Source organism: Anomaloglossus baeobatrachus, chromosome 8 (assembly GCF_048569485.1).
Source record: "Anomaloglossus baeobatrachus isolate aAnoBae1 chromosome 8, aAnoBae1.hap1, whole genome shotgun sequence".
In the NCBI taxonomy this organism is placed as follows: domain Eukaryota; kingdom Metazoa; phylum Chordata; class Amphibia; order Anura; family Aromobatidae; genus Anomaloglossus; species Anomaloglossus baeobatrachus.
The window spans coordinates 89,508,235-89,796,592 of record NC_134360.1 but is presented as its reverse complement, the minus strand read 5'-3'; the positions used below and the strand labels follow the sequence as shown (position 1 = coordinate 89,796,592).

The following is a 288,358-nucleotide window of genomic DNA, read 5'->3' as shown; positions in this document are numbered from 1 at the left end:
CAAAGATAAATTTATGGCTACAGGCTGCAGCACCCAGCCGTGTGCTTATCTTGGCTGTGTGTCAAAATAAGAGGAAACGCATGCGGTTTCTGTGTTGTTTTTTTTTAAATTATTTAAATAAATAATTTTAAAAAACAGGCATGCGGTCCCTGCCCAATTTTGTTACCCAGCCATGATAGAACTCAACAGCTGTGGGCTAGTATTCTCAGGCTGGTGAAACCAATGCTTATTGGGGGGCCCCCCAGCCTAAAAATAGCAGCCTGCAGCCACCCAATATTGTCTCATCCATTAGATGTGACAATCTCAGCACTTTACCCGACTCTTCCCAATTGCTCTGGTGTGATGGTAATTGGGGTAATAAGAGGTTAATGTCAGCTCACAACTGCCACTAAGCCCTAGATTAGTAATAGGAGGCATCTATGACTATCATTGAACTGATTTTCTCTCTCAGCGACTTCTTCTTAGGCCCCCTTCACACGCACGTGAAAAACACGTGTGTGTCTTGCGTTCCGTTTTTCGGGTCCATGTTCCGTATTTTATGTCCGTTTCTCCGGTACGTGTGACATCCGTGTAATGGCGTATGCTAGCCGTGTGTGCATGTGGAATGTCCGTATGTGCGTGAGATACGTACTTGTAATATCTGTGTGTTGTCCGTGTGAAATGATCCGTGTGTGATGCACAATGACGTTGCTACATGCCCGCTGACAGCAGACAGACAGAGTCGCGCGATGAGAATGAACTTGGGTGAACTTCACCCGACTTCATTGTCATACCGCGGCTCTGTCTGTGTCACGTCCTGATTAGCAGTCACCCGTGAAGGACTCACCGGTGACCGCTAATCCCCTGAGTGACTGAAGTGAGCAGCGCGATTAGCGCTGCTTTTACTCAGGCTACCCGCGGCCAGCTGGAGCCCTCCACCCGAGACCGCAACTCACCTGTGACTTCATCGCTGATCGCGCAGCTTACTTCAGTCACTTGGTAGACTTGCTGTCACAGTTGTAGGAACCAGCGGTGGCCGCGAGTAACCTGACTGATCGCACGACTCACTTCAGTTGCTGTGTGGAGCTGACAGGAGCGGCGGTGTTCTACTGCAGCTCTTGTCAGCTTCATGTAGCAGAGCTGGATCTCTGTGGATTACACCGGACATTTGGGGCTTAATAAAGTGGTGAACAAGGGTGTTTGTTATTGTTTATTATTTCAAATAAAGGATTTTTTTAATGTGTGTGTTTATTTACTTTAACTTACAGGTTAATCATGGAAGGTATCTTGGGTAGAGTTGAGCGCGGTTCGTGGTTCGTGGTTCTCCAGTTCGCGGCTCGAGTGATTTTGGGGCATGTTCTAGATCGAACTAGAACTCGAGCTTTTTGCAAAAGCTCGGTAGTTCTAGAAACGTTCGAGAACGGTTCTAGCAGCCAAAAAACAGCTAAATCATAGCTTGGTTTCTGCTGTAATAGTGTAAGTCACTCTGTGAATCAAACTATTATCACATTTCAGTGTATAGTGTGCGTGAACAGCGCCTTCAGATCACTGCTGTTTCTATAATGGCGATCGCCATTTTTTTTTTTTTTTTTTCTTGTCTTCCTTCCCTAAGCGCGCGCGTCTTGTGGGGCGGGCCAGCATGTCAGCCAATCCCAGACACACACACAGCTAAGTGGACTTTGAGCCAGAGAAGCAACGGCATGTGTGATAGGATCTGCATGTCACATGTCCCTGCATTATAAAACCGTACATTTTCTTCACGGACGCCATTATCTGCCTTCTGCGTCTTTGGTGTCAGACATCACTGTCGCAGCTCCGTCTTCCTGAGTCCTATAGCCGATACAGCTGTATGCGCTGCATACACAGCGTTAGACAGCTTAGGGAGAGCACTTTATAGCAGTCCTTTTAAGGGCTCCAACCGGCAGGGTCAGAGAGCCATAGGTGACAGGTCCTGCAAACAGCAACAGCGTCTGTGTAGCCCAGGTCAGGGATTTCCTACCTGCATTTCACCATTAGGAGGGAATAGAAAGGCAGGCTTCCATTCCTCTACCCAGAGCACCACAATCCTGCCACTGTACCCTCTTGTCCTCTGCACACTCCAACTGATAACTAAGCCATTATACTAGCAAACACTCAGTGTACCTAGTGGCATCCTATACGTGGCTATTGGACTTTGCTATAGTCCCACTAGTGCAAAGACATTTGCAGAGCGCGTCTGCCTGCATTGCACACTACAACTCATTCTAACCAAGCCATTATACTAGCAAACACTCAGTGTACCTAGTGGCATCCTATACGTGGCTATTGGACTTTGCTATAGTCCCACTAGTGCAAAGACATTTGCAGAGCGCGTCTGCCTGCATTGCACACTACAACTCATTCTAACCAAGCCATTATACTAGCAAACACTCAGTGTACCTAGTGGCATCCTATACGTGGCTATTGGACTTTGCTATAGTCCCACTAGTGCAAAGACATTTGCAGAGCGCGTCTGCCTGCATTGCACACTCCAACTCATTAAAACCAAGCCATTATACTAGCAAACACTCAGTGTACCTAGTGGCATCCTATACGTGGCTATTGGACTTTGCTATAGTCCCACTAGTGCAAAGACATTTGCAGAGCGCGTCTGCCTGCATTGCACACTACAACTCATTCTAACCAAGCCATTATACTAGCAAACACTCAGTGTACCTAGTGGCATCCTATACGTGGCTATTGGACTTTGCTATAGTCCCACTAGTGCAAAGACATTTGCAGAGCGCGTCTGCCTGCATTGCACACTCCAACTCATTAAAACCAAGCCATTATACTAGCAAACACTCAGTGTACCTAGTGGCATCCTATACGTGGCTATTGGACTTTGCTATAGTCCCACTAGTGCAAAGACATTTGCATAGCGCGTCTGCCGGCATTGCACACTCAAACTCATTTTAACTAAGCCATTATACTAGCAAACACTCAGTGTACCTAGTGGCATCCTATACGTGGCTATTGGACTTTGCTATAGTCCCACTAGTGCAAAGACATTAGCAGAGCACATCTGCCTGCATTGCACACTACAACTCATTCTAACCAAGCCATTATACTAGCAAACACTCAGTGTACCTAGTGGCATCCTATACGTGGCTATTGGACTTTGCTATAGTCCCACTAGTGCAAAGACATTTGCATAGCGCGTCTGCCTGCATTGCACACTCAAACTCATTTTAACTAAGCCATTATACTAGCAAACACTCAGTGTACCTAGTGGCATCCTATACGTGGCTATTGGACTTTGCTATAGTCCCACTAGTGCAAAGATATTAGCAGAGCACATCTGCCTGCATTGCACACTCCAACTTTTTTAAACTAAGCAATTTTACTAGCAAACACTCAGTGTACCTAGTGGCATCCTAAACGTGGCTATTGGACTTTGCTATAGTCCCACTAGTGCAAAGACATTTGCAGAGCACGTCTGCCTGCATTGCACACTACAACTCATTGTTACTAAGCCATTATACTAGCAAACACTCAGTGTACCTAGTTGTATCCTAAACGTGGCTATTGTACTTTTGTCTATTCACAGTATTGGAACGATATTTGCAGCACGTCTGCCTGCATTGCACACTCTAACTTTTTTAAACTCAGCCATTTATAGTAGCAAACACTCAGTGTACCTAGTTGTATCCTAAACGTGGCTATTGTACTTTTGTCAATTCACAGTATTGGAACGTTATTTGCAGCACGTCTGCCTGCATTGCACACTCAAACTTTTTTAAACTCAGCCATTTATAGTAGCAAACACTCAGTGTACCTAGTTGTATCCTAAACGTGGCTATTGTACTTTTGTCTATTCACAGTATTGGAACGATATTTGCAGCACGTCTGCCTGCATTGCACACTCTAACTTTTTTAAACTCAGCCATTATACTAGCAAACACTCAGTGTACCTAGTGGCATCCTATACGTGGCTATTGGACTTTGCTATAGTCCCACTAGTGCAAAGACATTAGCAGAGCACATCTGCCTGCATTGCACACTACAACTCATTCTAACCAAGCCATTATACTAGCAAACACTCAGTGTACCTAGTGGCATCCTATACGTGGCTATTGGACTTTGCTATAGTCCCACTAGTGCAAAGACATTTGCAGAGCGCGTCTGCCTGCATTGCACACTCCAACTCATTAAAACCAAGCCATTATACTAGCAAACACTCAGTGTACCTAGTGGCATCCTATACGTGGCTATTGGACTTTGCTATAGTCCCACTAGTGCAAAGACATTTGCATAGCGCGTCTGCCTGCATTGCACACTCAAACTCATTTTAACTAAGCCATTATACTAGCAAACACTCAGTGTACCTAGTGGCATCCTATACGTGGCTATTGGACTTTGCTATAGTCCCACTAGTGCAAAGATATTAGCAGAGCACATCTGCCTGCATTGCACACTCCAACTTTTTTAAACTAAGCAATTTTACTAGCAAACACTCAGTGTACCTAGTGGCATCCTAAACGTGGCTATTGGACTTTGCTATAGTCCCACTAGTGCAAAGACATTTGCAGAGCACGTCTGCCTGCATTGCACACTACAACTCATTGTTACTAAGCCATTATACTAGCAAACACTCAGTGTACCTAGTTGTATCCTAAACGTGGCTATTGTACTTTTGTCTATTCACAGTATTGGAACGATATTTGCAGCACGTCTGCCTGCATTGCACACTCTAACTTTTTTAAACTCAGCCATTTATAGTAGCAAACACTCAGTGTACCTAGTTGTATCCTAAACGTGGCTATTGTACTTTTGTCTATTCACAGTATTGGAACGATATTTGCAGCACGTCTGCCTGCATTGCACACTCTAACTTTTTTAAACTCAGCCATTATACTAGCAAACACTCAGTGTACCTAGTTGTATCCTAAACGTGGCTATTGTACTTTTGTCAATTCACAGTATTGGAACGTTATTTGCAGCACGTCTGCCTGCATTGCACACTCAAACTTTTTTAAACTCAGCCATTTATAGTAGCAAACACTCAGTGTACCTAGTTGTATCCTAAACGTGGCTATTGTACTTTTGTCAATTCACAGTATTGGAACGTTATTTGCAGCACGTCTGCCTGCATTGCACACTCAAACTTTTTTAAACTCAGCCATTTATAGTAGCAAACACTCAGTGTACCTAGTTGTATCCTAAACGTGGCTATTGTACTTTTGTCTATTCACAGTATTGGAACGTTATTTGCAGCACGTCTGCCTGCATTGCACACTCTAACTTTTTTAAACTCAGCCATTATACTAGCAAACACTCAGTGTACCTAGTTGTATCCTAAACGTGGCTATTTTACTTTTGTCTATTCACAGTATTGGAACGATATTTGCAGCACGTCTGCCTGCATTGCACACTCTAACTTTTTTAAACTCAGCCATTATACTAGCAAACACTCACTGTACCTAGTTGTATCCTAAACGTGGCTATTGTACTTTTGTCAATTCACAGTATTGGAACGTTATTTGCAGCACGTCTGCCTGCATTGCACACTCAAACTTTTTTAAACTCAGCCATTTATAGTAGCAAACACTCAGTGTACCTAGTTGTATCCTAAACGTGGCTATTGTACTTTTGTCTATTCACAGTATTGGAACGTTATTTGCAGCACGTCTGCCTGCATTGCACACTCTAACTTTTTTAAACTCAGCCATTATACTAGCAAACACTCACTGTACCTAGTTGTATCCTAAACGTGGCTATTGTACTTTTGTCAATTCACAGTATTGGAACGTTATTTGCAGCACGTCTGCCTGCATTGCACACTCAAACTTTTTTAAACTCAGCCATTATACTAGCAAACACTCACTGTACCTAGTTGTATCCTAAACGTGGCTATTGTACTTTTGTCAATTCACAGTATTGGAACGTTATTTGCAGCACGTCTGCCTGCATTGCACACTCAAACTTTTTTAAACTCAGCCATTATACTAGCAAACACTCACTGTACCTAGTTGTATCCTAAACGTGGCTATTGTACTTTTGTCAATTCACAGTATTGGAACGATATTTGCAGGACATCTGCCTGCATTGCACACTCAAACTTTTTTAAACTCAGCCATTATACTAGCAAACACTCACTGTACCTAGTTGTATCCTAAACGTGGCTATTGTACTTTTGTCTATTCACACTACTGCAAATCTATGTGCAGCACCTCTGCATGACAACCTCGTGCTCTGTTTTTAATAAGCTATAATGATAGCACAAAATACTGCCATTTTGTGGCATCATAGAACTGGCTGTTGTATTCCATTAGTGCCCCACTGGTGACAAGCTATTTCTAGCACCTCTACATCACACCCTCATGCACATTTAGCTACGCTAATGTTATAGCAAACTCATGGAATTCATTGCTGCATTTCATAATTCGGAGGGATAGAAAGTCAGGCTTCCTTTAGCTTTTCCTTCTGTTCATAGACAGCATCTCCAAGACAAATTTCCCCTCCACGTCTAAGTGTGGAGAGGCAGCTAGTGCGCATGCGTGTGCCGATGTACCCCAGCTGCAGCATAATTACAGTGTTTCGCCTAGTGAGTATGCTCAGCCTGACTGTGCCATTCCTGACGCTAAGTCTTCATTTCGGGATACAGCGCATGCTCCCACACTAAGTGTGAAAAGCCTCTTTGCACAGGTGCTTGCATTCTGTGCCGGGTCTAAGTCCTGTTTTGTGCCTAGACACCATGCTAAAGCTGATAGTCTTTTTTCAGAGACTGTATTTCATGCTACTGAGCATGCTCAGGCACTTCCTGCATCAGAGACTAGGTCCGGTAATGAACTCTTTGGCCCTGGCCCTGATGTGGGGGTCCCATATAGACCACAGGGCATCAGGTGTCCTCCCAAATGGCTTGCAGAGGCCCACACCTATGACTTGTCACCGCATTATTGATGGTCAGACGATGACTGGTGAGGTGTTTGGGTCATGGCAGCCATGAGGTCATCATTGAAGTTGCGTTTCCAAATAGGACGCTAGTTATGCCACTCATGACGTGTCACTCTGCTTTTGTCTCCAGGAGGTGCATTGTGGTTCACCCTGGTTTGGGGCGGACCCAGGTTATAAAAGGGGCTGGAGCCAACAAGGAGGTGCGCAGTCTTCTATTATGCTCCGAAAGAGCACACCTCCATGTGTTGAACCCATTGCGGCTTTAGGCCAGAGGTAGGCAGGGATAGGGTGGTGGATGCAGGCCACCACCACAGTTGGTAACGCAGAACGGTTAAGACCAGCTCCTGTCCTAACAGTCCTGCTTGTGCAGCCCAGTGGCATTAACAGGCCTGCTGCTGCTGATGCGCCTGCTGTCCACAGGTGTGGCCCCTACGCACACGGTCAGCGTACTCAATGGCCCCTGTGTTGTTAACAGGGAGTTCCTGGGCTGGGTGGGCATGTGGACCCTGTGACGCTAACAGGGCTCACAGTCTCCAGATCCGAATGGCGTCTAACTCGGTTCAGGCTACTATTAGTTTCATAGCCACACAGCTCTGTATCCTCCACCAAACCTTCAAGTTGCCAACCTCTCCTTTTCCAACTGGGAGCACGGTGGACACTGACTGCTGAAGGTGATATATACCTTTCTCTTTCTTTTCTTATTAATTTTTGTTATATAGCGGTCACAGATTATATACCACTTTATCCAAATCTGCCAGTCCCACTGTAACAGATGTTGTTTCTTCAGCAAATGTTACAGTTGTTTAACCACCAAATCCACGGACCAAAATTTTTTTCCCCTTTCCAACACACCTGTTCCCCTTTCCAACAGCATCTGTCCTTTTTCAACTCATTTTGGGATATGACCAAAAGTGCAACTGTGCAGGGACACCGTACTCAACGCCATCTCAGCACAGCAGCCATCCCTCGGTCCCTCCGATGTGGACAAGTAAAAGACCATTTCCTCCTATCCATGACAAAGTGTTGAGATTCACTCTGTGCAGCACTGGTGTTTAGTGGAAAAGTAGATCTAAGATTGCGTACCACATTCTGCAGATACTCCTGTATACGTGCGTCTATTTCTATGGCAGGAATTAGTTCGCCAAATTTTGTCTTGTACCGGGGATCTAACAGTGTGGCAACCCAGTATTCAGGATTACTTCAAATTCATACAATCCGAGGGTCATGTAGGTAGTGCAGCAAGAAGGCGCTCATGTGTCTTGTGCATCCAGGAGGACCAAGTCCTTGGTGTGTTGGTGGCAGAGAGGTGAGAATCGTGCATCCTTCCTCTGCCCTCTACCCACAACCTCGCACAACCGAAATGTGAGCAAGCTCTCACTCATCTGCTGAGTCTTCCATGCCCATCGCCAGTTCGTCCTCCATTTCTTCATGGGCTCCTGCACTTTCATCAACACTTTTTGCTGATACTATGCGCCCTTGTTAATCCCTCTCCCTCACCATGACTGCCGCATAGGTGCCGCTGACCATCTGGACCTCGTAGATCTTGTTATCCCTTCCGCATATGACTCCTCCTGTACTTCCTCCCCTTCCTCTTATCCCAACACCTGACTCCGAATAATAATTACAGTGTGCTCCATCATGTAGATGACCAGAATTGTCACGCTGAGAATGACATTGCCAGTGCTAAACATCTTCGTCGACATTTCAAAACTGTGTAGCAGGGTGCATAGGTCCTTGATCTGACACCACTCCAGCAGCGTGATCTGCACCACCTCTGGATCAACTTATCCCAGGCTATATGTCTTACCGTATTTCAGCAGGGCTCTGCGGTGCTGCCACACACGCTGCAACATGTGCAGATTCCAATTCCTGCGTGTCGGAACATCGCATTTCCGGCGTTTAACTGCCAGACCCTAAGACTTCCGGAGTGATGAAAGTTGTTGAGCTGCTGTGTGCGCACGATGGAAGTGAGCACATAGCGAGCGTGCCCGCTGCACAAGGCCATGTAGGCCGTGATGGTGTTTTAAAAATTGCTGGAGAATTCGGATCAACACGTGAGCCATAAAAGGCACGTGTGTCACATTGCCCTGAGGATGGCCCGCAGCCAGGTTTGCATCATTGCCGCACACGGCTGTTAAGTCACCAACGGAGTCCGCTCCGTCAATTTGTACTCCGGTCGCCAGGTGACAACGTGTTCCTTTCATGAATAGTGCTGATGATGGGAGAGTAGTCGATGCCAGCGGCGCAGGTGGACGCAGGTTATGCTCACCCACTGGGCTGCATTACCTTGACAGATGCAGAATCTCTGGCTGAATGTAGCTGGTGGGTATCTCACAGATGAAATACCATCATTCAGCTACAACCAATGGGAAGACACCACACCCTTTTTTATGCCCATCCTGTCTGCAGACCACTGCCAGACATAGCTATGAACCTCTGGTTAATTTTACCCCCAGTTCAGTTTTATGATTTTGTGTGCTTGTTACCTGACTACTTTTCCTGCTTGCTGTTTATGTACCTTGTTGGCCGATACGCATTTCACCTCTGCTTGTTTTCTGATTAAGTCCTGGCCGTCCCATTCTGTTCCTGTTCCTCAATTAATGTTTTGACCCTGCCTGACTACTATTCTCTGTAATAGCGTTGTGACTCACATTTCCCATACATTTCAAAGTAAAACTTTGACCGCCTGATGGCATTGAGCTCTGCTGCCAGCATAGTAAGGAGGTGTGTGGTAGTCCTTGTGCGCAGTTGCAAGGAAGGGTGGCCTGACCACACAGGGTTTGCGCAAAGGTAGAGGACCCACACGAGGTTGAAGAGGCAGAAGCAGTGTATTAACTTCTACATACAGAACAAGGATTGAAACAACTCGTGGGGACGGCAAGACTTGTACAGCAGACCCTTCTCCATCTCTCACCATAGTTTGCCAGTGCCCAGTCAGTGACATGTAATGACCCTGTCTATGCTTACTGGTCCAAGTATCTGTGTTGAAATGCACCCTGTCGCACACAGATTTTCTCAAGGAAGTGGTGATGTTGTGTGCGACATGCCGGTGTAGCGCGGGCATGCTTTTCTTGGAGAAGCAGTGGTGATTGGGCATCTGGTACTGGGGCACAGCGACAGACATAAGGTCTGTAAAATCCTGTGTGTCCACTACGCGTAAAGGCAGCATTTCGGTAGCCAACAGCTTACAGAGGGATAGAGTCAACCACTTAGCTTTGTCATGGGTCGCAGTAAGTGGCCTTTTATTTGACCACATCTGAGGGACAGAGATCTGGCTGCTGTCTGTAGACGGTGTTGAGTAGGGTGTCCCTGGAAAAATGCAGGTTTGTGAGAAAAGTGCAGGCGGAGACATGATGTTGGCTTCATCTTGCCTTCAGATCTGTTCATCTTGTATCATTTTTAAAAAACACAGCAAGCAAGGGTTACTCCAAGCGGAGTCTCCCTTTTTTTCCAAAAATTGGGCCCCACACAGACACCTTATCAGTGGCAGCACTTGTGCCCTAGTTGCAAACAGGATGTTTTGATTTGCATCAAGCACATTCCAAATCCACAAGCATTTACTCTCCCCAGGATGACACAGGGGTAGTAAATTCCTTCTGGATCCATGACTTGTTCATTTTGATGAACGTCAGTCTGTCCACATTGTCACTGGACAGACGCGTGCGCTTATCTGTCAGCACACACCCAGCAGCACTGAAGACACGTTCAGAGACAACGCTGGCAGCTGGACACGACAAAATCTTCGAGGCGTAACTGGAGAGCTCTTGACATTTTTCTAGATTTGAAGCCCAAAAGGAGCAAGGCTCCATTTGCAAAGTCATTGCATCGATGTTCATTTGGAGATACTCCTGTATCATCCTCTCCATCCGTTGACTATGTGTCAGACTTGTTGTCTCTGGTGGCCTTGCAAAGGAGGGTCTAAAAAAATTATGAAAAGATTCCATAAAATTGCTGTTACCAGCACCAGATACGGTCCTACTGGTACGGGTAGACTGTTGAAGATGACGAGGCCGTCCCATGTTTGTCAAGTTACAACTGGGAGAATCACTCCCTTCACCTGCACGGTTGTTTGGTGGAAAAGCCGAGCTAAGATCGAGTAACAGCTTCTGCTGATACTCCTGCATACGTGCGTCCCTTTCTATGGGTGGAATTATGTCACAAAATTTGGACTTGTCCCGGGGATCTAATAGTGTGGCAAGCCAGTAGTCATCATCACTTCTAATTTTGACAATACGAGGGTCATGTTGGAGGTAGTGCAACAAGAAGGCACTCATGTGTCTTGCGCAGCCATGCGCACCAAGTCCACGCTGTGTTTGTGGCATAGAGGTGCTAACCGTTCTTTCTTCCTCTGTCATCTCCCCCCAACCTCTTTCAACTGAAATTTGACCAAGGTCCCCCTCATCTGCTGAGTCTTCCATGTCCATGGACAGTTCGTCCTCCATATCTTCATGTCCTCCTGCACCTTCCTCAACATCTCACCTGCTACCATGCGCCCTTGTTGATCCCTGTCCCCCATGGTCCCATGCCTGCCGCGTTGGTGATGATGAACGTCTGGACCTTGGTGATGTTGTTGTGTCTTGCGCATATGAATCCTCCTGTAGTTCCTCCCCTTCCTGTTGTCCCACCCCCTGACTACGAATAGTGTTTAGCGTGTGCTCCAGCATGTAAATGACTGTAATCGTCATGCTGATAATGGCATTGTCAGCGCTAAACATATTCGTCGCCATGTCGAAACTGTGCAGAAGGGTGCATAGGTCCTTGATCTGAGATCACTCCATCAGGGTGATCTGCCCCACTTCTGCATCTCGTTGGCCCAGGCTATACATCATGACGTATTGCACCAGGGCTCGCCGGTGCTGCCACAGTCGCTGTAACATGTGGAGAGTTGAATTCCAGCGTGTCGCCACATCGCATTTCAGGCGATGAACCGGCAGGCCGAAAGACTTCTGGAGCGATGCAAGTCGCTCAGGTGCGGCGGTTGAACGGCGGAAGTGAGCACTGCAGACAGTTTCCGTGCCCTGGTCAGAAGGCCATCTAGGCCGGGATAGTGTGTTAAAAATTGCTGGACAACAAGGTTAAACACGTGAGCCATACAAGGCACGTGTGTCACCTTGCCCAGGCGAAGGGCCGCACCCAGGTTTGCAGCATTGTCGCACACGGCCTTACCAGGCTGCAGGTTGAGTGGAGACAACCATTTATCAAAATCAGTCTCCAGAGCTGCCCACAACTCAGTCGCTGTGTGACTCCTATTTCAAAGACATGTCAAGCTAAAGACCGCCTGATGCCGTTGCGCTCTGCTACCAGCATAGTAATGAGGGGTGCGTGATTCCTTCTGCGCAGTGAGAACGCTGGTGGCCTGACCAGGCAGGCTTGGGGCGGAGGTGGAGGACCCAGATGAGGTGGAGGATGCAGAAGCAGTGGCGGAACTTGGACAGACAGAGGATTGACACACAAGTCGTGGGGACGGCAAGACTTGTGCAGCAGACCCTTCACCATCTATCACCATAGTTACCCAGTGGCCAGTCAGCGACATGTAACGTCCCTGTCCATGCTTACTGGTCCAAGTATCGGTGGTGAAATGCACCCGTTCACACACAGAGTTTCTCAAGGAAGCGGTGATGTTGTGTGCGACATGCTGGTGTAGCGCGGGCACACCTTTCTTAGAGAAGTAGTGGCGACTAGGCATCTGGTACTGGGGCACAGCGACAGACATAAGGTCTCTAAAATCCTGTGTGTCCACTAGGCGGAAAGGCAGCATTTCTGTAGTCAACAGCTTACAGAGGGATAGAGTCAACCTCTTCGCTTTGTCATGGGTCGCAGGAAGTGGCCTTTTATTTGACCACATCTGAGGGACAGAGATCTGGCTGCTGTGTGTAGACGGTGTTGAGTCGGGTGTCCCTGGAAAAATGCAGCTTTGTGAGGAAAGTGCAGGCGGAGACATGATGTTGCCTTCATCCAAAGTTGGTGCTATCGATGTCTGAGAGAGCTGTACACACTCACTTGTTTCCCCTTCCAAACCAACTGACGACCTACCAAGCAAACTGCCTGTTGCGGTTACAGTGGTGGAAGTTGTGGGTGGAAAAACAGGTGTGACAGCTGTCCCCACAGTCCTAGAAGATGACGAGCGCGCGGATGCACTGGAAGGGGCAGGCGGTGGATGGTTCGCTCCGCTAGGCCGCATTGCAGCACGGTGAGCTTCCCATCGGGCCATATGATATTTATTCATGTGACGATTCATGGAAGAAGTTGTCAAACTGCTGAGGTTTTGACCTCTACTAAGAGAACCATGACAAATTTTACAGATCACATAATTTGGGCGATCTTTTTCTATGTCAAAAAAGGACCTGGCTAGGCAAGGCTTAGAGGCCATGCGACCTGTTGATCCACCCCGAATAATGCTCAGAGGCAGAGTGGTGGCTGAGGATGCAGTTGTAGACGTGCTACCAGTGCTCCGACTGTGTCCAGGAAGGCGCCAGGTTACTTCGACGTCGGTTGCATCCTCCTCCACCGCCTCTGTTGACCTCCTCGAGTGTCTGACTGTGGGTTGACAGTAGGTGTGATCTAGAACTTAATCATCAATTGTTGTGTTTGCACTCCCCTACCCCTCAGACCGAGTTTCTTCTTGCCCTGACCGAATATTTAAGTTGTCATCCCAATCGGGTATCTGCGTCTCATCTTCATCAGTATGTTCCTCATTGCCTATAACCACAGTTGTTGGAAAGGCAGCATTTTGGTAGCCAACAGTTTGCATATGATGAAAGTCAACCTCCAAGCCATTTCATGCCCTTCTAAAAGCATGTAAAACACAGCGAGGGGACTCCAACCACAGTCTCCCTCGTTGCCACTAACTGGGCCACACACACCCCACTTGACTGGCATCGGTTGAGCCCCCTTTTGAAAAAGAAAAAGATGCTTTGCATGAAGCACTCTCAAAAATACGCGTGCCTTTCCCGTCCCCTGGCTGACCCAGGGGAAGAAAAGTCCTCTGAGAGCCATGACTTGTTCATCTTGGTTCTTTTAGAGACACAGCGAGGGGACTCCAACCACAGTCTCCCTCGTTGCCACTAACTGGGCCACACACACCCCACTTGACTGGCATCGGTTGACCCCCCCTTTTGACAAAGAAAAAGATGCTTTGCATGAAGCACTCTCAAAAATACGCGTGCCTTTCCCGTCCCCTGGCTGACCCAGGGGAAGAAAAGTCCTCTGAGAGCCATGACTTGTTCATCTTGGTTCTTTTAGAGACACAGCGAGGGGACTCCAACCACAGTCTCCCTCGTTGCCACTAACTGGGCCACACACACCCCACTTGACTGGCATCGGTTGAGCCCCCTTTTGAAAAAGAAAAAGATGCTTTGCATGAAGCACTCTCAAAAATACGCGTGCCTTTCCCGTCCCCTGGCTGACCCAGGGGAAGAAAAGTCCTCTGAGAGCCATGACTTGTTCATCTTGGTTCTTTTAGAGACACAGCGAGGGGACTCCAACCACAGTCTCCCTCGTTGCCACTAACTGGGCCACACACACCCCACTTGACTGGCATCGGTTGACCCCCCCTTTTGACAAAGAAAAAGATGCTTTGCATGAAGCACTCTCAAAAATACGCGTGCCTTTCCCGTCCCCTGGCTGACCCAGGGGAAGAAAAGTCCTCTGAGAGCCATGACTTGTTCATCTTGGTTCTTTTAGAGACACAGCGAGGGGACTCCAACCACAGTCTCCCTCGTTGCCACTAACTGGGCCACACACACCCCACTTGACTGGCATCGGTTGAGCCCCCTTTTGAAAAAGAAAAAGATGCTTTGCATGAAGCACTCTCAAAAATACGCGTGCCTTTCCCGTCCCCTGGCTGACCCAGGGGAAGAAAAGTCCTCTGAGAGCCATGACTTGTTCATCTTGGTTCTTTTAGAGACACAGCGAGGGGACTCCAACCACAGTCTCCCTCGTTGCCACTAACTGGGCCACACACACCCCACTTGACTGGCATCGGTTGACCCCCCCTTTTGACAAAGAAAAAGATGCTTTGCATGAAGCACTCTCAAAAATACGCGTGCCTTTCCCGTCCCCTGGCTGACCCAGGGGAAGAAAAGTCCTCTGAGAGCCATGACTTGTTCATCTTGGTTCTTTTAGAGACACAGCGAGGGGACTCCAACCACAGTCTCCCTCGTTGCCACTAACTGGGCCACACACACCCCACTTGACTGGCATCGGTTGAGCCCCCTTTTGAAAAAGAAAAAGATGCTTTGCATGAAGCACTCTCAAAAATACGCGTGCCTTTCCCGTCCCCTGGCTGACCCAGGGGAAGAAAAGTCCTCTGAGAGCCATGACTTGTTCATCTTGGTTCTTTTAGAGACACAGCGAGGGGACTCCAACCACAGTCTCCCTCGTTGCCACTAACTGGGCCACACACACCCCACTTGACTGGCATCGGTTGAGCCCCCCTTTTGACAAAGAAAAAGATGCTTTGCATGAAGCACTCTCAAAAATACGCGTGCCTTTCCCGTCCCCTGGCTGACCCAGGGGAAGAAAAGTCCTCTGAGAGCCATGACTTGTTCATCTTGGTTCTTTTAGAGACACAGCGAGGGGACTCCAACCACAGTCTCCCTCGTTGCCACTAACTGGGCCACACACACCCCACTTGACTGGCATCGGTTGACCCCCCCTTTTGACAAAGAAAAAGATGCTTTGCATGAAGCACTCTCAAAAATACGCGTGCCTTTCCCGTCCCCTGGCTGACCCAGGGGAAGAAAAGTCCTCTGAGAGCCATGACTTGTTCATCTTGGTTCTTTTAGAGACACAGCGAGGGGACTCCAACCACAGTCTCCCTCGTTGCCACTAACTGGGCCACACACACCCCACTTGACTGGCATCGGTTGACCCCCCCTTTTGACAAAGAAAAAGATGCTTTTCATGAAGCACTCTCAAAAATACGCGTGCCTTTCCCGTCCCCTGGCTGACCCAGGGGAAGAAAAGTCCTCTGAGAGCCATGACTTGTTCATCTTGGTTCTTTTAGAGACACAGCGAGGGGACTCCAACCACAGTCTCCCTCGTTGCCACTAACTGGGCCACACACACCCCACTTGACTGGCATCGGTTGAGCCCCCTTTTGAAAAAGAAAAAGATGCTTTGCATGAAGCACTCTCAAAAATACGCGTGCCTTTCCCGTCCCCTGGCTGACCCAGGGGAAGAAAAGTCCTCTGAGAGCCATGACTTGTTCATCTTGGTTCTTTTAGAGACACAGCGAGGGGACTCCAACCACAGTCTCCCTCGTTGCCACTAACTGGGCCACACACACCCCACTTGACTGGCATCGGTTGACCCCCCCTTTTGACAAAGAAAAAGATGCTTTGCATGAAGCACTCTCAAAAATACGCGTGCCTTTCCCGTCCCCTGGCTGACCCAGGGGAAGAAAAGTCCTCTGAGAGCCATGACTTGTTCATCTTGGTTCTTTTAGAGACACAGCGAGGGGACTCCAACCACAGTCTCCCTCGTTGCCACTAACTGGGCCACACACACCCCACTTGACTGGCATCGGTTGAGCCCCCTTTTGAAAAAGAAAAAGATGCTTTGCATGAAGCACTCTCAAAAATACGCGTGCCTTTCCCGTCCCCTGGCTGACCCAGGGGAAGAAAAGTCCTCTGAGAGCCATGACTTGTTCATCTTGGTTCTTTTAGAGACACAGCGAGGGGACTCCAACCACAGTCTCCCTCGTTGCCACTAACTGGGCCACACACACCCCACTTGACTGGCATCGGTTGAGCCCCCCTTTTGACAAAGAAAAAGATGCTTTGCATGAAGCACTCTCAAAAATACGCGTGCCTTTCGCCTTCCCTGGCTGACCCAGGGGAAGAAAAGTCCTCTGAGAGCCAGGTCCACATTGTCAGTGGACAGACACGTGTGCTTATCTGCCAGCAGACCCCCAGCAGCACTGAAGACAGGTTCCGAGAGAACGCTGGCTGCAGGACACGACAAGATCCTCAAGGCGTACGTGGCGAGCTCAGGCAATTTATCCAGATTGGAAGCCTAAAATGAGCAGGGCTCAAGTTGCACAATAATGGAATCGATGTTTCTTTGCATATACTCATATATCTGTGTGTCTCCCTCTTTTTCCTTGTCCAGCTGTTTTGTTTTCACATGAGTATATGTCCTTGTCACTTTCCCATGTGTTTGTGTTATGTTGTGAGTTGTTTGTCACCTTTTGGACACCTTTCAGGGTGTTTTCTAGGTGTTTTACTGTGTTTGTGATTGCCTGCCATTGTTTCCTATGGGCTCGAGTTCGGTTCGTCGAACGTTCGACGAGCCGAACTCGAGCCAGACCCCCCGTTCGGCGAACCGCCTCGAGCCGAACCGGGACCGGTTCGCTCATCTCTAATCTTGGGGAGACGCCTGCCATGATTAATCTAGGACTTAGTGGCAGCTATGGGTTGCTGCCATTAACTCCTTATTACCCCAATTGCCACCGCACCAGGGCAATTCGGGATGAGTCAGGTAGAGTCCCGGAACTGTCACGCACACGGACACACACAACGTATGGAATAACACACGTGAAACTCCATACATTAACATTGGAGTACGTGTGTCCGTGTCTCCGGTACGTGCAGGAACGAACCTAACACGTACCGGAGACACGTGCGCGTGAAGGCGGCCTTAGGGGGTGTATCCTGCTTTGCCCACATCGCTAATGGATTTCAAATAGTCACCTAGTTATCTGACTCGACAGTCACACCAACCAGGCGCCTTTTTGCACAGTCTGGATTTTACTCCCCTATGTAGGTCACCAAATTTAATATCACACGGCTTCTTTTTTTGAGATCCAGAGTGCTGACTAACACTGCGATGGCATTAGAGATAATACCACACTGCATCTTTCTGCAGATCCAAAGTGCAGACTAAAGGCCACTTTACACGTTGCGATCTCGTTAGCGAGATCGCTAGTGTGCGTACTCGCCCCCATCGTTTGTGAGTCACGGGCAAATCGCTGCCCGTGGCGCACAAAATTGCGCGGACACGTCACACAGACTTACCTGCCTAGCGACGTCGCTGTGACCGGCGAACCGCCTCCTTTCTAAGGGGGCGGTTTGTACGGCGTCACAGCAACGTCACTAAGCGGCCACCCAATCAAAGTGGAGGGGCGGAGATTAGCGGGACTAACATCCCACCCACCTCCTTCCATCCTCATTGCTGGCGGCCGCAGGTAAGGAGATGTTCGTCCTTCCTGCGGTGTCACACATACCGATGTGTGCTGCTGCAGGAACGACGAACAACATCGTACCTGCAGCAGCAACGATAATTGGGAATAGGGGGACATGTCACCGATTAGCGATTTTGCACGTTTTTGTGATGATTCAAAACCGCTCATAGGTGTCACATGCAATGAGATCGCTAACGCGGCCGGATGTGCGTCACAAATTCCGTGACCCCAACGACATCATTTTAGCAATGTCGTAGCATGTAAAGCGGCCTTAACACTGTGGTGTTCTTGGCCCTTATGTTGGGATTCTTTTAATATTCACAAATACTCATAAACGCATAAGCTTCTTCTTAATCTCTCTCTAATTTCTTATATTTTACCAAAAATCTCAATACAAAATTTTTATCAGTGGCATATCACTATAACTTTGTTCTATCCCCTGGTTACTATGAATATATCGTGGGATGATTGTGATCGATTTTAGTTTAACACTAAATCCCTTACCATCTTATTGAATAAAACTAATTCTGCATATATATAATTTCATTATAATTTTATTAATTCATCGTTTAAACTATTTAATATTAGTCAATACTATTTCAGTTTACATTAATTTATTTTTCAAATCCTCAGTTGAGTGTTTCTGCGGATGGAGGTTCATCCCTCTCACAATGAGAACCCGTGCATTTATCGCTGAACTCTTGATTTCATTGTTCTACTCCACAGATTTTCTAGGTTAAGAATAAAAAATTAATAGAAACATATTTTTAGTATATTTATTTAAAAAAACTGAGTCTAAAGTGAAGGAAATAGTTATTTGTTCCCTTACTGATTTTATAAGTTTGCCCACTGACAAAGGCATGATCAGTCTATAATTTTAAGGGTAGGTTAATTTTAACAGTGAGAGATAGAATATCTAAAATATAATCCAGAAAAACACATTGTATAAATTATATAAATTTATTTGCATTTTACAGAGAGAAATAAGTATTTGATTCCCTACCAACCATTAAGAGTTCTGGCTCCTACAGACCACTTAGATGCTCCTAATCAACTCGTTACCTGCATTAAAGACAGCTGTCTTAAATTGTCACCTGTATAAAAGACTCCTGTCCACAGACTCAATTAATCAGTCAGATCTAACCTCTACAACATGAGCAAGACCACAGAGCTTTCTAAGGATTTCAGGGACAAGATCTGCACAAGGCTGGAATGGGCTAAAAAACCATAAGTAGGACGCTGAGTGAGAAGGAGACAACTGTTGGTGCAATAGTAAGAAAATGGAAGAAATACAAAATGAGTGTCAATAGACAATGATCTGGGGCTCCATGCAAAATCTCACCTCATGGGGTATCCAGGATCATGAGAAAGGTGAGAGATCAGCTTAAAACTACATGGAGGGAACTTGTTAATGATCTGAAGGCAGCTGTGACGACTGTCACCAAGAAAACTATTGGTAGCACATTACACTGTAACGGCATAAAATCCTGCAGTGCCCTCAAAGTGCCACTGCTCATGATGGCACATGGGCAGGCCCATCTGATGTCTGCCAATGAACACCTGGATGATTATGTGAGTGATTGGGAGACGGTGCAGTGATCAGATGAGACAAAAATTGAGCTCTTTGGCCTTAACTCAACTCGCCGTGTTTGGAGGAAGAGAAATGCTGCCTGTGACCCAAAGAACACCATTCACACCGTCAAACATGGAGGTGGAAACATTATGTTTTGGGGGTGTTTCTCTGCTAAGGGCATAGGACTACTTCACCGCATCAATGGGACAATGGATGGAGCAATGTACCTTAAAATCATAAGTGACAACCTCCTTTCCTCCGCCAGGACATTAAAAATGGCTCGTGGCTGTGTCTTCCAGCATGACACTGAGCCAAAACAGACATCGAAGGCAACAAAGGAGTGGCTCATAAAGAAGCACATTAAGGTCATGGGGTAGCCTAGGCAGTCTCCAGACCTTAATCCCATAGACCAAAATTCCTCCTGTCATGTGCGCAAACCTTATCATCAACTAAAAAAATAATGTCTGACTGCTGTGCTTGCCACCAAGGGTTTTGCCATCAAGTATTAAGTCTTGTTTGCCAGAGGGATCAATACTTATTTCTATCTGCAAAATGCAAATACATTTATATAATTTATACATGTGATTTTCTGGATTTTATATTTGATATTCTATCTCTCAATGTTAAAATTAACCTACCCTTAATATTATAGACTGTTCATGTCTTTGTCAGTGGGCAACCTTACAAAATCAGCGAGGAATCAAATAATTATTTCCTTCACTGTACATGGAAGTTATATTTTTGTCTCTTCCTTTCTATACAGACATTTTCACTCGCACATGGCAAGATGTAGATCACTTGTCTCCCCCAAATTTTTTCTTAACCTAGACATCACCAATACAGATAGCTCAATCAGCTAATACACCTATATGTAAAATCCTTTCTAACCATAATGGTGTTCTGCTCCAAGGGCACATATATATGTATATATAAAAAGTTGGGGTTTCTTCTCTTTTCCCCAGGTTTTCGCAAATGAGTAAAATTGTATGCATATATACTGTATCATTCTTTTTGCTCCTTTTTGGTTTAGATGTGCAGTGTTCTAAATTATATCAACCTTATGCAATTATTCTCTGTATAAATTTGTGGTTTGTATCTGTCACTGTTTGCTCACCTAGCTTGCTTTTTTTTTTAGTTCAATCCGTGCAGCTTTGATTTAGCTGCCTTCTATATATACTCGGCCATGTACAATATCTGTTATATGTGATTTTATTGAAGGAGAGGGATCTCTCCGAAACGCATAGAGAAAAATCACTATTGACCTTCTCCTGGATGTTTTCTTCACCACGGCATCTATACCCATTCTTTCTCCCGTGGTTATTGAGGCTACATCCTGGGTGTTGCATGGACCATACCTCACTGCTGTGAAAAGGCGCTATGGGGAAATGGAGGCAGGAGGGGGCAATTGATGCCACTGTCCTGCTGTCTGCCTGAAATGTTTTTAAATATCAAAACTCCAAGATGCGTCTCCAAGTTGTGTGTTGTCTGTGTCTGTACTGGCAGGGGTATGGAAGCACCAGCCTTACACCTGTCTCTCATTCACCTCAATATTTCTTATGTCAATAATCTAGGAAGCTAATGGCTAGACAGTGGGGCTGCAATGGAAAACGTTTTGGAAGCATAGGGAAGTTTGCCAAAGCTCGGCAAACCGAACTTTGAAAGGTTCGCTCATCTCTAATAATAAGGGCTTGAGGGCTGCAAAAGGAAGCAAAAAAGGAGGTAAGAGCAGGACAATTGTCCTGCAAACAAATGTGGATAGGGAATAAATAAATAATTAAAAAAAAAAGTTGTGAGGTCCCCCATATTTTTGATAACCAGCGAAAGTAAATCAGACAACATTATACAGGATCCAGTTCCTAAGGATTTCTCATATTGGAAGCTGGAAGCCAATATGAGAGCGGGGAGAGTCTTGATTTTCTAAATGCAATCATCTCTTTTTGATTCTATCCTTTTGTCCTTTTACTGTAAATTTGGTTCAGTGGCCCAGATTTGACTTGAACTGGACTCAGCACATTGAACCCCATTTAAGTCAATGAGAGCCCGAATGTTTGCGTTATAATATGGTCATAGTAAGGGCTAGAGGGCTACGAAAATGAAGGAAAAAGGGGGGTAAGAGCAGGACAATTGCCCTTTAAACAAATGTGTATAGGGAATAAATAATTAAAAAAAAAACTTTGGGAGGTCCCCCATATTTTTGATAACCAGCACCCCTTATCTCTCTACTTTACCTTGGCTGGTTATCAAAAATAGAGGAGTTCCCATGCATTTTTTAAAGTATTTATTAATATATATATATATAGATAAATAATTTAAAAAACTGGCTTGGGCCCGCCCCTATTTTTGATAATCAGCCAAGGTAAAGCAGACATCTGGGGGCTGGTATTATCAAGCCGGGAAGGCCCAGCCTAAAATTAACAAACAGAATCTCAATTTGACCATACCAAGGTTAATTATAAAGTGAGGAGAGAGATAAATCACCCCACCCACACAACTTCCACAAGTAAATCAAAAAACAGGAGAACAAAGGAGTTTTGTGTGTGATAAACAATGTCTTTTCTTTTTTTAAAAATATTTTTTTAGGTTTTCTAACAGTTAATTACATAAGCTGACAAAAAACAACAGATGATAGTGGACACATCTGAAAACGTGGAGGATAAAAGAAAATAAGGGGGACACAAAACGTATAGCCAATGATTACAAAATGATTCAGAAAAAGGGGGCCATGTGCCGGGAAATTAAGGTTACTAACCAAAGCAGGTGTTTTCGCCTACACATCAAATGTACACATCAACAAAGTGCTATGTGCCAGCAAAAGAAGATTGCAATATACCCATAAAATTATCAAAAAATAGCAGCACTGTACAGGAAAAGTGCTAAGTGCAAGGAAGAGGGTAACAATAGGGAAGCTGGAAAGGTTATATCAGTAGCAATAGATTTAGTAGAATTAAGATCATACAAATAGCAGCAGTTTCCCTAAGTAAAGTGATGGAGTGCAATCATAGCAACAATGGTGATGAAAGTACAAAAAACGATGCGCAGGCTACATACCATTAAAGGGTCAGGGCAGTTTGGATCTTGTGAGAGTGTCCCCTGTAGGCAAAGTTCCCCCCACACCCACCGACGTACGTTTCACCTAGGGGAAAGAAATATCCCAAAACACGGCTTTTTCAGGGAGGGAGAATGGTGCAGCCTAAAATTAGTAGTCCATAGACACCCAGAAGTGGCACATCCATTAGATGCACCAATTCTGGTGCTTTGCCTGGCTTTTCCCGATTGCCCTGGTGCGCTGGAAATCAGGGTAATATTTTGGGGGTTGATTTCAGCTGTGAATTGACAGCTGGCATCAGGCCCAGGGGATAGTAAAGGAGAGGCGTCTATCAGACACTCCTGTTCCTAATCCAGTAAGTGTAAAGTTAAAAAACACACAAACACACAAGAAAAAAGTTTATTTGAATAAAGATTACCTAATTCACAAATTTATTAATTTTAATAAATCCTCGAAGTTCTGATGTAATCCAAAAATGTAAAGTCTCACGACATCCATCAAACCCTGTGGAGCCTTAATCTCAGAGAAAGATCACATGAGAAATTCTGTCTCTTTTACTGACTGCGAGTGGCCTATGGACCCTCATTTGAAGAATGAGCCTTTCATAGTTACATAGGTTGAAAAAAAAGACCTATGTCCATCTAGGTCAACTTTTCTCTACCAATTATACATTTTTGTCTCTGAATCATCTATAACTGACAAGGTTGTGTGTACTGAGGAAATCATCCAGCCTTTTTTTAAAAGCTGTTATAGTGTCTGCCACTACGTCTTGCGGTAGGGCATTCCACAGTCTGACTACTCAAACTGTAAAGATCCCTCTCCTATTTAGCTTTTGGAATTGCCTTCCTTCCACCAGCAGTGAGTGACCCCTGGTGATTAGTATTGTCTTTAGAAGGAATAACTCATAAGCTAGTCCTTTGTATTGACCACACATTAAGTCTCCTTTGCTATGTGTTTTTCCATTCAGACATTTTCCCCAGACTGTTTTGTAACATTGTAATATCAAGGTCAGTTTTTAATATCCTACATAGTTTGGTGTCATCAGCAAAGACTGACACTTTACTGTCAATACCATCCACAAGTTCATTAATTAAGAGATTAAAAAGAATGGATCCTAGCACAGATCCCTGAGGTACCCCACTGCTATAGCCCATTTAGAGAATGTATCGTTTACGACGGCTCGTTTCCTATCTTTTAGCCAAATCCTTATCCATCTGCATATAGTTTACCCTAAAGGCCATGTCACACTAAGCAACATCGCTAGCAACATCGCTGCTCAGGAACGACTCTTGTGACGTAGCAGCAATGTTGCTAGTGATGTCGCTGCGTGTGACATCCAGCAACAACCTGGCCCCTGCTGTGAGGTCGCTGATTGTTGCTGAATGTCCTGGACCATTTTTTAGTTGTTGCTCTCCCGCTGTGAAGCACACATTGCTGTGTGTGACAGCGAGAGAGCAACAACTGAATGTGCAGTGAGCCGAGAGCCGGCTTCTGCGGACGCTGGTAACCAATGTAAATATCGGGTAACCAAGAAGCCCTTTCCTTGGTTACCCGATATTTACCTTCGTTACCAGCGTCTCACGCTGTCAGTGCCGGCTCCCTGCTCTCTGCACACGTAGTCGGAGTACACATCGGGTAATTAACCCGATGTGTACTGTGGCTAGGAGTGCAGGGAACAGGGAGCCGCCACTGGCAGTGTGAGAGCGGCGGACGCTGGTAACGAAGGTAAATATTGGGTAACCAAGGTAAGGGCTTCTTGGTTACCTGATGTTTACCGTGGTTACCAGCGTCCGCAGAAGCCGTCTCCCTGCTGCCTGCACACGTAGCAGAGTACACATTGGGTAGTTAACCCAATGTGTACTGTGGCTAGGTGTGCAGGGAGCCAGCGCTAAGTGGTGTGCGCTGGTAACCAAGGTAAATATCGGGTTGGTTACTTGATATTTACCTTAGTTAGCAAGAGCAGCATGCTTCCACTCGTCGCTGCTGGCTGGGGGCTGGTGACTGGTTGCTGGTGAGATCTGCCTGTGTGACAGCTCACCAGCAACCCGTGTAGCGACGCTCCAGCGATCCCTGCCAGGTCAGGTTGCTGGTGGGATCGCTGGAGCGTCACTTAGTGTGACATCTCACCAGCGACCTCCTAGCAACTTACCAGCGATCCCTATCAGGTTGTATCGTTGTTGGGATCGCTGGTAAGTTGTTTAGTGTGACTGGGCCTTAATCCCTGCTTCATAATAAGGCTATGTGATATAGTATCCAATACCTTTGCAAAGTCCAGATAAATCACATCAGTTGCATTACCATTCATATTCCAGATTTGCACTTACCTCCTCATAAAAAGACGCAATAGATCGCATGCGGCGCTTCCAATATATCCAGCCTTGATAAGGTCAGTCTTGGTAAATTATTTTAATAAAAAATACATGTGTGTATGGCTGAAGATTTTCTTAGATCCACCAGCCAAAAAGGAAAAAGGATCACAATCCTACACAGCGAGCCACTAGAGCAGTTATGGAGATATATACACATATCTAGATAATTGTAAATAAATACAACCTGCGCCCTCCCAAACGATTAGCAATAGTAAATGTCTGTACAGAGATCCTCTCAAACAATTAGCATATGAGTGAATGTCTATGTGAATAAGGCTATGTGCACACGCTGCGTTTTTTTGACGCTGTATTTTTGTGCGTTTTTGGCCGCTAAAAACGCGCAAAAACGCACTCGCAGCAAAAAAACACGGTAAAAAACGCATGCATTTTTACAGCGATTTGGTGCGTTTTTTGATCTTTGCGTTTTTCTGCGTTTTTCCAATGCATTGCATGGGGGGAAAACGCAGAAAAACGCAAGAAAGGATTGACATGTCCATTTTTTTTTTAAGCTCAAAAACGCAGCTTAAAAAAAAAGTTGTGTGCGGACAGCAAAAATGAAACCTCGAAGCAAAGTCATGCAGTTTTGAGGCCAAAAACGCACCCGAAAAACGCACACTGTGAACTTACCCTAAGAGTCCACAAATATTTCCTCTGATGAAGAAACCTGCCAGGTTTTGAATCCCAGCGCTTTACTTGGTGCTTTCTGATTGCCCTGGTGCAAAGGAAATCGGGGCACTAGGGGTTAATTACAGTGCACAACTGTCACCAAGCCCAGAATTAGTGATGGGTAGGGGTCTATGAGACCCCCCCATCACTAATCTTATAAATAAAAAGAAATAAACACAAATAAAAACCCTTTATTTGAAAAAAAATACATCACCCTATTTCCCCTCTTTATTAATCCCCAAAAGACCCTTGGAGTTTCCACTAATCCACATGATGTCACACAACGGTCCTGACTCTGCTACATCTGAGCCTGGAGAGACTTAAAACATGTCTGATCACTCCAGACTCCGGGAAACACTGACAAGGTGGACCTGGTTGGCAGCAGTGACGTCACTCAGTTCTCCGGTGATCATATCTGGGTTCCCACGGTATGACCTCTGGTGACCTGAGTACCACAAGTGTGGGGCCATGATGCCCTTTAACAGTGACAGTGTGAGAATGTGTGGCAGTCCCTCATCCCACTCCCCCCAGCCGACACTGTCACTGTTAAAGTGCCCCGCAACCTGCCAGGCCTTTAACACTAACAGTGTCAACTGGGAAGAGGGGTGTGCGTGGGACTCCCCACGGCCGACACTGCCAGTATTAAAGGGCTGGTGGTGTGCGGGGCTCGGCCTCGCACTTTAACAGTAACAGTGCCGGTCGGGGAGAGGGGCGCCGGGCATCCCCGCACTCTCCAACCCCCGGCCGACACTGTCAGTGTTAAAAGGCTGGAAGGGTGTGGGGCACTTTAACTGTGACAGTTCCGGCTGGGGGAGGGGGATGCGGTGCTGCCCTGCAATCTCCGACCCCCGGACAGCACTGTCACTGTTAAAGGGCTGTCAGGGTGAAGGGCACAGCCCCGCACTTTAAGCCACAGTGCTTCAGGTCACCAGAGGTCATACAGTGGGAACCCAGGTATGACCTCCGGTGAACTAAGTAACATCACTGCTTCCAGCCGGGTCCCCCTTGTCAGTGTTTCCCGGAGCCTGGAGAGATTGGACATGTTTTCAGTCTCTCTAGGCTCAGATATTGAAGAGCCAAGATCATCGTGGGACATGGGATCTAATCTCTCTTTTTATAAACTCTAAAATCCTGTTTGCTTTTGCAGCTGCTGCTTGACTTTGCGTACTGCTGCTCAGCTTATTTGTAACCAGAATATCCAAGTCCTTCTCTCTGCTCTCTAGTCCCGAGTTTACTTCCATTTCATGTATACGCAGTTATAGGATTTCTCCGTCCAAGGTGCATTACTTTACATTTATCAACATTAAATCTTATTTGCCAAGTATCTTCCCATTCTGACATCTTATACAAATCATTTTGTAATATTGTACTATCAAGGTCAGTTTTTAATATCCTACATAGTTTGGTGTCATCAGCAAAGACTGACACTTTACTATCAATCCCATCCACAAGGTCATTAATAAAGAGATTAAAAAGAATTGGTCCTAGCACAGATCCCTGCGGCACCCCACTGCTGACTATAACCCATTTAGAGATTTAGAGAATTTACCATTTATGACTACTGATTCACGTGAAGAGAAAAATCCACTCGGAATCTGTGGTGGCAATAAAATTTAACTTTTAATAATTACTTTTAAAAATTGTTCATCACACCGGCATTGTCAATATCAACTTCATAGATGGTTACATGTGAAAACAACGCGTTTCGGCAGCGATGCCTTCTTCTGGTCTAATAACTATTGTTACAGAAAGACTTTTAAAAGAAAATATCTCCATTGTGGGCTCTCTCACAATTAACATGGTAATTGGATTCACCATCTGAGGTGGGAGAGACCACAATTAGATTACAGACTAAAACAATGTAATGAAACCACATATATAACATTATTTTTAAATTTAATTTATAATGCATACGTTTTACATGCAGGTGCATTTTAGTACTCCAACCTTCAGTGTGACTATTCTCTGTCGGGCCTATGTGAAGCCGGCTCACTTTTGGGCGGTATGTATTGCCGTTTTATGCCTGGGATTCCTCACTTGAGGCAATTGTGAGCACATATTGATATACCTTTTGTCTATAGCTTACCCATAGGATATCATCAGTCATTACATCAAGCTTTTACTGCCTTATCCGTTATAAGGTCTACAGTACTACCAATATACCCACGTAGATCGGTTCCAATCCACACCTGAGCGGTTTGTAGTTTTTGCATTATCATATTGTGGTCTTTTTAGTGAGCATACACTCGTATATTGATATATATTTACACCTGTAGGTTTCTATACGTGGTCATCACATTTCCTCTATATTGTGAGGAGATTATTTACTTTGCACTATAGGATACCCAGAGGGTATGTATATCCTCTCATACTATGATTCATGGTTTGTACAGCAGGATGTTACCATACAACTTACTATTTACATTTTTTATCACAGCACTTTTTAGTGGATATCATAACTCTTACAAACACCTTTGGAGCACTTTTCTTGACATACCAATAGTGATCAACAGCAAAGGTATTTCTGTTCAGATCTGTCTTGGCTCTCTTTTTCATCGGTCTACTTCTATTTCATCTCTTTCTCTTTTCCTTTGTCCTTCTTCTTTTTCCTTTTCTTTTTTCTTTTTTTCTTTTTTTCTATATATTTTTTTCTATCTTTTTTTCATGCTTTCATAAACATCAATTCTTTGACTCCGCCTCTGTATCCCTGTTACCATACCTCTGACCTTCCCCCGCCTCTACAGAGACACTTCCTCTCTTTAAAAATTCAGTTTTGAAATACATGTCCGCTTCCAATTTTTTTACATTCATATCTATTTTTTAGGCAATTAAATAAAGCTATATCTGGATCTCCTTTATATGGGAATTATGCGTGTTTATCTTCTTTGATCATATAGGTACGTTTCTGTATAGTTTCAACTATCTATTTGTGGTCGATTTCTCCTCTGTATATGAAATGTTCGCTTTACATGATTTTCATGTCTTATATGGAATATGTAACTCTTTATTGCATGACTTGTTCAAGTATCTAATTCATTTTTTGGTGCATGTCTTGTACATTATTTACCGGTTTTTCATGTGACGCAGATGTGCGATATTAAGATTATGTCTTTATCAACATGTTTTTTTCTTTTCTGTATACTTCCATTATAGATTTCTCTGACGAAGGCCTATATACAGAGGCCGAAACGTTAGAAAAAATTGAATTGAACTCTTTTTTCCCTTTGCACCAATAAAAAATAAGTAGATTGATTCACCAGCATCATTTTGTCTCAGACTTCCTTTTTTATGTGTGCCCGAGCTAATCCTTTTGTAGCACTCAGTTGCCGTCACCTCCACCCTCCGCTGCGGCTGACCCGGAGGCGCTGCCCGTACCACCGGCAGCGGAGCCCGTAACTCTTGAAGAAGATGACCAGTTTGAGACATCCGACCAAATTGACCCGGTTACCGTGGATTTGGAACCGGAGGCCATGGCAGAGGGAGATTCGGGTTCCAGTACCCCTGAAGCTGCGTGGGTGTCACGCTATGGAGGAAACGGCCGCAGGATGATCCTGTCGTCACGGGCACAGTTGGCATTAGAGATCATTGAAATGGAAGCAGAGTCAACTTCAGATGAGGAGATCACCGTGGATGCAATGGAAGTGGTGCCTATATGCCGCCGTTGTGGTCTGCCAGGGCACTTTGCAAGAGTGTGCCCTGGAGGTAACCAGCATTAAAAGGGAACCGGAACCTGCAAGTTTTACAAAGTTTAAATTAGGTTGCGCTCTCCTGGTTGAACCTTCTTCCACCCTGTCATTCTAGGAAAAAGGCCATCAGGACCTTGAGGTGCTGTGCTGGTAGTCGGCACCAGGAGGCCCCGGTGGGGGTCGGCGCAAGGGGCAACAGCTACCAGGTTGCTCAGGGTTTTTACAGAGGTACAGAGAAGAGTGTTAAAAATGTTACAGTACCAGTAGTTGCGATGCCATAGAATTGTTAGGTATCAGTGTTTTCGTTTATTATTTTTCATAGTTTATTATTTTTCATATAGAAAATGTTAGTGAATTAGTGCCTAATCAACCAGTTTTAATGAAACAAGTGAAAGTTACCTGATTTACGAGTAAATTGCTAAAGGTGTACAACCAGTACATGGTGTTATGATCCGGAACCATGGAAGACCACCATAATTCATTGGTAAAAGGTGACAAGAGCATTGGCAACTAATCTGGCCGCCATCCCCTTACTAACCATCAACACAAGAAGTAGCCGAGGGGTGAACTAACATCCTGTGCACCGCGAACCCAGCCGGAGAACTAGCTATCCTAAAGAAAGGAAAGATGAATAACTCTCTGCCTCAGAAAATAGATAAAGAATAGCAAGCCCCCCACATTCAAAGACTGCGGTGATATAGGAAAACACAATACACAGATGATAGGATTACCAAAGGTGAGGCCCCCACTGACTAAAATAGGAAAGGACAGGAAAGGGGCTGATGGTGGCCAGAGAAAAACCCTGCAAAATTCCAAATTCCTGATAGTACAAAAAGGCCCTCAGATCGCACGATCTGCACTCCGTCCTATACCAGGCGCTCTTGTCATACCAATGAACAGAAAACAAGAATCATTACAAATTCAAAAAGCCACAAACACATGGACTAATAGGAGCTATACTCCAAACAAAATTGCAGGGAGTTTCCCAGCTAAGCAACTGAGAGGGAAGATCCCTGCATGCGATAAACTGAAAACAACCACAGCAAATGACAAACTCAGATAAGAGTAAAAGAACCAAACAACAAATAAAGAGCAAAGCACTTATCTGGGGTAGATGTGGTGTGGAGCAGAATGAAGCAGGCTGGTGAACAAAGAACAATTGACATCCGGCATAGCCTGCTATCAGACCAGGATTTAAATAAGCAGAGAGTTAGCAATGGAAACGCCCATTGCTCAACACATCTGGTCTATGTCCAAACCATTCCTGGCCATATGTTAGGGCCAGGTGGATGGGCAGACCCGGGAGGTGGATCCACTGGGCCGAACTCCCCGACGAGGGAAAGGGGTCCGGTAGCCGGAGCACTATAGGTAGCAGGACAGTCCGCGCACAAGAGCACAATGGAGAAGTCCCTGGGACCACGGGGTCACTGATGGTAGTCCGGGTGACGGAGCTCAGGTTCGGAAGCCGGGATGATGTCAGGCGGGGTCCGGAACCGTTGGAGCGAGATGACGGGTCACCGCAGGGAACAGAGATGGTACGGACTGTCAGGATGGCAGATAGGCAGCGTTCGGGGTTTGGGATTCGGCAGGACCGGATGGCAATGCAGGATCGGCTCTAGAAGAGAGAGAGGTAAGTATCTCACAGGAACACAAGGAGACCTGATTCCTAGCTTGGGAAACACGAAGAACAGGCCCCGCCCCCTTGGACATTAAACCCCTTTATACCCTGTACCTGTGTGCTTCATTTCCTGTCAGTGGACACTGGCCCTTTAAGAAAGGGTCAGTGACCGCGCGCGCGCGCCCTAATGCGCATGCGCGCGGCCCGGGTGCCAGAAGCCAGGGCAGGAAGCTGAGAGGAGGAAGCAGCAGAGCCGGGCTGGGGCTGGGAAGCCGACGGGCGCCGGGAGCGGGGACCAGGAGGCCTGGGAAGCGCGGGCAATGGAGGCTGGAGAGCGGGGAGCGTGGCAGGTGAGCCGGGGAGCGGAGCAGAGGACCCGGGGAGCGTGACAGTACCCCCCCCCACGCCCCCCTCCCCGCAACCGGGACAGGAAGGCACGGATCAGAGGAGTGCCCACATTCTCCCTGGGCTCCCAGGACCTATCCTCAGGACCATACCCTGCCCAGTCCACCAGAAAGAACTGTCGACCCCGTACGGTCTTCATGGCCACGATATCCCTTACCGCATAGATGTCGTCATCAGCAATAGGAGGAGGAGCCGGACTGGCAGCAGCGGAGAAGGGACCAAGGACAACCGGCTTGAGCAGAGAGACGTGGAAGGAGTTGGGTATCCTCATCGTGGCCGGGAGCTACAGTTTGTAGGAGACCTCATTGATCTTGCTGAGGACTTTAAACGGTCCGATGTAGCGAGGTCCCAGCTTGTAGGATGGTAACTTCAATCGGACATACTTGGAAGCAAGCCAGACGAGATCTCCGGGGGAGAAACACGGAGGATCCAGACGTCTCTTGTCTGCGTGTCTCTTCATCCGCAGGGATGCACGTGCAAGGGACGCCTTAACTGAGTCCCAAATGGTTGTAAAGTCACGGACTACCGCATCAGCAGCAGGGATATCCGAGGAAGAGGATACAGGCAACGGGACAGAAGGCTGAAGTCCGTAGACGACATGGAAGGGAGAACTGGAGGAGGACTCACTGACGTGGTGATTATGGGAGAATTCAGCCCAAGGAAGAAGCGTGGACCAATCGTCATGATGGGCGTTGACGTAGTGACGTAAGAAAGAGGTCAATATCTGATTGACCCGTTCCACTTGGCCGTTCGACTGAGGATGGTAGGCAGAAGAAAAGTTCAGAGTTACTCCCAGATGTTTACAGAGAGCCCTCCAGAAGCGGGAGGTGAACTAAGTTCCTCTGTCGGACACAATGTGTGATGGAAAGCCATGCAAGCGGAAGATGTGATGTATATAGGCGTCCGCGAGTTCCTGGGCAGAGGGCAGTCCAGCCATAGGGACGAAATGGGCCATTTTAGAGAACCGATCCACCACGACCCATGTGACTGTGTGTCCGGAGGACAATGGCAAGTCCGTAATAAAGTCCATCGCAATGTGTTGCCAGGGAACTGAGGGTATAGGCAGAGGCAGAAGACGGCCATATGGCAGGTGTTTGGGCGTCTTGTTCCTGGCACAAGAGGAGCAGGCAGAGACAAAAGAGGCGACGTCCGTGCGAAGGGATGGCCACCAGTAATGACGTACAATCGCACTCCAAGTTCTCTTCTGACCAGCATGACCGGCTGTTTTCGAGGCATGGCCCCAGTGTAACACTTTTTGCCTGTCAGTCTCAGAGACATAGGTCTTCCCGGGCGGTATCTGGGCCAGGGTGACAGGAGCCACCGGAATAATCTTACTTGGACAGATGATGGGTTGGGATGTCTCCTCCTCCTGCTCCATGGGCATGAAAGACCTAGTCAAGGCATCAGCGCATACATTCTTGTTCGCGGGTCGGAAATGGAGCTGGAAATCGAACCGGGCAAAGAACAAGGACCACCTGGCTTGCCGTGGGTTCAGTCGCTGAGCAGACCGCAGGTATTCCAGGTTCTTGTGGTCCGTGTAAATAATAACGGGGTACACTGCTCCTTCCAGAAGATAGCGCCATTCCTCCAGAGCCAGTTTGACTGCCAATAGCTCTCGGTCACCGATGGTGTAATTGCGTTCAGGCGCTGACAAGCTCTTGGAGAAGAAACCGCAAGTCACCATCTTCCCGGAGGAGGACTTCTGCATGAGCACTGCTCCGGCTCCCGAGGAGGAGGCATCCACCTCCAAGGTGAACTGGCGGTTTAACTCCGGACGGTGGAGTACAGGAGAGGAGGCAAAGGCCCGCTTTAGAGAGCCAAACGCGGCGTCGGCCGCAGGTGACCAGTCCTTTGGATTAGCCCCCTTCTTGGTCAAGGCGGAGAGAGGAGCAGTCAGAGCAGAGAAGTGAGGGATGAACTGGCGGTAATAGTTGGCGAATCCCAGAAAGCGTTGGATTGCCTTCAGTCCAGAAGGAGGAGGCCAGTTGAGAATGGAAGAGACCTTCTTTGGATCCATCTGCAGTCCGGTATCGGTGATGAGGTAACCCAGGAAGGGGAGAGAAGACTGTTCGAAGACACACTTCTCGTACTTGGCGTACAGACGATTCTCTCTCAGTCTTTGTAGAACCAGTTGCACGTTCTCTCGGTGGGTCTGGAGGTCCGGAGAGAAGACAAGGATGTCATCCAGATATACCACCACACAGACGTAGAGAAGGTCCCGGAACACGTCGTTCACTAATTCTTGGAAGACTGCTGGTGCGTTACACAGGCCGAAGGGCATCACGCAGTATTCATAGTGCCCATCGCGAGTGTTGAACGCGGTCTTCCATTCGTCCCCCGAGCGGATACGGACCAGGTTGTAGGCACCCCGAAGATCCAACTTGGTGAACACACGAGCTCCTCTGAGCCGATCAAACAATTCGGGGATGAGCGGCAGGGGGTACTTGTTTTTTACGGTGATTTGGTTCAATCCCCGGTAGTCTATGCATGGGCGTAAGTCGCCCTCTTTCTTCTTCACGAAGAAGAAGCCTGCTCCAGCAGGAGAGGAGGATCTCCGAATGAATCCCTTTGCCAGGCTCTCTGTGATGTAAGTAGACATGGCCCTTGTTTCGGCTGGAGACAGTGGATATATCCGTCCTCGAGGTGGTGTAGTTCCAGGGAGCAGGTCAATGGCACAATCGTAAGGACGATGTGCCGGAAGCACCTCTGACTCCTTCTTATCAAAGACGTCCGCGAAGGACCAATAGGCTGAGGGCAGTCCCGGTAGGGACTCTGGAACCGGAGGTCGCCGGATGGGTTGTATGGTCTTCAGACAGTTCTCATGGCAAGAAGATCCCCATCGAGTGATTTCACCAGTGCCCCAGCTGACTGAAGGTTCGTGTGTCCGTAACCAAGGAAGGCCCAGCAGGATTTGATGTGACATGTGTGGGAGGACGTAGAGAGCAATGTTCTCGGTGTGCAGAGCACCGATACGCAGTTCAACCGGCCTGGTGATCCAGGAGATGGTGTCAGAGAGGGGTCTCCCATCCACAGAGGCAATCACTAGGGGTTTGGCGAGTGGAGTAACAGGCACCTGGTACTTGTCCACCGTAGCCTGCTGGATGAAATTGCCTGCTGCCCCAGAATCGAGGTACGCCTCAGCCGTGAACCGCGTCTCTCCCGTTGTCACTTGCACAGTCCATGTAACCGGGTCTGAGAGAGTCCCAGCACCTAGGGTGGCCTCTCCTACCAACTCTAGGCTTTGGAGTTTCCCGGCCTCTCTGGACAGGAGCGTAGCAGGTGTGTGCCCTCTCCGCAGTAGAAGCAGAGACCCTTGGCGAGCCGCTCTGCTCGACGTTGTTCAGACTGTCGCACACGGTCGATCTGCATGGGCTCATGGACGGAGACACCAGATGCCGTTGACTGGAGTACGGCGGGCTTCTGCGGAGGAGAGGAATGCCGTACCGGACGTCTCTCACGGGACACCTCTTTGGACTGCTCCTGAAAACGAATGTCCACTCGAGTCGCTAGGGTAATCAGGGCGTCCAGGGTGGACGGTACGTCACGACCAGCCAGCTCATCTTTGATTCGACCCGAGAGTCCTTCCCAGAAGGCGGCGGTTAGGGGCTCGTTATTCCACCCGAGTTCCGAAGCCAAGGTGCGGAAACGGATGGCGTATTGACCCACCGTCAGAGTTCCCTGACGTAACCGGAGAAGAGATGAAGCAGACGCGGAGGCGCGTCCGGGCTCGTCAAAGGTGCCACGAAAGGCCTGCAGGAACTCCTGGAGGTTCTTGGACATAGGGTCCTCCTTCTCCCACAAGGGGTTCATCCACGCCAGTGCCTCGCCCTCTAGGTGAGACATTATGAAGGCGACCTTGGCTTGGTCGGAGGCAAACAAATGCGGCAGCTGCGTGAAATGGAGGGAGCATTGGTTTATAAACCCCCTGCAGGTCTTGGGATCTCCGGCGTACCGGGGTGGTGAGGCCAAACGAAGTCTGGAAGCATCCGAGGAGGCTGCCACGGGAGCTGGGGCCGTGGATTGACTAGTGGAGGCCCGAGGCGCTGAAGATGTGACCGATGCTTGTAGCGTGTTCAAGCGGGCGTCCACGGAAGTCATAAAGTTCAGCATGCGGGTCTGGACTTCACGCTGGCGTTGGAGTTCCTCATGCAAGGCCGCTAGTGCTTCAGCAGGATCCATGGCCTGTTCTTACTGTTAGGGCCAGGTGGATGGGCAGACCCGGGAGGTGGATCCACTGGGCCGAACTCCCCGATGAGGGAAAGGGGTCCGGTAGCCGGAGCACTATAGGTAGCAGGACAGTCCGCGCACAAGAGCACAATGGAGAAGTCCCTGGGACCACGGGGTCACTGATGGTAGTCCGGGTGACGGAGCTCAGGTTCGGAAGCCGGGATGATGTCAGGCGGGGTCCGGAACCGTTGGAGCGAGATGACGGGTCACCGCAGGGAACAGAGATGGTACGGACTGTCAGGATGGCAGATAGGCAGCGTTCGGGGTTTGGGATTCGGCAGGACCGGATGGCAATGCAGGATCGGCTCTAGAAGAGAGAGAGGTAAGTATCTCACAGGAACACAAGGAGACCTGATTCCTAGCTTGGGAAACACGAAGAACAGGCCCCGCCCCCTTGGACATTAAACCCCTTTATACCCTGTACCTGTGTGCTTCATTTCCTGTCAGTGGACACTGGCCCTTTAAGAAAGGGTCAGTGACCGCGCGCGCGCCCTAATGCGCATGCGCGCGGCCCGGGTGCCAGAAGCCAGGGCAGGAAGCTGAGAGGAGGAAGCAGCAGAGCCGGGCTGGGGCTGGGAAGCCGACGGGCGCCGGGAGCGGGGACCAGGAGGCCTGGGAAGCGCGGGCAATGGAGGCTGGAGAGCGGGGAGCGTGGCAGGTGAGCCGGGGAGCGGAGCAGAGGACCCGGGGAGCGTGACACCATAAGAGGGAGCCTCCCAGCAGCCAAAGCATCACTGACATTCACAACAGTATTCCCCCCTTGAGGAGGGCTCACCGAACCCTCACCAACGCCACCGGGTCGCTCGAGATGAGCATGATGGAAGGCGCGAACCAACCTGTCCGCATGAATGTCAGAAGCCACAACCCAAGAGTTATCCTCCTGCCCATAACCCTTCCATTTCACAAGGTACTGAAGCTGACGTCTACTGCGACGGGAATCCAGATTTTTTTCAACCTCATACTCCAGATCCCCTTGTACCAAAACAGGGTCAGGAGGCGCTGCTGCAGGAACTGTTGGCTTCACATGTTTCTTCAACAAGGACTTATGGAAGACATTGTGAATCTTAAATGACACAGGCAGAGTCAAACGGAAAGATACAGGGTTGATAATCTCTGAAATCTTATAAGGTCCAATAAATCTGGGCTTAAATTTAGGAGATGGAACTCTCATAGGAATATTTTTAGAGGACAACCACACCATGTCCCCCACTTTAAACCGGGGACCAACAGTCCGATGCCGGTTGGCAAACATTTGGGCAGTTTCTTGGGACTGAAACAATTTATCCACTACCTGCCCCCAAATCTGCTACATTCTGTTTACCACCGAATCCACCCCTGGACAGTCAGACGGCTCAAGCTGCCCCGAGAGGAACCTGGGGTGATACCCAAAATTGCAGAAAAAGGGGGACACCAATGTGGTAGAGCTAGCTCTATTGTTAAGGGCAAATTCAGCCAAAGGCAAAAACGAAACCCAGTCATCCTGATCCGCAGAAACAAAACACCGTAAATAAGTCTCCAGGGTCTGGTTAGCCCTTTCAGTCTGACCGTTGGTCTGAGGATGAAACGCCGAGGAGAAAGATAGCTGAACACCCAATTTGGAGCAAAAAATCCTCCAAAACCTGGATACAAACTGTCCCCCTCTGTCAGAAACAATGTTTTCAGGAATACCATGCAAACGAACAACATGTTGAAAAAACAAAGGCACCAACTCTGATGAAGACGGCAACTTAGATAGGGGAACCAAATGGACCATCTTGAAGAATCTATCACAGATCACCCAAATCACAGTCATTTTCTGAGAGACGGGAAGCTCTGAAATAAAATCCATAGAGATGTGCGTCCAAGGTTTCTTAGGTACCGGCAAAGGCAATAAAAGCCCACTAGAATGTGAACAACAGGGCTTGGACCTAGAACAAACTCCAAACGACTGCACAAAACTACGGACATCCCAGGACAGGGAAGGCCACCAAAAAGAGCGTCTCACAAGATCCCGAGTACCAAAAATGCCAGGATGACCCGCCAAAACAGAGCAATGAACCTCAGAGACAACTCGGTCTCTCTATTGGTCCGGGACAAACAGTTTCCCTGTAGGACATCTCTCAGGTTTATCCCCCTGAAATTCCGCCAGTGCCAACTGCAGATCAGGCAAAATGGCCGAGAAAACTACACCATCATTCAGGATAGTAGACGGCTCGACAACCTCCAAAGAGTCAGCACAGAAACTCCTGGAAAGGGCATCGGCCTTAACATTCTTGGTGCCTGGCAAAAAAGAGACCACAAAATTAAACCGGGTAAAAAACAAAGCCCACCTGGCCTGCCGAGGATTCAACCTCTTGGTCGATTCCAGATAGGTAAGATTCTTGTGGTCCATAAGCACCACAACTTGATGTTTAGCCCCCTCCAACCAATGCCTCCACTTTTCAAATGCTCACTTCATAGCCAATAATTCCCAGTTCCCCACATCATAATTCCGTTCAGAAGGAGCAAACTTCCGAGAGAAAAAGGCACAGGGCTTAAGTTTACCCGAAGTAGCGTCTCATTGAGACAGAACAGCTCCAGCTCCGATCTCTGAGGCATCGATCTCAACTTGAAATGGGAGAGACACATCAGGTTGCTGCAGGACTGGGGCAGAAGTGAATCGCCTTTTAAGCTCCTGCAAGGCCACAATCGCCTCTGGGGTCCAATGCTCAGCATCAGCTCCCTTCTTTGTCAAATCTGTCAGAGGTTTGACAATGGCAGAAAAATTGGCTATAAATTTACAGTAAAAATTAGCAAACCCCAAAAACTGCTGCAGGGATTTTAGAGAAGTTGGTTGCACCCAGTGGTAAATAGCCTGAACCTTAACCGGGTCCATTTCGATAGCGGAGGGAGACAAGATGAAGCCCAAAAAGGAAATCCTTTGCTCCACAAAGAGGCACTTTGACCCCTTAACGTACAATGCATTATCCTTGAGTATCTGAAAAACAGCCCATACTTGCCCAACATGAGAGTCCCAATCATCAGAAAAAATCAAGATGTCATCCAAATACACAATCAAAAATTTACCAATAAGGTCCCGAAAAATATCATTCATGAAGGCCTGGAAGACGGAGGGTGCATTAGTGAGCCCAAAAGGCATCACTAGGTACTCAAAATGCCCCTCAGGAGTATTAAAAGCTATCTTCCATTCATCACCCTCCTTAATACGGATGAGATTATACGCACCCTTGAGATCCAGTTTCGTAAACCATTTGGCGCTCTTCACTCTAGAGAAAAGATCAGACATCAGAGGCAAAAGGTACTGATATTTGACCGTAATTTTATTAAGAAGACGGTAATCAATACAAGGCCTCAACGACCCATCTTTCTTAGCAACAAAGAAAAAGCCAGCACCCAAAGGAGAAGATGAGGGCCGAATGTGCCCCTTCTCCAATGATTCCCTGATGTATGACCGCATGGCATCATGTTCGGGCACAGACAAGTTGAAAATCCACCCCTTGGGAAATTTACAACCCGGCACCAGCTCAATGGCACAGACACAGTCCCGGTGTGGGGGCAGAGAATCAGATTCCTGGTCATTAAACACATCACAGAAATCAGACAAGAAGGCCGGAACATCAACTGCCTGAGCAGACGTGGACAACACGGAAAGGTCCTGATGCAAACCTTGACAACCCCAACTAGCTACCGACAAGGATCTCCAGTCAAGAACTGGATTATGGGTCTGCAAGCACGGAAATCCCAGTACCAAGGTATCCTGTAGATTATGCAATACTAAAAATGTACAAGCTTCCTGATGCGCTGGTGCAACTCTCATAGGCACCTGGGTCCAAAATTGAGGTTTATTTTCTGCCAAAGGGGTAGCATCAATGCCCCTTAAAGGAATAGGAGTTTGCAAAGGAACCATGGGGAAACCACAATCCCTAGCAAACCCAAAATCCATCAAAGTGAGCGCTGCCCTTGAGTCCACAAAGGCAAATGCAGAAAAGGAAGACAATGAGCAAATCAATGAGACAGACAAAAGAAACTTTGGTTGCAAAGAACCCCCAGTAACAGAAGTAGCCAATCTCCTTTCACATTTAGGGCAGACAGAGATGTTATGAGAAGCGTCTCCACAATAGAAGCACAGTCTATTCTTCCGTCTGAACCCCTGCCGACTAGCACTAGAAAGGACCCTATCACACGCCATAGGCTCCAAAGGCTGTTCCACAGACACAAAACCAGCAGGTATCTTCCTGCGCTCACGTAACCGCCTATCAATCTGAATGGCCAAGGTCATAGAGGCATCAAGACCAGAAGGGACGGGAAATCCTACCATTACATCCTTCACAGTATCATCAATACCCTTCCGAAAAAGAGCCGCAAGCGCATCATCATTCCATTTGGTAAGGACCACCCACTTTCGAAATTTCTAACAAAACGTTTCTGCAGAATCCAAACCCTGAGTTAAGGACAACAAGACCTTTTCTGCTTGTTCCACAATATTGGGTTCGTCATATAGTAAACCCAAGGCCTGAAAAAAGGAGTCCACATCACTGAGAATCGGATCATCAGACGCTAAAGAGAAGGCCCAGTCCTGAGGGTCACCACGCAGAAGGGAGATGACAATCTTAACCTGCTGTACGGGATTCCCTGAGGACTTAGGGCGCAGGTCAAAAAATAATTTACAATAATTTTTGAAGCTCAAAAATCTCGACCTATCTCCCGAAAAAAATTCAGGAACGGGAATCTTAGGCTCTGCAAGGGGAGTCTGTGCAAGATAAGACTCTATACGACGAACCTTAGCATCAAGATGAGCAACACACTCACCCAATTCATCCATGCTAGAAAAAAGAATCTTTCACGGAACCCAAAGAAGAAGAGGAAAAACACCAAAAAAAAAAAAAAAATTCAGCAGGCTTTTTTTCCTTTTTTTTTTCCTTTCCCTTTTTTTCCTTCTTAAGAGTACCCTTTAAATTTGTTGGCCAGATGTACTGTTATGATCCGGAACCATGGAAGACCACCATAATTCATTGGTAAAAGGTGACAAGAGCATTGGCAACTAATCTGGCCGCCACCCCCTTACTAAACATCAACACTAGAAGTAGCCGAGGGGTGAACTAACATCCTGTGCACCGCGAACCCAGCCAGAGAACTAGCTATCCTAAAGGAAGGAAAGATGAATAACTCTCTGCCTCAGAAAATAGATAAAGAATAGCAAGCCCCCCACATTCAAAGACTGCGGTGATATAGGAAAACACAATACACAGATAGATGATAGGATTAGCAAAAGGTGAGGCCCCCACTGACTAAAATAGGAAAGGACAGGAAAGGGGCTGATGGTGGCCAGAGAAAAACCCTGCAAAATTCCAAATTCCTGATAGTACAAAAAGGCCCTCAGATCGCACGATCTGCACTCCGTCCTATACCAGGCGCTCTTGTCATACCAATGAACAGAAAACAAGAATCATTACAAATTGATAAAGCCACAAACACATGGACTAATAGGAGCTATATTCCAAACAAAACTGCAGGGAGTTTCCCAGCTAAGCAACTGAGAGGGAAGATCCCTGCATGCAATAAACTGAAAACAACCACAGCAAATGACAAACTCAGATAAGAGTAAAAGAAACAAACAACAAATAAGAGCAAAGCACTTATCTGGGTGGAGCAGAATGAAGCAAGCTGGTGAACAAAGAACAATTGACATCCGGCATAGCCTGCTATCAGACCAGGATTTAAATAAGCAGAGAGTTAGCAATGGAAATGCCCATTGCTCAACACACCTGGTCTATGTCCAAACCATTCCTGGCCACAAGAGGGAGCCTCCCAGCAGCCAAAGCATAACTGACATTCACAACAACATGGACTTCGTTTAGGTTTTATATATTGAGTAAAAATGGACCACGGTCACAGGACTGGCGTGACCAACACAAACTTGTGTCTTGTATAATAGTTGCACCTCCTGTGCCAACCAGAGTCGTCTAAAATACAACATCCGGGACCTTAACCCGGTCAAGGACCCACCTTAGGTTTCCAGGGGGAATAGGTTGCTTGGGTGGCAGGTTATTGGGATCCGGGATGTTGTGACTGGACTGTTGCAGGAAGGGGCTGCAACGGAGCAGGTTGAGCCTCCGTTAACATGGAAACCGGTAGCGTCCCACGGTTGGGCGAAGAACTCTTAACCCTTTAGTAACGTTCAAGTGAATTACCTCCCCTCTGTGGGATGGACCCGTTAATAAAAACGTGTTAACTTTTCTATTCTTCCTTTTTACAGTTAAAAGCAAAACAAAAAAAACCTCTGGTGTCATGTAGCTCGTGGACAAGCTATGTTTAACCAAGGGGGAATGTGACGCCCTGGCCTATCAGGTCGTCACAGGGTATTGTGCAATCTGCCCTTCTGCACGGTATCCGTCCTCCTTGATTACGGGTCCTGGTCCTTTGGTATTGCTAACAGCTTAAGCCAATCAAAAGCCTAGGAACACTTTACACTTTACCCACCAGACACACCATTGGGGGGCCTGAAGGGAATAGGGCCGCCCACATGGGGGGTTGGTGAGGGGAAAGTGAAGAAAGTGACAGTTCAGTTGAGTCGAGTTGAGCTAGAGAGTGGAGAGTTAAGGAGATGAGAGGAGGCTAAGGTGACTCTCTGAGACGGAGAGGTCACCGGCCTGGAGCAGGGCTCCTGTAGTACTAGGTAGCAGACGTTGGTCTGGGCCTGGTAGGAGCTGGAATCCCAGTCGAAGGGGGGTAGTGTCAAGGGGCACGGACAGCCGAGGAGGGCAGCCGGCGGCCTTGAGCTATCACCAGGCAAGGGCCAGGGCATGACGGGGTACGTGGACCCCAGGCCGGAAAGTAGACTTACGCTTTCCGGTAATTTACCCGACGGGGGTGAAGACTTCAAAATTGATCCCCAACCCGCTCCAAAATCGGGGGTACTAGCGCACCGATGGGATAGGACTTTCCCAATACAGTCCAAAGAAATCCTACGCGTGAACCCTGAGAGCAAGCTGACTCCGTTAGCCATACGGGTGAGCGGGACCCGAAGAGTTTCATACCCAAGGATCCAAAAAGAGACAAAGGTGCCAAGGACAGGGCCACAGGCTAACAGCAACATCAAGGGCACGGACCCAAGCGTGCTCCCTACAAGCTGCAGTAGTGCTCAGAATTCTGGTTTACAAGCTGTGGGTGTTGTTATTTCTGGACTGAGTGAGTACACTGAAAACCCCCTGTTCCTATCCCCTACGGCACCAAAACACCAACCATCCAACGGGCCCCGGGACACAAAACCCCCTACCCATGGAGGGGTTAAACATCAGACTGCCCCCACTATCGTCACCGGGCTCCCCAGCGGCAGCGGTAGTCCCTCACATGACCACACACCGTGGGTGGCGTCACGAACTTTCTAATCCTTTTGTACATATCCCCCCCTCTTCATTTAATCCGGGTGTCCGCGCGGACCCACCCCGGATTCGGAGACCTCTTGAGCCACCGCGGCTCCGGATCTGAGTGGCTCGGCCGCTGGCATGGGGGCGGTACATGTGCGCGTCAAATCGCTGCAGAAACACTGCATAATAGATGCAGTGAAAAGCCGATTTAATGCGCTCTGGATGCAGCCCCCACCATTGACAGAGTGGGATCTGCATCCAAAGAGCACGGAATAAGTGACATGTTGCTTTTTAGAAAGCAGCGATTTGTTAGCATGCAAATCGCTGCGTTGTAAAATGCAACATGCGCATGGATTATGCACAATCTTCATAGATTGTGCTGGGGACGCAGGACGCATGCAGTTACGCTGCAGTGCAATATGCAGTGTAATTGCACGCAAATACGCAACGTGGGCACAGAGCCTAACACTTGACAGGTATATCTGCGGTTTCCAGACATTTTGCTACTGTGCATAAGGGGATGTCTCTTCATTTAAATGTATGGGAATAGGAAAGGTTATTGTTATTATATTTTAAGGGGCCGATACTATCTTTTGTTTTCCTTTTTGCATTAATGTATTTATAAAAGATTTTGGGATTTATTTTAACGTCATTGGCGATTTTTGTTTCAGTAGCTAATTTTGCTTGCGTGATTTCTTTTTTGCATTTCCTATTGATATCTTTATACTTCTGAAATGCTATTTCTGTATTCTCAGCCTTCAAGATTTTAAATGCCCTTTGTTTTTGTTTTATTATACTTTGTACAGTCTTATTTATTCATATTGGTTTCTTTTTATTCCTGGACATTTTACTACCAGAGGGTATAAGTTTTTTTACAGGACTCTAATAGTATATCCTTAAACTTACCCCATTTATGTTCGGTATCCCCAGTTACCATGACATTGTCCCAATCTACACAATTGAGCTTTTGCCTTAATTTGTTGAAATCAGCTTTCCTAAAATTCCAGGTTTTAGCATGTGCTAGCCTCTTGATGTGTCCACCATCTAGCAGGGTGGCTAAACGCATTGAGACAAGTGAGTCATCACTATCTTGATGAGGGTGTGACACCCCAGTGGGTCGGGGAAGAATACTCGTTAACGGGATGGTGAAGGTCAGGGGATGTCACGGGTGGCCCTGCTTGGTTTCGTGACGCCCAGGTGTACAAGGAGGGAAAGTGGGAATAAGGATGATGGTGGAGGTTGATTTCATGTTTCATGACGCCACCTGCGATATGCGGCCAGGGAATTAGCCGCCGCTGCTGTCGCTGTTCTCCGGGGCAGATGGCAGTAGCAGCCGAGGTGTTTCTGCTCCCCACAGGTGGAGTGGGCCTCGGGGAGGATGATGAGGGGGAGTAGTGATGGCGGGCCAGGTGCCGGGAATGACAGGAGGACGCAGTCTCTGCAGGTTCCAGGTGTTTTACTCATTGTTCTTTAAGCAACCCGGTTGCAGCTCCTGAAGTACTGGCCACCACTGTGATGGGCCCCAGCTGATCCCGAGCAGTTTGAGGTCACCGCCGGTGTTCCCACTGTGAGTCCTTTCTGGTCGGGTCCCTCCCATCCCGGTGTATGTGAATATGGAACGGGTCCCGGGTTTTTCCGGCACTCACCGCAGACTCTGGAATCCCGTGTAGCTGTAGAGAACCCGGGCTGAGCTGGACACTACAAGCCATGGGTCCTATGGAGCTCCCAGAAGTGTGAGGTAGATGACAGTGGACCGAGGTCCCAGTGTGCGTCGCACCCCAAGCTGTGTCTGGGGCTAACTGACTATGTGTGAAGATGCTCCTTCCCTTTTCACCAAGGATGCCCGCCCCCCAGGTGGTCATCCCAGTGACCGGAAAAGTACCATGCTTCGTGATGCCACCCCCCTATCTACCCCAGGCCATCCCCCTAATGGGAAGGCACATAACTGCTTGTGGTGTGTGAATGTGAGAAACACCAGCAATTAACCTCTCCTTACCTGGGATGAGTACTACATCTTAATGGAGATGCAGTACCCTGTGGCGACTGAAGCCTCAGGGCACCACAAGGGCAGTTGTTAATAAAAGCACGCTGTGATCATAGCAGGGAGGCAGCTGTCTCTTCACGATTTGCAAGAGTGCAGGAGTTAGGGTACCTTCACACTTAGCGATGCAGCAGCGATCCGACCAGCGATCTGACCTGGTCAGGATCGCTGCTGCATCGCTACATGGTCGCTGGTGAGCTGTCAAACAGGCAGATCTCACCAGCGACCAGTGAACAGCCCCCAGCCAGCAGCGACGTGCAAGCGACGCTGCGCTTGCACGGAGCCGCCGTCTGGAAGCTGCGGAGACTGGTAACTAAGGTAAACATCGGGTATGGTTACCCGATGTTTACATTAGTTACCAGTGTGAGCAGGGAGCAGGGAGCCGCGCACACTGAGCGCTGGCTCCTTGCTCTCCTAGCTACAGTACACATCGGGTTAATTAACCCGATGTGTAATGCAGCTACATGTGCAGAGAGCAGGGAGCCGCGCACACTGCTTAGCGCTGGCTCCTTGCTCTCCTAGCTGCTGTACACATCGTGTTAATTAACCCGATGTGTACAGCAGCTACATGTGCAGAGAGCCGGAGCCGGCAGCACAGGCAGCGTGAGAGCTGCAGAGCCTGGTAACTAAGGTAAATATCGGGTAACCACCTTGGTTACCCGATGTTTATCTTGGATACAGCTTACCTCAGCTGTCAGACGCCGGCTCCTGCTCCCTGCTCGCTTCATTTGTCGCTCTCTTGCTGTCACACACAGCGATCTGTGTGTCACAGCAGGAGAGCGGCTTTGAAGAAAACGAACCAGGGCTGTGTGTAACGAGCAGCGATCTCGCAGCAGGGGCCAGATCGCTGCTCAGTGTCACACACAGCGAGATCGCTAATGAGGTCACTGCTGCGTCACAAAAAGCGTGACTCAGCAGCGATCTCGGCAGCGAGCTCGCTGTGTGTGAAGCACCCCTTAGCGAAGACACACTGACTATGTGACATAGTGTGCTGAGGTGCCAACTAGCATTATAAAATAGTAGCGGCATCTAACATTAATTAAGCACATGCGTCAGCTTGTCAGAGGAATTGTATGTTCTTAGCCAATTATTGTGACCCAGTCCTTTAGTAATATTAGGTGTCCTTGCAAATCTGATTCCCTGTTTAAACATGGTTAATGATTTATGTGGGAGCCTTTAATGAGCTATGTATGCTGTGGGATATTTGGGAAAGATACACAGAGCTGAATTACATCAAATCAGGATAGTGTGCATTAAATTCAAAATAAGACTTGGTGCAATATACTTACCGCATTTTCCAGATTGTAACATGCTCTTTTTTACCCTCGAAACTGAGGGTAAAATGGGGGGGTGTCTTATAATCCGGATATGGCTTACCAGGGCGCTGGTGGTGGCGCGGGGCCGGCGATACTGAGGGCTCGGAGGAGGGAGGGTGTCACTGCAGTGAAGCAGCTCAGGAGGGTCACAGAACTGAGAGTCTGCGATACTAAGGGCCCATGGGGTATCGCAGTTGAGGGCACCATTGATCTGCCTGTGGGCTGCTTTGAATTGGCGGCAGTTAACACAATGGACTTCAACAAAATGGTCGAGCAGGCCAATCTGTGAACGTGCCGCCTCCGTGGCCATTTTCTTGAGATCCATCACGTCAACCATCAATTCAATAGAGTCTATAACCTGCTGGCAGATCAATGGCGCCCTCCGCCGCAACACCCCACGAGCAGGCAGTATCGCCGACCCTCCATCCATTTACCATGATAAGCTGCGGCACCCCCTCCTCTCAGCCCACAGTCACCAACTCTGCATCCTGAGACTTTCCTGAGTCGCTCCACCACCGTCACTTGCCCCTCGTGAGCACACACTAGTATTATAAGACAGACCCTAATTTTAACAGTAAAAAATATTTTTTACTATTTTCCTCCTACAAGTTTGAGGTGCATCTTATAATCCAGTGCATCTTATAAAATGAAAAATGTGGTATACACTGTGTGCAGAGTTATTAGGCAAATGAGTATTTTGATCACATGATAATTTTTATACATGTTGTCCTACACTAAGCTGTATAGGCTTGAGAGCCAACTACCAATTAAGTAAATCAGGTGATGTGCATCTCTGCAATGAAGAGGAGTGTGGTGTAATGACATCAACACCCTATATAAGGTGTGCTTAATTATTAGGCAACTTCCTTTCCTTTGGCAAAATGGGTCAGAAGAGACATTTGACGGGCTCTGAAAAGTCCAAAATTGTGAGATGTCTTGCAGAGGGATGCAGCAGTCTTGAAATTGACAAACTTTTGAAGCACGATCACCGAACAATCAAGCGTTTCATGGCAAATAGCCAACAGGGTCGCAAGAAGCGTGTTGGGCAAAAAAGGCGCAAAATAACTGCCCATGAATTGAAGAAAAACAAGCGTGAAGATGCCAAAATGCCATTTCCCACCAGTTTGGCCATATTTCAGAGCTGCAACGTTACTGGAGTATCAAAAAACAAGACTCATATATGTGATAACAACTAGGGAATAACAAAAAACATGCACATAGACTGTCCCTATCAAAAACCACAAGGTGTGCCATACTCAGGTTATATGGCCAAGGTAAGGAAGGCTGAAAAACGACCACCTTTGAACAAGAAACATAAGATAAAACGTCAAGACTGAACGAAGAAATATCTTAAGACTGTTTTTTCAAAGGTTTTATGGACTGATGAAATGAGAGCGACTCTTGATGGGCCAGATGGATGGGCCAGAGGCTGGATCAGTAAAGGGCAGAGAGATCCACCCCGACTCAGATGCCAGCAAGGTGGAGGTGGGGTACTGGTATGGGCTGGTTTCAAAAGATGAACTTGTGAGACCTTTTCAGGTTGAGGATGGAGCGAAGCTCAACTACCAGACCTACTGCCAGTTTCTGGAAGACAACTTCTTCAAGCAGTGGTACAGGAAGAAGTCGGTATCATTCAAGAAAAACATGATTTTCATGCAGGACAATGCTCCATCACATGCATCCAACTACTCCACAGTGTGACTGGCCAGTAAAGGTCTAAAAGATGAAAAATAATGACATGGCTCCCTTGTTCACCTGATCTGAACCCCATAGAGAACCTGTGGTCCCTCATAAAATGTAAGATCTACAGGGAGGGAAAACAGTACACCTCTCGGAACAGTGTCTGGGAGGCTGTGGTGGCTGATGCACGCAATGTTGATCGTAAACAGATCAAGCAACTGTCAGAATCTATGGATGGTAGGCTGTTGAGTGTCATCATAAAGAAAGGTTGTTTTTGCATGTCAGAAATGTTTATTTCTAAATTTTGTGCAGTTATATTGGTTTACCTCGTGAAAATAAACAAGTGAGATGGGAATATATTTGCTTTTATTAAGTTGCCTAATAATTCTGCACGGTAATAGTTACCTGCACAAACAGATATCCTCCTAACATAGCCAAATCTAAAAAAACCCACTCCAACCTCCAAAAATATTAAGCTTTGATATTTATGAGTCTTTTGGGTTGATTAAGAACATAGTTGTTGATCAATAATAAAAAAATCCTCTAAAATACAACTTGCCTAATAATTCTGCACACAGTGCATAAACCCTTACTTGAGTGCAATATACGGTATTATATAAGCCCTTACTCAAGGGCCCCTACTTTGTTTTAAAGAAATGGAAAATCTTAAGAAAGAGATGGTAACAAATAAAATTGGATACTGGGACGTTATGTAAAATATTAATAGGAGCACATAGATCTTTTTAGTTCCTTAATTCCATAAGAATTTAAAATCAAATAATTTGTGTGAGATAATATAAATTATCAAATTATTTCCCTTTTATTATATGAAATCAGATGAGGGCTAGAACTGGAAAGGGCCTAAATATCTTGTCCTATATACTGATATTTCTTCAATAAAAATATACTTATCCCACATTATACTCTACTGTTGTATCCAAGTGATAAATAAACATTGACTCGGATAGGCCAAAAATATTATATTTGGTGGAGGTGTAGTTTAAAAATGTGAAATATCCTTAATAAATGTTACGTTTTATTGTAAAAAAAAAAAAAATTGTCCAAATAAACCAGTGAAATTAGTAATATCAGTGGACAAATTGAGTCCTATAGGTCCTTGAGAGTGAATTTCTGCTGTTTTGGCATGTCAGGGGCTATGCAAATGCAGCATGGCATGCACAATCCCTTGCACACAAATGTACACTCAAAAATGAAATGGCGGTCTTTCCTTTCCGAGCCCTGCCATATGTCCAATCAGCACCTGTTGACCACATATGAGGTATCATCGCGTATGGGAGAAATTGCCTAACAAATATTGGGGTTTGTTTTCTCCTATTATTGTGAAAATTACAAATTTGGAGCTAAAACAATATTTTAGCAGAAAAAAAAGAATTTTCATTTTCACATCCACATTTTAAAAAGTTCTGTGAAGCACCTATGGGTTCAAAATGCTCAACACACCCCTAGATAAATTCCCTGATGGGTCTAGTTTTCAAACTGTGGTCAGTTGTGGTGGGACATAATGCCTGCAATCTATTTCAGCAAAACTTGCTCCTTCACTTCCGAGCCCTTTCATTAGTATAAATAGAGATTTCTGACAACCAGAGGTGTATCTAGGTTTTCTGGTACCCGGGGAAAGAATTCAGTTTGGGCCCCCCCCCCCCCCCCCCCCCCATGTGATCTTACATATGTGATTTGCACACTTGGTCACATGATGATGAGTTGCTTTTAATAATAATAATAATAATAATAATAATAATAATAATTTTCAAAGAGAAACATAGGAAGTAAAGCCAGTTGTCACATGCAAGTAAGAAAATCACATCTGAGTGGAGTGGTCATATGATGACTGCTGGAACCAGCAAGCAGAGCTGAATCCCGACAGTGAGTATATTACATGCTGCTAGGATTGGGCTACAGTGCTTAATTTTGGTAGTAAAGGGATGTCCAGGTTTGAGATTAAAATCTGCAGTCACTCTATGTGCCACTCTATGTGACTGCAGACTTCTGGGTTTTCACAGTGCGCACACTGCACGCTGTCAGGATTCTCTGGTGCCGATAGTGAGAGTGGGAGGTCACAAAACCACAAGTATGCAATTTATATTTATGTGGTCATGTGCCGATTAGACATATGTGGCCTCGCTCAATGAAAATGAATTGAGTGAGGCCGGACACGTCTAGTCAGGAAGTGGCCAGAAATATAAATAGCTCATAATTGTGGTTACATGACCATCCACGCTCTCCATTGGCACTAGAGAATCCTAAAAGTGTGCAGTGCGCACTGTGAGAATTCAGAAGCCTCCAGTCACCTAGAGTGACTGCAGATTTTCATCTCAAACCTGGACAAGCCCTTTAATTATAAAATTAAGCAGTGTAGTCAAATTCTAAATAAACTGGTTGTCCAATCTTACAATTTATGAGTTGCTACTTGTGTACAAGATCAGAAGTAATAACAGCACCAGAACCAGCAGAGGTACAGAAATACATGATTAAAATCCCCATCGGTACAGAAATTCATCATCAGAACCACCAGCAGTACAGAAATACATCCATATAAACACATCAGTTCAGAAACAGCATTAAAACTCTCATCAGTACAGAAATACATAATCAAAACCATAAGCAGTACAGGGTACATCATTTCTAATCCCAGGTCAGACCCATAAACATTTGTATTGCATGAACCTACAACTTTAAAATAAATTTCTCTATTGCCGTGGGTAGTAAAAAGGTATATCATAGAGCAGAAATACCCTTAAAATCAATTTTTATTAGAGATTATTATTAAAAATCCCGCCCAGGTGTAATTATTAGTGAACAATTAAATACATTTTAAACTAAAGATGCACAGTACAGGTAGAAAGATAATACTGACGCTTCCTGAGTCATCTCGGACATGCATGGTGGATGGGCGGTCCGGACGCTTGGTGACGCACATCTCCTTGGCTTGTGTTCCAGTGTGAAGTGCAGCCGCTGGATTCTGGATTACGTTTAGATTTACCAGTTCTGGGATCAGGGATGCGCCGCCGGAAATGCGTCATCTAGTATGGTGGCGCCCAGCTCTAATACACACACGGAGGAATTAAATGAGTGAGCATGCATACCTATGCTAGTTTGTGCGATTTTGGGGGTGGGATATTAACGCAGGTGGCGGACGTAATCTTTATTGGTGGGATGGATTCATACCACCATCTTACTGATCTCACCTCCATTTGACATGCGGACATTACGCTGAAAGATGGATACATTGCTGGTCACCATGCTGGTACTGGCTCCTTCAGTCTTGACCATTAAGTAAGTAGTAATTAGCTAATACTGAGGGAATATTTGAAAATTGTTTTACAAATAGCAAGTTCTAAGAAATATGCTTGTAATTTAGGAGTTTTATGCCTATCAGCCCATGAAATTGTATTTGTTCATCAACCTCTTGGCGAACCTAGAGGAAGGGGAAATGCATTGAGGTTCTTTTGTCCATGAGAGGCTCTTGACTTTTATTTACAGTATCCATTTGGAAAGTACCCTCAGAAATGAACCTACCCTGTATCTGTCGAATTAGTTGTCTTTTGACATCAGCACTGTGCACTTTATTGTATCACTACGGCACTTTATTAGGCACTGCACTTTTTCTCGGCAGGGATATACAGGGATAGGCAGGGTAAGTCTATGGTGAGCAGGGAGGGGGGCCATTACATAATACAGGGTGCCGACCTCCGCTGACAGGTAGGGCACAGGAGGGAGTGACTCAGAAAGGGTCAATATTATCTTTCTCCCTGTACTGTGCACCTTTAGTTTAAAATATATTTAATTGTTCACTAAGAATTACACCTGGTTGGAATTTTGTAATAATAATGTAACAAAAAACGATTTTAAGGGTATTTATGCTCTATGATACCCCATGAACCTACAACTTCCAGAACATCCTTGAAGGGAATCTGTCACTAGGTTTTTAACACCTAATCTGAGAGCAACATAATGTCGGGCAGAGACCCTGATTCCAGCAATGTGGGCTGCTTAGTGTAGTTTTGATAAAATCATTGATTAATAAGCAGGAGATTATCATTAGAAGATTATTTAGCGTGCTGTAGATAATTCCACATATTCATGAGCTCTGTATAATTTCTAGATCTGCAGCAGAGGTGACAGCAGACAGCTCAGTAAGTGACACATCACTGGAATCAGGGTCTCTGTCTCTACATTATGCTGTTTTCAGATGGGGGAGTAAAAACCTGGTGACAGATTCCCTTTAATAATGGTAAGGAGATACTTGGGAGTTATCAGTCATCATCAGACTGCAGATCATCAAGGAACCACAATAAAACCTCAGTTCCACTTGTGTTTTGCACGTATGAGTGCAATCCGATAAAACATCTGATTGTAGTAGCATCAGTAAATTTTGGGGGCAGAGTCCATCTGCGATTGATTTCACATGACATATTGGCATGACAAAAGAATTGCAGCATGCTGCGAATGTCAACAGGTCTCAGCTGACACGCACCTATTCAAGTCTATGGGAGAGTGTGAAATATCGCACTGCACTTGGATGTCATCAGAGTGCAGTGCGATGTACACAGAGACAGGCTGGGGAGAAGAGGAAGAAAGTCCTCCCTCCCTATTGTCGGCAGTTGTGATCTGATTGCAGGATCAGATCACAGTCGAATGATACTCGGCACAGGCTGAACCGAGAGTCATTAGCATATTGCATCCGATGTTTTCACATGGGAAGTGATGTACAAGTGGGATTGAGGCCAGACACCATGATAACTTTTCACATCCACAGCTCATCTCTGCAGACTTCCATTCTCTCTGATTTTCTGCAGAACATCCTGGCATGATACACTTAAAAATAGCAGAGTGATTAGAATACTCCTATATAAAAAATATCTGCCCTATGTTGTTCCCCTGTATAAATAATGTCCCCTTGCTTTGTTCTCTGCACAAAACATGATGAACACACTGTCACTGTAATGGTACATGCCCTGCACACTGCCCTCTCCTTTCCATACTGAGCCCACTCTTCACACTGTCCTCTACAATGTGCCCCCCTAAACTTCCCAGTCTTTATACTGTGCCCCCTCATCACACCCCCTCCTTGCTATGGCCTCACACTGTGTCCCCTCATGCTACCCCTTCTCCATACTACCACCACCCTACCCAGTCTCTATTCTGTGCCCTCTCACATTCTTCTCATCCTATACTGTCGCCTCACTACCTCCATACTCAGTAGTAAAAGATTATGTCTGGCTCACTGTGTATGAACTAGGTGCCCAGAAAGCATAAGAGTCAATCAAAGAAGAATAATTCTGGCACACTAGTGTGCCAGAATTATTCTTCTTTGATTACCTCCATACTCAGTCCCCCTCATTCCCCACACAGTGTCTGTATATATTTCCCCACACTTACCATACTGTGTCCACATCCTGCCCACTTGCTCTTCATACTGTACCCTCAAATTTACCCCCTTGCTCTTTATTCTGTGTCTTCAAAATTTCTTTCCCATTTGCTCCTCATACTATGTCCATATACATTCCCCATTCCCCTCATTCCCCATACTATGTCTGTATACATCACCATTTACCCTCGCTCCCCATACTATGTCTGTATACATCACCCCTTACCCTCTGTTCCCATACATCACCTCTCACCCTCTCTCTCCATACTGTCTATATACATTACCCCTCACCCTCTGTCCCCATACATCACCCCTCACCCCATACTGTCTATATACATCACCCCTCACCCTCTCTCCCCATACATGACCCCTCGGTCTCTCTCCCCATACTATCTATATGTATCACCCCTCCCAATACTGTCCATAGATACTTCCCCCTCCCCATCCTCTCACCACATCCCATCATACTGTGTCCATAGAACTTTCCTCCTCCCCATCCTCTCTCGCCCCCATAATGTGTCCATACATGCTTCCAACTTCACCCCATAGTGTTCCTCTTTGGTGTCTTCAGCTCCAAACTTGAGCACTTATCACCAGCGTTGTTTGCCGCCTCTGCGGGCTGCGGCGCTGAAGATTGATGTCAGCAGTGTGATCAGCTGACCTGATCCCACTACAGACGTCCTCTGACCAGGAAGTGCCGGAGTTCACAGCTTCAATTGTCCTTGTGTCTTAAAGATACGAAGACAATTGATTGCAGGGAGCCGCGCGCTGCTCTTTGTCTGAGTCTCAGCTCTCAGCTTTACAGCCAGGGAATAACTGGCTCCCACTATGGGGTGGCAAAACGCAACCGCTGGGGAGAGTCTCAGAGCACCGCATCAGGCTGCCTGATGGCTCCCCCTGACAGCTAAGCCTGGGGCACATGCCCCGCTAGCACCCCCTCCCAGGTACGCCTCTGCTGACAACATCTGGTTTATCAGCACCCTCAATAAAAAACTGGGTAACAGATTGTGGGATTGTGGGGTCCATTTTATCTATGCTATCTTGTAAAAGTGAAACAAATGGGGCTAAAACAACATTTTAGAGGAGAATTTTTTTTTCATTTCATTTTGCTATAATTCCTATATAGCACATGAAGGGTTAAATATTTTCCTGAAAGCAGTTTTGAAGTATTTAACGTTTTTTAAAATGGTATCATTTTTGGGGAGTTTCCAATATAAGGACCCCTAAAATTCTATTTAAATCTAAATAGGTCCCTAAAGAAAGACGTTTTGCACATTTCTTGAAAAAATATGACATATTGTATTGCTGCTAAATTTTTAACCCTTGTAACATCCTAACAAAATAAAATGATGTTTGACAAATGATGCAGATGTAAAGTAAACATGTGGGAAATGTTATTTATTAATTATTTGGTGCAGCATAAGCAACTGGTTTACGAATACAAAAATTGAGTTAGAAAATTGCGAAATTTGCTAAATTGTTTAGCCACAATTCCAAAATCTTTACAAATAGATGTTAAACTAAAGCCCTAAATTTACTGCAAACATCAGGTAATAAATGTAACGAAAAAACAGTCTCCGAATCACCAAAATTCATTGAAGCGTTCCAGCGTTATTACCACATAAAGTGACACTTGTTAGATTTCCAAAATTTGGCCAGGTCATTAAGGTCAAAATTGGCTCTGCCATTAAGGAGTTAAGTATATACTTCTCTATTTCTACAAACACAATGCCATTTACTAATATGCTATAATTTTTATATAATGCTCTTATTGAAATGATACATAAAAAAATATGTAATTTTTAAAAGTTGTTTAGCCGGTTTATTAATTTATTAAAATAATATTTGTTTTGTCCTAATAAGCCTTTACATTATTATAGGATAGATGAGTCATCTTCGTAAAATAATTATTGATAATTAGCTATAATTTTTAGCATTATACTGATGAGATACATTTCATGTCCATAGGGAATTAAAGAGGCGAGTGCAGTCATGTAAAATATTTCAGATCTCCCTGTAATTTGAAAGTTACACCCTTGGTACCACACGAATATTGTAAGGATAAGGACTTAGTGTAGTAGCAAAGAAAGGGTCTTCTGTTGGGCGAGGTTGGTCACTTGGAATCTCAAACGTAAGTTGCTGTAAAAAAGTGGTAAAAAAGAGGAAGAGTTCCATCCGGGCAAGTTGTTCTCCCAAGCAAGCCCTCTTACCTACAAGAGAAAACACATTTTGACGATATAAGTTTATTGGAAACATACCTTAACAATTAGGTATTTACTATTGTTAAGTTATGAGTGAGGACATTATTTTATATATTAATGGTTAAAACTATACACGTATGGCACCCAGTGTGGCTTAAAGGTGTATTCTAGTCTACAAAAATGCAATAATAAATACTAGATTATAATGGGCTCCACTTCTGTGACCTTCATCAATAATCCAAATAGGGGGCTATTGGGGCATAACACTTTTCTCAAACTATAGCAGTGATAAAAATAGCCAAGCATTGCACTCAGCTGTTATCATCACCCCTTCAGACAATGATTGAGGCAGCAGGACACATTGTTTTAGGTCACAGTCACACGTTCAATATTTGGTCACTATTTTACATCAGTATTTGTAAGCCAAAAACGGGAGTGGGTGAAAGATGCAGAAGAGGTGTCCGTGATTCTGTTATACTTCTATCTAACATATAAAGCTGAGTGTATGTATGTATGTATGTGTGTGTGTGTATCATGTATGTGTGTATATGTGTATGTATGTGTGTATGCATGTATAATAATAATAATAATAATAATAATTTTATTCATTTATATAGCGCTATTAATTCCACAGCGCTTTACATACATTGGCAACACTGTCCCCATTGGGGCTCACAATCTAGAGTCCCTATCTGTATGTCTTTGGAGTGTGGGAGGAAACCGGAGAACCCGGAGGAAACCCACGCAAACACGGGGAGAACATACAAACTCCTTGCAGATAGTGTCCTTGGTGGGATTCGAACCCAGGACCCCAGCGCTGCAAGACTGCAGTGCTAACCACTGAGCCACCGTGCCGTCACGTGTCGGAAACATCTGTGGGAAGGATCCTAGAAACCTGGTCTACAGCGCCCCCCTGTGGCCAGACGCACAAGGTAACTGCTGGAACTGTGTAGGCCTGTTTGTAAACCATGCTTTATCTGTAACTGTTCTCTGACATATGTATATTCTGTAGATTCCCTATTGTATATATTGTAGTTTCTAGTGTGCTTTAGGCTGATTAAATTATATAATTAATCTTGGGCTGTTCTGTTATCTCGATCTTGAATCCCACGTCCGTGTGTTCGGCTAATAGTTACCGTGAAGCGGTTGGTGGCAGCGAGTTGTGCCAAGGATTATTGTGGGGAGGCCAGTGAGATTCGGGGAGGTTTTATATATTCCGCCCGCGGAGGTCGGGGGAATATATACCCTACTCTCACCGGGGACCCTTCAATAATCGGCATAAGTAGTATAGTGGCCTCCTTGCTTATTGTCGGGCAATTCCATAATTGGCCTGACTATAAGAGGGGCGCTAGAGAGCGCATCACGTGCTCTGTCTGTCGGTCGGGAGGTATAAAGGAGGGGTGACCCCCACTTGTTACCCCCCGATTGTGACGTACTGGTAGCCAGCGCGGGGGATTTCTGAGTGACCCCCCCGGTGGTTCGTGACATATGTATGTGTGTATGTGGGTGTGTGGTGGGTGTGTGTATGTATGTATGTGTGTGTGTATCTATGTATGTATATGTGTGTATGTATGTCCGCTAAAGGAATCAGCACTTTCGCATTTACAATCACGAAATTTTGCACAGCTGCATCATTTGACTCAGAGAACATCATAGACTATGTTTTGAGGGGAAAATTTAATCCCGCGCTTTACAGTTATTCTCCAAAAAAACCACTTACTTACTGTTTAGATGTGTGAGCTAATATATTTGCTGTTTTGACAGATAGCCTGGATATTTATCAGGTGGCCTAAAGCAACCAATCACAGCTCTGCTACTGTTTTGCTATAGGTCATTAATAGGAACTCTGATTGGTTGCTATAGGCAACAAAGGACATTCTTACTATAAGACAACTTACATGTCAGTTAATATGATTTCGGTGGTGAGAGGGACAGTGAGAGAGAGGGAGAGTGGGAGACAGGAAGGATGGAAGAGAGGGAGACAGGGCGAGTAATAGAGTAGGAAAGAGGGAGAGTGGGAGACAGGAAGGATGGAAGAGAGGGAGACAGGGCGAGTGGTAGAGTAGAAAAGAGGGAGAGTGGGAGAAAAGAAGAGTGGGTAAGAGGAAGAGAAGGAGAAGTAGTGAGGGAGTGTTGGAGAGATGGAGAGAGGTGGTGGGAGAGAGACAGAGAGAGAACGCCTTAGGTACTATCCTGGGCAACGCCAGGTACTACAGCTAGTTATAAATAAATACAAAACCAAATGTTAACCAGATAGGCCAATCTCTTGAGCGACACTGACCCCTGTGTTACATAAATACAATACCACCAATTGTGTGATAAAACAAATATGCAGTAAAATAGCACACTTTTTAATGTTACAGAAAAAGCTGGCACCCTCATTTTGGTGCAAACTTAATGATAAATGTCCCCTTATTATTATTATCCAATAAATCAATGTTTCATAGCACCATCATAATGAAAAATCCCATAGCAACTAGCTGGGGGATTAACATGATCATACAGGCCCTGAGGTATTTTCTACCTAGTAACGCGGGTGTGTGGCCTGTGGCCAATCAGAACACTGCACGGATGTTTATAATATTTTGTGAGGCTCTGAGGTAATTTTTCTGCCTAGTAACGCGGGTGTGTGGCTTTGGCCAATTAACACACCGCGCGGGTGTCTGGTGGATATTTATTGGTTATTTACATTTTGTGCGGGAAGGTTTTTCCCTATAAAAGAGTGGGTTTTTGGTCAGCTGTGCCATTCACAGCTGAAGATCAAAGAAGAATTTGCCATGGAGTCCTTACTTCAGCAGCTGATCCAGAGGGCCGGCGAGGAAGACGGAGTCCAGTGGATGCGTGCCTGTCTGGGGGAAGGCGGCGCTGAAGAATCGGAGCTGTGGGAGAGGTGAGAAGTGTCGGAGTCGGCGGCAGCGGTCCCGGTCGCGGCGATGGAAGAAGGCGTCGGCATGGCTCGGAGGTCGAGAAAAAGGAAGGAGGCGTACTCACCACCGGGGTCGGAGAGGAGGTCCAGGAGCGGCAAGGCTGGAGCGGCACCTGCGGAAGTCCGGAAGAAAGCAGCGGCGGCATCGCAGAGGCAAGAGGCTGAGCGGAGATCCGGAAGAAGCGGAAGCAGCGGCAGCGGTCGCGCGAGATCCGGTCGAGCTGTGTCATCGGTCTCGCGGGACTTTGCGGCAGCAGCACGAGACTTCCGGAGGCCGCGTCATCCAGAGGCGACGGCGGTGACGGAGGTCGTGGGTCGGGCTGCCGCTGTCCATGGTGCCGGAGAGGAGGTTGTCGCGGGCCGTAGCAAGCCGTTGCTGCTGCAAAAGAGCTCCATTGCAGCGGCGGCGCTACAGGCCTGGACCTCTGAGGATTCCGCGAGCGATAGCGGCGAGGCCTGCGGGGTTCCTGGGCCTGCCGCCCCGGTATCATCGGTCGCTGCCTCCCAGCCATCGGATGCCAGCAGCAGGAGGGAGAATCGGGACTGCAGGAATGGTGAGACTTCCTTTTCACATTCCCCTTTTTCTAACACAGCCAGTGTAGATAGCGTTAGGGATTTCATTTATAGTATATGTTCAGAGTTTATGCAGACTGGTGCTAGGTTAGCTACCCCCCAGCCAGTGCTGCCTGTAGATTCACAGGAGCTTGTTCAGGGTATTCCACAAACCTGTTACAAAGAGGCATTAACATGTCAATCTTCTCCTTTGGGGTTCCATTTGACTGGAGCTGTAAAGGAGAAGATTTGGAAAAAAGAATATGTAGATGTATTTTCACTGTTGCCTGCACGGATTGCGGGGTCTGAGGTCAGGGGTGAGTTGGACAATGATAAAAAAAAGGTGTACAAGTCCTTTCACAACTGGCTGCAGGCGTTCGCAATCTATGCTTCAGTTTTGGGTGAGCGGTTCCCTGGAGATTGCAGTGGGCTGTTCCAGCATATTGATGCGATATTGGAAGCCTACCGGAATTTCGGGGGAATTGCATGGTTCGTTTATGACGAGTCATTTAGGCAAAAAATGGTAGTTCATGCTAGTATGAAGTGGGGGGAGAAGGATGTAGGATTATGGTTAAATCTAATGTTACCACAGAGGAACACAGCTGCAAAGCAGGCTCCTAATCTGCAGTTGAAGAAAGGAGTCTGCTTTGCTTTTAATGAATCGGCTTGTAAGTGGCTGAACAACTGCAGGTTTAAGCACGAATGCTCTAATTGTGGAGGTTCACATCCCATGGCGAGGTGTTTTAAGCGTAGTGTAGCAGCAGGTCAGCAGTCAAATAATCCGCGGGAGCTTTTTCTCAAAAGCACAGACTCCGGTGAGGTTGGGAAAAATGCTCCCGTGGCTAAAACGGTTTCCAGACAAGCTGAAAGCCAGCATAATAACTAATGGCTTTGAGCATGGGTTTTTCGTACCGCCTTTTTTGGGTCAGGGTTGTGTAGTGGTTCGGAATTTACCTTCTATTAGGCCGCATATTCAAGCTGTCTCTGAGCACATTTCAAAGGAATTGCTTTTGGACAGATTGGCGGGCCCATTCTCTTCCCCTCCGTTTTCTAATTTCCGAATTTCACCCTTGGGGATAGTGCCAAAGAAGGAGTCTGGCAGTTTTAGGGTTATACACCATTTGTCTTTTCCACAGGGAGGGTCTCTGAATGACGAAGTTGATGCCAGGGATGCATCGGTAAAGTATGCATCGTTTGATATGGCAGTAGAGCTCCTTCGACGGTTTGGTCGCGGAGCTCTGCTGGCAAAGTCTGACATAAAATCGGCGTTCCGATTATTGCCGGTTCATCCATCTGGTTTCAACTCGTTGGGGTTTTATTTTAGTGGGGACTTTTTCTTTGATAAGTGTCTGCCAATGGGGTTTGCATTATCATGTTTTTATTTTGAAAGCTTTTCGCCATTTTTACATTGGGTAGTGCAGGATTCAGTGCCGGCTGGTGGGATCCTGCACTACTTGGATGATTTTTTGTTCGTGGGCCACAGGGATTCTGATTTGTGTATGGAGCTGTTGCAGAAGTTTTTGATGTTTATGAACCATTTTGGGGTTCCTGTGGCCGGCGAAAAGACAGTATCCCCCTGCCAGAAGCTGGATTTTTTGGGTATTACAATTGATTCAGCTTTGCTTGAGTGCAGCCTACTAGCTGATAAATTGATATAAGAAAGGCTGTGGAGAGAAAAGCGCACATAGGGTCTTATCTGATAAACAATGCAGGTGTAGAGGATAGGACAGGTGCTCACCTGTGGAAGTTGTGACAGGCACAACTCCTATGAAGGCATAAATTGAATGTAGAGATTGGTCAAGCAGCAGCCCCGATGATGCAATGGAGAAATATAATGGTGGATAGAAAAGTCGGGTTCAACGCTGCGCTAAAAACCACGAAGCCAGACGATGTGATGGATTCTTTTCTTTATTTAGGACAGGTCAATGCGTTTCAAAGGCATGTCCGCCTTCTTCATCAGGACAAGGAAAAGAACAGCATAATACATGTTGCTGTCAGGGGATACATATATATACTACTAAAGGGAGGCTCCACGTATACACAGATGGCCTCAGCTTTTGCTTACTTAATTATTTTTATTTCCAGAGCCACTGACTGTTTGGATTATTGGCCACTCGTTTATTTACTGGGCCCAGAAACGTGCTGCTGCTCGGACTTATACTGAGAATCTTACTTTTGGACTTGAACAGGTTAACATTTTTTGGCTTAGCAGCCGGGGCATGAAATGGGAGCATCTTTTAGCTATGCTGAGAAGGAATACTGCGTATTACCCATCTCCTGATTTATTAATCTTTCATGTAGGAGGGAATGATGTGGGAAGAATAAGAACTCTTGATTTTCTTGCTCGAGTAAAAAGAGACATCATTTTGGTTAAAAATATCTTTCCTACGGCAGCGTTGGTGTTTTCTGAAATTATCCCCAGATTGGTTTGGTGTGGATCTCCATTTTCGTTTATGGAGAGGATTAGGAAGAGAATTAATAGGGTGTTATCTAAATTTTTAATTTCTATTGGGGAGTCTTCCTTTAGGCATATGGACTTGGAAGGTTTTGAGCACGGCATCTATAGGGCAGACGGGGTACATTTATCTGATATTGGGATCGATATTTTCAACCTGGGCCTACAGAGTATGGTGGAGAATTGGCTTGTTGGCCGGGTGGGGGGGACACTAATGAGGCATTAGTGTCCGTATGGGAAAAAATCGCCCGGAGGCTCTGGGTGGATTATGGTAATTAGCTTTTTGAATATTGGTTTTGGTTTATTATACGGTAATGTTTGGTTATGGTTTTCATACTTGTTTATTTGGTAACCCTTAATAATAAACAAATGGCCAATTCTTTCCAACCTATACTCTGTAGTCTGTCTCAGTGTTATTTGTATGGGTATGTATGGGTCTTGTATGATCATGGATGAGATTTTATGACACCTCATCCATATGCTGAGAAAATCTACAGCGTGAATTGACTGGCACTGTGGATTTGATATAAATAAAATGTGACAATTTATTCTGCGGATAGTCACCACTGATTTCAATCTTTGCAATACAAAGGATAAGGTCAGTAGTAAAGGTGCATCATTTGCATATTAGTATTAAGACGAGCAATATCTGTACATTATTCTGTAGTTATTACCACTGTTAATTTGCTATGGGACATCCATTAGAAATTCTGCAGCAAATACATTATATGATCCCATTTGTCTCACACCACCTTTCTCTGTTTTTTGGATTATATCATACAGGTGTATGCCTTTGGCTTGATCCCATTGACCTCAGCCGTGGTGTCCTCGTATACCCCTCTCTTTACATTATATGACTGTAACCAGTAATAGTGATGGGGGCCATATACCAGTTATGTGTGACATTGGAGTGATATTGAAAGAGAGCTTTCCTTCACATCCCAGATACAGTTTTTACTAAAATTTCTCTCCCACTTAAAAGGCCATAACATTTTATGAGGTGCCTCATTTTGTTAGTGGAGGGAGAAAAGGGAAAAAACTTTAGTTAGTCAGGGATGATACAGTAAGAGGGGGCTCATTCATTGGTGATACAAGGTGAGGGGACTCAGTCAGTGGTAAAATGAGTAGAGGGGCTCAATCAGTCACTGGTGATACGAGGAGAGGAGGCTCAATGAGAGCTCAGTCATTCATGGGTGATACAGAGAGAAGGCTAGTAAGCAGGGATGATACAGGGAGAGAGGCTCAGTCAGTCAGGGGTGATACAGGGGGAGGGGGCTAAGTCAGTCAGAGGTGATACAGGGGGAGGGGGCTAAGTCAGTCAGGGGTGATACAGGGGGAGGGGGCTAAGTCAGTCAGAGGTGATAAGGAGAGAATAAGCTCAGTGAGGGCTCAATATTTCCTGGGTGATACAGAGAGAAACATTAATCAGTCAGGAGTGATACTGAGAGAGGGGCACAGGCAGTCATGAGTAATACGGGAAGAGGAGCACAGTCAGTCAGGAGTTATTGGTATTATGCACACTGCTAATACGATTGTCTGCTGCAGACTGCAATTCACAATTTGTAATTATCAGAATGCTGTTCCATCCTGATATCTTTTTATGTCACCACTCCTCCCAGATTTAGGCAACCTAAGAGAGTGGTGCACGCATCGCTGACCCATAGGAGTCTTATCTTTGCTGTGCCAGCAGGTGCCAGTGCCTGAGCCCACCGGACAATCTACAGTACCAGTTCTACAGTAGGTCAGTCTGACCCCGCAGACAAATAAATAACACAATGACAGAATATTTAAAACTATGGTCGGTAGAGGCACACAGATCAATGAATATTTGGAACTTGTAATAGGCATGGATATAGTTTATGATGGAACAAGCCTGGCTCAGTACAAATTACACAATGATTAAATAAAAAAAATAGAAACCATTCTAAACAACAATAAAGTGCATGGTCAGTGGGTGGAGGAACCAAAATATCACCTATTGTAGGCAATAATGATAATAGAATGTAAATTCCAAAAGTAATCCAAGGTATGGCATGATGTATTTGTGACGCCCTGGACCCCAGGGGTCACAGGTAATAACACCTACCACATACACACACACCCCCACCCCCTGTGAGGTCACACACCAGTCACCCGAAAGGGAGACCTGATGCCTTCCTCAGGGCCAGTAGAGCACACCAGGTGGCAGAGTCAGGCGGAAAGGCACACCCACCGAGGAGACTACTGTCCTGAGGCAGGAAATACACACAGAACAGTTTTTGAGTTGACAGTGAGTGGTAGTGGAGCAGCTGTCAGGGACCCGGGTAGGAGCCTGGGCCCCTTGGAAACGTCAGGCAGGCAGATGGCGGTGGCGGTACAGCAACCGGCGGAACCGTAGGGACCGGGCCTGGGTTGGAGCCCGCCGGTCCTGAACCAATCAGTCAACCGTGTACCGAAGCACCAGAAACCGGGTACTCAGACCCCGTCCTAGCTTAGAAGCCACTGAGTATAGGCAAATTGACTGATTGTTGGCTGGACCTCACGGGTTCATCCACACCCAAAGTCCCGAAAGAAGGCAAAAGCCCAACGAGACCGGGTGAGCGCCACCGCCAAGGGCCAAGCACCCGACGGGCCAGCGCCTGCGGGCAACCGAGGGCTCCTCCGGCAGCTCAACGCCGGGGAGCGGGCTACCAATGCCCAGGCAGGGGAGCCGAAACACAACAACCAGAGGTGCACGGGAAAGGGGCCACAATCAACCCCACAGGGGACATCAGCAGCCGGCCGCAGGAACCGACCACATCCGAACTTTGGTTTACCAGTGACTCTGAGTGTGAATTAATCGTGAGTACACCAGTGCCATCCAGGCACGACACTACACCGCGGCACGGCACCCTGCACCCCGACAACAACATCATCGCTTCCAGTCCCCTCACCGAACCGGGCCCCGGGACACACCGCCCCTACCCACGGAGGGGCTAACATCTCGGCTGCGGCCCAACACCGATCCCGGACGAGTCCACCATCACTTCAGCTGCGGCGGTGGTGCATCCTGTCACCACAACCCATGGGTGGCGTCACGACCCGTGTGGATGACAGCGCGGCCCTCCCCGGCTGCGCGCCTCGTCCCGCATCAACACCGCCACCCCCATTGCTTCTCCCTTAACAGAGCAACGTGGCCCCCGGTCCGGAGGCGCTCGTGCCACCGACCACCCAAGCCCGGACCTCGAGCGGCTCGGCCCGAGCAGCGGAGAAGCAGGCCGGGCCCCTCTCAGGGCGGTACACATCGACTCTTCTGGTGTCACGAACAGGATTCGGACAGTCCATTTACCTGTGGAAAGTGCGCCTTAGAAGTATCCGTCAGCGGCATCCAGCCGAAAAAGTTGAAGCCCCGCCATCTTGGCGCGAAAGTTTCCCACTCGAGTCGTCTTCCCCGAGCAGTGAAGGCGCGAAAGTGAAGCCCCGCCCCCGAAGGAGGAGTGCGAGAGAAAACCAAGGGGGAAGGGGCGAGAACATGTCGCCACCCAGCGGCGGGGATGCGGTTGTCCCTGCTCCGGTCGCACGAGCGGCGGAGGCTGCGGGTCCGGCGGTTGCCAAGGTAATGCCGATCTCCCTGCCCTATGTGCCCGGTGCAGCCTGGCTACCCCAGTACATCGGGAAGCCTGATACATTACAGGCTTTCCGGAAAAAAATGTGCTCGGTACTCGACCTGTATGCCATGACTGGCAAGCAGCGTGCGGTGGTAGTCTTAGGGCAGCTGACTGGGGCGGCTGAGCAGGAGACGGAGACCTGGGCTGACGCGGACCGGGCCTCTGTGACCACCATCTTTGAAAAGCTCCAGGCCGCCTTCGAGACTCGCACCGCAGCCGAACTCCAGATGCAGTTTTACCATTGCCAGCAGCGGTCGGCAGACAGCATCAGGGACTACGCCTTACACCTGCAGACGGCCCTCCGCACTCTGAAGCGGGTAGATACCATCAGCGAGGCCGATAGCAACAAGATGTTGGTGGAGCAGTTCCTACGGGGCCTGGGGTCTGCTGAAGACCGCAAGCAGCTGCGGTTGTGGACCCTCGAGCACCCCGATCCGGACTTTGCAGTAGTAAAAGAGAGGGCAATCAAGGCCCTGCAGCCCCTGGAGATTAACCCCCCCGACGCGGCTCCCTGGCCGGCCACCACCGCTCCTGTAGCTGTACTACCCCCACTGCTGCTCCTATCAGCCCCGGCTGCACCCACGGGGCAAGAGATGAACTCGCTGATAAGGTGCAACACATGAACGAGGATCTTGCCTGTGTGATCGCTGCCCTCAAGCTTCCGCCGAGAGTCAAGCCCCGGGAGACCCTCCAGCTCGCCGACCGCCCCAAGGATGTCCCGTGGATGCAGCGGAGAAGGGCCAACAACCCCCAGTATGGGCCGCCGGTGTGCTACCGGTGTAACCAGCCTGGCCATTATGCTCGTCGCTGTCCGTTAAACGAGCAACACCTGGGGCCAAGGGTTAATCCTCAGGAGTAGACCCCCATGGCCCGGCGGACTGGCGGGATCGGTATGTTGGAGGCCACCCTATCATCTCGGTGGCAGTGGATGGCGTCCCGACCACAGCCTTACTGGACACTGGATCGCAGGTAACGACCATGCCCTATACGTTGAACCAGCGGTATTGGGGAGACAGTGAACTTAGCCCTCACGATAGTGGCATAACTGTTGTTGCAGCTAACGGACTCCCTATGACGCAAGTGTGGCTTAAAGAAGTAACCCTGACTGTGGGGAGGACAGAACTGAAGCGCCAGGGAATGATTGTAGTACTGCATGAATCTAGTGACCGCAACCCAAAGATAGTGTTAGGGACGAATGTGATGGAGCACTGCATGGGTGAGGTGTTGAGCTTGCTGCAGGAGTTGTCTGCCACGGCAGGAGGGGGCCGGCAGAGGGCGCTCCAGCGTGAGATCAAGGCCCTCCTGCAGCGGCAGCAAGTGAACCGGACAGGTGGAGAGATTGGTGGTGCGCGGGTGATGGATGTGGCACCCCTGGTGGTGCCGCCCAGGAGCGAAATGATGATCTGGTGCAGAGCAGCAGTCGGCCCCCAGGGGCGGGATTATCCGGCGATGGTGGAGCCCTCGCCTTCGGAACACTGGCCCACTGTAATGGCCGCCAGAGGGGTGATTGACGTCAAGAAGGGGAGAGTGCCGGTGAGAGTGCTGAACTGTGGAGAAGAAGAGGTTAGACTCCCCCGCTACGCCATGATAGCTAAACTGTTCACCATAGACACCCATGCCATCCATGAAACCACTCCCACTGTCCCTGCACCTGACACTAGCCACAATACATCACCCTTACAGCAAGAGTCCTGGTGCCGGAAGCTACATGTCGGCACCGAATCTACCCCAGCACATCACAAAGAGGGGGTATACCGGGTGGTTCAGGAGTACGGGCAAGTTTTTAGCAAACATGCGCTGGACTTCGGGAGGATCAAGGGGGTCCAACACCATATCCCGACCGGCACACACCCGCCCATTAAGGAAAGGTACAGGCCAATTCCCACAGCACATTATCAGTGCACTAAAGATATGCTGCACAACATGAAGGAGGCGGGGGTCATTCGGGATAGTTGTAGTCCCTGGGCAGTCCCACTGGTGCTAGTGAAAAAGAAGGACGGCACCATGAGGATGTGCATGGACTACCGCAAAATCAACCAGATCACACATAAGGATGCCTATCCTCTCTCCTGCATCGAAGAGTCTGTGGCCGCATTAAAAACCGCTAACTATTTCTCCACTCTTGATCTCACCAGTGGCTACTGGCAGGTGGGCGTTGCGCCGGAAGACCGTGAGAAAACCGCATTCACTACCCCGATGGGACTCTGCGAATTCAACAGCATGCCATTCGGGCTGTGTAATGCCCCGGGGACCTTCCAGAGGTTGATGGAGTGTTGTCTCGGTCATCTTAACTTCAAAACAGTCCTGCTGTATCTGGATGATGTGATCGTATACTCCAGGACGTATGAATCCCATCTGGCGTACCTGGCGGAAGTGTTTGCGGCCTTGACTAAATACGGGATGAAACTGAAGCTGTCCAAATGCCACCTGCTGAAGCCCAAAGTGCAGTATCTCGGACATGTGGTGAGTGCTGAGGGTGTGGCCCCGGACGTGGAGAAGATCACAGCCATCCAGGAGTGGCCCCGCCCGACCACGGTGAGAGAGGTACGACAGTTCTTGGGCCTGGTGGGCTACTACCGCCGCTTCATCAAGGAATACACGAAAATGGCCTCCCCGATGCAAGACCTCCTCGTGGGACAGACCAAGGTTGGTAGACCATCCGGGACCCCGTTTGTGTTGGGTGAGCAGCAGGAAGAGTCCTTTTGGCAGCTGAAGTCGGCATTGACAGGAGAGGAGATCCTAGCCTACCCCGACTACGGCCTTCCCTTCGTGTTGTACATGGACGCCAGCAATGTGGGCCTAGGCGCCGTACTGTCCCAGATCCAGGATGGAAAGGAGAAGGTGATCGCCTATGCTAACCGGAAGCTTCGGCCCACCGAGCGGAACCCCGAGAACTACAGCTCCTTCAAACTGGAGTTCCTGGCCCTGGTGTTGGCGATAACTGAAAGGTTCAAGCACTACCTGGCCGCAGCAAAATTCACCGCCTACACAGACAATAACCCGTTAACGCACCTGGACACGGCCAAGCTAGGCGCCCTTGAACAAAAGTGGATGGCTCGGCTGTCTAACTACGACTTCACCGTCAAGTACCGGGCCGGGCGCAAGAACACTAACGCAGATGCCCTATCCAGCATGCCGCATCTATCGGACGAGGGGGCGGAGGAGGACCGCCTGGAGGATATAAGGCTGCCCGCGTTTCACCGGCCACAGGAGGAGAAGCCCTGTGTGGCCCAGCAGCAGGTGAACCTCGATCTGCTGCCCAGTCAGGAGAGTCGAGAAGCCCAAGACCAGGCGCCTGCGGTCCGACTGGTCAAGACCCTGCTAGCCCAAGGCGTGCGACGAATGGACTCAGCGGCCCCTCCCGAGGCCCATCGGCTGTGGAAAGAGAGGGACCGCCTGTGCCTGTACCAGCAGAAGTTGTACCGGGAGTTGATTGACCCGAAGACCCACGAGAAAGTTCGCCAGTTGGTGGTGCCTCAGGATTGTGTACCCAAGGTACTTCGGGCTTATCATGATGGCGCTGGGCACTTCGGTTGGAAGAAGCTGGAGATGCTGTTACGAGAGCGGTTCTATTGGAGTGGGATGCAGGATTCCGTAGAGGTGTGGTGCCGAGAGTGCGGCCCTTGAACGCTGAGAAGACGGGATGAAGCTAGCCAAAGGGCCCCGCTGCAGCCGATTGTTACCCATTGCTACCAGCTGCTGGAATTGGTTGCCTTTGACCATGTCAAGCTTGCGCCCAGCCGAAACGGGTACAGCTACGCCCTAACCATCATGGATCACTATTCCAGTTTCATGGTGGTTGTCCCGGTAAAAGATCTGACTGGCCACACTGCTGCCAGGGCCTTTCAAGCCTACTTATGCTGGCCCCATGGCTACCCGGAAAAGGTGCTTATGGATCAGGGTCCGGCCTTTGAAGCAGAAGTGTTTCAGGAGTTCTGCCACTTGTACGGGTGGAAGAAAATCCGAACCACCCCCTACCATGCCCAGACCAACGGGATGTGTGAGAAAATGAACCATCTGGTCCTGAACCTCCTCAAAACATTACCCCTGGAAGAGCGGAACTTGTGGCCGGAGAAGCTGCCTGACTTGGTAGAAATGTACAACAACATACCCTGTAGTTCCACCAAGTGCACCCCGGCGCACCTGATGAGGGCCCGACCCGGGCGACTGCGGGTAGACCTAAAGATGGGCTTGGAAGCGTCCCAAGCCCTGCCCTCCACCGCCAACTGGAATGCCAAACGCCAAGTACAGTACCAGCGGATCCAGGAGTATGTGGAGCGGAACCTGCGTCAGAGCCGAGAGAAGCAGGAACAGCGCTTTAAGCAACGAGCTCCGGCTACTCCCTTCGAACCAGGAGATGTGATGCTGAAGCGTGAATGCAGAACCCATAAGCTTGACGATCATTGGGAGAGGACCCCGTATGTTATACAGCCAATGGGATGGGAGAATGAGAAGACCTACATGATCAGTCGTGACCAGGGGAGAACCACGGCTACCGTTTCCTGGGACCATCTGAAGAAATGCCCAGATCCCCTGAAGTTGGTAGAAGAGGCCCCTGTTCCCGTGCCCCGTGACGAGGCAATGAAGAAGGATGTGATCCATACCGTTATGGGGGATTTTCCAGCAGACTGGCCCATACAGAATGGTGCGGTGATTGTTCCCGTGATAATGTTCCCGCAACCCGCGGAAGAAGTGGAGACGGAAAAGCCCGCCAGAGAACCAGCAGAGCCAGTGCCCAGGGATGCACCTACCCCCAGTCCCCTTAGGCCTCTACCTACTCCGCCTGACACCCGGGAAGAGGGACCTGTTGTCCCCGCTCTCCCATTCCCTTCCACTGACACTCCAGTACTGAGACGATCCACCCGCCCCAACTTAGGTAGACCCCCGCTTAGGTACAGGGAAACTGCCATTTAGGGGTGCGAGACTTGATTGTGTATATAAGTTGAATGAACCAGTAACCAATTAACGAGTAGAGTTGAGCGCGGTTTGCGGTTCATGGTTCTCCAGTTCGCAGTTCGAGTGATTTTGGGGGCTGTTCTAGATCGAACTAGAACTCAAGCTTTTTGCTAAAGCTCGATAGTTCTAGTTACGTTCGAGAACGGTTCTAGCAGCAAAAAGCCAAGCTAATTACTAGCTGGCTTTACGCTGTAATAGTGTAAGTCACTCTGTGACTCACACTATTATGAAATTTCACCGTAGTGTGCGGGAACAGCGCATTCAGATCACTGCTGCTGGGATAATGGTGATCGCCATTTTTTTTTTTCCTTGTCTTCCTTCCCTAAGCGCGCGCGTGTAGTGGGGCGGGCCAGCATGTCAACCAATCCCAGACACACACACAGCTAAGTGGACTTTTAGCCAGAGAAGCAACGGGATGTGTGATAGGATGTCCATGTCACATGTCCCTGCATTATAAAAACGAGTATCTGCCCATCCGGACGCCATTATCTCTTCTGCGTCTGGGTGTCAGTCACCGCTGGCGTAGCTCCTGTCTCCGATACTGCTGTGTACGCTCTACACACAGTGCTATACAGAATAGGGATAGAAGTTTCTATTAGCCCTTGTAAGGGCTAATAACAGCAGGCTCAGAGCCATAGGTGACAGTCAGGTCCGGGGAAACAGATTTTAACAGCTACAGATAACAGCGTCTGTGTAGCTAAGGTCAGGGACTTCCTCGCTGCATTTCCCCATTAGGAGGGATAGAAAGTGAATCTTCCTTTCCTGTACACTGACCCACAACCCTGCCACTGTACCCTCCTGCCCTTTGCACACTCAAACTCATTGTTACTAAGCCATTATACTAGCAAACACTGAGTAAACTTAGTGGCATCCTAAAAGTGGCTGTTGGACTTCCATTAGTGTCCCACTAGTGCAAATCTATTTGCAGCACCACTGCATTGCACACTCAAGCTCATTGTTACTAAGCCATTATACTAGCAAACACTGAGTAAACTTAGTGGCATCCTAAAAGTGGCTGTTGCACTTCCATTATTGTCCCACTGGTGCAAAGCTATTTGCAGCACCACTGCATTGCACACTCAAACTCATTGTTACTAAGCCATTATACTAGCAAACACTGAGTAAACTTAGTGGCATCCTAAAAGTGGCTGTTGGACTTCCATTAGTGTCCCACTAGTGCAAATCTATTTGCAGCACCTCTGCATTGCACACTCAAACTCATTGTTACTAAGCCATTATAATAGCAAACACTGAGTAAACTTAGTGGCATCCTAAAAGTGGCTGTTGGACTTCCATTAGTGTCCCACTAGTGCAAATCTATTTGCAGCACCTCTGCATTGCACACTCAAACTCATTGTTACTAAGCCATTATACTAGCAAACTACGCTGCCAGTTTAAGGGCTGTAGTTGCATTGTCAGGGATAGTTATTGTTGTTTATTCTGCTGTTAATAAAGCTAGACCACCGCTGCAATCTACACCACCTCTCAATTTTTACTACCACATTTTAAGTGCACAATCTTGTCGCAATCAAAATGAGTGGCAAAATGACAGATGCTGGTGGATAGGGGAAGAGGCGTGTTGGAAAAGGAAAAAAAGGGTTTGTCCGTGGGGAAGGTGGCAAAGCTCCATTAACATCTGCTGAAGATAGACCATCTTCCAGCAAAAGTAAGATGTCTACTACTTACCGTGGACAATCCGATGTGCTCCCTTTGTTACGGACACGAACAACTGGAACAAAGGTAGATGATGGCCAAAAAAAGAAAATGCTTGAATGCATCTCAAGTTGTCCAACAAGTGCCCTCTCCGCCACCTCAACTACCGCATCCAAAAAACACCAGTCCTCTGAGTTGTCATCCCAATCACACTTGCTTTCTCCCAGCTCTGAAGTCTCCATCTGCCCTGCACAGTATGGTGGAACTGAGATGGCTGAGTCTGCAGAGCTGTTCAGTCACACTATAGCCTGGGAATCAGAGGTCTGCTCCCAAGCTACAGTGAGTACAGACCAGGACATGGTCTGCAGTGATGCCCAGAACCTTTGTGACTCTGATTCAGGCCATGAGGACCAGGTTTCTGAGCATAATGTTGACCCTTATTCACAAACTGTAACACCTGTTGTTATAGACAATGAGGAACATACTGATGACGATGAGACGCAGATACCAGATTGGGATGACAACTTAAATATTGGTTCACGTCAGGAAGAGGCTCGGTCTGAGGGTGAGGGGAGTGCAAACACAACACTTAATGAGGAAGTTCTAGATCCCACCTACTGTCAACCCACAGTCAGGCACTCGAGGAGGTCAACAAAGGCGGTGGAGGAGTATGCTACTGACGACGAAGTTACCTTGCGCCTTCCTGGACAGAGGAGTAGTACTGGTAGATCGTCTACAACTGCATCCTCAGCCACCACTCTGCCTCTGAGCACTAGTCGGGGGGGGCTCAGCAGGTCGCATGCCCTCTAAGCCTTGCCTAGCCTGGACCATTTTTGACATAGAAAAAGATCACCCAAATCATGTGATATGTAAAATTTGTCGTGATTCTGTTAGTAGAGGGTAAAACCTCAGGAGTTTGACAACTTCTTCCATGAATCGTCACATGAATAAATATCATATGTCCCAGTGGGAAGCTCACCGTGCTGCAATGCGGTCTAGCGGAGCGAACGATCCACCGCCTGCCCCTTCAAGTGCATCTGTACGCTCTTCATCTTCTAGGACTGTGGGGACAGCTGTCACACCTGGTTTTCCACGCACAACTTCCATCACAGGCAGTTTGCTTGGTAGGTCGTCATTTGGTTTGGAAGGGGAAACAAGTGCGTGTGTACAGCTCTCTCAGACATCGATAGCATCAACGTTGGATGAAGGCAACATCATGTCTACGCCTGCACTTTCCTCACAAACCTGCATTTTTTCACGGACACCCTACTCACCACCGTCTACACACAGCAGCCAGATCTCTGTCCCTCAGATGTGGACAAATAAAAGGCCATTTCCTGTGACCCATGACAAAGCTAAGAGGTTGACTTTATCCCTCTGTAAGCTCTTGGCTACCAAAATGCTGCCTTTCCGCCTGGTGGACACACAGGATTTTAGAGACTTTATGTCTGTCGCTGTGCCCCAGTACCAGATGCCCAGTCGCCACTACTTCTCTAAGAAAGGTGTGCCTGTACTACACCAGCATGTCGCACACAACATCACCGCTTCCTTGAGAAACTCTGTGTGTGAACGGGTGCATTTCACCACCGATACTTGGACCAGTAAGCATGGACAGGGACGTTACATGTCGCTGACTGGGCACTGGGTAACTATGGTGATAGATGGTGAAGGGACTGCTGCACAAGTCTTGCCGTCCCCACGACTTGTGTGTCAATCCTCTGTCTGTCGAAGTTCTGCCACTGCTTCTGCCTCCTCCACCTCGTCTGGGTCCTCCACCTCCGCCCCAAGCCTGCCTGGTCAGGCCACAAGCGTTGTAACTGTGCAGAAGGAATCACGCACCCGTCATTACTATGCTGGCAGCAGAGCGCAACGGCATCAGGCAGTCTTTAGCTTGAAATGTCTTGGAAATAAGAGTCACACAGCAGCTGAGTTGTGGGCAGCTCTGGAGACTGAGTTTAATAAATGGTTATCTCCACTCAACCTGCAGCCTGGTAAGGCCGTGTGCGACAATGCTGCAAACCTGGGTGCGGCCCTTCGCCTGGGCAAGGTGACACACGTGCCTTGTATGGCTCACGTGTTGAACCTTGTTGTCCAGCAATTTTTAACACACTATCCCGGCCTAGATGGCCTTCTGACCAGGGCACGAAAACTGTCTGCTCACTTCTGCCGTTCAACCGCCGCAGCTGAGCGACTTGCATCGCTCCAGAAGTCTTTTGGCCTGCCGGTTCATCGCCTGAAATGCGATGTGGCGACACGCTGGAATTCGACTCTCCACATGTTACAGCGACTGTGGCAGCACCGCCGAGCCCTGGTGCAATACGTCATGACGTATAGCCTGGGCCAACGAGATGCAGAGGTGGGGCAGATCACCCTGATGGAGTGGTCTCAGATCAAGGACCTATGCACCCTTCTGCACAGTTTCGACATGGCGACGAAAATGTTTAGCACTGACAATGCCATTATCAGCATGACAATTCCAGTCATTTAAATGCTGGAGCACACGCTAAACACTATTCGGAGTCAGGGGGTGAGACAACAGGAAGGGGAGGAACTACAGGAGGATTCATATGCGCAAGACACAACAACATCACCAAGGTCCAGACGTTCATCATCACCAACGCGGCAGGCATGGGACCATGGGGGACAGGGATCAACAAGGGCGCATAGTAGCAGGCGAAATGTTGAGGAAGGTGCAGGAGAACATGAAGAAATGGAGGACGAACTGTCCATGGACATGGAAGACTCAGCGGATGAGGGAGACCTTGGTCAAATTTCTGTTGAAAGAGGTTGGGGGGAGATGTCAGAGGAAGAAAGAACGGTTAGCACCTCTATGCCACAAACACAGCATGGACTTGGTCCGCATGGCTGCGCAAGACACATGAGCGCCTTCCTGCTGCACTACTTCCATCATGACCCTCGTATTGTCAAAATTAGAAGTGATGATGAGTACTGGCTTGCCACCCTATTAGATCCCCGGTACAAGTCCAAATTTTGTGACATAATTCCAGCCATAGAAAGGGACGCACGTATGCAGGAGTATCAGCAGAAGCTGTGTTACTCGATCTTAGCTCGGCTTTTCCACCAAACAACCGTGGTGCAGAGAGTGAATCTCCCAGTTGTAACTTGACAAACATGGGACGGTCTCGTCATCTTCAATAGTTTACCCGTACCAGTAGCACCGTATCTGGTGCTGGTAACAGCAATTTTATTGAATCTTTTCATAATTTTTTTAGACCATCCTTTGCAAGGCTACCAGAGACAACAAGTCTGACACATAGTCAACGGCTGGAGAGGGTGATACAGGAGTATCTCCAAATGAACATCGATGCCATGACTTTGCAAATGGAGCCTTGCTCATTTTGGGCTTCAAATCTTGAAAAATGGCCAGAGCTCTCCACTTACGCCTTGGAGATTTTGTCGTGTCCAGCTGCCAGCGTTGTCTCTGAACGTGTCTTCAGTGCTGCTGGGTGTGTGCTGACAGATAAGCGCACGCGTCTGTCCAGTGACAATGTGGACAGACTAACGTTCATCAAAATGAACAAGTCATGGATCCACAAGGAATTTACTACCCCTGTGTCATCCTGGGGAGAGTAAATACTTGTGGATTTTGAATGTGCTTGATGCAAATCTAGCTGTGAAGTGTACAACTGGGGCACAAGTGCTGCCACTGAAAAGGTGGGTGTGTGTGGGGCCCAATTTTTGGAAAAAAGGGAGACTCCGCTTGGAGTAACCCTTGCTTACATTGTTTTTAAAAATGATCCAAGATGAACAGAGCTGGGATCAGGAAAGACTTAGCTACCTATCCCGATGTCATCCTTGGGACGGTTAAGGATTGCGTATTTTTGAATGTGCTTGATGCAAATCGACCTGTGAAGTGTACAACTGGGGCACAAGTGCTGCCACTGAAGAGGTGGGTGTGTGTGTGGCCCAATTTTTGGAAAAAAAGGGAGACTCCGCTTGGAGTAATCCTTGCTTGCTGTGTTTTTTTAGAAGGAGCCAAGATGAACAAGTCATGATTCAGCAAAGACTTTGCTACCTACCCCGGTGTCATCCTGGGGACGGTTAAGGATGGCGTATTTTTGAATGTGCTTGATGCAAATCTAGCTGTGAAGTGTACAACTGGGGCACAAGTGCTGCCACTGAAGGGGTGGGTGTGTGTGGGGCCCAATTTTTGGAAAAAAGGGAGACTCCGCTTGGAGTAACCCTTGCTTACAGTGTTTTTAAAAATGATCCAAGATTAACAGAGCTGGGATCAGGAAAGACTTAGCTACCTACCCCGGTGTCATCCTGGGGACGGTTAAGGATGGCGTATTTTTGAATGTGCTTGATGCAAATCTACCTGTGAAGTGTACAACTGGGGCACAAGTGCTGCCACTGAAGGGGTGGGTGTGTGTGTGGCCCAATTTTTGGAAAAAAAGGGAGACTCCGCTTGGAGTAACCCTTGCTTACATTGTTTTTTAAAAGGAGCCAAGATGAACAAGTCATGATTCAGCAAAGACTTTGCTACCTACCCCGGGGTCATCCTGGGGACGGTTAAGGATGGCGTATTTTTGAATGTGCTTGATGCAAATCTAGCTGTGAAGTGTACAACTGGGGCACAAGTGCTGCCACTGAAGGGGTGGGTGTGTGTGGGGCCCAATTTTTGGAAAAAAGGGAGACTCCGCTTGGAGTAACCCTTGCTTACAGTGTTTTTAAAAATGATCCAAGATTAACAGAGCTGGGATCAGGAAAGACTTAGCTACCTACCCCGGTGTCATCCTGGGGACGGTTAAGGATGGCGTATTTTTGAATGTGCTTGATGCAAATCTACCTGTGAAGTGTACAACTGGGGCACAAGTGCTGCCACTGAAGGGGTGGGTGTGTGTGTGGCCCAATTTTTTGAAAAAAAAGAGACTCCGCTTGGAGTAACCCTTGCTTGCTGTGTTTTTTAAAAGGAGCCAAGATGAACAAGTCATGGTTCAGCAAAGACTTTGCTACCTACCCCGGTGTCATCCTGGGGACGGTTAAGGATGGCGTATTTTTGAATGTGCTTGATGCAAATCTACCTGTGAAGTGTACAACTGGGGCACAAGTGCTGCCACTGAAGGGGTGGGTGTGTGTGGGGCCCAATTTTTGGAAAAAAGGGAGACTCCGCTTGGAGTAACCCTTGCTTACATTGTTTTTAAAAATGATCCAAGATGAACAGAGCTGGGATCAGCAAAGACTTTGCTACCTACCCCGGTGTCATCCTGGGGACGGTTAAGGATGGCGTATTTTTGAATGTGCTTGATGCAAATCTACCTGTGAAGTGTACAACTGGGGCACAAGTGCTGCCACTGAAGGGGTGGGTGTGTGTGGGGCCCAATTTTTGGAAAAAAGGGAGACTCCGCTTGGAGTAACCCTTGCTTACATTGTTTTTAAAAATGATCCAAGATGAACAGAGCTGGGATCAGGAAAGACTTAGCTACCTATCCCGGTGTCATCCTTGGGACGGTTAAGGATGGCGTATTTTTGAATGTGCTTGATGCAAATCTACCTGTGAAGTGTACAACTGGGGCACAAGTGCTGCCACTGAAGGGGTGGGGGTGGGTGTGGCCCAATTTTTGGAAAAAAAAGGGAGACTCCGCTTGGAGTAACCCTTGCTTGCTGTGTTTTTTAAAAGGAGCCAAGATGAACAAGTCATGATTCAGCAAAGACTTTGCTACCTACCCCGGGGTCATCCTGGGGACGGTTAAGGATGGCGTATTTTTGAATGTGCTTGATGCAAATCTACCTGTGATGTGTACAACTGGGGCACAAGTGCTGCCACTGAAGGGGTGGGTGTGTGTGTGCCCCAATTTTTGGAAAAAAGGGAGACTCCGCTTGGAGTAACCCTTGCTTGCTGTGTTTTTTAAAAGGAGCCAAGATGAACAAGTCATGGTTCAGCAAAGACTTTGCTACCTACCACGGGGTCATCCTGGGGACGGTTAAGGATGGTGTATTTTTGAATGTGCTTGATGCAAATCTAGCTGTGAAGTGTACAACTGGGGCACAAGTGCTGCCACTGAAGGGGTGGGTGTGTGTGGGGCCCAATTTTTGGAAAAAAGGGAGACTCCGCTTGGAGTAACCCTTGCTTACATTGTTTTTAAAAATGATCCAAGATGAACAGAGCTGGGATCAGGAAAGACTTAGCTACCTATCCCGGTGTCATCCTTGGGACGGTTAAGGATGGCGTATTTTTGAATGTGCTTGATGCAAATCTACCTGTGAAGTGTACAACTGGGGCACAAGTGCTGCCACTGAAGGGGTGGGTGTGTGTGTGGCCCAATATTTGGAAAAAAGGGAGACTCCTCTTGGAGTAACCCTTGCTTGCTGTGTTTTTTAACCCCTTCAGCCCCGGCGCACTTTCCGTTTTTGCGTTTTTGTTTTTTTCTCCCCTTCTTCCGAGAGCCGTAACTTTTTTATTTTTCCGTCAATCTTGCCATATGAGGGCTTGTTTTTTGCGGGAGAAGTTGTACTTTTAAATGAAACCATAAGTTTTACCATATGGCGTACTGGAAAACAGCAAAAAAATTCCAAATGCGGAAAAATTGCAAAAAAAGTGTGATGGCACAATAGTTTTTGGGATCTTTTATTCACGATGTTCACTATATGGTAAAACTGATGTATGGGTATGATGCCTGAGGTCGGTGCGAGTTTGTAGACACCAAACATGTATAGGTTTACTTGTATCTAAGGGGTTAAAAAAAAATCACAAGTTTGTCCAATAAAAGTGGAGCACGTTTTGCGCCATTTTCCAAAACACGTAGCGTTTTTATTTTTTGGGATCTATGGCTCAGTGACGGCTTATTTTTTGCATCTCGAGCAGACGTTTCTAATGGTACCATTTTTGCGCAGATGCTACAATTTGATCGCCTGTTATTGCATTTTGCGTAAAACTTGCAGCGACCAAAAAACGTAATTTTGGCGTTTGGAATTTTTTTGCCACTACGCCGTTTACCAATCAGATTAATTGATTTTATATTTTGATAGATCAGGCATTTCTGAATGCGGCGATACCAAATATGTGTATATTTATTTATTTTTTAACCCTTTAATTTTCAAAGAGGGTGATTTGAACCTTTAGGTTTTTTTTTTTTTTTTTTATTTTTTAAAACTTTTTTTTTACTTTTTTTTTATTTTACTAGTCCCCCTAGGGGGCTAGAGCGATCAGCAATCCGATCGCTATTATCTATCTGCTGATCACAGCTATACAGCTGTAAACAGCAGATACAGTCACTTTCTTTTTCCCTCTGTTCCGTGCCGAGGGAAAACGAAAGTGAAACATCATAGATGCAGGCGTCATCACATGACCCTGTGCTACGATGGCAATCACCGATAGTCCCGTGATCACGCACGTGACTTCCGGTGGGGGCGGCGGTAAGTAAAAAACATGGCCGCGCGCATTTAGATCTTGCTGCCAGACTTTGGCAGCAAGATTTAAGGGGTTAATGGCCGCGGGTGGAAGCGATTCCACCCGCGGCTAGCAGGCACACATGTCAGCTGTTGAAAACAGCTGATATGTGTGCCGACCGCCGCCGCCTGCCCGCGGCAGGGGGCGGGGCTTAACGGGACACGCTCCATGACGGATTTATCCGTCCATGGTCGTGAAGGGGTTAAAAGGAGCCAAGATGAACAAGTCATGGTTCAGCAAAGACTTTGTTACCTACCCCGGGGTCATCCTGGGGTCGGTTAAGGATGGCGTATTTTTGAATGTGCTTGATGCAAATCTACCTGTGAAGTGTACAACTGGGGCACAAGTGCTGCCACTGAAGGGGTGTGTGTGTGTGTGGGGCCCAATTTTTGGAAAAAAGGGAGACTCGGCTTGGAGTAACCCTTGCTTGCTGTGTTTTTTAAAAGGAGCCAAGATGAACAAGTCATGGTTCAGCAAAGACTTTGCTACCTACCCCGGGGTCATCCTGGGGACGGTTAAGGATGGCGTATTTTTGAATGTGCTTGATGCAAATCAACCTGTGAAGTGTACAACTGGGGCACAAGTGCTGCCACTGAAGGGGTGGGTGTGTGTGGGGCCCAATTTTTGGAAAAAAGGGAGACTCCGCTTGGAGTAACCCTTGCTTACATTGTTTTTAAAAATGATCCAAGATGAACAGAGCTGGGATCAGGAAAGACTTTGCTACCTACCCTGGTGTCATCCTGGGGACGGTTAAGAATATTTTGAATGTGCTTGATGCAAATCTACCTGTGAAGTTTAAAACTGGGGCACAAGTGCTGCCACTGAAGGGGTGGGTGTGTGTGGGGCCCAATTTTTGGAAAAAGGGAGACTCCGCTTGGAGTAACCTTGCGGTGTTTTACATGATTTTAGAAGGGCATGCCATGCCTATATCTGTGTCTCCTCCTCTTTTTCCTTGTCCAGCTCTTTTGTTTTCGCATGAGTATATGTCCTTGTCACTTTCCCATGTGTTTGTGTTGTGTTGTGAGTTGTTTGTCACCTTTTGGACACCTTTGAGGGTGTTTCGTAGGTGTTCTTATGTGTTTGTGATTGCCTCCCATTGTTTCCTATGCGGTTCGAGTGGTTCGCCGAACCGAACTCGAACGAGACCTCCGTTCGGCGAACCGAACTCGAGCCGAACCGCGACCGGTTCGCTCATCTCTATTAACGAGACACTCCACTCACCTGATTAGCTAAAGAGAACCCGTCCCCATTGGGACTTGTGTTTTGAAACCCCGTTTTACACCCTGTTGCGTGAGTGACTGCTCATGGACAAGGCCGTGGACTTGCCGGCCACCAAAAAACTTTTGGGCTTGTAAATATTGCCCTGTCTGCCCCCTTTACATGCCCTCCCATTCCGTTAGCCTCCGGAGAGGCAGATTGGAGGTAGGACCCGCAGTAGAGCAGGCTGGGGTCCGGTCACCACCGGGACTAGTGACCATCCTCCGGGGAGCCCTTTGATAACTGCCGGGTGCGCCGCACAGTACCCATTCCCGCCTGGGTGATCTGGCCATGTTCCTGTTTCCGGACTGGGGAAAAGGGATGCTGCCCATTTCTTAGGGGCAGCATCAAGGCTAGGTTGTTTGGGTGGGAAAGACGCAAGGACATGAACCCGTTCTGTTTAATAAAGTTATGCAACGTTAAAGCAAAATGCCTCCCGTTATGGGAAGACCTTCAGTAACCATAGTTACCATAGACACGCCCCCTGACGAAGGTTGAAAAGCCGAAACACATGTCGGGAGTCCTATATTACAGCGGTAAATATATATTATCTTACATTGCTTTGTAAATCTCTGTGGCTTATTGCCTTTGGTATGCCACAATACGCGGTAGTTATGATCGGCTCTCTTATGTCCTTTCCATACTCATATATGTCTAGCATATTGTAGCAGAGCTTTTTTGGTTACACATAGGCTCTGTGAAGATCAATGATATAGTGACACCCGCTGGTCACTTGTGATAATTACATCCATGCAATAGGATTTACTTGTGTTTTGATCTCAGTATGTATATGATTTGCTCCCTTTCATGCTATGGGATATATGACATCTAACCATATGCAAGGAGCCATGATAGGATGTACATGGTTGTTAACTATCCTTTTGTAGACATATGTGCTGCATATTATTGATAAGCCTATCTCCTATTATGTTGGCATAGACATACTATTATATATATAGTCTCATTTGAATCATGAGCCATACAATGAGTAGCATTATATAGTGTGCTGTTATGGGCATATATATATATAGCCAACTATGATTTTTGGGAGACTGTATGTATGGATAGAGGCTGCAGCCTCAAAAGCTATGTAATTAGTGTTTATAATCGTAAAATTCTGCTGTATATATATGATGCATATGTTGTGTCCACACATTCACTGTGATAATATTTTGAGAATAAAAATTCATTGGTTTTGTACAATCCTGACTTTCATCTTTATTGGGCTTTGATCGTTTTTCCTCTTCCTCTTTCTTTAAAGTAACCATAGTTTCTATAAATGTTATTATAATTGTAAGTGTTTCCCGTTTTTCCCGTTTTACAGTTAAAAATAAAAATAAAAATAAACCGGAGTTGGTCGGGCATCCCGCGGACGGTCTGCATTAAACCAAGGGGGTATGTGACACCCTGGACCCCAGGGGTCACAGGTAATAACACCTACCACATACACACACACCCCCACCCCCTGTGAGGTCACACACCAGTCACCCGAAAGGGAGACCTGATGACTCCCTCAGGGACAGTATAGCACACCAGGTGGGCAGAGTCAGGCGGAAAGGCACGCCCACCGAGGAGACTACTGTCCTGAGGCAGGAAATACACACAGAACAGTTTTTGAGTTGACAGTGAGTGGTAGTGGAGCAGCTGTCAGGGACCCGGGTAGGAGCCTGGGCCCCTTGGAAACGTCAGGCAGGCAGATGGCGGTGGCCGTCTGCATGAAAACTGGTACAGCAACCGGCGGAACCGTAGGGACCGGGCCTGGGTTGGAGCCCGCCGCTCCTGAACCAATCAGTCAACCGTGTACCGAAGCACCAAAAACTGGGTACTCAGACCCCGTCCTAGCTTAGAAGCCACTGAGTATAGGCAAATTGACTGATTGCTGGCTGGACCTCACGGGTTCATCCACACCCAAAGTACCGAAAGAAGGCAAAAGCCCACAGGAGACTGGGTGAGCGCCACCGCCAAGGGCCAAGCACCCGACGGGCCAGCGCGCAGGGGAGCCGAAACACAACAACCAGAGGTGCACGGGAAAGGGGCCACCATCAACCCCACAGGGGACATCAGCAGCCGGCCGCGGGAACCGACCACATCCGAACTTTGGTTTACCAGTGACTCTGAGTGTGAATTAATCGTGAGTACACCAGTGCCATCCGGGCACGACACTACACCGCGGCACGGCACCCTGCACCCCGACAACAACATCATCGCTTCCAGACCCCTCACCGAACCGGGCCCCGGGACACACCGCTCATACCCACTGAGGGGCTAACATCTCGGCTGCGGCCGCAACACCGATCCCGGACAAGCCCGCCATCACTTCAGCCGCAGCGGTGGTGCATCCCGTCACCACGACCCGTGGGTGGCGCCACGACCCGTGAGGACGACCGCGCGGCCCTCCCCGGCTGCGCGCCTCGTCCTGCATCACCACCACCACCCTCACTGCCTCTCTCTTAACAGAGCAACGTGGCCCCCGGTCCGGAGGCGCTCGTGCCACCGACCACCCGAGCCCGGACCTCGAGCGGCTTGGCCCGAGCAGCGGAGAAGCAGGCCGGGCCCCTCTCAGGGCGGTACACATTCATTAATCGTGATCTGGTATTATCCTGAATCACACAACCGTAGATGCTCTCATCCGAGAGAATCAGGTCAATTCTGCAAATGACTGTCTTATCAAGCTCCATGCATAGTTTAATCAGAGTGCCAGCATAGTGTGGTCCGATTCTCTTGAATGACAGAATGGAAGCACACTGTGAGGAGGCGATGGAAAATGAAATTTCTCCACTGTGAGAATTTCTCCATTGTGTCAGTGTGTGGAAATAACTAGCATAGACCCCCGGAATTTTCTCTTCCACTTAAAGGGGTTATGCAGCCTATTTTGACTTTTTTTTATTATTTCCCTATTGGGCTACATTGGGGCAGGTAAGTAGATAGTGAGCACTTACCTGCCCTGCTGTCAGCCCCTCTCCCCTGGCTCAGAGTGGTCATGTGACCGCTCCTGCTGCAATTTTGCTGATGTCGGGTATCTGATAGACGCGTGACATCACTAACCCCAGGGCTTGATGCCAGGTGACATTACACATCTGGCATCAACCCCATATATTACCCCGTTTGCCACCGCACCAGGGCACGGGATGAGTTGGGGCGAAGCACCAGGATTGGCGCATCTAATGAATGCGCCACTTCTGGGGCGGCTGTGGCCTGCTATTTTTAGGCTGGGGAGTGTCCAATAACAGTGGACCTCCCTAGTCTGAGAATACCAGACCACAGCTGTCCGCTTTACCTTGGCTGGTGATCCAATTTGGGGGGGACCCCATGTTTTTTGTTTTAAATTATTTATTTAATTTAAAATAACAGCGTGGGTGCCCTCTGTTTTGGATTACCAGCCAAGGAAGCTGTCAGCTGTGGTTTGCAGGCTGCAGCCGTCTGCTTTACCCTAGCTGGCTACAAAAGTATGGGGGATCATACGTCGTTTTTTTTATTTATTTATTTTTTGGATACATACAAGGCTAAGCACCCTTTAGTGCCACATAAAAGTCACTAAAGGGTGCTAGCTTAGAATATGCAGGGGGGTAGGACATTATATGTCTTTCTCATCTATCTATCTATCTACCTACCTACCTACCTATCTATGATTCTATCTATCTATCTATCTATCTATCTATCTATCCCTCTATCTATCTATGATTCTATCTATCTATCTATCCCTCTATTCATTCATTCAATTCATCCCTCTATCTCTCTGTCTCTATATCTATCTATTCATCTCTATATCTACTCATCTATTTATCTTTCTTGCTGCTTCCGTTTTTTGCGGTCCACAAAAAAACGGAAGGCACACGGATGACACACGGATGTATCCGTGAAAAAAGGAACGGTCATGTGAATGTAGCCTACATGTGTTCCCTATGGGGGTAGGTGTCGGTACAGAATGATAGTGAGGGGGGGTCGTTACAGAGCGCCGTGTGTGTGTGTGTGTGGGGGGGAGGGTTGCAGAGCCTGATGTGGTGTGGGGTGCAGAGCCCGATGTGTGTGTTTGTGTGTGTGTGTATGTGGTGCAGAGCACGATGTGTCCGTTTGTGAATGTGTATGTGTGTGTGTGTGGGGAGGGTTGCAGAGCCTGATGTGGTGTGGGGTGCAGAGCCCGATGTGTGTGTGTGTGTGGTGCAGAGCCCGATGTGGTGCTGTTATTTCCATTGCTAGAGTGATAACAGGTCGGGTGCTGGGGCAGAATACTGTCAGGGAATGTGTGTGCAGGGGGCGGGCAGAGGGCGGGGCTGGACACTGAGGCCGGGCGGTGCCAGCTTTGACTGAGGTTTAGCACAGGAAGTTATCATGTTTGCTGGAGCAAAATGTAAACAAGGAACTGCAGAGAATAAAGGGATAATTCAAGAGGAACAAAAGTTAGAAAACAAAAAATAACAATGTAGGGGTGTTTTATATGACAATACAGTAGAGATGAGCGAACCAGCCGTGGTTCGGCTCAAGTTCGGTTCGTCGAACGGAGGTCTCGTTCGAGTTCAGTTCGGCGAACATTCGACGAACCGAACTTGAACCAATAGGAAATAATGGGAGGCAATCACAAACACATAAAAACGCATTATAAATGTACACATACAGTTAATAAACATTGCCATAACACTTACCGGTCCCCGCGATCCCTCTTGCACTCTTTCTCCTGCCGCTATTCCATCCGATGATCGCTGAATCCTCCCGGTAACCAGCACTGCCAGCAGTGATGCAGGACCTATCGTGACGTCAAAATAGCCATGTGACCAGTCACGTGGCTATTATCTCATTGGCTACAGATTGGTCACATGACTATGACGCGTCATGTAGGACCTGTCATTGCACTCTCCGGTACACGGTGCACATTTGTGTATCGCCGTGTACCGGCGACATGCTCTAGCACACGGTCGACTCCCCGTTCCGTTAGGGACCGGCTGACACAGCCGGTTACTAACGGAGATCACCGTTACAATAGCAACGCAGTTAGCGGTGACGTCACCGCTAACCGCGGCTCCGGGAATCACATGATCGGAGCCCTGTTGCTATGGTAACGCGTCTGTCAGCGTTACCGCTGTTACCGCTAGCAGCACTGATCATTCACGGAGTGAAGGCTGCGCGCTGCTTCCCGTGCAGCCTTCACGGAGTGAAGGCTGCACGGGAAGCAGCATCTTCCCCCATGCAGCAGTGATGTAGCAGAGCTGCATTTGTTGAACGAGAAAGACAGAAGACCATGGATCGTGGAGGGCTGACAGGGGGTAATAAAGATGGAGTCTCTAATGTGTCTGTGTATTTATTTCTATTAAAGTATTTTTTCTCTGTGTGGTGTTTTTTTTTAACCCTTTATTGGAGATTCTTAATGGCCGGGTCAAACGTGCCTGACATTAAGAATCTCTGGCTTAATACTGGCTAGTAAAACAAAGCCAGTATTAACTCATGATTACCCAACAAGCCACCCGGCTCCAGGGCTGTTGGAAGAGTTGGATACAGCGCCAGATGATGGCGCTTCTATGAGAGCGCCATTTTCTGGGGCGGCTGCGGACTGAAATTCACAGCAGAGGCGCCCAGAAACCTCGGGCTAACCTGTGCTGCGGATTCCAATCCCCAGCTGCCTAGTTGTACCTGGCTGGACACAAAAATGGGGCGAAGCCCACGTCATTTGTTTTTTAATTATTTCATGAAATAAATGAAATAATTAAAAAAAAGGGCTTCCCTATATTTTTGGTTCCCAGCCGGGTACAAATAGGCAACTGGGGGTTGGAGGCAGCCCGTGGCTGCCTGCTGTACCTGGCTAGCATACAAAAATATGGCGAAGCCCACGTAATTTTTTTGGTGGGCAAAAAACTTCTGCATACAGTCCTGGATGGAGAAGGAAGATATTCCAGCAACTTGAGTCCAAACAGGAAATTCTTTAAAACGTTGATTCTTTATTCACGCGTTTCAAACACTTGGTTCTTAGTCAATCTCTCCGAGAGATTGACTAAGAACCAAGTGTTTGAAACGCGTCCTCTCTGTCTTGGGTTTGTTTCACCCCAACATGGACTTTTTAATATGTGAATAAAGAATCAACGTTTTAAAGAATTTCCTGTTTGGACTCAAGTTGCTGGAATATCTTCCTTCATCATTACCAAAGAATTGCCGACTTTTTTCCTTGCACGGTCCACAGGTCTCGGTCTCCTATCAAGCAGGTGAGCTGGGTGAAACCTCCATTCCTTTTACTAGTCCTGGATGGAGTATGCTGAGCCTTGTAGTTCTGCAGCTGCTGTCTGCTCTTCTCCATACAGACAGACAGCAGCTGCAGAACTACAAGGCTCAGCATACTCCATCCAGGACTGTATGCAGAAGTTTTTTGCCCCCTGAAAAAATTATGTGGGCTTCGCCATAGTTTTGTATGCTAGCCAGGTACAGCAGGCAGGTACGGCTGCCCCCAACCCCCAGTTGCCTATTTGTACCCGGCTGGGAACCAAAAATAAAGGGAAGCCCTTTTTTTATTATTTCATGAATTTCATGAAATAATTAGAAAACAAATGACGTAGGCTTCGCCCCATTTTTGTGTCCAGCCAGGTACAACTAGGCAGCTGGGGATTGGAATCCGCAGCACAGGTTGGCCTGAGCTTTCTGGGCCCCACTGCTGCGAATTGCAGTCTGCAGCCGCCTCAGAAAATGGCACTTTCATAGAAGCGGCATCTTCTGGCGCTGTATCCAAATCTTCCAGCACCTGCCTGCTATACCTGGCTAGCATACAAAAATATGGCGAAGCTCACGTCCTTTTTTTGTAGTTTTTTGGCAAAAAAAATAAAAAATGCTTCCCTGGATTTTCCATTGCCAGTGAAGGTAACACCAAGCAGTGGGGGTTAGCAGCCAGTAGCTGCTTGGATTACCCTTAGCTAGCAATACAAAAAATGCAGCGGGAGCCCATATATATATTTTTTAATTATTTATTTAAATAACTAAAAACAAAATGGGCTTCCCTGTATTTTGATTGCTGGACATCACAGTGCTGTAAAAATAAATCTTTAAAAAAAATGATGTAGCGCTCCGCGGTATTTTTGATTCTCAGCGCAGATAAAGCAGACAGCTATGGGTTGCCACCCCCATCTGCCTGCCGTTACCTTGGTTGGCAATCAAAATACAGGGAAGCCTATTAATTTTTTCTATTAAAAAAATAGTTAAAAAAAAAAAGACGTTGGGTCCCCCATTTTTGATAGGCAGCTAGGGTAAAGCAGACGGCTGTAGCCTGAAAACCACAGCTGGCAGCTTTACCGTGGTTGGGGATCCAATGTGGAGCTCCCCCCAGGCTCTTTTTTATAATTATTTTCTAAATATTAATAATTACACAAAAAAAGTAGGGTCCCCCCCAAATTGGATCACCAGCCAAGGTAAAGTGGACAGCTGTGGTCTGGTATTCTCAGGGTAGGAAGGTCCATAGTTATTGGGCCTTCACAGCCTAAAAATAGGAGGCCGCAGGCACCCCAGACGTGGTGCATCCACTAGATGCGCCAATCCTGGCGCTTCACCCCAGCTCATCCCGTGCCCTGGTGCAGTGGCAAACGGGGTAATAAATCGGGTTGATACTAGCTGTAAAGTCACCTGAGATCAAGCCCAGCAGTTTGTGATGTCATGGCGTCTATTAGATACCCAACATCATAAACTGTCAGTACTAACAAAAAAAAAATCGACAAAAGAAATTTATTTGAAAAAACAGTCCCCAAAACATTTCCTCTTTCACCAATTTATTGTAAGAAAAAAAATAAAGGGGTCCCACGACGACTCTGGACCGTCTAGAATATGGGGGGAGACACTCAGGGAACGTATCCCCCATTTTCTAGGAGTGCGGACCCTTCATGTGAGGAGTGTGGGTGCAATGAATCTGCACTCATTCTCCCCGGGTCCACAGCAGCAGAGTCCATGTCGTAATGGTTGCTACCAAAGCTGCAATGCCCTGCTCATGAGGTAAGGGCATGCCTAATCAGGAGAACTATTCTACATTTCCAAATATTGGTATTTGCTGATATTATTGCTATTCCACCTACTATATATTGGGGATAGGATCTTGGAGATGGAATACCCCTTTAAGTCAAGTTATCCAGCTGAATGAATACTTAACAACAGAGCTTGCTATTTAGATGTGTTTTCTTGTGGCGTATAACGAACTCTCATGTTTGGTAGTCGTTCAGCAGGGAAACTATAAAAGCAAATCCCTCCATTTGGAAATGTAGTATATAGCTTTCCTGATCAATTGTTCCTTACCTCATGAGCAGGGCATTGCAGTAATAATAATAATTTATTCATTTATACAGCGTTATTAATTCCATAGCGCTGTATGTCTTTGGAGTGTGGGAGGAAACCCACGCAAACACAGGGAGAACATACAAACTCCTTGCAGATGGTGGCCATGGTGCGAATTGAACCCAGGACCTCAGCGCTGCAAGACTGCAGTGCTAACCACTGAGCCACCGTGCCACCCATTTAGCTAACAGATGCATAACCACCACTCACTGTGTCTGAACACAGGAAGCTGAGCTGACAGCCGCTCTGTGCATGCGGCAGCGTCTATTGTGAAGGAGAGGGCCGTGGGGGGATCAACGCTGCACAGGTACCGTGGGACACCGGGGAACACCGGTGGGGTTATAGGGGGTGACCTGGCAGGGCCTGGGGAGGAGTTTGGTACATGGCACATGCGACAGAAATCAGAGGAGTAGGGTGAATGCGGCCGACGCGCTGCTGTGCGCGCGGCCATCTTGGATTTCTGGGAGGGCATCAGTGGGGGCACTTTGGCGACACCGGGGGACCGGAGGGGACCGGGTAGGAGATTTACCATGTTTGTTCATGCCAGATGGGAGATAAATAATTTTTTACCGGCACTGTCATTTACTGTAACGTGATCATCGGTGTACGGTGTATACCTGTGATCACGTGAGCGGGGACCGGAAAAACCGTCCTGAATCATGATCTCCAGGGTCTCAGCTAGCCCTGAAACCCCGGAGATTTTCTGACACTGGGGGGGCGCTATTCACTTATTTCTGCCTGCTGTTTATAAACGGCAGACCAGAATAAGGCTACATTCACACAACCGATCCATTTTTGTGGTCTGCAAAAAACAGTCCTTTTTTTTTCACGGGTCCATCCGTGTGGCATCCGTTTCCGTTCCGTAGACGGTCCGTATGTTACCTGTTTGTCATCCGTGTGCCTTCCGTTTTTTTTGTATACTGCAAAAAAAACTGAAGGAGGGAAAATACATACATTTACCCAGGATCCATAGCTTCATCCTACATGAGGCGGTCACATGTTCACTCCAGTGCCATTTTCTACTGCTTTTCACAGCGTAGAGCGCTCTGGTGATTTTCTTGTGCTTGTGCACTTCATATCAGTCTTTTCTGTCATTATAATGGCAGAAAGACACATAATGTCCCACTCTCCTGCATTTTGTAATTTTGCACCCTTTGGTGCCTTTCATGTGGCACTAAGGGGTGCTTAGCTTTGTATTTAGCCAAAAAAATGAAAATAAAAAATGACGTAGGGTTCCCCCTATTTTTGTAGCCAGCTAGGGTAAAGAAGACGGCTGCAGCCTGCAGACCACAGCTGGCAGCCTCATCTTGGCTGGTAATCCAAAACTGAGGGCACCCCACGCTGTTATTTTAAATTAAATAAATAATTAAAAAAAAAACACGTAGGGGTCCCCCCAAAATTGGATGACCAGCCAAGGTAAAGCAGACAGCTGGGGTCTGATATTCTCAGACTAGGGAGGTCCATGGTTATTGGACTCTCCCCAGCCTAAAAATAGCAGGCCGCAGCCGCCCCAGAAGTGGCGCATCCATTAGATGCGCCAATCCTGGTGCTTCGCCCCAGCTCATCCCGTGCCCTGGTGCGGTGAAAACGGGGTAATATATGGGGTTAATACCAGATGTGTAATGTCACCTGGCACCAAGCTCTGGGGTTGGTGAGGTCAGGCGTCTATCAGATACCCGACATCACCAACCCAGTCAGTAATAAAAAAAAATAGACGACAAACACATTTTTATTTGAAAAAACACTCCCCAATTATTCCCTCTTTAACCAATTTATTAGAAAGAAAAACAAATCCAGGTCTGCTGTAATCCAAGGGGTTGCCATGACGATCCACACTGTCCCAGTCAATGAAGAGCAGGATGTTCCCCATTGGCTGGGAGAGCAGTGCAGTGACCTGAGCTAACATCAATGGGTCAGCCCAGGTCACTGCAGGGCATGACAAGTGCTGCTGTCAGCGAGGTACATTACCTGCGCTGATCTCCTGCACACTGACTTCAATCATCTTCACAGCCAAGTATCGCGAGCGGCCCGTGACGTCACCGCTAGTCAGTCTCGGGTCGGAAGCAAGAGAAGGTGATGTGACAAGCGGCGGCCATGGAGGACAGTGACAGCGCTGAGGTCGGGACTTCATCACCGCAGGTAAGCCGAGCGGGACCATGTGTGCAGAGTGCCAGGTGGGCGGAGCCTAGTGGGATAATGTGTACAGAGTGTCAGGTGGGTGGAGCCTAGCGAGACGATGTGTGCAGAGTGCCAGGTGGGCGGAGCCTAGCGGGACCATGTGTGCAGAGTGACAGGTGGGCGGAGCCTAGCGGGGTAATGTGTGCAGAGTGCCAGGTGGGCGGAGCCTAGCGGGACCATGTGTGCAGAGTGACAGGTGGGCGGAGCCTAGCGGGGCAATGTGTGCAGAGTGCTAGGTGGGCGGAGCCTAGCAGGGTAATGTGTGCAGAGTGACAGGTGGGCGGAGCCTAGCGGGGCAATGTGTGCAGAGTGACAGGTGGGCGGAGCCTAGCGGGGCAATGTGTGCAGAGTGCCAGGTGGGCGGAGCCATGTGTGCTGGCGGCGGAGTGCAAAGTGGGTGGAGCCTAGCGGTGTCATGTGGCGCTGAGGACGTCAGTGTCGTGGACTGCTTGGCTGGGGACAGGTGAGTGTGTGTGTGTGTGTACATGCCGCGTGCAGGAGGGGGAGGAGTGAGCTGAGCGGGGAAGTGTGGGCTTCCTGCACGTAACTAGGATAAATATCGGGTTACTAACCAAAGCGCTTTGCTTGGATACCCGATGTTTATCTTGGTTACCAGCTTGGCTCCTGCACACTGTAGCTGTAAAAAGCCCTGCTTTTTGCTGCTAGAACCGTTCTCGAACGTAACTAGAACTATCGAGCTTTAGCAAAAAGCTCGAGTTCTAGTTCGATCTAGAACATCCCCCAAAATCACTCGAACCGCGAACTGGAGAACCGCGAACCGCAGATTTTTTGGTAAGCTAATGTCGGACAACTCCTTTAAATAAACAACCAAAAATACATATATAAATATAGACCGCAGTACAACAATGAGATGGATGATAGATTAATAAGCACACTGCATCTGACAATCATAAATGGATATGTGAAGCACCATGAGTAACAAATACAGCAAGGAACCAGAACTGCATAATAAGAGGAACATGAAAAATGAAATAGACAAATGAATCTAAATGCCAATCACAAACGCGTGGGCAGGTGTTTTGGTTTTCTCTCCCACCATGACTATTCCATCCATTCGCAGGATGACATGTTGTACACCTGAGTTCTCTAGGAGCTGGTATTTATTTACTCCCCTCTATGCTGATTTTTCAACTTATTTGTGGGATTTGTAATTGGCATTTAGATTCATTTGTCTATTTCATTTTGCATGTTCCTCTTATTAAGCAGTTCTGGTTCCTTGCTGTATTTGTTACTCATGGTGCTTCACATATCCATTTATGATTGTCAGATGCAGTGTGCTTATTAATCTATCATCCATCTTATTGTTGTCCTGCAAACTATATTTATATATGTATTTTTGGTCGATTATTTAAGTGGAAGAGAAAATTCCGGGGGTCTATGGTTGCTTTATTCTAAGCAAACCCCAGCGTGCATATTCACTTACAGTATGTGAGGTTTTAATTGGTTTTATACGGTAATTGTGGTGTTTTTGTCTTTAATAAAATGATTTATTTTTTATAATATTTGGTGATCCCATTTCTGACACACCTACTTTCCTCTTGTGTTCCTTTGTTCTGATTCTCAGGTGTGCCTTTTGGTTTGATCCCATCCACTTCAATTGTAGTGCCCTCATATCCATTTTTGGAAATAGGACTATACTCAGATGTTATCTGAGTGCAGTCCGATGGTTTCCATGAATTCTTCATTGACTAGCATGCCCGAATGCAATCTAAAGGCCGCTTTACACGCTGCGATATCGTGACCAATATCGCTAGCGTGGGTACCCGCCCCCATCGGTTGTGCGACATGGGCAAATCGCTGCCCGTGGCGCACAACATCGCCCAGACATGTCACACTACTTACCTGCCCTGCGACGTCGCTGTGACCGGCGAAACGCCTCCTTTCTAAGGGGGCAGTTCGTTCAGCGTCACAGCAACGTCACAGCTGCGTCACTGAACCACCGCCCAATAGAAGCAGAGGGGCGGAGATGAGCGGGACGAACATCCCGCCCACCTCCTTTCTTCCGCATTGCGGGCGGGAGGCAGGTAAGGAGAGGTTCCTCGTTCCTGCGGTGTCACACGTACCGATGTGTGCTGCCGCAGGAACGAGGAACAACATCATTACTGCTGCAGCAACGATATTCGAGAATGGACCCCCATGTCACCGATGAGCGATTTTGCACATTTTTGCAACGGTGCAAAATTGCTCAAAGGTGTCACACGCAACGGCATCGCTAATGCGACCGGATGTGCGTCACAAATTCCGTGACCCCAACGAGATCGCTTAAGCGATGTCGCAGCGTGTAAAGCGGCCTTAAGTATCAGATCAAACTAGGACATGCAACAATTTTTTGACAAGTGCACAGCCTTAGGCCTGTGACACACATCCGTGCCGCCGGCACGTGTTTGTCATTTTTTGCACGTACCGGCGGCACGGAGACACGTTAAGCAATGCTACCCTATTGTAGCAGGCACACACACGTAAAACCACACGGAACGTCTGTCCGTGTGCGTTTGTATGTGTGTGCGTTTTTCAAAGCGCTGACATGTCAGTGTTTTCTCCCGCAGCACGGGTGTCACACGGCCCACACCCGTACCACACGGGTGTAGTGTGGATGCGGTCCCGTGTGACACGCGCCGGAGAAAACACACGTGTCAGTGGAAAAAAAACAAAACATTACTCACCTTCTCCAGCCCTCCTGTCTCTGCCGCTGCTGCCTCTTGCTGCCGACCGCCGCTCATTATTCTCATTGAATATTCACTTCACTGCCTGGCAGCAGCAGCAGCGGGGAGACGGGAGGGCTGGAGACTGTATATCAGCACCACGGACAGCAGCGCGGACAGCAGGAAGGACCAGGTGAGTATGTTAATTACCGGTTCTACGTGTGCTATCGCGGATAGCACACGTAGAACACACGTGTCCCGCACGTACCAGAGACACGTACTTACCTGCACGCAACACGCAGGGGAAATACGTGTCTCTCGGCACGTGCGTGATTTTCACGTGAATGTGGCAGAGGCCTTAAAGAATAACATTGGTCAGAGGGTGATCCACTGTTTTATTGGATTGCACTCTGACAACAAATATGACTGTCTAGATCTGCCCTAATAGATAGCACTAAATGAACACTAAATTGTCACGAGCATAAATCAGCATAGAAAGCATGTAGTGCAATTCTTTCGATACGGGCCACATGATGCAAAGAAGGTACAGGCTGTAATAGGAAAAATGCAAAAAGTATGTCCAAGAAATACAATGAAAAGTAAATCCAATTTTATAAAGAAATGGGAAAAAAAGTATAACGTAATATGGATAATGGTAAAGAATAAATCAGGTGCATAATATTTAATACTGAATTAACAGAGATAGGGCTGGATTGGGCGCAGTTAGTGTAAGCACGGTCATGACAGTAGTTTGAAAGTAGTAGATTAGGAAGGGTTAACTGGTATTTCTGAAAATTTCGGTGTTCGAATAATGATTGATTGTCAAGACAGTCAGTGGTAAGGAGGTCAATGGTGGCCTTGGTTAATCAGGTTATATCGTGATGATGGAATAAAAGCCATTGTGGCCATTTATTCCATCATCACTCAGCGCTATATCTTTATTTTGTAATGCTGTAGACATTTTTCAAAACCCTAGTCAAGACCCGAAGTCTTTCATGTAGAGCGCTATGTGACTTCCATCTCGCAGTCCATCAAGATAGCCATTCTAAGAGCAATGGGTCCCAAGTTTTTTACTATAACCATAATTTATAACCCTAGCATATAAAATAAGACTGATAATAATAGGGCTTTCCTTACCTGCAGAAAATGGGATAAATGCCTCTCGTTTTTCAAACTTTCCATTCTCATCAAGGAAGTGTTGTGGGTAAAATTGTAAAGGCTTCTCCCAGACTTCATAATCTTTGAGCACAGAGGACAAGTTGGTGATGATAGTGGTGCCCTGTGGAGAAAGAAATAAAAACTATAAGAATGCTACAGAACAGTTGTGCAGAACATTTGTCTTTGTGACAGGCACAAAGCCCAGTAGTAAAAATAATTGTATACGAATGTGAACCAGCAGAATAGCCCCTTATCATAAAAGTACATTCCATTCACATTGTAGATGAGCTACCTCAATTCACCTACATCCTTTGAATGGTCCTGGCTCAGGAGTTGAGGCCACACCATCCACAGACGGGTATAACATACAATGCAATGGCCAGAACTTCAGAACGTCGAAATCACAGATTCTTTAACCCTCTCAGATGCTGTGGTCAATAGTGTCTGACTTGATTGCAAAGGTGGCACCTTCTGGGCTCAGCCACTAGCCTGGAGAGGGGAGTCCAGGAGGGCACTCCCTGCAGTTTAGGAGCAGGGGGGGACATTTGCAGGATTCATTTTACCCCCTCTCCAGGTGCTGCTGGTGGCTGCTCTCTTGACCTCAGGAACCCGACCTCTTTGGCTTCTGGTAACAAATGAACTGGCGGAGGTCCTCAGGGCAGTTCCACAAGAGGTGTTCCGTGATGAACAAACACAGGATCTCTGATCTAGTGGTGAGATGAAGCCCCTTAGTCCAGTGGTCAGCAGCTCTGGCAAGTGCCCGCCGGTGGTCAACCCAGGTGTCCTTTGGTCCCTTCTGCAGGCTCCGAATTTTTTGCGGTAGGAATCCGGAGTGAGGTTATACTATTGGATCAGGGCCTGTTTGATGGTGTCAGAGCCCTGATCTGCCTCAGTATGCAAGTCCCCAATGATATTCAGGGCCTTTCCCCTTAAAGGGCGGGTCAGGTACTTGGCCTACTGATCCTCGGCCAGATGGTGCTGCAGACAAGTCCGTTCAAATGTTATAAAAAATGTGTCCAAATCTCCATCCTTCTCCAGCACAGGAAGTCTCTCGGTTGTCCAGAGTGGATGACGGGGGCTTAAGCTGAGCTAGCTGCAGCTGGTGGTTACGCTCTGCCTGTCGATCTGCAGCCTCACACTCTGCCAGAAGCTCTGCCTGCCACGCTGCTATGAGGATCTGGTAGGTATCCTGGTCTTCAGCCATAAGACAGGCCACAGCAGCTTGAAGAAGGGTATCTGAGCCTGTCATACTGGAAGGATGGGTAAGAGATGAGCTGCCTACTGCAGACCTCGGGACTAAAGGCCGCTTTACACGCAGCGACATCGCTAAAACTATATCGTTGGAGTCACGGAATTCGTGACGCACATCCGGCCACGTTAGCGATGTTGTTGCGTGTGACACCTACGTGCGATCGAAAATCGTCGCAAAACCGTGCAAAATCATTTATCATTTAAATGCTCCCTTATTCCCAATTATCGTTGCTGCTGCAGGTACGATGTTGTTCCTCGTTCCTGCGGCAGCACACATCGCTATGTGCGAAACCGCAGGAACGAGGAACCTCACCTTACCTGCGGCCGTTGGCAATGAGGAAGGAAGGAGGTGGGCAAGATGTTCGTCCCGCTCATCTCCGCCCCTCCACTTCGATTGGGTGGCCGCTTAGTGACGTCGCTGTGACGCCGAATGAACTGCCCCCTTAGAAAGGAGGCGGTCTGCCGATCACAGCGACGTCGCTAGGCAGGTAAGTAGTGTGACGTGTCCGAGCGATTTGCCTGTGACGCACAAACGATGGGGGCGGGTACGCACGCTATCGATATCGGTAACAATATCGCAGCGTGTAAAGCGGCCTTAAGTGGTATGGTGCAGAGCGAGGTGATGAGTGGCCCACTACAGAGCCAGGTGGTGCGCTGTCCACTGCAGAGCGGATCACTGGCATCTGGCTCCTTGAGGACCTTTGGCTGTGCTCCTCCTCGCTATGTTCAAAATTACCAGGTGGGGCGCTGTCTACTACAGAGCTGTTAACTGGCGTTGAGCTCACAGAGGACCCCTGGTGGAGCTCATCCATGCTGTGCACAACACCGTCCTCCACCTCTTCTACTACAAGCACAGCATGTACCAATTCCATAGCTTTGCGGCTCCTGGTGCCATCAGCCATTCTTGCAGTCTTAGGTCACTGACACAGAGCTGCAACCTGATGCACCCACAGAACTTACAGTGTCTGCACTCTGACACTCTAGTGTTGAGCTGGTCTTAAGACCCAAGCAGCCACAGCTGCTACTGGCAGTCTTTAGTGTCTGGGAGTATGGGTCTCACACTCACACATATCTCAATCCCACCTCTGCTGCGACCAATATGTCAAGGACCGGGGGAGTCACTCGGATGTCCCTTGCTCAGTCGAGACCCTGTCAATCTATGACAAAACCGCACCTCGCAGCCCCACCCTGAGGTGTCTAATACATTGAGGCCACGTGAGACGACCTCTTCACTTCTGCCAACACATTCCGCACCCCCAAGGGGTTCATAAAGTCCACTTGGCACCATGCAGCACTGACACCTGCTATCCCCAAGGGCACAGGGAGGCATGGGGAGTGGAACCAAGTAGGCTGCACAACCTCTGGTGCGATAACCCAGCTTTCCCACAACCCCCACAGGCCGACAGGAACTTCCCACTAGACCCAGTGAAACAGAATTCTGACGGTATAGGACAGTGCGGCAGACTGCCACCAGTTCCTCGTTAGATATACGCCTGGTCTGTTAACAGGACTATATCGAGCCAGAAACCAGCCTAGGTAGCGTTTAAAACTAAGCCGAGCTCACAGACATCGGATTCGGAATCAAGATGAAGGAAACAGCCCATGATTAAATATATATTTTTAATTGCCTTAAGGGCACACTAGTTAATACACTATATACAGATGGGATTTACAGAATATATATGTTAGAAGTACATTTACAGATAAGATATGGATTACAAACAGAAAGGAGATGGGTCAATTACCTTATTCCTTGTGAATATGAATGATGGCTTGAACAGGGGGGCGCTGTAGAGCCACAAGTTTCCTGGAACTTCTCCCACGTGCCCACCCTTCCTCTCTTACCTTGCACCTTCTTCTTGCCTTTTAGCTGCTTATTTCAGTAGCACAAGCACACCAGCCATTATATGTGACTGAGTTATTAGGTGTGTGTATTGGTGAGAGTATCTTTGGCTCTGATCTTTCTTAACTCTGCTTTAGGCCTCCGACACACTCACGTGAAAATCACGCACGTGACGAGAGACACGTATTTACCCTGCGTGTTGCGTGCAGGTAAGTACGTGTCTCTGGTACGTGCGGGCCACGTGTGTTCTCCGCATGCTATCCGTGATAACATATGGAGAACAGGTTATTTGCATACTCACGTGGTCTTTCCTGCTGTCCGTGGTGCTGATCTTCGGTCTCCAGCCCTGCCGTCTCCTCGCTGCTGCTGCTTCCGGACGCAGTGAAATGAATATTAAATGAGAATAATGAGCGGCGGTCGGCAGCAAGTGACACCAGCGGCAGAGACAGGAGGGCAGGAGAAGGTAAGTTAAGGTTTTTTTTTTTCACTGACACGTGTGTTTTCTCCGGCGCGTGTCACACGGGACCGCATCCACACTACACCTGTGTGGTACGGGTGCGGGCCGTGTGACACCCGTGCTGCCGGAGAAAACATTGACATGTTAGCGTGTAGAAAAACGCACACACGTACAAGCGCACACGGACACACGTTCCGTGTGGTTTTACGTGTGTATGCCTGCTACAATAGGGTAGCATTGTTTTACGTGTCTCTGTGCCGCAGGTACGTGTAAAAAATGGCAAACACCTTCCGGCGGCACGGATGTGTGTCGCAGGCCTTATTTGCAGTTACAATATTGACTTGCAGCAACCTACATCTTGCAATTTTCTTCACAATACTGATAACCAGGAGCCTGCATGTTTTGGTCCTATCTTTTGTGGACTCCGCAGTGACCTCAACCTGTATATATTTTTTGGTGTGATAAACCTTGTATATGGTGATACTATTTGTTAATCATGGTTCTCATTTGACTGGATTTTTTTTACCCATACTGTTACTCCTTGCTAAAAGTTGTGTCCAGTATTAAGGAGGAATGGGGGTGTCAACTGACACTGTATTATGTTTTTAAATGTGTTAAAGACAGCCATGGATCCCCTGGGGAGGAGGGGCGACATGACCAAGGGGGAGTTAGGGAGTGATGGGGTTAATAGGGACAGTTTGCTTGGCAGGCCTAATATGGCATTAAGGGGTGGTTTAGCTTGGGAGGAAGAGGAGGAGTAGGGAAAGGGTTAGTCTGGGAGAGGAGGGGGTTACCTCCTCTTCTTCTTCCGGACGCCAAGAGATCAGCAGCACGAGTCACCATGGCTGATCTCCAGGAACTTCAGCGCCTGATTGCAGCAGCCATTGCAGCGCACGGGCCCCTGGCAGTGCAGTCCCACATCAGGGCTGCCGGGGTTAACCCGTCGGCGCTTGCCCCTCGCTCCTCCAGCCGTGTTGTGCGCCAGTCGCGGCCCCCCCGCAGGTATTCCCCGGGTGCGGGGGGGGCGAGGAGGAGATGCCAGAGCCCCTCCAGGGACCCTCCGCAGCGGGCCGAGCAGCAGCGCAGTCCGGCTGCTGCTCCCAGCAGCAGCGGGAGGAATCTGCGTTCCAGCCGCGGTGGTCGGGAGGTGGGAGTGGCCAGCGTGGGGCCTACTTCCGGTCCCAGCCTCCGGGCTGGAGTTCCAGTGACGGCAGCGGCTCCAGGTCGGGAGCGCGCTCGGCGAGGGAGGGAGGCCAGCAGTTCCCCCTGCAGTCGGCGGGGGGACCGAGGGGCTGCAGGCGGCGGTAGGTCCAGCGCCAGGGGGAGGTCTGTGGTGCCTGACCCTGGCGCGGCAGTGAGCAGGGGTGACGGCGTGAGCCATGCGGCGACCGCCCGGTCACTCAGGACCGCTGTGCAGCCCCCGGATGTGGCGGTGTCCCGTGGGAGCGGGAGGACCCAGCGGCAGGAGGCCTGCAGCGGCCCAGGAGGGCCAGAGGCGGCGACGGCTGGGATCCAGAGCTGGGCGTCCATCAGTCCGCGTCCAGAGTCCCCTGGCAGTCGGCGAGGGGGTGGGCGCGGGCGCAAGAGGTCGAGGCCTGGGGTGCCGGCGCGGGGGACAGGACGGTCTCCTGGGCTGTCGCCCCAGGGCAAGAGACGGAGCGGGGACGGCACTGCCCACGCGGCGGCCCGGTTTGGCGGCCGTGGTGGGGGGGGTGCCGCGGCGGCGCCCCCCGGATGTCGGATGGAAGAAGATGTCAGCGGCGAGGATGAGGAGGTCGTGCTGTCGGAAGAGTCGGATGGTCGGCAGACGGAGGACAGCGAGGCTGCGGTATCGGGGGACGCTGAGCCGCGGTTGGGTGAGACGGCAGCGGGGGCGGCAGGGGCTGCGCTGGCGGGGAGTGTCAGGGGCGGGAGGGCGGCTGTGGACACGGCAGCGCCCGGCGGTGTAGCAGTGTGGAGCCAGTTGTTGGGGCTGTTGCAGGGGTTGGCGGCGGTTGCCGGGGCTGGGGGGGGGCGGTGCAGGCGCCGGCGGCGGCGTGGGTGGGGACGACAGGTCGGGGGGCGGCGGCGGTGGGAGGGGGGGACGGAGCGGGCGCGGCGGAAGGGGGGGCGCAGGGGGGAGTGCGGCGGAGGGGGCAAAGGAAAAAGAAAAGGAGAAGGAGGATGAGGTGGTGCGCCTAGATGATAGGGCTAAAAGCGAAGTTTATGTTTGTTTTGAGGGCCCGCTGGGGGCTCATTTAAAGAAGGAGGTGCGGGAAAAAATTTGGAAAGGGGAATATGTGGAGATTTTTTCTCTGCTTCCCCTGGAGAAATTTAATTTGGATAGGGTTAAGCCGAGCGACTCCAAAAAGGAGAAGGACGAGGAGGAAAAGCGCCGTTATAGGCTTATTCCTCGGACTTTTGCAAACTGGTTGCAAGCGTTTGCGATTTTGGCGAGCGTGGTCGGGGAAAAGGAGTCGGAGCATTGTTCGGCCTTGTTTGGTTACATGGATGCGATAGGGGAGGCTTATCGGGTTTATGGCGGGCTGGCGTGGCTGCGTTACGACGAGCAATTCCGACAGCGGAAGGCGTTGCGGCCGGATATGCGATGGGACCATAAGGATATTTCCTTATGGATGCGACTGATGTCGGCACCGACTCAGCCCTTTCGGGGGGGTGCCGGGGGACCGGGGGCCGGGTCCCCGGCAAGTCAGAAAAAAGGTTTCTGTTGGCAATATAATGAGGGGCAGTGCAGGTTTGGAGCGGCATGCCGGTTTAAGCATGAATGCTCAGGTTGTGGGGGAGGACATAGCTTGTCCAAGTGCTTTAAAAAGGGGAAAGGAAAAGCGGGTGACGGGGTTGGAAAAAGGGATGACGCCGGTGAAGGTAGAAGCGATGGCCCCCTTTTTAAATAGGTATCCGGACGGCGAGGCAGCGGCGTTGTTATGGTTTGGTTTTTCTGACGGTTTCCGTATCCCGTCGGCTGTTAGTCCATCGCCCCCGCCGTACCGTAATTTACGTTCTGCTCGGGATCATGCGGATGTGGTGGATAAGAAGCTGAGAAAGGAGGTGGTTTTGGGCAGAATGGGCGGTCCTTATGACGCCCCGCCGTGTTCGAAGTTGGTGGTTTCGCCGTTGGGGGTTGTGCCGAAGAAAGAGCTGAACAAATTTCGGCTTATCCATCATTTGTCTTACCCAGAGGGGTTATCGGTGAATGATGGCATTGCACCGGAGTTAGCGGCGGTATATTATGTGTCGTTCGACAAGGCGTTGGACCTGGTCAGGGCTGCGGGTCGGGGTGCGTTGATGGCAAAGGCTGATGTGGAAGCGGCGTTTCGGTTGTTACCGGTTCATCCAGATAGTCAGCATTTGTTAGGTTGCTGGTGGGATGGCAGTTATTATGTTGATCGGTGTTTGCCAATGGGTTGTTCAATTTCGTGTTCGTATTTTGAGGCGTTTAGTTCGTTTGTGGAGTGGGTGGTTCGGGATGTGTCTGGGCTTACGTCCATTATTCACTATTTGGACGATTTTCTTTGTGTGGGGCCGGCGGGTTCAATGGTTTGTGCGGGGTTGTTATTTGCGTTGCAGAAAGTCGCAGACAGCTTCGGAATTCCCTTGGCCCCCGATAAGACGGAAGGCCCGGCGCCTGTGATGCGTTTTTTGGGGATTGAGATTGATTCTATTGCCATGGAATGTAGGTTGTCGGAGGAGAAGGTTCGTGATTTGAGGGCCGCGGTGGCAGGGGTGAAGGCGGCAAAGAAGGTGCGGCTTAAGGTGGTGCAGTCCTTGCTTGGGAAATTGAATTTCGCTTGCAGGATTATGCCGATGGGGAGAGTTTTTGCGAGACGTTTGGCAACGGCGACGGCAGGTGTGCGGTCGCCGACACATTTCGTGCGAATCACGAAGGCGATCAAGGACGATCTTTTGGTATGGGATCAATTTTTGCAGTGTTTCAATGGCCGGGCCCTGGTGATGGAGAAGGTGGCGTCTAACGGGGCGTTACAGCTGTTCACCGATGCGGCTGGGTCGGCAGGGTTTGGGGCCGTGTTTCGAGGTCACTGGTGTGTGGGTCGGTGGCCACAGGCGTGGCGGGAGAGCGGTTTGGTCAGGAATTTGGCTCTGTTGGAGCTATTTCCTATCGTGGTAGCAGTGGAGCTGTGGGGGTCGCGTTTTGCCGGGAGGAAGGTTTGCTTCCATTGTGATAACCAGGCGGTGGTGTTTGCTATTAACAACTTGTCGGCTAAGTCGGAGCCAGTGGTGGTGTTTTTGCGGCATTTAGTGTTGAGATGTCTGCAGCTGAATGTACAGGTGGTGGCAAAGCACGTTCCGGGAGTTGACAATGGGGTGGCTGACGCTTTGTCTCGTTTTCAGTTCAGCAGGTTTCGGGCGCTACTGCCTTGGGCGGACGAAGTCGGAGTGGAGTGTCCCGTGGATTTATGGAATCTGGTGAGGCGGTGATCTCAGAATTGATTCGGAATTCGGTGACTGAGGTGACTTGGTGCCGATATGCTAAGGTGTGGGCTGAATGGGAGGAGTTGCTGGGTCGGATGTTTGATGGGGTAAGCGTGGATTACTTGGTGGAATTACTGGCGTTGGTGAGTGTGGATTTCTCGGCCGGGCGATCGGCGTCGGCCGTGGCGCATCGGGTGGCGGCGGTGGCGTTTTGGTTAAAAATGAGAGGGGAGCAAGATGTTTCGCAGGATTTTCGGGTTCGACGGGCCTTGCGGGGGTTCCGCCGCGGTGTGCGGGAGAGGGACAAGAGGCATCCCGTATCGTTTGGTTTGTTGAGGCGGTTGGTGGGGGGCCTGAGCGGCATTTGTGAGTCGGTTTACGAGACTGTTTTGTTTACAACAGCTTTCGGTCTTGCTTTTTATGGGGCTTTCCGGATCGGTGAGTTGGTAAGCCCGTCCAGGGTGACAGGCGGCGGGTTGCTGCTTGAGGATGTGCGAGTGGGCGGTGATCAGGTGGAGTGCCGGATTAGTCGGTCGAAAACGGATCAGCTGGGTCGGGGTAGGTTGGTGGTGTTATACGCGGTCCCGGGGGAGGAGTTGTGCCCAGTACGTTTGGTGGAGCAATTCATGGCCGTGAGGGGAGGTTTACCGGGCCCATTTTTGCGGCACGTGGATGGGTCCTTTTTATCAAGGTTCCAGTTTGTAGCGATTCTGCGGCGAAGTTTGCGGAATGTGGGGGAGCGCCCGGAGGATTTCGGGTCGCATTCCTTTCGGATAGGGGCAGCTACGGAGGCCGCTCGTTGGGGGCTTGGAGATGAGGTGGTAAAGCGTATTGGTAGATGGGAATCTTCTTGTTTTCGGCGGTACGTGAGGCCGCAGCTGTTGTAGCATTATGGTAACTTTGGTCTAGGTACAGGTGGTTTGGTGGTTTGGAAGTGGTTTTTATATGTAAAAAAAAAAAAAAAAAAAAAAAAGAGGGGGTAATGTACAAGTGTTAGAGGACGGGGGTAGAATGGGTTTTTCTGAGAGGCGTTGATGGTGGTGATGTTATTGGTTTTAATTTCTGTTTTCGTTGTCTTTCTTTGTTGTAGGGATGTGCCTAATCTGGATTCTGGGGCATTCCTTCGTGTTCTGGGGTGCTCGGCGGGCGGCGGTTCGCCCGAATGGTCGGCAGCTAGGGCTGGATAGAGGGCAGGCGACTGTTCGGTGGATCGGTGTTCGGGGCATGGAGTGGGGCAGGGTGGTCCCAGAATTTGGTCGTTATTGTAAGGTTGACCGGCCTCCGGATGTGCTGGTATTACACGTAGGAGGTAACGATCTGGGAGTCCGAGCGTCACGGGATCTGATCCGGGATATAAAGATCGACTTACTGCGGTTGTGGAAGCAGTACCCGGGTTTGATTGTCGTGTGGTCAGACATGGTGACCAGGTTGTCATGGAGGGGGGCTCGGTCGGTGGAAAAGGTCAATAAGGCCAGGGCCCAGGTGAATCGTGTGGTTGCCAGGTTTGTGATCAGGAACGGTGGGATTGTGGTGAGGCACAGGGAGTTGGAGCCGGCAGATTGGCGGTTTCGGAGGGGTGACGGAGTGCACCTCAACGACATTGGAGTGGATTTATGGGCATTGGGCCTGCAGGATGGTGTTGAGCGAGCTTTTGGTGTGTGGCGGGTCCAGGCCACGTAAGGTGTCACGTGGTCTGTCCTGTGGCGGGGGGGGTAGGTCTGGTCCAGAGGTTGGAAGTGACTGGTAACTGGACCGGGAGTCATTGTCTCGGTATGGGGGTGTTGTCGGTATTGTCTGCCAAAGTGTGGGGGTGTCAATCCGTGGGTGATTGGCACCTCGTCTCTGGGTCGGTGTGTTGCGGCCAGGGGCAGGGGGAGTAGTAGTTATGGACTGGGCCTGCCCCCGGGAGGGTCATGTAATTGGCATTGTCTATTGTTATATGTGTGTTGTTTTGGGTCGCCCGTTGGACGGCGTCCCTAAGGTGCTTAGTTTGTGAACAATAGGCAATAAAAGGCTGCTGTGGCCATTTGAACCAAGTCGCATGCAGTCCGTGTGTTTATTTATAGTATAAGGGGTTTGGTAACACAGACATCACGACCGGAGAATACTCCCTCAGCTGGTCAAGACAGCCATGGATCCCCTGGGGAGGAGGGGCGACATGACCAAGGGGGAGTTAGGGAGTGATGGGGTTAATAGGGACAGTTTGCTTGGCAGGCCTAATATGGCATTAAGGGGTGGTTTAGCTTGGGAGGAAGAGGAGGAGTAGGGAAAGGGTTAGTCTGGGAGAGGAGGGGGTTACCTCCTCTTCTTCTTCCGGACGCCAAGAGATCCCCGCCCACCCTCCCTTTTTGTGTTGTCATCTGGGGGACGTGGTTTGGGATGTTGGGATGCTATTTGTCACAGCGGCGGGGGGGGTAGGTCTGGTCCAGAGGTTGGAAGTGACTGGTAACTGGACCGGGAGTCATTGTCTCGGTATGGTGGCTCTCGGTTCCGGGATGTGGCAGGCACGGGGTTCTGCCAAAGTGTGGGGGTGTCAATCCGTGGGTGATTGGCACCTCGTCTCTGGGTCGGTGTGTTGCGGCCAGGGGCAGGGGGAGTAGTAGTTATGGACTGGGCCTGCCCCCGGGAGGGTCATGTAATTGGCATTGTCTATTGTTATATGTGTGTTGTTTTGGGTCGCCCGTTGGACGGCGTCCCTAAGGTGCTTAGTTTGTGAACAATAGGCAATAAAAGGCTGCTGTGGCCATTTGAACCAAGTCGCATGCAGTCCGTGTGTTTATTTATAGTATAAGGGGTTTGGTAACACAGACATCACGACCGGAGAATACTCCCTCAGCTGGTCATGGGTGTTTTTTGACTTGTGCAGATTTTCAATGTGTATTTAATAAATATTTTTGACATGACCTTTTCACGGTGTGGTGATACCATTATATATTACTCTTCTCTTGTTTGTTTGCCTAGCATATATGTGTGTCGCCCAGGGCTATAGGGTACTCGGTCCCGGGCTGTATATGTACGGGGATGCTGTGTCACGGTTGTATAATGGCCGATGTCCGGTTCTGTGACCTCAGCCATGCGCTTTTTAATGGGGAGTATATACAGGGGAATTGAAAGATTTTGTATTGTGACACCACCTGTGGGTTGCAATTATGGTGATGGAACCGCTGCTGCACAGTTTGTTACCTCTGGGGCTGATGGTGGTGGCAGCCGGGCTGGTATGCCCTCCGCAAGTAGGGCTGGTTCCCAGAGGATGAATGGAGGGGTACGTCACAGAAAGAAGGGAGACCACACGGCGGGGATGCAGTGCAACTTCTGTTTACTCACAGTGATGTTGAGCTGTGGCCTTGAGGACAGCTGGTTCAGACCCCTGGTCCCTTTTGTCCCAGTGCTGGTGTAGTGACCTGGTAGTCTCTTTCGCCGGCACCTCTCACTTGTTGGTGGGACCTCATAGCCTGGAGCGTTTGTGGGTCCCTTACTGTCTGTCGGCAGTCTCTCGTCCGTATGGCAAGCAGTGCGAACCCTGTAGGGTTGGTGTTCTGTTCCGGTCCCTAGCTCAAATTTTACTGCTGGTGCCCCCGGATTCTTGGGTCAGTGAGGTCTGTGAAGTTCCCCTCATTGTGCAGGTATTTGTCAGGTTGCCTGAAGCTGTTGCCTGACCTAGGGCCCTGTGCCCCGTCGGTGCTCTGGTTCCAGGGGTACCTGACTGTACCCTCCCTGGCAACCACTCTCCTTTGCCACCTCAGCCACTGTTACACGACCCAGTCTGGAGACACGTCCGTCCACTTCAACTGTCACTACCAGACTCCCTTTCTGAGTGTCTGTCTGTGTCTGTTTTTCACCTCCCACCAGGCTGCCTTCTAGTGAACTGGACTGGCTCCGTCTCTAGCTGGCCATCCATTGGGTCCTGGACTAGTCAGTCATCCCTAAGGAGAAGTGGGAACTGGGGATGTTATTGTGTTTTGTTGGTACTGGCACGGGACTTCCAGGTCCCTTGGGGTAGGCCCTGCCTCATTGTCAGAATGCAGTACCTAGTAGTGCCCTGAGGGGTTCAGGGGCGCTACATATTTACTATTGGTGATTCCCTATTTATTAAAGTGGTGCCCTCCTGCTGGTTTATTCTGTTATGTCAGAAGTACATTTACAGATAAGATATGGATTACAAGCAGATATGCAGATGGGTCAATTACCTTATTCCTTGTGAATATGAATGGTAGCTTGAACAGGGGGGCGCTGTAGAGCCACAAGTTTCCTGGGACTTCTCCCATGTGTATCGCATGAGGCCACCCGGAGACAAACAACACAAAATGTCTGCACTGAGGTTATGAATCTGGCCACCTTGCATGTCCCCTCCCACCTGTGACCTCAGATTTGGCTGGACATGGGTGTGCCTCTTCCCTTCCAGGGAACGTATGGATTTCAGTTTTCCTTCATAACTCTGCCCCCGAGTGTCCCACATGGAATATATGAATATTATATTTCCCACCAGGATCTTATCTATCCATAGATAGGAAATATGATATGTCTGGGGGCTTCCTACGCCTAGTTATTAATTGAAGGCTCCGCATATCTTGGAATTTATCGCAAAAGTGTGTGATGTGCGTCTTGCTGTCAGGAATCTGAAAATCTTATTTGTGGGAGCAACGTGTTCCTCGATAGTGTAACTCTTTCAGTGGCTCCTTTTGGTCTAGCTTTTCCCTTGAGGCTCGGTCATGCAGTTCACCTCCTACCTCCTGAGCAGGACAATTCACTCAGCAGGAGGGCCTTCTCTGCTCAGGAACTGTCAATTGGATTTGTCACCTTAATCAGGTGCTGAGTAGATCTGAGGGGATTCTTTGCTAGAGTACAGGGGTGGGGGGGGGGGGGGTAATTATACAGGGACAGCTGACTGACCTTTGTCATAATTTTCATCATATTCCCCAGAATATCCTCACACTTCCATTTTCTTACTATTGGACAAACAGTTGTCTCCTTCTCGCTCAGCATCTTACTTATGGTTTTGTAGCCCATTCCAGCCTTGTGCAGGTATATGATACGATACGATACGATACGATACACTTTATTGATCCCGTGGGAAATTATGGTATCACAGAAGCACAACTTAAATCATAACATGAATTACATAATTGACAAGACAGTAGAGTTGACAGAAGAACATTATACATTAGATTAGGACATACACAGCGGGTGAACTGAAAGTAGAAAAAAAAAAGTAGACATTCACTTTGATGATTTAACACTAATGTTATTGTTGTACATTCCCATAGCAGTTGGCACAAATGATTTCCTATATTTTTCCTTCTTACACCTCAGAAGGATTAGCGGTTACTGAAGGTGCTCTTCTGTCTCATGAATAGCTCATATAATGGATGTGCATTATCTATATATATAATTGCCTTATTCTGTCTGTCTGTCTGTCTGCCTATCTGTCTGTCTATCTGTCTGTCTGTCATGCTCCGAAATTGTGTCCTTACGGTGACACAAAGCTGATTGGCCGCTGGGCTTGCCATGGCCCCGCCCCCCCACACGGATTGGCCTCTCGCCCCGGCTCTCTGCAGGCCCCGCCCCCCTCACGCAATGCACGCTCGCTCTGGCCCAACTGACAGGGAGCTCCGATTCCCAGGTGAGTACACACACACATCAGATCACACTCACTCTCACACTCACTCTCACACACACCTCACACATCACAACATGCTGGGATATCGCTTGCTTCTACACCGGCTCCGTCAGGATCCCGCCAGCGCCAGACATAACCTTGCGATGCTGGGATCTTGACGGAGGCCGTGAAAGCTGGTAACCATTATAAACATCGGGTAACTAAGGTCCCTTAGTTACCCGATGTGTATCATAGTTACCAGTGTACACCGGCTCCCACTCACTCTCACACACACCTCACACACACATCACATCGCATCCACACATCAAGGTCCTGCAGCTGCGGAACATACACACACATAACAGCACACACACACACACACACACAAATCAGATCACACTCACACACACCTCACACATCACATCGCATCCACATACTCACAACATCCTGGGATATCGCTTGCTTCTCGGCAGCGATACTGTGCAGTTGTGAGCTTCCAGGACCTGCCGGGGGATCACATGGCCAGAAGCATGTGATATCCCCGGATGTTGTGAGTATCAGCGCGTATGTGCAATATCGTCAGTGTGTGTGTCTTTGTGAGTGTATGCGATCGGGTGTGTGTGAGTGGATGCGATCGGGTGTGTGTGAGTGGATGCGATCGGGTGTGTGTGAGTGGATGCGATCGGGTGTGTGTGAGTGGATGCGATCGGGTGGGTGTGTGTGGGTGTGTGTGAGTGGATGCGATCGGATCTGTGAGTGTCGGCAGAGGAGCACGGCGTGCTGGAGGAGGCTGAGAGGACAGAGGCTGATCCTGGGGAAGGCTGGGATGGGGAGGCTGATGCTGTAGACGGAGAGGCTGATGCTGGGGACAGAGAAGCTGATGCTGAGGACAGAGAGGCTGATGCTGGGGACAGAGAAGCTGATGCTGGGGACAGAGAGGCTGATGCTGGGGACAGAGAAGCTGATGCTGGGGACAGAGAGGCTGATGCTGCGGGAGGCTGATGCTGGGGACAGAGAGGCTGATGCTGGAGACAGAGAGGCTGATGCTGGGGACAGAGAAGCTGATGCTGGGGACAGAGAGGCTGATGCTGGGGACAGAGAGGCTGATGCTGGGGACAGAGAGGCTGATGCTGGAGACAGAGAGGCTGATGCTGGGGACAGAGAGGCTGATGCTGGGGACAGAGAGGCTGATGCTGGGGACAGAGGCTGATGCTGGGGACAGAGAGGCTGATGCTGGGGACAGAGAGGCTGATGCTGGGGACAGAGAGGCTGATGCTGGGGACAGAGAGGCTGATGCTGGCGACAGAGAGGCTGATGCTGGGGACAGAGAGGCTGATGCTGGAGACAGAGAGGCTGATGCTGGAGACAGAGAGGCTGATGCTGGAGACAGAGAGGCTGATGCTGGAGACAGAGAGGCTGATGCTGGGGACAGAGAGGCTGATGCTGGGAGGAGAGAGGCTGATGCTGCAGGTAGAGAGGCTGATGCTGGCGCAGCATGGCGGATGGAGCACCTTTGGGAGTGCGCAGCATGGCGGATGGAGCACGTTTGGGAGTGCGCAGCATGGCGGATGGAGCACGTTTGGGAGTGCGCAGCATGGCAGATGGAGCACGTTTGGGAGTGCGCAGCATGGCGGATGGAGCACGTTTGGGAGTGCGCAGCATGGCGGATGGAGCACGTTTGGAAATGCGCAGCATGGCGGATGGAGCACGTTTGGGAGTGCGCAGCATGGGGGATGCAGCACGATGGGGAGTGCGGAGTATGGCGGATGGAGCACGTTTGGGAGTGCGCAGCATGGAGGATGCAGCACGATGGGGAGTGCGGAGTATGGCGGATGGAGCACGTTTGGGAGTGCGCAGCATGGTGGATGGACCACGTTTGGGAGTGCGCAGCATGGCGGATGGAGCACGTTTGGGAGTGCGCAGCATGGGAGATGGAGCACGATGGGGAGTGCGCAGCATGGCGGATGGAGCACGTTTGGGAGTGCGCAGCATGGGGGATGGAGCACGATGGGGAGTGCGCAGCATGGCGGATGGAGCACGTTTGGGAGTGCGCAGCATGGCGGATGGAGCACGTTTGGGAGTGCGCAGCATGGCGAATGGAGCACGTTTGGGAGTGCGCAGGATGGGAGATGGAGCACGATGGGGGGTGCGCAGCATAGGGGATGGAGCACGTTTGGGAGTGCGCAGCATGGCGGATGGAGCACGTTTGGGAGTGCGCAGCATGGGAGATGGAGCACGATGGGGAGTGCGCAGCATGGCGGATGGAGCACGTTTGGGAGTGCGCAGCATGGGGGATGGAGCACGATGGGGAGTGCGCAGCATGGCGGATGGAGCACGTTTGGGAGTGCGCAGCATGGCGGATGGAGCACGTTTGGGAGTGCGCAGCATGGCGAATGGAGCACGTTTGGGAGTGCGCAGGATGGGAGATGGAGCACGATGGGGGGTGCGCAGCATAGGGGATGGAGCACGTTTGGGAGTGCGCAGCATGGCGGATGGAGCACGTTTGGGAGTGCGCAGCATGGGGGATAGAGCACGTTTGGGAGTGCGCAGCATGGCGGATGGAGCACGTTTGGGAGTGCGCAGCATGGGAGATGGAGCACGATGGGGAGTGCGCAGCATGGCGGATGGAGCACGTTTGGGAGTGCGCAGCATGGGGGATGGAGCACGATGGGGAGTGCGCTGCATGGCGGATGGAGCACGTTTGGGAGTGCGCAGCATGGCGGATGGAGCACGTTTGGGAGTGCGCAGGATGGGAGATGGAGCACGATGGGGGGTGCGCAGCATACGGGATGGAGCACGATGGGGAGTGCGCTGCATGGGGGATGGAGCACGATGGGAAGTGCACACCTCCCCCCAACACACACACATGCGCGCGCGCGCACTGCACAACACACCACACCACACACACACACTGGGAACCACAAACAACTGCCCTACACAGACACCCACACACACAGACAACGCTGCACACACAAATATACGCACATACCGCACAACACGCACATTGCACAAAACATACCTCCCCCCAAAACACACCACACACACACAAACTGCACAACACACACACAACGCTACAGACACACAGCGCTCCACAAACAACGCAACACACAAACAACACCGCTCTCACCCCCCATCACACCCAGACAACATCCAGAACATGTACAGCCCCTACACAAACACTTGGTAACTACACACAACAACATCTATATATATAACAAAAATCATACATGAACTACACAATACGTAAATTCTAGAATACCCGATGCGTAGAATCGGGCCACCTTCTAGTTATTCATAATCGCCATACACTTTTTCAGAGTTCTTCTCTCCACTGCCTCCTCAAAAGAGTCCAGATTGCAGCCAACAGCAGAGCTTGCCTTCTTGATAAGCTTATTCAGCTTATTAGCATCAGAGACCCGCACACTACTACCCCAGCATATGCGTGCAAAACAGATGGCACTTGCCACTACAGACTGGTAGAACATTTCTAACATTTTGCTGCACACATTAAAAGATCTCACTTTCCTTAGGAAATACAATCTGCTCATCCCCTTCTTGTAGACCATCTCTGAGTGGCATCTCCAGTCCAGTTTGCTATCCAGGTGGACCCCCAAATATTTGTAACTCTCCACCTGCTCTACCTCCTGACCAGCAATAGTGATCGGTAAACATTCCATCTTTCTCCTGCTATAGTTGGCCACCAACTCCTTAGTTTTCTTAACATTTAGTTGTAGATAGTTACCATGGCACCAATCCACAAAATTCGACACCACCCTTCTATATTCCTCATCCCCCTGGTCCCCCCTAATACATCCAACAACCACGGAGTCATCCGAGAAATTTTGAAGATGACAAAAATCAGATTTATATGAAAGTCTGATGTATATGTGACGCCCTGGACCCCAGGGGTCACAGGTAATTACATCAACCACATACACACACACACACACCCCTGTGAGGTCACACACATGTCACCCGAAAGGGAGACCTGATGCCTCCCCCAGGGTGAGTAGAGCACACCAGGTGGGCGGAGTCAGGCGGAAAGACACGCCCACCGAGGAGACTACTGTCCTGGGGCAGGAAGTTCAAGCAGATTAGTTTGTACAGTGACAGTGAGTAGGAGTGGAGCAGCTGTCAGGGACCCGGGTAGGATCCTGGGCCCCTTAGAGAACGTCAGGTAGGCAGACGGTGGTGACCATCTGCAGGAGTACCGGTACAGCAACCGGCGGAACCGTACGGACCGGGCCTGGGTTGCAGCCCGCCGGTCCCGAACCAGGGAGTCAAACGTGTACCGGAGCACCAAAAGGAGGGTACTCAGACCCTGTCCTAGCTTAGAAGCCACTGAGTATAGGCAAATTGACTGATTGCTGGCCGGACCTCAGGGGTTCATCCACAACCAAAGTCCAGAAAGAAGGCAAAAGCCCGACGAGACCGGGTGAGCGCCACCGCCAAGGGCCAAACACAAGACGGGCCAGCGCCTGCGATCAACTGAGGGCTACTCCGGCAGCTCAACGCCGGGGAGCGGGCTACCACTGCTCAGGCAGGGGGAGCCGAAAATACAATATCTAGAGGTGCACGGGAAAAGGGGCCACCATCAACCCCGCAGGGGGACATCAGCAGCCGGCCGCGGGAACCGACCAGACCCGAACTTTGGTTTACCAGTGACTCAGTGTGAATTAATCGTGAGTACACCAGTGCCATCCGGGCACGACACACTACACCACGGCACGGCACCCTACACCCCAACAACAGCATCAAATAACCCTAACAGTCCCCCACTGGGCCCCGGGACACACCACCCCTACCAACGGAGGGGCCAACATCTCGGCTGTGTTGGGGCTCTTCTGCATTGATCAATTCAGTAGCTAAATTTCTCTTTATTCATATATTCATGGCAGTAATGCAGGTTCCATTTTTCACATTTCATTCTTACAAATAGCTATTGAATTTTTCATGTCAGTATTCACACAGCAGTTTCTGCTATTCCATGTATTCCCCTTCCATAGTCACTGGTGTGCATACCTTATCTCCCCATAGTGATGTTTTTTAGGTTTTTTGCACCCAGTTCAGACATAGAATGGAGTTCCAAACGTTATTCCTTAATGTTAGTAGTTTTTCATTTGTGAACCCTCCCCATACACACCTATTGCCAATCCACATTATACGCATATATAGCCTGGGTCTCAGCGTCCCATACACGGTAAGTTTTTTAACTGCATGAGAGGACACACACAAGCTAGGGACCCCAACGTAGAGAAATACTTTGGCGTAGTGTTGGGGCTCTTCTGCATTGATCAATTCAGTAGCTAAATTTCTCTTTATTCATATATTCATGGCAGTAATGCAGGTTCCATTTTTCACATTTCATTCTTACAAATAGCTATTGAATTTTTCATGTCAGTATTCACACAGCAGTTTCTGCTATTCCATGTATTCCCCTTCCATAGTCACTGGTGTGCATACCTTATCTCCCCATAGTGATGTTTTTTAGGTTTTTTGCACCCAGTTCAGACATAGAATGGAGTTCCAAACGTTATTCCTTAATGTTAGTAGTTTTTCGTTTGTGAACCCTCCCCATACACACCTATTGCCAATCCACATTATACGCATATATAGCCTGGGTCTCAGCGTCCCATACACGGTAAGTTTTTTAACTGCATGAGAGGACACACACAAGCTAGGGACCCCAACGTAGAGAAATACTTTGGCGTAGTGTTGGGGCTCTTCTGCATTGATCAATTCAGTAGCTAAATTTCTCTTTATTCATATATTCATGGCAGTAATGCAGGTTCCATTTTTCACATTTCATTCTTACAAATAGCTATTGAATTTTTCATGTCAGTATTCACACAGCAGTTTCTGCTATTCCATGTATTCCCCTTCCATAGTCACTGGTGTGCATACCTTATCTCCCCATAGTGATGTTTTTTAGGTTTTTTGCACCCAGTTCAGACATAGAATGGAGTTCCAAACGTTATTCCTTAATGTTAGTAGTTTTTCATTTGTGAACCCTCCCCATACACACCTATTGCCAATCCACATTATACGCATATATAGCCTGGGTCTCAGCGTCCCATACACGGTAAGTTTTTTAACTGCATGAGAGGACACACACAAGCTAGGGACCCCAACGTAGAGAAATACTTTGGCGTAGTGTTGGGGCTCTTCTGCATTGATCAATTCAGTAGCTAAATTTCTCTTTATTCATATATTCATGGCAGTAATGCAGGTTCCATTTTTCACATTTCATTCTTACAAATAGCTATTGAATTTTTCATGTCAGTATTCACACAGCAGTTTCTGCTATTCCATGTATTCCCCTTCCATAGTCACTGGTGTGCATACCTTATCTCCCCATAGTGATGTTTTTTAGGTTTTTTGCACCCAGTTCAGACATAGAATGGAGTTCCAAACGTTATTCCTTAATGTTAGTAGTTTTTCGTTTGTGAACCCTCCCCATACACACCTATTGCCAATCCACATTATACGCATATATAGCCTGGGTCTCAGCGTCCCATACACGGTAAGTTTTTTAACTGCATGAGAGGACACACACAAGCTAGGGACCCCAACGTAGAGAAATACTTTGGCGTAGTGTTGGGGCTCTTCTGCATTGATCAATTCAGTAGCTAAATTTCTCTTTATTCATATATTCATGGCAGTAATGCAGGTTCCATTTTTCACATTTCATTCTTACAAATAGCTATTGAATTTTTCATGTCAGTATTCACACAGCAGTTTCTGCTATTCCATGTATTCCCCTTCCATAGTCACTGGTGTGCATACCTTATCTCCCCATAGTGATGTTTTTTAGGTTTTTTGCACCCAGTTCAGACATAGAATGGAGTTCCAAACGTTATTCCTTAATGTTAGTAGTTTTTCGTTTGTGAACCCTCCCCATACACACCTATTGCCAATCCACATTATACGCATATATAGCCTGGGTCTCAGCGTCCCATACACGGTAAGTTTTTTAACTGCATGAGAGGACACACACAAGCTAGGGACCCCAACGTAGAGAAATACTTTGGCGTAGTGTTGGGGCTCTTCTGCATTGATCAATTCAGTAGCTAAATTTCTCTTTATTCATATATTCATGGCAGTAATGCAGGTTCCATTTTTCACATTTCATTCTTACAAATAGCTATTGAATTTTTCATGTCAGTATTCACACAGCAGTTTCTGCTATTCCATGTATTCCCCTTCCATAGTCACTGGTGTGCATACCTTATCTCCCCATAGTGATGTTTTTTAGGTTTTTTGCACCCAGTTCAGACATAGAATGGAGTTCCAAACGTTATTCCTTAATGTTAGTAGTTTTTCGTTTGTGAACCCTCCCCATACACACCTATTGCCAATCCACATTATACGCATATATAGCCTGGGTCTCAGCGTCCCATACACGGTAAGTTTTTTAACTGCATGAGAGGACACACACAAGCTAGGGACCCCAACGTAGAGAAATACTTTGGCGTAGTGTTGGGGCTCTTCTGCATTGATCAATTCAGTAGCTAAATTTCTCTTTATTCATATATTCATGGCAGTAATGCAGGTTCCATTTTTCACATTTCATTCTTACAAATAGCTATTGAATTTTTCATGTCAGTATTCACACAGCAGTTTCTGCTATTCCATGTATTCCCCTTCCATAGTCACTGGTGTGCATACCTTATCTCCCCATAGTGATGTTTTTTAGGTTTTTTGCACCCAGTTCAGACATAGAATGGAGTTCCAAACGTTATTCCTTAATGTTAGTAGTTTTTCGTTTGTGAACCCTCCCCATACACACCTATTGCCAATCCACATTATACGCATATATAGCCTGGGTCTCAGCGTCCCATACACGGTAAGTTTTTTAACTGCATGAGAGGACACACACAAGCTAGGGACCCCAACGTAGAGAAATACTTTGGCGTAGTGTTGGGGCTCTTCTGCATTGATCAATTCAGTAGCTAAATTTCTCTTTATTCATATATTCATGGCAGTAATGCAGGTTCCATTTTTCACATTTCATTCTTACAAATAGCTATTGAATTTTTCATGTCAGTATTCACACAGCAGTTTCTGCTATTCCATGTATTCCCCTTCCATAGTCACTGGTGTGCATACCTTATCTCCCCATAGTGATGTTTTTTAGGTTTTTTGCACCCAGTTCAGACATAGAATGGAGTTCCAAACGTTATTCCTTAATGTTAGTAGTTTTTCGTTTGTGAACCCTCCCCATACACACCTATTGCCAATCCACATTATACGCATATATAGCCTGGGTCTCAGCGTCCCATACACGGTAAGTTTTTTAACTGCATGAGAGGACACACACAAGCTAGGGACCCCAACGTAGAGAAATACTTTGGCGTAGTGTTGGGGCTCTTCTGCATTGATCAATTCAGTAGCTAAATTTCTCTTTATTCATATATTCATGGCAGTAATGCAGGTTCCATTTTTCACATTTCATTCTTACAAATAGCTATTGAATTTTTCATGTCAGTATTCACACAGCAGTTTCTGCTATTCCATGTATTCCCCTTCCATAGTCACTGGTGTGCATACCTTATCTCCCCATAACATCTCGGCTGTGGCCGCAACACCGATCCCGGACGAGCCCGCCATCACTTCAGCGGCAGCGGTGGTGCATCTCCCGTCATCACGACCCGTGGGTGGCGTCACGACCCGTTACACGACCACCAAAACCCACACACCGCCTCCCCGTTTTAACAAGAGCGACGTGGCCCCCGGTCCAGAGGCACTCGTGCCACCGACAACCCGAGCCCGGACCTTGAGCGGCTCGGCCCGAGCAAGAGGAGGAAGCGGCCAGGCCCCTTTCAGGGCGGTACACGTATACTCTTTCTGGCGTCACGAACAGGATCCGGACAGTCCACTTACCTGTGAAAAGTGCGCCTTAGAAGTTTTCATCAGCGGCGTCTGGCCGAAAAAGTTGAAGTCCCGCCATCTTGGCGCGAAAGTTTTCCGCTCGAGTCGTCTTCCCCGAGCAGTGAAGGCGCGAAAGGAGAAGCCTCGCCCCCGAAGGAGGAGTGCTAAGAGAAAACCGGCGACTTCCGTCCAGAGTCCCGAGACCCCGGAGCCCGCGCAAGGAACAGCGGCATGGGTAAAGGCCCGGACGGAGGAGATGTGTCGCTGCCTCCAGCACCAGGTGAGCTTCCTAGTAGAGTACTGGGCGGCGAAGATGGGGGAGATAGTGGCCGTTGTGCGGGCCCGTGAGAGAATGACGGTGTTGGCAGGGTGGGGAGGCGACCCACGTCCCTATACCCTTGAGGGGTCGGCCATCACGGCTGAGGGGCTCGGTCTGCTGCTGCCCACCATACCGCCTCCTCCATTGCCCACAACAGTGGTTGCTGCTCCTCCACCCGTATCCCCACCCCCAACATCGGTGGCGGAGTACGTCCCGGGCACGTATGGGAAGCTACTGGAGGAGGCAGGCCTGGACCTGCAATGGAACCCGGCCGCGCAGAGCCCGTTGCCGGAGGGGACCCGTTACCGGACGGCACCTGAACCAGAGGTGATGCCGAAGGCCCCAGAAGTGGCCGCGCCCAGAGGTACCCAGGCTCCAGCAACTCGCTCGGCCAAGAAGGCCCCAAAGGCAAAACAAGCCGCTCCAGGGTCGCGGGCCTCGGCTGAGGTTCCGCGGGGAGGCAGCTGCAGGGCAGCAGAGCCGGCCGCGACACAGCGGCACTCCCCTCCAAGAGTGTCAATAGTGGTCGACACTGGAGAGCGCCGGGTGGGCCAGACCCCCACTGAAGCAGACCCCGTGTACGTAAACCCACCGTACTGGGAGCGGCAGCCAGTTGAGTCGGGAGATTGCGGCCCGTGAAAGAAAGAGAGAGGAGGTGCTAGCCCATACCATCGAGGGAAAGGAGCACCTGAGGAGTGCTGGCTACTGGGTACGGGGCCTCACCCACCAGAGCCAGGTCCAGCGCTTCAACAAGGACAAGGGCTGGGGATTCTTGTACGACCCTGGTCTGGAGACGGAGGTGTTCTTCTCCCGGCGGGATGTAAATAGCCATCTCCCGTTCGGGCACCCGGACCATGACCTCCTGCCCGGCGATTTGGCGTACTACACCCGGCACTGAGGGGAGAGGGGCTGGTTTGCCCTGGATGTCCGGAGTGGCAGACAGCCCCCTCCTCCACCGTCCCGTCTCGAAGTGGAGGTTGAGGAAGAGGAACCTCCCGCTGAGTAAGGTGGAAATCTGATTAGCTAAAAAGACCCGTCCCCGTTGGGACTTGTGTGTTGTTGAAACCCCTGTTGCGTGAGTGACTGCTCATGGACAAGGCCGTGGACTTGCCGGCCACCTCAAAAACTTTTGGGCTTGTAAATATTTCCCTATCCTGCCCCCTTTATCATGCCTTCCGTTCCGTTGGCCTCCGGAGAGGCAGATTGGAGGAAGGACCCGCAGCAGAGCAGGCTGGGGTCCAGTCACCACCGGGACCGGTGACCATCCTCCGGAGAGCCCTTTGACAACTGCCGGGTGCGCTGCACTGTACCCGTTCCTGCCTGGGTGACCTGCCACGTTCCCGTTTCCGGACTGGGAGAAAGGGGTGCTGCCCAGTTCTTAGGGGCAGCATCAGGGCTAGGTTGCTTGGGTGGGGAAGGCGGAAGGACATGGACCTGTTCCCGTTTAATAAAGTTTGAAACGTTTAAGTAAAATGCCTCCCATTAAGGGAAGACCTTCAGTAACCATAGTGTGTATTAATGTTACTATATTTGTGTTTTCCCGTTTTTCCCGTTTTACAGTTTGAAAAATAAAAATAAACCGGAGTTGGTCGGGCAGCCCGCGGACGGTCTGCATTAAACCAAGGGGGTATGTGACGCCCTGGACCCCAGGGGTCACAGGTAATTACATCAACCACATACACGCATACACACACACCCTGTGAGGTCACACACATGTCACCCGAGAGGGAGACCTGATGCCTCACCCATGGCGAGTAGAGCACACCAGGTGGGCGGAGTTAGGTGGAAAGACACGCCCACCAAGGAGACTACTGTCCTGGGGCAGGAAGTTCAAGCAGATTAGTTTGTACAGTGACAGTGAGTATATTAGAAAAACACTCCAAAGAGCACAACGTATTTGTATGTGGGGATAATATAGTAAAAACCCCCACAATTGGCACAAACTCAAAAGCATGGTATATATGCAAGAGAACCGAGAGTTTTTGTGTGCAAAAGATAGACAAATTTTATTGGGTACAGCAGGTGAATAATCATATAATCACATAAAATCCAATATTTACAAGACCCAAGGCTGGGATACATGCCATGTCAGGGCTCAATCTCAGACAAAATGTTATTATATCACAATGCACCCAATCCGGTGCATATATTAAATATATTTAGGCGATGTCAGCCTGTCAGGAATGTTGCCCCTCAACAACCCCATCACATTGCGGCAATGCCATACTATCTTCGGTATATTTACCAATTGGTGGTGGGGTTGTATGGCCGGAGATATGTTAAAATCTTCATCAGGATAGAGGAAGTTCAAGCAAATTAGTTTGTACAGTGACAGTGAGTAGTAGTGGAGCAGCTGTCAGGGACCCGGGTAGGAGCCTGGGCCCCTTAGAGAATGTCAGGCAGGCAGACGGTGGTGGCCATCTGCATGAAAACTGGTACAGCAACCGGCGGAACCGTAGGGACCGGGCCTGGGTTGGAGCCCGCCGGTCCTGAACCAATCAGTCAACCGTGTACCGAAGCACCAAAAACTGGGTACTCAGACCCCGTCCTAGCTTAGAAGCCACTGAGTATAGGCAAATTGACTGATTGCTGGCTGGACCTCAGGGGTTCATCCACAACCAAAGTCCCGAAAGAAGACAAAAGCCCACCGAGACCGGGTAAGCGCCACCGCCAAGGGCCAAACACCCGACGGGCCAGCACCTGCGGGCAACTGAGGGCTCCTTTGGCAGCTCAACGCCAGGGAGCGGGCTACCACTGCTCAGGCAGGGGGAGCTGAAAACACAACATCTAGAGGTGCACGGGAAAAGGGGCCACCATCAACCCCACTGGGGGACATCAGCAGCCGGCCGCTGGAACCGACCAGACCCGAACTATATTTATATATATTTGTCTCCCAGACTGGGCCCTATTGTAACATATATTTGTCCCCCAGGGAGTGGGCCTATCCTGGTATATATATATATATATATATATATATATATATATATATATCCCAGCCTAGTGTGTGTGTATGCACTGGATGTATATATGTGTATATAAATATATATATATATATATATATATATATATATATATATATATATATATATATATGACTTAGAACTCTACTGACCAACGCCCGGAGGGGGGCCCAGGTCTAAATTTCACACCGGGGCCCATCGCACTCTAGTTACGCCACTGGTTGTAGAGGTTAGAGCCTGATTGATTCATTGAGTCTGTGGGGAGGAGTCTTTTAGGGTATGTGCACACATTGCGTTCTGTGCAGTGTGGAAAAGAACGCACCTCTGGCAGACTGGACATTGCATTTGTAAAAAAAAATGCATCCACAACGCATGCATTTTGGATGCATTTTCCATGCGTTTTGCATGCGTTTTGGATGCATTTTTGACAGTGCGTTCCCCCGGCAATTCAGCTCTGCTACATGCCCGCTGACAGCAGACACAGACAGAGTCGCGCGATGGGAATGAACTCGGATGAACTTCACCCGACTTCATTGTCATACCGCGGCTCTGTCTGTGTGTGGCATCCTGATTAGCGGTCACCCGTGAAGGACTCACCGGTGATCGCTAATCCCCTGAGTGACTGAAGTGAGTGAAGCGCTGCCGTCACTCAGGTTACCCGCGGCCAGCTGGAGTCCTCCACCCGAGACCGCAACTCACCTGTGACGTCATCACTGATCGCGCAGCTCACTTCAGTCACTCGGGCGACTCGCTGTCACACTTGGAGGATCCAGCGATGGCCGCGGGTAACCTGATCGTGCGCCTCACTTCAGTTGCTGCATGGAGCTAACAGAGAGCGGTCGTGGTCTGTGGCCGCTCTTGTCAGCTTCATGTAGCAGAGCTGATAGTGTCGTGGGATGTCGTGTGGATTACGCCGGACCTGGATGGGTATTTTGTGGTTAATAAAGTGGTAAAAGAGGGTGGGGTTTTTTTTGTCTTTTATTCCAAATAAAGGATTTTTTGGATGTGTGTGTTTATTTTCTTACTTAACTTACAGGTTAATCATAGAAGGTATCTCGGGGAGATGCCTGCCATGATTAACCTAGGACTTTGTTGCAGCTATGGGCTGCTGCCATTAACTCCTTATTACCTCGATTGCTACCGCACCAGGGCAATTCGGGATGAGCCGGGTAGAGTCCCGGGACTGTCGCATCTAATGTATGAGGCAATTCCGGGTGGCTGCTGGCTGAAATTGTTAGGATGGGGGGCTCCCCATAATGTGGAGCTCCCCATCCTGAGAATACCAGCCTTCAGCCGTGTGGCTTTACCCTGGCTGGTATCAAAATTGGGGGGGAACAGCTTTGTCGTTTTTTTTTAATTATTTATTTATTTTGCTGCACGATATAGACCCGCCCACCAGCAGCTATGATTGGTTGCAGTGAGACAGCTGTTACTCAGCGTGGGGGTGTGTCTAACTGCAACCAATCATAGGCGCCGGTGGGCGGGGGAAGCAGTGAATATGAGATTGAATAATGAGTGGCCGGCATTTTCAAAAGAGGAAAAGCCGCCGGAGCTTTGTGACAGCCGTGCTGCGCCGCGCTGGTGATCGGGGATCGGTGAGTATGAGAGAGGGGGAGAGACCGACCGACGGACAGAGAGAGGGACAGACAGAGAGAGTTGGTAGGGGATCAAATACTTTTTTCTCTCTGCAAAAATGCAAATAATTTTATATAATTTATACAATGTGATTTTTTGGGATTTTATTTTGGATATTCTATACTTCACTCTTAAAATTGACCTAACCTTAATCGGGCTTTACACGCTGCGATCTTGCAAGCGATTGTACCCGTCCCCGTCGGTTGTGCGACACGGGCAAATCGCTGCCCGTGCCACACAACCTCGCTTACCCCCGTCATACTACTTACCTGTCCTGCGACGTCGCTCTGGCCGGCGATCCGCCTCCCTTCTAAGGGGGCAGGTCGTGCGGCGTCACAGCGATGTCACACGGCAGCCGTCTAATAGAAGCGGAGGGGTGGAGATGAACGGGACTAACATCCCACCCACTCCTTCCTTCCTCATTGCCGGTGGAGGCAGGTAAGGAGATGTTCGTCGCTCCTGCGGTGTCACACACAGCGATGTGTGATGCCGCAGGAATGAGGAACAACATCGCTAATGAGAGGTAAACGATATTTTGTTTTAGGACGACCTCTCCGCGGCAAACGATTTTTTGCCGCTTTTGCTATCGTTTTAGGTCGCACATAACTGTTACACGCTACGATATCGTTAATGACGCCGGATGTGTGTCACAAACAACGTGACCCCGACGATAATTCATTAACGATATCATAGCGTGTAAAGCCCGCTTTAAAGTTATAAACCATTCATGTCTTTGTCAGTGGTAAAACTTACAAAATCAGAAAGGGATCAAATCATTATTTCCTTCACTGTATCTAGCTATCTCTCTATCTATATATCTATCTATATCTTTTTATTTATCTGTTCTATCTATTCCATCTACCATCTATTCTATCAGCTATCATTTTACAAGCTTTGCACATCATTTACACATAAAAAACCCCAATTACAGTAATATCCATTTTCTCCAGTACATGTCACATGGATGCCATCCGTGTGATGTCTATATTTGACCCTGCTGCTGAAAAAAAACCTGACTTGTCTCCATGTGCCTCACCCGGACATGCAGGTGTTTCACAGGTACACACGGCCTGGGTGAAATCACTGAAATACAGTATGAACATCTCTATCATGAACCGGGCTGGGGGGGTCACTCAGATATCCCACCACATGGCCGTGGACCTATCAATCCGTAATGACACCACACCACACAACGCAAAGTTGACGTTTGTGATAAGCTGGAGCCACGCGATACGACCTCGTCAGTTCCGCCAACACGCAACATTCCGTGCCCCCAAGGGGTACATAAGGTCCGCATTGTGCAATGCAACACTGACACTTCCTGTCCCAGTTGCCACAGGGAGGCATGGGAAGGGGGAACAGAGCAGACCACGCAACCTCCAGAGTTGCAACTAGCTTTCCCATAAACCCGACATGCTGACAGAAACGTTCTACTAGCCCCAGTGGAACAGAATTCTTCCAGTCCAGTACAGTGCAGTAGACTGCCACCAGTTCCTCGGTACATATAGGCTCGGTCCATTAGCAGGACTATATAGGGCCAGAAATTAGCCCAGGTAGCGTGTAATGTTAAACTGAGCTTACAGCAACAGCCCAAGATTAAATTATATATTTAATCATTTTAAGGACACACTATATACAAGAGATGATTTACAGATTATATGTCAGTACAGTAACAGATAATTTATGGTTACAAACAGAAACAGATATATCAGTAACTTGTTCCTTTATGAATAGGCCTGGTGTTGGCTGGCACAGGAGGGGCACTGTGGAGTCACAGGTTTTCTCTTCTCATCCGTGTACCGCAAGTGACCCCTCAGAGAAGAACACTCACAAAATGTCCGCCCCAGTTTTAATTAATCTACATACCCCTTGTGTCCCATCCCCTTGTGACCTAAGACTGGGCTGGACATGGTTGTGCCTTTGGTTTCCAGAAAGATATGAATTTACAGTTTTCCCCGTATCTCCACCCAGAGTGTCTCCACCCAGAGTGTCTCACACAGAAGATAGGACTATAATTTTCCCAGTTATGATTTGATCTATCCATAGTTATGAAACATGATAGGTCTGTGGGCTTCCCATGGCGAGATATTAATTTTGAGCCAATTTGCATGTCGCACTATTAATAGAAAATATGTGCAACGTGTGTCTCGCCGTTGTGAAGCCGGAAATAAACCTGCCCTATATGTGGGAGCGACGCATGCCCCAATAGTGCAGGTCTTACACAGGAGCCATCCTGACTGTAAACTGTGTTTGAAGCTTGGTCGTAAAACCTGAAGTTGCCTGGGCTGACTGGCTCTTGACACCAGGGGGTTACTTCTACTCAGGAATGTCTTCTTTTAGTCTTAATTGGATTTTGTCACCCTGACCCCATAGAGGAGGAACAAGTCAACTCCGGGGGTAATGAAGCTCATCATTACGTATTCTCCTTGCACGGCGCAAGAACTTTTCTCCATGGACACTGGGTCTCCTAACTAAAGATGAGTGAACCTGTCAAGGTTCGGTTTGGTTCATGTTCGCCGACTTTCACGTTGTTTGCAAAACATCTCGACAAACAGCTTGACGAACATATCCGAACACCATTGAATTCAATGAGAGGCAAAACGTATGTGTTAGTAAGGGCTAGGTAGACTGGTGTTAGTAACGGCTATGGGGGCTGCAAATGAAAGAAAATAAGTACTAAAGCAGAACAGTTATACTTAATGAGTCTTCGGCATGACAGTCACATTGTTTCTGGGTCTGCTCATTAACCCTCATACATATTTACTGCTTCCCCTGACCACCGACATTCCCGGCATCTCTGATTGGTTGCAGTCAGATCGCACCCCTAACCTGTGTGACAGCACCTGTGATTGTTGGAATCACATACACTGTCTGGGTCCCCTAATAGAGTGTAAAAATAAATAAATGTAAAAAATTAGAGTAGGGTCCCCTGTATATTGATACCTAGCGCAGTTGAAGCAGACAGCTACAGGCTGCAGCCCCTGGCCATATGCTTATCTTGGCTGTGTATGAGGGACCTTAGGCATTTTTTTTTAATGATTTAAATAAATAATTTAAATAAAACGGCAAGCATCCCACCCCCAATTTTGATACCCAGCCATGATAAAGCCAGCAGCTGGGGGCTGGTATTCTCAGGCTGGGGAGGCCAATGGTTATTGCCTCCCAGGCTAAAAATAGCAGCACGCAGCAGCCCAGAATCGTTGCATCCATTAGATGCAATAATTCCGGCACTTTACTCTACTCATCCCAATTGCCCTGGTGCTGTAGCAATCGGGGTAATTTAAAAAGTTAATGACAGCTTACAGCTACCTACTAAGCCCTAGATTAATAATGGGAGGCAACTATGAGATCCCACTCTCATTACTAATCTGTAAGTGAAAAGTAATAAACGTAAACACCAAAAAAATCCTTTATTTTAAATAAAATTAAAAAACACACTCTTTCTCCAATTTATTAACCCCGAAAACACTTAGGTTCGACATAATCCACACAAGGTCCAACGATGATCCCGGCTCTACTACATCCTGCAGTTGCAGCGCGCGGGCATAGAATATGACTGCTCACTGTGGCTGCAGGCAGAAACTGACTAAGCCGCAGATGTGAAACATGATGTCACTCAGTTTATGTGTGGTCACAGCTGAAGGTTCCCACAGTACCCCACCTGTGACCGCAGCAAATCTCACCTCAGGTGAACTGAGTTCAATCAGACCTGCATCTCCTGGCAGAGAACCATGGTTTTTTTTGGAAAGATATACAGATTTGGTGCTGAAATTTATTCACCATATTCCTGCACAAAATCTGATTCTTCTGGCAAAAAAAGTAACAACACATGATGCAGTTTTGATGCAGTATTGATGTGAGTGTAGCAGATTTGGTGCAGGAATATGGTGAATAAATTTCAGCACCAAATATGCATCTCTTGGCAAAAAAAAATGCACAAACACAGTTTTGACACAGTTTGGTGCAGTTTTCTGCCAGGGCATGCAAATTTGGTGGTGAATTTTTCAGGCTTGGGAAGCACAATAACCATGGGTCTCCCCAGCCTGAGAATACCAGCTGGGGAGCTGTTAGCTTTATCATGGCTGGGGATTGGGGAGGGGCCGTCCGCCATTTTTTTTAAATTATTTATTTAAATAATTTTTAAAAAGCCGCATGGGGTCCTTTGTATTTTGATACACAGCCAATACAAGTATATGGTTGGGGGCTGCAGCCTGTAGCCATATGCTTTATCTGCACTGGGTATCATAATACGGGGGGACCCTACACCAATTCATTTATTTATTTTTACACTATAGGTACGCAGACAGAGTATGTGATTTCAACCAATCACAGACGCTGTTACAAAGGGTGGGGGCGCGGTCTGACTACAACCAATTACAGACGCCGGGACTGACAGTGGGTGGGGGAGCAGTGAATATGTGTGAGGGATAATGAGCGGACCCAGAAGTAGTGTTATAGCCGCGCGGAGACTGGTAAGTATGTTCTGCTTTAACCATTTTGCTTCTTTTTTTTTTTTTACAGTGATTTCCCTGCCAATCACAGCCATGCCAATACTTGAAAAGGCTGTGTTGGGGCTGGAATTGGATGGTTTCTGCAATAGTGTAAACGCGAACAGTTACCAACTTTACCAATTTTTGAGAAAAGTGTTCGTGAATCTGATTCCGAGCTGAACAAGCCAAGAATTGGGCCAAATTTGAGATTGGCAAAGCTTTTTCAAACAAGTTTGCTCATCTCTACTCCTGACTCCTCTGGATGATGGCTTCACTCTTCAGATCAGTGTCACCGGCCTTGGTAGCCTCTCAGTCCGGTACTCACTTAACAGTGGCCATGGGTTATCTCATGGTCTGGCTCGTAATATCTCTCACAGCCAGCACCGTACGTCTTCCCACACCGTCATGCTCAGGCAAGGTACACAGGCAGTGTTCTTTCTCTCACACTTCCAGGCAACCTGACGTCTTCAGATTGCGCCTAAAACTCCTCTCCGTTCTTTCTCCCTTTCTCGCACTTTTTAGGCCTGGTTACTACAAAACACTCATAGTTCAGAGGGGTGGCGCTGGCTGAACTGACCAGTCCATAACACACAGGAAACAGCACTGTCTCTTAAAAAACAAAGTACTTTCAACTGTTTGTAGGGGCAATAACCCTACATGTGTAAGGTCCATTAGCTAATAAAATTTCTGAAATGTTTATGAAATATTAAAAAATATTGACTTTAATAAAAGCACAAAATATTCATATATGATGAAGTGAGAAACCTATCTTTGATGGTAAATTGTCAATTTGGCAGACTATCTAGAATAGAAAGGCCAAATCTTCAGTAAGTACTCTATATGAAGAGAATAAATTCAAAATTTTAAAGGTTTTTTATCACTTTTCAGTCTTACTGGATCAATTAATTCTCTCTATACCCAACACCTCCTGAATATGCAAAATCTTACATTTATCATTACTCTTACCTTTGGAATAAGGAAACCTTTTATCTCCATGTCTCGGTAGGTCAGGTGGGGTAAAGCCAAGGGAATAATATCTCCACATCGCTGAACTTCATGGATCACAGCATTAGTATATGGCATTTGTAGCACGTCGCCCATTGTTGGTTTACGCTCTCTCCCAATTACTCGATCAATTTCTTCTTGTACTTTGGCTAAACAGAAATTAATACTTAAGCATGCCTTGTAATATGAAGATGATTATACTTTATTATCTGATTACTACAACTTACTTTATATTTCTACTCACATTGTACATCTGGGTAGAGGAGCATAAACAGCACTGCCCACCGCAGGGTGGTACTTGTAGTTTCTGACCCAGCCCCAAACAAATCATATGTTGTCGCGAACAGGTTTGCCTCATTAAAACTACTTGAACCATCTTCTTTCACCTAGAAGACATTATTATTAATAATGTGATACTGCTACTTAGATTATGCATACCAGGGAAAACTATCACTGTGAGGCCACATTCACACATTCAGTAATTGGTCACAATTTTTCATCAGTATTTGTCAGTCAAAACCAGGAGTCTGTGAAAAATTCAGAAGTGGTGCCCGTGTTTCTATTATACTTTTCTTCTTTTGCTTCTAAATCTGGATCACTTCTAATACTATTACAGTAACCAATACCTTTAAACAAAAATGTAATTTTTTTTATATCATATAATATTCTATCAGTTTTACACGGCTCTCACTGGAGGTAACAACAGTGTGATCGGATGTAGTGTCCACCCAAAATAAAAAATTGAAAAACCTCACCCACCCGCCCCTGAAAGTGATCTGTTTATGGCTGGCTGCATGTAGGTAAAGACCCGAGCTGTTCAATCAGTGACTTCCATTGGGGTTCAGGTCACGTTCGGGTCCCAAACTGATTTTAATTTAAACTTCAGCTACACCTGCCAAACCAAACTTGAACAGGTCCACTTATCTTTAATTGAGAGTAGGGATAAATGGACCCATGGATGTTGGGGTTCACCAAGTTTGTCAGAACTGTAGTAAAAAGTTCAGTTTGGTACCACCCCACAGAATTGAATGGGGGCCTGAACTTTTGTGTTTTAAAATGGTTGTAAAACGGTCATAGTAAGGGCTAAGGGGCTGCAAAAGGAAACAAGATAAGGTAAGATCTGGACAATTACCCTGGAAACAAATGTGGATAGGGAAAGGACTTAATGGGGTTCTTAATGCATTTTTTTTTGGCATTTTCAGCGCACTTGTAATTTTTTCCTTATTTCCCAGTACACTCTATGGTAAAATTAATGATGTCATTCAAACGTACAACTCGTCCCACAAAAAACAAGCCTTCATGTGGCTATATTGATTGAATTATAAAAACGTTATGGCTCTTGGAAGAATGGGAGAAAAAACCGAAAATGATAAATGGAAAATTGCTCGGGGGTGAAGGGGTTAAGAGTGCCACTACAGAGCCTTTGTTAAGAGTACCCCAGAGAGGCTGGGGCAGAGTGGCCACACAGAGCCTTTTTTCAGAGGAACCCCACACAGCCTTTTTTAAGAGTTTCCCCACAGAGCCTTTTTTAGGAGTAACACCACACAGCCTGGTGCAGAGTGCCTACACAAGGCCTGTTTTCTGGGTATACAGAGAGAGGAGTAAGAGGAGCAACCTCACACTGTTCTTATGCTAGTCAAAGCACAATGGTGGTGCCACCCATAATCCGGCCGTAATAAGGGCTAGGTCACATGGTACACTGGCCAATCACACCCATGCCAATACTCAGCATGGTTGTGATGGCTATGTAAATGCCCAGAGCCGAAAAGCTTGTTGACTGGTTGTACTACAGCCTTTAAAGAAACTTTATTCTGCATCCGATCAGCATCCAAACGCTGACCTTGACCACGGACTTCCACGAGAAGTCTATGTTCAGATTTGAGCAACGGACAGTAGGTGTCCGGTACAAAACCCTGAACTTTACAGTTTGGGTTTGTCCAGCCCTAATTGAGAGGCTAATTTCCAATTCTTTACTTTAAATTCCCATTGCAGCATAGCTGATAACATTTTCTGTGTGAATATATGTCACGGGGTATGAAATGACAGAACAGGGGCTCTTAGGCTGGCCCTCAGACTTGAGACTCTGTGCTGTCCCTTATCTCAGAGATAGGCTTGATGGTAACCAGGTCTGAACCTCTAGAGTGACCCTAACTCCTGTCCAAGCCCTAATCTTACTCCCCCGCCTTTGAGCCAGTGTGGGAAACACAGTAACAAAACCCCGCAGAAACAACACGGACAAGGGAGAATAAAAACTCGCACACACTGCACTCAAATGCAAAGGAGAGATGATATGTGTACAGGGAAGAAAAAGGAAGGAAGTAAACGCACGACATGGGAACTTCCACACCACTCAAATTGCAACTACAGATCAGCTGAAGCTATTATCGGATTTGAGTAGCAAGGTCCAGAATCTTATACAGGAAGGACACAGCTTTGACTGGTAATTAGCAACCTGAGCTCCTAGTAGAGTTCCCCAGGTCATAAGGAATTAACTCCTGCAGGACTGAGGAACAGAGCACATGAAACAGCTGACACCCAGTCCTGGCTGAACAACTAGGAGACATCAGGTTGCCTGCCAGGCTCTGCATTGTAAACAGAGCCTGATGCCGCCGTAACACCTAATGAGTCTGGACCTGAACACCACATAACAATATTTGCACAACAAATACACTAATAAAATAAAATTAAGGTCATTAGTGAGTGAACCTGTGGATATTCGGGTTCACTGAACCATCACGGACTAAAAAAATCGGATTTGGCAGCCAAACTGGATCCCACACTTGACCCTGGACAACGAACTGCGTACAAGTCAATGGGGACTAGAAGGTCTGGTTGTAAAATAGCCGTAGTAAGCGCTAGGGGCTACAAATGGAAGTTAAAAGGTGGTAAAAGCAAAATAGTTTTACATACTGTGTTTCCAGAAGATCACACTGCAGTCAGACTATTTTCCAGATCTACTAATTAAGGTTCATCAATATTCACTGCTTCCCCCACCTACCCTATATGCCAGTGTCTGTGATTGGTTGCAGACAGCTATACACGACCAGCAACCCGTGTCCACATCTGTGATTGGTTGCAGTCAGTTTGCGGTATGGTAGTGTAAAAAGAAATGAATAATTTTAAAAAATCCCACCATATTTTGATAGCCAGTGCAGATAAAACAACAGCAACAGGCTGCAGTCCCCACCTGTGAGCTTTCCAGTAGCTGAATATCAAAATAGGGGGGTGTGAGGTAGCGTGGTCGGCTGCGCAGCAGAAGACACGGGATCCAGGCATTAAGGTTCACAGCACACGGTTTAATGTCCAAACAAAAGTCCACAACAATATACATGTGCCTCTCCAGCAGAGAGCTCAGGGAGTTCTGTTCACTCCCTCACACCCGGCACACCTGCCCTTGTTCCTGTTTCCATTTAACCCTTCCTTCAGCCTGTAGGGAAACAGCATTAACCCTAGAGTGGATTTACTTTCTATCATGGAGTGAGCACAACCGGGGCGAGACATACCGGCCGTCATAGATAACCCCGGTCACAGTCTCACATACCCCCCCCTCAGTTCAAGCGAGCGGGGTTGAACTCCTGCCAGCAAACACGGGCCGCGGGACAAGGCATCGGCGTTGCCCTGCAACCTACCGGCCCGGTGTTCAACCGTAAACCGGAAGTTCTGCAGAGAAAGGAACCACCGGGTAACCCGGGCATTCCGTTCCTTGGCGGACCTCATCCAGACCAGTGGAGAGTGATCCGTCACCAAGCGAAACTGCCGTCCCAGCAGGTAATAGCGTAGGGACTCCAAGGCCCATTTAATCGCCAGGCACTCCTTCTCCACTACGCTATAATTCCGCTCGGGAGGGGTGAGCTTCCTACTTAAGAAGGTGACGGGTTGTTCCTCCCCCTGAACCACCTGAGACAGCACTGCCCCCAGGCCGACCTCAGAGGCGTCAGTCTGTACTATGAACTCCTTCCGGAAATCAGGGTTTACAAGAACGGGCTGTCCGCACAGAACCCCCTTCAAGGCCCGGAAGGAGTCCTCGGCCTGCGGAGTCCAGCGCACCATGACGGACTTCTTGCCTTTGAGAAGGTCCGTCAAGGGGGCCGATAGTCCCGCAAAATCTCTTACAAACCTCCTGTAGTACCCCACGATACCCAGGAAGGCCCTAACCTGCTTCGTGGTCAGGGGTCTAGGCCACTTCTGGATCGCCTCAACCTTGTTAATTTGGGGCTTTATCACTCCTTGGCCTATCACGTAGCCCAAGTAGCGGGCTTCCGTGAGTCCCAACGCACATTTCTTGGGATTGGCTGTCAATCCGGCTGTTCGAAGCGCGTCCACCACCGCTTGTACCTGTTCCAAGTGGGTCTGCCAATCGGAGCTGTAAATAATGATGTCATCAAGGTACGCTGATGCATACGCCTGGTGGGGTTCCAGCACTAAGTCCATCAACCTCTGGAACGTGGCCGGAGCGCCATGTAACCCAAAAGGCAAGACAACATAGTGGAAGAGACCCTCCGGCGTAACAAAAGCGGTTTTCTCCTTGGCGGACTCCGTCAGTGGCACCTGCCAGTACCCCTTGGTCAGGTCGAGCGTGGTAAAATATCGCGCCTGCCCCAGCCTATCAATCAGCTCATCCACCCGGGGCATGGGGTAGAGATCGAACTTGGATATTTCGTTCAATCTCCTAAAGTCATTGCAGAACCTTAAGGAGCCATCGGGTTTTGGTATTAGGACAATGGGACTAGCCCATTCACTCCGGGATTTTTCGATGACCCCCAGGCGTAACATTGTCTTTACTTCCTCCGATATGGCTTGTCGTCGAGCCTCCGGTACCCGGTATGACTTCAGGCGTACCTTCAGGTGAGGTTCGGTGACAATATCATGTCGTATCAGACTGGTCCTACCGGGCAGCTCGGAGAAGACATCGGGGTTCTGCTGAACCAACCGTCTGGCCTCTCTCCTCTGAGTCTTGGTGAGGGCTTCTCCAATCCTTACTTCCGGTTCGTCCTCTCCGGAGGTCGCTGGAGCCGGAGGTGAACGACCCGAAGAGGAGGGAGATGGGGAAAAAACAGCCATCAGGCTTTCCCGTTCCTGCCAAGGTTTTAATAGGTTGACATGGTATATTTGTTCAGGTTTCCGTCTACCGGGCTGCAATACTTTATAGTTAACCACCCCGACTCTTTCCTTTATCTCGTAGGGGCCTTGCCACTGAGCCAGGAATTTACTCTCCGCCGTGGGGATTAATACCAACACCCGATCCCCGGGTTTAAAGGTCCGCACGGTGGCTTGTCTATTGTAGCGGCCGCTTTGCGCGGCCTGAGCCTCCTGTAAATGCTCCTTCACAATTGGCATGACCGCGCTTATGCGGTTCTGCATTCCTAAAATGTGTTCAATCACACTTTTATGGGGGGTGGGCTCTTGCTCCCATGTTTCCTTTGCCAGGTCCAACAATCCCCGGGGATGTCGCCCGTATAACAATTCAAAAGGCGAAAACCCCGTGGATGCCTGTGGCACCTCTCGGATGGCAAACATCAAATATGGAAGCATCATATCCCAGTCTTTCCCGTCTTTGGAGATCACCCTTTTTAGCATGGTTTTCAGGGTTTTATTGAAACGCTCCACTAAACCGTCCATTTGAGGATGATACACAGACGTACGCAACTGCTTGATCTGGAGTAGCCGGCATAGCTCTTTGGTCACTTTAGACATGAATGGGGTCCCCTGATCCATAAGGATCTCCTTGGGCAACCCCACCCGGCAGAACACAGCAAACAACTCCCGAGCTATAAGCTTTGCTGCAGTATGTCTGAGAGGTATCGCCTCTGGATACCGGGTGGCATAGTCAACGATCACTAGGATGTGTTGGTGCCCTCGAGCAGACTTTACGAGGAGCCCCACCAGATCCATCCCTATCCGTTCAAAAGGGACTTCTATAATGGGTAACGGTACCAACGGACTGCGAAAATGGGTCAGGGGTGCGGTAAGCTGACACTCCGGGCAGGTTTCGCAGAACCGTTTTACCTCCCCAAAAACCCCGGGTCAATAGAACCTTTGCAATATTCGCTCCTGCGTTTTCTTGACCCCTAGGTGGCCACTCATCAGGTGTTTATGAGCCAAGTCGAGGACCCGCCGGCGATATGGCTGGGGCACCACCAACTGTTCTACCCCCACACCCCGTATTTCATCTACCCGGTAGAGTAAATCTTGCTTAAGAGCGAAATGGGGGTACCTTACCTGGGCACCGGGCAGCTGTGCCACCCCGTCAATTACTGTCACCCGACTCCGGGCATGTATTAATGTAGGGTCCTGGAGTTGGGCAGTCCCAAACGTATCCGGGGACGCCTCCAACTCCGGGATGGGCTCGACCATTTCAGCCTCTCCTGCCAATACCTCTAGGGGTGACCTATCAGGTTCACACTCTGTCCCTATCATGGTGACCCCTACGGCAGGCGTCCTGGATTCAGGATTGTAGGGCTCAGGTCCCGGACTGACCAATATCTGAGGGGACTTAGGGGGTCCCCTCCATAAAGTCCAAAAATAGGGCAGATCCCTTCCTAGGATCACATCATAAGGAAGAGTGTTAAGAAGTCCCACCTCATGTTGCACCTGACCGCAAGGTGCTGTGATGGTGACAATCCCCGTGGGATAGTCTCGGCGGTCCCCATGTATGCAAACCACCCCCACGGTACGTCCTGTGGCCTTTACTTTAGCCCTTAGGGTTGATCGCACAAGGGTCACTAAGCTCCCGGAATCCAACAATCCTGTAACCGGACATCCATTCACCTGTATTTGGCACAAGTGGGGCTCCGTCTCTGGGGAGACCAGGTCAGCGGTACACACCACCTGAGCATACATTGAACCCCGCCGGGTAACCCCACAATCCATGGGCTCCGTGGTGAGTGGACACTGGGCTTCCATATGTCCCACCCGCTGGCACCGCCAACATCTAATGGGGACGGAAACCCCCTTGACGGGTTGTCGTTTAGGGTACAGAACCTTCCGGACCTCAGGAATGGCGGGTGTGGCCTCTGACGGGACGGTAGGGGACTCCTGCACCGTTGTCAGCGGTGGGTCCTTGGCCCTAGGCTTGGAGGGGCCGGACCGACGGGCGGTACGCAAAGTCTCAGTGTCCCGTATCAAGTCCTGCGTAGCCACATGCCGCTCTACCAGGGACACTAATTGGTCCAGGGTACTCGGGTCACCCTGTCCTACCCACCGTTGAACGGTGACGGGTAAAGTGCGCACAAAACGATCCACTACTACCCTTTCCACCATTTGCGCCGGGCTCAGAGTGTCAGGCTGCAACCACTTTTTTACAAGATGCAATAAGTCATAGGCCTGGGAGCGTACGGGTTTGGCTTCCTCATAGAACCACTGATTTACCCGCTGAGCCCGTACATAGGTATTCACCCCCAACCGAGCCAGTATTTCGGCTTTCAGGGTCACATAGTCAATGGCGTCCTCGGTACCGAGGTCCAGGTACGCTTTTTGGGGTTCCCCCGTCAGATAGGGCGACAATACCTCAGCCCACTGGGGGGTCGGCAGCTTTTCCCGCTCGGCCACCCGCTCAAACACCGCCAGGAACGCTTCCACATCATCCCCCGGGGTCATCTTTTGCAACGCTTGTCTCACCGCTTTCCGGACGCTGCCGTCGTCACCCGGTCCCGGGGTTGTTGCTGCCGGTCCGGCACGGATCGACTTGGCCAGGAGGACCATCTGTTCTTGGTGCCTCTGTTCCTGCAATTTCAAGGATTGCTGGTGCTGTTGCTGCTGCTGATCCAACGTCCGGAGCAGGTGTGTATTCATCTGTTGTTGCTGTGCATTAGTCTGTTGTTGATGTGCAGTAGCCTGAGCCAGCTGCTTTAGTATGTCCTCCATGGCGTTGCCGGGTTTGGGCTGTAGTATAGCCGCTTGAATCCAGGACATGTGCTACCGGGTCACCAGAAATGGAAACTACACCTCACCGGGCTGGCATGCCCGCATTCTCCACCATATGTGAGGTAGCGTGGTCGGCTGCGCAGCAGAAGACACGGGATCCAGGCATTAAGGTTCACAGCACACGGTTTAATGTCCAAACAAAAGTCCACAACAATATACATGTGCCTCTCCAGCAGAGAGCTCAGGGAGTTCTGTTCACTCCCTCACACCCGGCACACCTGCCCTTGTTCCTGTTTCCATTTAACCCTTCCTTCAGCCTGTAGGGAAACAGCATTAACCCTAGAGTGGATTTACTTTCTATCATGGAGTGAGCACAACCGGGGCGAGACATACCGGCCGTCATAGATAACCCCAGTCACAGTCTCACAGGGGAAAAAAAGACTTAGGGTCCCCCCTATTTTGATAACAGCCACGGTAAAGCAGACAGTTGGGGGCTAGTGTTATCAGGATGGGAGGAGCCATGGATATTGGCCTCCCCTGCTTTAAAATACCAGCCAGCAGGTGCCCAGAATTGTCTCATCACAATAGATGTGCCAGTCCTGGGGTTAGTATGAGGGGTTAATGACAGCTGTGATTTCTCAAAAAATGACAGCTGCCATCAAGCCCTGGATTAGTAATGTGAGGCATCCATGAGACACTCCTATTACTAATCCTGTAAGTGAAAAGAAATAAAACACAATTACTGAAAAAATCCTTTATTTAATATATAAAGCTGAGTGTATGTGTGTGTATGTCCACTAAAGGAATCCAGACCGTTGTATTTACAATCAGAAAATTTTGCACAGCCGCCTCATTTGACTCAGGGAACATTACATACTATGTTTTGAGGGGAAAATTTAACCTTTGCGCTTTACAATTGTTCGCCAAAAACCTGCTTACATTAATGTCAATGGAACTGGGAGCTACAGGTCATTAAAAGGAGCTGATTGGTTGCTTTAGGCAACAAAGGACTGTCTTAGAATTGGGCCTGTGTCACACGTTCGTGCCTCCGGTACGTGTTTTGTAGTTTTTCACGTACCGGAGACACATACACACGTACACCAATGTTACCCTATGGTAACAGGCACATTAACGTAAATCCACACGGAACATGTGTCCGTGTGGATTGTACGTTTATACGTGTTTAAAAAATGCCGACATGTCCGTTTTTCTCCGGCATCAAGGGTGTCACACGGCCCGCACCCGTACCACACGGATGTAGTGTGGATGCGGTCCAGTGTGACACGCGCTGGAGAAACACGTGTCATTATTTTAAAATAAAAAAAACAAATACCTCCTTCAGCCCTGCAGAATCTTCCGCTGCAAACAGTTGCTGCCGGCCGGCGCTCATTATGGGCGTGTTAAGGAGGTGGGCGTGATGTCACGGGCGCTGATCTCCGCCCCTCCGCTCGGCCGGAAGCAACATCAGCGGGGAGTGGGCATGGCTGGAGCCGAAGATCAGTATCCTGGACAGTAGCGAGTACCACGTGAGTATGTAAATTACCGGTTCTCCGTGTGTTATCGCGGATAGCACACGAAGAACACACGTGGCCCGCACGTACTGGAGACACGTACTTACCTAACGCAACACGCAAGGAAACTACGTGTCTCGCGGCACGTGCGTGATTTTCACGTGAGTGTGGCAGAGGCCTAAGACAGTTTATGTGTGAAGTAATATGTCAGTGAGAGACAGATAGAGAGAAAGAGACAGACAAACAGGGAAAGAGGCAGAGCCAAACAGACAGAGACAGACAGGGAAAGAGGCCGAGAGACAGACAGATAGGGAAAGAAACAGAGACAGACAGGGAAAGAGGCAGACAGGGAAAGAGACAGACAGACAGAGGAAGACAGGGAAGGAGACAGACAGGAAAGAGACAGACGGAGACATACAGAAAGAGATAAACACACAGATAGACAGATAAAGATACAACAGACAAAGAGACAGAAAAAGAGACAGAGAGAGGTAGAGAGGGAAAAAGACAGACAGGGAAAGAGACAGACAAGGAAAGATACAGACAGACAGAGACAGACAAAGAGACAGAGACAGACAGACAGGGAAAGAGACAGACAGAGACAGACACAGGCAGAGACAGACAAAGAGACAGACAGACAAAAAGACAGACAGACAAAGAGATAGACAGACAGAAAGAGACAGACAGACACAGATATACACAGACAGACAAAGAGACAGACAGACACAGACAGGAAAAGATACAAACAGGGAAAATACAGACAAACATATAGACAGAAACAGATAGACACAGACAGACAGACGCAGACAGAGATAGACATACAGGGAAAGAGACAGAAAGGGAAATAGACAGACAGACAGAGAGAGACAGACAGACAGGGAAAGAGACAGACAGGGGAAAAACAGACAGGGAAATAAACAGATAGGGAAAGAGACAGACAGAGGGAAAGAGACAGACAGACAAAGAGACAGACAAAGACACAGACAGAAAAAGACAGATACAGACAGAAACACACAGGGAAAGAGACAGACAGAGACAGGCAGACAGAGACATTCAGACAAACAGAGAGATAAAGAGACAGACAGAGACAGGCAGGGAAAGAGACAGACAGACAGAGACAGACAGACAGATACATACAGACAGGGAAAGAGAGACAGACAGACAGAGACAGAGAGACTCAAACAATAGAGACAGAGACGAAGATAGACAGAGACTGGGAGAGTGGGAGAGAGACAGAGAGAGTTACTATCCCGGGCAACACCGGGTACTACAACTAGTTTAAAATCTTGCAGATCTGACATGATCCATACGAAGTCCCTCGACGATCCTCAGCTCTGCTAAATCCAGAGGCTACAGAGAGGAAAAACACGTTTGCTCTCTGCAGGCTCCGTGAACCACTGACAGCTGATAGGGACCTGGCTGTGAGCAGGTGACGTCACTCAGTTTACCAGAGATCCCATCCGGGTTCCCACAGTGTTATCTCATGTGACCTGACTGCCAGACTGCGGGACACGTAACCCGCAGTCCGACATTACAGCAGTCAGGTCACCGGATGTTCCACTGGAGGCTCCTCCACTGCCCTCATTTAAAGTGCTGCCAGATTGTCTGACTACAGAACATGGCCGTAACCCACAATTCGACAAACCAGCAGCAGATTCAACTTTCCATAATAGAAATATATTAAAGGGCAAGAGTGAATGGACCTTCAGAATGGATTTGTTGAGTTTAAGGAGAATCAAGGAGCAGTTGTCCTTTGTGTGTTTTATTTTAGGGCATCAACATGAACAAATAGCCAGCTCACCGTAGTTCAGGTCTGGGGTGACGTGGTTCGCACGGAAATCCCAGGTAGGGAATAAGCAGAATCCAGAGCAAGAATTAAATCCAGCGGGTCTCAGGCAAGAATAGATTAAAAAATCTTTTTATTTCTTCATTAAAAATTCATGACATATGGCATGTGGACGCATTTTGACAGAAAAAATATTGCTAACTCTTATTGATGGTTGATTCATTGTTCATGAATAAGACTTAGCGATATTTTTTCTGTCGAAACGCGTTGGATAATATGTCTTGTTTCTGGTGGATATCATCTGTCATGAATTTTTAATGAAGAAATAAAAGGATTTTTTAATCTATTCCTGCCTGAGAATGCTGGATTTAATTCTTGCTCTGGTTTAATTTAGGGCCCTCTAGTCAAGCTAATGTCTGATTCCCAGTCTGATTTGAAGTTACTGGCTTTTATCTCCTGGTTAGTTGTAGGATATTTACACATTGCCATTAATATGGTGATGTCACATCTTGACAGCGCCATTTAAGGAATTAACAGGTACGGGTAGATGGCGATTCCACTTGTACTTTCTAGGCACACATGTCAGCTGTATAAATTAGCTGACATGTGCGTGGACCCCCACCTGCAGCCTGCAGCAGCAGGTGGGAATTAACACTAACCGCTAGGCCGTAACTTTACTGTCCGTGGTCGTTAAGGGGTTAAATGGCTTTTGAGTGAAGAAAATCATATAAAGTATAGGATGTATGTTGAAATTGATCAGTGACAATACTGTTTGATACACGTCGCTGCTATGTCTGAGTTGATTGTAACTTACATGGATTCCAGGAGAGGACAGTGTCTTTCTGACTCCTAGCAACGGAGATGCCCTCTGATAGATGATACTGAGGAATCCTGTGTGACGTATTCACACATGATTGATCCGGTGAGAAAGACCATGTAATTGGCTAACACAGGAGGTGCGTCAGGAAGGAAGGGGGCGGGCAATCATCTATATCAGCAGCGCGTCTAGGCGCGGTGCCCGCTACTGACAATGACAATGTACTGAGGAATATCTGCGCCGTTATTATAATGTGCCCCTGTAAATCAGTGATAGTGGGGTGCTCCAATTAGCCTCGTGATGTGTCTCACCAATATATGTGAGACCAAACGCGTTGAGGTGGAGGAGATGTAACATGAGTGAGGCAGGAGCTTAATGTAGGCAGGGTACAGAGACTGCTCTCCAAACCATAGGATTAGTGTGAAACACTGGAAAACTTTTCAGTAGAGGTTGACAGGAGAATACAGGAATAGCATTATAGCCTGCCCTGTTTCTATGGGCCAATGTGAATAGCCCTCTATAGAGGTGACAGGGAAATAAGGCATAGTATCATAGCCTGCCCTGTATCCATGCACTAATGTGAACAGTCCTCTATGAGTGTTTACAGTTTTTAGAACCAGGCACGAGTCACTTTAAAAATAAGGTGCTGGTACTGTATGTATGAGGAACTGTGGGAGATAGGTGACTATCATATACAGTGCCAGGGTGCAATAGATATGATAAATTATTAGGCACTAGTCAGTCACTTTATAAATAGGTGCTGAATACATATAGAGGCATAATATCATAGCCTACCCTGTACTTGTGTGAATAGGAATACAGACATAGTATCATAGTGTGACGCCCTGGCAAAACCAGGTTGTCACAGAGCCTGCACAAATCCACCAAAGTGCAGGCCATTCTCCTCCTTGGCACCAACACAGTCCCCACACAGATATACACCAGCCAATCAAGGAAAATGGGAGGGATCAGAGAAGAGCTTAGGAAGTGACAGAGCAGAGTTTACTTTCAGTTTGAGCTGTAGTCAGTGAAGAGCTGATAGGAGGGAGTTGGAGCTCCCTGGAGAGGTTGGTAGTCGGAGTTGGAGCCCTGGACTACCGGACTAGGTGGCAGTGAGGGCCACAGGCACGGAGATCCAGTCGCGGGGAACCTGAGGCTGACTGGGACAGGGTTGTAGCCGGTGCCGAGAGAGGGTATCCGGTCCTGAGGCCATTCAGGCGGACTAGTCCAGACAAGAGAGAGACAGACAGACAGTGTGGAAGAAAGGGCCCCTGGCTGTATATCTGGGTGTGGGACCCGAAGACACCCGCCAAAGGTGACCGGCCATTGGCAATTTGGTTTACAATACAGACTGTGTGTGGTCACTGACCATCCAAATCATCAGCAGCTCATCCAGCACCACAACAACCGAACTGTGAGTTTCCTGCTCCCTGCAACCTCTCACAATACCCTGGGCCCCGGGACTACACCTCCCCTACCCGTGGAGGGGATCCCACCTTGCTGCCCCGCTCCATCAGCCCCGGGCACCCACATACAAGGCAGCGGCAGTGTCACCATCCCTCACCGCAACCCACGGGTGGCGTCACTGACAAAGACTCTATCCCCTGTAAATAACCCCTTTTCACTCGTGAGCGACGGACGGCTGCGCGAGCCCCGGATCCGGCTGCCACTCGAGCCACAGCCACCGCCCGGATCAGAGTGCCTCGAGCGGCCCCCCGGTTGTGATCTGTCCCCCGCCCGCGACAATAGTCCACCCTGTAACTAGGCACTAATGTGAATAGCCCTCTGAGTGTCCACAGATTTTACTGCCAGGCACGAGTCACTTTAAAAACAAGGTGCTGGTACTGTATGTGTGAAGAACTGTGGGGGATAGGTGACTTATTATATACAGTACAGTATAGTGCTAAGATGGAATAGATGTTGTAAATTTATAGGCACTAGTCACTTTATAAATAGGTGCTGGATACATACATATTGAATAAATTCTGCAGTAGCTTGGTGATATTAACTGTAGTTTGGTCTGTAAAAATATTAGTATCTGAGGCCGGTTGTTTTGTAAATATTCGGACTTAGATAGGCTTCAGAAAATTAGTGAAACAGTCATGGCCATTTTAAATGATAATAATAAAAGTTATATTTTAATTATTTTGTTGACATAAGCCAGTGAATTACTTAAATTAGTGAACATAGATTATAAACCGTCTCAGTGATATATTGGACAGAGCTTTCAGCTCACTGACGATGGGGAACACACTCACTTTGTATCACTTCCTGCTCCGTCCTGTACCAGGATCGGTCTCTTTCCATTACTTTAAGGGTACTTTCACACTTACATTGTGCGGCATCCGTTGTAACCCTTGAGGAATTACGGTAACCGTTGCAGGAATCTGTTTACTTCTCATAGGCTTCTATTAAGGGCGGATTGCAACAGATGGTCTTGCGTTGCATCCGCCCCGAGGCGCATCAGTCGTTTTGTCAGTGACCGTCCATGACCGTCGGGCAGAAGGAATGTGCAATGTAACGTTTTTTGCTTGTGTAAAAAAACGCACTCGGCAGGATTCAGTCACATTCTACTGAGCATGCTAAGCATGTCCAGCAGAACGTTCTAAATCGTTTCAAAGCACTCCAGGTCTCTCTCTCTGTCTCTATCTCTCTCTGTCAGTCAGTCTCTGCCTCTCACCCCCTTTCTCATACTCACCGATCACTGGCACGGCACTGCACAGCTGTCACAAAGCTCTGGCGGCTTCTCCTGCTTTTGAAAATGCTGGCCGCTCATTATTCCATCTCGTATTCACTGCTTCCCCCACCCACCGGCGCCTATGATTGGTTGCAGTCAGACGAGCCCCCACGCTGAGTGACAGCTGTCTCACTGCAACCAATCACAGCCGTTGGTGGGCGGGTCTATATCGTTCAGTACAACAGATAAATAATTTAAAAAAACGGCGTGCGGTCCCCCCCAATTTTGATACCACCAAGATAAAGCCACACGGCTGAAGGCTGGTATTCTCACGATGGGGAGCCCCATGTTATGGGGAGCCCCCCAGCCTAAAAATATCAGCCAGCAGCCGCCCGGAATTGCCGCATTCATTAGATGTGACAGTCCCGGGACTCTACCCGGCTCATCCCGATTTGCCCTGGTGTGGTGGCAATCGGGGTAATAAGGAGTTAATGGCAGCCCATAGCTGCCACAAAGTCCTAGGTTAATCATAGCAGGCATCTATGAGACACCGCCCATGATTAATCTGTAGTGAAAGTAAATAAACACAAACAACGAAAAATTCTTTATTTGAAATAAAAGACAAAAAAACACCCTCTTTCACCACTTTATTAATCCCAAATACCCCTCCAGGTCTGACGTAATCCACACGAGGTCCCACGACGCTTTCAGCTCTGCAACATTGGAAGCTGACAGGAGCGGCCGCAGAATACCACCGCTCACTGTGAGTTCCATGCAGCAACTGAGGTGAATCGCGCTGTCAGCGGTGACGTCACTCAGGTAGAGCCAGTGTGTGTGTGGTAATGATGGGGGCGGTAGTGCCGGTCTGTGCGGTGATGATGGGTGCGGTAGTGCCGGTGTGCGTACGTGTTAGGGCCAGATGGACGGGCAGACCCAGGAGGTGTATCCACTGGGCCTAACTCCCTGATGAGGGAAAGGAGTCCGGTAGCCGGAGCACTTTAGGTAGCAGAACAGTCCGTGCACTGGAAGACAATGGAGAAGTCCCTGGGACCACGAGGTCACTGATGGTGGTCCGGGTGACGGAGCTCAGGTTCGGAAGCCGTGATGATGTCAGGCGGGGTCCGGAACCGTTGGAGCGAGATGACGGGTCACCGCAGGGATCCGAGATGGTACGGACTGTCAGGATGGCAGATGGGCAGCGTTCGGGGTTCGAGACACAGCAGGACCGGATGGCGATGCAGGATCGACTCTAGAAGACAGAGAGGTAAGTATCTCACAGAACACAAGGAGACCTGACTCCTAGCTTGGGAAAACACGAAGAACAGGCCCCGCTCCCTTGGACATTAACCCCCTATATACCCTGTACCTGTGTGCATCATTTCCTGTCAGTGGACACTGGCCCTTTAAGAAAGGGTCAGTGACCGCGCGCGCGCCCTAATGCGCATGCGCGCGGCCCGGGTGCCAGAAGCCAACACAGGAAGCTGAGAGGAGGACGCAGCAGAGCCGGCCATGGACTGGGAAGCCGACGGGCGCCGGGAGCGGGGACCAGGAGGCCTGGGAAGCGCGGGCACTGGAGGCTGGAGAGCGGGGAGCGTGGCAGGTGAGCCGGGGAGCGGAGCAGAGGACCCGGGGAGCGGAGCAGAGGACCCGGGGAGCGGAGCAGAGGACCCGGGGAGCGTGACAGTACCCCCCCCCACGCCCCCCTCCCCGCAACCGGGACAGGAAGGCACGGATCAGAGGAGTGCCCACGTTCTCCCTGGGCTCCCAGGACCTATCCTCAGGGCCATACCCTTCCCAGTCCACCAGGAAGTACTGTCGACCTCGTACGGTCTTCATGGCCACGATATCCCTTACCGCATAGATGTCGTCCTCAGCAATAGGAGGAGGAGCCGGACTGGCGGCAGCGGAGAAGGGACCAAGGACAACCGGCTTGAGCAGAGAGACGTGGAAGGAGTTGGGTATCCTCATCGTGGCCGGGAGCTGCAGTTTATAGGAGACCTCATTGATCTTGCCGAGGACTTTAAACGGTCCGATGTAACGAGGTCCCAGCTTGTAGGATGGTATCTTCAGTCGGATGTACTTGGAAGCAAGCCAGACGAGATCTCCCGGGGAGAAACACGGAGGATCCAGACGTCTCTTGTCCGCGTGTCTCTTCATCCGCAGGGATGCACGTGCAAGGGACGCCTTAACTGAGTCCCAAATGGAGGCAAAGTCACGGAGTACTGCATCAGCAGCAGGGATGTCCGAGGAAGAGGATACAGGCAATGGGACAGACGGCTGAAGTCCGTAGACGACATGGAAGGGAGAACTGGAGGAGGACTCACTGACGTGGTGATTATGGGAGAATTCAGCCCAAGGAAGAAGCGTGGACCAATCGTCATGATGGGCGTTGACGTAGTGACGTAAGAAAGAGGTCAATATCTGATTGACCCGTTCTACTTGGCCGTTCGACTGAGGATGGTAGGCCGAAGAAAAGTCCAGAGTCACTCCCAGATGCTTACAGAGAGCCCTCCAGAAGCGGGAGGTGAACTGAGTTCCTCTATCGGACACGATGTGTGATGGAAAGCCATGCAAGCGGAAGATGTGTTGTATATAGGCGTCCGCGAGTTCCTGGGCAGAGGGCAGTCCAGCCATAGGAACGAAATGGGCCATTTTAGAGAACCGATCCACCACGACCCATATGACTGTGTGTCCGGAGGACAATGGCAAGTCCGTAATAAAGTCCATCGCTATGTGTTGCCAGGGAACTGAGGGTATGGGCAGAGGCAGAAGACGGCCATATGGCAGGTGTTTGGGAGTCTTGTTCCTGGCACAGGAGGAGCAGGCAGAGACAAAAGAGGCGACGTCCGTGCGATGGGATGGCCACCAGTAATGACGCACGATCGCACTCCATGTTTTCTTCTGACCTGCATGACCGGCTGTTTTCGAGGCATGGCCCCAGTGTAACAGTTTTTGCCTGTCAGTCTCAGAGACATAGGTCTTCCCAGGCGGTATCTGGGCCAGGGTGACAGGAGCCACTGGAATAATCTTACTTGGACAGATGATGGGTTGAGATGTCTCTTCCTCCTGCTCCATGGGCATGAAAGACCTAGACAAGGCATCAGCGCGTACATTCTTGTTCGCGGGTCAGAAGTGAAGCTGGAAGTCGAACCGGGCAAAGAACAAGGACCACCTGGCTTGCCGTGGGTTCAGTCGCTGAGCAGTCCGCAGGTATTCCAGGTTTTTGTGGTCCGTGTAAATAATGACAGGGTACACTGCTCCTTCCAGAAGATAGTGCCATTCTTCCAGAGCCAGTTTGACCGCTGTGAGACTGTGACCGGGGTTATCTGTGACGGCCGGTATGTCTCGCCCCGGTTGTGCTCACTCCATGATAGAAAGTGGATCCACTCTAGGGTTAATCCTGTTTCCCTACAGGCTGAAGGAAGGGTTAAATGGAAACAGGAACGAGGGCAGGTGTGCCGGGTGTGAGGGAGTGAACACAACTCCCTGAGTTCTCTGCTGGAGAGGCACATGTATATATTGTTGTGGACTTTTTTTTGTTTGGACATTAAAACCGTGTGCTGTGAACCTTAATGCCTGGATCCCGTGTCTTCTGCAGCGCAGCCGACCGTGCTACCTCACATATGGTGGAGAATGCGGGCATGACAGCCGGTGAGGTGTAGCATCATCCCTGGTGACCCAGCAGCACATGTCCTGGATCCGAGCGGCTATACTACAGCCCAAACCCGGTGACGCCATGGAGGACATACTAAGGCAGCAGCAACAGACTAATGCACAGCTACAAGAGGCTAATGCACAGCAACAACAGGCTAATGCACAGAAGCAACAGACCAATGCACACCTGCTCCGGGCGTTGGAACGTCAGCAGCAATCCTTGCAAGCGCAGGAAAAAAGGCACCAAGAACAGATGGTTCTCCTGGCCAAGTCGATCCGTGCCGGACCAGCAGCAACAACCCCGGGACCGGGTGATGACGGCAGCGTCCGGAAAGCGGTGAGACAAGCGTTGCAAAAGATGACCCCGGGGGATGATGTGGAAGCGTTCCTGGCGGTGTTTGAGCGGGTGGCCGAGCGGGAAAAGCTGCCGACCCCCCAGTGGGCTGAGGTATTGTCGCCCTATCTGACGGGGGAACCCCAAAAAGCGTACCTGGACCTCTGTACCGAGGACGCCATTGACTATGTGACCCTAAAAGCCGAAATACTGGCACGGTTGGGGGTGAATACCTATGTACGGGCTCAGCGGGTAAATCAGTGGTTCTATGAGGAAGCCAAACCCGTACGCTCCCAGGCCTATGACTTGTTGCATCTTGTAAAAAAATGGTTGCAGCCTGACACTCTGAGCCCGGCGCAAATGGTGGAAAGGGTAGTAGTGGATCGTTTTGTGCGCACTTTACCCGTCACCGTTCAACGGTGGGTAGGACAGGGTGACCCGAGTACCCTGGACCAGTTAGTGTCCCTGGTAGAGCGGCATGTGGCTACGCAGGACTTGATATGGGACACTGAGACTTTGCGTACCGCCCGTCGGTCCGGCCCCTCCAAGCCTAGGGCCAAGGACCCACCGCCGACAACGGTGCAGGAGTCCCCTACCGTCCCGCCTGAGGCCGCGGCCGCCAATCCTGAGGTCCGGAAGGTTCTGTACCCTAAACGACAACCCGTCAAGGGGGTTTCCGTCCCCATTAGATGTTGGCGGTGCCAGCGGGTGGGACATATGGAAGCCCAGTGTCCACTCACCACGGAGCCCATGGATTGTGGGGTTACCCGGCGGGGTTCAATGTATGCTCAGGTGGTGTGTACCGCTGACCTGGTCTCCCCAGAGACGGAGCCCCACTTGTGCCAAATACAGGTGAATGGATGTCCGGTTACAGGATTGTTGGATTCCGGAAGCTTAGTGACCCTTGTGCGATCCACCTTGAGGGCTAAAGTAAAGGCCACAGGACGTACCGTGGGGGTGGTTTGCATACATGGGGACCGCCGAGACTATCCCACGGGGATTGTCACCATCACAGCACCTTGCGGTCAGGTGCAACATGAGGTGGGACTTCTTAACACTCTTCCTTATGACGTGATCCTAGGAAGGGATCTGCCCTATTTTTGGACTTTATGGAAGGGACCCCCTAAGTCTCCTCAGATATTGGTCAGTCCGGGACCTGAGCCCTACAATCCTGAATCCGGGACACCTGCCGTAGGGGTCCCCATGATAGGGACAGAATGTGAACCCGATAGGTCGCCCCTAGAGGTATTGGCAGGAGAGGCTGAGACGGTCGAACCCATCCCGGAGTTGGAGGCGTCCCCGGATACGTTTGGGACTGCCCAACTCCAGGACCCTACATTAATACATGCCCGGAGTCGGGTGACAGTAATTGATGGGGTGGCACAGCTGCCCGGTGCCCAGGTAAGGTACCCCCATTTCGCTCTTAAGCAGGATTTACTCTACCGGGTAGATGAAATACGGGGCGTGGGGGTAGAGCAGTTGGTGGTGCCCCAGCCGCATCGTCGGCGGGTCCTCGACTTGGCTCATAAACACCTGATGAGTGGCCACCTAGGGGTCAAGAAAACGCAGGAGCGAATATTGCAAAGGTTCTATTGGCCCGGAGTCTTTGGGGAGGTAAAACGGTTCTGCGAAACCTGCCCGGAGTGTCAGCTTACCGCACCCCTGACCCATTTTCGCAGTCCATTGGTACCGTTACCCATTATAGAAGTCCCTTTTGAACGGATAGGGATGGATCTGGTGGGGCCCCTCGTAAAGTCCGCTCGAGGGCACCAACACATCCTAGTGATCGTTGACTATGCCACCCGGTATCCCGAGGCGATACCTCTCAGACATACTGCAGCAAAGCTTATAGCTCGGGAGTTGTTTGCTGTGTTCTGCCGGGTGGGGTTGCCCAAGGAGATCCTTACGGATCAGGGGACCCCATTCATGTCTAAAGTGACCAAAGAGCTATGCCGGCTACTCCAGATCAAGCAGTTGCGTACGTCTGTGTATCATCCTCAAACGGACGGTTTAGTCGAGCGTTTCAATAAAACCCTGAAAACCATGCTAAAAAGGGTGATTTCAAAAGACGGGAAAGACTGGGATATGATGCTTCCTTATTTGATGTTTGCCATCCGTGAGGTGCCACAGGCATCCACGGGGTTTTCGCCTTTTGAGTTGTTATACGGGCGACATCCCCGGGGATTGTTGGACCTGGCAAAGGAAACATGGGAGCAAGAGCCCACCCCCCATAAAAGTGTGATTGAACACATTTTGGGTATGCAGAACCGCATAAGCGCGGTCATGCCAATTGTGAAGGAGCATTTACAGGAGGCTCAGGCCGCGCAAAGCGGCCGCTACAATAGACAAGCCACTGTGCGGACCTTTAAACCCGGGGATCGGGTGTTGGTATTAATCCCCACGGCGGAGAGTAAATTCCTGGCTCAGTGGCAAGGCCCCTACGAGATAAAGGAAAGAGTCGGGGTGGTTAACTATAAAGTATTGCAGCCCGGTAGGCGGAAACCTGAACAAATATACCATGTCAACCTATTAAAACCCTGGCAGGAACGGGAAAGCCTGATGGCTGTTTTTTCCCCATCTCCCTCCTCTTCGGGTCGTTTACCTCCGGCTCCAGCGACCTCCGGAGAGGACGAACCGGAAGTAAGGATTGGAGAAGCCCTCACCAAGACTCAGAGGCGAGAGGCCAGACGGTTGGTTCAGCAGAACCCCGATGTCTTCTCCGAGATGCCCGGTAGGACCAGTCTGATACGACATGATATTGTCACCGAGCCCCACCTGAAGGTACGCCTGAAGTCATACCGGGTACCGGAGGCTCGACGACAAGCCATATCGGAGGAAGTAAAGACAATGTTACGCCTGGGGGTCATCGAAAAATCCCGGAGTGAATGGGCTAGTCCGATTGTCCTAATACCAAAACCCGATGGCTCCTTAAGGTTCTGCAATGACTTTAGGAGATTGAACGAAATATCCAAGTTCGATCTCTACCCCATGCCCAGAGTGGATGAGCTGATTGATAGGCTGGGACAGGCGCGGTATTTTACCATGCTTGACCTGACCAAGGGGTACTGGCAGGTGCCACTGACGGAGTCCTCCAAGGAGAAAACCGCTTTTGTTACGCCGGAGGGTCTCTTCCACTATGTTGTCTTGCCTTTTGGGTTACATGGCGCTCCAGTCACGTTCCAGAGGTTGATGGACTTAGTGCTGGAACCCCACCAGGCGTATGCATCAGCGTACCTTGATGACATCATTATTTACAGCTCCGATTGGCAGACCCACTTGGAACAGGTACAAGCGGTGGTGGACGCGCTTCGAACAGCCGGATTGACAGCCAATCCCAAGAAATGTGCGTTGGGACTCACGGAAGCCCGCTACTTGGGCTACGTGATAGGCCAAGGAGTGATTAAGCCCCAAATTAACAAGGTTGAGGCGATCCAGAAGTGGCCTAGACCCCTGACCACGAAGCAGGTTAGGGCCTTCCTGGGTATCGTGGGATACTACAGGAGGTTTGTAAAGGATTTTGCGGGACTATCAGCCCCCTTGACGGACCTTCTCAAAGGCAAGAAGTCCGTCATGGTGCGCTGGACTCCGCAGGCCGAGGACTCCTTCCGGGCCCTGAAGGGGGTCCTGTGCGGACAGCCCGTTCTTGTACACCCTGATTTCCGGAAGGAGTTCATAGTACAGACTGACGCCTCAGAGGTCGGCCTGGGGGCAGTGCTGTCTCAGGTGGTTCAGGGGGAGGAACACCCCGTCACCTTCTTAAGTAGGAAGCTCACCCCTCCCGAGCGAAATTATAGCGTAGTGGAGAAGGAGTGCCTGGCGATCAAGTGGGCCTTGGAGTCCCTACGCTATTACCTGCTGGGACGGCAGTTTCGCTTGGTGACGGATCACTCTCCACTGGTCTGGATGAGGTCCGCCAAGGAACGGAATGCCCGGGTTACCCGGTGGTTCCTTTCTCTGCAGAACTTCCGGTTTACGGTTGAACATAGGGCCGGTAGGTTGCAGGGCAACGCCGATGCCTTGTCCCGCGGCCCGTGTTTGATGGCGGGAGTTCAACCCCGCACGCTTGAACTGAGGGGGGGGTATGTGAGACTGTGACCGGGGTTATCTGTGACGGCCGGTATGTCTCGCCCCGGTTGTGCTCACTCCATGATAGAAAGTGGATCCACTCTAGGGTTAATCCTGTTTCCCTACAGGCTGAAGGAAGGGTTAAATGGAAACAGGAACGAGGGCAGGTGTGCCGGGTGTGAGGGAGTGAACACAACTCCCTGAGTTCTCTGCTGGAGAGGCACATGTATATATTGTTGTGGACTTTTTTTTGTTTGGACATTAAAACCGTGTGCTGTGAACCTTAATGCCTGGATCCCGTGTCTTCTGCAGCGCAGCCGACCGTGCTACCTCACACCGCCAAGAGCTCTCGGTCACCGATGGTGTAATTGCGTTCAGGCGCGGAGAAGCTCTTGGAGAAGAAACCGCAAGTCACCATCTTCCCGGAGGAGGACCTCTGCATGAGTACTGCTCCGGCTCCCGAGGAGGAGGCATCCACCTCCAAGGTGAACTGGCGGTTTAACTCTGGACGGTGGAGTACAGGAGAGGAGGCAAAGGCTTGCTTTAGAGAGCCAAACGCGGCGTCGGCCGCAGGTGACCAGTCCTTTGGATTAGCCCCCTTCTTGGTCAAGGCGGAGAGAGGAGCAGTCAGAGCCGAGAAGTGAGGAATGAACTGGCGGTAATAGTTGGCGAATCCCAGAAAGCGTTGGATTGCCTTCAGGCCAGAAGGAGGAGGCCAGTCGAGAACGGAAGAGACCTTCTTTGGATCCATCTGCAGTCCGGTATCGGTGATGAGGTACCCCAGGAAGGGGAGAGAAGACTGTTCGAAGACACACTTCTCGTACTTGGCGTACAGACGGTTCTCTCTCAGTCTTTGTAGAACCAGTTGCACGTTCTCTCGGTGGGTCTGGAGGTCCGGAGAGAAGACAAGGATGTCATCCAGATACACCACCACACAGACGTAGAGAAGGTCCCAGAACACATCGTTCACTAATTCTTGGAAGACTGCTGGTGCGTTACACAGGCCGAAAGGCATCACGCAGTATTCATAATGCCCATCGCGAGTGTTGAACGCGGTCTTCCATTCATCCCCTGAGCGGATACGGACCAGGTTGTAGGCACCCCGAAGATCCAACTTGGTGAACACACGAGCTCCTCTGAGCCGATCAAACAATTCGGGGATGAGCGGCAGGGGGTACTTGTTCTTTACGGTGATTAGGTTCAATCCCCGGTAGTCTATACATGGGCGTAGGTCGCCCTCTTTCTTCTTTACGAAGAAGAAGCCTGCTCCAGCAGGAGAGGAGGATCTCCGAATGAATCCCTTAGCCAGGCTCTCTGTGATGTACGTAGACATGGCCCTTGTTTCGGCTGGAGACAGTGGATATATCCGTCCTCGAGGTGGTGTAGTTCCTGGGAGCAGGTCAATGGCACAATCGTAAGGACGATGTGGCGGAAGTACTTCGGACTCCTTCTTATCAAAGATGTCTACGAAGGACCAATAGGCTGAAGGCTGTCCCGGTAGGGACTCGGGAGCCGGAGGTCGCCGGATAGGTTGTATGGTCTTCAGACACTTCTCATGGCAAGAAGAGCCCCATCGAGTGATATCGCCAGTGCCCCAGCTGACTGAAGGCTCGTGTGTCCGCAACCAGGGAAGGCCCAGCAGGATTTGATGTGACATATGCGGGAGGACGTAGAGAGCGATGTTCTCGGTGTGCAGAGCACCGATACGCAGTTCAAGCGGCTTGGTGATCCAGGAGATGGTGTCAGAGAGGGGTCTCCCATCCACAGAGGCAATCACAAGAGGTTTGGCGAGTGGAGTAACAGGCACCTGGTACTTGTCCACCGTGGCCTGTTGGATGAAATTGCCTGCTGCCCCAGAATCAAGGTACGCCTCAGCCGTAAACCGCGTCTCTCCCGTTGTCACTTGCACAGTCCATGTAACCGGGTCTGAGAGAGTCCCAGCACATAGGGTGGCCTCTCCCACCAACCCTAGGCTTTGGAGTTTCCCGGCCTCTCTGGACAGGCACGTAGCAGGTGTGTGCCCTCTCCGCAATAGAAGCAGAGACCCCTGGCGAGCCGCTCTGCTCGACGTTGTTCAGACTGTCGCACACGGTCGATCTGCATGGGCTCATGGACGGAGACACCTGAGGCCGTTGACTGGAGTACGGCGGGCTTCTGTGGAGGAGAGGAATGTCGTACCGGACGTCTCTCACGGGACACCTCTTTGGACCGCTCCTGAAAGCGTATATCCACTCTAGTCGCTAGGGTAATCAGGGCGTCCAGGGTGGACGGTACGTCACGTCCAGCCAGCTCATCTTTGATTCGACCCGAGAGTCCTTCCCAGAAGGCGGCGGTTAGGGCCTCGTTATTCCACCCGAGTTCTGAAGCCAAGGTGCGGAAACGGATGGCGTATTGACCCACCGTCAGAGTTCCCTGACGTAACCGGAGAAGAGATGAAGCAGACGCGGAGGCGCGTCCGGGTTCGTCAAAGGTGCTGCGAAAGGCCTGCAGGAACTCCTGGAGGTTCTTGGTCATAGGGTCCTCCTTCTCCCACAAGGGGTTCATCCACGCCAGTGCCTCGCCCTCTAGGTGAGACATGATGAAGGCGACTTTGGCTTGGTCGGAGGCAAACAAATGTGGCAGCTGCGTGAAATGAAGGGAGCATTGGTTTATAAACCCCCTGCAGGTCTTGGGGTCTCCGGCGTACCGGGGTGGTGAGGCCAAACGAAGTCTGGAAGCATCCGAGGAGGCTGCCACGGGAGCGGGAGCCGTGGATTGACTAGTGGAGGCCGGAGGTGCTGAAGATGTGACTGAGGCTTGTAGCGTATTCAAGCGGGCGTCCACGGAAGTCATAAAGTTCAGCATGCGGGTCTGGGTCTCACGCTGGCGTTGGAGTTCCTCATGCAAGGCCGCTAGTGCTTCGGCGGGATCCATGGCCTGTTCTTACTGTTAGGGCCAGATGGACGGGCAGACCCAGGAGGTGGATCCACTGGGCCGAACTCCCTGATGAGGGAAAGGAGTCCGGTAGCCGGAGCACTTTAGGTAGCAGAACAGTCCGTGCACTGGAAGACAATGGAGAAGTCCCTGGGACCACGAGGTCACTGATGGTGGTCCGGGTGACGGAGCTCAGGTTCGGAAGCCGTGATGATGTCAGGCGGGGTCCGGAACCGTTGGAGCGAGATGACGGGTCACCGCAGGGATCCGAGATGGTACGGACTGTCAGGATGGCAGATGGGCAGCGTTCAGGGTTCGAGACACAGCAGGACCGGATGGCGATGCAGGATCGACTCTAGAAGACAGAGAGGTAAGTATCTCACAGAACACAAGGAGACCTGACTCCTAGCTTGGGAAAACACGAAGAACAGGCCCCGCTCCCTTGGACATTAACCCCCTATATACCCTGTACCTGTGTGCATCATTTCCTGTCAGTGGACACTGGCCCTTTAAGAAAGGGTCAGTGACCGCGCGCGCGCCCTAATGCGCATGCGCGCGGCCCGGGTGCCAGAAGCCAACACAGGAAGCTGAGAGGAGGACGCAGCAGAGCCGGCCATGGACTGGGAAGCCGACGGGCGCCGGGAGCGGGGACCAGGAGGCCTGGGAAGCGCGGGCACTGGAGGCTGGAGAGCGGGGAGCGTGGCAGGTGAGCCGGGGAGCGGAGCAGAGGACCCGGGGAGCGGAGCAGAGGACCCGGGGAGCGGAGCAGAGGACCCGGGGAGCGTGACAGTACGGTGATGATGGGGGCTCTCTCTCTCTCAGCTAAAGAAAACTAAAAGAACGTAATACGTTATTTCATAGGAATCCGTTGCCTTTATTATCACACTATTTACAACGCATCAGTCACATGCGTCACACAACGCATTGTGACGGATGCCGCACAACGAAAGTGTGAAAGTACCCTTAGTCCTTTGGTCAGTCCTTTAACTTTACTTTGTCCTTCAATCTGTGTCTCATACAGCTTTCTCTCTCTCTCTTGCCTCAGGATCTTGCTATACTCACTTTAGGGGCACCTAAGTCATGTTGATCTGCAGACTGCTTACACTCTCTGAGAGAGTTCTGTCGCTTATCCATGTTATGTAAATAAAAGCTTATAACCTGACTTTAAATTCATCCATTGGTTTTATAAATTACTCTTTTGAAAGCTGAAACCTTCCCAAATTATTTTAGGTTATGAAAATAAAGTTGCTGGAAAGCTGAAATATTGATCAATTAATGAACACAGAACGGTCAGATTTTGGCGAGACAAAAGTTTTGTCGCCTTGTCATATAATGCACCCAATCCTAGTTTACATCCTCACCTGTGTCACTAAATGATCGGTTAATTAGTGGGTGTGTATAAAAAGAAACCCAGCACCCCACACCTTCAGTTGAACTGCAACTTGACCTCTGACAACATCCCAAAAATTCACCCTGCGACCAAAGCCTTGATTATCAAGAGGCTGAAGATCAGATCCACTGCAGACGTGGTGGCACCTTTAATGTGTCTCAGCGTCAAGTATAAAGAATTAAAAAAAGATATGAAGAGACAGGAGATGTTTTTGACAAGCCCAGGTCTGACAGACCCTGCAAGACAACTGCTCAGGAGGAAATCCAAAGCCAGCCCCTCTTCCACTGCAGCAGAGCTCCAACAGGCCTGGTCACCTCAAGTCCCTGTGTCAACTAGAACAGTTTGTAGGATTCTGTCTCGAAATGGCCTCCATGGTCAAATCAGTGCCCAGAAGCCAGCACTAAATAAAAGGCAATTAAAAAACTGTGTGGCATTTGCCAAGTCCCACAGCCTGCTAAACAGATGGATGCTGGATAAGTGGCAGAAGGTGGATTTCTCTGATGAATCTTAAGTAGAATTACACCACAGCCGCCGCAAATACTGCAGGAGACCTACTGGAGCCTGTATGGATCCAAAATACACCCAGAAAATAGTTATGTTTGGTGGTGGAAAGATCATGGTCTGGGGTTACATTCAGTATGGGAGTGTGCGAAACATTTGCAAGGTGGAAGGCAATATCAATAGCCTAAAATATCAAGAAGTATTAGCTACCTCTTACATTCCCAATCATAAAAGGGGTCAAATTCTGCAGCAGGATGGTGCTCCATCTCATACATCCATCTCTACAACAAAGTTCCTCCTGGCAAAGAAGATCAAGGGGCTCAAGGACTGGCCAGCAGAGTCACCAGACATGAACATCATTGAGCATGTTTGGGGTATGATGAAAGAGGAAGCTTGGAAGATAAAACCAAAGAATCTAGATGAACTCTGGGAGGCATGTAAGACTGCATTCTTTGCTATTCCTGATGACTGATCATTGTGGAACTGCATGGATGCAGTCCTTCAAGCTCATGGAAGTCACACAAAATATTAAATATGGCTCTAATAGCACCATAACTTCATTCACCAATGAAATGCAAGATATCTTTGTATTAGAAGTTAATTATTTTTTTAATTTCACATTACTTTCTGTGGGCGACAAAACTTTTGTCTTGCCAAAATCTGACCTTTCTGTGTTCATTAAACGAACAATATTTCAGCTTTGCAGCAACTTTATTTTCATAACCTAAACCAAATTTGGGAGGGTTTCAGCTTTCAAAAGAGTAATTTATATAATTAATGGATGAATTTAAAGTCAGGTTTTAAACTTTTATTTACATAACATGAATAAGTGGCACAACTTCTGTCAGCGAGTGTATACCTAACATCTGTCTCTGTCATACACTGGGCCCTACCTCATCTTTTAGAAGGAAAGTGTCACTGTCCCTAGACCTTAACACCTTCCACTATGGTTTAATAAAAACTTTAACACTTTCTGACCCTACTCACTGACTGTTGCTGAGCAGAAAACAGCTTCCTCACAGTACAGAGCGTCAAACAATTCAAATTACATAATAGCAAATGGCAGAATACACAATATATCAAGATTTATCACATTATACATCACTTCTGTCTTCAAGGGGAAAACTAGACATCATGTTCATCTCCGTAAAAAACTTCTCCTACCTTTTCCATCTCCACTAGGTAGGCATCAATAAAATCACGGGTGTAGTTTGGATCCCAAGTTTTCTGATGCTCTGAAATCATTTCCTTTAGGAATGCGATCAGTTCATACTCTGGCTTCAGCACTCGATCAATAAGCCATGGGATGTGGGTTAGAAAAGGCATTTCATTTAGAATCTAAAAAATAAAATCATGAATTGTACAATGTAATAATACCTATCTATGATTTGACTGGTTATTTAGTGTGTTCATGATAGCATGAATTATCTGTCCTTTGCTAATGGTGGACAAAGAAAGCGAGCCTTTGCTATATACTAAATTACAACAATGATTAAACACTATTAGAGAATAGAGAGGTACTACAGTGTGAATCAATGTAACTAAAGTAATGAGCTGCCGTTACTGTGGAGGAGGCAATGGACCATTGCCAAAAGTTGTATTTAGTCCCTCCAATCAGAGGCGTAGCTAGGTGTTCAACTCAAGGTTGGGGCGAAACTTCTGAAGGGGCCCCTAACCAGGTAACTGTGTTTACCCCTCTGTTACAGTGTGCACCCTCTCTATCCCACACAGCCTGTGCCCCTCTATCCCACAGAGTCTGCACCCTTTGTCACAGCCTGCACCCTTCTGTCACAGCCTGCACCCCTCTGTCACCGCTTGCACCCCCCTGTCACAACCTACACCCCCCTTTCACAACCTGCAACCCCTTTGTCACGGCCTGCAACCCTTCTGTCACAGCCTGCACTATTTGTCAAAGCCTGTGACCTCCTGTCACAGCTTCTACCCCCTTTTCACAGCCCACACCCCCCTATCACGGCCCACACCCCTCTCACAGCCTGCCCCTCTGTCACAGCCTGCACCCTTGTCACAGTGTGCAACCCTCTGTCACAGCCTCCACCCCTGTCACAGCCTCCACCACCCAGTCACAGTCTGCACCCCGTCTCACCCTGCACCTCTATCACAGTCTGCACCCCTCTATCACAGCCTGCACCACTCTGTCACAGCCTGCACCCCCCTGTCAAAGCCTGCACCCCCTGTCACAACCTGCATCCCCCTGTTACAGCCTGCACCCCTCTGTTACAGCCTGCACCCCTCTGTTACAACCTGCACTCCTATCACAGTCTACAACCTTCTGTCACAACCTGCACCAGTTAGCCTGCACCCCCTATCACAGCCTGCACTCCCTGTCACACCCTGTACCCCTGTCACAGCCTGCACTCCCTGTCACACCCTGTACCCCTGTCACAAACTGCACCCCTCTGTCACAGTTTGCACCCCTCTGTCAGACCCTGCCTTCCTTATGTCCTTCTCTTTCCTCAATCCATGACACATGTCCTCATCTTCTACAGCTTCTCCTTTATCTCCTGGCTCCTCCCACACGGTTCACATGAGCATGACATCATCGCAGGAATTGCCGGATTTGCTACTTGGCCTGGCAAAGGGGAAAACAAACAAACTGGTGTCTTAACATGGCCCTGGGAGACAGTTGCTTCTTGTGGGTGCCTCTAGGTCAATACCCCAGGGGAACCACTTCATCTGCCCCCCAGTAGCTATGCTACTGCCTTCTATATTTTACTTGATATACTGTATGCATATTCCATAGAATATATATCTGTAATATGAACATACCCTGGTCACCTGTTCAACAGTTACAGTATATCATAAAAGTGAGTACACACCTCAAATTTTTGTAAATATTTTATCATAGCTTTTCATGGGACAACACTGAAGATATGACTAGAGTTGAGCGCGGTTCGCGGTTCTCCAGTTCGCGGCTCGAGTGATTTTGGGGGCTGTTCTAGATAGAACTAGAACTCGAGCTTTTTGCTAAAGCTCGATAGTTCTAGATACGTTCGAGAACGGTTCTAGCAGCAAAAAGCAGGGCTTCTTACAGCTACAGTGTGCAGGAGCCATCGCTGGCAGCCTGCCAGAAGCTGGTAACCAAGATAAACATCGGGTATCCAAGCAAAGCGCTTTGGTTAGTAACCCGATGTTTATCCTAGTTACGTGAAGGAAGCCCACACTTCCCGGCTCAGCTCGCTCCGCCCCCTCCTGTACGCGGCATGTACACATACATACACACACACACACACACACACACACACGTCCCCAGCCATGCAGTCCACGACACTGACGTCCTCCTGGCACTCTGCACACATGGTCCCGCTCAGCTTACCTGCGGTGATGAAGTCCCGACCTCAGCGCTGTCACTGTCCTCCATGGCCGCCGCTTGTCACATCACCTTCTCTCGCTTCCGACCCGAGACTGACTAGCGGTGACGTCACGGGACTCTCGCGATACTTGGCTGTGAAGGCGGAGGTCATTGAACTCAGTGACAGGTGCTGTCGGCAGTGCAGGAGATCAGCGCAGGTAATGTACCTCGCTGACAGCAGCACTTGTCATGCCCTGCAGTGACCTGGGCTGACCCATTGATGTTAGCTCAGGTCACTGCACTGCTCTCCCAGCCAATGGGGAACATCCTGCTCTTCATTGACTGGGACAGTGTGGATCGTCATGGCAACCCCTTGGATTACACCAGACCTGGATTTGTTTTTCTTTCTAATAAATTGGTTAAAGAGGGAATGTATTGGGGAGCGTTTTTTCAAATAAAAATGTGTTTGTCGTCTATTTTTTTTTATTACTGACTGGGTTGGCGATGTCGGGTATCTGATAGACGCCTGACCTCACCAACCCCAGGGCTTGATGCCAGGTGACATTACACATCTGGTATTAACCCCATATATTACCCCGTTTGCCACCACACCAGGGCGCGGGATGAGCTGGGGCGAAGCACCAGGATTGGCACATCTAATGGATGCGCCACTTCTGGGGCGGCTGCGGCCTGCTATTTTTAGGCTGGGGAGAGTCCAATAACCATGGACCTCCCTAGTCTGAGAATATCAGACCCCAGCTGTCTGCTTTACCTTGGCTGGTGATCCAATTTTGGGGGGACCCCTACGTGGTTTTTTTTTTTTTTTAATTATTTATTTAATTTAAAATAACAGCGTTGGGTGCCCTCAGTTTTGGATTACCAGCCAAGGTGAGGTTGCCAGCTGTGGTCTGCAGGCTGCAGCTGTCTGCTTTACCCTAGCTGGCTACAAAAATAGGGGCAACCCTACCTCATTTTTTTTTTTCATTTTTTTGGCTAAATACAAAGCTAAGCACCCCTTAGTGCCACATGAAAGGCACCAAAGGGTGCAAAATTACAAAATGCAGGAGAGTGGGACATTATGTGTCTTTCTGCCATTATAATGACAGAAAAGACTGATATGAAGTGCACAAGCACAAAAAAATCACCAGAGCGCTCTACGCTGTGAAAAGCAGTAGAAAATGGCACTGGAGTGAACATGTGACCGCCTCATGTAGGATGAAGCTATGGATCCTGGGTAAATTTATGCATTTACCCTCCTTCAGTTTTTTTTTTGCAGTACACAAAAAAAACGGAAGGCACACGGATGACAAACAGATGACATACGGACCGTCTACGGAACGGAAACGGATGCCACACGGATGCACCCGTGAAAAAAAACGGACTGTTTTTTGCAGACCGCAAAAATGGATTGGTCGTGTTAATGTAGCCTTATTCTGATCTGCCGTTTATAAACAGCAGGCAGAAATAAGTGAATAACGCCCCCCGGCGTCAGAAAATCTCCGGGGTTTCAGGGCTAGCTGAGACCCTGGAGATCATGATTCAGGACGGTTTTTCCGGTCCCCGCTCACGTGATCACAGGTATACACCGTACACCGATGATCACGTTACAGTAAATGACAGCGCCGGTAAAAAATTATTTATCTCCTATCTGGCATGAACAAACATGATAAATCTCCTCCCCGGTCCCCTCCGGTCCCCCGGTGTCGCCAAAGTGCCCCCCCTGATGCCCTCCCAGAAATTCAAGATGGCCGCGCGCACAGCAGCACCCTACTCCTCTGATTTCTGTCGCATGTGCCATGCCATGTGCCATGACACATGCGACAGAAAACTCCTCCCCAGGCCCTGCCAGGTCACCCCCTATAACCCCACCGGTGTTCCCCGGTGTCCCACGGTACCTGTGCAGCGTTGATCCCCCCACGGCCCTCTCCTTCACAATAGACGCTGCCGCATGCACAGAGCGGCTGTCAGCTCAGCTTCCTGTGTTCAGACACAGTGAGTGGTGGTTATGCATCTGTAAGCTAAATGGGCGGCACGGTGGCTCAGTGGTTAGCACTGCAGTCTTGCAGCGCTGAGGTCCTGGGTTCAATTCTCACCAAGGACACCATCTGCAAGGAGTTTGTATGTTCTCCCCGTGTTTGCGTGGGTTTCCACCGGGTACTCCGGTTTCCTCCCACACTCCAAAGACATACAGCGCTATGGAATTAATAACGCTATATAAATGAATAAATTATTATTATTACTGCAATGCCCTGCTCATGAGGTAAGGAACATAATTGATCAGGAGAGCTATATACTACATTTCCAAATGGAGGGATTTGCTTTTATAGTTTCCCTGCTGAACGACTACCAAACATGAGAGTCCGTTATAGGCCACAAGAAAACACATCTAAATAGCGAGCTCTGTTGTTAAGTATTCATTCAGCTGGATAACTGGACTTAAAGGGGTATTCCATCTCCAAGATCCTATCCCCAATATATAGTAGGTGGAATAGCAATAATATCAGCAAATACCAGTATTTGGAAATGTAGAATAGTTCTCCTGATTAGGCATGCCCTTACCTCATGAGCAGGGCATTGCAGCTTTGGTAGCAACCATTACGACATGGACTCTGCTGCTGTGGACCCGGGGAGAGTGAGTGAAGATTCATTGCACCCACACTCCTCACATGAAGGGTTCGCACTGCTAGAAAATGGGGGATACGTTCCCTGAGTGTCTCCCCCCCATATTCTAGACGGTCCAGAGTCGGCGTGGGACCCCTTTATTTTTTTCTTACAATAAATTGGTGAAAGAGGAAATGTTTTGGGGACTGTTTTTTCAAATAAATTTCTTTTGTCGATTTTTTTTTGTTAGTACTGACAGTTTATGATGTTGGGTATCTAATAGACGCCATGACATCACAAACTGCTGGGCTTGATCTCAGGTGACTTTACAGCTAGTATCAACCCGATTTATTACCCCGTTTGCCACTGCACCAGGGCACGGGATGAGCTCGGGTGAAGCGCCAGGATTGGCGCATCTAGTGGATGCGCCACGTCTGGGGTGCCTGCGGCCTGCTATTTTTAGGCTGTGAAGGCCCAATAACTATGGACCTTCCCACCCTGAGAATACCAGACCACAGCTGTCCGCTTTACCTTGGCTGGTGATCCAATTTGGGGGGGACCCTACTTTTATTGTGTAATTATTAATATTTATAAAATAATTATAAAAAAAGAGCCTGGGGGGACCTCCACATTGGATCCCCAACCACGGTAAAGCTGCCAGCTGTGGTTTTCAGGCTACAGCCGTCTGCTTTACCCTAGCTGGCTATCAAAAATGGGGGGACCCAACGTCATTTTTTTTTTAACTATTTTTTAAATAGAAAAAATTAATGGGCTTCCCTGTATTTTGATTGCCAACCAAGGTAACGGAGGCAGATGGGGGTGGCAACCCATAGCTGTCTGCTTTATCTGCGCTGAGAATCAAAAATACCGCGGAGCGCTACGTCATTTTTTTTAAAGATTTATTTTTACAGCACTGTGATGTCCAGCAATCAAAATACAGGGAAGCCCATTTTGTTTTTAGTTACTTAAATAAATAATTAAAAAATATATATATGGGCTCCCGCTGCATTTTTTGTATTGCTAGCTAAGGGTAATCCAAGCAGCTACTGGCTGCTAACCCCCACTGCTTGGTGTTACCTTCACTGGCAATGGAAAATCCAGGGAAGCATTTTTTATTTTTTTTGCCAAACAACTACAAAAAAAGGACGTGAGCTTCGCCATATTTTTGTATGCTAGCCAGGTATAGCAGGCAGGTGCTGGAAGAGTTGGATACAGCGCCAGAAGATGGCGCTTCTATGAAAGTGCCATTTTCTGAGGCGGCTGCAGACTGCAATTCGCAGCAGTGGGGCCCAGAAAGCTCAGGCCAACCTGTGCTGCGGATTCCAATCCCCAGCTGCCTAGTTGTACCTGGCTGGACACAAAAATGGGGCGAAGCCTCGGTCATTTGTTTTATAATTATTTCATGAAATTCATGAAATAATAAAAAAAGGGCTTCCCTTTATTTTTGGTTCCCAGCCGGGTACAAATAGGCAACTGGGGGTTGGGGGCAGCCGTAACTGCCTGCTGTACCTGGCTAGCATACAAAAATATGGCGAAGCCCACATAATTTTTTTCAGGGGGCAAAAAACTTCTGCATACAGTCCTGGATGGAGTATGCTGAGCCTTGTAGTTCTGCAGCTGCTGTCTGTCTGTATGGAGAAGAGCAGACAGCAGCTGCAGAACTACAAGGCTCAGCATACTCCATCCAGGACTGTATGCAGAAGTTTTTTGCCCACCAAAAAAATGACATGGGCTTCGCCATATTTTTGTATGCTAGCCAGGTACAGCAGGCAGCCACGGGCTGCCTCCAACCCCCAGTTGCCTATTTGTACCCGGCTGGGAACCAAAAATATAGGGAAGCCCGTTTTTTTTATTTCACTTATTTCATGAAATATTTAAAAAACAAATGACGTGGGCTTCGCCCCATTTTTGTGTCCAGCCGGGTACAACTAGGCAGCTGGGGATTGGAATCCGCAGCACAGGTTAGCCCGAGGTTTCTGGGCGCCTCTGCTGCGAATTGCAGTCCCAGCCGCTCCAGAAAATGGCGCTTTCATAGAAGCGCCATCATCTGGCGCTGTATCCAACTCTTCCAACAGCCCTGAAGCCGGGTGGCTTGTTGGGTAATAATGAGTTAATACTAACTTTGTTTTGCTAGCTAGTATTAAGCCAGAGATTCTTAATGTCAGGCACGTTTGACCCGGCCATTAAGAATCTCCAATAAAGGGTTAAAAAAAAGACACCACACAGAGAAAAAATACTTTAATAGAAATAAATACACAGACACATTAGAGACTCCATCTTTATTACCCCGTCAGCCCTCCACGATCCATGGTCTTCTGTCTTTCTCGTTCAACAAATGCAGCTCTGCTCCATCACTGCTGCATGGGGGAAGACGCTACTGCTCCCCGTGCAGCCTTCACTCTGTGAAGGCTGCACGGGAAGCAGCGTGCAGCCTTCACTCCGTGAGTGATTAGTGCTGCTGGCTGTCAGCGGTAACGCTGACAGACGCGTTACCATAGCAACGGTGGTCCCGGAGCCGCGCTTAGTGGTGACGTCACCGCTAACTGCGTTGCTATGGCAACGGTGATCTCCGTTAATGACCGGCTGTGTCAGCTGGTCCCTAACGGAACGGGGAGTCGACCGTGTGCTAGAGCATATCACCGGTACACGGCGATACACAAATGTGCACCGTGTACCGGAGAGATGCACTCGCAGGTCCTACATGACGTGTCATAGTCATGTGACCATTCTGTAGCCAATGAGATAATAGCCACGTGACTGGTCACATGGCTATTTTGACGTCACGATAGGTCCTGCATCACTGCTGGCAGTGCTGGTCACCGGATGGAATAGCGGCAGGAGACAGAGTGCAGGAGGGATCGCGGGGACCGGTAAGTGTTATGACAATGTTTATTAACTGTTTGTGTACATTTATCATGCATTTTTATGTGTTTGTGATTGCCTCCCATTATATCCTATAGGTTCGAGTTTGGTTCGTCGAACGTTCGACGAACCGAACTCGAACGAGACCTCTGTTCGGCGAACCGAACTCGAGCCGAACCACAGCCAGTTCGCTCATCTCTAGATATGACATTTTGACACAATGTAAAGAAGTCAGTGTACAGCTGGTAAAACAGTGTAAAATTGGTGTTCCCTCTAAATAGCTCTACACTCCTCCTTTATTAAACAATTTAGCAACAATCACCTACACATGGTTAGAATTTCTAAAACACATTTCCTCAATGAATATGTGATACTCAAAGGTATAAAGGAGCATGATATAACCAGGTGTAGGTCAGGACTAATTCGGGCAAATCGCTATTATTTAACCAACGCCACAAGAGAAAAAAATGATTAAACGCCCATTATATAGAAAATTGCTAATTTTATTGTGTAATACAACAGACAACATGAAGAGGGTGGAGAAAAATAAGGTACAGAAAATTGTTCACCCCAAAAAGGTCACGGACCCCTCCAAATATGATACACATACAACGAGTGACATTGCAATGCAACAGTGAAAACTCATTATACCCACAAGATGTCACTATACACCCATAAAACATTCCCAGAATATGTGACCATTGGAAATAATGTCGGCAAAGTAAAACACCTAATGTATGATAAGCCAGTAGTTGAATAATACTTACACAGGCAAAGGTCAGATGCTGGATGCCAAAAAAAAGGGGGGGGAAGAGAGGAGGGTCCCGCAGACCACCCGACGGCCGTTTCGGCAACACTAGGTTACCTTGGTCAGGGGGCGTGGTTAAGAGGACAAAGGTGGGAGGCTTTTAAATATCAGACAACCGACCGCAGGGCATCACCTCACTGACGTATGCGACCACATGGTGATAGCTCCGCCGCCAAGCCGGCCGCCACGTCACTAGCCACGTGATCCCAGGCACCATGATTCGAGATCACCTGACCGGATTTGACACAGCGTGTTGGCTGGGCGGCGGACAACCACACAGTGCATGTGTACCAGTGTGCACTGCCATTGGATAGAAGGTGTCGGTAACTGGTAGCTAGCTAGATACGCCATGTAGCTGCAATAGCCCAACAGCTATATCACAACCAGACGCTCACAATGGAGCAGTACCCACAGGATCTAGTCCACCCTGTGTATCGGTCACTATTAAAAAGGACATATTTAAGTAAAAAACATTGTAATAAGTATCTATATATATATATAATTGCCTTATTCTGTCTGTCTGTCTTGCTCCAAAATGACATCATTACAGTGACAACCGTCACCACAGCGTGTTTGCTAAAGAGCCTGTGACCAACGGCTCAGCTAAGGCTCCCTGCACACGTAACCAGGGTACACATCGGGTTACTAAGCAAAGCGCTTTGCTTAGTTACCCGATATTTATCCTGGCTACATGGGCAGGGAGCCAGCGCTAAGCGGTGTACGCTGGTAACCAAGGTAAATATCGGGTAAGCAAGCAAAGTGCTTTGCTTAGTTACCCGATATTTATCGTGGCTATGTGTGCAAGGAGCCAGTGCTAAGCGGTGTATGTTGGTAACCAAGGTAAATATCGGGTAACCAAGCAAAGCGCTTTGCTTAGTTACCCGATATTTACCGTGGTTACGTGTGCAAGGAGCTTAACTGAACAGCCTGAACTACGGGCCAACAAGACGACGCCCAACACTTTTCCTTGCACCCACATGGAGCCCCAACTCCCCGGTGAGTGCTGCACCCCCAGGAGCCCACACCGGCAACCCAGCCGTCACATACCCACCACTGGCCTCCGCCCCCCGCACACATTACCCCGCTTGGCAGGCACCCCCCCCCGCACTCCGCATGTATACACTGAACACACACACAAACACACACACACGAATAGTCACCTGTCCCCAGCCATGCAGTCCCCAGCACTGACGTCCTCAGCGCCATGGCCCGGCTCCGTTCCACCCCCCGCACTCCGCCCCCCTCGCATATTACCCCGATCGGCTCCGCCCCCCGCCCTCCTCATATATAAACTGAACAGACACACCCACACACACCTGGATAGTCACCTGTCCCCAGCCATTGGCAAGCAGATGTACCTCATTAAGGCCAGATGGATACACCGTATTCAAAGTGTATATCCATCTGGCCTCTAATTGAGCCAACTTCTTACTCACTTCGCCACCCAAGATCCCAAGATCAATCTGGTCAATCCCTAGAACTCTAAGTAAGGCACTGTTGGAACTATGATGTACAAAAAAATGTACAGGTACATCTGCTTGCCAATTATGGTATATCCTACCTGACCCTGCGTGCTGGTCATTTTATCCATTTTATTTATTTTAGTGTGTGGTCTGTATGTTTTTAACTTTGTTTTTTCATTTTCACTAGAATTAGGCTTGGTTGGAGGCTTGGATCTGAATTTTTCTATCATGTGGACTGGTCATCCTGCAACTTGGTTATTATTCTATCCTGTGCCTACCCCTTGAAGACAGCAAGATCTGGATATCTTTGGAGTTGGATATCTATAATTCCCTAGGTTATTGACACATGTTCTATAACCTCATGCGTGTATAAAAATGTGGGGAATCTATTGTTCAGTTTTCTCTGATATTGGCACTTATATAAGATTATTTATGGGATATCTGTATTTATTTTTCACACATGTAATGAATACTAAATGGTGTATTTAGGTTAGGATATATATATATATGTGTTATATGTAGTGCGATATCTTGACTGTAACTGTATATTCATGCATATAATGCTTAATTTATATTCATTTTTCTTATTCTCTTGCATGTACTTGTTCTTATGGGATATTTAGGTATGATAAGAGAATATAGGATGTGCACCAAATTGTATAGTGGAATATATAAGGACTAATTACTAGTTACCAATTGGACCATATGGTCTGCATGTGTGTCTACATATAATGTGATACTATAGTTGAATATTATATTGTTTGGTGTGGTGGTTTATACACATGCACTTCATGGCCTTTTTATTATATCACACGATTTTGGGCTCTTGTCCTTATATCGACATGGTGCCAGGACGTGTGTTAGAGGTAATATATATTTTCATACTTACTAAAATGTTTTTTAATTAAATATGTCCTTTTTAATATTAGTGACCGATACACAAGGTGGACTACATCCTGTGGGTGCTGCTCCATTGTGAGCATCTGGTTGTGATATAGCTGTTGGGCTATTGCAGCTACACGGCGTATCTAGCTACCAGTTACCGGCACCTTCTATCCAATGGCAGTTGACACTGGTACACATGCGCTGTGTGGTTGTCCATCGCCCGGCTGTCATGCTGTATCAAATCCAGTCAGGTGATCTCGGGTCATGGTGCCTGGGATCACGTGGCTGGTGACGCGGCGGCCGGCTTGGTGGTGGAGCTATCACCATGTGGTCGCATGCATCAGTGAGGTGATGCCCTGTGGTTGGTTGTCTGATATTTAAAAGCCTCACCTTTGCCCTCTTAACCACGCCCCCTGACAAAGGTAACCTAGTGTTGCCGAAATGGCCGTCGGGTGGTCTGCGGGACCCTCCTCTCTTTCCCCCCCCCTTTTCTTGGCACCCAGCAACTGACCTTTGCCTATGTAAGTATTAATCAACAACTGGCTTATCATACATTAGGCGGTTTACTTTGCCGACATTATTTCCAATGGTCACATGTTCTGGAAATGCTTTATGGGTGTATAGTGACATCTAGTGGGCATAATGAGTTTTCACTGTTACATTGCAATCTCAGTCATTGTATGTGTATCATATTTGGAGGGGTCCGTGAATTTTTGGGGTTAACAATTCTCTTTACCTTATTTTTCTCCACCTTCTTCATGTTGTATTACACAAAAAATATATAATGGGCATTTGATCGTTTTTTCTCTTGTAGTACTCATCCTTTATTGTCTAAATAAAAGTTAGTACACCCCTAAGCAAAAATGGCCAAATTGTGCATAAAGTGTCAATATATTGTGTTTCCACTATTATTTTGAAGCAATTCCTTACCTCTCTTGGGAGTTCACTAGAGCTTCACAGGAGCCACTGGAATTCTCTTCCACTCCTCTGACCACATAATAGAGCTGGTGGATGTTACAGACCTTGCGCTCGTCCACCTTCCTTGATGCCCCACAGATGCTCAATATGGTTTAATTCTGGAGACCTACCTTGCCAGTCCATCACCTTTACCCTTTAGCTTCTTTAGCAAGGTAGTAATCGTCTTGGAAGTGTGTTGGTGTCATTATCATGTTGGAATACTGCCCTGTGGCCCAGTTTCCAAAGAGAGGGGATCATGTTCTGCTTCAGCATGTCACAGAACATGTTGGCATTAGTGATGAGCGAGTATGCTTGTTACTACTCGGTACTCGCACGAGTATCACTGTACTCGGGCTACTCGGCGGGGACCGAGTAATCTCGCAATACTCGTGCTGTACTCGTGGTCTTCATGTTGGCGCTCTTTTTAGAGCCAGCCCTTATGCAGGGATTGGCTGGCAGACCACTGCAATGCCACAGCCCTGTTGTGGAATTGCAGTGATTGGCCGGCCCTCACAGCATGACCGTGCCTTTAGCCCGACACTTCCCCGCTCGGCTACGGCCCCTCCCGCACTCCACTCCGCGTGTATATATATATGCACGCTTACACACACACGCACGTTTTTTTTTTTAATTTACAGTTTTATGGTTTCTACATGCTGCCGGTGGTCATTTCAGAATAATACTCGGGTCCCCCATAGGATAACATTGGGCTCGGTGCTCGGGCCGAGTACACGAGTATCTTGGGATGCTCGGCCCGAGCCTCGAGCACCCGAGCTTTTTAGTACTCGCTCATCACTAGTTGGCATTCATAGTTACCTCAATGAACTGTAGTTACCCACAGCCGCGGTTGCACTCATGAAGCACCCAATCCATGACACTCCCACCACCATGGCTGACTGTAGGCAAGACACACTTGTCTTTGTACTGCTCCCCTGGTTGCCGCCACATAAGTTTGACACCATCTGAATCAAATTAATTTATGTATTAACTTAGTCTGCTTGTCTTCAAACTGTTTGTGAGCTTTCTTGTGCATAATCTTTAGATGATGCTTCCTTCTGGAATGACAGCATGACCAATTTGATGCAGTGTGCAGCGTGTGGTTTGAGCACTGACAGGCTGATCCCCCACCCCTTTAACCTCTGCAGCAATGCTGGCAGCACTCATAAGTCTATTTTGAAAAGACAACCTCTGTATATGACGCTGAACACGTGCACTCAGTTTCCTTGATCGACCATGGCAAGGCCTGTTCTGAGTGGAACATGTCTTGGCCAACATGGTGCAGATCAGTGTCAGGGTGTTGGCAATCTCCTCATCATCACCTTGGTCAGATCCCCAGAGAGTTCTTTGCAATGAGGTACCATGTTGAACTTCTATTGACCTGTATAAGAGTGTATGTGAGTAATAACACCAAATTTAAGACACCTGCTCCCCATGAACACCTTGAGACCTTGTAACACTTTTGAGTCACATGACATCAGTGAGGGGTGTACTGACTTTCGTTGCCAGCGGTTTAGACATTAATGACTGTATATCGAATTTTTTAGAGGGCACACTGAATATACATGCTGTACAATGACAACTTTACATTGTATCAAAGTGTCATATCTTCAGTGTTGTCCCATGAAAAGATATAATTAAATATTTACAAAATTTGAGGGGTGTACTCACTTTTGTGATATACTGTAGGTTCAGAAATATTTAGAAAGTGACACAAGCTTTCACATTTTAGCTGTTTAACAAAACATATTCAAGATACAGTTATATAATCAATATGGGCTTAAAATACAGACTCTCAGCTTTAGTTTGACTGTTTTCACATCCTAATTGAAGTAACGGTTTAGGAATAGCAGCTCTTTAATATGTAGCTGCGTCTTTTTCAAGGGACTAAAAGTAATTGGACAATTATCACAAAAGCTCTTTAATGTCTGCATGGGCTCCTAATTCCTCATTAATTAACCAGGTAAAACATCTGGAGCTGATTCCAGGTGTGGCATTTGAATTTGGAATCTGTTGCTTAGTACCCAGAAGATGCAGTCAAAGGAGCTATCAATGGAAGGAAAACAGTCCACTAGTATGCAAAAAAAAAGAAATCCATCAGAGAAATAGCAGAAATCTTATGAGTGGGAAAATCAACAGTTTGCTACATTCTGCCCTGGTGAGCTTGGGAACTCAAAAAGGCCTGGACGCCCATGGAAGTAGATTATCACAAAATCTTTTCCATGGTGAAGAAAAACCCCTTCACAACATCCACCCAAGGGAAAACACTCTCCAGGAAGTAGGTGTTCCAGTATCTAAGTCTACCATAAAGAGAAGACTTCATGAGAGCAAATATAGAGGGTTCACCACAAGGTGCAAACCATTTATCAGCCTTAAATATAAAAAGGCAGATTAGACTATGCCAAAAAGACATCTAAAGAAGCCAGCAAAGCTCTGGAAAAGCATTGTATGGACAGAAAAAAATAAGATCAACCTGTACTAGAATAATGGGAAGAAGAAAGTATGGAGAAGGCTTGATCCTAAGGCTGGTGAAGGTCCTAAGATCCTAAGGCTGGTGTGTTTGCATGGCCATGCTTGGCTTCCAATGACATTGGATTACTATTCTTCATTGATTATGTGCCTAAAGACAGGAACAGCCAGACAAATTCTGAAGTGTAAAGGGCTATATTTTCTTCACAGATTCAAACAAAGCAGCATAGGTTGATTGGAAGGAGTTTTACAGTACAGATGGACAATGACCCCAAAAATACTAACAAAGCAACCAAGGAGTTTTTCGAGGCACAGAAGTGGAATATTACGCAATGGTCGAGTCGATCACCAGATCTGAACCCCATCAAGCTGCATTTCATATGCTTAAGACAAAACTTATGGCAGAAAGGCTCAGAAACAAGCAACAACTGAAGTCATCTGCAGTAAAGGCCGGCAAAGCATCATAAAGGAGTAAACCCAACGTTTAGTAACGTCCATGGCTTCCATACTTTAGTCAGTCAATGCGTGCAAAGGATTCTTTACAGATTATTAAAAATAAACATTTTCATTATGGTAAAGTAAATCTGTTAAATACATTTTAAGCCCCTGAGATAAGAAGGCTTTGTAGAAAAATGGTTGCAGTTCCTAAACATTTCACAGGATATTTTTGTTCAACCTTATTAATTAAACCTAAATGTCCACACTTCAATTGCATCTCAATTGTTTCATTTTAAATAAAAAATAGTGGCATGCAGAGCCCAAATCACAAAGATTATATCACTGTCCAAATATTTCTGGACCTAACTGTACATGATCATTTAATTATTTACAGGAAATAGGTATTAGTGCATATACTGTAGATTTATAGTTTTTAAAATACCTGAGCTAAGAGTCCAGATTGGGCCTTTATGGATGCATTAAAGAGACGTAAAAGTCGCTGAAATTTTTCATTACTGTACTCAAACCGATCTCCAAATGCAATTGAACAGATCACGTTGCTTACAGCGTTGTTTATGAGGAAAATTGGATCAAATTGATCTGTAAATAACAAAATGATAAAGATTTATTATGTGAATGTGCATACTCAAGGTTAGATGTGAATTGATAATTATTTGTCTACTGTTATTCACCTGCCCCACAATTGCTGGGACTGACTCCCTTTACCTATTGTCAACTCCATTGCAGCGGTCCTCCACATCAGGTTCCTCAGATAACCCAGCAAACATCTCTTGACATCATCACCTTCAGACATGTTATGACCTTCAGACAGGTCCTCTTTGGGAAAGGTCAGATGTTTGGGTGTTAAGTAGCACTTTTTCAGTTTCTTGAAGTTTGCCAGATTTTGACTACTTCATTTGGCTCAACATCAGCCTGGTGCCTATGATCTTCTCAGTTACTCCTGATTTCATTCTATAGTAAGGATTATTTCCAAGCTCAGTTCAGTGTGCTAGAAGTTGTCACACAAGTTATCCCTAGCAACTCCTCACAAGTGTTCTCAGTCATGTTCACAAGTGTCATCTGCCATCAAGCTAACACATCTCTTAAAGTTTGTCGCAGTTTGCCTATACTTCATTGTACTTCTGTAGCTAACCATGTGCTTGCTACAAATTCCAGTGTTTTTCATTGATGCCATTAACTATTGCTTTGCTTAAAAAAACAGACTACATTTACTTCTCTGTTACATCTTTGCTATTGACCACTGCAATGCTGGAAGATATCAGAATGCATTTATTTCTCTGATACATTGCTGATGCTAAACATTGTCCTTCTGGATGATACCTGTGATAGACTGCTTCCATGTCAGAAGATGCTAGTATCATAGTTTTTAAGGTTGAAGGTAGACCTTAGTTAACCCTAATACTTGCACATTAGTAGAAAAATTCCTTCCTGAATCTACATATGGCTATTGTTTTAGTTTACTGGATAAAAATTAATATACAGCTACCATTCCTTTGTATATCCACACACCTGGCTCTGTTCCATCTGAGCTACCTTCATCTATGGTCCACCTCTTTGACTGCCCTCCTGCATATTTTGCTGTCCTGGTCTTCACTGATCCACATGTTGTCCTTCAAGATCTGCTTTTTTGCACCAATGCCACTAGTCCAAGCTGCTCATCTAGTTTTACAGCTTAAAGAATTTACCTGCAGGTGAGTCCATAACACCTAAAGTACTGGAAATGATTGGTTTGGTGATTTCCTTAATAACTTTTCTTTCCCAGAAGATAAAGGAGGGATGCCAGTAGATGCAGATTTGGTGAAGAAATGTCTGCAACCAAATACTGAATGCCTGCACATAGGATAATCCGGTCATTCAGTTCAATGACTTCACCTGAGGTCACAGCTTGGGTTCCCATGGTACCCCAGCTATAACTTCAGGTGAACTGACCTGAGGTGTACTCACTGAACTCAGTGACATCACCTCAGGTGAAGTCATTGAACTCAATGCCAGTTTACCAGTTTAGAAGATGTAAGAACATTAAGTATTGGTTGCAGACATTTCTGCACCAAATCTGCATCTCCTGGCAAAAAAACACACTGCAACTGCATCAAAACGCATGTGGTTTCAGTGCATTTTTTTGCCAGGAGATGCAGATTTAGTGCAGAAATGTCAGCAACCAAATGATAAACATGTTAACATAGCTGAATCTGGTAAATCGGCATTAAGCTCAATGACTTCACCTGAGGTAAGGTCACTGAGTTCAATGAGTTCATCTCAAATCAGTTCACCTGAGGTCACAGCTGGAGTACCTGGTAGCCGCTAGTCTATGTTGAAATTATGTTGTTTCCGTTTCTGGATTATGGCCCCAGTGCTCACTGGAACCTTCTGTAGTTTAGAAATTCTTTTGTAACCAATGCCATCAGTATGTTTTGCAACAATTAGGTTGCAAAGATATTGAAATAGCTCACTGGTTTTATCCATCATGAGATGTCTCTTGTGTCACACCTTGTTTATCAAACATCTTTCTATAAAACAGATAAACAAGCTGATAATATTTTTCACTTTTTCAAGTAGCAATATTGCTTTTTAATTAATGATAGATTTTAGCTGGTGTCATGACTTTCTATGACTTTTTGCGCTGCTCTTTTTTCATGTGTTCAATGCTTTTTGCCTGTGCCATTTCTAATTATTACTCAGAACTTAATTAATGGACATCTATGGTTTGATTGTTTGTCTGTGTGGATTTGCTGGATTGATACTAACATCTGAGGAGAAATTCATGCCAATAGCACCTTTAGAAATATGTTTACTTAGAAAACTAATAACAAGCTGAATACTTATTTCACCTGCTGCATGGCTATCAAGTCCAGCTGAGGAATGGGAAAGAATTAATGGATATAAGTACATCCATAATGCATGATCCAGTCAGACTTAACCCCTTCACGACCAAGGATGTGCTAGTACGTCCTAAATCATGAGGAGGTGATCACTGCTGAATGCTGCGGTGATCCAGCGGCGATCCCTGCACATGTCTGATAATTTGTACAGCAGACATTTGTGCCTCGATCCACCCGTGCATGTTAACCCCTTAGATCAGTGCTGTCAAAATGTGACAATTTAAAGCACCGCAGCGGGTAACATACAGTTACCCATCGCTATCGAAAACCCTGTGACGTGATCATGGGGAGCCAATTGTTGCCATGGTAGCACAGGGTCATGTTCATGTGATGACTCCTGTCGCTATCATGACTCGGTGGTGGCAGAGTGCTGCCTGTAACAGATGATCATTTTTCCTGGTGTGAGCTGTGCATCTCTGATCAAGAGGAATGAATGAGCAATCAGACTGCTGATCCTTAAAGTTCCCTTGGGGCACTAGTAAAATAAAAAAAAGGAAAAAATATAGTTTAAGAATTAAAAAAGATTTAAAAAAACAAATAGTTCAATTCACCACCCATTTGCACTATTGCAAATTAAAGGGTTAAAAAAAATTAAAAATATACACACATTTGGTATCGCTGAGTTCAGAAATGCCCGATCTATCCAAATATAAAATCAAATAATCTGATCAGTAAATGGCAGAGCGGCAAAACAAAATCCCAAACGCGAAAAATACATTTTTTGGTCGCAGCAAATTTTGAGCAAAATGCAATAACAGGCAATCAAAATGTAGCATCTGCGCAAAAATGGTACCGTTAAAAGCATCAGCTCAAGATGCAAAAAATTAGCCATCACTGAGCCCCAGATTCGAAAAAATTGAAACACTACGGGTCACAGAAAATGGCGCAAAAAGTGCGGCTACTTCTTTTGGACAAGCTTCTGAATTTTTTTAACCCCTTAAATAAAAGTAATTCTATACATGTTTGGTGTCAATGAACTCGTAGTGACCTGGGGAATCATACTAACACATCAGTTTCACCATATAGTGAACACAGTGAATAAAATATCCACAAAACAATCATGCAATCGCACTTTTTTTGCACTTTTTCCGCACTTGGAATATTTTTGCCGTTTTTCTTTACACTATATGGTAAAACCTATGATTTCATTTAAAAGTACAACTCTTCCCGCAAAAAAGAAGCCCTCATATGGCAAGATTGACGGAAAAATAAACAAGTTACGGCTCTTGGAAGAAGGGGAGCAAAACCCCGCCCCCCAAAAAAAGAAAATCTTCCGGGGATGAAGGGGTTAAAAACTACATTTTTGCCTCCTGATCCTGAGTGTCAATCGACTGGACCAACATGCAGAACAAAAATTCACTACTTATTCTGTCAGTCTTCCTGATTATGGGAATGCCTTTAATTATCAACTGTCTAACTCTATTTGCGCATGCAGACAGATAACTGTCAATCCAGGGCAGCGGGTGGGGACCACCTGTCCGACGAGTCTATAGCGTGAGTCGGTCCACAGTGGCTATCACAAATATCTTTTTCTCTGAAACATTGCAGAAATTTTTTTTTTTGCTTTACGTTGTTCACTGTACAGTTTAAAATTGTTATTTTTTCATAGATCAAAGATATATACCGGAGCAGCAATACTATATATGTTTTTTTTAACATATTTAATCTTTAGTGGAAAAGGAAAGGTGATTGAAATTTTTATCATTTTTTAACTTTTTAAATATTTTTTTTAACTTTTTTTATTCTTTAAAATCAAAAAACAAACCCAAAAACCTGCAATTACTGCTGGAAGACCTTTTTGGTAGAAGTGTATGTCAATAAATTAGAATATCATAAAAAGTTAATTTATTTCAGTAATTCAATACAAAAAGGGAAACATATATATTATACAGTCATTACACACAGTGATCTATTTCATGTGTTTATTTCTGTTAATGTTGATGATTATGGCTTACAGCCAATGAACACCCAAAAGTCACCTACAGAAAGAAATACAGGAAAGGCTAATCTGCCTCGGAGCAGTCCCCCAAATATATAGATAGCCCCACACATATAAAGATTACGGTAATGTAGGAAAACACAATACGCAGGTAGAGAACAGATTCAGCAAAGATGACGCCCAAACTATCTATATAAGAAAGAACAGAAAAGAGCACTGTCTGCAGCTGTGGAAAAAAACTAGAAAATACCAACACGCCTGATATGAAAAAATACTGAGTCCACACGGACTCTGCCCCACTATATCAGTACTCTGGTGTTACTGGGATCCAAGCAAAACATTAATATAGATGAGGGACTGAAATTAGTACCAAGCATGACAAACAAAATCTACTGCAGAAAATAAAGCAAGGCACACAGACATTCCCAGCAGGGAATGATCCAACTCCACCTAGAACTCCACACAGGCAAAATCAGGAAATAGGCCTTAGTATATAAACAGAAAAAACAGCAAAATAGTCAAAACCACAAACAGGGGTACAAAGACCACACTTATCTGAAAGGAGTTTTAGTAGACACAGAAGGAAGGGCTGGCTTCAGAATGTCCTTAGCACACAGGAGATAAAATTGAGAACCGGCAAGGAACAAAGGAACACTACTCAGTTATATAGGTCCAATCAGAACCCCCTGATTGCCAATCATCCTCAGCGATCTGGTCTCCATTCAGCAAGCCAACTTCACTACCAGCACTGACCACAAGAGGAATCCAAACCAAATGTATTCACAACACAATCCTGTCAGGGCTGCAATTATCCCTGTTGCTTGTGCACCTTTTTCTACTACACTTTTTCTTTCCACTCAACTTTCCATTAACATGCTTGGATACAGCATTCTGTGAACAGAGAGCTTCTTTAATATTGACCTTTTGTCGCTTACCCTCCCTGTGGAGTGTGTCAATGACTTCCTCCTTTACATCTGTCAAGTCATCAGTCTTCCCCATGATTGTGTAGCCTACTGAGCCAGACTAAGGGACCATTTTAAACGCTTAGGAAGCCTTTGCAGGTGTTTTGTGATAATTATTCTAATTTTCTGAGATAATGACTTTTGAGTTTTCATTGGCTGTAAGCCTTTCCAAAGACAATACTAAGGACCAGGGGGCATACACTGCGAGTTGAAGAAAAGCGATTCTGGCAGTCAAATAGGAAAGGGTTCTTTACAGTTAGAGCAGTCAGACTGTGGCATGCCCTACCACAAGAGGTAGTAATGGCAGATACTATAACAGCTTTTAAAAAAGGGCTGGATGATTTCTTTAGTACATATAACATTGTTGGTTATAAATGACAGTGACAAAATGTAGAATTGCTGGAGGAAGGGTCAACTAGAATGACGTAGGTCTTTTTCAACCTATGTAACTATGTAACTATATCTTTAGACGCACAATGGACAGAGATTTCATTAAATTACATCCACTTTGCTTGATTATTTAGTCCGTGTTCACATGTAGCATAAATGCTGTGTTTTTTCTGATGATTTTTTGCACAGAAGTTCTGCTCTTTAACTGATAAATCAAAGTTAATGTGATTTAATGAAAACTTCACCCACTATGCGTCTTAAGATGCCGCTGAACTGTGCAGTATTGGTGCTTTGTTTTCCTCTAGAGACTTCAATGTGGAGTGAAAAAAGCATATAAAAAGACTGCAGTTACTTTTTTAAGTGCAGAATCGAAGTTTTTCTATACTATAAAAACCACATTAAAAATACGGCTTCTGGGTCAAAAATCAATCAAATAAGGGGGAAAGAGGTATCTGCTGAATGCTTCTCACTGCCACCACCCCTCTGATATCTTCTACCAGAAATTTTAAATGGTGTGGCTTGGAGTGTGGCTATGGGCGTGACCAAGATTTGCCACCCCGCGCTGAGCCCGACATATAACTTATCCCTCTTTCTGTCCTTCAACTGTTGGGAAGTATACCATGGATTACCATAGTAGCCTTGGCCTACATCCTGTTGGAATATTGGTAGTTCTGTGAAGCTCAGGCCTAGACCAACGTTCATAGAGGACAGCAATTTTCACTTATACTTCAATACCATTGCAGCAGATAGTTTATGTGATCAGATTTTTAGCAGGCTCAAATCTCTAAAAGGAGCTAAAAATATACATAAAAAAATCTAAAAGAATAAAAAATATTGAACTTTGAATCACCCTCATTATCTTCTATTAATGGTATCTGATGCACATATGTCATAGGGATAGGTCACTTAGTGCTTCACTATAGACATATCTGTCTTGCTGATCATGACATGGTACAATTTCTGCACCTGAGTGATCAGCTGCTGGAGCCCGACTGTTAGGCCACTTACATCCGTGTAAATAAATGCACATGTTGCATGGTCCATTTTGGACATGCATCCTTGCATCCATGTGACATCTGCGTGCAATCTGGATGTCCATGTTACACGTCTGGGTGACACCCATGTGTCTGGTATCGGAAAAAAGCAAGATACTGAAATTATTTTTTTTTTATGTGCAAAAGATGTACAAGGCCAGAAAAATGCTAGATAAAAGATAGATAGATAGATAAACAGAGAGAAAGATAATAGATAGATACTTAATAGATAGATAGATACATAGAGAGATAGTTAGATAACTTGTACAGCTAATTAGCAGAGTTAATAAATAATTTAAGAAAAAAAATGACTTTGGGCTCCCCCTAGTTTTCATAATCAGCAGCTGTAGGCTGGAAGCCTCAGCTGTCAGCCGTACCTTTGCTGGTTTTGAAAAATAGAGGGTATCCCAAGCAAAAAAAAAATAATTTAAAAAAAACAGTGTAGGTTCCCCTTCCCCATTTTTTCAAAACCAACAAAGGCACAGCAGACAACCTGAAGCTGATATTATTAGGTTGGGAAGGGCCATGGTTATTTGGCCCTTCGTAGCCTAAAAATAGCAGCCGGCAGTCACCCCAGATTTGGTGAACCATTAGATGCGCCAAATCTGGTGCTGTACTCTGCTCTTCCCATTGCCAAGGTGTGGTGGCAAACAAGGTAATATATGGAGTTGCATAAAGCCCTGGTGTCATGATTCTTACCTACGGTGCTTTGCTCATCAGCAGAGCCAATGCTCTGTTTTGTATTGTGCCGGTTGACGGGTTGTTTCTGGTCTTGAGTACTGCGCTGGTGTTGGGAGGAGCATGTCTCCAGGCGCCTTGTTCAGGGTGATTGCTCTGCCTCATAATGGAGCGATCCCACCTGGAACACTGCCAGTCGTAGTTCCTGCTCTGCAGTAAGTGCTCTGGTTTCTGTAAGTGCTCGTTCTAATTTTGTCTTTCCTCCCCGGACCCTAGTGACCCTTCTCCTCCTGCTCCTCTGACTCTGACGTTTTCCCTAGGCTTCTGACCTCCAGCACATTCCCTGACCTTAGCTCCACTTTCTCCCTGTGTTCCTAACAGGACTTCTGACTTCTGACTTTCGACTTGTTCCCTGACCTCGGCTCCGCTTTCTACCGGTGTACCTGACGTGACTTCTTGGCCTCTGACCTCTGGCTCGTACCCTGACCTCGGTTCCCCTTTCTCCCCATGTATCTTATGTTACTTCCTGGCTTCTGACCTCTGGATTGTTTGACTACCCCTTTCACTAGTTGCACCTAGTAACACCTAGTGGTTGATCATCACATTACAACTGGCCCATATTTTTTTCTCTCACCTATGGATCCAATGCACTCGCTTTGCGAGCAGGTGAGAATCCGGAATCAGCTTCTGCAGGACCTTGCAGTTGAGCACCAGAATCTGGTCACCTCTCAGACTCAGTTACAGAGGCAGCTGTCCATCGCTTTAGGGACTTCTCAGAACCCCTTATTGCTGGCAACGGGTGGGTCGTTGACCTTACTGATGTGTGAATAAGTGTCCCTGAACCCGTGGTAATGCTTCCAGATAAGGTTTCTGGGAAAAAAAAACAGTTTAGGACATTCAGGGAGAGTTGTAAGTTACTCTTTACCTTAAGACCCCGATCATCTGGGAATGAGAGTCAACGGGTGGGAATTATTATGTTCCTGTTTAGGGGGGGTCCTCATACGTGGGCTTTTCTCTGCCTTCATTAGCCCTAGAACGGTCTTCGGTGGACAGGTTTTTTGATGCGTTAGGGTTAATTTATGATGTACCTGACCGAGTCCAGGTAGCAGAGAACAAGATCAGACCACACTGTTGAACAGCATAGTTCTGAGTTCAGACAGTGGTCGTCCAAAGTCCAATGGAATAATGCCGCCCTCCGCTGTCAATTTATGAGAGGTCTGTCGGATACCCGAAAGGACGCTCTGGCTCTCCACCCTGCTCCTTGCTCTATTCATATGGACTGTAGGCTGTGAGAGAGACGTGATCCAGCAGGAGACTCCTTTCTTTTCCCTAGCGTAAGACTCCCACCTGTCTAGAGCCCATGGAAGTCGGTGCTGCTAGTTCTAGAGAAAGGAAGAGGGGACGACGTCGTGACCTCAGACTGTTTCTGCTGCGGTCATGTGGGTCACTGGAGGAAGGACTGTCTGGCATGCCCACCTGAAAGTAAACCGTCGGGAGACACATAAGTCTGGGTGATTCTTGAGGAGGTCACCGAGACTTTCTGGCAACCTTTATCTCCTCCAGTGAAGTTTTGATTAATGTTGAACTGCTTTTAAAGGATCAATTGGTGTCTACATTCGCCTTCATTGACTGTGGATACACTAAAAATTTTAGTGATTCTGGACTGGTTCAGAGATTAGAAATAAGGGACAGTGAGGCTGAAAAGACCTATCCAGATTATCGCTATTGACAAAACTCCGTTACCACAAAATTTGGTCCAGTTGGTTATGTGACGCCCTGGACTAGCCAGGTAGTCACAGACATAACACCACACACACCCCTTCCCCTAGATAGTCACACCAGTCAAACAAAAACCCTTGTTGCCTCCCTGCAGGGTCTGATGTCCACACCAGGTGGGGCGGAGCCAGGCGGTTGGCCCCACCCACCGAGGAGTTCACAGGTCTGGAGGCGGGAAAAGTGACAGATTTGTGTAGACAGTGGAAGTGAGAGGTCAGAAACTGTCGGTGTCTGGGTAGGGGCCCAGACACAAACAGCAAGGTTGGCAGACGGTGGTGGCCGTCTGCAGGAGTTAGTGGATCTTTGCAGAAACGTAGGACCGGGGTCGGGCGGCGGCCCGCCAGTACCGAACCGGTGAGCGGAGTGAAGCTAAGCATAACAAGGCAGGGCCATCGGACCCCCGACTAGGCTTGGAGCCGCCGACAACGGTCAAATCCGAGTGTGACCGGAACCCCAGGGGTTTCCCAACAACCAAGACCCGACAGAAGGCAACAGTCCACACCGTGAGGATATACAGCCACCGCCATAGGCTAGAGATCCAAGGGCCAGCGCCTGAGGGCAAAACGGGCTCCTTTGGTACCTATACACCGGGGAGCGGACTACTGGTGGGCAACCACAGGTGTCAGAACATTCTAACAAGGTGCAGGGAAAGACAGCCACCATCAGCCATCCGGGAAGAGCACAAACACTGCAGCCAGCTGCGGGACCCGTCCATCCAGCCGTTTGGTTTACCAGAGACTCTGTCATTGACTGCCTGAGTGAGTACACCAGTGCCATCCGGCACCGCGCCGCACTGCCCCTGCAACCCTGCACCCCAGCCATCCTGCCTCCCCCTTACACCACCGGGCCCCGGGATCACCAACCCCTACCCACGGAGGGGACAACATCCTAGCTGCTCCCTACCATCGCTCCTGGGATCCCCGTCACCAGCAGCGGTGGTGCCCTTTATCACCACGACCCGTGGGTGGCGTCACTAACTATCTCCCAAAACAAACCACCCCCTTTTCACTCATGGACGAGGAGCGCTGCTCGAGTCCCCGGGTCCGGCCCACCGCTCGAGCCACTGAGCAGCAGCAGAAGCCCCGGACCCGAGCGTGGCGAGCGCGTCCCCTCCACCTGCGACAACTTGGTGTCACGGACAGAATAGAACCGATCTACCTACCGGTAGAAGTGCGCCTTGCAGTCCCCGCCGGCGGTGTCCGACCGAAAAATTTGAAGTGCCGCCATTTTTGGCGCGAAGATTTCCCGCTCGAGCGTCTTCCCCGAGCAGGGAAGGCGCGAAAGTGAAGCCCCGCCGCCAAAGAGGAAGTGCTAGAAAGAACCAAGGGGGGGGCGGGTGAAGGCCTGCCTCATGTAACCGAGGGCATAAGAAGCGGGGACGCCAGGACCCTGAAACACATCCGGTTCCTGGAAGCACCAGCGCTAACATGTCCGTCCCGTCCGGCAAGGCTGGGATTCCGGAGCCCACGCCAGGAACAGCGGCGTGGGTGGAGGCCCGGACCGCGCGAATGTGCTGCCGCCTGCAGGCCCAAGTCCGATTCCTAATGGAGCGGTGGGTGGCCAAAATGGAGGAAGTAGCGGCGGCCGTGCGGAGACACAAGGTGGAGACAGTGTTGGAGGACCGGGTAAGCGACCCACTCCCCTGTGTCCTTGAAGGACCGGTCGCTGCGGCTGAGGGGCCCGGTCTGCACCCGTTCACCCTGCTGCCTCCCCCGCCATCCGCACTGGTTGTTGCTGCCCCGCCACTAGGCCTGCTGCCCCCAACACCGGTAGCGGAGTTCAGCCCGTCTGACCTGGAGGACCAGCCTGTAGGCGTTGCCAGTGAGCGACTCGCACCACTCCCGCTGCCATGGAAGATTCTGCAGAAGGTTCCCATCCGCGAAAAGAAGCCGTCGACCCCAGAGAAAGCCGCACCAGAGACAGTCCCGGCACCGTCAGTCCATCCAGTTGCAGAAGAGGTGGAAACTGCAAGCAGGAAGGCCCAGCAGGTGAGGCCTGTTGTCCCCAAACTCCACGCCTCGGCTGAGGCTGCGCTGGGTCGCCGCTGCAAAGCAGCATCCCAGGCCACGACACCGCAGGACCCCCCAAAGAGGAAACCGGTAGTGGCCGGTGCGAGGGAAGTCCAGCGGGGCCCGACCTGCGTGCAGGGGCATGCAAACGCCCCTTACTGGGACAGAGAGCCGAGCCAGCTGGGCCGTGAAATTGTCGCCAGAGAGCAGCAGAGGGCTGAAGTGCTGGCACGCGTTATAAAAGAGAAAGATCATCTCCGCAACGCCACCTTCCGGGTGCGGGGCCCAGTGTACGAAGGCCAAGTCAGGCGGTTTGACCCTCAGCGGGGATATGGCTTCATTTACGAACCGGGCCTAGGGGCCGAGATATTTGTGGCTAGCCGGGATGTAAACTCCCATCTGCCAACGGGCCATCCGGGTCGTGACCTGCAACCAGGCGACCTAGTGACCTACACCCGACATTGCGGGGAGAGGGGCTGGTTTGCCCTAGATGTGAAGAAGAGGGAAGGCCGCGGTGTCCAGATGCGGTCCCAGTCCCCTCCCCCACCGTGCCGTCCGGATGTCGAATTGGAGGAAGCGTACGACGGCGACCTCAAATAGTGGCAGCGGTCCTCCGTTGCAACCCAGTTGTCCCCGTTGGGACCCCCAGCACCGTATTTCAGTTGAATGAATGAACACCAATCATCCGAGTTTGCCACCTGAAAATCAACAAGTTGATTATACCGGCCGTTGCCAACGAGTCCCCGTAGGGACTCTATGTGTTTCCGCTAGTCCTTTAAGAGACAAGGCTGAGAACTTGCAGGCCAACCACGAATTTGTGGCCTTGTAAATAGTTTGTTGGGCTGTTTCAGTTACCGCCTCCGGAGAGGCAGATTGGAGGAAGGACCCGCAGCAGAGCAGGCTGGGGTCCGGCCACCACCAGGACCGGTGGCCATCCTCCGGGGGTCAGGGGCCCCCCTGGACGTGGGGTCCCCTGAAGTGACAGCCGGGTGCGAGACACCGTACCCGTTCCCGCTTGGGTGACCTGGAACCGAGTTCCTGCTTCCAGACTGGGGAAGAGGGGTGCTGCCCGTTTCTTAGGGGCAGCATCAAGGTTTAGGTTACTTGGGTGGGGAAGCGGATGAACATGAACCCGTCCGTTATTATTAAAAATGTTTATTAATGTTTGCAACGTTAAAGTACAATGCCTCCCGTAAGGGAAGAACTACAAATATGCTTGTGTTAAATGTTTTATATGTTAATTTATATTTTACAGAAAAATAAAACCGGTGATGGACGGGCAGCCCGCGGACGGTCTGCATTTCCCCAAGGGGGAATGTGACGCCCTGGACTAGCCAGGTAGTCACAGACATAACACCACACACACCCCTTCCCCTGGATAGTCACACCAGTCAAACAAAAACCCTTGTTGCCTCCCTCCAGGGTCTGATGTCCACACCAGGTGGGGCGGAGCCAGGCGGTTGGCCCCACCCACCGAGGAGTTCACAGGTCTGGAGGCGGGAAAAGTGACAGATTTGTGTAGACAGTGGAAGTGAGAGGTCAGAAACTGTCGGTGTCTGGGTAGGGGCCCAGACACAAACAGCAAGGTTGGCAGACGGTGGTGGCCGTCTGCAGGAGTTAGTGGATCTTTGCAGAAACGTAGGATCGGGGTCGGGCGGCGGCCCGCCGGTACCGAACCGGGGAGCGGAGTGAAGCTAAGCACAACAAGGCAGGGCCATCGGACCCCGACTAGGCTTGGAGCTGCCGACAACGGTCAAATCCGAGTGTGACCGGAACCCCAGGGGTTTCCCAACAACCAAGACCCGACAGAAGGCAACAGTCCACACCGTGAGGATATACAGCCACCGCCATAGGCTAGAGATCCAAGGGCCAGCGCCTGCGGGCAAAACGGGCTCCTTCGGTACCTATACACCGGGGAGCGGACTACCGGTGGGCAACCACAGGAGTCAGAACATTCTAACAAGGTGCAGGGAAAGACAGCCACCATCAGCCATCTGGGAAGAGCACAAACACTGCAGCCAGCTGCGGGACCCGTCCATCCAGCCGTTTGGTTTACCAGAGACTCTGTCATTGACTGCCTGAGTGAGTACACCAGTGCCATCCGGCACCGCGCCGCACTGCCCCTGCAACCCTGCACCCCAGCCATCCAGCCTCCCCCTTACACCACCGGGCCCCGGGATCACCAACCCCTACCCACGGAGGGGACAACATCCTAGCTGCTCCCTACCATCGCTCCTGGGATCCCCGTCACCAGCAGCGGTGGTGCCCTTTATCACCACGACCCGTGGGTGGCGTCACGAACTATCTCCCAAAACAAACCATCCCCTTTTCACTCGTGGACGAGGAGCGCTGCTCGAGTTCCCGGGTCCGGCCCACCGCTCGAGCCACCAAGCAGCAGCAGAAGCCCCGGACCCGAGCGTGGCGAGCGCGTCCCCTCCGCCCGCGACAGTTATGTTAGAGTTCACAGTTAAGGTGGGTTCTCTACATACTAAGGTTATCTCTTGCTATGTTATGGATAATCTACCTGCGGCACTGGTGTTAGGTATTCAGTGGTTACACATGCATAATCCTGTCATAGATTGGTGTTTATGTGAATTGTTAAATGGGGTTCTGAATGTTATAAAACTTGTCTTAAGTCTGTTAAAGTGTTTTCTGCTAGTCCGGAGGGTCTTCCGGAATACCTAAAGGACTTCAGAGATGTGGTCTCGGAGAAAGAGGCAGAGATTTTACCGCCCCATCACCATTATGATTGTGCCATCAATCTTGTCCCTGATGCCAAATTGCCCAAAGCTCGCTTGTACATCCTGTCTGTTGTCGGCTTCGTCCTCTGTTCCTGAATCTAAATTATTTGTCCTTGTATATCTTAGGTTGCACGTTTTGCAGGTATTTAATGACTCTGTGTTAAGTGGTCACCCTGTTATCACGGCCCGACTCTTCTAGTGGTCCCCTATGCATTTTGATATTGCTGATTTAGTGCCTGCTTGTGCTATTTGTGTGCACACTAAAGCTAGTTGTAACCGGCCAGCCGGGGAGTTGGTGCCATTGCCAATTCCTGAAAGACCATAGACTCATCTGTCCATGGATTTCATTTCCGACTTACCTATTTCTGATGGGAAGACTGTGATCTGGGTGGTGGTTAACCGATTCAGTAAACAGGCACATTTTTGTCCTTTATTGGGGCTACCCAATGCTGAGACTCTCTCTCCAGGTTGTTTATCGATCATGTGGTTAAATTGCATTGTGTTCCCCATAATATTGTGTCTGATAGAAGGGTGCAATTTATTTCCAAATTTTGAGGTTTTTTTGCAACAGATTGGGTATTGATTTGTCATTTTTGTCGGCTTACCATCCCAACCGAGAGAACTAATCAATCTCTGGAACAAATTTTGCAGTGTTTGGTGACGACTAGGGATGAGCGAATGTATTCGCCAATATTCGGTATCCGACGGAAAAAGCGGTATTCAAGGTATTCGCTATCCGACGGCTAATATGGTATTTGCATCGATACTTTCATTTTCATTTCTGACTTCATGGCGCCTGTTTTCCAGGCAATGAACACGTCTGATGTTGCTTGCCCTCACAGTAACACCGCAGCCATCTTTGTTGTGGTGTTACTGTGATTGGCTTGGCCACACAGGGTCATTTGGGCTATATAAGCCTGTGACCATTTTGTGAACACGCAGGGATATGGAGCTGACGGTGTAGATAGACTGTACTGTGTGCGGGAGAGCATTCTTAGACCCTACTAATAAATAGTCCTTGTAAGGGCTGAACGCAGTGTCACTAAGCTCCATAAATTGCTTTTTTGACAAACAGAACACAGGTCTTTCGGTCACTCTCTCTGTCTGTCATTCTATCTGTCGCGGGTGGGGAGGAGACGCTTCGCTCACCCACTGCTCGGGTCCGGCTGCTGCTGCTGCTGCTCGGTGGTGGCTCGAGCGTTGGGCCGGATCCCAGGGACTCGAGCGGCGCTCCTCGCCCGTGAGTGAATAGGGTGATGGTTTTGGGGATTTATTGTCCGTGACGCCACCCACGGTTGTGGTGAGGTTGTGACACCACCGCTGCTCTGGACGGGGATCCCGGGAGCGATGACAGGGAGCAGCTTGGATGTTGTTTTTCTCCCCTCCGTAGGTAGGGGGGTTGGTTGTCCCGGGGCCCCGGTGAGGGTTAGGGATGACAGGCGGGTTACGGGGCCTGTTGAGGTGCAGGGTCGCGGGGGCAGCGCTGTGCCGCATGGCACGGTGGTACTCACTCAGCCAATGAAGAATGCAAAGTCTCCGGTAAAACAAACGGCTGGATGGACGGGTCCCACAGGCGGCTGCGGTGTTTCTCCTCCCGGTAGGTTGATGGTGACTGCCTTTCCCTGCACCTGTGTTGTGTTTATGGTTCCAATGGCTTCCCACCGGTAACCCGCTTCCCAGCTTGGATGGATGCTGAGGGAGTCCCTTTTGCCCGCAGGCTCTGGCCCTGGGAACTGTAGCCTTGGCGGTGACCGTGTTTCCCTTTACGGTGTGAGCTGTTGCCTTCAATCGGGTCTTGACTGCTGGAAAACCCCGGAGGTTCCCTTCGCTAACGGATTTCACCAGTTTTACAGCGACTCCTAGCCTGGTCGGGGTCCGTAGGCCCTGCCGGATGGTGCTGGCTTCTCTTCACTCCCCGATCCGGTACCGGCGGGTCACCGCCCGTCCCCGGTCCTTACGGTTCACTCAAATCAGCCTCTCCTGCAGACGGTCACCACCGTCTGCCAACCTTGCTGTATGTGCCCGGGCCACGGACCCGGACACGGTCAGTCTCCTTTACTACCACTTCACTTCTCTAACTCCAAAACTGATCTGACTCCTTTTCCCACCTCCAGGACTGTGAACTCCTCAGTGGGCGGGGCCAACCGCCTGGCCCACCCCCTGGTGTGGACATCAGCCCCTGGAGGGAGGCAACAAGGATTTGTGTTTGACTTCGGTGTGCCTAGCCGGGGTGTGGGGTGGGTTGATATAGTACCTGTGACGTCCTGGCTTGTCCAGGGCGCCACATATCCCTCTCCCCCCCTCTCATACTCACCGATCACTGACCGATCACCGGCGCGGCGCGGCACAGCTGTCACACTGCTCCGACGCCTTCTCCAGCTTTTGAAAATGCCGGCCGCTCATTATTCCATCTCGTATTCCCTGCTTCCCCCACCCATCGGCGCCAATGATTGGTTGTATTCAGATGCGCCCCCCCGCTGAATGACAGCTGTCTCACTGCAACCAATCACAGCCGCTGGCGGGCGGGTCTATGTAGTGCAGTAAAATAAATAAATAAAAAAAAAACGGCATGCGGTCCCCCCAAATTTTGATACTAGCCAAGATAAAGCCACACGGCTGAAGGCTGGTATTCTCAGGATAGGGAGCCCCACGTTATGGGGAGCCCCCCCAGCCTAAAAATATCAGCCAAAACAAGGAAGCCTCAGAGACACCATCACATGTTTCTGTGGCGCCCCTGGGGTTAGGCGCTACAGGGGAATGCAGCACCTTAACATCAAGGTGCAGTGCTCTTTGGTCACAGGTGAAAGAGAGAAGAAATGTAGAGTCTTATATTAGATTGAAGTAACATTGACTCAGCAGCCCCTACCTTCATATTCCTGGGACTGTTTATATAGTAGGTCCATAGGGGGGTGGAGCCTAGCTGAGCGTGAGGCACGATGTGGTTGCCAGGACGACTGGGTGACAGTTAGTGAGTTAACAGTCAGTTAGTAAGGAGTGACAAGCAGAGACGAGAGTAAAATTGATGACTGAAAGAAGGGCTGGAAATAACATAGGCCCGACGTCCTGAGCGAGGGTACCCCGAAAGAAAAGAAAGGCACAGGAAAAGGGGTAACCCAGACGCAAAGGGGACACTTTAGGTCTGGCGAGAGCCGGCTGAAGAGTTCAGGTCGACACCGGTATAACGAAACCGAGGAGGTTTGTCAGTTTTATCCCCAAACCATTGACCGTTAACCTGGGATCCTAATTAAGAGGAGTCCCGGTACCCATTAAGAGTCTGACTACTAACCTCAAGCCGAGTCCACGATGCTGTTGCGGGAAAGATAAAGAAATCGTGCAGCATCAGACCCCTGGGAAAACTAGTGACGAGACTAAGGACTGCAGCTGGCCGCGGGTCACCTGAGTGATGGTAGTGCTGATCACGCGGCTCACTTCAGTCACTCAGGGAATTTGCGGTCACCGGTGAGTCCTTCACCTGTGATCGCAAATCAGGCCGCGGCACACACACAGAGCCGTGTGATGACAATGAAGTTGGGTGAAGTTCATCCGAGTTCATTCTGATCGCGCGGCTCTGTCTCGCAGCCAGCCATGCTCTATGCTCTGCTTGCTGTCAATAAATAGAAATATTCCCCATCATCTCTGCTTGCTGTCAATGAATGGAAACATTCCTCAACGCGTCTACTTGCTGTCATTGAATGGAAACATTCCCCAACACGTCAGCTTGCTCTCAGTGAATGAAAATATTCCCCACCATCTCTGCTTGCTGTCAGTGAGTGGAAACATTCCCCAACATCTCTGCTTGCTGTCATTAAATGGAAACATTCCCCAACACGTCTGCTTGCTGTCAGTGAATGGATACATTCCCCACCATCTCTGCTTGCTTTCATTGAATGAAAACATTACCCAACATGTCTGCTTGCTGTCAGTGAATGGAAACATTCCCCATCATCTCTGCTTGCTGTCATTGAATGAAAACATTCCCCAACATGTCTACTTGCTGTTATTGAATGGAAACATTCCCCAACACGTCAGATGCTGTCAGTGAAAGAAAACATTCCCCACCATCTCTGCTTGCTGTCAGTGAATGGAAACATTCCTGACCATCTCTGCTTGCTGTCAGTGAATGGACACATTCTCCATCATCTCTGCTTGCTGTCAGTGAGTGGAAACATTCCCCGTAATCTCTGCTTGCTGTCATTAAATGGAAACACTCTCCACCATCTTTGCCGACTGTCATTGAATGGAAACATTCCCTACCATTGATGCTTGCTGTCATTGAATGGAAACATTCCCCAACACGTCTGCTTGCTGTCATTGAATGGAAAGATTCCACAACACGTCTGCTTGCTGTCAGTGAATGGAAACATTGCCCACCATCTCTGCTTGCTGTCATTGAATGGAAAAATTACCCACCATCTCTGCTTGCTGTCAGTGAGTGGAAACATTCTCCATCATTTCTGCTTTGTGTCAGTGAGTGGAAACATTCCCCCTCATCTCTGATTGCTGTCATTGAATGGAAACATTCCCCACCATTTCTTCTTGCTGTCAATGAATGGAAACATTGCCCAACACGTCTGCTTGTTGTCATTGAATGGAAACATTCCCCAACACATCTGCTTGCTGTCAGTGAATGGAAACATTCCCCACCATCTCTGCTTGCTGTCAGTGAGTGGAAATATACCCCATCATCTCTGCTTGCTGTCAGTGAATGGAAACATTGCCCACCACCTCTGCTTGCTGTCATTAAATGGAAACATTGCCCAACACATCTCCTCGCTGTCAGTGAGTGGAAACATTCCTCACCATCTCTGCTTGCTATCAGTGAATGGAAACATTCCCCATCATCTCTGCTTGCTATCATTGAATAGAAACATTCCCCAACACGTCTGCTTGCTGTCAGTGAATGGAAACATTCCCCATCATCTCTGCTTGCTATCATTGAATAGAAACATTCCCCAACACGTCTGCTTGCTGTCAGTGAATGGAAATATTCCCCACCATCTCTACTTGCTGTCAGTGAGTGGAAACATTCCCGATCAGCGTTTTGGATTCATTTTTGACAGTGCGGTCGCACTCGGCTCTGCTACATCCCCATACAACATGGCTGGCTGCGAGACAGTGCCGTGCGATCAGAATGAACTCGGATGAACTTCACCTGAATTCATTGTCATTGCGCAGCTCTCTCTGTACGCCGCGTCCTGATTTGCGATCACAGGTGAAGGACTCCCCGGTGACCGCAAATCCCCTGAGTGACTGAAGTGAGCCGCATGATCAGCGGTGCCAACACTCAGGTGACCCACGGCCAGCTGCAGTCCTACACCTGAGACCTGTGGCCGAGGGTAACCTGGGTGACGTCACCGCTAATTGTGCGGCTCACTTCAGTTGCTGTGTGGAGCTGACAGAGAGCGGCGGTGTTCCACGGTCGCTCCTGTCAGCTTCAGGTAGCAGAGCTGGACCATAACGTGGTGCTCCCCATCCTGAGAATACCAGCCTTCAGCCGTGTGGCTTTATCTTGGCTGGTATCAAAATTTGGAGGGACCGCACGCCGTTTTTTTTTAATTATTTATTTATTTTACTGCACTACATAGACCCGCCCACCGGCAGCTGTGATTGGTTGCAGTTAGACAGCTGTCACTCAGCGTGGGGGCGCGTCTGAATGCAACCAATCATAGGTGCCAGTGGGCGGAGGAAGCCGAGAATACAAGATGGAATAATGAGCGGCCGGCATTTTCAAAAGCTTGTGAAGGCGCCGGAGCAGTGTGACACTTGTGCAGCGCTGCACCGATGATCGGTCAGAGATTGGTGAGTATGAGAGAGGGGGGAAGAGGGATAGACCGACAGACAGAGAGAAAGATCGAAAGACCTGCGTTCTGTTTGTCAAAAAAGCGATTACTTTGGTTTGAGAGCTGTTTTGACGACTATGTAAACGCCGCATGCTGCTCTGAGCACGTTATTCAAAGACACCAGAAATGCAGTCACACACCTTCTACAGGCTGTGCCCATACTGTTTCTGCCTTCTCCCATCCATTTCAGCCTTTTCCTCAGTCACCACAGCTCGCCGTTAGGTTCAACGTGAAATTATTCGAGTTCCCCTTAGACTTACATTGTGCATCAAATATTCGCGAATACGAATAGTGCTAACCTATTCGTCGGATATTCGTCGAAGCGGATATTTTGGTATTCGATCATCCCTAGTTGCGACTCAAAAGGAGGAGGGGTGTTTGTCCTTGCCTCTTGCTGAGTTTGCTTTCAATAGTCGGGCCAATCAATCCAAAGGGACTTCGCCTTTCTTTTGTAACTATGGGTTTCACCCCCATTTTGAATAGTTTTCTAGGTTGAACTCTGGGTGGCCTGGAGCCGACTCAGCCATTCAGCAGCTTGGGGAAGTTTGGAAGGAGGTGCAGAGGAATGTTGGGGTGGCCCAGTGTCGTCAGAAATGGAAAGCTGATAGTAGACATTGTTCGGGCCCCATCTTTCAGGTGGGGGATAAGGTGTGGTTGTCTGCCAGGAATATCAAGTTGAAGGTACCTTCCGCTAAATTGGGTCCAAAATTTATTGGACCCTATGAGATTTTGGAGGTGGTCGATCCTGTGGTCTTTAGGTTGTGACTCCCTCAGTCCCTGCGTCTTCTTAATGTTTTTCATAAGTCCCTGCTTAAACACTTTTTTCTCTCTGCCTTGGCCTCCTCAGCTCTGCCCCCTCTTTTTCCGATTGACAGAGGTTTAGAGTATGAGGTACATAGGATTGTTAATTTTCGGAGAGTCTGGAAACTTAACACTAGACCTCAAGCAGCTTGGATTGGGTGCCTCTCCACTCTTCCTCCAGACTCTGGGACATTGATTTTCAAATAAAATGCAAAATTTTGTTTTATCAGGCCACGGGTGACCAGTATTAAGAGTGAGTGGACCGGGGGGTCTGGCAGCTTACCCTCAAGCTAAAGGGGGCCCTAGGTTGACTCTCACCCCAGAATTATGCTTGAAGGTAGCGATGTTTGAGCCCCAAACCTCTCCCGATCTCCTGTCCTGGCCCTGATGCCAATGTCCCCTCCACACTCTCCACCCAAAGGAACAGACCGAGACGAAGATCCTCAAAAGTCCAATAAAGACAGCCAGGGGGTACAACAGAAACACATGCACAACTACAACCAATACTAGGGGACTACTAAGGTGAACAGGAACAACTAAGGAAAGAGGAATGTTACAAAACAAGTATCTTACACACAAAACAACAGACAGCGGCAGCTCCCAGTACACGTCCTTCCACCTTCAAACCAAGTCTCCGTATGAATGCTGAATAACCGGCACACTCTGCTGGTAGCAGAGGGTATTTATCCAGGTTGGGAGTGGTCATCAGCGGAAACACCTGATGAGGGGTAATGAGCTTGCTGCTAGCAACAAAACTGACATTAAAGCCTGCTTTACACGTTACAATGTATCGTGCGATCGCACCCGCCCCCATTGTTTGTGCGGCACGGGCAATTTGTTGCCCGTGTCGCACAATGTTGTAACCCCCCGTCACATGTACGTACCTTCCAAACGACCTCGCTGTGGGCGGCGAACATCCACTTCCTGAAGGGGGAAGGACGTTCGGCGTCACAGCGACGTCACACAGCGACCGCCCAATAAAAGCGGAGGGGCGGAGATGAGCGGGACGTAAACATTCCGCCCACCTCCTTCCTTCAGCATTGCCGGCGAGACGTAGGTAAGCTGTGTTCATCGTTCCCGGGGTGTCACCTGGAGTGATGTGTGCTGCCTCGGGAACGATGAACAACAGGACGTGCGATTTTTAGAAAATGAGCAACGTGTCAGCGATGAACGAGAAGGTGAGTATTTCTGCTCGATCATAGCTGTCACACGCTACGATATCACTAACGATCCCGAATGTGCGTCACTTACAACATTACCCCGCCAACATCTCGTTAGATATATCGTAGCGTGTAAAGCCCGCATAACTCATGCATATCTAAAGGAAAAAACACATTTAATGTGTAGCGTCTCAGAGGCTAATAAAAGACTCAGAGGCTAAACTTGTCAAAGACCGTGACAACTTTCATCTGAAAACAACACCTTGGAGCACTGAGCAACAGTCCAGTTCTTTTCCTTGGCCCAGGTAAGATGCTTCTTGTGTTGTCTATTGGTCATGAGTGGCTTGACACAAGGAATGCAACAGTTTTACCCCATGTCCTAGATATGTCTGTGTGTGGTGGCCCTTGAAGCACTGACTCCAGCAGCAGCCCATTCCTTGTGAATCTCTACCAAATTGTTGAATGGCCTTTTCTTAAAAATCCTAACAAGGCTGCGGTTATCCCGGTTGCTTGTGCAGCTTTTTCTACCACACTTTTTCCTTCCACTCAACTTTCCATTAATATGCTTGGATACAGCACTCTGTGAATAGCCAGCTTCTTTAGCAATGACCTTTTGTGGCTTTTCCTCCTTGCGGAATGTGTCAAAGACTGCCTTCTGGACGTCTGTCAAGTTTGCAGTCTTCCTCATGATTGTGTAGCCTACTGAACCAGACTAAGAGACCATTTTACACACTTAAAAAGCAGGGGCATAACGAGCGTGGTCGCAGATATTGCAGCTGCGACCGCCTCAGCAGGGTCAGGGCCTTGGTATTCGCCGTGCAGAGTGGCAGATAACGTGGCCGCTATGGGGCTCATGAGTCAGGGGGCCCGCTGCCAGCAGCAGCACCAGGCCCCCCTCACCTGTCACCACACAAAGTAATGATGAAGGATGTAGTGGAGCGCTCCGCTCCATCCTTCATCATTTTCCCTCTGTGCCTGTGCTCGATGTCTCAGTACAGCAGAGCGCGGTAACGTTACTACTGTGCGACTGCTGTGCACAGCGCAGAATGGGAGGACGTTCTGACCGGAGCAGCTGGGGCACAAGGAGAGGTGAGGACTTGTTTATTTATTTTAATCAGTGAGTACATGGTGGCAAGAGGGCTATGGGGGGTGCATTAAACGATATTGGGTCTGCATAATACAATATGAAGAACATCTTATACATGGACTATGGGGATGCATTAAAATATATGGAGGACTATAGGTGTGCATTAAATGGTATGGAGCTGCATAATACAATAGGAAGGACACCTTATATATGGACTATGAGGGTGCATTATAATACATGGAGGACTATGGGATACATTATAATATATGGATGGCTATGGGGGTGCAGTATAATCTATGGAGGACTATGAGGGTACAGTATAATATATGGAGGACTATGGGTGCAGTATAATATATGGAGGACTATGAAGTACAGTGTAATATATGGAAGATTATGTGGTGAATTATAATACATGGAGGACTATGGGAGGTGCATTATAATAATTGAAGGGCTATCTTATACATGGAGGACTATGTGAGGTGAATTATAATACATAGAGGACTATGGTACGGGCTGCATTATAATACATGGAGAACTAAGGGATGCATTATAATATATAGAGGGCTATGGTGATGCAGTATAATATATGGAGAACTATGGGGTGAATTATAATACATGGAGGACTATGGGAGGTGCATTATAGTAATTGGAGGGCTATCTCATAGGCCCCCTTCACACGTCCGTCAAACACGTGCGAGTTTGGTGTGTCCCATATATACCGGAGACACGGACAAACGTGCACCAATGTTATTTAATGTTAGAGGACACATGTGCGTTTTTCATTAAGGTCCGTGTGTCCGTGTGTGTGCTACGTTTGTGTCTCCATTTTGCACGGAAGCATGTCTGTTTTCAGCACGCACGCACGGACCCAATGAAAGTCAATGGGTCTGGGCACATGCCCGAGTGACACGGACGCATCTCTGTATGTTCCGTGTACGTTTTGTGCTTTTTTCATGTGATGTCGGTCTTTTTTCTTTTTCTGTTTCGTTCTCTCCCTCAGTCCGTCGGTCGGTCGGTCTCCCTCTATGTCTGTCGGTCGGTCTCTCTGTCTTATCTGTCCCTCTCGCTGTCTGTCGGTCAGTTCCCCCCCTCTCTCATACTTACCGTTCCCCGATCTCCGGCGCTGCGCTGCACTGCTGCTATAAAAGCTCCGGCGGCTTTTCCTCTTTTGAAAAAGCCGGCCGCTCATTAATCAATCTCGTATTCTCTGCTTTCCCCGCCCACCGGCAAATATGATTGGTTGCAGTGAGACACGCCCACACGCTGAATGACAGCTGTCTAACTGCAACCAATCACAGCCGCCGGTGGGCGTGTCACTATGGAGCAGAGAAATATATATATATATATATAATTGCCTTATTCTGTCTGTCTGTCTGTCTGTCTGTCTTGCTCCAAAATTGTGTCCTTACAGTGACAACCATCGGATTGGCCCTGGGCTCGGCCTGGCCCCGCCCCCCCACACGGATTGGCGGTTTGGCCAGGCCCGCCCCCCGCACGCGATGCCCGCTAGGCCATGCCCCCGCATGTGATGCCGCTAGGCCACGCCCCCACACGTGATGCCCACTAGGCCACGCCCACCGCACATGATGCCCGCTAGGCCACGCCCCCCACACGCGATGCCCACTAGGCCACGCCCCCCGCACGCGATGCCCGCTAGGCCACGCCCCCCGCACGCGATGCCCGCTAGGCCACGCCCCCCTCACACTATGCCCGCTCGGCCATGCCCCCAGCACAAGTTGGGCAGCTGTACACCACCCCCCAGGACTACTCCTCCCATTATACTCCTCTTTCCCCAGGACTACTCCTCCCATTATACTCCTCCTATTATACTCCTCCTATTATACTCCTCCTATGGGGGGTGGACCACGATGGGGGGTACAGCAAGGGGGGTGGACCACGATGGGGGGTGCCCAGAATGGGGGGATGAAACACGATGGGGGGTGTGCAGCATGGTGGATGGAGCACGATGGGGGGTGCAGCATGGGGGTTGGACCACGATGGGGGGTACCCAGAATGGGGGGATGAAACACGATGGGGAGTGCACAGCATGGGGGATGGAGCACGATGGGGGGTGCAGCATGGGGGATAGAGCACGATAGGGGGTGCGCAGCATGAGGGATGGAGCACGATGGGGGGTGCGTAGCATGGGGGATGGAGCACGATGGGGGGGTGCGCAGCATGGGGGATGGAGCACGATGGGGAGTGCAACATGGGGGATGGAGCACGATGGGGGGGTGCAGCGTGGGGGATGGAGCACGATGGGGGGGTGCAGCGTGGGGGATGGAGCACGATGGGGGGTGCAGCGTGGGGGATGGAGCACGATGGGGGGTGCCCAGAATGGGGGGATGAAACATGATGGGGGGTGCGCAGCATGGGGGATGGAGCACGATGGGGGGTGCGCAGCATGGGGGATGGAGCAGGATGGGGGGTGCGCAGCATGGGGGATGGAGCACGATGGGGGGTGCGCATCATGGGGGATGGAGCACGATGGGGGGGTGTGTAGCATGGGGGATGGAGCATGATGGGGGGTGCACACATATATACAACAAAAATCATACATTAACTACACAATACGTAAATTCTAGAATACCCGATGCGTAGAATCGGGCCACCTTCTAGTAAATAAATAAATAATTAAAAAAACGGCGTGCGGTCCCCCCCAATTTTAATACCAGCCAGATAAAGCCATACGGCTGAAGGCTGGTATTCTCAGGATGGGGAGCCCCACGTTATGGGGAGTCCCCCAGCCTAACAATATCAGCCAGCAGACGCCCAGAATTGCCGCATACATTAGATGCGACAGTTCCGCTGTACCCGGCTCTTCCCGATTTGCCCTGGTGCGTTGGCAATCGGGGTAATAAGGAGTTAATGGCAGCCCATAGCTGCCACTAAATCCTAGATTAATCATGTCAGGCGTCTCCCCGAGATACCTTGCATGATTAATCTGTAAGTTACAGTAAATAAATACACACACACCTGAAGAAATCCTTTATTTGCAATAAAAAACACTAACACATACCCTCATACACCACTTTATTCAGCCCGAAAAAGCCCTCCATGTCCGGCGTAATCCACGGACCTCCAGTGTCGCATCCAGCTCTGCTACATGGAGGTGACAGGAGCTGCAGAAGACACCGCCGCTCCTGTCAGCTCCACGCAGCAAATGAGGTGAGTAGCGCGATCAGCTGCTGTCAGTCAGGTAACTCACGGCCACCGCTGGATCCAGCGCTGGATCCAGCGGTGGCCGCGGGTAACCTCAGTGACAGCTCAGCTGATCGCGCTACTCACCTCATTTGCTGCGTGGCTATGTGTCCACAGGAGTTTGTACCTACGGATATATCCGCAGGTACGGCCGTAGGTTTCCCACAGCTGCTCGCCGGAATCCGCAGCTATTTTTAGCTGCGGTAGTACAGCAAAATAGCTGCGGTAAACCAGCGGATATTCATGTGGATTACCTGCGGAAGTCCCGGCCCTATCTCCATAGTGGAGGAGCGGGATTTCCGCAGGTTATTCCGCAGAAAGAATTGACATGGAATTACGTGTGGCTGCGGGACATCCGCAGCATATTCCGCAGCCGCACGTATCCGCAGCATGGACACGGCACTCCCCATGTCCCATAGGATAACATGGGGAGTGTCTGTACATGCTGAAACCTGCGGATTTATCTGGAAAATCCAGAAAATCCGCGGATTTTCCGCAGATAAATCCGCAGGTTTAATCTCCCGTGGGCACTAAGGGTATGTGTCGGCGTCATTATGCTGTACCCCGAGTGTCGACGTATGGCTGGTGGGGCTTGATCCAAACTTTGCACTGGGGCACATCAAACTCTAGTTCCGTCACTGTTAGGAAGCCTTTGCAGGTGTTTTGTGGTAATTATTCTACATTTCTGAGATAATGACTTTTGCGTTTTCATTGGCTGTAAGCCATAATCATCAACATTTAACAGAAATAAACACTTGAAATAGATCACTCTGTGTGTAATGACTCTACATAATATATGCATTTCCCTTTTTGAATTGAATTACTGAAATAATTTAACTATTTGACTATTTAACTATTCTCATTTATTGAGATGAGTCTGTCTGTCTGTCTGTCTGCCTTGCTCCAAAATTGTTTCACCGTGAGTGTCCTTACAGTGACAACCGTCGGATTGGCCGCTGGGCTCGGCCTGGCCCCGCCCCTCCACACGGATTGGCCGCTCGGCTCGTCCTGGCCCCGCCCCCGCATGGATTAACTGTTTGGCCAGGCCCCGCCCCCCAGCACGCAATGCCCGCTAGACCACGCCCCGCACGTGATGCTCGCTAGGCCACACCCCCCACACGCGATGCCCGCTAGGCCATGCCCCCCGCACGCGATGTCCGCTAGGCCACGCCCCCGCACACAATGCCCCCTAGGCCATTCCCCCTCACACGATGCCCCTAGGCCATGCCCCCTCACACTATGCCCGCTAGGCCATGCCCCCTCACTCTATGCCCGCTAGGCCATGCCCCCTCACACTATGCCCACTCGGCCACGCCCCCCGCACACGTTGGGCACCTGTACACCTCCCCCCCGGGCAACTCCTCCCATTATACTCCTCTTTCCCCAGGACTACTCCTCCCATTATACTTCTCCTATTATAATCCTCCTATTATACTCCTCTCTGAGGGGTGCGCAGCATGGGGGATGGAGCACGATGTGGAGTGCAGCATGGGGGATGGAGCACGATGGGGAGTGCAGCATGGGGGATGGTGCACGGTGGAGGGTGCAGCATGGAGGGTGGACCACGATGGGGGGGTGCCCAGAATGGGGGGATGAAACACAATGGGGGGTGCGCAGCATGGGGGATGGACCACGATGGGGGGTGCCCAGAATGGGGGGATGAAACACGATGGGGGGTGCGCAGCATGGGGGATGGAGCACGATGGGGGTGTGCAGCATGAGGGATGGAGCACGATGGGGGGTGCGCAGCATGGGGGATGGAGCACAATGGGGGGTGCGCAACATGGGGGATGGAACACAATGGGGGGTGCAGCATGGGGGGTGCAGCATGGGGGGTGGACCACGATGGGGGGTGCACACCTCCCCCAAAACACACACACACCGCCACACATGCACCGCACAACACACCACACACACACACTGGGAACCACAAACACCGCCCTACACAGACACCCACACACACACAGACAATGCTGCACACACACAACACACAAACACACACATTGCACAAGACATACCTCCCCCCCAAAACACACACATTGCACAAGACATACCCCCCCCCAAAACACACACATTGCACAAGACATACCTCCCCCCAAAACACACACATTGCACAAGACATACCTCCCCCCAAAACACACAAACGCACCCCACACACACACACCCACACAAACCGCGCAACACACACAGCACCACACACACAACGCTACAGACACACAGCGCTCCACAAACAATACAACACACAACACAACACACAAACAACACTGCTCTCCCACCTCCCACCCAGACAACACCCAGAACATTTACAGCACCCTACACAAACACTGGCAACTACACACAACAACATCTATATATATATATATAACAAAAACCATACATTAACTACACAATACGTAAATTCTAGAATACCCGATGCGTTAGAATCTGGCCACCTTCTAGTACATATATAATTATACAAGCTTCTGTAACTCACCTTTTTGAGATTTGAATTCAGAACAAAGGAACTGTGCTTCTTCTGTCACTCTCTCCTCAAGGGATTTCTTGCCCATTCCAAAGTTTCGAAGTGTTGTCAAGGTAAACCTTCTTTGTTCTTTCCATGAGCTCCCATATCGAGCCAATACTAAGCCTAACAGGAACACACAAAATGTTTATTGTGAAATTATCAAACGGCTATATTGTTTTTATTCATAATTTATGCCACGCACAACTTTGAAAGTCAAGAAAGGGAACACATACTGGACCACACTATGGCACCACAGCAATTTTTCTTTTATAAATAAGCTAGTGTGCTAACCTTGCTGAGTCAATTCTATGTGCTCGCAAAGAAATACTGCTCTTAGTGAAACCCCTTAATGTTCCCACACAGTATAGTACCCCTTTCATAGTCCTCAAAGTGCCCCCCCTAAACAGGATGATGCCTCAACTCCCCTCCCAATGCCCAACAAACACAGTATGATTACCCCACAGTACTTTTTCATAGACACAGTATGATGTCCGCAAGGGCCCATACACAAGGTATGGTGGTTGCACAGCAATATATTCATAGCCACCCACACACGGTCTGGTGCCCTATATTGCGCCCCACATACAGTATGATACCCTAAAAGTGTATCATGCCTCACAGTAAATTCCTCCACACATAATATAATGCACTCACAGGCCCCTCATATACAGAAAGATTTCCAAAGTAGATTTCCACATACACAGTATGATGATCCCCACACTACATTGCCATACACACTATATGATGCCCCCAAAAGTACATTACCCCCACACACATATATGATGCCGCCACCACAGTACATTCCCCTACACATGGTATGATGTTACCACCATGGCCGGCTTTAGGCATGTGCGACTTGTGCGGTCGCAAAGGGCGCCGACGGCCATGCTTCAGGGGGGGCGCAGCAGAGAGGTAAGAAGTCGTAAATTTCCTAGCTCCTCCGGTCCCAGCACTGCATTTTTATTGTAGCTTTATGTAGCCCCTGGCCAGCCGGGTCCACCATCTTCACCGAGCCCCAGTCACAACTGCAGCAGAGGGGCCAAGCGGTGTCACTTCAGCCACAACTGCAGTCTGCACATGACTAAAGTGTGTGAGAAGTCCTTCTAGGGCATCGCATGCAAATTAGCCATGTGGTGGGGGAGGCACTGTGAATGGAGCAAAGCAGAAAGGTGGCGCGTCATCCCGCAGCCCAATGTGATGAGGTCATCACTCTGCACCTCATCACAGTGCTGTGGGCAACGCGGATCTGGCGAGCACGCGATATCCAGCAGGGAGAGGTACGCACTCTATGAGCTGAAGATTGCGGGGGGATGGCGCTGACTCCAGGGGCGGGGGGCCGCTGACTCCAGCCGCGGATGGTGGGGGGCGGCTGACTCCAGCCGCGGGGGGCAGGGGGGGCCGCTGACTCCAGCCGCGGGGGGCAAGGGGGCCAGCTGAATCCAGCTGTAGGGGGGGCGCTGACTACAGCCGTGGGGGGCGGGGGGGGGTCCAGCCCCGGGTCATGGGGGCGCCCGCTGATTGCAGCCCCTGCCTTGCTTTAGCTGGATGTGTGGAGGGCACACATCCAGCTGAAATGCATCGCTGCTCAGAGAGGATGCTGCAGGACGTGGGAGCCGGGGAGGGTGAGTAAAATGTTTGTTGTTTTTTTCTTTTTGTAGTAGACAAATATATGAGGAGAGACCCAGGAAAAGATCACATGCACAAGAGGGATGAGATATATACCAGGAAGGGGACAAAAACCAGGATGGGGACACATATACCAGAATGTGCCCAGAAGTGTGATATACATACCAGGAGGGGCCCAAGATTGGATATATATACCAGGATAGGGACAAATAAACTGGGATGATGACATCCATACCAGGATGGTCCCTGGATGGGGACATATATACCTGGAAGAGGACATTTATGCTAGGAAGGGAACAATAAACCAGGATGGGGACATGCATACCAGGAAGGGCCCAGGATGCAGACATATATACCAGGATTTGGACATATATACCAGGAGGAGATTATAGAAAACAGGAAAATAGAAAAAACGGGAACATGGTACAAGCATAATAACATTTGTACAAACTTCAAACATTTTTTTTTTTTTAGATCTTCCCTTATGGGAGGCACATACTTGAACGTTACGATAACATTTTTATTAACACGGGAACCGGGACCTCAGTCACCCACCCAAACAACCTAGCCTTGATGCTGCCCCTACGAAGTGGGCAGCACCCCTTTTCCCCAGTCCAGGAATGGTCCCAGGTATGTTTAACGGGACGGGTGCAGGTTTCACAGTCCTTTCGGAGGCCCCACGTCCAGGGGACCCCTGACTTGGAGGATGGCCACCGGTTGTAGTGGTGGTAGGCCTCGGCCAACAGCTTCCCGCAGGCCGGTTAAGGGAGGTATTATTTACATGCCCAATAATTTTTGGGTGGCCTGCCAGTTCTCGGCCTTGTTTTTTGTAAAATGGGGGCAACAAAAGTCCCAACGGGGACGGGCAGTAAGGGTCCCAACGGGGACTTCAACATGGTAGCCGGGAACCGCTACTGCACTTTAACTTTCTTCTTCATACTCCTCCTCAATCAAGACCTCAGCGCTATACGGTGGGGGAGGGGACTGGGGCCACCTTGGAACACTACGGCTCTCCTTCCTCTTCACATTGAGGGTAAACCAGCCCCTCTCCCCGCAGTGACGCGTGTATGTCACCAGATCACCGGGTAGCAGGTCACGGTCCGGGTGACCCATCGGGAGGTGGGAGTTAACGTCCCGACGGGATACAAAGATTTCAGCCTCCAGGCCCGGTTCAAAGACAAACACCCATCCATGCTAGGGGTCAAACCAGCGGACTTGGCCTTCATAGGTCTGGACTTGAACTTGACTACTTGTTTTCCCGCCTCCAGGCCTGTGAACTCCTCGGTGGGCGGAGCCAACTGCCTGGCTCCGCCCCCCTGGTGTGGACATCAAACCTGGAGGGTGGTGACAAGATTTTTAGTTTGACTGATGTCACCTAATCGGGAGGGGGGTGTGGTGTTGTGTGTGACTACCTGGGACGACCTGACTAGTCCAGGGTGTCACACTAGCAGCCGAGCTGCTCGGATCTGGGTTCTCAGTCGCTCGAGGGTCTCCGGACCCTGGGGTCGTGCAGCCACTCAAATGAAGGGGGTTATTTACAAGGTATTTTATAGAGTTTGTGACGTCACCCGTGGTATGTGGTAATTAGGAGTACCACCGCTGTAGTTGGGAGTGCCCGGGGATGATGGAAAGGGGCAACCAGGTGTTGTGATCCTCCACAGGTAGGAGGGAATACCCCGGGGCTCGGTGATCAAAGGGGAGTGCCGTTGGATGCGAGGGGGTCACTGTGGTACTCACTCAGTCCATTAAGCTGACACCGACAACTGGTCAAACAAGTCTCTGGACACCGCTGCTGCTGAGGGGAGCTTAGTTCGGGTCCTATCCTCAATGGTGATGCCTGGTGATCCGTGACCTGCCTCCTGGCACTAAGTTTACTTCTTTGGTGGTCCCCGTAGTGTGACACGTGCCGAGTCCCGCTCCCCACTATGGTTATGTATCTCCCCGCCCTCGGCAGCCGAGCTGCTCGGATCCGGTCCTTCTGTGGGTGGCTCGAGGGTCTCCGGACCCGGGGGTCTTGCGGTCACTTCAAGTGAAAAGGGGGGGTGATGGGATGGTGGATGTAGGACGTATATGTATGGGTTGGGCCGTACGGAGTTCGTGACGTCACCCACGGTATGTGGTGATATTGGACACCACCACTGCAGTTACGGGGCACCTGGGGGAGATGTTGTGCAGCAAGTTGTTAACCCCTCTGTGGGCAGGGATGGTAGCCCCGGGACCCGTTGGGGCTTGGCGGTGCAGGGAGATGGGCGACCGCACGGTGCTGATGTACTCACTATTAGAAAACACACGAGTCTCTGGTAAACCAAGGTGATGGTGGTCGGTGCCCGCAGCTGGCTGCGTTCTGGTTCCCCCACCCGGCTGGTGGTCTCGGTCTTTCTCCTGCACCTGTTTTAGAATGGTGGACTGCCTGTGCTTGCAACTTCAGGAGTTCGCTCCTGGCTGGTTGTGGCTTAAGGAGCCCTTGCCCGCAGACGCTGGCCCGTGGGATCTCTGAGCCTTGACGGTGGCCTGTTATCCCCCTCGGTGGGCTGTTGCCTTCCATTAGGGACTTTGGGTGGGACAGGACCTCTAGTCCTGGCCGCAATCAGTTAATTAACTAGTTCCAGTAGCTACTGGACCTAGCTTCAGGGTCTGAGTACCCCCCTGTGTGCTCCGAGTCGGTTTCCCGGGTCGGTACCGGCGGGCTACAACCCTGTCCCGGTCCACCTCGGTTCCACCGAGCCGTTTTCCCGGCTCCTGCAGACGGAGACCACCGTCTGCCTCCTAGCCAAAGGCACCAGGGCTCCTGCCCTGGTACCTGTCAGTTTTCCTCAGGCCCAGACGCAGGCCTGACCTCCACTCTCCTTGAACTCTAAAACTGATCTGTTTTTACTTCACTGACTTTTCCCTGCCCCGAGCTGTCTAAAACTCCTAGGTGGGCGTCTTCCAACCGCCTGGTTCCGCCCCCTGGTGTGTCTGTCAAGCCCTTAGGGGATGACAAGGGTTTTAAGGTTGGCTGTGTGTTACCTGTGAGTGAAAGGTGTAATGCGGGGCCCTATTTGTGACTACCTGGCCCGGCCAGGGCGTTACAGTTAAGCTTGCTCTCAGGGCTCACGCTTGGGATTTTCTGGACCGTTTTGAATTGGAAAGTCCTATTCCCCTCGTTGCGCTAATGCCCCGATTTTGGAGGGGGTGGGAACGGATCTTGAAGACTCCGTTCTCCTCAGGTAAATTATCGGGTTGCCTGAAGCTACTCCCCGACCTAGGGTCCACGTACCCCGTCGTGCCTTGGTCAAAGCCCGGTGAAGGTGCAAGGCCGCCGGCTGTCCTCCTCGACAGGTCCGTGCCCTTGCCACGATCCCCTTCTCCTCTAGGCCCAGACCACTGTCTGCCACTTAGATTGCTTCCCAGGAGCCCTGCTCTAGATCTCTCACTTTCACTTCCAGACTCAACTTTCTCATCTTGACACTCCTGACCCCCCTCTCCAACCCCCCAGGTTGGGGACTCTATTCCACTCAAGCCATCCACCGGTGTGTTTGGTGGGTGTGGTGCAGGGTGTATCTAGGGTTTGATTAGCTGATGTAGGCAACACCATATGGTTAGGGACCCAAAACCAAGAAGGAGATGGATTCTGCACGGGAGGGCAGATTGTGCAATACCCTGTGACGACCGGATAGTCCAGGGGCGTCACACCTTCTCCCACACAAAAAGTGATGTCCCCACAGTACACCACATACAGTATGCTGTCCCCACAGTACATTACCTTACACATAGTATGATGCCCCCACCTACAGTATAATAACCCCCACAGTGCATTCCCAGCACACAGTATGATGCCCCCACAATACATTCCATACTCAGATGTCCCCATAATAAAGTCACCCTCACAAAGTATAATGTCCACTCATTACATGATATCCCCAATATAAATTCCCACCAACAGGAAAATACCCTCACACACAGTAAGATGTTAACACAGCACATATCCTCATACACTATGATGTACCTTACAGTACATACCTTCACACAGTATGTTGTTGTCACAGTACATGCATCCCATGGATGCCCTGCAGCTGTCACATCACATGGTATAGTGCAGCTAATATCTAATCAGGAGGGACTTTGATAGCCTGTATAAAATCCTAATCAATGTGGGTGGATGAAAGGTTAAATGCCACGCTGACATAGAAGGGATCATAAACACTCAGGATGATAGATGATCGTAATTTTTACTTGTCAACGGGTTTCAGAGATTAATCTCCTTCTTCAGGATTAAATCACATAAAATACGAGCACCGACAGAGGGTAGACCGCTGCTCTCAATGACAAATGTGTCCAAGTGTTTAGAGTGGTGTAGAAACCTCCACAGAATTGGTCCCTCGAGCAGTGTAAACATGTGATATTCTCAGACGAATCATCGCTTACCCTCCGGCCGAGTGTACGTTTGGAGACAGCCGAAAGAAGCATTCCATCCAGACTGCCTTCTCCCAACAGTAAAACATAGCGGAGGTTCTGTGATGATCTGGGGTGCTATTTTGTGGAGATCTGCTGGGCCAATGATATCCCTTCATGGAAGAATTAACAGCCGAGATTATTTAGGCATTTTGGGCGACCAAGTGCATCCCATGGTGCAAGCACTGTTCCCGGAGGGGAACGCCATGTTTCAGGATGATAATGTGTGATGCCCTGGCCTATCAGGTCGTCACAGGGTATTGTGCAATCTGCCCTTTTGCACAGTATCAGCCTCCTCCTTGGTTACTGGTCCCTGGCCTTTGGTGTTGCTAAGAACAAGCCAATCAAAAATCCTAGGACCACTCTGCACCACACCCACCAGACACACCAATGGGTAGCCTGAAGGAAATAGGGCAGCCCACTTTGGGGGGTTGGTTTGGGAGGGTCAAGAGTGTCAGGAGCAGTCAGTTGAGTGGTGACTCTCGTGAGAAGAGGTCACAGAACGGTTGGAGGAGGTTAGGAGCTGGGCTCCTTGAGAATACTAGGTGGCAGACGTTGGTAGGAGATGGAACCCCGGTCTCAGGGGATCGTGACAAGGGGCACAGAACTGCCGAGGAGGGCAGCCGGTGGCTTTGTGCCATCTCCGGGCAGGGACCAGGGCACGACGGGATACGTGGACCCTAGGCCGGGAAGTAGCTTCAAGCGTCCTGGAAATTCACCCGACGAGGATGGAGCCTTCAAGATTCGTTCTCCACCCGCTCCAAAATCGGGGTACTAGCGCAACGAGGTGGATAGGACTTTCCCAACACACAGTCCAGAAAATCCATAGCGTGAACCCTGAGAGCAAGCTCACTTCGTTAGCCATATGTGTGAGCGGGACCCAACTAGTTCTACACTACAGGGGTCAATCAGTAGAAAGGTGCCAAGGAAAAGGACACAGGCTAACAAGCAACACCAACGGGCACGGAATCCAGTCGTGCTCCCTCCCTGCTACAGCGGTGCTCAGAACTTTGGTTTACAAGTTGTCGGTGTGAGCATTATTGGACTGAGTGATTACGCAGTGCCCCCGGCCCCCGGGTCCGGAGACCCCTCGAGCCACCGCAGATCTGGATCCAAGCAGCAGTTCCAATTCATACAGCTAGAATCGTTAAAGCATGGCACGAGGAACATTCTAATGATGTTGAGCATCTCATCTGGCCCCCACAATCCCCAGACCTCAACATTATTGAGCATTTATGGTCAATTTTAGAGACTCAAGTTAGAAGTCGATTTCCACCACCATTGTCGCTCAAAGAACTGGAGGGTGTTTTAACTGCAGAATGGGCTAAAATTCCTTTGGAAACAATTCACACCTTGTATGAATCCAAACCTCGGAGAATTGAGGCTGTAATCGCCGCAAAAGGTGGACCTACACCATATTAAACTAACTTTTGTTGATGTCTCCATGTGTTTTCATTATTTTGTCCAACCCCTATATATATATATATATATATATATATATATATATATATATATATATATATATCAGTGGCGTACCGCCCATAGAGGCAGACCACGCCACTGCTACGGGGCCTGTGAGGTGGAGGGGCCTGGAGGCAGCTGCCCGCTGTGTGTACATTTTCACTTTCTCTTTCATGCCCCCATGGCGTCACCAAGCAGCTGATTAAGGCTGCTGGGTACCCGCACTGATTCTATAGCTGCAGGCTGGCCGCAATGCAGTCTCACTCACTGCACACTGTGCGCAGCCTGTGCTGAAGAGGAGGGAGTGGCCAGGCAGCTTCCTCTTCCAGTCAGAGAGCAGTGAGAGATGCCAGGAGAAAAACAGCCAATAAGGAGAGGGGGCAGAGCTTCTTCAGTACAGCGCGGGAGAAACAAAGATGAACAGGAAAACAGAGTAGAGACCATAGAAAAGAGAGAAGATCAAACAAAGCATTAAAAACAGTGAGAAGCAGAGAACAGAAGGAAATGAAAGAGAAAGGAGAGGAGGAGACGCCAGGAGGACTGACAGAAAGTGCAGCAGTGAGGCCGGAGTCACTGACGATCTCTCACATCACAGGAGCAGGTATTATAATGTACAAATGTCTGCCTGCAACTACAGAAACTGCCCTGTGCTGTGCCATTACTCGGTGAGTGTGTGTGTGTGTGTGTGTGTGCTGCTCCTGAGCTGTGCTGTGTGTGTGTGTGTGTGTGTGCTGCTCCTGAGCTGTGCCGTGTGTGTGTGTTGCTCCTGTGCTGTGCCATTACTGTGTGTTGCACCTGTGCTGTGTCATTACTGTGTGTTGCTCCTGTGCTGTGCCATCACTGTGTGTGTTGTGGCTGTGTGTGTGTGTGTTGCTCATGTGCTGTGCCATTACTGTGTGTGTGTGTGTGTGTGTGTGTGTGTGTGTGTATGTGTGTGTGTGTGTGCGCGTGTTGCTCCTGTGCTATGCCATTACTGTGTGTGTGTTGCTCCTATGCTGTGCCATCACTGTGTGTGTTGTGGCTGTGTGTGGCTGTGGCTGAGTGTGTGGCTGTGTGTATGTGCTGCTCCTGAGCTGTGCCATGTGCGTTGCTCCTGTGCTGTGCCATCACTGTGTGTGGCTGTGTGTGGCTGTGGCTGTGTGTGTGTGTGTGTGTGTGTTGCTCCTGTGCTGTGCCATTACTGTGTGTGTGTGTGTTTGTGTGTGTGTGCTGCTCCTGAGCTGTGCCATGTGTGTTGCTCCTGTGCTGTGCCATTACTGTGTTTGTGTGTGCTGCTCCTGAGCTGTGCCATGTGTGTTGCTCCTGTGCTGTGCCATCACTGTGTGTGGCTGTGGCTGTGTGTGGCTGTGTGTGTTGCTCCTGTGCTGTGCCATTACTGTGTGTGTGTGTGTGTGTGTGTTGCTCCTGTGCTGTGCCATCACTGTGTGTGTTATGGCTGTGTGTGTTATGGCTGTGTGTGTTGCTCCTGTGCTGTGCCATCACAGTGTGTGTTTGTGTGTACTGCTCCTGAGCTGTGCCATGTGTGTTGCTCCTGTGCTGTGCCATCACTGTGTGTGTTGTGGCTGTGTGTGTTGTGGCTGTGTGTGTTGTGGCTGTGTGTTGTGGCTGTGTGTGGTGTGTGTGTGTGTGTGTGTGTGTGTCTGTGTCTGTGTGTGTGTGTCTGTGTGGCTGTGTGTGTGTGTGTGTGGCTGTATGTGTGTGGTTGCAGCTTTGTGTGTGTGTGGCTGTGTGTGTGGCTGTGTGTGGCTGTGGCTTTGTGTGTGTGGCTGTGTGTGGCTTTGTGGATGTGTGTGTGGCTGTGGCTGTGTGTGTGGCTGTGGCTTTGTGTATGTGTGGCTGCGTATGTGTGGCTGCGTGTGTGTGGCTGCGTGTGTTGTAGCTGCGTGTGTTGTGGCTGTGGCTGTGTGTGTGTTGTGGCTGTGTGTGTGTGTTGTGTGTGTGTGTGTTGTGGCTGTGTGTGTGCGGCTCTGTGTGTGGCTGTGGCTTTGTGTGTTTGGCTGTGGCTGTGTGTGGCTCTGTGGGTGTGTGTGTGTGTGTGTGTGTGTGTGTGTGTGGCTGTGTGTGTGGCTGTGGCTGTGTGTGTGTTATATATGTACTTTGTAGAGTTTTACTGTATTTCCAAAGGCTATAAAGGGGGTCATAATTGTTACCATTAAATGGGGGAGACAGATGTGAAAATGTATATTGTGTGTAGTGAAGGGCACGAAGAAGGACATCCCTACTTTAGGCCAAGTTCACATATTGCAGATTTTTTTGGGGATTTGCGGTGTGAACCCACTTGTCTTGGTGCAGTGGGCTCTGCTCAGTAACAGGATGGTGGATATATTCAGGCTCTATGTGGTGATATTTGGTCATGGAGTGGCGGCATTATTTTGCAATGTATTATTGGTCTTGGTATGGTGGGTGTTGTTCAGTAGTGATGAGCGAGTACCAAAAAGCTCGGGTGCGCGAGGCTCGGGCCGAGCATCCCAAGATACTTGTGTACTCGGCCCGAGCACCGAGCCCAATGTTATCCTATGGGAGACCCGAGTATTATTCTGAAATGACCCCCGGCAGCATGTAGAAACCATAAAAATGTAAAGTAAAAAAAAAACGTGCGTGTGTGTGTATGCGTGTATATATATATACATGCGGAGTGGAGTGCGGGAGGGGGCTTAGCCGAGCGGGGAAGTGTCGGGCTAAAGGCACGGTCATGCTGTGAGGGCCGGCCAATCACTGCAATTCCACAACTAACAGGGCTGTGGAATTGCAGTGGTCTGCCAGCCAATCCCTGCATGAGGGCTGGCTCTCAAAAGAGCGCCAACATGTAGGAATGAAGACCACGAGTACAGCACGAGTATCGCGAAATTACTCGGTACCCGCCGAGTAGCCCGAGTACAGTGATACTCGTGCGAGTACCGAGTAGTGACAAGCATACTCGCTCAACACTATTGTTCAGTAATAGTGTTGAGCGAGTATGCTTGTCACTACTCGGTACTCGCACGAGTATCACTGTACTCGGGCTACTCGGCGGGTACCGAGTAATTTCGCGATACTCGTGCTATACTCGTGGTCTTCATTCCTGCATGTTGGCGCTCTTTTGAGAGCCAGTCCTCATGCAGGGATTATAGGAAAGAACTCCGGCACTCATAATTACCCCAATTAGAGACTTAAACGAATGTAATGTTCACACTGATTTTTTTATTCAAAAAGAAAAAAGTCCATAAATAAACGTTTTCGACCTAATTCGGTCTTCTTCAGAAAGGACTTGTCTATATCCAAGATACAAACAAGAAAAAATGTCAGTTATCATACAGAAAATTATCCTATGATAAAAGAATAGTGAAATACCCTTATAACCATTTGGTGAAGGAGAATAGTACTATGAAAAAAACGTGAAAATTTGTGCAAAAAGACATTGAAAACCAAAGGGATAAGTGTCCGGATAGACCAATATAGATGATTACCCTATGTACCGATGGAGATGCAGAATAAAATACGCTCTTCCTTTATGAGATCCTCCTATATGGATCCACCGTATCAAAAACAGACCTGGTATTGCAGAAAAAAACCTTGTACATACAAAGAATATTTCATAGCAAAAGGATTATGAAAAACATTTTTAACTAAATGAATATAAAACATCATATCCCTAGTGTGGGTAAAATTACCTGTTATGTTTAGAAAAAAATTTTTTTCTTTGAATGAGGGTTCTAGTAATTATTATTTCACCCGGCCGCCTTAACAGCCTCACGGGGGAATGACTATACCACGTGTTTAGGTCAATCCGTTCTTCTATTAAAAACAAACAGAATGATAATACGAAAATGTACAAAGACTATTGTCGAATTAACGATATAACCTACCGCCACGGTATCATCAAAGATATAAAAATCAATTGTTTATGGGACCATTCAATGATACATATTCAGAAAGCCGTCCTGTAATTATCCAAAATTGGATGTCTATAAGGGGACACATATGAAAAAGACACCATTACAAGGAAAATTATCAATGTCCCTAAATGTAGGACACCTCAAAGTCATTTCCTACCTGAAATAAGGTCGAATTAGACAATACCAGATAAAGAGAGGAAGTCCCTCACGATTATATTGCTGCATATAAAAGAAGCGAAAAAATACGATTCAGCGTCTAAGGAACTCTAATCAACTAACTGCATCTCCAGAGGTACTTACCAAAGTAAACATATATGTGTAGGGAACACGCTCCGTGGACTTCTCTGAAAGCGTATGGCTGCGAGGGGGGTTTTTAACAACCGGCCGGAGCGTGTTCCCTACACATATATGTTTACTTTGGTAAGTACCTCTGGAGATGCAGTTAGTTGATTAGAGTTCCTTAGACGCTGAATCGTATTTTTTCGCTTCTTTTATATGCAGCAATATAATCGTGAGGGACTTCCTCTCTTTATCTGGTATTGTCTAATTCGACCTTATTTCAGGTAGGAAATGACTTTGAGGTGTCCTACATTTAGGGACATTGATAATTTTCCTTGTAATGGTGTCTTTTTCATATGTGTCCCCTTATAGACATCCAATTTTGGATAATTACAGGACGGCTTTCTGAATATGTATCATTGAATGGTCCCATAAACAATTGATTTTTATATCTTTGATGATACCGTGGCGGTAGGTTATATCGTTAATTCGACAATAGTCTTTGTACATTTTCGTATTATCATTCTGTTTGTTTTTAATAGAAGAACGGATTGACCTAAACACGTGGTATAGTCATTCCCCCGTGAGGCTATTAAGGCGGCCGGGTGAAATAATAATTACTAGAACCCTCATTCAAAGAAAAAAAAAATTTTTCTAAACATAACAGGTAATTTTACCCACACTAGGGATATGATGTTTTATATTCATTTAGTTAAAAATGTTTTTCATAATCCTTTTGCTATGAAATATTCTTTGTATGTACAAGGTTTTTTTCTGCAATACCAGGTCTGTTTTTGATACGGTGGATCCATATAGGAGGATCTCATAAAGGAAGAGCATATTTTATTCTGCATCTCCATCGGTACATAGGGTAATCATCTATATTGGTCTATCCGGACACTTATCCCTTTGGTTTTCAATGTCTTTTTGCACAAATTTTCACGTTTTTTTCATAGTACTATTCTCCTTCACCAAATGGTTATAAGGGTATTTCACTATTCTTTTATCATAGGATAATTCTCTGTATATGATAACTGACATTTTTTCTTGTTTGTATCTTGAATATAGATAAGTCCTTTCTGAAGAAGACCGAATTAGGTCGAAAACGTTTATTTATGGACTTTTTTCTTTTTGAATAAAAAAATCAGTGTGAACATTACATTCGTTTAAGTCTCTAATTGGGGTAATTATGAGTGCCGGAGTTCTTTCCTATAATTAATTAATTTTCTCCAGAGCACCGAATTGGTGAAGCAGGGTCCTAACTTACTTGACTATAATTCCTTTTGACCCTTGCTCCCAAAAAACCCCTAAGAGTACATACAGAAGGATTACTTTTTTGTTGATTCATACCAAGTTATCCTCTTATTTCATACGGAATTTTTGTACCCTCCTTTTTGGAGAACTTTAGTCATTCATGTCGCAATCACACTTCTCAACTTTTTCGTATAATGAAGAAGAATCTAATACTATTGTATCAAAGGTTACCTCATCAGGTAGTTTCCTGAGCATTCTATCTGAAGATCTCCGCAAGAGGGATTTAGAGAAAGAACTACGACGACATACCGCACTCGAACTTCATTCCATTACACTAGCGGAGTACCATCGCTCTAAGCGCATACCTAGAGGACTGAGAGTCCAATTAAAACCGACTCTTTTTTCAGATAATGTGGAATATTGCGATCGCTTTGAGGCGATAATCAACAAATGTTCTATGGACATTATCACGCTAACTATTGATTTCTTACAGAAAGATTTAAGCCAAGCTGCGGACAGTATCAGAGCGGCGGAGGACCAGTTAAAACAAACATTATCACCAGCTGATCTCTCACTTCTCAAGAAAAAGACGGATGACACTATATCTGAATTTCGGAGGGACTTAGAGAACAGAAAAAGGAATAAATTCCTAAGGGATCAAGAAGATTATTCAAAAGGTGTTGTTTACAAATGGCGTGCTGGCGATTATTTCAACGGCCGACGACCAACAGGATTTGGGGGTTATTCATCTTCAGACAATTCAGATGTCGAGTCACGACCTCAACGACAAGCCCCACCTCCTTTTTTAGGGCCACGACGACCCCAACCAAGAAGAAGGCAACAAGGAGGGGGCGGAGATCCCAATTGGCGTCCTCGAGGAGACAGAATTTGGACCAGATCTCAGGTAACACCAACTTGGTTATCAACATCTCGGCATACTCATTATCCCCATCCGAATATTTAGTTCTACAAAGAGGTCTTTCTTTTTGTCCTACGCCTTCCTACGACCCTTTTATTATCGAACAAGAGTTACAACGGTTCTTTCGTGCCATCCGCCTCAAGACACATTTTTTACAGAGCGAATCTAGGAGACCCATAGATGGCAGTCCCACTACCGGCGAGGAGAGATTTTGTTTTTCCATAAGAGGACTGAATCTTACGGTCCCAAGTAATTTCAAACCACCTCGGTGTTACCATCCGGTGGAGACTTATGTGGATCTGGTGTCCGCCGATATCAATGATTTAAACAAAAGGATCCATACTGGTGATTTTCATATTAGGAATAACCTTACGGTTGATGAGAGCAGGGCCATCACGAGCCTTAAAAACAATACATCTATAGTCATTAAACCGGCTGACAAAGGTGGGGCGACCGTTATCTTAGACAAGAGTTATTATATTACGGAAATACTTGGACAATTGGCAGCCAGAGATACGTATGAACCCATTGATTCAGATCCCACTTCATATATTGCTTTGGTGATTAGACAGATTTCTAAGAGATATCTTGATCTAGGGATCATCGACCAAAAACTTTCAGAATTTTTGAATAACCCATATCCGGTTATACCGGTTTTTTATACTCTTCCGAAGGTGCATAAAAACCTTACACACCCTCCGGGCAGGCCCATTGTCGCTTCGACGGATTCAGTGTTATCACCACTTGCGAAAACTGTGGAAAAAATCTTGTCTCCATTTGTCTTGATGACACCGTCCTACATCAGAGATACATCACACTTCCTTGAAATTATTTCGGAATTACATCATGTTCCCCCTACTGCTCTTCTTGTGAGTCTTGACGTGAACAGCCTGTACACCAGCATCAACCATGAGGGTGGTGTGCAGGCTGTCAGGTGGTTTCTCGATCACTATACCACCTTACCGGTGGGGAACAAAGAATTTTGTATTGAATTGTTACAGGTCATTCTGGAGAAGAACTATTTTCTTTTCCAGGATCAGTTTTATTATCAGCGTAGGGGGACTGCCATGGGGTCTAATATGGCGCCCCCCTACGCTAATATTTTCATGACGCATTTTGAGGAAAAGTTTGTTCATTCACATCCATTGATTATTAAACATGCCTTGGTGTGGCGTCGTTACATCGATGATGTATTTCTCATTTGGGATGGTTGTCAGGACTCTTTGATTGAGTTCTTCTCTAACATTAATGCCTGTGTGGAAGGGTTGACCTTCACTATTCAGTTTGATATTCATCAAATTAATTTCTTGGACTGTCTAATCATTAAACAACCCGATGGAATACTGATGACTGATATTTATACAAAACCAACGGATAGGAACAGCCTATTGTTGTATAGCAGTAATCACCCTAGACACGTAAAAAATGCATTACCCATGTATCAACACCTAAGAGTCAACCGTCTAGTGTCTGATGAAGACACGAGGATTTTAAGACGTCAGGAGATGTGTAACAAATTCTTGGAAAGAGGATATCCACCTACGATAGCAGCTTACTCTGAACGTAAATCCATTAATCAACGCCAAGGAAGGGAACAGATCCCGTTCGTTAATACCTATCACCCATTTTCCCCTATGCTGAAACGCATTGTGTGACAACATTGGCCTTTACTATCTACTGCCTATCCACAGATTAGGAATTTAAAAATCCACCCTTATTTTGTTAAAAATGATCTAACAATCTCAAGAATCATTTAGTCCGTGCTGATATTGGCTCTGGCTTGCATAAAACTCGACAAACATTTTTAGATACTCAACAACAGGGCACATTTCCATGCCTGGGGTGTGCACAATGCTCAAATGTTACAAGGAGCGCCACTTTCACTCATCCCAGAACAGGAAAAGTTTTTCAGATTAGAGGGTTCTTTACATGCAATAGCACTTATGTAATTTATCTCATAAAATGCCCTTGCGGTCTCGGGTATGTTGGCGAGACAATCCAACATATCCGAGACCGCATTAATAAACATAAGTCGGATATCCGTTGTGGGCGAGTTTTATTGCCAATTCCCCAACATTTTGTCTCTATGGGCCACTCAGTATCACAATTACGTTTCCAGGTAATTGATCATGTGGACACAATTCGCAGAGGGGGTGATAGGATTAAACGCTTACGAGAGTTGGAAGCTAGGTGGATCTTTACATTAGATACGATGGAACCCCATGGGTTGAATCGTAGATATGAGTCAGGACTGTACTAATAGTGATTCTGCAGTATTTACTCAGTTTCGAAAAACTGTCTAAAAAATTAAAAAAATAAAAAAATTAAAATTAACCCTTTTTGTAAAACTCGTGATGACACCCCTCATCAACCGATAGGTATTTTTATTTTTATTGGTTTTTTTATTCTTAATCAATTTTCTTCACCTCCGTAATTTGTTATATTATCTTCATATACTTCTCATGGAATGCTTCAGGCTATCTGGATAATTATCTGTTGGTGGTTCTAACCAAACCATCTTTATTACTTACATTTATTGTATCACTTTTGGGATAAGTGATATAGATCTAAATAGATTTAATTATATGGTTGCAATTATCAATATATTACTGATTACTCTATTTTTCTCTTTCAGAACTATTGAACACATAGATCACTTGGGCACTATCACTTATTCAGGAATTACGAGAAACCACTGAAATATCACTGGAACAGCGATCCATTATTCACTTCTTTCTATTTTATCAGGAGCACCGATATAGGAATTATGCTTCTTTCATATGGCTTTGTTTCTATGATAATTGGAGGTGGTGTCACGGCCCTTTGTTATTACGCACACTTGCGGTCACATGATAACCAGAGCGGGGATCTTCCCATAAGTTACGTAACACGATTTTCATTCTAAACACGTCACTTCCCCTGTTCCTGTGACGCTCACAGGAAGTGACGTTACGTGGGGTATCCCCGGTCAGATCATTGGATGACGGAGACGTCACTCCAATGATGTATTTCCTACCTTTAATTAGGGCGGTTCTTATATGATTGGCCGGTTGTTAAAAACCCCCCTCGCAGCCAAACGCTTTCAGAGAAGTCCACGGAGCGTGTTCCCTACACATATATGTTTACTTTGGTAAGTACCTCTGGAGATGCAGTTAGTTGATTAGAGTTCCTTAGACGCTGAATCGTATTTTTTCGCTTCTTTTATATGCAGCAATATAATCGTGAGGGACTTCCTCTCTTTATCTGGTATTGTCTAATTCGACCTTATTTCAGGTAGGAAATGACTTTGAGGTGTCCTACATTTAGGGACATTGATAATTTTCCTTGTAATGGTGTCTTTTTCATATGTGTCCCCTTATAGACATCCAATTTTGGATAATTACAGGACGGCTTTCTGAATATGTATCATTGAATGGTCCCATAAACAATTGATTTTTATATCTTTGATGATACCGTGGCGGTAGGTCATATCGTTAATTCGACAATAGTCTTTGTACATTTTCGTATTATCATTCTGTTTGTTTTTAATAGAAGAACGGATTGACCTAAACACGTGGTATAGTCATTCCCCCGTGAGGCTATTAAGGCGGCCGGGTGAAATAATAATTACTAGAACCCTCATTCAAAGAAAAAAATTTTTTTCTAAACATAACAGGTAATTTTACCCACACTAGGGATATGATGTTTTATATTCATTTAGTTAAAAATGTTTTTCATAATCCTTTTGCTATGAAATATTCTTTGTATGTACAAGGTTTTTTTCTGCAATACCAGGTCTGTTTTTGATACGGTGGATCCATATAGGAGGATCTCATAAAGGAAGAGCGTATTTTATTCTGCATCTCCATCGGTACATAGGGTAATCATCTATATTGGTCTATCCGGACACTTATCCCTTTGGTTTTCTATGTCTTTTTGCACAAATTTTCACGTTTTTTTCATAGTACTATTCTCCTTCACCAAATGGTTATAAGGGTATTTCACTATTCTTTTATCATAGGATAATTCTCTGTATATGATAACTGACATTTTTTCTTGTTTGTATCTTGGATATAGATAAGTCCTTTCTGAAGAAGACCGAATTAGGTCGAAAACGTTTATTTATGGACTTTTTTCTTTTTGAATAAAAAAATCAGTGTGAACATTACATTCGTTTAAGTCTCTAATTGGGGTAATTATGAGTGCCGGAGTTCTTTCCTATAATTAATTAATTTTCTCCAGAGCACCGAATTGGTGAAGCAGGGTCCTAACTTACTCATGCAGGGATTGGCTGGCAGACCACTGCAATTCCACAGCCCTGTTAGTTGTGGAATTGCAGTGATTGGCCGGCCCTCACAGCATGACCGTGCCTTTAGCCCAACACTTCCCCGCTCGGCTAAGCCCCCTCCCGCACTCCACTCCGCATGTATATATATATATACACGCATACACACACACGCACATTTTTTTTTTTACTTTACATTTTTATGGTTTCTACATGCTGCCGGGGGTCATTTCAGAATAATACTCGGGTCTCCCATAGGATAACATTGGGCTCGGTGCTCGGGCCGAGTACACGAGTATCTTGGGATGCTCGGCCCGAGCCTCGCGCACCCGAGCTTTTTGGTACTCGCTCATCACTATTCAGTAACACTGTGTAGTATGTATTATTTCCAACCATAACCTGCCCGCAGTAAGGTGTATGTCACCCTCAGTAACGTGTGCCGGCCCCATTAGCATGTATGATGATTATTATGTTATTATTTTGTTGTAATTTTTTTTTTTTGTTATTGGAAGGGGGTCGCCCATTCAGACCTTTGCTATGGGGCCCCATGATTTCTATGTACGCCCCTAATATATATATATATATTTATACATATATATATATACTTACTAGTATTTTAAAGGAATTGTGGTTTTGTCTTTGAAGTCAGTTTCCTTTCCACTGCAGTCTTTTGTAATCTGTCACCAATAACATTGCATATATATATATATAGCTATATATATAATTGCCTTATTCTGTCTGTCTGTCTGTCTGTCTGTCATGCTCCAAAATTGTGTCCTTACGGTGACACAAAGCTGATTGGCCGCTGGGCTCGCCATGGCCCCGCCCCCCCCACACGGATTGGCCTTTCGCCCCAGCTCTCTGCAGGCCCCGCCCCCCCTTACGCAATGCACGCTCGCTCTGGCCCAACTGACACGGAGCTCCGACTCCCAGGTGAGTACACACACACACACATCAGATCACACTCACTCTCACACACACCTCACACATCACATCCACACACTCACAACATCCTGGGATATCGCTTGCTTCTACACCGGCTCCGTCACGATCCCAGCAGCGCCAGACATAACCTTGCGATGCTGGGATCGTGACGGAGCCCGTGAACGCTGGTAACCATTATACACATCGGGTAACTAAGGTCCCTTGGTTACCTGATGTGTATCATAGTTACCAGTGTACACCGGCTCCGTCACGATCCCAGCAGCGCCAGACATAACCTTGCGATGCTGGGATCTTGACGGAGCCCGTGAACGCTGGTAACCATTATACACATCGGGTAACTAAGGTCCCTTAGTTACCCGATGTGTATCATAGTTACCAGTGTACACCGGCTCCCGGTACACATGTGCAGGGAGCCGGCATTATACTCCTCTCCCCCCAGGACTACTCCTCCTATTACAGTCCTCCTATTATACTCCTCTCTGAGTATAATAGGAGAACTATTATAGCATGGGGGATGTAGCACGATGGGGGGTGCGCAGCATGGGGGATGTAGCACGATGGGGAGTGCGCAGCATGGGGGATGTAGCACGATGGGGAGTGTGCAGCATGGGGGATGTAGCACGATGGGGAGTGCGCAGCATGGGGGATGTAGCACGATGGGGAGTGTGCAGCATGGGGGATGTAGCACGATGAGGAGTGCGCAGCATGGGGGATGTAGCACGATGGGGAGTGCGCAGCATGGGGGATGTAGCACGATGGGGAAGTGCGCAGCATGGGGGATGTAGCACGATGGGGAGTGCGCAGCATGGGGGATGTAACACGATGGGGAGTGCGCAGCATGGCGGATGGAGCACGATGGCGGGTGCGCAGCATGGGGGATGTAGCATGATGGGGAGTGCGCAGCATGGGGGATGTAGCACGATGGGGGATGTAGCACGATGGGGGGTGCGCAGCATGGGGGATGTAGCACGATGGGGAGTGCGCAGCATGGGGGATGTAGCACGATGGGGAGTGCGCAGCATGGGGGATGTAGCACGATGGGGAGTGCGCAGCATGGGGGATGTAGCACGATGGGGAGTGCGCCGCATGGCGGATGTAGCACGATGGAGAGTGCGCAGCATGGCAGATGGAGCACGATGGCGGGTGCGCAGCATGGGGGATGTAGCACGATGGGGAGTGCGCAGCATGGGGGATGTAGCACGATGGGGGATGTAGCACCATAGGGGATGTAGCACCATGGGGGATGGAGCACGATGGGGGGTGCGCAGCATGGGGGATGGAGCAATATGGGGGGTGCGCAGCATGGGGGATGGAGCATGATGGTGGGTGCACAGCATGGGGGATGGAGCATGATGGTGGGTGCACAGCATGGGGGATGGAGCACGATGGGGGATGGAGCACGATGGGGGGTGCACAGCATGGGGGATGGAGGACGATGGGGGGTGCAGCATGGGGGATGGACCACGATGGGGGGTGCACACCTCCACCCAAAACACACACACACCGCCACACACGCACCGCACAACACACCACACACACACTGGGAACCACAAACACTGCCCTACACAGACACCCACACACACACAGACAACGCCGCACACACACAACATCCAACACACAAACACCGCGGCACACACAAATATATGCACATACCGCACAACACACACATTGCACAAAACATACCTCCCCCCAAAACACACACACACGCACCCCACAGCCACACCCACACAAACCGTGCAACACACACAGCACCACACCCACGCAACGCTACAGACACACAGTGCTCCACAAACAACGCAACACACACAACGCAACACACAAACAACACCGCTCTCACCCCCCCCCCCGCACACCCAGACAACACCCAGAACATTTACAGCGCCCTACACAAACACTTGGCAACTACACACAACAACATCTATATATATATATATATATATATATACTGTATATATATAACAAAAATCATGCATTAACTACACAATACGTAAATTCTAGAATACCCGATGCGTAGAATCGGGCCACCTTCTAGTATATATATATATACATACTCCCTCTGTATAAAATCCTAAGCTGGGAATGTAGCATCCATTTTAGTGCAATTTAGAAAATCCGAGAGAACAACAGATCTCACAGCTCAGTAATAGAGACAGAAGACTAAAGCCTAAGAAATTTGACAAATTATTGTTTTTAAAAAACACAATATAAGGTTTCCCAAATCATACATTTAACTGCTTTGGTCCGAAACAAACAATTTTTTTATTTACACATGTTTTCTAGTCAAATTTTACATCCATACATACCAAACTAATACATCATCCTGTTGTAGGTGTTAGTTTTTCAGTCGTGTACATACAGTACCTGGCATTTCTTATTTTGTCATTCTTGGGATGGGTCGAATATTAAAAAAAAAAAGTAAACATTTTTCTCCAAGTCTGTTTTGCATACCTGTTTACTAGTCCAGTTTGACAACCGTACACAAACTACACTATGACTCTGTGTACGCCAGAAACTCTTAAGTCTGTAACCAATGGTGATAACATTTTTTTAATACCCTTTTAATGGATTTCTAATAAGGAAGAAGCAAAACATTTGTATTTTTAGTGGTTGTGCCATCAACTCCTTTTTTTTCCATTGAACCAAACCTAAACTATGGCCTACTGATTCATCAAGACTGGAGATTGTCTTGGAGGTTTTGATGAGGTGGCATGGGTGAGTCAGACACTCCTTATTCATGAAAGCTTCTCCTATACTTTGCAATGTAAAACACGTACAGCAAACTGATTACACATTGATGACATCCATGTGCTGTACGTGTTTTTCCTGGACCCATAGACTTGTAATGGCCCTTGTCATTCTTGCTGCCGGAAAAATCCCAATCTCAGTGTGGTTTGCACGGGCACACAAAGTGAATGCATAAACAAGGACATGTGACTAGTACCATAGATTATAATGGGTACGTGTGGTACATGTGAAAAAACGAATACCTACGCACGTGCAACACGGACATCTTATTGACGTAACAGGGGTTTAACAGAAGATCATAGAGGCCAATAGCAACAATAAACTACACTGTAGAAACAACTACTGTCACTTAGCATAACCAAGGTTTTCATTCAGTCTTTGCTTGTAACAGCTGAATAATCGTATTAATGATAGTAGTATATTACCTTTGGTGTCTCCAGCATATCCTATATGTTCAAAGAGAGGGAATCGGGGACGATCTGCTATGTCTTCAGACCTTTGGATCAGAGCTTCCTTATGCACTTCATATCCATTAAGAATCACCATTTTTTTCCAGAAGTACTGCACACTAAATATATTCCCAAACTCTTTCCTCAGCTGTTAAAAACAAATACATTTTGTATTAATGAAGGAAACAACTTTTCAGTAAAATAAATTCCCACTCTAAGGCCATCTCAATGCATTAGATCTCTATATGCAAATTAATAGCCGGTACCAGTCACTGTAACTTTAAATGCTTCTTTAGTAAAAAATAATGTTCCATAATTTACAAAATCTTCAATATACAAAGGAATTATACATCCCCATTCTCACCAATGTGAATTTAGTCTTGTTCGAAGTGGTGTAGCCAACTCCATGTTAACAGAGATAGCAGAAACGCTGCATTATGTATCAACTGTCTGCACCTACACCGACATTTTGCAGACCTCCCCTTTCTCAAGCAATACAATGTTACAAACTTCATTATAAAAACTATACCACGTGATATTATTCCATTTTTTGTAACCTTTTTAAGAATTGTACTTCATTTTGTATATTAAATCTAAAATTTTATACATTGGTTCCTTGAGGTTCTAAACGTATCCAAAAACCTGAAGAGGGTGAGAATACCTTGGTTGTGCTACCTGTTATCCTGTGTATGCCAGAGTGCAAGAAGAGTACCTACCAGATGCTGGGTGTCATGCTAGTGTAAGTGGTCGAGCCCTGCAATGTAAAGTGTATGGTTATGTAGAGTGCAATGTGTTAGTTATTGTTAAATGTGTGTGTTGCTATGTTGGGCTGCTAGTTGGGTGCAGGTTCCAGATACAGTAGAGAGGGACTGTTACCAAAGGTGCCACCTAGTGGTTGGGCTGAGATAGTGGCAGGATGGAACAAACCGGGTTAAAGGGGTAGTGACATGTGTAAAGAGGACGTTTGGGAGGTCGCAAGGTGAGCTAGTCTAGAATAGGGTTCAAGTGTGAGAAGACATGGTCTCGGTGCTAGGGCCAGTAATGGACCCCTGAGGTAACCTCAAGAGATGCAGAGCCTATTATGGCTAACCCCAACAGGCTTAGAGAGTTGTCCGGCTAGAGAGCCGCTGGGGCCTAGAATTACGTGAAGATGAACGAAGTCAAGGGAAAGGAGACACAGACCCCAAAGCTTGATGATAATATATATGTGTCATGGGTGTGTCACACTTAACAGACAGTTCTGTGGTGTCTAGCTGTAGAAGTGTAGCGTCCCTGACTATATCAGGGTGCTACAGGGATTTGTCTCCTGCACCCAACCCCCATGGTTCCAGGTTCCCAATAACCGGTGTCACACCATCAGCACTACAAATCCCAACCACACCTCATATCAAACCTGTCAGACACACCAGTGGGATGGTCAAGATGGAGTAGGGCCACCCACCTAGGGGTCAGGAAGACTGGTGGGAGGGAAGTTACAGTCAGTTTTTGAGTCAGCTCTCAAACTGAGAGGGAGTTCAGTACTAGCCCTCAAAGAGTGAGAAGCTAGGATTTGTAGCTCCCGGGGAGCGAGACCAAGGTTGGGTCGCAGACGGTGGTCCGGGACCACAGGAGTTGGGGACCGGTGGCAGTGACATTGGAAAGGGTGCGACGGACATAGTCTAGGAGGACTGTCGGCATCAGAACCCCAAAAGAACTCACCGGTACCGAGCACGGCGGGGTACAGGACCCTAGGTTGGGAGCAGGTTTATCCATCCTGATAATTAACCTGGGAGGGAGAGTATCTTCATGAACTTCCCTAGGAACTCAGAGATTGAAGGCATCAGCACAATGAGGGGGATAGGGTTCTCCATATAAAACAGCCCATCTGAAATCCCAAGTACCAGCAATCAAGAGCACAGCTGCCCTACACACAGGTAGCGAGGCCCCAACAGCTTCATGCCAAGGGGCCACAACAGACAACTAAAATTGTGCACGGAGGCAAGGTCCGGACTATCAAGTGACACCGGTGGGAGCGGACACCTGGACGGGCTCTCCTGTAATAATTGGATGCATAGAGACTTTGGTTTATCTTCAGTGTGAGTGTCTGCTTTATAATCCTCATCCTGCACCACGACTACCCAAAGCGAGTACTCTGTTTCCCTGCACCCTGCGCTCCCCAGCATCCACTATCCACCCCAGAGGCTGGGTCTTTCCCTAACTGCGGGGGGAGCCAGCACTACCTATGAATAGCATGCAAGAAATAAAAAGTGCTGTGACGTGGCAGGGGTGGCTCAAATTATTGATCAATTGTTTGCGAAAAATCTCATTTTGCATTATAGTACTGTAGGAATGAATTTGTGAATTTTACACTTTTTATTTGTTGCATGCCATTCATAGGCAGTGCTGGCTCCCCCCTCTCTGTAATGATTTATTGGTTTGGTGGCTGACCCCCACTATGGCGTGCATGCTTAGTGTGGTTTGCAAATTCCTTCTGTTACTATCATAACTAATGTTGGTGGCTGTTCACACTTAACCACCTCACCCTGTTCCACAGGCATCATTAATTAAGCACCGTTACTTGGGCCTGCTGGTCTGACACTGTGAGGGCCAGTTTTGACATTGTGCTGGTGTGTGTGGCCTTGCTGCATATGCTGGCACCTGGACTACGTTTCTTCGCAGTTGTCTTTGCAACATGGGAGCGGTTCTGAGATGTCACAGGTATATGTGTTGCTTTTATATGGTTCTGGTTATTAAAATATTTAGGAGGCCGTATGGCACAAGGGTAAATTATACAATATAGAGTAGGACCTATTGAGAATTGCCATGACGTGGCCGGGGTGGCTCAAATTATTGATGAATTGTTTGCGAAAAATCTCATTTTGCATTATAGTACATTAGGAATGAATTTGTGAATTTTACACTTTTTATTTGTTGCATGCCATTCATAGGCAGTGCTGGCTCCTCCCTCTCTATAATGTCTCATTCCCCCTTGGTATTTGCTGGTGATATAGTTAAAAACCTATACAAGACATGGATGCAAGCAGTTGGCTTGTATTCATCTGAAGAAACATTGTTGTTTGTTACTGTACCTCGCCCTGAATCATCCTGGAGATAAGTTGTTCATATGTTTTCCCCTGTGTGTGCTCCCTGTGTCTTCTTTACTGCTTAGTGGGGTTGACTAAGAACTCATCCCATCCATTCCCTACCTAGGGCCAAGCTCTAGGGTTAGTCAGCGTCAGGTATCTTGCTCGGGACATAGGTGTGGAACCTATTTAGGTGGCAGGGGACCTGGAGGCCAGCAGAAGGTTTGGTCCGGGGTCACCACCTCCATTTCCCTAGACTCAGGGTTTCCCTTACCTGTCTCTGTACGCATGGTACTTCCCCATGCCTAGTGTGACATCAAGATACCGGAGAGGGACAGGTTACAAGGAACAGGTCTCAGTGTAGTACCTCACACTGAGAATGGAAACAAAGGAAGGTCATGTGTGTGGCCCCTGCAGCAGTCGAACTGCTCGGATCCGGGGTGGTCGTGATCAAGGGAAGTTGGTGTTCAAAGCAAGTTGGTGGCAGAAGTAGGATTGATCCTGACAATGTCTTTCACCATATGGCAGTAAGAAGTAGCATAGTTAAGATAGAAACAAAATATTGAAATGATATAGGGATAAGAGCTAACAAACATGGTATAACAATAATCATGTAGTATAAGAAAATAAAGTACACCGGCCAATTGTTTACAATTATGGCAAAGATAAACCAAGGAAAAAAATTGTGAAAAAATACCCTGCTGTAACTAAATAAAAGCATAGTGCATATAAACATAGGGTACTTAGTAAACACTGTTTTTGATCAAAAAAAGCATAAAGCTATCCCACCAACGCCAAGGTGTACCCAGTTGGGATAGTACCTACACTCTCTAATATTAAAACCTTACCATGGGTCCAGCTCGCTGGACATTTCATTCTGTGAATCCCCCTGACTGTGTGTGTCCTGTTGGGACCCGGTCGCTCTCAGCCCTTAGCCACATTGAGGCCTATTTTAGACCCATGGTAAGGTTTTAATATTAGAGAGTGTAGGTACTATCCCAACTGGGTACACCTTGGCGTTGGTGGGATAGCTTTATGCTTTTTTTGATCAAAAACAGTGTTTACTAAGTACCCTATGTTTATATGCACTATGCTTTTATTTAGTTACAGCAGGGTATTTTTTCACAATTTTTTTCCTTGGTTTCTCTTTGTCTCATGGCCAGTGTGAACATGGTCTCACAAGTACCATGTATACCATCTCATACTCCGGCTCACTTTTTTGTTTTTATGTAGTTTTTTTGTATTCAGTACAAACAGGGAGTGGCCCCCTTCTCAGCGAGCTGGACATTTCATTCTGTGAATCCCCCTGACTGTGTGTGTCCTGTTGGGACCCGGTCGCTCTCAGCCCTTAGCCACATTGAGGCCTATTTTAGACCCATGGTAAGGTTTTAATATTAGAGAGTGTAGGTACTATCCCAACTGGGTACACCTTGGCGTTGGTGGGATAGCTTTATGCTTTTTTTGATCAAAAACAGTGTTTACTAAGTACCCTATGTTTATATGCACTATGCTTTTATTTAGTTACAGCAGGGTATTTTTTCACAATTTTTTTCCTTGGTTTCTCTTTGTCTCATGGCCAGTGTGAACATGGTCTCACAAGTACCATGTATACCATCTCATACTCCGGCTCACTTTTTTGTTTTTATGTAGTTTTTTTGTATTCAGTACAAACAGGGAGTGGCCCCCTTCTCAGCGAGCTGGACATTTCATTCTGTGAATCCCCCTGACTGTGTGTGTCCTGTTGGGACCCGGTCGCTCTCAGCCCTTAGCCACATTGAGGCCTATTTTAGACCCATGGTAAGGTTTTAATATTAGAGAGTGTAGGTACTATCCCAACTGGGTACACCTTGGCGTTGGTGGGATAGCTTTTTGCTTTTTTTGATCAAAAACAGTGTTTACTAAGTACCCTATGTTTATATGCACTATGCTTTTATTTAGTTACAGCAGGGTATTTTTTCACAATTTTTTTCCTTGGTTTCTCTTTGTCTCATGGCCAGTGTGAACATGGTCTCACAAGTACCATGTATACCATCTCATACTCCGGCTCACTTTTTTGTTTTTAATTATGGCAAAGATGTTGGAGACATCATATTTAAATGGTGTTGAAAGGAGCCAGATTGTGATGAGGGATACATTCCAGGAAGGCATATATGAAGCCAGAAGTAGCGTCACCTTGCCTCGATGTCCTCTGTGAAGCTCAACCAAAAGTAATGACTGTCTGTGTATGACATTGTATCGGCTATGAGAGCCCAAGGAGAGCCTTGTGCACAGAATGATGCGGTATATTGGATAAGATGGCATAGTAGTAGAAGAGTGAAATAAGTCAATATGGAAGGGAGGAACATAGTGTGAAGGTAGAGGGTCAATATAAGAGGTGAAATTATAAGCCTCTGGGAGCTACAGGGAACTGCATCCTGTCCCCCAGGGTGCAGGGCCTACCTACCATGGTTCCAGGTTCCCATCAACAGTGTAACTAACACCCGGACAACAAATCCCAAACACACCTCACACCAGACCTGTACAGACACACCTGGTGGATTGGTGAGGTTGGAGCAGGGCCGCCCACCTAGGGGTCAGGCAGACTGGTGGGAGGGGAGACAAGGAGTTGAGAGTTAGCCCTCAAAGAGTGAGGAGCTAGGGAGTTGGAGCTCACAGGGAGATGATAGGTTGGGTCACAGACGGTGGTCCGGGACCACAGGAGTCAGAGACCCAGTCGCAGGGTATTGGAAGAGGTGTAACAGACTTAGTTGTGGAAAACGGTCGGCACCAGAAGTCCAGTAACCGGACCGGTACTGAACACGGTGGGGTACAGGTCCCTAGATCAGGGAGTAGCTTCACGCAACCTTATAATTAACCTGTGGAGGATAGTTTCTTTATGAACTTTCCCCAAGAGTTCAGTGATTGAAGGCATCAGCACAACGTGGGGGATAGGGTTCTCCAAACTACACAACCCACTAAAATCCCAAGTGCCAGCCATCAAGAGCACAGCTGCCATACACACGGGTAGCGGGGCCCCGAAAGCTTCAAGCCGAGGAGCCACAACGGTCAATCAATTTGTGCACGGAGGCAGGGCTCCGGACTTACCAAGTGACACTGGTGGGAGCAGGACCTGGACGGGCTCCCCCCGTAGAGACTGTGGAGCCTAGAGACTTTGGTTTACCATCTGTGTGTTTATTCCACCTAATCCAGCACCACGACTACCGCAGTGAGTAATCTAACCCCTGCACCCTGCTTTTCAAGGCAAAGCCACCCGTTTACCAAATCCCCACTGTCCGGGGCCTTCCCTACCTGCGGAGGGACTGACGAGCATTCATCCCCTGTAAATACTCCCTTTACATTTGAGTGGCCACAAGCCCCCGGGTCTGGAGACCCTCAAGCCACACAAACCCCAGATCCGAGCAGTTCAACTGCTGCAGGGGCGGCACACACACTCACTCACTCAGGAACCCCATCTTTCTTTAGCGTGCCATGACATGGAAAGCAAGAACCTCATCCATGGCTCCTGCCCCGAGACACATTGCATGTAGTGATTAGCAGAATGAGAAAAAAGGGAAGAATGAGTTAATTAAATGAATGTAAGTTTCTACACTGCAGAAAAGAGGAGGATTCACTGACCAATCACATCAGCGTCCTCTCCTCAGTAACTGGATATATCACAAACACAGAGTGAAAGTTAGGACACAGCCCTGACCTCCAAAGGGGCGGACAAGTCCTGCGAGATCTGGGAACGGTTGGAGCTATGCAAATATTGCAGTACACTTTTACATACTTGGACCTGAAATGTGAAGCCAATAAATGTTTCTCTCCTATGATTTGAGTGTTCGGCATTAGGCCAGATTGCCTTCATAATAATCCATGAACCGAGTACAAGAATAACCAACCCCAGCCTGCACTTACAGCAATGAGACAGTTCACAAACATAAAAACGTATACACATATGCCATAAACAATTTGTGACTGTATATCACGTCACTATTATTTTCAACTGCTAATCAGTCACCATGGTGAAGCCACTTAGGCAGCCTGTTATTTGTAGAAGACATTTTTTCCACCCACCTTTGAAATAATGTAAAACATCTGTTTTGGGGATATTGTCTGTGACGCCACCCACGGTTGTGGTGATTGTGTGGACACCACCGCTGCTCTGGACGGGAATCCCGGGAGCGGTGACAGGGAGCAGCTTTGGTTGTTAATCCTCCCCTCCGTGGGTAGGGGGTTGGTTGTCCCGGGGCCCGTTGATGGGGCAGGAATGGATGACAGGCGGGTTGTGGGGCCTGATGAGGTGCAGGGTCGCAGGGGCAGCGCTGTGCCGCACGGCACGGAGGTACTCACTCAGCCCAATGATGATGACACAGTTCACGGTAAACAAGCGGCTGGATGGACGGGTCCCTCGGACGGCTGCAGTGTTGTTGCTCCCTGCAGGTTAGCGGTGACTGTCTTTTCCCTGCACCTACCCTGTCTTTACGGTTTCGATGGTTTCCCACCGGTAACCCGCTCCCCGACTTGGATATGGGACGGAGGAGCCCCTTTTGCCCGCAGGCGCTGGCCCTGAGAAATGGTTGCCTTGGCAGTGGCGGTGTCTCTCTCACTGGGTTGGACTGTTGCCTTCTATCGGGACTTGACTGTTTGGAAACCCGGAGGTCCCCTTCACTAACGGATTCGGCAACTTCACGGCGACTCCTAGCCTTGCCGGGGTCTGAAAGGCCCCTGCCACTGGTGCTGGCTTCTCTTTGTGTACTGGTCCGGTACCGCCGGGCCACCACCCGTCCGCGGTCCTTACGGTAGACTCCAATCGGCCACTCCTGCAGACGGTCACCACCGTCTGCCAACCTTGCTGTCTCACCCGGGCCACACACCCGGACGCTCTTCAGACTGTTTGTTTGCTCTAGTACCACTTCACTTCCTCACTCCTCCAACTCCTGAACTAATCTGACTCTTTTCCCTCCTCCAGGACTGTGAACTCCTTGGTGGGTGGAGACCAACCGCCTGGCTCCACCCCCTGGTGTGGACATCAGCCCCTGGAGGAAGGCAACAAGGTTTTTGTGTCTGACCTTGATGTGCCTGCAGGGAGTGTGGGGTGTGTTGGTGTTGTTCTCTGTGGCCCCTGGCCTGTCCAGGGCGACACAAGAGCAATAGGCAGAGAAGTGTGAAAAGTCAGTAGGATAAATAAATTAGGAAGTCTAGTATTTTAGTACAGATGGGTTCACCTTCACGCCACTCCAGCGTTTTTGTTTTTTTTACTTCACCGCTGGAGTGGGGCTTTAAATCCAAGTGCCCTGCCCCCTATATTATACTCACTCTCCGAGGCTTTCATCTGTTTTCACCTCAGCTCCTGATGGTCTCAGGCAGTTTGTGTCCTGCCATAAATGCGGAAAGTCTAACTGATGACCTTACCTGCTGTACCTCCCTAACCCAGTAACCCCTAACCCAACTTCTTAACCTAAAATAAAACACAAGACTGCGTGACACTCTATGTAAAAAGGCCACAACAGCCCCGTTTATTATCACCAAAATAATCAATAACACTTTATCCATCAGCATAGTAATAATTCTATAAAAACATAGCCATAAAACATAACCACCAGCAAAGGAAGGGGGGTAATTGAAGAGTACCGTTGTTCATGATTGCAACATCAGCTCCACCATGTGCCCTTAGCCGCGCCCCACCGACTCGAGAACACCCAGCCGAGTGTTGCCCAACCACTGCCCACATTAACATGTCCCGCTGTGACACAGCACAGAAGGGACCCACCTTAACCCCCATACCATTGCACCACCAGGGGTAACCTATTCCTGCACTGAGTTTCCCCCCGCTCTTTCGCAATCCACCGACTTCAAATACCCCCCTCCTTTCCGCCACAGTGAGCACGTATGACACCTTGTACGTGCGAGTACCGCCATCAAAGACCAACCAGGGCCGACACCACAGTCCCATTAACCAATACCTGAATGACTACACCAGTCGGACTAAACCGAACCGCATTATACCTCAACGTTCACCAAAGATTCCAAAGCTCCCCTGTCTCCTAACCATCCTCCCTCTAGTAACCGGCCGCACATAAAACCTGTACCCAGCTGGCTCCCAGCCTCTGCCCAACGTACAGCCTGCGTGACCAGTCCCCAACGAGAAGCATGAGATGCTGGCCCCATCCTGAATGAATTGGATGCAAACTCTACCTCATTGAGATCGCCACACTGCAGGCACCACCGAAAATGCAGACAAACTGATAATTGAACAAAGCCAACCTGTCTTGATGTAACCAACAGGGCCCACATGGGTTCCCTTAACCTCAGCTACCTCTTATGAAAACATGCTCTGTCAACCAACAAAGATGTCCCCAAAAGAAGTGACCCTCTACAATTGACCACACGAGCACAAACACCCATAGCACCAATCCTAATATACCCTACTTAATGACCATACTAATCTCAAACCATTAAAACATCCTAATAACCCTGGGGCCACCAACTGAAGCCCATCGAGGCAAATGGAACCCTTTAATATTACCACTGAGCAGAACTTCCATCGTCCAAAAGAGGGTCCAAAACGTCTAAAATAACAGGAAACCTCACCGTTCGAGTACTGCCCAACAACCTGAACAACAAATCAGACCTGGCGTGCAATTTGCGGCCAGTCAATAACCCCGGTCAATTGTACGCTGTAAAAGCAGCCCCGAATCCCAAACTAACAGCTGACGCCACCCCATTGAACTGAATAAGTCTCGACCTACGCCTAGAGATTGCCGCTGTCGAGCAAACCCGTGGAATACTCATAAAACCACAAGAAGGCGATAAGTCTTGTTGTGCGGCCCCAAAGGATTCTGACCTTTGCTAATTGAACACCGTAATAGCAGCCCCAATTTGCCACCGCTTTACCTCGCCTCAATAAAGTCCAGACACCTACCTCACAATTCCTTACTGAGAAAACTGAACCAGACCTCTCACGGAACCTTGGATCATGAAAAGGCCAAACACCAACCACATCCCCATGACTCATCTTTGAACAACTGCATCCAACACCAAATTCCCTTCGCTGGCAGCCGCCAGTCATGCCTACCACCATACGATCGTCAATCCAAACTAGTTGAAGAAAAACCTGTGCCTGTTAAACGGCGCAGCCTTATTAAACACGACTTCCTCCCAATTCACCTGGGCCATACAAATGGCGAAACAGTCAGTACATCAACCTGGCATACAGGGCCCGACGTGCACAAGGTTCGATAACCCAACGCAGGCTAAATTGCCACGCCATGACTTGTGCTGATTTGGCAAACTGACCCCCCCAAAACAATACACACGTTGTGTCTTGAGTAGAGTATGGCTCATGGTATAGAACTCAAAATTAAAACCAAGACTGCCAATACCAATCCACGAGGACTCATGCATCAGCAACACCCAGTGGTCCGAATAACCAATGCAGTACTGGAAAAACTGATCCCCTCCCACTATGGGGTACTCAAAAAGAGGGAACAATCCAAACATGCCAGATATTGAGAGGAGCCAAGATACCCAGCTACAACCATACCCTGTGGTTCTAGAAACTGACCCGAAAGCTCAGAATTGAACCCGCAATGACCGTCGAAACCCCGGTCTTTGTGAAATGATCTCCTTCCACCCCCATGGCCGAACTTTGTAAAGTACAGAAACCGAAACCGCAGTCTGCAGTCCATTTATGCTCACCCATCTACCTTCAAAAGGCCATGGTAAATTCCTGCAAGTGCATGTGCCAATCGGTGAAAATCCACATGTATCACGTGACCACGTGCATGTTCAGCTCCAGTGTCTGCCGCTGCCCGGATTCCCTGCACCGACCCTGCGCGGCCTAGCAGGCCGCACTTTCGGGTTCAACGCCCGGTCACATGACTGCACCGCCGGGCCATCTCACCATGGCGTCCGGACGTCGGGGCCATGTGAATTATGACGCCAGACCACGTGACCACGCTCCAGCTCATGTGGCCGCACCGCTCACATCACCATGCTGACCCTGCGCCACAAACAGAGGAGGTAGGAGGCCGGTGACGTCACTCACCCCCCTCGTCGCTGAACTCTCCACGGCGTTGCTTTCCTCCGACGTCCTTGATGCCGTTGTCGCCCCGGGTCCTGTTGTCGTCGCAGGAGGGGTCCTGCTGGGCTCTGGATCCTGCGGGGTCCTGGAACTCTTCAACCATCCTGGAGGCAACAGGAGCCTTGTCATCTCAACTTCCCAATCATCCACGGTCCACCGCTGCCATGTCCTCTGGAACCAGCGCTGCCCACGCCGCAGCCGACATCCTGCAGGACAGGGGCCTCGATTACGGACGTCTTCCAGGTACCGAATGACCAGCCCCCCTATAGCTCTGTCGTATATATACTACCCCACACTGACCTCCCCTGACCAATCATATGTCTCTACATATCCTATAACCCCACCTTTCGGTTTACCCGCCCAAGTGTTTGTTATACCCTCTGGCCTAGCATCCCTCCTAGTCATGTCGCCCTTCCTTGAGCCATGTTGGGGCAGCAGTTCGGGCTGTCTTTAACTCCAGTGTTTCATGCAGTGTACTGGAGGACACTCTTCAATAAATCTCTGTGAGAGTCTCACTCTGGCCTCTTTCTGGATCTCATAGACTTGTATTGAGTGCTTGTGGCTTCCAGCCAGTCAGAAGTTACCATCACAAGATGGTGCCATGGGACCGGTGCGAATCTGAAAAAAGATGATAACGCCAGAGGGTCTAGGAGCAAGGAACTTAGGTTTAAAGCACTACTTCAGCACAGAAAAAAAAACAGTAGAAGTTGTGTTTTACAGAGTTATGCCGGCGTCAAACGGTACGATCTATCGTGCGATTGCACGAGCGATCGTACTCGCCCCTGTCGTTTGTGCGTCACAGGCAATTCGTTGCCCGTGGCGTACAAAGTCGTTAAACCCCCGTCACACGCACTTACCTCCCTGACGACGTTGCTGTGGGCAGCGAACATCCTCTTCCTCAAGGGGGAGGGATGTTCGGCGTCACAGCGATGTCACACAGCGGGCGGCGAATAGAAGCAGAGGGGCGGAGATGAGCGGGACGTAACATCCCGCCCACGTCCTTCCTTCCACATTGCCGGCGGGACACAGGTAAGCTGTGTTCGCCGTTCCCAGGGTGTCACACGGAGCGATGTTTGCTGCCTCGGGAACGCCGAACAACCGGCGCGCAGAAGGAGGACCGACATTTTGAAAATGAACGACGTGTCAACGAGCAACGATATTTTTGCTCGTTCACATTCGTTCAGAGGTGTCACACGGTACGATATGTCAAACGATGCCGGATGTGCGTCACTAATGACATGACCCCGACGGCATATCGCCTGATATATCATACCGTGTGACGCCGGTATTATTCCGATTTCAGCCAACCTTGAGTAAATGAAATAGCAAGGCTTGCTGTTTCCAGAATTCAGAACTCAGCTGTTTTTATAACTCCATCTCCAGAGATCAGAGCTGGATGGAGTTATTCGTGTCCTAGCCTTCATGTGGGAATAACCCTTTAACTTGTTTTCTGTGAATTTCATTGAGGGCTCGAATTCCTAATTCTACAAATTCCATATATTCCCATAACATTTTAGCAAATTCATGTATAATTTTAATTGACGCTAAAACTACTTGATGGTTACATATGGGCAAACATAGCGTCGTCGACTATGTCTGATAGAGTATCGTAAATTATGGTTTTTCTCAAGGATGATTTTCTCAAGCTTCTCATTTTGGCATGTGTCATGTATTATAGGCATACAGAACTTTTCTTTTCCTTTTTACTCTTATGCATGCAGAGAAGTCTGTAGGTTACGTGTCTGCCCAGTAATATCACATACAGTAATATACACATACTGTACCTGGTGAAACGTTTTTGGTGGATTTCTGTAGTCTACCTGGAGAAAGTTACCAAGAAATGGAAGACCTTTAGGACCTGGAGGAAACTGTGATCCATTCTTTCGGCTCTTCACAAAGTCCAAGAAGAAAATGCAAACAATGAGTAGAACGCCCAATAAAAATACATTGGAAAACAATAGGGAGATAAACTCCGCCATCCCCTCTCTGTGCTATTAGATCCGACTAGTACACTACTATACACTACACTAGTGTATAAATGTCAGATGTTTCTTATGAAATCAAAGTGCAAGTCTGCTTGGACTTGACAAAGCAGTAAACAGCCTCCTCAATACACGCCCTCCACTGCTATCTAAACGCCCACAGGTCCACTTATTAAAGTCGTATTAAAGGTAAATGCTCAATGTCTCCAGCATTGCACAGTGTAAGCACACACAAAATCCAATGCATGCAGTGCATCTATTAACCCCACAGGAGAGGCTCATGTTGTGCTTTCAGGACACAATACTTTTTTATCATCACTTTTTATGAGCCAAGTTTTATTATTTTTTTCATAGCGAAAGCTGTAAGAGAGCTTGTGTTTAGCATGACATCTCTATGAGGGATACTTCTGTCTTCATAAATTATACCCACTTAATTACTATATCTAGAAATAATGACAAGACAACTTCCATTGGACGAATGGCCACAGCTTTATTTAACAAGTATATATATATATCTTTCCCGCGGCTCAACATGCCGCCCCTTTAATTAAAACCATAACTGATATATATATATACACATTCCAAACACCACAAACCAAACACCGATAGGTCCGTCCCAGAAGCAGCCAATTCTTCCTATCCCCTGGCCGTATCCTAAAACCAGCCCAAGGGACCACCTCGGCCGTGACCAAAACCGACCCGAGGTGTGAGAGGTCTTAACGTTCCATCGTTCAATACCCCTCCCCCGAACCTGCAGGACCTACGCCCACAAGTTCCCAATTTCTTACGAAGCCACTACCCCTGAGTGACTTCGTACCACCAACCGAGTATCGGTACTCCCAGCCTCTGACAACGGACCTATCCCCCCGCCACCGATTGGCCACGTGACCCCTTACATGGCCCGGGCCCTCCACACCCCCACTGCGTGCTCCAAACCTTCCCACAAACCGAGCATCCACAGATCCAAACCAATATCAGTGAGATGATCTCTGTCCTGCCGCAAATATTGATCCGACGACTCCTCTAAGTCCCTGTGCCGCACGACAAAGCCTCCATTCCACGCCACAAACAGGCCACTCGCCCTGTTCAACTTGCTACGCGCCCTGTTAATCCGCTAGACTGACCTGGCAAAACGCCAACTCATCCGAGCCACGATATCTGACCAGACGATAACAATACCCGGAAACTCTCACCACACTAGCCAAAGGTCCAACTTAATTTTCCGCTTCAAATCTCTGGCTGCCCGCACTCTCAAATCATTTCCTCCCGCATGTAAATTAAAACCTTGGGATCCTGGTCAACCCTAGCATAACATGCTACCTCCGCGCATACTCTCCCCCACATCAAACCACGAATCCCAATCCATTTTACTCGCGCCTCCCCTCTCGCCATTCCGAGTTGTCGACCGTCCGTATGCACGTCCGCCCGCAACGCCCCCCAGTACACGTAGGAGTGCTCGAGTACACAGAAAAGACACACACCTATAAGCTTATAAACACCATTAAGAAAAGAAAAAACCCACATGCCGCACAGCCATTAAACATCCCCTATTAACCTCCAAACTGAATCGATCGCCCTCACGCGATTCCTTGGCACTGCTCCCACCCGTGCCAAACAAGACTTCAATATTGCTACAAATTTAAATTTGAACGATGACCCGTCCTCATGCCTCAGGAAGGAGCCAGCTTAAGCCCCGCGCATCCTTAAAACCTGCCACCTGTGCAACCGGACACCAGTGGTGTCCTGGAATGCCATACAACACCGTCAAATGTCCGCGACCCATCTGATCCGTTTTGGAACGGTGCAAAGTACATTCAAGTCGACCGTCCCCCAGCCCAACATCCCCTATTAAAAGGCCTCCTGCCACCTGCTTTGCAGGACTAATCAATTCACTAATGCGAAAAGCACCAAAAAACGACAAAACAAGCGCCACCGCAAACAATGCCTACTCATACTGTGAACTGTGATGAACACACCTCGCCCAAACAACGCACCATAAGTGCCAACAAGTGAATAGAAATTGGTCTTCTTGTGTCCCGAGCCCTCGGCCCTTTCCTAAAACCTTCCATGGCTTGCCGCACCAGAAAATCTTTTGTAGCATCTGTAACCATGTGCAATTTAGACAAAAACGCTAGCGCCGCCAACCTGTGTCCCATCACGACACTGATCGGCCCGCCAAAATTCTCAGCTAACAAACGTCAAAACCCCCAACACCCGTCCATTGTAACCAGGCCCCATTAAACCCTCTCGTTCCAATTCTTCCCATTTCTTCCACACCGACTGATATCGGCACCAAGTGATCTCGGTCACCGATCTCCTAATCCGTTCGAAAGGGACACCGATGCCAGATCACACAGCCAGCCTGGACATTGTTCTCCATCCTCGTCCACCCCCGGCACCAGTCTCCTGAACCTGTGACACTGAAATCAAAACAGTGCGTCAGCCACCCCAATTTTGTACCCCCAGCACATGCCTTGCCACCACACAAATGTTGAAATCCAAGCAACGCAGCACCAAATGCCTTAAATACCCCACTACTGGGGGTGATTTTGCTGACAAAGTGTTAATAGCATGCACCACCGCCATATTATCACAGTGTAAGCAAACCTTTTTTCCAACAAATTCTAAACCCCACAACTCGATTGCCACTACAATCAGAAAGGGTTCAAGCAACGCCAGATTTTTTTACCAACCCTTTCTCCTTCCACAGCCGTGGCCACTCCCCAACACCCCAGTGAGTCTGAAAATCGCTCCAAAACCCACCGCTCCTGCCGCCACCGTAAACAGTTCCAGCTGACTATAGGACATTGTTATATTCATCCACAACATCTTTCCATTGTACTTGTCAAAAAAGGAGTCCCAAACCAGCAAGTCCCCTTTAATCACCTTTTCCACTCTAACAAAGTGATTTGGCGATACGACACCTGAGGTCGCACTTGCCCATCTTCTATTGAATATCCGCCCCATCGGCATAATGCGACATGCAAAATTCAATTTACTGAACACCGGCTGGCAGCCGGCACTCCATGGCAACCGTATCGATTTCGATGCCCAAGAAACATAAAAAACGTCGCTGGTCCTTCCGTTTTTTTCTTTGCCAACAACATACCAAAACTCAGCGCAATCCGCTCCAAAGTAAACAATAACAAGGAACAAACCGAGGAACCCGCCGACCCAACGCACAAAAAATCATCCAGATAGTAAATTACTGAATGAACCCCTGCCACGTCCCACACTCCCCATTCCAGAAAGGAACTAAATGCTTCAAAATAAGCACATGAAACAGAACAACCCATGGGCAGGCAGAGATCACATAATATTCTCCATTCCACATGCACCATAACAAATGATGGCTATCTGGATTAACTGGAAGTGTCGCGGGCGGGGAGGAGGGTGTCAGCACACCGCGCTCACCCCTTCTGCTCGGGTCCGGCAGCTGCTCCTGGTGGCTCGAGCTGTGGGCCGGATCCCGGGGTTTCTCGAACGACACTCCTCGCCCGTGAGTGAAAGGGGGTGTTTGTTGGGTGTGGGGATTGTTATAGTTCGTGACGCCACCCACGGTTGTGGTGATTGCACCACCGCTGCTCAGTGTGGGGGTCCCGGGGATGGTGATGCGGAGCAGCCAGGTGTTGTGTTGCCCCTCCGTGGGTAGGGGTTGGTGATCCCGGGGCCCGGTGATGAGATGTAAAGTGTAGGGCCTGGAGGGCGCAGGGACGCGGGGGCAGCGCTGTGCCTTGCGGCACTATGGTACTCACTCAGCCTGACACACGGACACAGTTTGTACGGTAAACCAACGGCTGGTAGGACGGTCCCACAGACGGCTGCACCTGCACTCCCGGTAGGTGACGGTGATGTCTCTCTTCCTTGCACCTGTGTTGACTGATGGTAGCGGTGGATTCCCTCCGGTTACCCGCTCCCCGGCTGCAATCTGGGCCGGAGGAGCTCTACACTTTGCCCGCAGGCGCTGGCCCTGGGGAAACTGGTGCCCTGGCGGTGGCGGTGTCTCCCCGGTTCAGGTTGGGCTGTTGCCTTCACTCGGGTCTTGGTTGTTGGGGGAGCTGCGTCCCCGTCACTGACGGATTTGGCAAATCTGGCGACTCCTAGCCTTGCCGGGGTCCGAGAGGCCCCTGCCCTGGTGCTGACTGTCCTTCGGAACACTGCTCCAGACCACCGGGCACACAGCCAACGGGGTCCTTCCAGGAACTTCCAAACGGTCCCCCTCCAGACAGTCACCGCCGTTGCTGACCTTGCTGTTCTGGCCCTCACAAAGCTGGACCCTTCAGGCTGTCCTTCTCTTCTGTTACTTCACTTGCTTTTTCCTCCTTTACTACTTCACTTTCACTTTCTTAACTCCTCCACTTTAGCTCCTCACTCCTGCTCCTCCCTGAGCTATCCTGCTGTTCACTCAAGCTCGTCCCTGAGCTATCTGCCTGGTTTTCCCCGCCTCCAGAGTTGTGAGCTCCTCGGTGGGCGGAGCCAACCGCCTGGCCCACCCCCTGGTGTGCATCATCAACCTCTGGAGGAAGGCAACAAGGATTTGTGGTTAGCTGTGATGTGCCTACCTGGAGTGTGGGGTGTAGTGGTGTTTGACCTGTGTCCCCTGGCTTGCCCAGGGCGACACATTCCCCCTTAGCAAAATGCAGACCGTCCGCGGGCTGCCGTCCTACACCGGTTTTATTTTTCTGTAAAAGGGGATAACAGGGTTAAGCAAAACATAAATACATTTTTTATAACTCTTCCCAAGACGGGAGGCACATTTACTTTAACGTTGCAACGGTATACGGTCACGGTTTCCGCTCTCTCCCACCCAAGCAACCTGGCCCTGATGCTGCCCCTAAAACCCAGGCAGCACCCCTTGACCCACAGTCCAGCACAAGTTACCCGAGCGGGATCTGTCCTTCCCCTCCAGAGGGTGGCCACCGGTTCCTTTGGTGGCTGGGCCCTGGCCTGCTCTGCTCAGGGCCCTCCCTCCAACCTGCCTCTCCGGAGGCGGTATAGCGGAAACGGTAACGGTACCCAACATATTTACAAGCCACTTAACGTTTGTGGTGCCCTGCAAGTTCACGGGCTTGTCCATGGATAGTTCCCATGCATAACTTAAACGGTCCCCACGGGGACAACGGTGCCGGCTCCTGCCGGTTCTAATCACTGCAGACAATCAGGTGACAAACTCGGTATAATCATTTTCTTCTTATCATTTCAGAACTTTTTCAAACAACACACAGCAAACAAGCAACTCAGTGGTGGTCCCAACGGGGACGGTGCTGCGGGCATCCATTGCCCTACTACGGTCTGTCAAGCGCTGGGGCTGCTGGCAAGGGGTAGAGGTCTGCGCTCGCTCGGGCCTCCGGGCCCCTCCTGAGGTTAACGTCCAGCGCAAACCCCCCTCGCTCCCCAAAGTGCCGGGTATAGTGCACAATATCTCCCGGCATCAGGTTACGGCCAGGATGTTCTTCGGGCAGGTGAGCATGCACATCCCGCCGGGCTACAAACACCTCGGCCTCCAGGCCTGGCTCGTAGATGAACCCGTAGCCCCGGCGGACATCAAACCGCCTCACCTGTCCCTCGTGCAGCGGTCCCCGGTCACGGAATGTCGCTTGCCGGAGATTCTCCTTCTCCCGGATCGCTCTGGCCACCAGCTCGGCCTTCTTCCTTTCCCTCTCGGCGATCTCCAGGCCCAGCGGTACCGGCTCCCTATCCCAGTACGGCGCTGCTGCCAGCGCCGGCGCACGGGTTGAGCCCCGCGGGACATCCAGCACGTTACCCACTGTCAGGAAGGTGGGCAGCGTATCCCGCGGTGTCATGGCCTTGGGCGCTGCCTTGCAGCAGCAACCCGGCGCTACCTCAGCCGAGGTGTGGGGGATGGGCATAGGGGCTTTCCGCTGCCGGGCCTTCGGCTCGGAACGGGTCTTCGGCTCCGGCTCGGGGAGTTTCTCAGGGGATGCCTCCGGTTCGGTCTTCGGAGTCTTCCACGGCAACACCGCTGACTGGCTGCGGGCTCCGGCTACAGGTTGGCCCGCTTGGGCGGGGACGCTGGGTACTGCTACCGGTTGCGGTGGTAGCAGGCCTAGTGGCGGGGTCACGGCCTCCGGGACGGGTGGCGAGGGAGGCAACGAAGGGAGAGGGCTTGGACCGGGCCCCACAGCCGCGATGACCGGCCCCTCAAGGGCATCGGGACGTGGGTCACTCACCCTCCCTTTCTCCGCTTCCTCCTCGCGTCTCCGCACGGTGGCTACAACGTCCGCCATGTCGGCCTCCCACTCCTCCATGAGGAGCTGCATCTTCACCTGCAGCCGTTGGTAGAGCTGCGCGATCCGGATCTCCACCCACGCCGCGGTTCCAGGCGCGGGGGGTACGGTGTCGCGGGACGGCATCCACATGACGGCTGGTTCGTTTGCTTCCAGGAACGGGATGTTTGCAGAGTCCTGGCGTCCCTGCTTTTATAGCCACAGCTACATGCGGCCGGCCGCCATCGCGTCCCCCTTAGCTCTTTTCGGCCCCTCCTCTCTCGGGGCGGGGTTTTGGCCTTCGCGCTTCTACTGCTCGAGAAGACGCTCGAGCGGGAACTTTTCGCGCCAAAGATGGCGGCTTCTGAAATTTTTCTGCCGGATACCTCCGGCGGTAACAAGGCGCACCTCTACCTGACGGCAGAGCGGTAAGATCCTGTTCGTGACGCCAAGTTGTCGCGGGCGGGGAGGAGGATGTCAGCACACCGCGCTCACCCCTTCTGCTCGGGTCCGGCAGCTGCTCCTGGTGGCTCGAGCTGTGGGCCGGATCCCGGGGTTTCTCGAACGACACTCCTCGCCCGTGAGTGAAAGGGGGTGTTTGTTGGGTGTGGGGATTGTTATAGTTCGTGACGCCACCCACGGTTGTGGTGATTGCACCACCGCTGCTCAGTGTGGGGGTCCCGGGGATGGTGATGCGGAGCAGCCAGGTGTTGTGTTGCCCCTCCGTGGGTAAGGGTTGGTGATCCCGGGGCCCGGTGATGAGATGTAAAGTGTAGGGCCTGGAGGGCGCAGGGACGCGGGGGCAGCGCTGTGCCTTGCGGCACTATGGTACTCACTCAGCCTGACACACGGACACAGTTTGTACGGTAAACCAACGGCTGGTAGGACGGTCCCACAGACGGCTGCACCTGCACTCCCGGTAGGTGACGGTGATGTCTCTCTTCCTTGCACCTGTGTTGACTGATGGTAGCGGTGGATTCCCTCCGGTTACCCGCTCCCCGGCTGCAATCTGGGCCGGAGGAGCTCTACACTTTGCCCGCAGGCGCTGGCCCTGGGGAAACTGGTGCCCTGGCGGTGGCGGTGTCTCCCCGGTTCAGGTTGGGCTGTTGCCTTCACTCGGGTCTTGGTTGTTGGGGGAGCTGCGTCCCCGTCACTGACGGATTTGGCAAATCTGGCGACTCCTAGCCTTGCCGGGGTCCGAGAGGCCCCTGCCCTGGTGCTGACTGTCCTTCGGAACACTGCTCCAGACCACCGGGCACACAGCCAACGGGGTCCTTCCAGGAACTTCCAAACGGTCCCCCTCCAGACAGTCACCGCCGTTGCTGACCTTGCTGTTCTGGCCCTCACAAAGCTGGACCCTTCAGGCTGTCCTTCTCTTCTGTTACTTCACTTGCTTTTTCCTCCTTTACTACTTTCACTTTCACTTTCTTAACTCCTCCACTTTAGCTCCTCACTCCTGCTCCTCCCTGAGCTATCCTGCTGTTCACTCAAGCTCGTCCCTGAGCTATCTGCCTGGTTTTCCCCGCCTCCAGAGTTGTGAGCTCCTCGGTGGGCAGAGCCAACCGCCTGGCCCACCCCCTGGTGTGCATCATCAACCTCTGGAGGAAGGCAACAAGGATTTGTGGTTAGCTGTGATGTGCCTACCTGGAGTGTGGGGTGTAGTGGTGTTTGACCTGTGTCCCCTGGCTTGCCCAGGGCGACACAGAAGCAAGCGAAAAGCCGCTTCCACATCTGATTTCGCCATCAACACACCCTGTCCTGCCGCTCGCACTAATTCAAACGCCCTAGCAAATGAAATGCAAGAAACTGCGGACAGATCCGGTGAGATCCCATCATTAACCGACAACCCGGCCGGGTAAGATTACTGATGTAAGAGCCTGAATTTCATCGGCTCTTTCTTGGGCACAACCCCCCAATGGCGAAATCCTGAGGTTAGGGAATGGAGGGTCCTTACACGGACCCGCCATCCGACCTAGCTCCACCTCCTTAGTTAGCTTGTCTCTCCCAACTTCCGGGTGTTTCGTTGCAGACCTCAAATTACCTGGACGAAAAACTGGTGCCCGAGAAACAAACGGGAACCTGCAACCGTCAACCAAAACCGTGCCGCAATAACCCTGCCGCCTGCACATCCGTATACCTATTTAGATAGGAAGCAACCCTCTACTTTCACTGGCATCCTCCCTTTTTCCAGCCCCTTCCCCTGACTTCCCCTTTTCTTTTTAAAACACCTGACCAACGGGTGGGCACCTCAGCAACTGGAACTCTCGTGCTTGAACCGACACGAGGCCCCAAACTTGCAGTGCCCCTCATTACACTGTCAATATGCCCCCTTTCTTTTGCCAGCCGGCGACCCCTTGCTCATACCCGGGATCCCGGCACCCCCACGAAAGGGCTGAGCCGGAGCCGTCATCAACCGCATCCACAAGGATATATCCTTGTGGTCCCATCTAAGGCCAGGACGCAGAGCCTTCCGTTGCCGGAACTGCTCATCATATCTTAACCACCCCAAACCTCCGTACACTCGATATGCCTCCCCACTGGAATCCATATAGCCTAAAAGGGGCAGAGAATGCTCCGGCTCCCTCTCCCTGATGATACTAGCTAGTATGGCAAACGTTTTCAGCCGATTTGTAAAGGTTCTGGGGATGAACCTATATCTCCTCTTCTCCTCATACTCTTTTTCCTTCTTTGAATCGCTTAGTTTAACTTTAATCAAGATTAAATAAATAAAGATTAATATTTCCCCATACTCCCCCTTCCAAATTGTTTCCCTCACCTCCTTCTTCAAATGGACCCCTAGCGGACTCTCAAAGCACACATACACTTCGCTCCGCGCCCTGTCATCTAAACGAACTACCTCATCCTCTTTCTCCTTGTATGCATCCTTCTCCTTCGCCGTCTCAACCCCAGCCACAACCCGGCCACTTGTGCTTCCACCGCAACCGCAACTCCAGCTCCCTGCACCCCTTCCTCCTGTACCACTGCAACCGATTGCCCAGCCCCAGTGGGGCCCACTCATGCACCCGCCGGAAACACGGACCCGCTTGCTCCCGAGCACTTTGCCACCAACCCCTGAAACATGTACTTACAGCCGCAACCGACCCCCCACCCCCAGAACCCACAACATTATGCACAATCGATGATCTCTCACCGGGCTGCCTCTGGTCCGATCCTGGAGCAGACGTGACAAGATATTCCTGCTGTCGCTCCTCTCCTCCAGATGCGTTCATTCAACGTTCCTCATCGGCGGAATCAGTGATGCTGCTGGCATGCTCAGGGGGGACCCTCGGAGGGACAAACCGCTCCCGGCGGCCATCAACCCCTGCGGTCATCGCCCCTGCTCCGCCAACTGTCTCCTACTGGTCGTCTGCTTTTTTAACGGACGCGGCATCCTGCCGCCATCAGCCCTCGCCGGATCACTGCCCATCTGTGAAGCCACCGCTCCATCGGACGTCCTCAGAGGTCTCCCTCCCTGCCGGCTGCAGAAAGGCCGTATCCAGTCCGCCGTCTGCTGGGTCCGCCCTCCAGCCAGATCCCCGCTGGAGGGGACCGTCACCATTGATTGCAGTCTGTGGCCCTGCCGACTGCAGGAGCCACCATCCCCTCCTCCCTGGCTGCCGTCCTCTGGCTTCTCGCTCTCTCCAGCCCACTGCCGATTCCGCCGCGGGCGGCTCCCCTGCGGCCTGCAGGGAGTCTCCACTGCTGCCACCTCAAGCTGGGCTCTGCCCCCCGGCCCGCACGTCACCGGGGGCTGCCATACGGCTGGTCCGGGTCCTTGCAGGCCGCAAACCGGAAGTAGGCCTCAGTGTAGCTCCGCCCACTTCCGGCTCGCAGGGTCACAGACGCGGATTCCTCCCGTTGACCGGAGGGGAACCAGGGAACATCCGCGGGCTCCCCTGTCCCGGAGGGTCCCCGAGGGGGCTCCGAAACTGTATTCTAATTCCCCCAGCTGGGGAGTAGCGCTCCGGTGGCCACGAGCCTGAGCGCGCAGCTCAGGTCGAGGTGCAGGATCAGGCACCACCGGACTGGGAGCGCACACTGCAGCCAGCTGCTCACGCAGTGCCTCGACTCCCAGCACTCCAGAGGCTCCCCGGACCATCTCCATCGGGGCCTCCAAATCAGAAATCCTGCAGCTCTCCCGATGATGATGATGACCACCAGCACTTCCAGCAGCATGTGGCCATGCTGATCTTCCTGCAGCAAGAGGAGGTAACCACTGCCTCACCCCACCTATATACCCCCCAGATCAGCCAGCCTCCTACCCTATCCCCCCAATCACAACTGCCCCCTTTTCACCAATCCCATAACCCCATAGAATGCACACTTCTGCATTCCAAACATTAACCCCTTCAGACCCTAGCCCCCTCTGGATTGTCATGGGCTTATTCGCCCTTATAGGGCTCACTTGCCCTCTGGATGAGCTGTATTTCTCTGTGGCTTTTTTTCCCAAGTACGTATCATGGAGGACTACAAACTGCATAAGGAAGTGGTCACTGACTGGCTGTCTGCAGGGCGTCAGGATTGGGCTTGCACCCTCCTTTTACCTCCCTTAAAACTGGGACAGGAGTTGAAGGGTTAATTAGGGACAGTTCATTACCCATTCCATTCGGTGGGGGTGCTTAGCTCAGGCCCTTCTGTTTCGCCCGGTGACCAGGGGTACTCAGATCCGGGCCACAGAGTCACTTCAGCGGGTATCACGGTGGCGTGACCCGGTCTGTGATCCCAGGCTCCACAGTAAAAGGGGGTTTTGTTAGGGGAGATTGTCCGTGACGCCACCCACGGTTGTGGTGATGGTGGAACACCACCGCTGCTCTGGAAGGGGATCCCGAGAGCGATGACAGGGAGCAGCGTAGTTGTTATGTCCCCTCCGTGGGTAGGGGGGTTGGTTGTCCCGGGGCCCAGTGATGGGGTAAGCAGGGGGCAGGGCGCAGTGCTGCAGTGCGATGCCCGAGGGCACGGGTGTACTCACAAGAAATTCACACGGAGTCACTGGTGAACTAGAATTGCCGGTGTCCGCAGCCTTTGGTACGGGGTGTTAGTGTCCCACACACGGTGCAGCAGCCCTGGTTGTTCTTTCCCTGCAGCAAGTGTCTTTCTCTCCACTCTCTTCCACTGCTCCTCAGCCGGGAACGGGGAATCCACTCCCCTGTAGTGGTCCGGGTACCCAGGCACCGAGGGGCCAACGCCCGGCTCCGGCTACCTGTTCTGGCCCCTTCCTCACTACGGCCTGTCCCGGCCTTCTCAGAGCACACTTCACTCCCAGCCGGGAGCTACAGCTTCAGACTTCCGTCCTGTCTGCCTCCACACACTCTCTGCTCCAGCCCCTCCCCTCTCCTCTGCTTTTCCCTTGCACTGGGGGCTGTGCTTTGTCATGCTGCACCGGTGTGAGATCAGATTACCAAGGAGGATTAACTCTTTATGTGACAACCTGGCTGTGCCAGGGCGTCACACACCCCCTTGGTAAAACACGGCCCGTCCTCGGGCCGGCTAGGCACCGACATTTTATTAAACTGGAAAAGATAAAACATCAAACACAAGCATGTTCAATCCTCCCACAACGGGATGCACATTACTTTAACGTTGCAATAACAGTCAAACACTTTTAATAATAACTGTGTAACGGGTCCTTTAGTCACCCACCCAAACAACCTAGCCTTGGTGCTGCCCCTAAAACCCAGGCAGCACCCCTTGACCCCAGTCCAGAAACGGTTCCAGGTTGGTCAACGGGACCGGTACTTCGCTGCCGTTGCGGCCGGGCGGACTGCCGGGGCCGGTGGCAGGGTGGTGACAAAGGTGAGGCCTGGGGACCCCAGGTCTGGGTCCTCCCCAACAGGCGCTGCGGGCTCCGCTACCGGTAACAGGGGTAACGGCTCGGTGCATCGCTGCGGCGGCCTCTTCCAGGAACCAAATGCTGGCAGAGTCCTGGCGTCCCTGCTTCCACAGTCTTTGTTACATAAGCTGCAGTTCCTTCTTTCTGCTCCCCCTTGGTACTCGGGAGCAGTCCTTCCAGCAACTTTTAAAGTTTCCCTTTCGCTTCCGGTCCTCCGGAGCTTCACTTCCGCCCGCGTTCTCGGGGGGGCGGAGCCTCTTTTTCGCGCCCAACGCTTGGGGAAGAAGGTGCTGGGCGGGAGATTTTCGCGCCCAAAATGGCGGCAAAGATGGTGACTTTAAGATTTTTGCAGCGGATCACCGCTGACAGTCCAGAATAAGACGCACTTCCTCCAGGTAACTGGATGGGTTTGATCCTGTTCGTGACGCCAAATGTTTCGCCCGGGGACCAGGGGTACTCAGATCCGGGCCACAGAGTCACTTCGGCGGGTATCACGGTGGCGTGACCCGGTCTGTGATCCCAGGCTCCACAGTAAAAGGGGGTTTTGTTAGGGGAGATTGTCCGTGACGCCACCACGGTTGTGGTGATGGTGGAACACCACCGCTGCTCTGGAAGGGGATCCCGGGAGCGATGACAGGGAGCAGCGTAGTTGTTATGTCCCCTCCGTGGGTAGGGGGGTTGGTTGTCCCGGGGCCCAGTGATGGGGTAAGCAGGGGGCAGGGCGCAGTGCTGCAGTGCGATGCCCGAGGGCACGGGTGTACTCACAAGAAAGTCACACGGAGTCACTGGTGAACTAGAATTGCCGGTGTCCGCAGCCTTTGGTACGGGGTGTTAGTGTCCCACACACGGTGCAGCAGCCCTGGTTGTTCTTTCCCTGCAGCAAGTGTCTTTCTCTCCACTCTCTTCCACTGCTCCTCAGCCGGGAACGGGGAATCCACTCCCCTGTAGTGGTCCGGGTACCCAGGCACCGAGGGGCCACCGCCCGGCTCCGGCTACCTGTTCTGGCCCCTTCCTCACTACGGCCTGTCCCGGCCTTCTCAGAGCACACTTCACTCCCAGCCGGGAGCTACAGCTTCAGACTTCCGTCCTGTCTGCCTCCACACACTCTCTGCTCCAGCCCCTCCCCTCTCCTCTGCTTTTCCCTTGCACTGGGGGCTGTGCTTTGTCATGCTGCTCAGGTGTGAGATCAGATTACCAAGGAGGATTAACTCTTTATGTGACAACCTGGCTGTGCCAGGGCGTCACACTTCCCACAGTGCTTATGCAGGCCAGTGGCTGTGTCTGCCCCACTCATTAGGCTACATGCGCACGCTGCGTTTTTTGCTGCGTTTTTGCTGCGTTTTTGGCTGCAGTTTGTGAACACAAAAAGATGCAGCGTGTGCATGTAGCCTTATATGGTTTCTGGGACCTGCCTGGATTCCCTCAGCTTTCCTTTTCCTGATGATATCTTTCCTGTTGTTAAGGCTTGGAGCAGGGGGAAGTTGGCCTCTTTTCCAGCATCTGCTGAGAAGCGTCCCTCCCTCCCTTATATGTTATTTTCCTTTCTGGTGTTTGATATGGTTTTTCTTATTACAGAGTTGATTTTCAAGTCACAGCTGGCGGTAAATTCAATCAATGTTAATGAGACCGAGTGCGAACGTGGCCTCTGGGAGTCCGAAGGGCCACACCGTGTCAGAGTTAAAAAATGGTGAAAGAATCGTTTCAAGTATTCTGAGAAGTTGAAGTTTTAAAAGAGACGTTTTAATAAAGAGAAGTGAAAGTAAATATAATAAATAAAGCTGTGGCCGACCCTGTCCACTAAAGAGATCTTGTGGTGTGTGTGCCTTTTTGCGTCGGTCGGAATAAGGGAGGGATTAACAGGTTTGGAGGTTTGGTGGTCATGACAGCAGTCTTTATTAACTAACTTATATTAAACCTTTATAAGTAGAAATTAAAAGCACAAACAAAAAACTTTCATATTTTTTATGTGTGACAAACTGGAGTTTTTCTGTTTACATGGCATCCAGAGTACATTTTGTCGCATGTACGTACACAATCCTTGAACGGCCACTTGAAGGTGCATACTGCTGTGCATGGTGTGTGCATGTTGAACATTTGGAAGCCCAGATACCGGATCTAAATAAAAAGCTGGCAACTCTGAGATCCACTGACAATCTTTAATGGTTTTCACTGAGCAGGTGCTCACTAGTCTAGATGTGAGGTAGGATGGTAGTATGGAACTGCAGGACAACAAGGCAGCCAGATAGGTGACAATCATAAACAGAGGAAGGGGAAAGAGTATCAGAGAGGCTAGTGCTGATCTGGCACAACCGAAACAAGTTTGCTAAGTTTGCAGGTGAATGTTTGTTAGTACAGAAATAAAGAGAAAAAGGAGCCAGCACGATCTGAAATTGGCGTGCATCATATAAAAAGTGAAAATTCACAGATTTATTCCAACTGTACTATAATAAAAAAAAGAGATTTTTAGCAAATAATTGATCAATTCTTTGAGCCACCCCTGCCAACGTGACGGCAAATCTCAATAGGGGGGTCCTAACCTATATTACGTATTTCATGTGCCATGCGGCCTCCTAGATAAAGTTAAAAGCAGAACCATAATGGAGCACACATACCTGTAACCTGTATATAGCCGCTTCCATGTTGCAAAAAAGGCAATTGTGGATACAGACCAGCCCAGGTCCCAGCATGTGGAGCAAGCTCTACACATACCAGGACTATATCAGAACTGACCCTCCCAGTGCCAGACAGCAACCATTGATAAAGGCGGATCAGATCCAAGAATGGTGCTAAATTAGCATTGCCTGTGGAAAGGGGTGAGGTAACTGAATCTGAACAGCTACCAACAGGAGGAATACATTGCAAACCAAAATCAGGCGTGCATGGTATGGTGATGGTCAGTCACCAGAAATTGTAGCATAACTACAGTCATAACAGAGAAAAAGGAGCCAGCACGATCTGAAATTGACATGCATCATATAAAAAGTGAAAATTCACAGATTTATTCCAACTGTACTATAATAAAAAAAAAATGAGATTTTTAGGAAATAATTGATCAATTCTTTGAGCCACCCCTGCCAACGTCACGGCAAATCTCAATAGGGGGGTCGTACAATTTCTGGTGACTGACCATCACCATACCATGCACGCCTGATTTAGGTTTGCAATGTATTCCTCCTGTTGGTAGCTGTACACATTCAGTTGCCTCACCCTTTCCACAGGCATTGCTAATTAAGCACCATACTTGGATCTGGTCCGCCTTTATCAATGGTTGCTGTCTGGCACTGGGAGGGTCAGTTCTGATATAGTCCTGGTATGTGTAGAGCTTGCTCCACATGCTGGGACCTGGGCTGGCCTCTATCCACAATTGCCTCTTTTGCAACATAGAAGCGGTTATATAAACAGATTACAGGTATGTGTGCTCCATTATGGTTCTGCTTTTAACTTTATCTAGGAGGCCGCATGGCACATGAAATACAGAATATAGAGTAGGACCCCCCTATTGAGATTTGCCGTGACGTTGGCAGGGGTGGCTCAAAGAATTGATCAATTATTTGCTAAAAATCTCATTTATATTACAGTACAGTTGGAATAAATCTGTGAATTTGCACCTTTTATATGATGCATGCCATTTTCAGATCGTGCTGGCTCCCCTCTCTCCTTGTTAGTACAGAAGTAGCACTGCTCCAGCAGTAATGTGGGGACAAGGAGTGCTGGGCAACTGCTGGTATTCGAGGATTTCAGTATTAGTGGAAGAGATAGGACAATCTGTCACAATAACCAGTATCGATGAACAGTGTGATATCTTCATGGGCCTCAAATTCGACACATCACAGATCAGGTTGACAGATTACTAGTGAACCCTTAAGTGTTGATAAAGAACCTTAGCCCTGGACTAGTCAGGTAGTCCCATGTACACACACACACACACACACACACACACACCCTCCCCTTAGTAAGGTGACATCAGCTAAACTACAAAACCCTTGTCACCACCCTCCGGGTTTGATGTTCACACCAGGGGGGCAGAGCCAGGCGGATGGCTCCGCCCACCGATGAGTTCACAGTCCCGGAGACGGGAAAGACAGTAGATGAGTTTGAGTCACGTTCAAGAGCAGACCTGTGCTCAGGACTGCCAAAAGTCTACACCAGGTGTCTGGGTTGGAGCCCAGTCACCTCTGGCAAGGAGGCAGATGGTGGTGGCCGCCTGCAGGATCTGGGATTACAGCCGGTGGAAGCGTAGGGATCGGGGACGGGCGGTGGCCCGCCGGTACCGAACTGGGGAACCGATTGGAAACCGAAGCACCAGGAGTGGTACTCAGACCCAGTACGAGGCCCAGAAACAACTAGGCTAAGTCAAATCAACTGATTGAGGACTGGACTTTAGGACCTTTCCCACACAAGACCCGACTGAAGACAACAGCCCAACTATTAGGGTAAAGCCACCGCCAAGGCATAGAGACCCAAGGGGCCAGCGTCTGCTGGCACACAGGGCTCTCCCGACACACAGCAAGCCGGGGAGCGGACTACCGTTGCTTAGGCACAAGAGTCATAATTTTACACAAGAGAGGTGCAGGAGAAAGGCGGAAACCACCAATCTGTTAAGGGGAAACTGCACCCGGCGGCGGGCACCATTCACCATCTTGTTTGGTTTACCAGAGACTCCAGCGTGTTTATCATAGTGAGTACACCAGTGCCTTCGGGCCACGCACCACGCCGCACCGCACCGGCACCCCAGCACGCATCTATCCCGGAGCTTCAGCACCTCCCTCGGGCCCCCGGGACCATCATCCCCCTACCCACAGAGGGGTTCAACACCAAGCTGCGCAATACCGTCCCCGGGAGCCTAGTCAATGGCAGCGGTGGAGTCCATCCATTCACCACAACCCGTTGGTGGCGTCACGAACTTAAATCCCCTGCAAACCACCGCGGCTCTAGCCGTGGACCTCCCCACCGAAATCCCTACGTGTAGCGCCAACCTCCCCCTTTCAGAGCGACGTGACCCCCGGGTCCATGGAGAGCTCGAGCCACCCACCGACGAGCATGGCAGCCGGCCGAGCCCTAGGGCGGTACACAATGACAAAGCAAAATTAGTGTTAGGTGGAAGGTCCTTAAAAGTGATTCAGGGAATTAAGGAAAAAGCTTAAGGCAAACACATTGAATGTAATATTTTCTGAAAAACTACTGTAAGATGGCGACCGGCTACATTGTGAATGGCCGGTTTATACCACAGAAGTGGTGTAAACCTGAAAGTCTGTTCTAGTACATGTAGTGCCACATGTTTGTATACTGTTCTCTGGGTCAGGTTCTCCTGGTGTGCAGATAGTTCCACCGCATGGCCTCCTGATGTGCAGCTGGAGCCCCTGCATGGCCTTATTGTGTGCAGCTGCAGTCCTCGCATGGCCTTTCTGTATGCAGCTGGTGCCCCCACAAGGCCTCCCTGTCTGCAGCTGGTGCCAAAACATGGCCTCCCTGTGTGCAGCTGGAGCAACCAAATGTACTCCCTGTGTGCAGCTGAAGCCACTATAAGGCCTCCCTGTGTGCAGCTGGAGCAACCACATGGCCTCACTGTGTGCAGCTGGAGCCACCACGTAGTCTCACTGTGTGCAACTGGAGCCAAAACATGGCCTCCCTGTGTCTACACCTCGAGCCACCACATGGACCCAGTGTGCAGGTGGAGTTGTGCCGCCCCGTGCCTGCAGCTGGGCTGCTCGGATCCGGATCCGCAGTGGCTTGAGGGGTCTCCGGACCTGGGGGTCGTGTGGCCACTCAATAAAGGGGGGATATGTACAGGGGGATTAGAAGTTTGTGATGCCATCCACGGTGTGTGGTAATGTGGGAGACCACCGCTGCTGTTGAGGGAGCCCGGTGGCAATGGTGTAGCAGCAGGATGTTTAACCACGGAGGGGTTTGTTCCCTGGGGCCCGTTGGGTGATGGCGTTTGGGGTGCCGTTGAGTAGTGGAAAAGGGGCTTCCAGTGTACTCACTCAGTCCAGGAAAAATGACACTGACAGCTTGTGAACAAGAATTCTTAGCACCATTGCAGCTTGGAGGGAGCACGCTGGGATCCGTGCCCTTAGTGTTGCTGTTAGCCTGTGGCCTTTTCCGTGGCACCTTCTCACTAGTTGGACCCTCAAGCATGAAACTTTTTGGGTTCCGCTCACTCGTATGACTAACAGAGTGAGCTTGTTCTCAGGGTTCACACGTAGGATTTCTTTGGACTGTATGTGGGAAAGTCCTATCCCATCGGTGCGCTAGTACCCCGATTTTGGAGTGGGTTGGGGATGAATTGTGAAGTCTTCACCCCCGTCGGGTAAATTACCAGGACGCGTGAAGCTACTTCCCGGCCTGCGGTCCACATACCCCGTCGTGCCGTGGCCCTGCCCGGTGATGGCTCAAGGCCGCCGGCTGCCCTCCTTGGCAGTCCGTACCCCTTGACGCGATCCCCTGCGACCGGGGTTCCAGCTCCTACCAGGCCCAGACCAACGTCTGCCACCTAGTAACTCCAGGAGCTCTGCTCCGGACCAGTGACCTCTCCCTCTCAGAGAGTCACTTTCCACCTCCTACTCCTTTCACTCCTGTTTCACTTCTCTGTCACTTTTTCCACTTTCCCCTACCAACGCCCCATATGGGCGGCCCTATTCCCTTCAGGCCCCCCAATGGTGTGTCTGGTGGGTTCGGTGTAAAGTGTTTCTAGGATTTTGACTGGCTAAGCTGTTAGCAACACCAAAGGACCAGGATCCGTAACCAAGGAGAAGTGGATACTGTGCAGAAGGGCAGATTGCACAATACCCTGTGATGACCTGATAGACCAGGGCGTCACATTCTCCCTTGGTTAAACGTAGCTCGTCCCCGAGTTGCAGGACACCAGAGGTTTATTTTTGTTTTCAACTGTAGAAGGAAAAAAGAACATTTTAACATTAAGCATTTTTATTAACAGGTTCCATCCCTCACAGGGGAGGTACTTTACTTAAACGTTACTAAAATTGTTAAGAGTTCGTCGCCCAACCGTGGGACGCTACTGATTTCTATGGTAACAGAGGCTCAACCTACCCCGTTGCAGCCCCTTCCTGCGACAGTCCAGTCCCAACATCCCGGATCCCAATAACCCGCCACCCAAACAACCTGTTCCCCCGGGAAACCTATGGTGGGTCCGTGACCGGGTTAAAGCCCCCGTTACACGCTACGATTTATCTGACGATATGTCTTCGGGGTCACGGTTTCCGTGACGCACGACCGTCATCGTTAGCGACGTCGTTGCGTGTGACACCTACGTGCGACTCTGAACGATCGCAAATAGGTTGAAAATTGTTGATCGTTGACACATCGTTCAATTTCAAAATATTGTTCGTCGTTTGGAACACAGCAGACATATTGCTATATTTGACACCCTGCCAACGACAAACAACATCCACACGACCGCCTTGGTCAAACAATATATCGCCGAACTATGTTGCGATATTTGTGAGATGTGTACATGTGACTACTACTAAACGACCTATGTGCGATCTCGGCAAATCGTAACTACAATCTGGGCGTGTCACATCGCTACTGAGATCGTCAGATAAATCGTAGCGTGTAACGGGGCCTTAAGGTCCCGGGTGTTGTCTTTTTGATGGCTCTGGTTGGCACAGGAGGTGAAACTGTAATGTGACCATGGTCCATTTTTACTTATGTATACAAACCTAAACAGAGTCCATGTACCGGTTGTACACTTTTCAACAATTTACTTGCAAATCGGGTAACTTTCACTCTTTTCATTAAAACTGGTTGATTAGGCACTTACTCACTAACATTTTCTATATGGAAAATAACAAACTATGAAAAATAACAAACGAAAGCACTGATACCTAACAATTCTATGGCATCGCAACTAGACTTGAGCGATGTTCAAGTCGAACGGTTCGCCAATTTCATGTTCGAGTGATTTTGGGGGCTCTTCGAGTCGTTCAACGAACTCGAACGATTTGCTAAAAGTTCGGCAGTTCGAGTTACGTTCGAGAACGATTCGATCACCAAAAGTGTGGCTTTTCACAGTAAGGCTATGTGCGCACGTTGTGTATCTGCATGCGTCCTGCATCCCCAGCACAATCCCTCTCGCTTTCCTACTCACCGATCACCGATCACGGGCGCCTCGCTGCACGTCTGTCACAAAGCTACGGCGACTTTTCCTCTTTTGAAAATGGCTGCCGCTTCATTATTCAATCAGGAATTCCGTGCCTTCCTCGCCCACCGCCGCCCATGATTGGTTGCAGTCAGACACGCCCCCACGGTGAGTGACAGCTGTCTCACTGCAAGTAATCACAGCCGCTGGTGGGCGGGTCTATATCGTGCAGTAAAATAAATAAATAATTAAAAAAAAAAACATGTGGTTCCCCCCAATTTTGATACCAGCCAGGATAAAGCCACACGGCTGGAGGCTGGTATTGTCAGGATGGAGAGCGCCACGTTATGGGGAGCCCACCACCCTAACAATATCAGCAGGCAGCCGTCCGGAATTGCCGCATCCATTAGATGCGGCAGTCCCGGGACTCTACCCAACTCATCCCGAATTGCCCTGGTGCAGTGGCAATCAGGGTAATAACGCAGTTAATCATAACAAGCGTCTCTCCGAGATACCTTCCAGCTAGACTAAAAATCTAACTTGAAATGCCACTATCTGGACTAACCTTTTTTTCTGACTGAGCACTCCGCCCTACAAACCAGGCTGTGTTCACAATCCTTATACCAGGAGTCCTAGCTGCCCAGACATGGAGGTTAGTCCAGATAGTGGCATTTCAAGTTAGATTTTTAGTCTAGCTGCCCAGGCATGGATGTTTTTAACCTAGATAGTGGCATTTTAGTTAAGGACCCGGAATATTGAGATTTACCTTGCCGTTTGGTTTCCGGGCTTACATGCATTGGCCAATTCATAAACTAAAAATCTCATTTTTTCATATAGCAGTAATGCAGTACCAGAGTTCCCTTATACATTGATGGCATTTAGTGTGCGGCTGTATCCATTTTGTACCTGCATGTGGGCTGGCTCTGTAAAGAGTGCCCACATGCAGGAACGGGGAAGCCGACCATGTGCCAGAGCATTTCGCCGGTACACAGAGATGCTGGAACGAGCACCATGTACTGGAGAGATGCACTGACAGGACCTAGCATGACATCTAGGAAAGTGACCAGTCTGTAGCCAATGAGATAATAGATATGTGACTGGTCACATGTTATTTTGAAGTCACGGAAGGTCCTATCATTAGTGCTGGTTACCAGGAGGATGCAGCGATTATCGGAAGGAAAAGCATCGGGAGACTGAGTGCAGGACGCGTCGTGGGGACCTCTAAGTGTAATGGCAATGTTTATTAACTGTATGTGTACATGCATAATGTGTTTTTATGTGTTTGTGTTTGCCTGCCACTGTTTTCAATGGAATTCGAATTGGTTCGTCGAACGTTCGATGAACTTGTTCTTCATTCGAAGAACCGAACTCGAACTCTAGGGGGGTGGCTCAACTCTAATCGCAACTACTGGTACTGTAACATTTTTCACTTACTGTAGCTCTGCTCACTGGGAGGCAGGTAATCAACGGCGGCGGCTGGTACTACTCGCTCATCGACCATAGCGAGCTGCTTCATATCTAGGGCGTACCAGCCCCGTTCACCCCAATGCCAGGTGTAGCTGACTACTTCCCCAGCCTCCAGGTTACGACCTGGGTGGCCACTGGGAAGATGCTGCTCAACATTACGACGCGTGACAAACACTTCTTCGGAGAGATCTGCTTCCCTTAGAAAACCCCATCCCTTCTCGGGGTTAAACCACCTGACATACCTTATATGCTGCTGCCCACGGACATGGAAGGTGGCCTTCCTCAGGTACTCTTTTTTCCTTCCTGGTTTGGGCAAGCTTCTCCTGTTGTTGTCGCTCTTGCGTGGTCATTACTGGTGTCATCTGTCGTTGGTGCGGTTGTTGTTCCCAGTAGGGGGCATCAGCGTCCGGCCTTGGCTCCCTATCTGGGTCTGGCTTTACTTGGACTCTGGCGGCCCCAACAGCCTTCGGAATGCCGCGCAGTTGCGGACTGGGTGGACATCTTGGTTCCGCTCCCGCAGATGTAAACTGATGAACCGACTGCTCCGCAGCCGGGGTTGCAGGGTCCGGGTACTCCATATCTGAGGACGGGCCTGGTGATGCAGCCGGGTCAGGTCTGGCCGGTGTCTGGATGACCACTGCCGTGACTGGAATGAGGGTTGTGGTTTGGCTCTCTGCAGCTGGAGCTTCTGATAAATTCACTAAAGGTTCCGCTGCCGGAGTTGGTGTGGGCAGCTCGGCGTCCGCCGAGGATGGGGTAGTTGATGGTGGAGCGCTCACCGCGAGCGGGGATGGTCCGGATCCCTCAGCCGCTGTGGCCAGATTTGGGCAATCAATAGGGACTGGGAAACCGCCTACCCTCTCTTCACGGGGGATTTCAATCTCATGGGCTTGCACTGCCACCGCCAGGCTCCTCATCTCTTCCCTCCAATGATTCAGAATGAACAGGAACTGCATCCGCATTCTCCTGCACAGCTGCTCCATTTCTTCCTCTATCCATGTCACGGTCACAGGGACAGCACATTCTGGGGACCAGTCTCGCTCCACCATCTTGCCACTGCGTCTTCCAGGAACGTTGTCGCAGAGTCCTGGCATCCCTGCTCCACTTCCGCTCACTTTACATTCCTTCACCCTGGTCGGGCGGAGGCAGCACCGTGGCGCTTCCATCGCCTGGCGCCGACATCTTCGCGTGCCCCCTTGGTCTTTTCGCAGCACTCTCTAGCTAGCCGTGGCCCTCTGGGAACTTCCAGTTCCGGTCTCACAAGGAAGACGAGGGGCGGGGCTTAGGCGACGTGCGCTTTTCCGATGAAGACAGCTATTTAGCATGAAAAGATGGCGGACAATGGCGGGATTGGCGGGAAAAGGACTTTGTACCTGCAATCTTCGGCTTTCAAGGCGCACGTCACCCAGGTAAGTAGGTCTTGCTCGTATCCTGTTCGCGACGCCAAGATTTTGAGGTGTGCAGCCCCCGTGCCAGCAGCCGAGCTGCTCGGATCCAGATCTGCAGTGGCTCAAGGGGTCTCCGAACCCGGGGGTCATGCAGCCACTCAATAAAGGGGGAATATGTATAGGGGGATTAGAAGTTCGTGACGCCACCCGCAGTGGTAATGTGGGAGACCACCGCTGCTGTTGAGGGAGCCCGGTGGCGATGGTGTAGCAGCAGGATGTTTAACCCCTCCGTGGGTAGGGGGTTTGTGCCCCGGGGCCCGTTGGGTGATGGCGTTTGGGGTGCCGTTGGGTAGTGGAAAAAGGGCTTCCAGTGTACTCACTCAGTCCAGGAATAATGACACCGACAGCTTGTAAACCAGAATTCTTAGCACCACTGCAGCTTGGAGGGAGCATGCTGGGATCCGTGCCCTTAGTGTTACTGTTAGCCTGTGTCCTTTTCCGTGGCACCTTCTCACTAGTTGGACCCTCAAGCATGAAACTTTTTGGGTTCCGCTCACTCGTATGACTAACAGAGTGAGCTTGCTCTCAAGGTTCACGCGTAGGATTTCTTTGGACTGTATGTGGGAAAGTCCTATCCTATCGGTGCGCTAGTACCCCGATTTTAGAGCAGGTTGGGGATGAATCGTGAAGTCTTCACCCCCGTCGGGTAAATTACCAGGACACGTGAAGCTACTTCTTGGCTTGGGGTCAACGTACCCCATCGTGCCGTGACCCCTGCCCGGTGATGGCTCAAGGCCGCCGGATGCCCTCCTCGGCAGTCCGTGCCCCTTGACACGATCCCCTGCGACCGGGGTTCCAGCTGCTACCAGGCCCAGACCAACGTCTACACACCTAGTAACTCCAGGAGCTCTGCTCCGGACCAGTGACCTTGGAGAGTCACTTTCCACCTCCTACTCATTTCACTCCTGTTTCACTTCTCTGTCACTTTTTCCACTTTCCCCTACCAACCCCCCATATGGGCGGCCCTATTCCCTTCAGGCCCCCAATGTTGTGTCTGGTGGGTTCGGTGTAAAGTGTTTCTAGGATTTTGACTGGCTAAGCTGTTAGCAACACCAAAGGACCAGGATCCATAACCAAGAAGAAATGGATTCTGTGCAGAAGGGCAGATTGCACAATACCCTGTGACGACCTGATAGGCCAGGGCGTCACAGAGTCCCCACATGGCCTCCATGTGTGCAGATGGAGCCACGACATGGCCTCTTTGTGTCTGCAGCTGAAGCCACTGTGACGCCCCTGGACTATCAGGTCGTCACAGGGTATTGCACAAACTGCCCTTCCGTGCAGTATTCCACCGCCCTCTTGGTTCTGGGTCCCTATCTAAATGGTGTTGCCTCCAACAGCAAATCAAATCCTAGAAACTCCCTGCACCACACCCACCAGACACACCAGTGGATGGCTTAAGTGGAATAGAGTCTCCCACCTGGGGGGTCAGGGAGGGGAGGGGAGGAGTGTAGTCAGACTGTGAGTGGAGAGAGAGTTGGGAAGTAGTCCTCGAGCTGTAAGGAGCTCAGAGGAGGTCAGAAGTGGTGGCTCCTGGAAGAGCTGTCTAGGTTGCAGACGGTGGTCTGGGCCTAGAGGAGTCGGACCCCCAGTTGCAGGGAATTGTGGCAAGGTGCCTGGGCCTGTCGAGGATGACAGCCGGCAACCTAGCACTGTCACCGGTCCGGGACCGAAGGCACAACGGGGTACACGGACCCTAGGTCGGCGAGTAGCTTCAGGCAACCCGACAATTCACCTGAGCAGAACGGAGCCTTTATGATCTATTCCCACCCGCTACAGAATCGGGGCATTAGCGCAACGAGGGGGATAGGACTTTCCAATCCAAAACGGTCCAGAAAATCCCAAGCGTGAGCCCTGAGAGCAAGCTACCACACTTAGCCATAGTGGGGATCGGGGCACAGCTAGTTCCATACTACTGTGCCACCAAGTTGAAGTTAAACTTAGTGCCAGGAGGCAGGTCACGGATCACCAGGCAACACTATTGGGGACGGGACCTGGACGAGCTCCCCTCAGCAGCAGCGGTACCCAGAGACTTGGTTTACCCAGTTGTCAGCATCTGCTTATGAACTGAGTGAGTACGAGAGTGACCCCTGCATCCCACGGCACCCCTACACCGAGTCCCGGGGCATCTCCACTACCCGTTGAGGGTTACGACACCTTGCTGCCCCACTTCAACACCCCAGGTACTCCCAACGGCAGCGGTGGTACTTCTCAAAGTACCGTACACCATGGGTGGCGTCACGAACTATATATCAACTCCCCTGTAAATATCCCCCTTACATTTGAGTGGCCGCACGACCCTCGGGTCCGGAGACTCTCGAGCCACAGCGAAACCGAATCCAAGCAGCTCAGCTGCTTCCACGGGGGCAGCACAGCCACCACATGGCCTCCCTGTGTCTGCAGCTGGAGCCACCACATGGACTCCATGCGTCTACACCTGGAGCCACCATATGGCCTCCCTGTGTCTGAAGCTGGAGCCACCACATGGCCTCCCTGTGTCTGAAGCTGGAGCTACCACATGGCCTCCCTTTATCTGCAGCTGGAGCCACCACATGGCCTCCCTGTGTGCAGCTGGAGCCACCACATGGCCTCCCTATGTGCAGCTTGAGCCACCACATGACCTACCTGTGTCTGCACCTGGAGCCCCCACATGACCTCCCTGTGTCTGCACCTGGAGCCCCCATATGGCCTCCATGTGTCTGCACTTGGAGCCCCTGTAGTGGGTGCTCATAACCCCTACTAAAGGACCGGAAATGTTGTTAATAAAAATGTTGTATTTCTTTTAATATTGTATTGTATTGCAATGTTAGGGCACCCCCTAGTGGCCGGGTGGGACGGCTGTTGCCACCGGGGAGGAGGAGTCGGCTGGATGTCTAGGGAAGGTCTGTGTGTGCGTGCTGGGTTGGGATTCGGGACAGCAGTGTGTGAACATCGGTGGCAGTGTGTGTGTGAGCGGAACATCAGGGGACGCCGGAGCAACGGAGGAGAACGTAACCTCAAGGTCTGAATCCGCTGGTGTGGGTCCAGTGTGTGCTTGACTTAGGAGTGGGAGCCCGGAGAAGCGGAGTACCCAGGGCATATCCCCACCAGAGGGCGCGTTTGGGCAGGTTGTCCCCAGCTCCACAGAAAGTGCCGAATTCTGCTGACCGGATTGTATTGTGCCAATAAATGTCATCTTTTATTATACCCAGCTTTTGCCTGAGGACTGTTTGTGCATCATCCGACGAAGACACTGTCACACACTGTCCCACCAAGTCAGTCCCCAACATTGAAGGAGTGATGGAGCCAGTGGTGTGCCTTGAATTCACTTCTGCCACGACTACACAGCCAGAGGCTACCCTGGCTCCTCATTTCACCCCCACATGGCTTCCCTGTGTCTGCACTTGGAGCCCCCACATGGCTTCCCTGTGTCTGCACTTGGAGCCCCCACATGGCCTCCCTGAGTCTGCACCTGGCTGGAGCCCCCACATGGCCTCCCTGTGTCTGCACCAGGAGCCCCCACATGACCGCCCGGTGTCTGCAACTGGAACCCCTACTTGGCCTCCCTGTGTCTGCAGCTGGAGCCACCACATAGCCTCCCTGCATGCTGCTGGAGCCACCACATTGCCTCCCTGTGTACAGCTGGAGCCACCACATGGCCTCCATTTGTGCAACTGGAGCCATCACATGTCCTCCCTGTCTGCAACTGGAGCCACCACATGGCATCCCTGTGTGCAGCTGGAGCTACCACATGGCATCCCTGTGTGCAGCTGGAGCCACCACATTGCCTTCCTGTCTCTGCAGCTCGATCCACCAAATGGCCTCCCTGTGTCTGCACTTGGAGCCCCCACAGGGCCTGCCTGTGTCTGCAGCTGGAGCCCCCACATGGCCTCCCTGTGTCTACACCTGGAGCCCCCACATGGCCTCCCTGTCTGCACCTGGAGCCACCGCATGGCTTACCTGTCTGCAGCTAGAGCCACTACAGAAGCTCCCTGTGTGCAGCAGAAACCACCACATGGCCTCCCTATGTCTGCACCTGAAGCCCCCACATGGCCTCTCTCTGTCTGCACCTGGAGCTCCCACATGGCCTCCTGGTGTCTGCAGCTGGAGACCCCACATGGCCTACACGTCTTCTGAGTCCTGAGCCGGTGGTCGCGGATGCTTTTGGGTGGCGTTAAGCTCTATCCCTTGGTCCTTTGGGGTCACCGTACAGCTAATTTATGTGCGGATGTGGTTTCGGGGCTTGCAGTCACCTCAGCCGTTGGTTTAACTAGTGGAGTACGTAGGTTCATCTCCTCTAGCCTAGGGTCCAGTCCCCGAGTTGCGGCAAAGTGCTTCCACCCAAAGAATGTATGTGGAACAAGGCCACAGGAGGATGTTGCACTTCCCATGGTCTCTAGGACTCCTTCTGTCTTGCACCTTGGTTGAGCTGCGCCAGCTCCAGACCACAGGTCTTTCCTCCTCTACTGCTCCTCTCCAACCCCTCACTTTCTCCACACTCCACTACTGTGTACCCACTCCTGAGACTCCCCCCCCCCCTTGGCCTGGCTTCGGGTTTAATATGCCCTTGCCATGTCTGAAGAGGTGTTGCTGAGTGAGAGTGTTGTGTTTTGTGTGAACCGGTGATGAGCTCCTCCATACCCAGGATGGAATACCACACCTCTGGATGAGGTGCAGTACCTCTGTGGCGACTGAAGCCTCAGGGGTGCCACAGTTCACAAGGTATGAATATTTTGTAAAGGCACTGTATATATACAGTATACAGTACATACGACCTTGTTATTTTCAGGAATGCGGTAAGTTGAGTCCTGGCTGGAAGATGTCATGATTAAGGTCTAACAAGATGGAGAAGGAATAAAAAAAATGAAAAACAACCTACCTTATTATATATAGCCTCGTCCCATTATTAACGAATATCTTCTTTATTGTGTATATTGCGATCTCATTGTGTCCTCTTTTTTATGACCTTCACCAGCACTTATTATATAATGGCTTCTCTTATGTATAGTGCTGTCCCTTTTTTCATAGTTTCCATAGTGACATCCTCTATTACGTATCATTTTCCCTAGCTATGTATAGTGTTGTCCTTATTACATGGCATCTCTTGTTAAAGAAAATCTGCCAGTAGGTTTTTGCTACCTCATGTGAGAACAGCATGATGTAGGCAAAGAATCCAATGATGCATCACTTAGATTACTGGATGCAGTGGTTCTGACAAAATCAGAGTTTTTAGCTTTAGCAAAGCAGCAGAGCTTAAAGAACTGCCCCCCCAAGCACCACACACACACACACACACACACACACACACACACCAGGCTCTCTATATACAATCTCTATAGACAGTGATCTGCTAATCACATTAGAGGTCGTGCCGGACTGCCAGGAAAGAGGCAATGTAGTCCAGCAATGATAAGGTCCTGAAGCTAACACAGACATTGAAGACAAACAGCTCATAACTTGACAAGACATGCATCCTTGAGTTCTATGTTTTAACCCTGGCAGCATGCAGTCTTCAGATTACATAGAAAAAAGCCAGACAGATTTCCTGTAATAAAATGACTGTTGATGTAGGAGCATGTGACCAATCCAGTCCTTCAGCCAAGTGTCCCATATTTTATAATATATATGCATACATATATTACATATAATCACTACCTCTGTCGTCGTAAAGGGCGAGGGGCTCAGACAAACTTCTTGCACAGGGGTCGGAAGATATCAGTGTCCCAATCAACCGCTTCTGGAGTAACCACAGACCTACCTCCAGAGTGGCCTGCAGTGGATCCACTGGGTGCAGGAAAGAGTATATGATTAATCTATCTATCTATCTATGTGACGCCCCTGAGTGTCACGTGCCACAGGGTACTACATCCAACCCCGGATTCCTGCAAGACCAGTGATGGTAACTACCACAACACACACAAATCCATGCCCTTTTCCCCAGACTGGGTGACAAGCTAGAGATGGACCTGACTGGTGGTCACCTATTGTCTGGGATGCATCCAATCCACTAGTCAGAGACCTGGGAAGAGGAGGGGCTAGTCAGTGGAGTGGATGGATGACAGACATCTTGTCAGAGAGAGAGTTGAATAGTGAAAAGACAGACAGCCAGTCAGAGGTTGACATGCTGACGGAAAGTGTAGCGTGACTACTGAGTAAAAAGGAGTACGGTTGCCAGGGGAGAGTACGGAGCAAGTACTCACTGGACAGAGCACCGACGGGGTACAGAGTCCTAGTTCAGGAAGATGCTTTAGGCTCACCTTATAATCTGCCCGGTGAGGGGACCATCAAGGACCTTGCCGACATTAGTGTCCACGGCACAGCAGCAGAGAGGGAACCTTGGAACGGGGACAGAGGTCCGACCCAAGAGAGGTCCAAGCTGCCTGCCGTATAGGCCAGGACGGAGACAACAGGAGGGGGACCCCAAAAACGCTCCAAGCCACGGGGACCCACTGACTACTACTGGGTGCATGGAAGTAAAGCTCACCAGTTCACTACACCGGTACTGGAACAAAGGGAATACCGGATTGGTAAAGACCAGCACAAACTGGATAGCAGCAACTCCAACCCAGTGAGTAAATCACAAGTTAAACCACAGCCCCTGTGTTGTCTGAATTCTTAAAAACACGTCTGCACTTAGATACTACCATCACCATCATCCTCCCCTGGGGCATAGCTCTACTTGTGGAGAGCCATCACACCTAAGCTGCCCAATACCACCAGCCCCAGCAGTGAGAGACTTTGCAGCGGTGGCTTTCCCCATATAGCCGCATACCACAAGTGGCGTCACAAAAACTCTTTATTTTATTTTTTCTTTCTACAAAACCCCTTTTAAGCGACCCCCAGGGTCATGGAACCAGGCAACGGCCACCTGTGATACGTCCCAGGAAAGATACTGCCCGAAACAGACTACCTCAAAGCCCTGTCGTGCGCCATATTTATATATTTATTTTATTATTGTTGGACAACCTCTTTAAATAGCGTATGATAGTATGATGACGGATCCCATATATAGTACATATGTGTTAATTATGTTGAGATACGTTATGATGCATTTAAGCTCTGCATGAGCTTTTTGCTGAATCTCTAGATGAAGTGCAAAAAATGACCCTCAAAAACTAATAAAAGTATTAGCTGAGCTAAAGAACTATGAAGTTAACCTGTTATTTAGCATATTATTTTTTATACAACACTTCTCATTAAGTCACTTTTCTTAAAGAAATATTTCTTTAATATGAGCATCAATATTATTTAGCTCATGCTTATCAATTCATAGGCAGCAGTAAGATTAAACAACAATCATCAAGTGTGGTATAATATCTTGTTATCTGGCTATGGCACAAAGCGTAAAAGGCTGAGGGCAGAGTGTTACAGCCAGTACTGGTGATTCCTGGGGACGCGGCATCTTATCAGGTATCTGAAATGTGAACGATTGCAGGAGGGTGGTGAAAAAAAGGAAGAGCTCCATTCTGGCCAAATGTTCTCCCGGACAAGCCCGACGGCCTAGGAAGAAAATATATAATTTTTAAAGCGATACAGAGATGATTAACAATTAATCATATTTATCAGAAATGTCTAATTCTTAAACAGTGAAAACTTAGACTAGACAGTCTTACAGGGAACCTGTCACCTGTGTCATGCTGCCCGAATCATGGGCAGCCTGAATCAGAGCCTGGTTGCACGATTGCAGCTAGGTACATTTTTTCAGTGACTTCAGATATTGATGACCTATCCTGAGGATAGCCCATCCGTGTTAATCGGCAGGAATGTGATACTCGGCACCCCCATCGATCAACTGTTCCCGATGCTGCCGGAGCCCAGAACTAAGTGGCAGAGCTACGTAGCTCCATCAACTGTATATATAGTGGCTGCAGCTGGGTACTTCATATCCGCCCGTATTCAAATCAGTAGAGAGCGGATGTGCAGTATCTGGCCACTATTCTGCTGACCCTAGCTGTGCAATGCAGCTCCACAACTGAGTAGTTCCTCCTCCTGGCGACACAGAGAATAGCTGCTTGGCGGGGGTGCCAATTAGACATTAATAACCAATCGTAAGGATAGCCCATCAATGCTAAAGACTCGGACAACCCATATAAAGCTATGTTCCCATAATGAGCATTTGGTGAATTTTTCATGTTGCAGAATTTCTGCACCTATTCTGTGAATTAGGTTACTTGCATTTTTCATTGCATTATTGATTGTATTTTTCTTCATCGCGTTTTTGACACTGCAGCTTCTGTATCTTTTTGGTATATCATACTTTAATAAAAAGTTGCTTCATTTTTAATAGTTCCTGGTCTTTGGCTTTGACAGAACTTTATCGATACAGTCATGTGCGGATTACACGTGTTTTGGTGTATTTCTGCTGTGGAAGTCTATGGGGAAATCCATACATAGAGCTCGATAGAAATTTACATGCTTCAGATCAGATTTGAAATATGCATCACAGGTCAATTTACACTGAGTAACACAGAAGCACAGTGGGCGTGAGACTTCTACAAATCCTATCCACTTTCTGGAACTGTAAGGCACTGCGTTTTTGACTTAAAAATACTTAAAAAACCTCATCATGGGCACGTAGCTTAATGATCAGTCCAGAGAAATAGTTAAAGAGTAGACGTCTACAGCGCAGCTCTCAGCCAACTCTCCCCAGCGCTGCTAGAGATGACTGATAGGTTTCTCACCATGGGATACACCTGTCAATTACCTGCAGCGGCCAGATCTTTCAAGTATATCTTTTCTGAAACATCGGAGCGTTTCAAAGAGCAATATAACTGGCTGCAATTGTGCAAATCATACTCTGTTCATGGTTTGTGCAGCATGAATCAAATGACAGGTTCCTTTTAAACCCTTCACCACCCAGTCTGACCAGGCCATATTTTACAATTCTGACCATGTCGGTTTATGAGATAATAACTCTGGAATGCTTCAACAGATCCCAGTATTTCATTGTTTGGTTTTTTTTGTGACACATTGTACGAGGGGCGATCCAAAAGTAATGATAATCGGTTATTTCTATTGCACACAGAAATTAAAATAAAATGTTTTCTTTTCTCTTAGGTACCCACTAGTCCAGGAAAAAAAAATCACTTAAATAGGCCACGATTCCCGGGAGCTACATTCATTTGAATATGAACTGCCGAGGAGTGAACATCAAAATGGAAAAAAACGAGCTCAGAGCTGTCATCAAATACCTCTACTTGAAAAAAATGACTACCAAAGACATACACAGCGACTTAGTGGAAACATTGGGGGACTCTTCTCCTCCATATTCCACAGTTGCACGCTGGGCCAAGGAATTTAAGCTGGGAAGAACATCGATGTAAGATGAACATCGTGAAGGACGCCCATCCACGTCCCTCAATGAAGAAAACGTGAAAAAAGTTGAAGTTGTATTGGCAGATCGAAGAGTGACTATCAGGCATGTAGCTGAGGTCACAGGGATCTCATATGGCAGTATTCAAAGAATCCTTGCAAAAGAATTGCATATGAGAAAGGTCTCCGCGCGTTGGGTGCCAAAAATGTTAACCGACGAGCAGAAGAAGAAACGAGTTGACATTTCAATAGCAAATCTCAAAAAGTTCCAAGCAGACAAGGAGAATTTTTTGTCACATTTTTTGACCATGGACGAGATCTGGATCCACCACTTTGATCCCGAAACTAAACAACAATCGATGACATGGAAACGAACCGACGCCGAAGAAATTCAAAGTGTCAAGTTCAGCAGGGAAGGTTATGGCGTCTGTTTTTTGTGACGCTGAAGGAATTATTATGGTGAATTATTTGGAGAAGGGAGCCACTATTACGGGCTCCTACTACGCAGAACAAATAAGAAGATTGCAGGAGGCTATCAAGGAGAAAAGGCGCGGCAAACTGCGGGCTGGAGTGCTGTTTCACCAAGATAACGCGTCGGCTCACAAAGCTGCAGTTGCCATGGCAAACATTCAAGAAGCGGGCTTTGAACTGGTGGAACACCCCCCCCTATTCGGCAGATATAGCCCCCAGTGACTTCTTTCTCTTTACTCGCCTCAAGGAACACCTCCGGGCAAGAAATTTGACGACAATAGCGACGTGATAACCGCTGTTGGGGATTTTTTTAAGGGTCAAGATCAAAAAATTTTTTCGAAGGGAATTCTAAGTTTAGAAAAGAGATGGACTAAATGTATAGACTTGTTAGGAGACCATGTTGAAAAATATATATATTTTTTTAATATATTCATTGTGTTTATTATTGATAATCATTACTTTTGGATCGCCCCTCGTACTTTATGTTAGTGGACAATATAGAACAATATTTTGTGTCTATTTGATAAAATATTATTTATAAAAATATATATTTTTTAAAAATATCTGAAATTTAGCAAAAGTTTGGAAAATTTAGCAATTTTCAAACTTCTATTTTTTTATGCCTTTAAACCAGAGCGTTCTGTCACACAAAAAAAATTATTATATGACATTTACCACATGTCTACTTTACATCAGCATCATGTTTGAAACATATTTTTGTTGTTGTTCTTAGGATGTTAGGAAGATTAAAAGTTTATTAACAATTTCTCAATTTTACAACAAAATTTACAAAACTAATTTTTTTAGGGATCAAATCACATTTGAGGATACTTTGAGAGGTCTATATGACAGAAAATATCTAAAAGTGACACCATTTTAAAAACTGCACCCCTCACACTGCTAAAAGCCACATTCAAGAAGTTTATTAACCCCTTCACGACCCTTGACAAATCTATCCGTCATGGAGCGTGTAACGTTAAACCCCACCCCCTGCCGCGGGCAGGTTGCGGCGATCGGTGCACATATCAGCTGTTTTCAATAGCTGACATGTGTGCCTGCATGTTACGAGTGGAATCGCTTCCACTCGCAACATTTAACCCCTTACATCTCTCTGCCAAAGTCTGGCAGCGAGATGTATATGCACGCGGCCATGATTTTCACTTACCGCCGGCCCCACCGGAAGTCACGTGCTGGATCATGTGACTTTCGGTGGTTGCCATGGTAGCACAGGGTCATGTGATGACGCCTGTAGCTATGACGAGTCACTTTTGTTTTCACTCGGCCCGGAGCCGAATGAATCAGGAAGTGATCATATCTGCTGTTTACAGCTGTATTGCTGTGATCAGCAGATAGAGCAGAGCGATCGGATTGCTGATCGCTATAGCCCCCTAGGGAAACTAGTAAAACTAAAAAAAAAAAGTAAAAAAAAAAGTTTTAAAAAATAAAAAAATAAAAAAAAACTAACAGTTCAAATCACCCCCATTTCACCCCATTGAAAATTAAAGGGTTAAAAAAAATAAATATACACATATTTGGTATCGCCGCGTTCAGAAATGCCCGATCTATCAAAATATAAAATCAATTAATCTTATTGGTAAACGGTGTAGTGGCAAAAAAATTCCAAACGCCAAAATTACATTTTTTGGTCGCCGCAAGTTTTACGCAAAATGCAAACACAGACGATCAAAACATAGCATCTGCGCAAAAATAAAATGGTACCATTAAAAATGTCAGCTCGAGACGCAAAAAATAAGTCATCACTGAGCCATAGATCCCAAAAAATGAGAACGCTAGAGGTTTCGGAAAATGGCACAAAACGTACGGCACTTTTATTGGACAAGCTTGTGAATTTTCTTTAACCCCTTAGGCTGCTTTCACAAATCCGGCTTGAGCTGTGCGGCTCAATCCGGCTGTGCAAGCTATGCAACGGATTCGGTGAAAACACCGCATCCTTTGCATAAGTTTTTCACATGCGGCCCGTCCGGTTTTTGCTGCTTGCGGCATGCTACTGAGCATGCGCAGTGGCAAAAACCGCATGCGGCGGCCGGATGTGGTTTTTGCCGCATCCGGCGGCCATAGGCATGCATTGAAAAATGCGCCGCATCGGCCGAATGCGGCGCAATGCGGTTTTTTTTTGCCGCACGAAAAAACGTGCTAGGCAACGTTCCATCCGGCCGCAATTTCTCCTGAGCACGCCGATACTCTATATGTGGTAGAAAACTACTGTTATAGCTCCAGTTTGAAGGAGTAACATTTTGGAGTGGAAACTTGATGGAATTGTTTATGGACACCATGTCACATTTGCAGAGCCCTTGACGTGCCAAAAAAGTAGAGAGCCCCCACAAGTGACCCTATATTGGAATTGATCTAGTGTTGTCCTTGTGTATGAATGTTATAATGTGGTGGCATATGCGAGTTGTGAAGAGTGCATCAGGTTGCCATGTGTAAGTTGTTTAAAGTACATCAAGTTTGCATGTGCAAGTTGTTTAGAGTATGGAGAGTACAACAGCTTGGCATGCGTAAGTTGTGTTGATTGTATTGGATTGGTATACAGTATATAAGTTGTGCAGTGTACATCAGGTTGACATATTTAAGATGTGCAGAGTACATCAGGTTGTACAATAAATCAGAAATAAATGTAGTAATCCATGGATGATTGGTACAGTTTGAAACAGTTTTTTATGCACAGGTCAGATTTGTCAGGACAACACTGCACCTTTATCCTGACCATCCTTTGTTTCCAAATAGGCTGACTTTACCGCGGAAATGTTGCCCAGCTAATAGGACAGAGTCTGGTTTGTGGACCTGTGTAGTGGTACCTCGTACTGCAGTGGGGGTGTTGCCATTACCATGTATTGTGGTCAAGAAAAGGACACTGTTCTTATACTTGACCACGCGCATGTTTTCGTTATGTTGGGCTCTGCTCTCAACTTTTCTGAGCCGCTGCCCAGTTAGAGTCCTAGGGGCAGAAGAGGGTTGGGGAAGGAGTTAGGGAGAGGGGTGAAGGGGGAAAAGGTGATTATGGTGGATTAGAAAAAAGCAGGTGACAGGAACAGATCAGGAACGTCTTCTATCTCCTTTTCTTCAAGTCTTCAAACAGCAGCAGTAGAAGAGGTTTCACAGACTAAAATAGTCTGTGGCACCATAAGTTCCAACAGATCATCATCAGAACAGCCCCAATGACCGCTCTACACATGTCTCAGCTAGAGTGAGGCAGAACAGAGCAGTCATTGAGAGAACAGACTGCGCTCACTGATCGGTTTGATTGGACCTCATCATCCGATTGCACCAATCAGAGTTGGTGCTGCTGACATCTCTATGTCCGAGCACCAGCCTATGAATGGTGCTTTTATAGCACCAACCATTGCCAGGCATCAATGTTTCAGGCGAAAGCTCTTGTGGCAATAATTGTGTTGCATGTTAAGGCATGCCATCTTAATACACCACACCCCTTTTCAACTAGGCCAAGCCCCCTAGTCAGACAAGTCAAAAAACATTTGAAAATAATGGCAAAGTGTTGCACAGCTTCATAAATCTAGAAAGTCTGACAAGTGGTGTGCATCAGGTACTGGAGTCAGATATCTGGCATATGGTATCCCATAGCTTGTCATGAATTAGAAGAGCTGTGGCGTCATGTTCCCGCTGTATGTGAAACTGTTGTGAAAATGCTAAAAGTCACAAGAATTACTAAACACAATATTTTTTGAGGGGGTAACAATTTTCTGATAACTACTCATAACTTTTGTATTTTTCCATAGACAGTATTGTTTGACGGCTTATTTTTATTGCGGAACAAGCTATATTTTTGCTCATACAATTTTTGGGTACATACAACTATTTTTTATCACTTAATAAATATCTTTTATGTACTTCCCTGACAGTGCACTACCCAGTCTGTCAGTACTAACAGGCAGCCTTTTAGACCTTGCTTTTGGATGATCTAATAGGCTGAGGCTTTGTATTAGGCCTCTGCCACATTCACGTGAAAATCACACACGTGCCGAGAGACACGTATTTCCCCTGCGTGTTGCGTGCAGGTAAGTACGTGTCTCTGGTACGTGCGGGACACGTGTGTTCTACGTCTGCTATCCGCGATAGTACACGTAGAACCGGTAATTAACATACTCACCTGGTCCTTCCTGCTGTCCGCGCTGCTGTCCGTGGTGCTGATCTTCGGTCTCCAGCCCTCCCGTCTCCCCGCTGCTGCTGCTGCTGCCAGGCAGTGAAGTGAATATTCAATGAGAATAATGAGCGGCGGTCGGCAGCAAGAGGCAGCAGCGGCAGAGACAGGAGGGCAGGAGAAGGTGAGTAAATGTTTTTTTTTTTTTTCACTGACACGTGTGTTTTCTCCGGCGCGTATCACACGGGACCGCATCCACACTACACCCGTGTGGTACGGGTGCGGGCCGTGTGACACCCGTGCTGCGGGAGAAAACACTGACAAGTCAGCGCTTTAAAAAACACACACATGTCCACACGGACACACGTTCCGTGTGGTTTTACGTGTGTGTGCCTGCTACAATAGGGTAGCATTGCTTAACGTGTCTCCGTGCTGCCGGTACATGTAAAAAATGACAAACACGTGCCAGTGGCACGGATGTGTGTCACAGGCCTTAGGGGAGGAGGTGAAGGGAGTGAGCTTTTTTGTTTCTTAGGGGGATCCTTTTACTTCATTTTGTACAGTTTACACCCTTGAAAATGTTGATTAAAATTATTTGATTTAATAAACATATAAACATAGGCAATGTCATCTAGAGCGACGTCTGAATTATTCTGGGAAATAATGTTCCTTTTATGCTGAAATTACATTTGCCTATCTGTTGAGAGTCTTTAGCCAATAATGACACTTTGGTTATTCTACATATTGCAGTGTATTATCTATTTGACTTTTATTTTCTTACCTGCAGAAAATGGAATAAATGCCTCATGCTTTACAAATTTTCCATCTACATCCATAAAATGCTCAGGATAAAACTGTAAGGGTTTCTTCCATACTCGGTCATCTTTCAGTACAGAGGACAGGTTTGTGACAACAATGGTGCCCTAATAATACAACACAAAGAACAGTATAAGATTATATTGTTTTTAATAACATTATATATAATTATTATTAATAATAATTATTATTATTATTATTATTATTATTATTATTATTATTATTATTATTATTTTCAATTCCTCACTAAGAAAAATAGGTATTCCCGTCTGCATGAAAATGCTTGGGGTTTTATGTTACGTTTTACTTTATACAATATACCATTTGGGGTTTTTTTTTCAGATCTATTTGGAGAATGAGGATGGATCCACATTTTTCATCAATTGCTAAAAACTAAAAAAAAAAAATCACCATACACCAGACATGGGACAATAAGTGCCACGTAAAACTAAACTCATAAACTTGGATAATAATGGCTGCACTGTTTATTTGGTTTGCACAAAAAATGTAATCTGTCAGCTCATTTTACCCCACAAACTGATTACATGTGTGTAGAGGGTATAAGAACAAAAATGAATCCATACCTTTATTACCCTAACGGCTCTTGTCCTCTTGCGTGAAAAAAATCACTACGATAGTCGGCTACAAATGTGAGTCGAGTGTCCTGCGTGTGGTCTGCGTATGATGGTTTTTTTTTTCTCACATAGAATCCGTATGACATGCGAGCGTCATGCGAGTGCTATGTTAGTGTTTATGCAAGCAGCGTAGGACTGGCTACCGGAGAAATCTCCAGTAATACCAGGCCTGGCCGCGGTTACCTGCACTGAACTCCAGAGCTGTCACCTGAGCTCCGGAGTTCAGCCCGGTCTGTTTGCAGCTGTCATGAACTGAACAGAAATCGCCGGGGAATCAATCACTCGGCGCTCGCTGTTCAGTCCAGGCTGCAGTCTGGAGCTCAGGTGACAGCTCCGGAGTTCAGTGCATGTAACTGCGGCCAGGCCTGGTATTACTGGAGATTTCTCCGGTAGCCAGTCTGACATGGTATGCAAGTGTCAAGGATCCTTGTGACATGCGTATGCCACCCGTATTCTGATTTTTTTCTCGCTCCCATAGGCTTGCATGGGGGTGTGAGAGTTGAGACTCGGTGCAAATCGCAGCATGCTGCGATTTCACGGAGAGCACGAGTTGTGCCGTTAAAAAATTAGCAAGAGGACACGGCCTCATACCTTAACACTGGTGCGAGTGCGATCCGATTTATTATCGGGTCGCAACTCGCACATGGAAATCGCAAGTGGACAAGAGCCCTAAATCAGTGCTCGGTTGCTGAGAAGTTGACTTTATAAGTGATAAGCGATTGAGGATGGAAATGCTCTTGGTGTGAAAGATCATTTCCACTGCCTCGACGTCCAGACGAATTCTCTATAACAAGACAGCATCTGTGTTACTAAAATGTATACAAGTGCATCTCAATAAATTGGAATATCATCAAAAAGTTACTTTATTTCAGTAATTCAATACAAAAAGGGAAATGTATATATTATAAAGTCATTACACACAGAGTGACCTATTTCATGTGTTTATTTATGTTATTGTTGATTATGGCTTACAGCCCATGAAAACCCAAACGTCATTATCTCAGAAAAGTAGAATATTATATAAGACCAACTGAAAAAATGATTTTAAGCTTAGAAATGTTGGCGCCTACTGAAAAGTATGTCCAGTAAATGCCTCAATACTTGGTCGGAGCTTCTTTTTGCATTAATTACTGCATCAATGCGGCGTGACATGGAGTTGATCAGCCTGTGGCACTGCTGAGGTGTTATGGAAGCCCAGGTTGCTTTGATAGCAGTCTTCAGCTCGTCTGCATTGTTGTGTCTGGTGTCTCTCATCTTCCTCTCGACAATACCCCATAGATTCTCCATGGAGTTTAGGTCAGGTGAGTTTGCTGGCCAGTCAAGCACAGTGATACTGTGGTTATTAAACTAGGTATTTGTACTTCTAGCAGTGTGGACAGGTGCCAAGTCCTGATGAAAAATGAAATTTCTATCTCCAAAAAAGATTGATGGCAGAGGGAAGCATAAAGTGCTCTAAAATTTCCTGGTAGACGGTTGTGCTGACATTGGTTTTGATAAAACACAGCGGACCTACTCCCCAAACCATCACTGATTGTGGAAACTTCACACTAGACCTGAAGCAGCTTGGATTCTGGCCTCTCCACTCTTCCTCCAGACTCTGGGACCGCGATTTCCAAATGAAATGCAAAATTTATTTTCATCTGAAAACAACACCTTAGACCACTTAGCAACAGTCCAGGTCTTTTTCTCCTTGACCCAGGTAAGACACTTCTGGCATTGTCTATTGGTCATGAGTGGGATGACACAAAGAATGCGATAGTTGTAGCCCATGTCCTGGATACGTCTGTGTGTGATGGCTCTTAAAGCACTGACTCCAGCAACAGTCGACTCATTGTGAATCTCCCCCAAATTTTGCACCTTTTTCTACCACACTTTTTCCTTCCACTCAACTTTCCATTAATATGCTTGGATACAGCACTCTGTGAACAGCCAGCTTCTTTAGACCTTTTGTGGCTTACCCTCCTTGTGGAGTATGTTAATGACTGCCTTTTGCACATGTCAATTCAGCAGTCTTCCCATGATTGTGTAGCCTACTGAACCAGAGTAAGGGACCATTTAAAATTCTTAGGAAGCCTTTGCAGGTGTTCTTTTGTGTTAATTATTATAATTTTTTTGTGATAATGACTTTTGGGTTTTCATTGGCTGTAAGCCAAAATCACCAACATTAACAGAAATAAACACTTGAAATAGATCACAATGTAATTACTCTATATAATATATGTGTTTCCCTTTTTGTATTGAATTACTGACATAAATTAACTTTTTGACGATATTCTAATTTATTGAGATGCATTATATATTCACTTGTGTTCATATAACTTATACCCACAGTCAGTTTGGAGAGGGCGCAGAATGAGCTGAGACATCACCTTTAAGGATGGGGCCGTACCAGACATGGACCCCAAACACTGACTTCTCAAGGAAGTCCATGTCACTCTTCAGGTTCAGCCACCGGATAAAACTAAAAAGTTAAAAGGAAAAAAAATAGAGATGAAAGCAGGAGAATTATATTTACGAAGTCTCCCACACGGCTGTCACACTACTTCCAGGTTTACTCACTACCTTTCATGCATATTGACTGCTTCCCCCACCCACCCTCTATGACAGCATCTGTGATTGGTTGCAGTAAGGCTGCAGGTGTGCTGACATTTGTGATTGGTTGTGGAGTGGAAAAATAAATAATTGAAAAAAATGGAGTAGGGTTCCCCATATATTGGTACCCAGGACACAAAGCAGTTGGCTACAGGCTGCAGCCCTCAGCTGTGAGTGTTATCTTGGCCATGTATCAAAATACAATACAAGGACCCCATGCATCTTTTTTTAAATTCTTAAAATAAATTATTAAAAAGCAGCTTGCAGTCCCCTCCACTTTTGATACCTAACAACATAAGGTGGACAGCTAGGGGCTGGTATTCTCAGGCAAGGGAGGCCCATGGTTATTTGGGATCCCCATCCTACAATTAGCAGCTTGCAGTCACCCAGAATTGTCGCATCTATTAGATGCGACAATCCTGGCACTTTGCCTGGATCATCCTGATTGCGCTGTGCAATGGCAATTAGGTGTTAATGACAGCTGTGGTTTGTCAAAAAAAAAAATCACAGCTGTCATGAAGTCTGAGATAAGTAATTGGGAGCAGTCTATGAGACCCCCCATTACTAACCCTGTAAATAAAAATAAACACAAAATACTGAGAAAAATTCTAACACCCTCTTTCACCAATTTATTAACCACAAAACACTCTACAGGTCCGATGTAATCCACACGAGGTTTCATGATGATCCCGGCTCTGCTACATCTTGAGATCACAGTGTATGGTCACATTAGAAAATGTGACTGTTGCGGGCGGAGGAGGGGACGCCGCGCTCTCCCACTGCTCGGGTCCGGCTGCCGCGGCCTGCCGCTGCTCGGTGGCTTGAGCGATGGGCCGGATCCCGGGAACTCGAGCGGCGCTCCTCGCCCGTGAGTGAAAGGGGTTTGGGTGTAGGGATAGTGTCACGGCCGGGCGGTCGGGCAGACCCAGGAGGTGGATCCACTGGACCGAACTCTCTGAGATGGTGGTAGGGAGTCCGGCAGCTGAAGCACTGATGGGCAGTAGAACAGTCCGTGCAAGTGAAGGCAGCGGAGGAGTCCCAGGGACCACGGAGTCACAGAAGGTGGTCTTGGTGACGTAGCTCCGGTTCGGAGGCCGAGGTGATATCAGGCGGGGTCCGGAACCTCTGGAGCAAGATGACGGGTCACCGCAGGGATCCGGGATGGTACGGACTGTCAGATGGCAGACGGACAGCGTGCGGGGATCAGGACACGGCAGACTGGATGGCGAAGCAGGCACGGCTCTACAAAGAGAGATAGGTGAGTACGAGCACAGTAACACCAGGAGACCTGACTCCTAGCTCAGGGAACACGAAGATCAGGCCCCGCCCCCTTGGACAATGACCCCTTATATACCCTGTACCTGTGCAACCTCATTTCCTGTTAATGGACGCTGGCCCTTTAAGAAAGGGTCAGTGACCGCGCGCGCGCCCTAATGCGCATGCGCGCCGCCCGGGTGCCAGAAGCCAGGGAAGGAGGCTGCGAGGAGGACGCAGGGGAGCCGGCCCGGACCAGGGAAGCTGTCGGGCGCCGGGATCGGGGGCCCGGGGCCCTGGGACGGACGGAATCCGGTGACTGGGGAGCGGAGAGCGTGGCAGGTGAGCCGGGGAACGGGGGTGAGGACCCGGGGAGCGTGACAGTACCCCCCCTCCCACGCCCCCCTCCCCGCAACCGGGACATGAAGGCACGGATAAGAGGAGTGCCCACGTTCTCCCTGGGCTCCCAAGACCTATCCTCAGGACCATACCCTTCCCAGTCCACCAGGAAGAACTGTCGACCTCGTACGGTCTTCATGGCCACGATATCCCTTACCGCATAGATGTCATCATCGGCAATAGGAGGAGGGGCCGGACTGGCAGCAGCGGAGAAGGGACCAAGGACAACCGGCTTGAGCAGAGAGACGTGGAAGGAGTTGGGTATCCTCATCGTGGCCGGGAGCTGTAGCTTGTAGGATACCTCATTGATCTTGCTGAGGACCTTAAACGGCCCGATGTAGCGAGGGCCCAGCTTGTAGGAAGGTATCTTCAATCGGATGTACTGGGAAGCAAGCCAGACCAGGTCACCAGGAGAGAAACACGGAGGATCCAGACGTCTCTTGTCAGCGTGTTTCTTCATCCGCTGGGAAGCGCGCCCAAGAGACGCTTTGACAGAGTCCCAAATGGTAGCAAAGTCACGAACTGCAGTATCAGCAGCCGGAACATCCGATGAAGGGGATATAGGCAACGGGACGGAGGGTTGAAGTCCGTAAACTACATGGAAGGGAGATTTGGAGGACGACTCACTGATGTGGTGGTTATGTGAGAATTCAGCCCAAGGTAGAAGCGTGGACCAGTCGTCGTGATGGGCGTTGACGTAGTGACGTAAGAAGGAGGTCAAGATTTGATTGACCCTCTCCACTTGGCCATTAGACTGAGGATGGTAAGCAGAAGAAAAGTCCAGAGTCACACCCAGATGTTTGCAGAGCGCCCTCCAGAAGCGGGAGGTAAACTGAGTTCCTCGGTCGGACACGATGTGGGATGGGAAACCATGCAAGCGGAAGACGTGATGTATATAGGCTTCCGCGAGTTCCTGAGCAGAGGGCAGTCCAGCCATAGGGACGAAGTGAGCCATTTTGGAGAACCGGTCCACCACGACCCATATGACTGTGTGTCCAGAGGATAATGGCAAGTCCGTAATAAAATCCATCGCTATGTGTTGCCACGGAATTGTGGGTATCGGCAGAGGCAGAAGACGGCCATAGGGCAGGTGTTTGGGCGTCTTGTTCCTGGCACAAGAGGAGCAGGCAGAGACAAAAGCAGCGACGTCCGTGCGAAGGGATGGCCACCAATAATGGCGTACAATCGCACCCCATGTTCTCTTCTGGCCTGCATGACCGGCTGTTTTCGAGGCATGACCCCAGTGTAACACCTTTTGCCTGTCAGTCTCAGAGACATAGGTCTTTCCGGGCGGTATCTGGGCCAGGGTGACAGGGGCCACCGGAATAATCTTGCTAGGAGGGATGATAGGCTGGGTAGTCTCCTCCTCCTGCTCCATGGGCATGAAAGACCTAGACAAGGCATCCGCACGTACATTCTTGTCTGCGGGTCGGAAATGGAGCTGGAAGTCGAACCTGGCAAAGAATAAGGACCACCTGGCTTGCCGTGGGTTCAGTCGCTGAGCGGACCGTAGGTATTCCAGGTTCTTGTGGTCCGTGTAGATAATCACGGGGTACACTGCTCCTTCCAGGAGGTAGCGCCATTCCTCCAGAGCCAGTTTGACCGCCAATAGTTCTCGGTCACCGATGGTGTAATTACGTTCAGGTGCAGAGAAGCTCTTGGAGAAGAAACCGCATGTAACCATCTTCCCGGAGGAGGACTTTTGCATGAGCACTGCTCCGGCTCCCGAGGAGGAGGCATCCACCTCCAAGGTGAACTGGCGGTTTAACTCCGGACGGTGGAGTACAGGAGCGGAGGCAAATGCTCGCTTCAGTGAGCAAAACGCGGCGTCGGCCGCAGGTGACCAGTCCTTTGGATTAGCCTCCTTTTTGGTCAAAGCGGAGAGAGGAGCAGTCAGGGCAGAGAAGTGAGGGATGAACTGGCGGTAGTAGTTGGCAAATCCCAGGAACCGTTGGATTGCCTTTAGTCCAGAAGGGGGAGGCCAGTTGAGTATGGAGGACACCTTCTTAGGATCCATTTGCAGTCCAGTACCCGAGATGATGTATCCCAGGAAAGGGAGAGAAGACTGCTCAAAGACACACTTCTCATATTTGGCGTATAGACGATTCTCTCTCAGTCGTTGTAGGACCAGCTGGACGTTCTCTCTGTGGGTCTGGAGGTCCGGAGAGTAGATAAGGATGTCATCCAGATACACTACTACACAGACGTAGAGGAGGTCCCGGAAGATGTCGTTCACCAATTCTTGGAAGACTGCTGGTGCATTACATAGGCCGAAGGGCATCACGCAGTATTCATAGTGCCCATCGCGAGTATTAAACGCGGTCTTCCATTCGTCCCCAGAGCGGATACGAACTAGGTTGTAAGCACCCCGAAGATCCAGTTTGGTGAACACACGGGCTCCTCTGAGCCGGTCGAACAATTCGGGGATGAGCGGCAGAGGATACTTGTTCTTTACGGTGATCTGATTCAGACCCCGGTAGTCGATGCAGGGGCGTAGGTCACCCTCTTTCTTCTTAACGAAGAAGAAGCCCGCTCCCGCAGGAGAGGAGGATCTCCGGATGAATCCCTTAGCCAGGCTCTCTGTGATGTAGGTAGACATGGCCCTGGTTTCGGCTGGGGACAACGGATATATCCGTCCTCGAGGTGGTGTTGTTCCTGGGAGCAGGTCGATGGCACAATCGTAGGGACGGTGTGGCGGAAGTACCTCAGACTCCTTCTTGTCGAAAACGTCTGCGAAGGACCAATAGGCCGAGGGCAGTTCCGGTAGGTTCTCTGGAACCGGAGGTCGTCGGATGTGTGGTATGGACTTCAGACACTTCTCATGACAAGAAGGACCCCATCGGGTGATTTCGCCAGTACCCCAGCTGACTGAGGGTTCGTGTGTCCGCAACCAGGGAAGTCCCAGCAGGATTTGATGGGACATGTGTGGAAGGACGTAGAGAGAGATGTTCTCGGTGTGCAGGGCACCGATACGTAGTTCGACCGGTCTGGTGACCCAGGAGATGGTATCAGAGAGGGGTCTCCCATCCACAGAGGCTATCACGAGGGGTTTGTCAAGTGGAGTAACAGGCAGCTGGTACTTGTCCACCGTGGCCTGCTGAATGAAATTGCCTGCTGCCCCGGAATCGAGGTATGCCTCAGCCGTGAACCGTGTCTCTCCCGTTGACACTTGCACAGTCCACATAACCGGGTCTGAGAGAGTCCCAGCACCTAGGGTGGCCTCTCCTACCAACCCTAGGCTTTGGAGTTTCCCGGCCTCTCTGGACAGGCGCGTAGCAGGTGTGTGCCCTCTCCGCAGTAAAAGCAGAGGCCCTTGGCGAGCCGCTCTGCTCGACGCTGTTCAGACTGTCGTACTCGGTCAATCTGCATGGGCGGTAGAACAGTCCGTGCAAGTGAAGGCAGCGGAGGAGTCCCAGGGACCACGGAGTCACAGAAGGTGGTCTTGGTGACGTAGCTCCGGTTCGGAGGCCGAGGTGATATCAGGCGGGGTCCGGAACCTCTGGAGCAAGATGACGGGTCACCGCAGGGATCCGGGATGGTACGGACTGTCAGATGGCAGACGGACAGCGTGCGGGGATCAGGACACGGCAGACTGGATGGCGAAGCAGGCACGGCTCTACAAAGAGAGATAGGTGAGTACGAGCACAGTAACACCAGGAGACCTGACTCCTAGCTCAGGGAACACGAAGATCAGGCCCCGCCCCCTTGGACAATGACCCCTTATATACCCTGTACCTGTGCAACCTCATTTCCTGTTAATGGACGCTGGCCCTTTAAGAAAGGGTCAGTGACCGCGCGCGCGCCCTAATGCGCATGCGCGCCGCCCGGGTGCCAGAAGCCAGGGAAGGAGGCTGCGAGGAGGACGCAGGGGAGCCGGCCCGGACCAGGGAAGCTGTCGGGCGCCGGGATCGGGGGCCCGGGGCCCTGGGACGGACGGAATCCGGTGACTGGGGAGCGGAGAGCGTGGCAGGTGAGCCGGGGAACGGGGGTGAGGACCCGGGGAGCGTGACAGATAGTTTATTGTCCGTGACGCCACCCACGGTTGTGGTGATTAGGTGTACACCACCGCTGCTCTGGCTGGGGATCCCGGGAGTGATGGTATGGAGCAGCCAGTTGTTGTGTTGCCCCTCCATGGGTAGGGGTTGGTGATCCCGGGGCCCAGTGATGGGGTGTTGGATGGTGGACAGGCAGGCTATGGGGCCTGTGGAGGTGCAGGGGCAGCGCTGTGCCGCACGGCACGGAAGTACTCACTCAGCCAGTAAACACGACACAGTTCTCGGTAAACAAATGGCTGGTTGGACGGGTCCCTCAGACGGTTGCGCTGCTGATATCCCCTGCAGTTGACGGTGACGGTCTCTTCCCTGCACTTATGTGTTGTTGTTTGGTAGCGATGGGTTCCCACTGGTAACCTGCTCCCCAGCTTAGATATGAGCCGGAGGAGCTCCACTCTTGCCCGCAGGCGCTGGCCCTGGGAAACTGGTGCCTTGGCGGTGGCGGTGTCTCCCCTTAACGGTCGGACTGTTGCCTTCAATCGGGACTTGGTTGTTGGGAGACAGTCGTCCCCTTCACTGACGGATTTGGAAAATTATGGCGACTCCTAGCCTTGCCGGGATCCGAAAGGCCCCTGCCCTGGTGCTGACTAATCTTCATATACCGCTCCGGTACCGCCGGGTCACCACCCGTCCACGGTCCTTTCGGCAACCTCCAATCAGTCTCGCCTGCAGATGGTCACCGCCGTCTGCCAACCTTGCTGTCTCAGTCCGGGGCACACACCCGGACTAACTTCAGGCTTCTTGCTGTCACTTTCTCTTGCTCCTTTACCACTTCACTTCACTTCCTTTCAACTCTAACACTCATCTGCTTGTTTACTCCTTCACTTCCCTAGCTGATCTGCCTGGTTTTCCCGCCTCCAGAGCTGTGAACTCCTCGGTGGGTGGAGCCAACCGCCTGGCCCACCCCCTGGTGTGGACACCAGCCCCTGGAGGAAGGCAACAAGGTTTTGTGTTTTGACCTAGTGTGTACCTGCAGGGAATGTGGGGTGCGTGTGATGTTATGACCTGTGACCCCTGGCTTGCCCAGGGCGTCACATGACCACTCACTGCGACCTCCAAGACACACTGACAGAGCCGCAGCTGTGAAAATGGTGATGTCTCTGAGTTCACCTGATGTCACAGCTAGCAGTTCCCATGGTACCCCAGCTGTGACCTCAAGTGAACCAAAAGATTCAGCTATTTTAGGTTTGCGAAGCCAAACGACCTGACTTGCCAATCACTAATATGGAGTCTGGATCAGTGTGAGGCACAACTCCTGCCTTATTAGTTCCTCCCCTCTTACTCCTCCCTGAAGCTCTGCCTCCTCAGAGTGGTTGGTGTATGAAGTCTGGATCAGTTTGAGGCACAGTTCCTGTCTTATTAGTTCCCTCTCCTACTCCCTCTGCAGCTCTGCCTCATCAGATGACCGCTATATGAAGTTTATATAATAAAAACACTTTTATAATACTCACCTAAGGTCCAGTCAAATGGGTGTTGCTGCTCTCCGATCCGGCGCCTCCTCTCTGCTGCAATCTCCGTCCTCCTTCTACCCAATCTAGTATGGATGACGTGTCTATGTCATCTACACAGGCCGACATTGCGGTCCTGTACAATCACACTTTGATCTGCCCTGCAGATGGCAGATCAAAGTACTGTAATGCGCAGGCGCGAGGAAAGGTTAAAGACCGCCCCCGCGCATGAGCACTATAATACTTTGATCTTCCCTACTCAGTGCGCCTGCAAGACCTTAATGCTTGATCAATGACGTAAGATGCATCATGCACACGGGCCTCAGAAAAAGGAGGACAGCAATTACCGCAGAGAGAAGGGGCCAGACCGGTGAGCAGCGACACCCATTGGACCAGACCGCCCCCTAGGTGAATATTATAAAAGTGTTTTTTACGTTCTACACAACGGTCTGGGCACTTATATACAGTATTCTGGAATGTTGTATACAACAGGGCAATGGTGGTGGCCACAGCTTATAGTTGCCAAATCTGATGATACTGTAGGTCCCCTTTAAACACAGAGAAATGTGACAACTGTCAGAGAAGCAGCAAAGTGAACAAACATTTGTCACTCAGCCACTGATCAGAGCTGTGACATTTCCCTTCTAACTGAGCACAGAGCCTCAGTCCTGCTGCTCAGTCAACCTCCACCCCCTGCTGTAACACCGTCAGACTGACTGTACAGAATGGGTAAACAAATAAATGGCAAACGAGATTTAATGTTGATAAATGTAAAGTAATGCTCCTAGGACGGAGTAATCCTATAGCTGCGTATACATTAAATAGAAGTAAACTCGGGACAACAGAATGGAGCACCCCACGGGGCCTTGGGGAATACTCGTCAACGGGCCGATGTAGGGTCAGGGGGTTGTCACGGGTGGCTCTTGCCAGGTTTCGTGACCCCGAAGTGTCCACAAAAGGGAAAGTGGATGATGTGAGTTGTAGTTGTCTTGTGATGCCACCTGTTGTGTGCGGCCAGGGTGTCGCAGCTGGGATGGTGCAGCTCCCCACAGGTGGAGCTGGGCCCCAGGGAGGATGATGGGGGGTGGTAGTGACCATTGGCACCGGAGCACGGGGTGATGATGCCGGCAATGAAGGACTCACTCAGTAGCTGCGGTTCAAGGTTTTTACTCATTGTCCAGTTGTCACCCTTAGAGTGCCGGTCTCTGCCATGATGGTCCCCAGCTGATCCCGGATAATTCAGAAGTCATTGCCGGTGTTGGGGATTGTGGCCCCTTACTTCCTTTCTTGTGTGGATCCCCGTGACCTGAAGTGCTTGTTCGGTATTAAGGTACCCGTCCCGTCTGCAGTTAGTGCGAGTCCGTGTGGGGCCTGACTGTAAGGCCAGAGCCACACAGGGACAACTGTGATCCTCGTATGACACTTGGGTCATGCTGGCAGCACAGCAGGAGCCGAGTGTCATGCGAGTGTCATTGCGACTGATGTCCAATCATGAGATTGGACCACAGCTGCGGGGGGCGGGCTGGCACTGAGGAGGGGCAGTCCAGCGCTGAGGAGGGGAGGGCCAGTGCTGCAGAGGAGAGGGAGGGATTTATCTCCCTCTCTCCTCCGTTACCGGCTATTGCCATTCTCGCTCTGCGCTCGCATTACACCGGTGTAATGTGACTGCAGTGCGATTTTTCTCTCGCCCCATAGACTTGAATGGGTGAGAGAGAAACTAGGATCGCGTTGCACCTGCAGCATACTGCGACTATTTTCTTGGTACGATTAGGGCTGAGAAAATAATTGCTCATGGGTGCAAGCACAAAGTTTAATATTGGTCAGAGTGGAATGCGATGTTTTATCGCATTCCATTCGCTCCGATTTTCTTGCCTTGTGGCTTAGGCTTAATCATGACCTGGGCTTTATTATCCTACTGTGCTCCGGGATTCTTGTGGTGGCCAGAGGGACTTAAAATTCCCCCTGTCTGTCGGATTCTGGTGGCGCAACCTGAAACATACACCACCCTAGGGCTCCGTACCCTGTACTGCGCCTGTCCCGAGCGTACAACTAAGCTCTCCCTGTATTTGCTCCTATGTCCGACAGATTCCATCGGTAAGCCCTCCTGCTTCCTTCCCCAACCTGTGTCAGGGGAAAACTCTCTTATGTGTAAGTGACCTCCTCCCTCTCCTTCTAGTGGCTGCACCTCCCATCCCCAAGTTCCTGTCACTAGTGGGTGGATGCACCAGTTTTTTGGTGGCAACTCTAAGACCCAACCCTAGCCCTGTCCACAGTTGGGAGGGCAACCTGCTGTATTGTTATGGAATGTTTGAATGTGGAAACGACACCGAACTCCTCAATACCCAGGATGAGTATCGCACCTTAAGTGAGGTGCAGTACCCTGTGGTGACTGAAGCCTCAGGGGCGTCACAAGAACAGGAGAAGGAATTGGGTATTCTGGTTGCAAGTAAGCGCTGAGCAGCAGTACTCAATGTCAGGGAGCACCTGCAAAAGCAACCAAGATATTAGGGTGTATAAAAAGAGAGATTATATCCTGTGACCCAAACGTTTTGTTACCCCTCTATAAATCACTTGTTAGGCCACATCTAGAATCCAGTTTTATGCCCCACATTTTAAAAAGGACATTCAGAAGTTAGAGTCAGTTCAAAGGCGGGCAACTAGACTACTACAAGGAATGGAAGGCCTCCTATATGATGAGAGGTTGAAAAAGTTTGATTTGTTTAGCTAAGAAAAAAGAAGTATTAGAGGAGATCTCATTTATATGTATAAATACATGTGTGGTCAATATAAAGAACTGACACATGACTTATTCCTTCCAAAGACGATACTGAGGAGCAGGGGGCACTCACTGCGAGTGGAAGAAAAGCGATTCTTGCAGTTAAATAGGAAAGGGTTCTTTACAGTTAGAGCAGTCAGACTGTGGAATGCCCTACCACAAGAGGTAGTAATGGCAGATACTATAACAGCTTTTAAAAAAGCTCTGGATGATTTCCTCAGTACACATAACATTGTCAGTTATAAATTACTTAGAGACAAAATGTAGAATTGATGAAGGAAAGTTGAACTAGATGGACCTAGGTCTTTTTTCAACCTAAGTAACTATGTAACTATGTATAATATGTACTAATAAGCACAAAAGAGGATGAAGCAGGAGAAATAAAACAGTTATGCTAGGTCAGCATGGAGATTTTGTTTTTCTCTTGTCACAGCCCTGCTCCACAGCTGAGTGAGGTATGTTGGTTCACAATGATGCTCCTTTGACAAAAGGCCAATTTTCTCACATTCCTTGAGAACACCTTTAAGATAATGCACACTAATCAGTTTTATTGCTTTGCCACATCTGAACATTGTATCACCCCATACATAATAAGGAGAACCAAGTAGCCTGATGGCTGCTATTAGTTACCTGATCATTAATAGTGGTTGTTCAGGACTGACAAATGTAACAGACCGGTGAACAGAACTACTACAAAGAAACCACTCTAAAGGGTGCTTTACACGCAGCGACATCGCTAGCGATGTCGCTCGTGAAAGCACCCGCCCACGTCGGTTGTGCGTCACAGGCAAATCACTGCCCGTGGCGCACAATATCGTTAGGAGCCGTCACACGGACTTACCTGCCTAGCAACGTCGCTGGGGCCGGCGAACCGCCTCCTTTGTATGGGGGCGGTTCGTGCGACGTCACAGCAGCGTCTCTAAGCGGCCGCCCAATAGAAGCGGAGGGGCGGAGATGAGCGGCCATAACATGCTGCAGATCTTCTTCCTTCCTCATTACTCGCGGCCGCAGGTAAGCAGGTAAGCTGTAGTTCGTCGTGTAGGTGTCACACGTAGCGATGTGTGCTGCCTCGGGAACGACAAACTACCTGCGTCCTCAACAATCAACGATTTTTTGAAAATGAACGACGTGTCAACGATGGGCGATTTGGTGAGTATTTTCCATCGTTAACGGACGCTCGTATGTGTCTCACGCAATGACGTCGCTAACGATGCCAGATGTGCGTCACGGAATCCGTGACCCCGGCGATATATCGTTAGATACGTCATTGCATGTAACGGGGCCTTAAGGGTATGTGCATATGACATCTTTTTCAGGCAAGGTCCACCCGGAATCTGATTGAAAAAGCACCTCAAAAACACACCATAAAATGAAAATTGTTCATATGTTCCGTCTTAAATCACTTCTTTTAACCACTTCAGGGTTTGGAAGAAGTGACATGTTAATTCTTCAGGTGAGTATAAAGCTCATTAATATAAACAGTGGAAGAGTCGTCACGAGAACATTAACAAAGCCGCCTCCGAGAAAGAATAATAGGCGTTAATAATACACTACAGTGGAAAAACCTCCACTGACAGTCCACCCAATTAAGACCTCCCCCCAGTGGGACCTGATTGGCTGAGGGATATAGCACAGGAGGGGTTATGATGCAGAGATCGGCACTATTTCCGGTCTCAGAATGTGCGGCAGAAGTTTGGCAATGTGTAATAGCTCACCCCTGGCGCAGATGGCAGTCTTACTGTCTGTTACCTTTGACTGACAGATTTTTTTCCTATGTACGAACGTAAGGAGAGACCTGTCAATCACTTGGAGCACTGGGAATACACTGAATAAACATGGACTCAATTTGAAAAGAAATATACATTCAGTTGTTTCTGGTTAAACATTGCAACTACTATAGATCACTTTGTAGAAACTTTCTCTTTTTTTCATTTTTCAAACAGTATTGTTCCATTGATCAGTGTAAAAAAAGGAATTTGACTGTGATAGTGAGCATAATACAAACATCCAAGGAAGGATTTAGTTAATTTATAATATCAAAAACATATAAATATAAAGTGTTACCTTTGGGATGAAATATCCCCCTATTTCTGTATTCCTATATGACATGTGATAAGCAGCGACT

At 48.9% G+C, this 288,358-nt stretch overlaps 2 protein-coding genes across 4 annotated transcripts in view; both read right to left on the bottom strand.

Moving 5' to 3' along the window:
- Positions 1–54,812: 54,812 nt before the first annotated feature.
- LOC142249912 (cytochrome P450 2D14-like) lies at positions 54,813–235,418 on the bottom strand. The gene is made up of 9 exons (XM_075321889.1): positions 235,109–235,418; positions 222,174–222,345; positions 199,917–200,069; positions 171,368–171,525; positions 156,300–156,473; positions 127,869–128,010; positions 127,586–127,773; positions 94,746–94,887; positions 54,813–55,651 (listed from the first exon to the last, which is right to left on the bottom strand). The coding sequence occupies exons 1-9, from the start codon at positions 235,301–235,303 to the stop codon at positions 55,470–55,472; spliced, it is 1,506 nt and encodes a 501-aa protein (XP_075178004.1). The 5' UTR covers positions 235,304–235,418; the 3' UTR covers positions 54,813–55,469.
- A 29,879-nt stretch (positions 235,419–265,297) lies between these two features.
- The window catches only part of LOC142249911 (cytochrome P450 2D15-like), a 106,055-nt gene continuing 82,994 nt past the window's right edge, over positions 265,298–288,358 (bottom strand). Inside the window, exons 6-8 of one of the 3 annotated variants that reach the window (XM_075321887.1) lie at positions 288,298–288,358; positions 273,043–273,184; positions 265,298–265,858 (exon numbers count right to left, since the gene is read on the bottom strand). The exon at positions 288,298–288,358 is cut by the window's right edge and continues 127 nt beyond it. In XM_075321887.1, the coding sequence (XP_075178002.1) occupies positions 265,680–265,858; positions 273,043–273,184; positions 288,298–288,358 (382 nt within the window). In that variant the 3' untranslated portion in view covers positions 265,298–265,679. The remainder of the gene's footprint in view (positions 265,859–273,042; positions 273,185–288,297) is intronic. The other 2 variants (XM_075321886.1, XM_075321888.1) reach the window with 2 other exon arrangements.

Excerpts from the sequence above, each read along its gene's own strand:
- LOC142249912 (XM_075321889.1), bottom strand. The coding sequence starts at position 235,303 with ATGGCGGAGTTTATCTCCCTATTGTTTTCCAATGTATTTTTATTGGGC. Across the intron at positions 171,526-199,916 it reads TGAATTCAAATCTCAAAAAG|ATCAATTTGATCCAATTTTC; the intron begins GTGAGTTACAGA and ends TGTTATTTACAG. Across the intron at positions 128,011-156,299 it reads ACCTAGTGGAGATGGAAAAG|GTGAAAGAAGATGGTTCAAG; the intron begins GTAGGAGAAGTT and ends AATGTCTTCTAG.